The sequence below is a fragment of the Anastrepha ludens genome, chromosome 3, assembly GCF_028408465.1.
Source record: "Anastrepha ludens isolate Willacy chromosome 3, idAnaLude1.1, whole genome shotgun sequence".
Classification (NCBI taxonomy): Eukaryota; Metazoa; Arthropoda; class Insecta; order Diptera; family Tephritidae; genus Anastrepha; species Anastrepha ludens.
In genome coordinates, this window is record NC_071499.1 from 132,698,870 (window position 1) to 132,955,399 (window position 256,530).

A 256,530-nucleotide genomic window follows, 5' to 3' on the forward strand; every position below is an offset into this window, starting at 1 on the left:
ATTGAAACACGAAATTAAACAAGTTCCCACAAACCAAGAACCAATCACACTCCAGATAATGCGAAATGCATTTTTTATCTCCTTTTATTTTGACGAATTTTAGTATTTTTGATGTAAATGTGCTTAAGTTGTCAGTTGTGTGACATACAACAGGGTACGTACATATATTTAGCTATCGTTTGTGATGGATGCCAAATAATTCCTTGTCAGAGGAAATGCCTGCATCAACGGCGGTACAATACAAGGCGGCAACGACATAATATATGCAGTTAATTTCAATATACAGTAGGTTCTGTTTTTATGCGGCTTTTTTTTATGCGGTTTTGAAATAGTGCGGTTTTTTTTTAAATTACAAAATGCATGTCGACCTATCGGGAATTGTACATATAAACAAGATTCTAAACCAGCTAAGCAAAAACTCATCACAGATTACATCAGAAATGCTAACCCTACAAGTATGGAACCGCCTGCAAAACTATCTAGATCAGACGTGTACATTTCCTAAAGTGACGAAAGTGATTTTACGCCAAATCCTAAACGAACGCGCAACATGTGGGTATTGTCTGATTCTATTTCTGACTTAAATTTATTTTTCGATTCTGACGTTTCTTAAATAAAGATATAATTTTCAAAAATACAATATTTTGTTTATGCGACTTTATTTAATTATTTCAGATTCATGCGGTCTATGGAACGTATCTATAGTTATAATATGGGACTAGTGCCCTTTTTTATGCGATTTTATTACATTATTTCAGATTTATGCGGTTTTAGCATTTGAAACGTATCTATAGTGTTACTATAGAACTAGTAGCTTTTTTTATGCTGTTTTTTTTTATGCTGTTTCTTGCGGAACGTATCTACCGCATAAAAACAGAACCTACTGTACTCTATTTTTTATAATAATGCGCAAGCTATAATTACGTGCACATAATAGGGTACAATTACAATGTTGATTGCGTGTGCTTGCATTTAGACTTATGTGATGTATCTACTTATATTCGTATGCTTGTTGGTCCTGCCAGCAATAAAGCGTATTGGGCTGACATTGATGTGCATATCTTTTACACAAACAAATAAACAAAATAGTAAAAACACAAAACAAAAAAAGTGGTCACCTCGCACGGTGCGCTGTCATTTGCCTGTCACCCTAGTATGTCGGACACACATGCCATCTGATCCATCTGATACTCGCTGAGCACGCGTGCGTGGGTAGCGCAACGCTTTGACATCATGTCATAGATGCGCCGGTGCCTTACCGTTGTGCATCCTAGTTGCAGTTGCATCGTTTTTTCCGATTTTTTTATTTAATTTACTTGCAGTTGCTCAACTAGTAATTTGCTGCTCAACTAGTAATTTGCTGCTCGCATTCCAACAACTAATTGCATGAAATTGTTGCCTCTCATTCAATTGGCCGACCGACCATATGGCACTCGTCTTGATATAACCTGTATCTCTTGGCGTTTAATTTTGTTGTAGTTCTACTTTATCTAAAACGTTTCACTGCCCTTTTAATAACAATGTACTAACTTTTTTCAGGTTTTTGAGGTGTTCCATTGAGAATGCATTAAATTGCTTTTGATTACTTGATTAGTTTTGAAATATACAACATGTTTTCTAATGACATAATTTTTATGAACTGCGAGTCAAGTACAAGGAATTAGGCTTGTGGTACATTTTTACACACAAATTAGATATTTATAGGGCTTCCCATTAAGAGCGCTGGAACTTTGTTGGTATATAGCGGCCATCTTGGTAAAGCTATAACTGTTAAATATTCGTATGTAGATGACTGGAGAAAATTACTATATGACTTGGTTTTAGGAAGCAAACTTATTTTGTCAAAGGTGAAAAATAAGAACATGCATTTAAAATACGTTTAGAAAATAGTCTAAATAGTTATTGGAAATGTAAATTTTTTGCTTACGATACTTTATTCACGGTAAGCTGTTTCAACGGTACAAAGTATTTATTTTGCATCGTATTGTTATTGGGGAGAACAGATGGAATTACCTTCTGCTCAAATATGAACGAGACGTTATCAATAAAACGGTCCGCGGATGACATATGGCAAAAATAAATTTTTTGTTTTTTGGTAGGACTGTTATAAGCTTACATGGCAAATTTCAGCGTGATATGTCACATAGTTTGTTTTCTGTGCTACTGTAAACAAGTCAAGCTCAAGTGTTCTTCGAATTCTCTTTTATGACTTCAATTGTCTCAAAATGTTTTCCACGGAGCGGCAACTTGAGCTTGGGAAACAGGAAAAAGTCACATGGAGCCATATCAGGCGAATACGGTGCTTGCGGAACGATATTAACATTATTTTTGTTCAAATAATCGCGAACAAGACGTGATGTGTGAGCTGGTGCATTATCGTGATGCAAGAACCATGACTTGTTGTCCCACAATTCCTTCCTTTTAAGACGAATGTTCTCGCGCAAACGTTTTAAAACGTCTAAATAATATTCAGCGTTAACCGATTTTGCGATTTGTGCGATTTTCAAGCACAATTTCCTTTACTTTTCCGATGTTTTCGTCGTTTACTGATGTTGCTGGGCGACGTTCATGAGGCAAGTTTTCAACCGATGTACGGCCCTCTTTGAACGATTTGTACCACTGGAAAACACGTGCACGCGATAGAGCAGGGTCCCCATAGGTTGTCTCCAACATTTTTAAGGCGTCTGAAGCCGAAATTTTGTTGGAATAACAAAATTTCAAACAAATTCTTTATTCAACTTGAATTTCCATCGTTAAATTCGAAGAACACACTCGAGCTTGACTTGTTTACAGTAGCACAGAAAACAAACTATGTGACATATCACGCTGTAATTTGCCATGTAAGCTTATAACAGTCCTACCAAAAAACAAAAAATTTATTTTTGCCATATGTCATCCGCGGACCGTTTTATTGATAACGTCTCGTTCATATTTGAGCAGAAGGTATTATGACAACGCCAAGCTCAGGTAATTATGTATATGTGAAAGGCGGTCAACCCGTCACATTGACTCCAAATCCGAATATGCATGGCTTATGATTTTGCTGCGTATTCGGTGAGAACAGAAGTATGAGCTGCTAAAACCGAGTGAAATCATTCCAAACCGGTGAGCACTGCCGACCACAACTCATCAAATTGAAGAGAGGATTCAATCAAATACGGCGGGGACGAACAACACATCATTGTTTCTCCATCACAACAATTCTCGGCCAAAGCAGAACCATAAAAGTCAACAACTTATTCTGATTTTATATTTGCACATTTTCTCCTATGTGTAAGAACCAAGGAGGTTTCGATCTATGCCCATCCTTCTTTCATAACTTCTTTATTTATCGCACTTTTAATTTGGACCCGCCCGCCCTTTCATTTTATATTTTACATTTTCTTAAAGGATCCTCTCTATCGCTAATTCTTATACTCGTGCACTTGTGTGCAAGGGTATGACTTTTTATCAAATTAAAATGATTAAAATTTATTTCCCATAATTAATTTTTGACCCTGACCAACATTATAACACCCTCACAATTGTCCACTCGGTGACACTGCTGCAAGAAAACAAATTGATTAAAACAAAAAAGGAAGATCGGTAAATGCATATATGTATGTATGTGTGCACATATGTGTATGTAACTCGTGCACGGTGGTTCGCACAATTGTCAAATAATTTATATAATGATTGGCCATTGCATCGCCCCGACGCAGTCCGCTTACTCAACATATCCTTGCGCAGAGGTACCACCGAACGGCAAGCGAAGCATGACAAAAAGACAACACGGAATCTTTATTATCAGTTCCAGAACAACGCTTCTAAGCCACTGAATTACCTCTTTGCGTAGGCTAATGATTTTTGTACTTCCTTTAAGGAAATTATTGCTTGGCGTAATTTCTATCGCTTGACTGTCGCAGGAAGTTGTGGGTGCGATTAATGGCAGTTCCTGCTGGAAATTTTGTACGGTTGGTTTTGTGGTCGCTGCGCTGATGTTAGTTGTATGGGAAACATAATACGAGTATAATGTTCGCCTAAGAAGTGGGAAGAAGGATATTTTTGTCTAAAAGAAAAGAGGGTTTGCTTGTCTATAGGCACCGCTGATTACAAGTTTTGTACACAATTCTCACTACAAGAAAATGGTTATGCTAATTTGGCTTGAAAATTGGTAGAACAAATCCACGTAGTATTCTTCGAATAAAAAATATTAGTAGACTCCTAACATTCATTTTTTTTTAAACACACTGAGTTAAAAGAAATATGTTAATTTGGTGAATTGTGAGGATCGCACAAACTGCATGTTGCAGTTCCATTTTTTACGTTGCTTGTATCGATTTTCAAGAGCATTGTTTTTATTACGGCGCATATGCAATATTTTATACAAAAATATATAAGCTATGTGGCTGATTATGCGTGTCTGCTGTCAAAATATATTAGTCTCACTGAGAAAATACACGTATACATATTCATTAGAGTACGAGTATGTGTGAGAACCAGTGCTGGGATCGGAAGAAAAAAATATGCCAAATTGACTATTTATGCAACATTTAAAGGGAAGAACATTAAATCCCATTGTGTGAGTGACGGAATGTCAATCAGAAAAACTACTGCAACATCGGTGCACGCGGAGCGCAGCCGTTCGTTAAGAGTGAAAGTGAGGCCGAAGTAAAAAAAAAAACGAAGATGATACGCAAAGTAATTAAATTCTTGTTAGCTATGGTAAACCCAATGGTGGCGCGATAGGGTTAAACATGTCTGGGACTCGTTTTTTATGACTTGTGAAGATTTTATTTTAATGGCCATGAAAATTATTTGACACAGGAAAATATCAAATAATTTTGTTGTGAACAATTTTTATAAAGCAATCAAACATTGTTGTTGTACCAGCTGAGGCGTAGACTAATAAAATCGCAAGTCAACGAGAAATAATTTCTTAATATTGTAATAGTTCTTAAGGGTATGGAAAGACTTTAGAAGAGAAAGAGTCTACAAAATTTACTTATATGAATATTATATCGCAGGTCAGTGAGAAATAATTGTTTAATAATTTTTAAGGGAAAAATGTTTCTAGATTAATATTATATTTCTCAAAATATGAAAGCAAAAACAATATCTACTTCTGATTGATTTGCTATCATGCCATTCATTTGATACCATGTTTTGTTGTATTAGTTAAACCTTTAAAAACAATATTCTGAGTAAAAGTTGATGTAGTGCTTCAGAAAAAGAAACAATTTATGTTTTACTAGTAGTAGTAAAAATACATATAGTTATATTATAATGTTACATACTACTATACTTAGTTACATGATCACCCTATTCCTATATTATACCTACTCTTAATTCTAACTTAATCTTACTCTTATATTTAATTACTTATGCTAACTGTTATTTAAACCAACAACTGTTTTACATACTTTCTCACACTCTACACCCACACGCTTACTCACGCACTCAACATACTTTCTCCCATTCTCATAAATGTTAAATATTAGTTAAGCTTTAGGTTAAGAAGAGTTTTTGTTAAACGGGGAGTTGAAATAAAGTTCTTGGAAGAAGAAGACGTGTTTCACTTCGTTATTATATATTTCATTAAACTCGGCAAGTTTACAGCGAACTTCGCCTCCAATATGTATTGTGCAGCTTGGCGATTACCCATAACCGAAGGGGCATTGGCTGTCGGGCGGTGATTGCTGCTGCGAAAACCTTGTGAACTTCGGTCTACTTCGGAAAAATAATACTTTCAAAGTGGAAGGCCGAAATCTAAATAGCGAGTGAGAGCGTCAGCAGTTAATGTAAGTGTTCTTGAGAATTTCGCTTTGATATATTTATTTATCAAAAATAGAATTAGAATACTGTAATATTAGTTGCATTTTAAGGAATGCAGGAAACTTTGATAATAAAATAAACAATATTCCGAAAAAGTCTAACAAAGAATTTTGTATATTTTAATAAAAAAAAAGAATTCCAGAATGCTATAGTACATATTCAAGAAATTTGTTTACTACTAATTTAATATTTGTATCAAAAATATAATCGGAATACTCTGTTCCTGAATTTGAATTTGAATTTGAAAAGGTCGAGCCAAGGAGCAACAGGGGATTTGGTGGCTCCTAAAACACTCAGGCTAAAGAGTCCATTGTATTTAAAGCTCTGGAAAGGGGGTAGATAGTCGAGGAGGGAAGGAGAAAAGTATCAGAGAAAGAGATAGGAAAGAATAGAGACAGAGATAGAGATAGTTAGTCCTGTGAGAATTTTCCAGATTCTTTGGCAAATCTGTAAATATCCTCCAGTTTTAGAGAACGAATATTACTCATTCTCATGACATCGGAACCCAATACTCGTAGCCTTGCTCTAGCAAAGGCAGGACACTCACAGAGGAAGTGCTCAGTGCTATCCGCCTCCTCCAAGCATGACAGGCATACCGGGTTCTCGATGATTCCAATGGTGGTCATATGCTGACCCCATTGGTTGTGTCCTGTAATGATGCCGACCATCAACTGAATATCTTTCCTTCTAAGTTTTAGTAGAAAGTTTGACAGTTTTCTGTTCGGACTTGTCACAAAACACATTGCAGTTCTCCAGCGTTCCAGACCGGACCATCGCTCTTTATGTAGATTGCCTACATAATCGCTGATCCAATTCTTGATTCCTGCGGAACTGATTCCGATTATTGGCTCTGGCCCCTATGGGGGCACCGCTGATCCACGGTTGGCCAATTCGTCGGCAATTTCGTTTCCTTGAACACCGGAGTGTCCCGGAACCCATATATGTAAGTACAAGAATGTTTTGTCTTGCGACAGAATTAAGCTTCTTCTTACATTCTTGAACAATCTTTGAGGTGTGCTTCGCGTTCTCCAGGGCCTTCAATGCAGCCTGACAGTCACTGAAGACTCCAATCTGTTTCCCGCTCCATCTCCTCTCGATTATCCATTCGGCTACTTTTAGGATGGCAAAAACTTCTGTTTGGAAAACAGTTGCCATTCCCCCCATAGCATAGTGATACTTATTACTATCGTTTAAGTACCATCCGGCTCCAGACCCTATTTCATTCTTGGACCCATCGGTAAAGAAAATATCCGTCAAACCTCCCTGAATGCATTCTGGATTGCTCCATTGCTCACGCAATGGAAATCTGCCATAAAATTTCCTTCCAAATGAAACTGTGGGTATCAGGACATCTTTAGGTGCCAAAAACAGTGGATACTGCTCCGACAGCAGCTTAAAGATTTATTTGTGTCCCGAAGTTCCATCTTCGCGCCAGAAATCATATTTATAGAGTCTACACATTGCTTTTATTGCTTCCTGTTGTATCTTAAGATCCAGGGGGAGCAAATCAAGCATAGCATTTAGGGCATCACCAGAGGTTGTACTCATGGCACCCGTGATTCATAAACATACACTTCTTTGCAGCCTGTATAGTTCCCGGATTGTGGACTTAACCATGCTCCGTCGCCACCAGACCACAGAAGCGTAAGTGATGATTGGTCTGATAAGTGCTGTGTATATCCATAGGACCACAGCAGGTTTCAGACCCCAGGTTTTACCAAAGGCTCCACGGTATTGCTGAAAAATCTTCAATGCACGATTCACCTTCAGTGAAACGTGTGTCTCCCAAGTCAGCTTCTTATCCAAGATTACTCCTAGATATTTAACTTCGTTGGAAAGACCAAGTGTCACACCTTTCAGTGTTGGAAGACTGAGTCCATCCAATTTCCGTTTTCTCGTAAACAAGACTATGGTTGATTTGTTCGGATTAACGGAAAGACCTTGTGCAAAGCCTCTTTAAGGATTTATCCGATGTTAGCGCACATGCATCGTCCGCATATGCTTGGACATGAAAACCGAGTTCCTGCATCTCCACTTATAGAGAGTCTACGACGAAGCACCACAGCAGCGGAGAAAGAACACCCCCTTGGGGACATCCTTGCTTGGCCCTGACTGTGATTAGTTCGTCACTGCTCCCACCAGCGGTTAACAGCCTCTCAGAGAGCATGGAATATATCCATTTTAATTATGGCTTGATTAACTCCGTGTCGTTCGGCAGAAGAACATATTGAGCCGAAAGTGGCATTATCAAAAGCCCCCTCAATGTCTACGAACACGCCCATTGTGTATTCGTCAGCTTCCAGCCCGGCTTCAATCTTGCTAACAAGATCGTGTAAGGCTGATTCACATGATTTTCCACTCTGGTAAGCGTGTTGATTTCTACTAAATGGACTTCTCGGCAATACCCCCACTCGAATATGTTTCTCCACCACTCCAAACTGATTAGTCTTAAACTTTTTGCTAGTAAATAGTCATCTTTTCCTGGTTTCGGAATAAATACTACTCTTACGCGTCGCCATTGGGATGGTATATAACCAAATGCAAGACGGGCTGTGAAGATCCTTTTCAGGGCCTCAATCAGCCTGTCTTCTCCTTTTTTAAGCATTGCTGGATATATTCCGTCAGGTCCAGGGGACTTAAAGTTCTCAAAGGAAGACAAGGAAAATCTTATCGATTCCCTTGCCACTATCCGACTAGTAATATACCAGCTGTACCTAGAGGTTCCACCGTTGCTACCGTTATTGTTCATGCCACTCTCTACTTCAGAGAGAGTTCTACTACCCGGAAAATGAGTTTCGAGTAGAGCATTAAACGTTTCCGATTTGGAAATGGTGTATGAACCATCAGGTTTTCGAATGGAATCCATCCTTACTGAGAGGTCTAAATGAAGGACCTTACAAAGTCTCGCTGTTTCCCTCATTTCTTCGACGTTACTGCAGAAATTTCTATAGGATTCAAGTTTGGCTTTCCGTACTTTTTTCTTATATTCTCTCTGTGTAAGTCGATGATTAGCCCAGTCCTCTTCTGTTTTGGTCTTCAATGCCTTATTAAGAAGTTTCCTGGACCGTACTCGAAGCTTCCACAGTTCAGGGTTCCACCAAGGAACCGCTTTCCCCTGTCTGCTTTGCCTGAGTGGGCACAGTTCCTCAAAGCAATTGATTAAAGTACCATCTAATTTCTTAGTAGCATCTTCAATCATTTCTGCTGATTTGAGTTTTTTCAGGTTTGGTAATCGCTCTGTTACAAGCTCACCATACTTGTCCCAGTCCACATTTCGAGGATTCCTACCGGAAGGTATTGATATTGTATCAATTCCTAGTCGGAATTCGATAAGATGATGATCAGAAAGAGAGTCCTCTTCCAAAACTCGCCATCAGTTGTTTTGATTTCCAACTGACCTATTGGTAAGTGTTAAATCAATCACCTCTTGTCTCCTTCTGGTCACAAAAGTTGGTTTGTTACCAGTGTTTTGAATGACCAAATCGGATGACAGGATAAAATCCAGTAACTTGAGACCTCTGGGGTTGCATTTGCTGCTTACCCACACAATGTTCTGTGAACTTGCATCACAGCGCACTATTAGCCCCATATTAGTAGATTCTGCATACTTGACCACTTCTCTTAGCTCCCTCGAAGGAGGTGGCTGTAAAGAGTCGTAGGGTAGGTAGGCCGAAACTATGATAGCTTCGACATTGTTCCCACTTTTCAAGTGCTTTATTTTTGAAGCAACGATATCTCCGGAGCATAGCTCTTTTAACATCGTGTGTTCGATCAACCTCGGTCAACTAAGAACCTTGAGGGACCCAAGATCGATATCCAGTACCAGGTGGGAACCCGCCTCCGAAGTGGTAGCGGATTTCTGCCTTGTGCACGAGTATACTCTCCAGAGAGTCGTGTCAAGATCCTTGTTCTGAACACAAAAGCATTGGAACAGTGCACCTTTACGATGCCGTCCACCACGCTTTTCCCCTTTAAAGTCGGCGCGTCTTTCGACTCACCGATAGCTTTCCAAAGATAGCGGTCAAGATAGTCTTGTTGCCCTTTGGATAGTAGACCATCTTGTTTGTCGGTATGTATCTCCACCGTCATTGCCCTTGCCGCCATTCTCGCGAATGATTCGCTAGACGTTGACGGAAGAGTGTCATTCGACCTTTGAGGTCCCTTAGCCTCTGCCTTGTCAGGCAATTGCCTTGGATTGGATCGAGGATGCAGGCATTTCCGAATTCCGTCTCTCGACTTTCCTCTTCTTTGCCTTTCTCCTCTTCCCGGTCGTTGGCACAGACCCAGTTTCGTTTCCGGAAGAGCGCAGCGCTACAGAGGAATCCTCTGTTCTGCCACGCTTACCCGTTTCCGTTACAGGTGTCGAAGTTGACGGAGCTTGAGTCCTTGCCTTAGCTAGTACTTCGGCTTGCCTCGCCTTCTGTCTTCTTCGTTTGATCTGCCTTGCGGTTAGACCAACACCTGCGTTCGACTCTCCAATAACTTCAGTCTTTTTGCCGGAACTTACCTGATTCACACCAGGTTTAACCGGTGTCAAAGACTTACTCGGTACCAGAGATCCGTCTGAGTCTACTGAGAGATTGTCCGCCATCTCCATATCCTCCACAACTAGTTCAGTTGCTTCAGATCGTTTCGACGACGGTATATCGCTCACACTCACTCGGTTCTCCATTGGCATAGCCAATGTGCCATGTTTCACCACTAGTAGTGCACTTCCTCCGGAACCCTGGGTGTCAGTTCCGGTCATAGGGGAGTGTGGGGGATATGGAGCTGCCCTCTTAGTTCGTGGTAACTTAATCTCCATAGCATGGGGTTAACTCACCACTTAAGCCTCATCCCCGCGGCAAGGAGACCGACATGACAAGGTACTCTGTTCCTAGTTTTAACTTTTATTTTACCAAATTCCAGAATCTCTGAACAAAATACCAGCAATATTTAAGGCGTTTCTTTTAACTAATAATTTATTATTTTATTTTGGTTTTTATATTGCTTTATTTCTTGGGACTGTAACAAACCGTAACCTGTGATTCTTTTTTCCAACAACACTCGTTATTGAGATTTCAATTTGCTTACTACCCAATTAGCAGGAAAACTTGTATGAAACTCTGAGCAAAGCAAAGGCCACTAGACCTGATCACTTTCATACGCCTTAGCTCTTCAACCTCAAGCTTGACAAGATCAACTATCTTGCGCAGAAACTTTGTCCCATGACCGCCTTATTTACATTTCAATAAACATGTTGACACTTACAACTGTCCGATGTGGCGGAACATTATCGCAGGACCAATGCAAGCGTTTGTCTAAAGCAATCAAAGGAGGCTAAAGAAAACCGTTTCAGGACAATAGAAAAAACTTCGCAAATAACCCTTTCAACTAGCTGATATTTACAACGTAACGTCAAGCGCGCGGAATGCAGTGTACAATTGTTGTAATCCTTCGCAGGACATGCAACGTCTTGTAAGAAACCGGACTAAATATTTTGACATTTCGTAACACGCCATTGACATTTTACGCACAATGTTTCGAAACAGGACAATTATCAATGTAGTTGTCAACGCTTGGAGCGTCATGCGGATAGGCAAATCGCAATCAAAGGGTTCATAAAATTTTTTTACTTCCTATTTTTATTGGCTAGTGGCCACATTTCCACACTGCTTTAGGTGTAAATGTAAACACATACATATGATGAGAGAACATACGAATGCACATAATTATTGATATGGGAATGTGTGTGTGTTTGCGAGCGACAAGCGGCAAGAAACTTGGTGTGTCTCACCGCCAGGCCGTACGGTAATCCTTTTGCTAAGTCTACATGTTCTTTGAGGTTTTTCGACTAAATGTCCGCCTTTATTGGAAAAAAATTATGAATTGTTTGAAAAGCCAGATTTTCGGGATTATAACAAATATGTGTGGGTATCGATTGTTGTGTTCTGTTTATATGTCTGCGACAGCTGTCATAATTGCGATGATAATTCACATACGTACGTATGTAAAAATATACAAATGGAAATAAGTAGTTGAAGAAGAGTGAGAAGCGAGGAAAGGTGCTACAAGCGCCTTTGGTGGCACACCGCTCCTTTTTATGTTTTTCTTGTTTCTTTGTTGGTTTTATTATTCGTTCTCTCATTAAAAGGAAAAGAAAGTCGAAATCTAAAGTGCTAAATGGGAAACAATCGAATAATCATTCTCTACTGCAGCATAGTAGAGGGTTTACAAAGAGAGATTTTCAAAAAATATGTAACAAAAGTTAGCGAAAGGCTTAAATGGTTGCATGCCAGCGCAATTTCAGTTGAGCTATAATAGATTGTGTAATTAGGTTATATTTGTACTGGCGGCTGCTGTTGCTGTTTCTCAGGCATGTAGGCTGAACCTACGGGAACTACACTAAGCACGCCAATAAGTTACACACTCGTAAGCGCCTATCTTGGCTTGTAGGAAATAAATCAGTTGGACAGATGTGCGGGGCGAGGGTCCTCTTAACTGGCCCAACGTGCGAGCATTCACAGGCTGCGCACTGTTGCTGTTACTGAGGCGCCTAAGCTCCTCGCTCGGTTGCTACGGTCAACCCCTATTGCACCACAAGCGGTTTCTAATCCAGATTTCCGCCTGTTTCATTTCTAATTTTTCGCTACAGTTTCATTCCTTCCGAAAGACAACAGCTGTCCTTTGTCCACTGCTATGATCGTCAAGTAAGCCACCCTTCCTTCTTGGCTGAACACTGCTCTAGTTGCATAATTTCAAGGGCGACGTTGAAAGGCACTTCATTGCCGTTTCTTGCTGCTGTTTTGCTTGATTGCATTTCTTTGACGAAAATCAAATAAATTATATTGGCAATTTGTATGCGTCTAGTCGGCTTTTCCGTACAAATCCATGGTGCATAAAGGAAATGAAAGGAAAGTGTGCAGAATGCAATGGAATGTGTGGAAAAGTTTGCAATGATTGAAATGCGCGAAATTGTTAAATGAATCTTACTTTTCGCTATGTTGCACGCTTGTGCGGATAGAAGTGATCGCAGAAAGCAAGAATTCTACACTTGGAGGAGAAAAATTATTTTAGGTAAATTCTGAGTTTGAATTGAAGAAAATCTCAAGAACAAGTTAAGCACCCGTTAGGCGCAAATAGATCAATTCATACTCAACCGATCTCTTCCTGCCTTTTTCGCTCTTCCCTTCCACTTAAGTTAACCGACAATCGAATACGCACACCCATTCTGCCAGCAATTACCTATGTACTTTCAATTATTTGCAATTTCTCCTTTTTACGGCTTCGCAAAGATTTGTGCAAGAATGCTGAAAATCAGCCGGCACTCGCTCGTTGGGCGGAGGCATCTCGTGCAAACTGTCACCCATAAATTTTAATTTGCTTTGTGCCAAATTACGTTCAATTTACGACGAGGCTGCAACAGCAACATGAAATTATCCTTTCGTTTGCTGCTCGTCAACTTCATTAACGATGCCCTTTGTTTGGCCAAACATCGACCAGCGGCTTGTAAGGATGGGAAGTTGTCTAACGAAGCTAAAAGTGGAACACTCTTCAAAGGAAGATGCTCTAAATTATTTCCAATAATTGCATTGCGGCATTTTTAGTGTATCCTCTGTGTATTTGTGTATGTGAATTGATTGCAATTGCATTCCGCTGTCTTGCAATCACCAGAAAATGTTCCTCTATTCCAGTACAACTCGTCTGTGGAGGGTCCTTGAATGTATTCGATATTTCATTACGTTCACATTGTTTTCTTTTTAAGTATTTGTCTTACTACTTGTCTCAGTACAGCCTCTGCTGTGATTTACGCTTGGCAGACACTCAACCTCTGCTAGACTGGCACAGCCTGGTAGTTGCATGACTCTTTAGTGCGAAAAGTTACGAGCACAAACATGACATTCAGATGCACAATAGGATATTATCTGCACTGTGAGCTGTTAGAAGTGGAGCGGTGAAAATATGCTGCTCGTTGGCGAAAACACTGGTAGGCCACCGAAGGAAACAGGAAACAAATCGAATTCTTATTCTCAAAATACTGGTTTTCCCTTTTGAAAAGCAACAATAACAGAAATACCTATAAACTAAATAAATGTTTTTAATTGATGGAAGTTAGTGAGAAATCTGGCCAAAATTGCTGGACAAAGTGGTAGTTATTTCCTTACTTCCGCCAAGGGCAATGGGATAAATTATGAAAGCATCTGCTGCAGACTTGACTGCTGTTACGCCGGATTGCTATTAGTCTCGGACACATGCGCATATAAATACAAGGTGGCGCAAAATTAATCACGCTATCGGAAGATTTATAATTTTAGCAAATTTTGGCGTACGTCAATCAGTACACAAACAGACCAGCAGCGGAACGCGCAAAGGTCAAAATAAAGATTTCCAACACTCAAAGTCGTTTTTTTATTTGTTGTTATGAGTGATAACAGCATTTCGGCGCCCATATTAATATTTTAACTTCGCTCGATATGTGGCAACCAACAGTATTTCTAAGTTATTTTAAGTACTTTTTTCCGTAAAATATTCACGCAAAATAGCTCGGTACGTTCTTCTAAGTACGAATACATATAAAAGCAACTGAGTTGTCAACGATAACGAAAACGTATGACGCAAATACATGTTCTTCATACAGGATAAATAAGGATTTCGCCGCAATAGAAAGGATACGCCACAATTTCATTAATTGGCATTGCAGTTAGGACGAAATAGAGCTGCTTTACCAAATCGTTTAAAAGAAAACTTTAAGCAGTTTAAACGCAACAAATTTAAATCTATAAAAATAATAATTGCTGTTGCAGTAATACAGTAGTAACGGGTGATTTTTTAGCTATTCTCTTCTTAAACAGTTGGTTTAAACAGCTGACGCACGTTTCGTGTTTTTTTTACTGTCAAACATCTTCAGTTGGGTCTATAATTTAACCATGAATCGTCTTACAAACGAACAACGCTTGCAAATCATTGAATTTCGCGCGCTTCTTCCATTTTATGGTCAGTTTAATCGCCTCACTGAAGCGGCTATTCGAGCTATTGTGACTAAATTTAGAACCAAATTTACATTATTGGACATCAAAGCACCAACACGCTTACGTAGAGTGCGAACTGAAGAAAATATTGCAGCTGTATCGGCCAGTGTTAATGTTGACCATCAAATTCGTCGCCGTTCGCAGCAATTGGGCCTCTGTTACCCAACAACGTGGAAAATTTTGCGAAAGGATTTAGGTGTGAAGCTTTTCAAAGTACAGCTGGTGCAAGAATTGAAGCCGAACGACCTACCCCAATGCAGAATTTTGGGTGAGTGGACTCTTGGAAAGTTGGCCGAAGATCCACTTTCTTATCGAAAAATTGTGTTCAGCGACGAAGCTCATTTTTGGATCAATGGGTACGTAAATAAGCAGAATTGTCGATTTTGGAGTGAAGATCAGCCAGAAGAATTGCAAGACCTACTAATGTATCCAGAAAAGGTCACAGTTTGTTGCGGTTTATGGGCTGGAGGTATCATTGGACCGTACTTCTTCAATGATGCTGCGAATCGCAACGTAACTGTGAATGGTGAGCGCTACCGTCAAATGATATCCAACTTTTTTTTGCCCAAAATGCAAAATCTTGACTTGCATGACATGTGGTTTCAGCAAGACGGTGCCACATGCCACACAGCACGCGTAACAATGGACTTATTGAGAAGGGAGTTCGGTGAACATTTTTTTTCCCGTTCGGGACCTGTCAATTGATCACCCAGATCGTGCGATATAACGCTCTTAGATTATTTTTTGTGGGGCTATGTTAAAGCTCATGTCTATTCAGACAAGCTTGCTGCAATTAACGCATTAGAAGACAACATTAAAGCATTTGTATGTGAGATACCGGCCAAAACATTGGAAAGAGTATGCTAAAATTGGACTAAGCGGATGGACCATTTGAAGCGCAGTCGCGGTCAACATTTGCATGAAATAATCTTCAAACATTAAATTATATGGACTGTACTATCGATTTAAATAAAAATTTCATGAATTTTTCTGAATTTTACGTGTGGGTTTGTGAAAAACTTTTCTATAGCTCTTAAAAAATCACCCTTTACTTAAAAGTAGGAAAATGGCAGAAAATTAATATAAAATTACGAGACTCGTTTGTAAATATTTGAACCTAAAAAATAGTTGGTCATAGTCATAGTTAGAATTAAAAAATATTATTAACTATTTTAAATGGTATATCCTCTACGCCTCGCTTCCACTGAGCCAAAATACAAAAAAAAATGGGGAAGGTCTAATACGAAATAGGTATTTCCGCGTCAATTGGGCCAAAGTTAAATAAGGTAGGTTACAAAATAAATACAAAAAATCGGGCTATTACGCTTGAAACTCATTACTCAAGGTTTCTCAGCGTCATTGGATATGAATTTGAAGTAAATTTTTCAAAATTCATTATGGCGGAGGTATTTTTTTAAATTCACTTGAAACTCGTTGCTTTGAGGTTTTTGTAGAAATGAGAATACGAAAATACGAAATAGACAAAAATATTTCTGTGTTAGTTAGTTATAACTAATTTTGTAAAATTTTAATTTCTAGCGATTTTTGATAAAAACTAATAATTTTTTCTCTCATCTCATTTTTCGGGCACACGGCATTCAAGAGGTTTTTTTTTTTAAACCCAAATTTTCCACCCATAGAAACATTTTTTTTCGTAACCAATTTCGCCCCTGTATGCAAAATCAACGCACTTTTTGTTGTCCATAAATCAGTTATTTGCAAAAGTAAATAAAATATTAAAATGATAACTTACAAAACCTAAATACAACTAAAACAGCAGCGAACAACGAGCACGCACGCACCATTTCCCATTCAATTCGCTTGCTAATTAATCATTTCCGCACTCAAATTTTCATTGCGCATTGAAATCGCTCTGCATCGGCACATTTTCAAAGGATATTCAAACACAAAACACGCAAAATACACGAAAAATAAACTCTCCGTTAGTTTTATATTTGTAGTCGAAACTATTGTAATGGCTTGCTGCGACAAAAACAAAAAATAAATATGTAGATAAAAAAATACTCTACTGATACTGCGCAAAGCCGAAAGGATAACTAATCAAAATCACATTACTCATTGTTCGACATTTCTGCCGCACTACTTTTGGCAAAAGCTAATCCTTTTTAGCGCTCTAATGCGTAGCTGTGGTGGCGAGAAAAAAGGGTGAAAGTGAATGGTTCACCACTATTCGCAACACCGTTTAATAGTTTACACAGAAATGAAATGCATTTTGGGCATCGTGTGAATTTGGTGAGATTTTTCAACGCTGAAAACGTCATTAAGAACTATAAATATGCGATAAATCAAAAGAAATATTTAGAAAAGGAAAACAAAAGAAGAGTTTATGGGATATTTTATATAAAATAGACTGTTTGTTAGATGAATCCGGAATAAGCTTAAGGTTCTTTTTTTTTTTTTGAACACAAGGTTTACCAATTCCGAGAATAATTTTGTTGTATTTTCCATTAATTTTATTAGTTATTTATATATACAGTCAGCGTCAAAATAAAATGTACACCCATACTGATAAGTTTTGAAATATCAGCAAGTTGCAGATATCAAGCGAAATGAACTGCTTGCTTACATTCCCTCAAGGGCTTCAACAATTTTAGCACATAATTTTAAGAAAAAACACGACGACGACGACGTCAAATGAAGTTCTCGCCCAATAATTTCATTTTCTTCAACTCAACACCTAATTTGCTCCTCGCTCACACTGTCACTTTTTCCTCTAGAAAATTATACTCACTTTATTATGTAGGAAAAATACTACCTACAAATTATGCAAGGATTATTGAATTGCCGTTAAACGACTGCAAACGCTGCTAATTGACTATCTTCGAACAGCAAAGTACCAAGTGCAAACCATCGGCAATATGGTTGGCGAAGAAGAATATTTCTCGGCTTATGATGCACAAAGAGTCTTTACGTGTGTTTAAAGGATTCGTATGTAAATTTTGTCATTTGCTGTTTTAAAACAAATCGAGGTACTTGACTTGTTGCGCTGCAGTAAAAAGGAAAAACAATAGCGGGAAAGGATACTACATAAGTGGCAGGCAAACTGTCAGCACATTTCTCTGGATAATGGAGTGGAAGAAAAGGTTTTTACGTGCCTCTTAAAATGTTGCACGAAAGTAAGGGCTTAGGTACCTGAATGAATACTTATGAGGCTACTTAACTACAGGAGAAAATCATTTATGGTAAATTATGAGGGTAAACCGCGAACTAATTAGCAAAATCCGAAGACGCTTATGCTCACATATTAGACCACAATTCTGAAATTGGCCTTCAATCGCGTCAAAAGGTTTGTCGGAATTTTATTGACAAAATTGTGTTCTTATAGTATTTGTTCTTATAGTATTCTTAATACAATTTTGGCTGACTTCATTACAATCACGAAAATTTGTTTGATCTTTTACTTAGAGCTAAAAAAATAGTTTAACTCTATACTTTTGCTAGAGAATGACAAAAGCTGTATGTTTAAATTTCCTTTTGATCACTTAGTACTGTTATAATACGTTCACATTTGCATTAATCACCTATAAATCCACCAAATTAATCTACCCGTTCACATTTGGCAGATTACCTGCAAAATTGACAATCTGCTCTCAATACTGCATTGAGAGATTTTTCTTCATAGAAATTATTTTGGTGGAATATTTCGGTGTTTTTGGTTTCTTTAATTATTATTAACGATATGAGGAAAATACAAGGTGAAGGAATAGCTAATTGGCTGCTAATAATAAACAGTTGGAGGGAATCCATATGCGACGTTTACTGAGGTTGCAAAAAATTATGGCAGCAATACGCATGGGATATTCTATATTACATTTTATAATAAGTAATCAGAGGACAAAACGTTTATGAAAACACGCTTTTTTCTATAAAATAAATCCCTAATTAAAATAATTAACACAAATTTTATTAGAATTATGTTTATAGACCTGTTTTCTTTGCCGGCATCCATTTCATTTAGTTTTTATTTTGATGTTTCTCCTTACATTCGTAATAATAATTATCGATAACACAGAAAACACAGGGTTGTATAATATATATGTAAAAAAGTATAGTTATTATCTAGGATTGTTTCATATTCTCAGATTTTGGGAGAGCAATTTTGTATGGGAAATCGCGCTTTTTAATTACGGTTTTGAGTTAAGCGCGAAAATAAAGATCATCTATTTATATGTGAACGTATTATTAGGTAGCATTTATCATAAAGTTTGTATTGAAATTGACAAGGTTTTGAAAATTTTCAAGTCCATTCTCAACCTCGCAGCTATTTTACATTACAATATTACGTAGTGGAACATAGATACAAGAAATTATAATATATTTGTTGCATGTCATTGCAAAAGCCGAATTTCCTACTTGAGTTATGGCTTTATGTCATTAGATAGCGGCTTATTGTTCGAATCCTACTCTACCAACGCTCGTTTGTCTCCTAGACACACGAAACCGTTAAAATTTCATTTGCTGCTCTCTAAATTGTGCTTTCTTGTTCTAACAAAATGCCCCTTGTCCTGCTCCTTGCAACCTGTCGCTTTAAGTAACAGTTTTGATCGAAATCATTGCAGGAAGCAAGTGTCAGAGTCGATTGCAATTAGTACAAGAAAACCGCCATTACAAATGAGCAAAAAGTTTATAAGATTATTAACTACCTTTCAACACGCAAAACTCCGTTTGGTTACTTCCTAGACCCTCCAACTATGTTACAGAAAAGCAGTGGCTCGCCTTAAAATCTTAACACCCTAGTAGAAATTATAGCCTAACTAAATTAGGGAAAACCACTTCCTCTGCCATCCTAATTTTTTACATTTACTACCCACGATATGATCTCGTTCTCATTCGCAGGACTTTTAATGCACCGCTGCCACTGTTGGAATGTGTGAGAGTCTAAACGCGCAATCACAAAGATTTTATCGCGTCCACTGGCAGGAAGAATGAAAAAAACTGTCACACAAAAGCACCCTAAAGGAGCTAATGACAGCAAGTAATGCAACATCCTTCGCCGCTTACTTAATAGAGAGCAGCCCTCTAAAATTCCGTTGCCCGATTGATCGGTTCGTTGCTCACTACTGGAAGGGAGAAAACTCTTCGCCGAATAGCACTCTTGCAAGGCAAAGAGCGCAAACTCGATGCAACAAGAGCGCGAGTTTTGTTGTCACAAGCAACCCCGCTAATGCTAACAGTTCTCAAAAATTGCGGCACCACCAGGCCGAGTATAAAAGCAGTTTTAGGCGCGGTAAGTAGTCAGTTTGTCAGCAAATGTGTATGAAACTAAACGTTTTTCATTAGTAGATTCGAAAGCACTACAATGTTAAAGTGGACGTCATCAGCGCAAAAGCTGAATCGGCTAACACCGAACATCAAAGCGGCCACCACAGAGTTGCACCACAATGGCATACCACATCCACTAACTGAGGCAAAGCGGCGCCATCGTCGTGCCACCATGACTAACAAGGAGAATGTACTCGTACCATACACCTCAACTCCGATGCGCATGCGAGAGCGCAACAGCCCACTGGTGCTTTCGCCATTAACGGATATTTTGAATGTTACACCGAAAACTTCGTCACCGCTACGGACCACGAGTACAAGCACAATCAGTCGACCACTGCCCACTCGCCGCCATTCAACAGTTGGACTTTTTCTGCATACGGCGCCTAATTACGCCACCACGTTGCCACGCTTCGAGGAGGAATACTCGCCCAGTACAGCACTGCCTACTGGACATCAAGTAGCGTTGAGAGGATTGCTGCCCGACCCCTTTCTGAGCAATCTCCGCTACTTTAGCACGCCTGAGTTGGCCAAGCGGAAACAACAGGAGGAGCAAGAAAATCTGAAGGCCGCCAGAAAATCATTGCCACGTAAGCTGGAAGAAGATTTTGCTGAAATTGCGCGGGAATGTGGCGGCGACAAGCAAAAGAAGCTCATCAACGATGAGTCACACTCGGCCGGTATGAGCGATCACACTTTGGATAAGCTCATTGATGCTATTTTAGACTCGGCATGCAAAGACGAAAAGAAGAAGGTTAGACCACGCAAGTCCTTTAACCTACGTCGTCGCACACTGCTCAAGAATCAAGCCGAGCAAAAAGTCAGTGAACTAGTATTGTCACCATCCTATGCCGCTGGCGATGATCCAGCGAGTGATCTTAGCTTTCTTTTGGGCGAACCAATGTCGAATAGTAAGCTAACGGCACAGAGGAGTGCCAAAACATTACCACCAACTCCTGCACCAGCTACACCGTTTCCCGGCACTCCCATGTCTGCTGAAATGCTGCGCAACATGCCCACACCTGACATCTCCACCAGCAACTACAAGTGTGCAACACAACTGCATATTCTGCGTTCAACAGCCAGTGAGGAACCATTAGATACCACCTTCCAGCTGGAAACACCAGTGCGACTGCCCATGCAGAGGAAGCGACAACGCCGAAAAACTATGACAGTATCGATTGGCGGCAGCACAAAGCGTTTTAAAACCGATGGTAAAAACTACTGCGAAGTCGGACTGGCTTTGCCGTCGATCTATGTCTAAGGATATAAATAAGGATAGAATGAAATTTATCGTTGATCTTACAGTTGCCGTTATATGAAGTTATTACTGTTTAAGTTCTGGTTAAAAAGCTATTTTTGTTGATTTGTTGACAAGCTGGGGGGAAATGCTCGCTTATTACGCTTTTAGTTTTTAAGTCTATTATTTGTTTTTACTTTAAGAGTACTTATTTATTTATTTATGTAAGAATTTGTATATGCAATTTTTAGATTTAAGTTTTAATATTAAGAAAATTATGATTTGATTTTATCAAACAACAAACTGCTTCGTCATTGGTCAATATTGTCATCACAGTGGCTGAAACATCCATTGATTTTCAAGTGAAATAAACAAGGTCACTCATTGCTTCTTTGAAAAAAATATTCAGTTTTTTAATTCTCAATGGCTTAGTTTCGTTTTCTCCCCTTGGAGCCAATTTTCAAATTTTATCAGCATCTATCAAATGCCTCTTAACTTTCATGTTTCACCAACTAATGAATAACTTCAGCGTAATGCAACAGCTGCAAAAGCGATAAATTTGTTTCAACGCATTATACAAATTAAATTTATGGCTTTCCGGTGGTAAGCCCTTCTGCTCTGGCCTGCGACCGAAGCGCAAATTGATTATTTGAAATTTGGTAAAATTAATGAGGAGGAAAATTGAAATTTAAGAGGCACTTTTTATTATTAAAACAGGTTGCCTAATACGGCTTCAGAGCAAAGGGTTGCCCTCGTCTTTAGTGAGAGCGTTAGAATATTGAAGGCGTGCAGCCATTGCAATCACAAAGTGTGGAGGATAGTCTGAACGAGAATGGGCAGAAATATGTAGCGTCGTCGTAGCTACAACTTCTAGTAGGAACTTAATCAAAATTAATCTAATTCTTAACTTGCTAATAATAAATGCGAGCAACCTGAGCAGTTGCACCCACATAATTCCATTTCTTTTTAACACGCTTTTTTATACTTCAAATATTTCGCCGGCAATTGACCCATCTGATCTCATTGCTGCAACTGATGCAGGTAGCAGTCAGCAATGTCTTTTGGCGCATGCCACGCCTATCAATTAGCTAAGTCATTTCTTTTCTTAGGTTTGATAGTCCAAACAAGCATTCACTGCTTACGCTCAGGTGCTCTTCCTTACCACAGGTACACCACACACACATACATATGGACCTATATGTCTATACGAGTATGACTAGCAAGGCTGCCACGTTAGCTCATGTTCTGCATTCCACGATTATCGGTTCACGCCTTTTATTTCGGCACATCTCTCCGTTGCCTAAACAGCTGTCACCTAACTCTAACTCTACCCATCGATTAGCGCGACACTTGTTAGCACTTCAACGCCTCTAACCGCTGCCTCAGCTATGCACGTTCTGTCACCACCACCATGCCACAAACCATTGCGATGATACACCAGCATGTGTGTTGGTTACTCACAAATTACTGCTACGTAATTCTGTTTTTCGAACGACAGGTTTTTCTATCTAATTCGATTTCGCATTTTCTGTGGGTTTTTCCTTCATACCGAGGGTTTTTTTTTTAAATGCTTACGGATTTGGATTAGAACTCAGTTTGTCAGTAGCGTCTGGTGTCAGTGTCATTGATTGTTGTTTGTTGTATATTACGATGTTAGAGTAGGAGTTGTTGTTACCATCGATCGTGCACGTGTTTGCTGTCTGAGGTGAATGACAAATTGAAATTTCGTCCTACGAATTGCAGACTCTTACCACCGGCTCCCCGTCGGTGCCTCATGCATTGGAACCTGCTGGTTGAGTTTAATTGGAATTGTGGTTCCGAATGTGTTGCCCTTCTAATTGAGTGATGACTTGTGGTAAAGTCAATTGCAATTGTAAAATTTAACAATTTAAAATTTGTGTCCTAAACGGAGCGACTTAAAAACATTTGGCTGTTTGCCATGTGTACCGACAAATACTGTGCAGCATAACAAATGAGAATTCCATATAATTTTAGTAGAAAAATACTTTTTGGTATACCGCAAAATGTCCCTGAAGTGGTCGGTGATTGGACAGTCATTTCTACGTTATCGCAACGACCCAGTTTTATATCCGGCCAAGGACCGTCAACTTAGCAGCATTCCTCAAGCGGCTCATTCACTGGCTATTCCACCCATTCCAGTAGATCATTTTCATTTAGGTTCAGAGATCATTTAAATGTAAATGAGTTTCCCAAGGCTCGAAAGCAGTAAATTAGGAAGCTATTGTCGAAACCCGGGCTCATCATTCTAAACCCTTTCTGGTCTGTAATTGTCATTGCGATTTTTTGCGAAAAATAAAGCGGGAACCGCAAATAGCTGACCATTAATGCCTTAGAGAATGTCACTCAACTTCCCATTACGAAATATTTTTATATCTGCCATAAGGCATGCCATACTTTGCGTGTCAATCAGTTCATCACAATGTACCCTGCCTGGCCTCATCTCAGCTGCATCGACCGCGTATCTTTCAAGGAATGTTGCACGAGCAGCGTCGCCAAAAGAAAAACTTCGGCAAAAAAAAAACGGCAGTCTGCCACTTTGTGTGCTTCGTGGGCTAAAGTAAATCCTTTCGTGCCCTTGAGCGACGCGCATCTATAAGTATTTTACTTTACTTAATTCTGTGGCTGCGTGCGCGTTTTGTTGTTTTTGTTGATCTTATTTGCAGGGCGTGATTTTTAATTTTCGATTTCAATTCATGCAATTCTGGTACATAACTGCTGCCTTCGAAGCTGTTGGCTTCCGCCGTTTCGGCTGCTGCACCTTTGTGCGCTTTCCTGCTGCAAGCAACGACGGCTGACTCTTGTTTGCCTCTGCGCCTTTGCGGTTATTATTGCCGTAGGCAATTTTGCGAGTTCCTTCGGCTGACGGCTGCACTAGTTGCTGAGCGAAGAAGGAAGAACGAAAGGAGTGCAATTTGCGAAATCGCGGAAACATCTGGGTAGCGATTTACCTTCATACAACTTTTTTAATTTATCCTTTTTGGCAGTCACAGCAATGACTTGCAATGGCGGTGCGTGTGAATATGTGCGTGTTTGTCCTAAGTATTTATTTAAGCACAAAAGCATTTCCTTGCGGTGCATATTTACTTAGGCAGGCACAAAGGTTTTTTTGGGCAATTGTTTCCTCACTTTCGAAGTTTCTGCACAATGCCGTAAGACATTATCCTTTTGGCCGCTATTTTAAGTGAGAATTTATCGAAAATGTTAAAACTCGTTTTTAAGGCAAAAACGAGTATTTTTGAAATGGAAATGATTTTCCATGTTCGATGATTTGCTTTTCGTCAACAAAACCTCTCTTAAACGCTATCCCACGCTGCCACAGACGGCCCTAATTATCTTCACCAGACACAGCAGTGCAGAATCCTTACAAAGGCTGCGCCTCTAAAGCCACAGCAATGCACAAACCCTAACACATACACAAATCCACTTGCGCTCACTCCTCACAGGCAAAAGTGTACATAAAGAGAATATGGGGTTGAGGAGATTTGTTCTATAACCTGCTATCGGAGCGCTGCTGCTAAGTAAAATCAACCAAAATGTAATTACGTACTAGGCAAATATTATGCAAACATCCTGCGCACCCTGCAGTGAGCGGCGTGAAAAGTGTACAGCCGTGCTTTGCCTAAATATTCGATATTCCGTTTTTGTGTGTTGTGTTGTTGCTGTTTAGGCTTTACAAAACTAAACAAGATGCAAATCCCCTTTTTATTACCAGCACAGTTAAGCTCAGCGGACTCGGCGATTAGGCCGGTAAAAAGGTAAACGCCAGTCAAAACGAATAATTATAGTTCATTTTGTATGCCTGTGTGTGCAAGTAGTTTGTTTATGTGCAGATTTAAGGATGTGTGGCCGCACACGCCCATTCGGCAGGGTAGAAGTCCTGCCGTGCTGGAACGCACACCCCACCAAGTGAAAGTTGACTCAAACTAAGCTGTGGAAAAAACATTTACATTTGCTTTTGCATAGGCTTAGAGCGTCGACCGTTTTTTGGGTGCAAATAAACTGCATAAAAGGCGATTTTGTTTGAGACATTTGCAAGAAGGTTACATTTGATATTTATGGCAAAGGCAATGCGGTCTGTTTTACTTACGTTTAATGATTCAGGTATTCTGTTTTGGCCTGATCTGAATTGTTTAATAAACACTTGTGATGCCAAATAAATTGACAATAAATTCAAGCCATGAATTAAATTTTAATCACATAGTTTTTTGCTTACAAGCGTAGAAAAGAAAAATAAGCTGACATCGTCCTCGAGTTGCTGGGACTTGCAGCTTAAACCTCAAATAGCTACCTCACGATCTGTTTTTATACTTAAAGTTTAAGGGCAGCTTCACACCATAATGCAGATAACGACTCCTTTTCGGTTCATTTTCGGTCACAAATGCACGCAGTCAATACTATACGAAACAGCCAAGTTTCGGACCAATTCCGTTTCAGTTACGATCAGTCTCAAAGAAGCTTTTGAATAGGTTAGATCGAACTTGGAATCGTGAGCTGATTAAGACTGTAAAATGTGAATATATTAACATTTTACAAGACCGAGAACGAACTATGATTGACTTATGGTGTGGGGTGGACGCAACTGTGTTTCCGTACGTAATAATAGCCCCAAGTCCTCAGGTCAACCGTTAGACATTTGTATAAACACTAATTCCTATCTTCATTCCGGTGAAACGGCATTGGAACAGTAGCTTACAAAATTTTCAATATTTTACGGTTTAAAGTTACAATGCCTGATATGAGCGAGCACTAAAACTGGCATCGAAGTGCTGTTCGCTGTCTAAATCGTGTTTGCTATTATCTTTAAGTATGCTGATGGCAGATAAGGAAGAAACACAGTGTCCGTGGCCTTTTGCAGACTCTGGTGTTTTGTTTTTACAAATAATTTGGTTCGTTTTAATTTAGTTCCCTGAAAGATATACATTTTTTACATACAGATCTACGTTCTTGCTGTATGAATTTTTTAATATTTTTTTCACATACATAAAAATGTTCATATATGTAGTGACTTCCATCGGCATTTCCATTATGTACGTCGACTCCCACTTGACTTGCGCGCTTTGTTGCTTTAACAATCCCGCGCTTGCATTCAAATTTAATCTCATCTGCCACGTAATGAAAGCCACTCAAAACGATTCGCACATAAATCCGCGCTGAGTGCGCCGAGACAGGATATTTATATGAATGCTCGTGTATGTTCTGGCCGGTAAGCGCATTGTTTTGCACCCTCAATGCGTCCTCGGGTCCTGGGAGGTGTTGAGTGATGAATGATTCCCGTTGATGCGGAGGGAAGGCGATTGTCAAACAGGGGTGGTTGCGCAAAGGATGTATTTGTTTGCAATTACGATGACTTACGATTTCATTTTTTTATATTTCTCTGGCTGTTTATATATTTTTTTCTTTATTTACAAGCATTGTGCAGTTTTGGGAAATTTGATGAAGTGACAAAGCCAAGGAAGAAGTACGCGCGACTTTATTATTTTTGACTGAATAGCTTCTTGCTGACACCGATTCTCCAATATTATGTATGAAAAATGATATGCGATTTTTTTGTGTTTGAGTTCGAAAACTGCGCATTCACTGTTGCTAAAAGGACATGAAAAATTCCTCCAGTATCCACATGGGAGTCTTTAAATTCTACTGCTGTCAATGGCACTGGCATGAAGACATCTGTCTGATGGCTATAAGTGAAGAAAAGAAAAATAAGTGTACAGAAAAAAGCCACAATATGACAAAAGTACTTGAGAATAAACGAATCGGGCAGAGAAAGCAGTCAAGTACCCTAGGAGACCGCCAGAGCGGTTATGCTGAGACTGAGTCATTGCAACCGTTTCGAGGCGTTTTTTTTGTTTTGAAAATAAAAACAGCAGCATACTTGAAGCAATTCAAAAGTCATCATCCATTAATTCAATGTTATTGATAGCTGAATAGTTTGTGGATGAATTGTTGCAACATGTACCACTTCATTATGCAAAAAATGGCGCCGCATTAAATGAGAACTACAGAATGCAGCATGAATGCAAGGAAAGTCAAAAAGTTAATGTAGTGCATTCGGCACTTTGCGGCGCTTAATAGAGGAATATTCAAATTGAGGGTACGTACTGCAGTATACTGCAAGTTCTGCCGCGGCAGGTTAACTAAACGGCTGTGCCACATGCGCCTTTGGCTGCATCTCCTTGTTATTTCTATACCATCAACCCACTGCCTCCGCTAAATGCCACCGGCGAGTTTGTTAAGCTATCAACCCACTGAGAGGCTGACGGTCATTTCAGCGCGTGCGCGTAAGCTGGACATTAGAAAACCAAAAAAGGGCGATTTTCCTAAATACATTAGAAACTTCGCGCAGTTACAATAGTTTGCTGCTGGTACGAATCTAACCCTCCTGACGCAGCGCCGCATAATTTACACATAAAATGCACTGTAATGGTGAATGAAAAGATATTAAATATTTATAAAGCATTAGGAAGCTCGAGTTTCCACTTGTGAGGGGAAGGAAACGTTTATTTCCAAGCGGTTGCGCACGTCAGCACGCGCTCTCAGCTGCCCAAAAAAAATATATCTACATGAAATTCCAAAAAGGTGAGGCCCAGCGCAACTGCATCAGCTACAAGCTGGAAACTTTTTCCGAAAAACAGCATTTCAATGGAAAACTTATTGGCGGTTGTGGCAAGCTGGCCCAGTATATACCACTGACGACGATAACTGCGAGCAGCATAAAAGCTGAATAAGTTTAGTGTAGTGAAAGTAAGTGAGGTCGGCAGTGACGGCTTTTGCGCTGGAAACTGGCCGTTCAGTCGTGTGCTCACAACTTTACAATGGTGGAAAGTGACATTTAGCTGTCATTGTTGACAGATCAAATGCTGCGTTAAGAGTTCGAAAAGTAACAGGAATGGAAACAATGCGAACTATGTAAATACAAAAGGCAGCATGTGGAAGTCGAATAAATAGAAACTTTGACATCAGTGAAATGTATATAAAGTCACAAAAAAAAACTAGGGGGGTTGAACTACATGTCGGATGGACCACATGAAATGCCAAACCTGATTTAGTGAACCGACAAGAAAGGAATGTAAACAGATTTTCCAATAAAAAAACAATGCGGGAGTACAGAGGAGAAAAGTTAAATATTATAAGAAGATGCATTTAAGCGGAACATAACCGAAATTTTTTTGGAAGTAATACCGTTATCCCAAGTGGAAATTTATTAAAAAATTTGTAGTTTGGCACCGTTTTTCTGTATTTCGCCACTAAAGTTTTGGCAGCCATAACTTTATTGTATTCTCACGTTTTTAATGTTTTTGCAGGGAATAATGAATCCGACTTGGATACGCCTTCAAGAAACAGTTGAAATTGAATGCAATTTGCCAACATTTTCTGGATATTGTGGATTTAGTGGACATAATACACACACATAATACCATTCCACTATTAAACTAAAATTGTTCATTAGTCCACTGTGGATAACGCGCAAAATTTTTAGAAACGCCCAACGATTGCGAGATAAAATTAGTAAACCAAATATTATATATGTAAGTAAACGAAATAGGGCTCAAAAATCCTAAACATTTTCTATACTTTTGTTATCTATAAATCATAAGCAAATTTGATACAGGAAACTTTTTTATCACTTTTTAAGTTTTTTTATATCGATTTTTTAAAAGTACCTTGAGACCTGCGTATATATAAGAAAAAATTAAAACAAATTCTTTCTGTACAAAGTGTTTTGAACTAGTCTGTATAGCGCTTGGAAATTCAAATCAAAAAATGTTGATATTTTTAATTCGTTAAATTTCGAAATTACTTTAACCGGCAGTTTTAAGTTTCAGATAAAGTTTATTAATTTTTCTTTATAAATTTATTCAAGTTAACTCCGCGCTGGTACACTAAAAGCAGAAAAGGCTTCAAGGCTGGTATTACACAAAATCTTATGTGAAAGTTTTTGAGCCATTAAAAGCCCATATTAAGTAAGGCCAATTGCCTGCTCTTATCTATTCCACATAATCCTGATGGGTCACAGAATTACCAAGTAAAGTATGCGGTGTTCGTTACATAAGCACGCGCCGATTGACTTAGTATTGACGTCAAATCATGGATGCAGGTTTGCGGTCACGTGCGCATGCGCAAGCGCGGCTCACCAACCCACTTATTGCGGCAATTTAACGTTGCTCTAGCCACAGCAACACTTCATTTGCATAATCAAAATTTCTAATATTTGCTGAAAATTCGTATGAAAAGCAAATAAAAAGAGCAAATAACCGCTGGCGTAAAGGGGTGGCAAAATGGTAGAATTATGAGTGTCCTTTAGAAGGGCATGACAATATGAAAGCATTTTCGAAAGTATTTGTTTTGCATGGCTGCGAGCTATTTGTGGAAGAAGAGCTGCAAAGCACAATAAAATTGATTCATGTTGGCAAGCATTTAAGTTGATTTAATGCGCTATGTCGTGATCGTCATTGTGCGCGTAATGAGATCACGCGGAGAAATTTGTTTGCGGCAGCGAGCTGCAGCCCAGTAACAGCGGATGTGAAAAAGTGAAAGATGGACTGAGTGGCGGTGGAGTGCGATGTGCACACGCAAATGATAAAATACTATGCGCGACATACAAACACAGCACAAATACAAAAATATGAAGTACAAGTAGAACTAATTAAAAATTTATTTGAAACAAAACTCAACTTAAAAATCACAATTTAACAGAAAGTACGAAAATGAGAGTTAATGGCATTGACTGGTTGCGTTGTTGAAAATTGTACTCAAAAGGATGCCAAAGAATCTATCATTGTCAATCTTAGAACCGCAGCAAATGCTTATATCCACAATGAATTAAGAAAAGTACACACCGAAATAACCGCGTTGGAAAATCCCATAAAAAATGCCACGAAAGTAAAGAAAAATTGCATTGAAAATTGCAAACAAAAGGCAGCAAACAAAAAAAAACGGCAACTCCAAGACCCAGGAGACAACTTGCAGAGGCTTTGCACAGTTGGGAATCGCATTGATGGTAATGGCTTAATGACGTACCGAGCTCTACACTGAATTCATAAAAAAGTGCGTTAAAAATTGAATTAAAAAACACTAGCGTCCTGACAATGAGGTTGATGAAAAATGGTGAAAGCAGGCAGAGGCTGACAGAATAAACATTTGGATAATTAGAAAGTAATGAGGCTCAAAATCACGTGGGATTTAAAAATAGCAGAAACCAATGCTTTAAAAGGGGGAAAATCACAATAAAATCAAAAAGCAGATTAAAAAAGTGAGCAAAAGATGCCGAAGTAATGGAAATAGTTGTTTGCCAATATTGAAGAGAGAATAATGTGTGCACATAGCACCGCATATGCATGGGATGTAAGAAAGGGGAAATTTAAGATGGTAACAATTTCATAGAGGGAAAAACTCGAGAGAAGTATTAGCAAAATGGAAATTCCACGGGTGGAGACTAATGGTATGAAACAAGTAGGAATATAATATCCAATATAAAGCAGAAAAAATGGTATTATAATTTTGTTATTCATTTTTAGCAATTTATATTATAATAATATATAATTTTTTTTAATATTTAAAGCTAAAACAAAAAACAATGTTAGCCACAGAGAGCTTTGTCTGTATATTCATCCATGGCGCCCCTTTCAAAAACATACACATATATACGCATGATGGTAACCATGCGCTTAAGTAAACATTTTAAATTCTTTTCACTATGTATGCCAATGTAAGCTTATTGATCATCGTCCATTCCTTTCACACCTCTAAAACCCCAGAAATGCTTTCCTATTCAAAATATAATTTTTTTCGCATTGGACACAACTGAGTTGATTAAAAGGTAAGCCCTCTAAGACATTAGGACATAAGCCCGATAGCAAGAGGTCATTTGTTTGTGCCCATTAGCAATAACGAAATTGATGTGATTTATGTATGCGAATGTATTACAGTTGGAAGTGAAAAGGCATATTTAACCCAAACGAATTTCACCTCAAAATTTCTCAAAAAAATTCATTGCAACCAATACAAGTTTTTCTTTCATTTTCGCACGGCGATCTGTAGATGATTGCGCGTAAATAAAAACGTAAAGAATTTTCTTTCTTCTTTGTACTACGCCGTAATTGCGTATGTCTAATCGCATTTTGAATATTCTAAGCTTAAGGATAGCTAAGAATTTGGCTATGCAAAAATTTATTAGTGCGACGTCAAATAAAGCATTGCAGTTATTGGCATGTTTCACAGCGCTCATTCCCCGACTGAAGCGACGCGCCCGCTGAAGGTATACAAGGACGTGGGGGAATGTGAATAGGAATGCACCTAAGGGATGCTGCGTCCAGGGAACGTCACAATGGGATTATTCTAAGCACAAAGTTTATGACTGTGGTGCAGGCCTACGTTGTTGCCAAAACAATTTTCTTTATTTTTTTTTACGTTTTTCTTGCAATTTAGAAGAATTTATTTTTATGTATTTTAGTGTATTTTATGACGTTGTATTGGGACCGTCAATAGAGGTGGTGAGGAGGGTAAGTATAAACCGAGATTTGATTGCACGTCTTTGTACCTTTGGTGTGTTACTTTGGCATCAACTATCAATTTTCGTGGATGTTTATGTGTCCGGTTTTGTTTTCACTTTTGATGTTTTTTTCTTCGCCTTACAACAAACGTGGAAACTTAATAGAGATATGGAATAGGCTCGTAAAATTTAATTAGCAATTTGATTTGATTTCGTACGTATGTATTTAAGTATCAACACCGAAAGTAATTGCGAAAACGTCATAAAATGTGACTGCTGACAAGCTAGAGTACCTTTTGAGGGAACTTCTCTTTGTTCTTTTTGGGAATATCTTAAGCAAAACAAAGCAATTATAATGTCTACCGACAAGAAGCATAGGAATAATTAAGTTTGAGTTAATGACAAAATTGTAAGTGGTAAAGGAAACTATGTGGAAATATCGAAATGTGTCAAAATTATGAGATTATTGGGAAAAAATATTAATTATGAAACTACCACAAATATATCTACAAGGAAAGGATAACAAATCCACAAATACTATTGATTCGAAAACAACTAAAAGTCGCCTGGTCTAATGTTTGATATTGTATGAAGAAGGAGCTCCTTGAGCTGTATCCTAACCCAGGCTGAGTTTTTTTTAAATTAAATTACCTGTGTAAATTATGTTTGATGACAAAAACTGAATAAATACGAAATTAAAAAAAAATATTATTATTTTAAGAAAACACTTGCAATAAAATAGTTTTTAATGCGAAGAAATTTAATTTACACGTGCAAATTACTTTTTAAATAGTAATAAAAAACAAAGAATGGATTACTGTATATTCGCCATTTGACGTACATTAATTAAACTGGAGAAAACTCAAACTGGAGGAAACTCAACGTATGAGATTAATAGATAGTTTTCAATTAAAAGGAGGCTGTTAGACAAAGGAATATAGGAGGAGTTAGAGAAAGGAATAACCCATATCGATGACACCCTAGACTCGCCTTGGAAAATAATTGTTTAATATGGTTTGTTCGCAATCTTCTTTTAAAGGGCTTCATTGGAATATATTTGGAAACATGCCCCAGAGGAAAATCATATAAATTAGGAGATTATCAGTTTTAACACCATCGTAGTAATAGAGCTGTAGGCCTTGAGATATTATACCCATTAATATCAATTCGTATAAGTAACTCAAAAAGAAAGATGAAATTCTTATCCATATTGCACTTTTTGGCTTGAAAGCCAACTGGTCACAAAAGTTGTGAACAATCAGAAAATTGTCAGTTCTTTTCAAAATGTAACTTCTTATTAAATTTCACCAGTTAGAAAGAGAATTATGATGTTTTGAAAAGGGTTACGTCAGAGACCCGTTACTGTGTGGAAGCTCCACATTTTTATGGTTCCATTGAATTGCGACGCATTGTGGCCATATGGCTGCACCGTTTCCAGCTGCGGGATTAACTCATAAATTATACAAAACGCCTGGTTACGCTTCCTGAAAACTGTATTTTTTATTTATTAAATTTACATAAATTTAACTCCTGTTTGCAACAAAATAAAATTTTCATTGTCTTCACGTTGAAGAAACATTTGGTTGCCCTTTGTTCGATTGTTTAGAGTTTTAGATAAGCATCGACAAGTAGACTACAGCTCTGAAGTGGTTGCTATTTGAACGGCAGTATTAGTGCTGGTGGGTGCATGCGGTGAGGGTTACAATGTAAGTGACAAGCGTTTTGGTTGCACGCTGGTTGCGCACGCGTGTCAAGTAAGTCACCTTGGCAGCACTTATGAGTAGACCGCGCAAGCACACCATCATCTTCGCTTACAACAAGAAGCAATGAATAAATTAACTCTACAACGGCCATAGCTTTAAAATTCGATTGCGATCCATCGCGAATGTGAGTGCACCAACAAAAGCCACATAATTTCATTTGTTTTATTGTAGCGCTTTCTACTTGACTGGCAGTTGAAGTGCACTTGAGCGTTGGCTGGCAACCCTTGTGGCGGAGCGCGTGCCACGTGCCGCGTGCCATATGCCTATACGCCTGTGCTGGCTTCGTACAATCTGCAAATTAACACCCTCACGATTAGCAATGCCGTACACAGCCAAAAGCAGTACTGCGAGCGAGTTACATACTCTCTCACTTCTAAGAGTAAGATCATTAGAGAGATCAGAGAACTTCCGTTATTAAGTTTAAATATTACTCTAGCTGTAAGTAAGTTTGTAAGTTTGTAACATAAAAATTGTAATATTAGCTCTTAAGTTTTAGTTTTAGTAGACACTTCTGTTTAAGCAGTTGATTTTAGTGACTAATAAAAAGTATTAATAAAAACAGGAATATTTAAAACATATTCCGTTTGTTGGTTTTAGTGACTAATAGAGACTATTAAAACTTAAAAAGGAATATTTAAAACATATTCCGTTAGTAGCGCTGTGTACTCGTAATTCTGCTTGACCGCATTGGTTTGTGATTGTTGCGCCCACCACTTCACGTTTTTGTTGCTGTTGTTAATTTTGCAGTCATTGTAGTATTTTTGTTGCTTTCTCTGTGGCAGCGCTGCTGGCCTAATTTAAATTACTGTAATTAATACAATGACATTGTGCGGTTGACCAATGTGTCCTTATTGTCCTGACACAATGAAGATGGTTTTGAGTATGGCGAGCGTGGCCGCAGCTATTTAAGGGTATTGTATATACTTTACGCTTTTTCTTTTATTTGTTAGATAATTATTAATTTCGTACATATTATTATTAATGGATGCAGAAATACGCGAGTGGGCGCTAATTTCGTTGCTTTGTTTATGCGTATTAATATTTTTTGTTTCACTATGTATAAAGCGAGTCGCCGTAAAAAAAATTTTACGGAAATTTCCAAAAAAAGAAAATAAATAAAAACTAGGGTCTGTCAGACTCACGCACGGTAGAAGCGAAACTTCTAAGTTGGTTGTTCCATGCATGGGAGCCCCGGTTTAGATCTCTCCCCCCTCTCTCGTGTTAAATTCAGGTTTTCATATTTTTGAAGTGAAACTTCTTTAGGCGCGTCGGGGGCCCCAAGGCAGATTGAAAATAGGCGAGTGAAACGGTAAGTTCGGAGCGTTACCGAAATCCGTCAAATGGGCGGGGCCAAGGAGCAGCTGCTCCTTCCCACTCTCGCCTATTCGCTCTCTCTGTCGCTCTCTCGCATCGCAAGCGCTGAACGAAATGTATATAGTACACAAGTAAGCATTGAAGTAGACTGACGACACTTCCAATGGTATTTTTTGCCTACTTTTGGTGCGTTAATCAATTTGCTTTGATCACCGAAACGGTTGAAATGTCATTTTACAACCTTCTACTTCAACTATCGTCACTCGTTTGGCAAACGCACTCATTGTATCGCTTCGTCTCCTCCATACCTACCATCTATTTACTTCACAGCAGTTTCTTATTGCTTTCCCGCTTACACACATTCAATCGGCGCTTTATCTGATACTCACACACAGCATTCATTTGCACGGGCTATGGCTATCTATAATACCCGATGTCGGTTGTCGATTGTCGGTTGCCTGCATGTCGCCAGTCTACTTCAATGCTTACTTGTGTGCTATATACATTTCAGTTCATTTCAGGCGTGTCTCGGTGGCTCCCTCACATCGTTCAGCGCTTGCGATGCGAGAGAGCGACAGAGAGAGCGAATAGGCGAGAGTGGGAAGGAGCAGCTGCTCCTTGGCCCCGCCCATTTGACGGATTTCGGTAACGCTCCGAACTTACCGTTTCACTCGCCTATTTTCAATCTGCCTTGGGGCCCCCGACGCGCCTAAAGAAGTTTCACTTCAATAACATGCCACTTATTGCATAACATAATTCTAAAATCATGAACAAACTAAAGTTGTCTTATAAAAATATTAATGAATATGTAAACCTTTTAAACTACAATATTATTACGACACTCACAACTCTCTAAATGAAAACAATTTCCAATGGCGTGGTTAATGCTTTGCGTTTGCAGATTACCCGATTATTTGGTTGCGCTACTGACCGATTCATTAACAGATTCACACAGCGCAGAATACTGTCCATTTTCCGAACTGAATTGCACGTGTGATGAATCATTAATCAATTTGTTGAATGGAATGGATCACATAGAACTCTGCTCATTGGTTGGTGATGACAATTTTAGCACTCAACATCTAATATGTTTGGAATGAAGAAAAGTCCTGACATGAACCCGTATATCATTAGCAGAGTTAAATTTTGACCAACATGTGATCTATTGAACATTGAACAGTAGCCGTACAGACATTTGAATGTTGTTGACCAGAGACAATTTATATGATCCTAGAAGTCCACGGTGCTTGCCTGTCGATGTGCGCATGCAGGTGCGGTTTTTTTAATAAATCAAGCATCTTAAATCCTTGAAAAGAACAGGAACCGCCGTTTTTCATGCCAATTCCCATAGACTCTTCGCTTTTATTACCTTTTAGTATATTACAATAATTGAGTTCTGAGTGAATGTCGGGGATTCCATTTTCTACACTCTACACTTAGTTTCAAGTCCCTAATTATGGGTTTAGGTATTATTTTCAGCTTAGGAAAGTTTGAAATTATGTGAAAATATTATTGTTTATTCTAGATTTAGCATCCGTATCGGCTGGCACGAAATTCTTTATAATTGCTTGACAGCCATAATAGTTGGAACGTTACCCCTTTATTGTTCGGCTTTTCTATAATAAATGTATATAGTAAGTAGGCAACACAAACACTGTCCAGTTTATCCAGGCCAATGCTTCGATTTCCCAGTTTACTTAAATATGTTCATTATGCTGTAGTTAACATAACATTACTGAGTCTTAAGCACAGTGTTAGTATAATACCTACAATGTAACCTTCACTTGGGGCTGAACTTACATAATTGAGCAGTGCCGAAGGTGAAAATTGTCAATCAATTGCTATGTTGTGTAGTCGCTAACTTTCCTATACCCGAAATGGGACTATTCCTGTGCACAAGGAATGAACTAACCCTCCTTTACTTGTTCTGATACTCTTATTTATATATCTCTTATTAGGGACAAGACGTCGGTAATTTTTGTTACTTAGTACTTAATTTTGTTATATTTCGCTGAGGCTTCCGATATTCTGTGATATTCGCCCCTGTTTGTTTTGAGATTTGTGCTTAAATACTTACCTCAGTAACTTTGTAATGAAGTTTGAACGGCATTATTATTCGAATAGTACGTATCTGCTGAGTCCTGCTACGTACTTGGGTACTAACACATGTAGATAAGTACATGAGGTATTGTTAATATTTTTACTAGATATCCATATTTTTTCAGCCAAATCATTGCGTAAACCTAGTTTTCGAAGATAATAGCGTCAGAGCTATTCATTACTAATGACAAAATGTCGCAAGGTATGGTTAATCTGGCTTTCAAAGCATGCTCAGCCATAGCTACTGATAGTCAGTAGAATACAAAAAATACGCAAAAGTAAAGTTAATTATGCAATTTGGCAAAGAAAATTCGTTCCAGTTCATTACTTATTATTCAAAATGTGTTTGGTTGGTCCAAAATTCTAATTTATTAATAGATCTCATTGAAAATAGATTTTTTATGCTGTTGTGAACGTTTATTTACTCGAACGCCGTTACTCTGGTTTTTCAGTTCACGCATTTTCAGTATCATTTGCCAACCTTTAATCATTGTATTTATTTAATTTCGTTGTCACTGAAACGCCATTAGAATAGCGTGCGGCCGATAAATAGAGTAATTAAATATTTATGTCCAACACAAACAATTCACCACTCGCCAAAATCCCTTCAAATAATTCACCTGAGTCAGCTACTTGTTTTTCCCTGCCTGCTGGGTGTGAATATGAAAAGAAAAAGGCGGCTCTATAAAATTCTCATTACCAATTGATAAGATCAAACGTCCGGTTAGAATTTCACACAAAGTTGGCGTACCGGGCGGAGAAAGTAGTTTGCGTTGAATATTGTTTTCTCACGACTCGGCAGCTCGTACCGGCGCGCACTATAACTTTTTAATGTGTTTCTATTGGAGTGGAGAGGCATCCCTCGTCCCTGACCATCATGCTGAGGTCACGTAAAATTTCAATATTAAATATTACTTGAGCATACATACATACCTACTTATATGGAAAGTTGGGTGAAATCAGCCATGCATAGAGTGCCGTTTTCCTTTTTAAACCACTGACCACATTCAAAAATGCCGGGTCACTCATATCATATTTGCTAACTGTCATATAGTCGATTAAGAAAGGTTTCATCTCAGGTATGACTGCTGACGTGCTACACAGAGCACACATACATTCACATAGGCTCTTACCCAAAACAGGGCAAGCAGTTAAGCCTGTGTAAATGTTATGAAATCATAGGTGATGATATCCGCACATTAAATACATCTACTTTCATAAGTCATCTCACTTTTCAATTCGGTACTGATTCAAATGCTTCCAAAATCAACAGCTGTCCACCACACCCGCATCTACTTTTGTCCCGCAAAACACATAAAATGTAGATAAATTTGCCAAACATTTCATTTTATTAGCATGCGATATGGGTTTTATTCTTGAATGACTTTTGAAAGCGCTCGCCGGTGCAGCTGCACTCAGTCACTATGACTTGTACAACATCTATAGAAATTGTTACAAAGTAATTTTGCATGCTTCATGTCTCGTGTTGTTTTTTTATTATAATTTTATATTATTTTATGCTGTTTTTCTAGCAGCTATTGCATATTCATCAGCGAACAGTTGAGCAACAAAAGTACGCAAGGATGTTTACCGACACTACAAATAATGCGCAGCGGCTTAACTTGTTTTACTCGAAATATTTTCTTAAATCTATTCATTCATACTTATTTCTATCTGGCGTAAATGATCTCCAATATCCATCCATATGATATATGGACGTTTAATTCACATTAAAGTTTTTTTGCCGCTCCTAAAACGTCCAAAATGTCTGCGATGATGAATGCGCGCTGTGTGAACTGCCAAAAATCCACATAAATATAGGCATGCACGTAAAAATCTTTCATTTACCATATTCCGAAAGCGCTGCGCAACTGCATACAAAACTGCATTTTTTTTGCCACAAGAACCAGAAAAAAGCCGAAAAATTCCCACTAAATGCCGCGCTTTTCGTCGAAGGGCTGCAAGAGTCTACATAGCAACCGAAACAGCCGCATTGCAGAAGGAAGATGCGCCTCGAAAAATGTAAATTCACTGCTAAATTTTAATTAAAATAGGCAGCTAAAATCAAAATGTCTAAAAAATGGAAAAACTTGTTGTGGAAGCGCTTCGCGTAACCCTAATTTGTTGCATTTGGCGCGCAACCGTCAGATCGAACGGCAGATCTGCAAGAAGATACGCGCGTTGCAAGATGCTGCTTGGGTGCGTGTATTAGTAAGACACAATTATGCATATGAAGTATAAAATACACGTCGAAGGGTGCATGGACAGACGATCGCCGGTCTAAAGGATACATGTGAGGTGAAAGGATATCTGGGGTGAGGCGCGTTACTGACAAGACGCTGTTCATTTTTTGTGCTTACTACTCACTTTGTTGCATGCGGCATTTGCCTACAATGGCTTTGTGAGTTGATGGATTTTTTCTTACTAATTTTTTGTTTAGGTAAATAAATCCAAATATGTTTTACACATGCGCTCAATGCCAAAGCAACAACGCAGCAAGAGAGGTGGCAGCGGGCAGCGCAAAAGGCGCATCCTTCAACTGAATGTAAGCGCTTGCTCCATATGTAAGTTTGTTTCTGGGTGGTATGCGCATCTTTTCAGTGTAATTGACTCATTTGAATGGGTTCACAAACACAAAAACACTGGCATCGAATGAAAATCTGGTAGCTTACATTCAGATTCGGTGGAAAATTGCGAAATCTGAGATTTCGTTTCGGCGATAAGCTTCCCTCATTTAATCAATATTACCTCATTTGGTTTAATAATATCGTTAAGAGGTTATTATTGTAACTGACAGTCAATAAAAGTTTCAAAAAGTGGAGTGGTTTGGCACTTCGTCATGTAAAGGGAACAGACACTATAAATGGAGTTAAAGATATGAATCTTTCATACTTATTAATGACTAACATTGAAATATCTGGCGGCATTTCTTTGTTTATTTAAACACCGGCAGCACTGCCAAAGAAGTCGAGTACTAGTTTCTTTTCACAGTAACGAAAAGAAACCGCAAAATAGATAAAGAGATTTCCCATAAGAAACGCGAAAAACCAAAATTTTACATTTAAAGGTCGCGATCATGCTCTAATCCATAAATGCACAGTAAATGAATGACTATCAACATATCAAAGACAAAAATCATTGATGCGTAATATTTTTAAATTAATCTGAGCCGAATTCAGTTCTATTTCCCTTGTTTTTAACGCACAACGCAGACATCTGCAATTTTTACACTCGCTCACTTTTCCACACAGTACATTTTTGACGTTTGCAAAATTTAATAGAATGATATTTGTAACTTTTTTCGTAAGTAGCTTTGACTGTCATCAACGCGGTGCGAGTATGTCAAAAATGACACTCATTTGACAGCGGAGCATGTGATAAAAAATGAGTACCGAAAGCACCGAAACACCGCAGCACAGCCTTTTGAATATAAAAAGAGGCGGACAGTTGCTTTCATTTGCGATTTTTAGATTAATGGAAAAGTGAAATTAGGTTGGCACAGACCTATGAAATGCATGTAATTATTTAGGCGCATAGATGTAGGAAAGCCATTGTCGTTGGTTTTTTACTACACTCCGCAAAATGACTGGCAAATTTTCCAGCATTTTGAAAACCGAAACCGCAGTACTGGGCATATTAATATTTTAGAGATTTTTCAGAACATAAGAGCGGATCGCATGCTAGAAATAATTTTGGAGTTAAATGTTAATTTTGCGTTGAATAGACATTGAAATACTCAGGCTAAAAAGCCCATTGTATTTAAAGCTCTGGAAAGGGGGTAGATAGTCAAGGAGGGAAGGAGAAAAGTATCAGAGAAAGAGATAGGAAAGAATAGTGACAGAGATAGAGATAGTTAGTCCTGTGAGAATTTTCCGGATTCTTTGGCAAATCTGTAAATATCCTCCAGTTTTAGAGAACGAATATTACTCATTCTCATGACATCGGAGCCCAATACTCGTAGCCTTGCTCTAGCAAAGGCAGGACACTCACAGAGGAAGTGCTCAGTGCTATCCGCCTCCTCCAAGCATGACAGGCATACCGGGTTCTCGATGATTCCAATGGTGGTCATATGCTGACCCCATTGGTTGTGTCCTGTAATGATGCCGACCATCAACTGAATATCTTTCCTTCTAAGTTTTAGTAGAAAGTTTGACAGTTTTCTGTTCGGACTTGTCACAAAACATATTGCAGTTCTCCAGCGTTCCAGACCGGACCATCGCTCTTTATGTAGATTGCATACATAATCGCTGATCCAATTCTTGATTCCTGCGGAACTGATTCCGATTATTGGCTCTGGCCCCTGTGGGGGCACCGCTGATCCACGGTTGGCCAACTCGTCGGCAATTTCGTTTCCTTGAACACCGGAGTGTCCCGGAACCCATATATGTAAGTACAAGAATGTTTTGTCTTGCGACAGAATTAAGCTTCTTCTTACATTCTTGAACAATCTTTGAGGTGTGCTTCACGTTCTCCAGGGCCTTCAATGCAGCCTGACTGTCACTGAAGACTCCAATCTGTTTCCCGCTCCATCTCCTCTCGATTATCCATTCGGCTACTTTTAGGATGGCAAAAACATCTGTTTGGAAAACAGTTGCCATTCCCCCCATAGCATAGTGATACTTATTACTATCGTTTAAGTACCATCCGGCTCCAGACCCTATTTCATTCTTGGACCCTTCGGTAAAGAAAATATCCGTCAAACCTCCCTGAATGCATTCTGGATTGCTCCATTGCTCACGCAATGGAAATCTGACATCAAACTTCCTTCCAAATGAAACTGTGGGTATCAGGTCGTCTTTAGGTGCCAAAAGCAGTTGATACTGCTCACATAGCAACTTAAAGATTTTTCTGTGTCCCGAAGTTCCGTCTTCGTGCCAGAAACCATATTTATAGAGTATACACATTACTTTTATTGCTTCCTGTTGCATCTTAAGATCCAGGGGGAGCTAATCAAGCATATCATTTAGGGCATCACCAGAGGTTGTACTCATGGCACCCGTGATGCATAAACATACACTTCTTTGTAGCCTGTATAGTTCCCGGATTGTCGACTTAACTATGCTCCGTCGCCACCAGACCACAGAAGCGTGAGTGATGATTGGTCTGATAAGTGCTGTGTATATCCATAGGACCACAGCAGGTTTCAGACCCCAGGTTTTACCAAAGGCTTTAGGGCATTGCTGAAAAATCCTCAATGCGCGATTCACCTTCAGTGAAACGTGTGTCTCCCAAGTCAGCTTCTAATCCAAGATTACTCCTAGATATTTAACTTCGTTGGAAAGACCAAGTGTCACACCTTTCAGTGTTGGAAGACTGAGTCCATCCAATTTCCGTTTTCTCGTAAACAAGACTATGGTTGATTTGTTCGGATTAACGGAAAGACCTTGTGCAAAGCCTCTTTAAGGATTTATCCGATGTTAGCGCACATGCATCGTCCGCATATGCTTGGACATGAAAACCGAGTTCCTGCATCTCCGCTAGTAGAGAGCCTACGACGAAGCACCACAGCAGCGGAGAAAGAACACCCCCTTGGGGACATCCTTGCTTGGCCCTGACTGTGATTAGTTCGTCACTGCTCCCACCAGCGGTTAACAGCCTCTCAGAGCATGGAATATATCCATTTTAATTATGGTTTGATTAACTCCGTGTCGTTCGGCAGAAGAACATATTGAGCCGAAAGTGGCATTATCAAAAGCCCCCTCAATGTCTACGAACACGCCCATTGTATACTCGTCAGCTTCCAGCCCGGCTTTAATCTTGCTAACAAGATCGTGCGATCGTGTGATCACATGATTTTCCACTCTGGTAAGCGTGTTGATTTCTACTAAATGGACTTCTCGGCAATACCCCCACTCAAATATGTTTCTCCTCCACTCGTTCTAGACTTTTCAACACGAACGATGTCAAATCAGCCTGTCTTCTCCTTTTTTAAGTACCGGGTCATGATTTGTGTACGGTTACTTACATTATGTAACCAGCGCTGATGCTGGATATATTCCGTCAGATCCAGGGGACTTAAAGTTCTCAAAGGAAAACCTTATCGATTCTTTTGCCACTATCCAACTAGCAATATACCAGCTGTAGCTAGAGGTTCCACCGTTGTTACAATTATTGTTCATGCCACTCTCTACTTCAAAGAGAGTTCTACTACCCGGAAAATGAGTTTCGAGTAGAGAATTAAACGTTTCCGATTTGGAATTGGTGTATGAACCATCAGGTTTTGAATGGAATCCAGCCAAAGTCTCGCTGCTTCCCTCATTTCCTCGACGTTTCTGCAGACATTTCTATAGGATTCAAGTTTGGCTTTCCGTACCTTTTTCTTATATTCTCTCTGTGTAAGTCGATTATTAGCCCAGACCTCTTCTGTTTGGGTCTTTAAGGCCTTATTAAGAAGTTTTATGGACCGTACACGAAGCCTTGACAGTTCAGGGTTCCACCAAGGAACAGCTTTCCCCTGTCTACTTTGCCTGAGTGGGCACAGTTCCTCAAAGCAATTGATTAAGGTACCTTCTAATTTTTGGTAGCATCTTCAATCCTTTCTACTGATTTGAGTTTTTTCAGGTTTGGTAATCGCTCTGTTACAAGCTCACCATACCTGTCACAGTCCACATTTCGAGGTTTCCTACCGGAAATTCGATAAGACGATGATCAGAAAGAGAGTCCTCTTCCAAAACTCGCCATCGGTTGATTTGATTTCCAACTGACCTATTGGTAAGTGTTAAATCAATCACCTCTTGTCTCCTCTTGGTCACAAAAGTTGGTTTGTTACCAGTGTTTTGAATGACCAAATCGAATGACAAGATAACCTCCAGTAACTTGCGACCTCTGGGGTTGAATTTGCTGCTTCCCCATATAATGTTCTGTGAATTTGCATCACAGCCCACTATTAGCCCCAGATTATTAGATTCTGCATACTTGACCACTTCTCTTAGACACTACTAAAGGTCCTTCCACATAGAGCCTTCCCATCACGTTGGTACTTTGATGAAAAAAATGTAAAACTGCGTATGTAGAATTACTTTATATAATCAATAGTTTCACGTACATATGCAATTTTTCCTGGATAAAAAAAATGTTAGTTTTTCTCGCGCGTGTAACCAATTCTTTTAAGTTGATAAAGGAAATATCTTTCATGAGTTAAATTATTCTTCTTACCGTTTCATGGCTTGGAGAGAGGTCTCTCCTTACGAATTTGTATCAGTTATTCGTAAGAAGTATGCGAGTTATACACTTTTTTAAGTTTCGTGTCAAAATGGGAGTTACATGATATGACCTCAGCGTTTTAAGTCTCGCGCTTCAGCTATTTTTTTAAATTAGGAGCCAAAGCTAATTGCATAATAAAATGCAAGGTCGATCGCAAAAGTTTTCGGACTAGTGCTAAATTAAGAAGATGAAAAAAAAATTTGGCAAATCAGACAATATGAACTGATTGCCTAACATTTTTTGAGTAAAGAAACATATAATTACGTCATAATTTTTACCTGATTTTACCTGCGCTATGTTGAATAACTTTAACTAACCAAAGATCATCGACATCGAAGAACGGACAATCATTCCAACCTGCATAAATTATTTTACACTGGGAAGTTAAAATCTTCGATATCTTCTGTAGCATTTATTCTAAGTTTACAGCCGGAAAATGATCACCTTAAACAGGCGTGTTGAAAACCAACAACAATGTTTTTGATGAACCGTTAAATACCTTTCAAGTGCTTCACACATTTGTTTAGAGCACGCAAATCCTGAAAAACGATACTTTGAATCAGCTATACATAAAAAAAGTAAATAATAAAAAACAGAATTTACTATTTGCTCTCAGGCACATCAAAATATTTTCCCAACAAATCATTGCAATTTACATAGGAAACCCATAAATCTCCAATTGCACCAATAATGACAAACGAACGAGCATTAGTGAGTAAATGAGAACTTCTACAGCAAATCTTTAACATTGTGTGTGGAAGGGGTTCGATGACTACATAACTACATATGTATGTATGTATGTAGATGTATCTGTCATAGTGCAATCATAAATTTAAAAAAGCAGCGGAGAATTTGCCAAAAATTAGCCGCTATCGTGGCGTGACGAGCGCGCTTAATCTTTGCCAATAAATAGGTCACAAAATCGTTGACAGGAACAAAACTAATTCGCTATCGATTTAGGAGTGAAAGACAAATTACATGAATATTAATTAAAGGATCGAAAGGATGAGCGGATTTCACACGGTTGTGAGTATTAGCACCCTTGCACGCCCGATCAAAATTTCACATATGTATTTTTGCATATTTAATGAGCTGCCTATTTTTACAAATCGGCGGAAGAGCACTTGCCAGTAGCTTTGGACACTTCGCAACCTCGGTAGCCTCGGCATGAGCCCTTCGTAGCTACCTTTACTTTATGGTATTGCTATGTAATGCAATTTATTTGCAATTTCTGAATTTGATGCGCATTTGAAATTAAAAATGTTTCAGACGATGCGAAACCTATCGATTACAGTGCGTCTGCAAAAGGGTTCTCTGCTGATAATTTTTTTTTTTGAACTAAGACGTTGATTCGAGTGTGCCGCATTGAAATTGCATTCTAATGCACGGCGAATGTTGGTTGCATTTTAGTTTTCCAGAGCAGAGGGAAATATTGTACTCACATAAGAGCAATAATAATGCATAATGCATATTTTGATTGACAGTTGTTTTTGCGGCAGTGTAAAGGTAGGCAGTAGAAGTTATGTCGTACAAAGGAATAATTATACTATACACATTTGTGTGCCTGTAAATAACATATAGTGCATTTATGTAAGAAAATTTTACGGTAACTACTTTCCATAATCCGTATTTGTGGTTTGCGCTTTGTGAAGTTCAAGAAGAAGAAAATCTAACTTCTTTGTATTTAATATAACGATTCCCGAATTTTCCCCAACTTGCCTTCAGCTCAGGAAAACGTTGCTCATCTGACATTTACAGTAGCATTTCTGTTTTCATGCACTTTAAATGCCAACATAATATCGCATTTATAGCACTCCAGTTACCCAAAGGCATTCAAACGGTTATGAAATATTTGACACATATCGCATAAAACTCGCATAAATTGCTGCACAATGGACTTAGTAGCTGCTGATGCGCTTGAGCAACGTAACAGAAGTCAGATTTAGAGCAGCGCAGCTGAGGACGAAAGCCAAAGGTGTAGTAATATCAATAATAAACAAAAGAAAGTGAGAAGAAAATTGAGCGCTCAATAGCGGCACACACCCACACATTAGATGCTACTTTTTTTTTTTTTTTTTTAGAGGAGGAAGCATCGAAAGCCTAACCCCGCCAGTGTGGGACTTTAACCCGAACTAAACCTCCTGTCGTCAAAGTACCGATCCCCCCGGTACAACCGTTAAGTATTCGTCGGGAGGCGGTTTGAGCCCTAAGCTCAATGTCCGTTATTGTCCTGATGCAATACGTCGAAAGTAGCATCTGCTTGTTACCAACCCACTGTTTAGGTCATCTGATGAGAGAGCCACCCCTGTCATAACAGTACTCCCCCACCCACCATGTCTCTGTCCATCCCACAGAAACGTAAGTTTCTATGTCTGGTATCGTCAGTTTACCTGCATCCAAATAAATTTATCTAGCAAGTGGGCCTACAGCACCACCATACGTTACTAAATCTACTACTACAGGAAGAGTTACTACATCTACTACTACAGGAAAAGTTACTACATCTACTACTACAGGAAAAGGTACTACATCTACTACTATGGAATTTCAGCTATTGCTATGCTTTCGCTTTTTCGCCTTCTCTCCATTTGTCTCAGATCATTGAGTACGAACGCTGACAAATTTTTGATACCATCCCATACTTCTTTTGATTGTAGCATATGTGGAACAACATTGTCCGGTGTTATTCTTTCTGCTACTTGGTTCTCCAACAACTCTCGTTCTTTATTATATCTTTGGCAGTGAAAGAAAATATGATCCGCATTTTCATTAGCCTCGGCACAAAATGAGCATATAACTCCATCATCATGGCCATATTTATGGAGGCACTCTCTAAAACAACCATGTCCTGTCAGGAATTGCGTCATATAAAAGTCGACACTACCGTGCTTTCTATCAACCCATGCCTGCACATCATTAATGAGTCGGTGTGTCCATCTCCCTTTGGTTGTTATATCCCAGCGTCTTTGCCATTTAGATAGACTCTCGTATCTGATTTCTTTGCGCTCCTCAGCTATTAACGACCTGTCAAGGCTTCGGCTTTTTTCATATATTTTCTTACTTTCCAGAGCCATTATATCTGGGGGCATTATGCCCGAGATTACCCCAATAGCTTCATGGGATACAGTGCGAAAAGCGCTTGCGACTCTAATAGCGCTCAGTCGAAAAAGAGATTTCGTACTCTTGCCGTATGTTTCGTATTTTAGCGCTTGTCCCCATACCGGTGCAGCATACATTACAATGGATTGGGTAACTTTTGCCAGTAGTAGCCTTCTGTTTTGGCTTGGCCCGCCTATGTTAGCCATTATTCGAGATAGCGCCGTGTTTACCCGTGCTGCTTTCTCACAAGCTTTTTCAATGTGCACTTTAAAGTTTAAGCGTGCATCAATCATGACTCCCAAGTATTTCAGGTACGGTTGGGTGTTGATGTTATGCCCGTCTATGCTTAGTGTAATGTTCTCAATTTTTTTCCTGCTTGTAATCAAAACTGCTTCAGTTTTTTGTCCCGCAAGCTGTAGGTTTGTCGATGTGAGCCAGTTTTTTAGTTTGAGAACAGTCGCACTACATATAGTCTTTATTTGTTGAAGCTCTTTTGCAACTATTGCCATGCAATGTCGTCCGCGTATCCGATTAATTGGGCTGCTTTTGGTATGTATGTATGCGAGCTTCATTGACATACACCAATAAAAGAACATGGAAAAAGTTCATAAAGGCAATGATACTGCATCTGGTCAAATATTTATTCGGCGCATGCAAAATGTTCAAAGTGAAAGCCAGTTGGTTGTCAGTGACCAGCAGGACAGTAGCGGCAGCGTCATTATTTAAGGAAATACATATATACATATGTATGTGTATTGACACATGACAAATAGATATACAAGTTTACAGTGAAAACTAACAACAACCATATTATATCCTCTACACCACGTGTACATAATTTTCGCAAATATGTATCTTCACAAATATTGAAGAATTTTTACAGAACGAAAGCAGCTGTCGCATTTTTCACTTTCAAAGAAGTGCAGAAAGGAAAGGCTCAGTTTAAGTGAAAGAAAGTAAAGTAGCAGCAGAGTAGGCAACGAAATGGAGAGAAAACACGGAAAAGTAGTTCGTTCTCTGTAATGCGTGTGTGTGTGAGCTCGTGATCGCTCATTCACGTGGTTGCGCCGATGTGCGTTGGTTGGCAGGCTTGCTGTATTTACTGCCATTTCTCATGTGAGTATATCAATGAGTCAACAAAACAAGCGGCCAAGAAAAATAAACTGTCACAAATCGTAACAAGCGCAACGGATCGACGCAGCTTCTATCAAATCACCGAACAGTGGCGGTCCGATATAATCAGATTAATTGTATATTTCATGGTAGCAGTGGCGAATTCGATGTTTTCTAGTTGGTGTATTTCTCGATGATATGCAGAGGACTTTGCAAAAGCTGTAAAGATGTATGTACATACAATTTAGTTCGCAGAAACTGAGGGTTTGCCGGAAGTGCGATTATTTTTCACAAAAGCGCATTCTGGTAATATCTGCTATGGTTATATAAACTTTACATCTATCTTGGCGGAAAGAGAAAGTGCCTTTTTCTGAGGTGGCTTAAGCTGCAACTCGGTGAAAATTAATATTTTAATTTTTTTTTTTTTGAAATTACAGATATGTGCACATACAGGGTGGGCCATATAGCGTTTGCTTTTTGAACCACCCATTTTTTTGAGAATGGTAACACAAATGACATGTCAATGTCTTCATAATTTACTTAAAGGTTTGACATTTACAAAATGGGACGCTATACGCTTGAACAAAATTGGGAAATATTGAAAACCTTTTTCCAAAGTGGTGAGTCTTCTACTCAAACTGTGAGAAATTTGAAAAAAAAATTCCAAAAAAGGATTTGCCAACAAGACAGTTTGTGGATCAATTTATTAATCGTGTTCGTGAAAGTGGATCGTTAATGGATAAAACAACACGTGAACGTGCTCCTACAGTGTGGACACCCGAAAACATTGCTGCTGTAGCCGAAAATGTGCGTGAACATCCAACAACCTCAACTCGTCATAGTTTTTAAGAATTGAACATTTCACGCACTTCTTTGAGGAGAATTTTGCATTAAGACCATGGTATGAAGGCTTACAAAGTTCAATTGGTGCAAGAACTGAAGCCTAATGACCATCTAATGCGTTTTCGATTCGCTCAATGGGCAGAAAATCGTTTGACCGAAGATGAGCATATTTACCGAAAAATCATCTTTTCTGATGATGCTCATTTTCACATCGGTGGCTACGTCAATAAGCAAAATTGTCGGATTTGGGACTCAAAAAATCCACACGTTACTGTAAAGAATCAAATGCATTCACAACGAGGCACTGTTTGGTGCGGTTTTTGGTCTGGTGGCATCATTGGGCAATTTTTTTTTCGAAAATGAACGAGGAGCCGCGGTTACAGTAAATGGCGAGCGTTGCCGTGACATGCTCAACGAGTTGTTTCCAAAAATTGAAGAGGATGACATGGACGACATTAGGTTTCAACAGGACGGTGCAACTTGTCACACTGCCAAAGGTACACTCGAACTTTTGGCTATTGTTTTTGAATTCCGATATCAATTGGCCGCCTCGGAGCTGTGATTTAAGCCCGTTGGACTATTTTAAGGACAAATGCTATGCGAACCATCCAGAGACGATTGATGCTTTAATACACGAAATCGAAGTTGCCATTCATGAAATTGGAGTCCAAACAATCGAAAATGTGCTTAAAAATTGGGTTGATCGAATGGCCTACTGTAAAGCCAGTCGTGGCAGTCATTTGAACGATATTATTTTTCATTCATAAATGACAATGTTCAATCTTCAAAATAAAAAAAAGTTTGAAAAAATATTGATTAGTTTTTTTTATAGCCGATTCAAAAAGCAAATTTTACATGGCCCACCCTTATATTTGGACAATATTTTCTTACATTTTCATTGCAAAATATATCTCCGAAGATAACTCAAAAAAAAAAAAACCTGGTTTACGGTGCACATAATAAATTTCAACAGAATCATTTGGATTTTTTTTCGATTACTACGCTCTCTAATTGTATTTTACAATGGATTGAATTCTCAATCAACTCACAAAATTGATGTAGTATTTAATCAGGCTACTTGATATGTATTTGGGCTAACGAAATATGGGTACTGTTCGCGAATTTTAGGAGTCGTTCAAGCTGCAGTTCAGATACATTCTAGTCTTTCAAAACTGAGAGCACCCAGCTAGAAGTCTAGTTTTCGAGATACATCTTGGTTACAAAGGTGTGAAATGTCTCATTATCTACCTTTTTTCTTCAATACTACCCGTTCCAGCTTCAGTTCGTAGCAACGTAAGTAAGAGCAGCTTCAAGAACGACTTGAATTCATATGTACTTTCGTTAACTCACATAGAATATTGCACTATGAGTATTGCTCATCCTAGTCATTCAATCATATTGCCTTGTTATTATTTTTATTTGTTTCATGGCTGTTGATGTACCATATTATAAATCTTACTATTTTTATTCTATTTATTATCTTTATATATGTATATATATAATTGCCGCTTACACTTGAGGTTGTTTCACAAATGGAGGGACCTACAGTTTCAAGCCGACTCCGAACGGCAGATATTTCTATGGGAGCTTTTTCATGGCAGAAATACACTCGGAGGTATGCCATTGCCTGTCAAGGAGCGACCGCTATTAGAAAAATGTTTTTCTAAATTTTAGTGTTTCACCGAGATTCGAAGCCACATTCTCTCTGTGAGTTCCGAATGGTAGTCACGCACCAACCTATTCGGCTACGGCGGCCGCATGTTCTTATAGTATTAATAAATTGTTAAATAAATAAATGAAAAATGAAGGAATTAACGGTCCAAACTGAGCAGGAGTCGAAGATCTCACCTCCTATACGATATACTACTACTACTTATATTACATTAAGATTACCCTGACTTCGTTAAGTGTGAATAGAACTTTATGCACCAGCAAAAAGCTCTACATCACTAAAGCCTCTTAAAGAAATTTGAACCAAAAACAAAAAACAAAAAATCAGTTTTATTTTGGTCTTTTGCTAATTTATACACAAAAATTAATCTCATTTTCCGGACTCTATCCAAAAATAATGCCTAGTGCATGTATTATCTACATATATACACAAACAAAGCTCTGCCACATACTCCCAATCGCTCGAGTATTCGCAACAACATATCGCATGCAACACTAAATCAAAATAATAATAATAATATAACACTCATAACGTTTCTATTGGCTGTTTATCCAGGTGTAGTATCTCAAAGCAACTCTTAGTTCCAATGGAGAGCATTTGATGCACTTACCCACTCTTTATTACCACAATAGCCCAGTAGGAGACACGAGAGCCAACAGCTACCATCAATTGTAGCCTCGTGTCAATGGTTTACTCACTGGATCCTTATTTGCTCTCCCAAGACGGCGCTCAGAGCAACCACGCAACTACCCAACCACCAACTGCGCCGAGAGCTGCCGGATCATTCGAGTTTACCTACTCAGAGGCGACAGACGTGTATAAGCAATTTCGGCTGTGCAAACATAATTTTTGCAATTTTTTTTGTCAAATATCTTGGATTTTACGGAAATATTTACACAAATTTTTAAACACGTAAATGAACAAATTGTGAGTGCAAAATAAAAATAGACGATGTTGTGAAATTTTTATTTATGTTTTGAAGATTTATTTTAACCAAATTTAAATGTAGTGAAATATAGTATAACAAGAGTTTTGAAAAAAATTTATGTAAAAATTATTTTGTGTTGCGATGGATTTGAGAAGCACATGACGTCTAGCAGTAGCTGCAGGTGAGTGTGAAGCAGTTCTAGCTCAAAAAGTAGACTTCATTATTCTATTTTGTAATTTTTTGATTGATTTGTGTCAGTCGTTAATCCTCCCATTTCATCCCATTCTTGCAACCTTTGCATAACTGGTGACACGCCTTAAAATATTTTACATCTTACGCGGCACGTAAATTGAAAAAAGTACACTAACACACAGTTACATATTTGTGCCTAACAAAATTGTTCCATATGTGCTTGAAAAAAAGGAATGCAGAAAAAAAACGATCCTAAGGATATAATTCGTCTTAATCGATTTTGTCGCTCGTTTATTCATTCGCCCATTTCGTCTGCTTCCACCAATCCGCCAGTTGCCAAGTCCCTCTTCGTTTTTTACGCCTTACATCTTAACGGCTTTTGTTCTTCCCATATCGCCCGAGGCGACCTTCAAATTCCTTGTTCCCTGTATTCCTCATACCGCTTCTTGTCTCATCATTTGTCCCGGTAACTGCACTAGTTCTAATTTTAATTTATCTAATTTCCAACCCCTCTTCAGTGGTACTTTGCCAGTGGCAATTTTTCTATACTGAGAAGCAAACACCTTTGGCGTAAGCCAACAATCTAAACGACGTTGATTACCTTCAGCCATCCCTCTCGCCACAGCACTCCGTTCGCTGACGTCTTTAAGTCTGCTGGGTAGAGGAATTGTTAGTGCTGATCAGCTGTAGGGCTGAGCCGGTAACGGTATGCGTTGCTGCTTCGTTATTTTTTCTCCTCTTCTGGGGGTGACGTGTATGGATTACACCAGAGATGCCACTTTTACTACACGAATACACACGTACACGTACACACACATACTTTACTGCAAGCAATCCACTTTTGCCGTATCGTATGTATGCACATATGTTGTTGTTTATTCGTAGGTAATCTTTTTCATTTTTTGCTATCGGTTTGTTGCTTACAATGGGCTGCAAATAGTTTCACCCAGAGAACAATCGCTCTACATTGCTAACCGCATCCTCATTCTGAATCTTGCCTCATCAGCATCTTGTTCGACCTCGTTCGCCGGGCCAGCTAATCTTCTGCTCTTGTCTTCTGCATGCACACCTTTTCTTTTTGTCTGCATGCGTACTTTCTTTTTAGTCGATTTTTGAGCGATCGACGACAGTAAGCCAATTTGCCTAGCGTTACGTATCCCGGTGGGTTGTTTGGCCTAGGTACACTCATACACGCAGCCTTCACCCAAGGTGAGAGTAATCTGTAAATGTTGTTTTTGTTACGCCACAGATTTTCCAATTTGTTGTTTTTATTCACTAAGTCTTAACATAATTTTTTTTTGTTTGGCAAGAGAGTTTTCTGCTTAGACAGGATGCCTTGCACCTTTCACTGGTATGGCAAGCTGCTGGTTGCTGGCAAGGGAGTTAATTAAGGTTGTGAGTAAGAGTTGTTAAATAGTATTTTTTTAAATTTGCTGTATAGCCCGGCATATAGGAGAGGAAACAGTGACGGCAATAGTAAACCTCAGGCATATACATAGACAATTTTTTGGACGGAATTATTAAAAGGGTCAAAATTAATGGAAGTTTCTGGAAAAATAATTGTAATTCTCAATGCAATTGAAGATGAAGTGCCAAGAGAAATAAAGTTCATTCACTACGCATTTAGGAACAATGATATCTGCCGGTGTTCCACGAAGGAAGGAATGAGTTCGCTGGAATAAGGAAGCAAGAATGTGTTAAGTACTTAGTGCTTAGTTCTGTTTTGGGTCTCATAAATAAAAATTCTCTCTTATATTCCAGCAAAGTGCAGGCTGATCAAATGGCTTTCTGCTTAACCTCAAAGTCGGCTTTAAAAATACTAGTCGGTTATTTATTTGCTATATCGTACCGATAACGATTGGATATAGCTTAAGACCTTAGAAGGCATAGTTCTACAGTTAGCTTTAAGCTTAGTAAACTTTGTGCTATAAATAAATAAAAATACCGATTGGATATTACTACCGAAGTCATTTTTTGCAAATCGTTACTTTCTAATTCAGAAAAGGAGATATTTGTGATCAATTTGCTATAAATAAATAAAAATACCATTGGATATATTTGGGATGATGTTGTGAATGTGTAAATTTATCGGAGTGATAAAATATCGTCTCTATGTGTAACACTATGTGACGTCACACATGTCTTTCATGTAAGGCTGAAAGATATTTTGGCTCTATGCTATAATTGATATTTAGGTGTTTTACTCTTTTTATCTTATTTCATATCTGAGTAGTTTTTCTTTAGCCTCGTTTTGAAACAAGTTCTTTTCCTATATGATCTCTCAATCGTACGGCACCAGTTATCCGTATGATCATATCTAATCCCCTGCGCGAATTCTCCCTTCTACGTTTATGTTGCCATTCAACCCATTCTCCGCTTTCTTCTTTTTATTGTAAAGCATTTACATGAAATAGCAGTAAATCAATCATACTTTAGCAAAATACTTCCCTAAACAAACTCGCTCACTACGCAGCAGGAGTGCGCAAAACCAATTCCTTGCAAACTTCCTGTTGAACATATTTCGCAAAAGCGCTTGTCCGTCTGTCTTGCTTTGTGTGGCCATTCATTTGCATGCGCTTGCGCTGTCCCATACGAAGGCAGCCAGTCAGTTGGCCCGTCTTATGGCAGGCTGTATTGGTCTGCGCGAAGCTGAACAATGTCAAGAACCCACTTAATAAACACCAAGAATCGCCTTCCCGTTTCATTCGCCAGACACTGTTCGCTTTGCCACACAACAAAGGAGCATTATTGGAGAGCAATTTAGAATTTCCGGAAGGGAATTACAATAATAATAATAAAATAATAATTTATAGCAACAAAAAGCATGAAGAACAAAACGGTAAACGGCTAAGTAAAGCAAGCAACGTTGCATGCAAAAATGTGTGAAAGTCCTGCGGAAGGATTTGCGCTTACGCAGATTTTCATGTTTAGGTAATTCGTACAAAACAGGACTCTTGTCTCTTTAAAGGGTTTGAAGGCTTTTTATGTGCTTTTCATTGCATTAACATGCGATCGTGTAAGTCTTCATACCATCAGTTAAGCAAAATAATAAGAAATATGAACTAAAAGAACAAGATAAACACAAAGATCATTAGTAGAAAAATGCTATAAAAGTTAAAAATTAGAAAGTCGAAAAATGCTTAAATTTAATTAAAAAATTGTGAAAGTGAAATTATTTAAAAAACAGTTCCGAAAACCATTTTAAAACAGCGTCGCAGCGTCATTTTATTTGCGAGCAATTGCCTCCAGAGCCTACACGAGTATATTTTGAAATACTTCTACGTAATGTATGCAATAAATCCCTTTAAAACTAATTAGATGCCAACTTATTCAGACAAAGCGCGCACCCATTGAGGCAGCTAAAAACCAGAAATGCGAAAAAGGACTTGCATGCGAAATTCCAGAAAAAGTAGAAAAGCACCAACGGCGACTCCGGCAAATTGAAACTGATTGAATTGAATGGCAATGAATGCATTAAATAGCCGCGAATGAGGCGCGCATACAAGCCAGAAATAACAGAAATAATGTCAGAAAGTGAATGTACAAATGAGCAGATCGGCTGTCTTTGCGGGATGCGCGGAATGAGGTTGATCGCGTACGCAAACCTGAAAGCTTCTGTAGCGGTTGTCCCCAAGGCACACACACAAACACACACACGTCCACAAAGATTGACAACAAAAGATACAACAGAAAAATTGAATAAGAATTAAAAAAAATATTAAAATCAATCGCAACATTTCGCAAAGGGCGAAAACGGGTTTCCAACGCAACCGCCAATAAAAAAGCTCGGCTGGTGAAGCGCGGTGGGTCTTTAAGAAGCGCCTGTGCAGCGAACACGTCGCAGGCAATAAATGCCACCACCAGTCGCCAGGCAAGACTTGTAGCAAAAGCAACATTAAGACAACGTAACTTGCGCAAAGTTCTATTATTTAATTTTTGCGATTTGCTTCTTTTTCGGTTTTTTAAGTAGCACTTTTTTTCGTTTTGCAATTTGCTGTCTGTGCGCAGTTGAATCCGTCCTTTTATAGACAGTAAGTAAATCACAAAAATTACCAGTTTTAAGTAACAAACTGGAATTTTATTAGTAGTAAACAAAGCATTTTAGATTTGCAAATGATGGCGGTGGTCAAAGCATCTCTCTACTTAATTCTGTACAATTGAAATTTGTACTTGCCCTGGTCAGAGCGATGCGCGCAATAAAGGACATGTAAGGCTATGCATTTAATACACTTGAGGGAGAAAAAAGCAAGAAAGATGGCTGCAAGGTATGCCATGCTTCAGCATGAGACGCTTGGAAAGCAGTGGTTTAGAGATTTGATAAAAATAGGATTTTTGGTTGACGGTTTGGTGCAATTTATGACGTGGCGGTATCAACGGACCTTATTTCTTTCGAAATGAAGAAGGAGACACACCATACCGTCAATGGCCCTCTGCATAGGTCGATGTTAACGGCCTTTTTGAGATGAGAGCTTGAACAAATCGATATAGCCGAGTAATGATTTCATCAAGAAGTCCGTACATGCAATACAAGCGACGCAGCGCTCGAGGTTGTGAGGGAGAGATTTGACAGCTGAGTCTTTTCACGGCGAACTTCATCAACTGTCGCCTTGAATATTTCTTTGGGGCTAAGATAAGCTCTTAGTCTGCGCTAACAACTACAACAAGACTATAATTTATCAAAAATAGAACCAACCTCTTGAAACACTTGAGCGTAGCCTGGAAGCCTGGTATTATGTAGTTTCAAAACAAAGCCAGCATCAATTTAATATCTTACACCGTTGTTGTTTTATTTAAATTGTTTTTCCTATCATTGATCTGGTCACCCTATGCCATATGTAGTGTGCTGATAATAGAAATGATTGCCGTTCATATAACGAATTGAGGGGATCCAATTTAAATTTGCAAGTGCGCATAGGCAGTAAATATTTCGATAGTAGTCAAGGCCTAGACAGCGCAAAGTAAGGCATCTAAGGTCTTATTCATGGCACAGCCAAGGTGTGCGCAGCATAAAAGCTACACAGTGTGACAGCTGTCAGTCAATAGAAACCACTTTTGTGCATGCCTTCGCATGCCAACAAAAACACCGGGTACCCATATATAAACATACATACGTACCTATATACATGTGCACTTGGAAATGAAAAACAAGAGCCATCAAAATGTTACTTGCAACGCGTATCCTTGACAAAGAGGAAAAAGGTCACATTCAGTCATGTGACAATCAAAGTTGACTGAAAGTGAGCACGAAATTTTTCCACAACAACAATTTGAAGAAAACTAAAAACAAGGCATTTTCTCAGCGTGAGCAAATTCGAGCAATCAAAAAATCATTTCGATTGCTTTTACGGTACTCAAAGGACGATGCTGCGCATAGTCGGAGGATCACAGCGAAGCAGCCAACAAATGTCACAATTTTACACCGCTGATCAGCGAAGCAAAGAAAAAAAAACGGAAAGAACAGAAGCAGGAATGCTGTTTTACTTTCTCTGCATTCATGTTGAATTCAACAATAGCGACAATAATAGGGCACGGGGCTCGATTGGTCGGCCCAGAAAGTGGCAGCGTTCAACTGGTGAAAGTCCATTGCATGGCACTAGAATAGGAAATCAGGCAAAAGAGATGATAAGAAGCTAGGCTGCACACATTCAATACACATTTGCTTGCCCAGCTGTATGCGAAGGTATGCGTTTGTATGTATATATTCCCTGCGCCATGTAGGTGTAAGGACGCTTATGCATTGGCATGCAGTGTAGGCGCCTTCCTTCTATTCACCTTTATTTTGTGATTCAATGACGTATTTCAGTTACGCTCAAATGATTATCTCGACCAGCGCTTGCCTCCATGCGCCGCTATATTTTGCTTTAGAGAAATTTACTTTTTTTTTTGGTAGCTGATCCATTCCTTTGTTTGTCATCGATTGTGCGTTAAAAATTGCTGGAGCAGCTGCCAAGCGAATTCTCGAGATTACATTTTATGAAAATCAATTCCAAACAAAATAATTAACTGTATTCTAATAAAAGTAAATTTTGCAAGTATAGAATTGTGCAATGCAAGGAACTCTTAAAGGCATCTATCTACCTGATTTTCCATAGGTGGTATACGACATAATCAAAATTTCATGAGATTTTAAAACTAGCGCGAGAAAGTTTGCCAGTTATATTAAATGAAAACTTTAATAAAGAAATTATTTCTTGTGCAAAATTGAAACACAGCAATATTAAAGTTATTTTCATCATTATTTTAAGCTCCTGAACTTGAGTTAGTATCGCAAATTCGTTAATTTTGTATACAAATAAAATTATGTCATCCGTTATTAAACTAAAAATTCTAAAATATTTTGTCAACCTCTAATATGCATTTCATTCGAGTCACCCTGCCCTTTTACATAGATTGCACTCTTTTGAGGCATCCTGTTTTCTCGTCTAGCAAATACAACAACCTCTCCGTGTTGTTCAGATAAACAGACAGTCGCGGACACCGAAAATTACTATACACAGTTGTTCACATAGCGTAAGTAGCACTCATAACCCTCTGAAGCCAAATTGTTTACTCTCGCTTAACTTTTCGTTCTGTGAACTCACCACTGTTTTATATATTTTCTGCAGAGTTCTCGTAAACATGGTTTATGAAAAATCTAAATTTTTAGGCGAGCATATTATCTACTTTTTATTAGGAATTTCGGAACTAGAATTTATGCTAATGCCGATTTTTTGTTTTAGTGGTAGAGTTGTTGAATATTTTTGTTAAACAAAAAACTAAAAATTAAATGTAAGGTCTCTTAGTGTGTTTTGTAAAGTATTTATTTTATTCTATTCAGTAAATCTCACTGTTCCAGTATTTTAATGCCGCTACAGCAATGCTTAAATGGACAAAACAACAAACATTTTCGTTTCCTCTAGACGTCTCTCAACTACACACAGAACAGCCTTTCAAAAACAACAACCCCACCTCCAACACTCATTCGAACCTAAACTTTAATTTCGTTTCCAACATTCGATCATCGCACCCTATTAAACGACACTGCAGTGGAAATTGTCTAAAAGCCCATCCGCAATTTATCGTAGCCAACAATCAAGCCCCCAAGAAAATGCCCACTATGACGCACGTCCTCGAACGCCGCCGCATTCAACGCTACTCGCTTGACAATCAACTGGATACACATTCCCCGCGTCGCGTCCGCCATTCACTCAGCACCGCAGCCAATAAGGAGAATTTCGGTGTCCATTTTACGCGCAGCTCCTTCGGCAACACGAGCCTCACCGCCTTTCAGGATCTCAGCAATGGCAAGAGTCCGCTACGTCAAACACAAACCAATGTGACTTTAAATGTGAAGCGCCAAAATGCAAACAATAGCGGTACGCCGACAACGCGAAACCGTTTCTCTGATGACTTTGCCTCCGGGGAGCCGGAAGATACGCCTTTGACCCACCTTCGCTTCCGAAACGTATCGCGCGACGATTCACTCTCCTCTTCGCGAATGGGCGATGTGACACTGGATCGCATGTTGGATGCGATTATCGAGAGCGCTCGCAAGGATGTACAGCGTGTGCAGGCAATGCGTCCAACAGAAAGTGATCAGCAGCAGCAGCCAGTGGCACTCACGCCCGGCAGCGACTCGCCGGCCATTGTCAGCGATAACGAATTGAGCATTCACGAAATGGAGGTACGTACGCCAACGCATCTGAAGCGGCAACGCGTGGTGCGACGTAAGAACACCAGAACAACAGATACACGTCGCAAAATAGATGCGCACGTAGCAACGGCGACAGCATCGCGGATAATTTCGCCGCAGCCATTGATCGGACTAACTCTGCCCGAAGGCATACCGAGCCCAGACACGCCGCTCTTCAAGAATGTCGACACGCATAAAGCACAACTTTCAGCATTTATGATCGAAAATAATTATGCGGCTGCAGTAGCAACAACGATGACAGAGACCGAACTGCAGCTGCAGCAACGTTGCTCAACGCCGACTCTGGAAGAGACGCACTCGATCAAGCGGTGCCTCAGCTTTTCATCTGCTAGTGATGACGAAGACGACGTGGACTTCAGCAATGCCGCAAAACGCAGTTCGATGGCATCCTCCAACACGAGCTCCACAATGGGCGATCACTGCTGTTCGGGGCGTGCCTCCCGTAACTCGCAGGGCTCGTGGAAAGGTGCAGGTGGCCCCGCAGTGCGTGGCAATGTCGAGTTGTCCATACAAGTGGAGCGGCAGCAATTAAATGTACATGGTGAGTTCCAATTTATTGGGCGGTGGAGAGAATGTGAATATCGTAGCATAAAACACTGTTACTTTCAATTACTCCTTCTTCTTTTTTACAGTTATACGCTGTCGTGATTTGCAGCGTCCGAATGGCTCTGCTGCGCTGAATGCGTACGTGAAGGTGGCGCTCATAAATAACAATCCAGCTACCAAGGCAGCGGAGAGTTGCTTTCAACGCACTGCTGTGCATCGACATTCGAGTCGGCCGTACTTCGATCATAGGTTCAGATTTAATTTGGGTGCTCAGGCGGAAACTGACGCTACAAGTGCAGGCGGACGTCTACAATTGGCAGTGTGGCACCGAGACCGCCAACTAAAGTGAGTACGATCGCAAAGAGCTCACTGGTATAAAAATGCATACTTCTTAGAATTAGATGGTTTTCGGTTAATCGCTGGTTAAATGCACGCAGAAGCCGTGATAGATGCGCTTGAGCTCCAAATTTCTAAATGGCATTGGAGTTGTACAAATTTCAGATTATTACTCATACAAAATTAGTTTCTAACAACGCTGTTAAATATTTGGAGCTCTGTCAACGCATTTAATAGCGTTTCGATATATGTATTGAGTCAAATTTAACCAACGATTAAAAAACCAGCCCATAATCGCCTTTTAAACATTCCTATTAAGCAGGTTTCGAGCTCTAAATCAAGTAAAATTTTCCCTTAAGCAGGCGTAAATCCTTTAACTTTTGCCAATACGCTACCACAGTCCTAATTGTTGCGCCTGAATATTTTATGAGCCACTTACATATTAATAATTGAAAAAGCAAGCGCTCACTTACTAAGCCTCCAATGCCACCTCAGTGCTCTGTCTTGGCGCTGGTGTGCCTGTCGTCTTTAGGCTCTTAGGTTTGTACTTAAAAGAGTGACAGCTAGCGTTCATTGTCCTCGCCAAATATAGGCGGTGAGAGTAAAGTGGAAAGGACGAACGTATCTCATAGGTCTTACAGGAAGAACGATTATGCGTTAACCCACTCACACATACCCATCCACGTGCTTGTGAAAAGACGGATTGTACAAAAATGGCAACAGTGCCGCTCATAAAATGTCATTTATTTTTAATTAGGATGCACCAATTTGTTGCCTTTGAACAGGTGGATAGAGGTCTCACACTTTTGGTAGTAAATTTAAATAGAATCTATTAAAAAGTGCAACATTTGATGGAGTAAAAATTGTCGCGGCCCATTAGAGATTTGCCTCAATCTATCGACATGCCTTTACATTCTTCAAAGCTTGACATACTTAGAGGCGCGTCGGCAATTAAAAGTTTTATTCACTTTTTATTAGTTCTTAAATTGTATTGTTTGCTTAACTGCTAATGAAATTTTTCTAATTGCAAGCCCCGCTGCAGACGGCTTTTTTCCTTTCTCTTCTTATTCAATCTTCACACACACAAAGCACACTTTTCCTTTCATTTGCTTTGTTCGCTTTCACCATTTCATTTCTTTTCAATAGTGCAGCTAAATGTGTTCTTGGCGCTTTTTGGCTTCCACTCCCGCTATTTCGCTTGTGCTTCTACCCCTCACTTATGCGTTTTTGCAACACAGGCTTGTGTAGTCTCACACAAAATTGTCTCTCGCCCCTCACATTCTAAAAATATGCTACACGCAATGCAGCTATAGCGCAAACATTGTAGATTGAGCGCTCCAGGCGATGCCGGAATAAAGTGGTGGTAAACAGATAGCCCAGCGCAGGGCGGAATGTGGCAGTCTGTGCAATACTGCACGCACTTTCGTGCATTTCCACCAAATTTTTTATATAAACAAAGTCACACGGCCTAGTTGAGCGTCTCTACTTCGTTGCTGGTGTGTCTACATGTCAGTTCATCTGTTGGTGTATACGTTAAATAGTAGAGGAATTTTTGCGCATGCGAATTAGATTATTAGCGATTGAAAGCGAGCGAGCAACAGAGCAAGCGGAAGTGGGAAAAAGTGGAGAGAAATCGGATGAACTGTCGGAAAATGGTTCAACTTGTGGCATTAAGATGCGGACAGCTGTTTGAATTGGGATACACAGCACATGGCTAGCCATTTAAAAATATATGCAATTACAAAAACTTAAAAATATTTTACACTTTTTTATTGTTTCCAATTTTTTTTTGTTTTTGTCCACTTTCTAAATTCAAAACTCCTCACGACTGAAACTATTTTTCTCTACTTCTTATCTACTTCTCAATTTTCTCCCACAACCCCAACATCATTCTAACCTCAAAATTCAACCCCGCTTTAAGCATTCAGGCATGTAAACAAATTGTCGGCTGCCGGCACAATTAAATGACTTCACGTGCACCCACCACTTGTCAGCTGAGAGTACATCGGCACGCAAGCTAAATTCCACAAATCAACCGATTTCGTAAGCTTTTCATGCGCGCTCTCGCAAAATTTCGTACGCTCTGGCCATGTGCTCAGCTGCGCCTAGTTTCATGCCCTCAAAAAATTTCTGGGCGAAATTTTCCATACTCAAGCTCGACTGAGCTCAGTTTGTCCTTTCTGCTGATGGTGTCAAAACGACTTCGCGGAAACCGAAACGCTATCAGGACGGTCCAAACAGTGCTTTCCATAGCCTAGACTGAAGTCAGTGGGGCACCTTGTGCAAACAGCACCAAAAAAGGCATACATATGGAAAAATAAAAAGCAAAATTACTGAGCACCAGCGAATTATGTGCTTGCTGTATTCTTTCTGGAATACTGACGAAGAAAATCAATTTTCAATCAAATGTGGCGTTCGCTGTGAAAAGTAGAGTAGAGAAAAAGCAACTGGAACATGTTTCAAGTGAAAGTATGTTGCTAAATTATATAATTCACTAATGCGCAACGATCGAACGAAGACGAGTCGAGCAGTATGGAACTCTAAAGTGGATAAGTGAATGTGGCAGTGCTGGCTAGCGCGAGTTGGTGTGCTTGTGTGAATGAGTTGAAGCAAATTGGAGCAAAAGTATTATTACCAAAGAAATATTTTCCGTCGAAATGCATGCACATACACATAAGTGATACCAAACTCGAAGGAAAGGATATTGAAATGAAAAAATCAATAAACTCTCAAATAACGTGGTTGAAAAAATATTTAAATATCGCATTTCATATCCTAGTTTTCGATACTTCATGTCTGGATGTGTGTGATTTTGGTTGTGTGCGTGCGCCTGTGCTTATGGCGTGATTCCCGTTAACTTTCTTAGATATTGGGATAACAGGAAGCGAAAGAGCAACTGCAAAGTGGAGTTGCCGACCGAGTGAGCCATCGAACTATGAGTGCATAGTAAAAAAAGAGAAGTACATCAACGAGCCAGCTGACCAAGCGACCGAAAGGCGCACGAGGCAAGACGCTCATGAAATGCCTGCCTCTGCAGTAAGTTCGCGAAACAGGAATTTCATGTGTTGGCATTTCGATTGAGACGCTTATGTCAGCAGCTAAAGCAAGCAGTTAACATTCGCCCGGTACGCAGCGGTCTTTTCGTAATCCCCTCAACCGCCTGCTGCTTGCACTGGACTGTCTATATCCATTTATATATTACCTATATACATATACATATAATTCGCATACACATATGTATATGCATGTATATGTCTACAACACGTAGAAAATCAGTACAAGCAAGTATACACAGTCGGGCTTACATCCGTATCCGGTTCCCTATACAATTAGATTTGTGTTTTTTGAATTTGCTCCGTCTGTTTGCCTGTTTGCAGTTGTGTGGCTGAGTACGTGCGAGCAATGGCAAAGTGTGTTGTGCCACAGCAGTGAAACAACGCACCTCTGAGAAGACAAAGGACAGCACAAAAGGTTAATCGAATATTCTACAATGTAGAGACGCACGTAAAATCACGGTGAGATAATCGAGTTCTTTTTGTACGGCGACGTTTAAATGTAGAGCGCGTGAATGCACGCTAAGCATGAAGTAAAATATGTAAAATAAAAACACGTTTCGTGATTTTTAAACGCGAAGAAATTTAAAAACAAGAAGGAGAGTGATTGCGGTTGAGCGACCAGAGTCAAGGATAGATGTGCAACTACCAAGCAACGAACGGTAGAGAATGTAAGTGAATAAGGAATTTGAAAATTTTATGCACGCGCAACATTTCGATACAATAACTCATCAGCGTTTAATGATGACTAAAAAAGTCACTACACATTTGAATCATTTCAAGTCAAAAGTATATCGGCAATGGAAACACTTTTTCCATTTGATTTGCTCAGTTGCACTTTACTGACTAAAATTTTATTGATATTCGTTTGCATATAAAATCAATGTAAGTATTAAAAAAACTTAATATAAAAAATGATAAAATAATAGAAAAAAGTTGCAGGGGAAAAATAGAAAATATATAATTTTTACGTTAGATGAAGAGTTTTGACTCGCTAAGAAAATTATACAAAAATAAAATGGAATGACACAATGCGATACAAAGCACGAAATGCACAAACAACAAAACGAAATATTTTAAAGTAAAACGAAGCTAACAAAAATTAATCAAAATAAAATAATGCAAAAATTTTTCTAAATAAATTTTTAGTATTTTTACCTAGACTAGACAAAAATCTTGAAAATTACCACACTGCGCTGCCAAAAACCTAACCTAGATTTTCAAATTTCATAAACTGGATTCAAAGTTTGGCAGAAACCTGCGCTATACTGTAATAAAAACAAAACAAAAAATAAATGAAATGAAAAAACATTAAATTAATCAGAACAAAGTTAAATAAAAAACTATGCCAACTTAATTTTTAGAATTTTAAAATGACCAGACTGTGCCTTGAAAACCTAGCATTTTAAATTTCACTACGATTTTCCATCAAAAAATCACATTTATTTAGTCGCCAAAAGCTCGGTATTTATTGTTTGTTATCATTCAATTTGTTTTCGGAGCATAAAATGAATTTTAATGCTCATTCGCCACAAAGCTGCCATCATCAGCATCAACACATAGCAGTCGCACACATACAGCAACAAATACAGCAATGGCACGTGCCACACCTGGCACTCAGTTAGCAACAACTCATTACCCCAACTCGCAGATACGAAGGAGCCTGCCCCAAAATTTCCACCGCGTTAATACCAATAAAATCAAGCATCCACCTTCCACGCTGCCTCTGAACTCGTAATTTGTTAATGGTTTTTTTTTTTGTAGCAAAAGCAAAAGGTGAGAACAGACAGACATTGGCGTGGTGTTGCACAGTTGTGGATACGAGCTGCTGGAAGGACGTGTTGGCATGCTGCCGACTTTCGCGCCATCACTTCCCATGCTTGCAGCATGGTACACGCCACTTGCTGCTGCACGATCCATTCGCAAATTCTCACTTTTTACAGGCGCACATTTCCCACATCCTCACACATGCTCATACATGTACGTGTATAGCACAGCAGGAGCGGGGCACAAGGGAATAATATTCGTAATTTAGTGCTAAGTCAAGCGAACGCCAAATGAAATGGAATGAAGGTGATGGAGCAAATAAAAAATAAGAAGCAAGTAGAGATAGCATTTCGCGTAGATGAAATTCGGAATAAGCGGGGTCCGTGTCACGCTCTTTTGAGCCAAAATAAATATTGCTTCAAAGCTACGTTAACATGCATACATGCACACGTGCACTGCCTGCTCGTCTCGACAAATCTTTTTCTGTACTTTGTTTCGTATTTTATTGCTCCACTTTCTTTGAGTTTCGGTTATTGATGAGTAGCTGCCGCAGCGTTGAAAGCGTTGCAGTGGTAGTGTTGGCATCCACGGGGCTGCTGGCGTTTGGTGTTTGTGTAAATCGTGGCAAGGCATGCGGCCACATAGCTAGTATTGGGAGACCTATTCTCCAACTCACTCTGCTACCAGGCTACCCTCTCTGGTGCCGTCCTTGTGGCCGTTGTGACCGCTGTGGCTGCTGCTGTCGCTACTGGCATCTGTTGTTATTTATAAATGAGTTTGCGAACATTTAGTTATCCTTTGACAATTTATATTTGCTTATTCGGTGGAGACTTTTGTATTGGTGGAATTGGTGAAACTTCAAATTATAAAACTTCTAAATTATAATTAAAATAAACACCGAATAGTGAATTTATTGAGCCATTGCGGTTACGAGCATAAAAAAGTTTCCAAATTAATTTTAATTGCGAAACTTTGTCTGAAATGTCCTTTCACAGAAGAAAAAAAAATATAGTGACCGCGGGCATTTATCATAAAAGTTACTTTATAAGTGCTTAACTTTTCTCATCTGCAAGCGAAATGCTTAGTCAGCAACCACAAAACAAATGAAGTCAATTCATTGTTGGTATGAAAAAATATCAACTGGAAATTGAAGAAAAATTTAGGCCAACGCATTTGTAGCTGTATAGAGTTTTAAGCAGTAAGCTCTTAAAAATCAGCCTAACGATTTTTGCAATAAAAACTTGATAGAACTTAATAGAAAATTTGATTGCCACTTAAGTCATGCACCATTTTTTTGAAATTTTAGATTCTTGCCCTTTGACCGCAAATTACATTTCGATATACTTGAATTTATACTTCCCTTTTCTTTGGTGTAGTTGCAACCGCCCACATGTGCAGTCATTTTGCTTGTAAGGCAATAAATAATGACGCTCACACGCACAACCAACTCACTCACTTGTCCTGGCCATTATTTCGCTCTTTGCACTACTAAGTAGCAAGAAGAAACTAGCTTGTGTAGATTTTCTATGAAGTTGTGGCTATGCCACGAGATAAGCATATCTTGCTCGCCAGCTCGAACCAGCAACGACAGCCGTGAGGCTAGTCATTTTGTTCAGTTGTTTTTGTTGTGATATTGTAAATTTGATATTGTCTTTGTTGTTGGGTGAGCCATTTGTTGTTTTTATTGTTATTTTGCGTATTTGTTCTAAGAACGGCGTCTCTGCTGCTTTTTGTTTCTGCTTCTGCCTACTTTGCTCACCAATATTGCCATAATCAATGGCCATACATATTTTTTTGCACAACTGAAGGCGCATGCATTGGCTCACTTATATGCAAGTGTGGGTATGATGGCTGTTTGAAAAGACCTTTGCCTTGTGCCATTTTAAATTTTCTAAAATGTAATTAGATGTGAATTTTGCTTGAAAGTACTGCTGTGGAGGACGCTGTGGGTGCACTCCACTTACCAACGAGTAAATCCACACACAAGTCCGTTGTCGCATTAATCAAATTTTTATTAACAAACATCCACACCACAGACAAGCATAAATACAACATACACAGATATGTAACCATTATGTAACATTTGTTGTAATTATGCCTGCAAATAACGTGGATGTTATGCGAGGTTACTTACATGGAAATAATTTGCAAACAAATGCGCACTCATACTCATACATGTGCATTGTTACAGTATGTGTATGCTGCTTGCGGCTATGCTTTTTAGTCATTATAAATAGGCAATAATTCCGTTACGGTTATTGAAAACCACTAAGCTACGCCAGCAATGCACATTAACGTCACTCAAACGCACACCATTGCATAAAACAGTAGTGATGGGGAATATCAAGTATTTTTGGGTGCCAATTGTTTTGGTTCTACAAAAATATTGACGATATTTTGCACGGAGCTGATTTTGATGCCTCCAATTTGGACATTTTTCATAAAAGCCTATGACATAGCGACCTGGTTCATACAAGTATATAAAAAAATTCTAATATAACTATAACAATTCCAAAAAATCAACTCAGAATGTCAAAAAAATTGGCATTAATGACTCTGAAAGAGTTTTTTTTTTGTTTTCAAAAAAGCAATGGCTTCCTTTTACGGACAGATTAATTATCAGAAAAGAAAAGGAAAAATGTGAGCATTTTATTATTCATTTTTTGTTTTTTTTGTGAATTTTTTTTATGTATGAGTATTTATATCAAAAATATTAAACTAAACCATTTTTTTGCTTTTTTTCCTACTAAGATTTGTCTTTGAGTATCAATCATCCCATAAGTTTGAGTATCAAAGAGTTTGGAAAACACAGCCGACACAGTTTGCCTTAGAAATATATTTATTCACAAATACTTTTATAAAGCCTTACAATTTTTTGTTCGATTTTTACTGGACACACTTTCTGGTTTGAATATTAATTTTTGCAGTTCAAGCAAAAGTAATTTTTAAATGCACTTTAATACCAAAAGTATTTAATATCTTTGCAATATTTTTGGAGGCTTATTTTTAGCAATTCAGCTAGCGATTTTGATACACATCCAAATTCACATGTTTGATTATTTCTGCAAGTATTGAACAAAAAAAAATATTTCTAGCGCTATTCCGACAGAGTAAGGCTACTGCGTTTAGAAAGTATAGTGACCCACTTAGACTTATTTACTATGTTGAAATATGCATTGCCACACAAGTGCATAGGTTGGCTGAAAAGTATCGAAAGTGACCCCTTCCAGCCAACAGAGCAAATAACATTTCTGTGCTTTCATTTGAACACAAATAAAATTATTTCGAGCTGTCATTTCATTCCTTGCCTACAAGCCATTTGAATTGTGATGCAAGTGTATTTTTTTAGAATGGAAAGAACTGAATACCGGACTGAATACCGAATTCTTTGTTTTTGTAAGTTCCTTATCAACAGAAATTCATTGAAAGTGGAATCGAATGTCAATAAACAGCTGAATGCAACAACAGCAGAAATCATTCAGCTAGTATTTAGCACTGTTTGTGGACGTCTAAGTTCGACTAAAGATTAAATTACTGATACTATGGGCATCTCTGATGAACGAAGACAATTTGTATGATGAACGTATTGACAATTTGTTCGGAAAGTTAGTGGCGAGTTCGTTAAGAATTCAACAAAAAACTGTGGAACAGTACCCTTCAGAGGTCTCAGAAAATCGTCACAGAGATAGCATAGAAATATTGGAATTGCAATAAGGATATTGAAATTTAGGGAGTTTATGTGGAATATAAATTAAAACATTCACTTTGTTTTATTTTTGCCTTCTCACTTTTCGACCAACCTGTGGCAAAGTGTACGAATACAAACTATAAAAATATTTTTCAATTGCTTTCGTTCAAGTGTTTATAATAGCCGTGCAGGTTGGCTATTTTCGCCATTGATTGCATTAAAAATACAACAGAGTTTACTTCCAACTTTCTATTTACTGCCTTCCCTACTTTCTGCAGTTTGTTGGTTTAGGCAGCTACTAATTTGCCACTTGCCTCGCTTCCTCGGTTGGATACCTGTAATGTTTAAGTTGAAAATGTCATTCAAATTTTTAATAAGGCACTCAAATTTGATAGACACATACATATGTTGACTATTTCTTTTCCTTAAAATGCAATGGCAAGCCAATTTGCAAACGCTTTGAATAAATCAGTGACGAATTAGAAACCACGTCAGACTAATGCAAATAAAACGGCTTGTTGAGCGAAAGCAGGCACGCGTAAAAGAAAAAAAAACTAATTTTGACTTGCCACTCAATAATACATTATGCTCAAATTGAAGTTTCAGTTTAAAATTGAATGCACTCACGCCGCCACAGCGTTTTCAACACAATTTAGCCCACGTTACTTATACGCCTCGTCCTAAATCGGATTTCAATTTGCTGATCGCAGTGTCGCATTAAAAAATTGTGATAGAGAAAGAACAGGAAAATAAAGAAAGGAAGAAATTAAATGTAAAAACTACTGCTTTGGTTTAAATAGGAAAAATCTCTCCCGTGTGCTACGTGCTTTACTGGGAAAGGGTTTTTTAGCGGGCGTGGTTTGGATGTCAAGCGAGGAATGTGTCTTCGATGGTGTATATTACTTTATGTGCTTGTACGAGCGCATTATATGCTTAACCTTTCGCTTATACTCAACTTCTTTTAATACTAAATCCTTTTGCTTCACTCAACTTTCAAATTCAAATTCAAATAACAATGCTGCACGTCATAGCGCCATGTGACAAAAGATTTCTTCATCTCTGGGCTTGGCGGTTGCTGGGAGTGGATGACATATAAAAAGCAATTTTCTGTTATTACATCTCGATGTGTTTAAAATAAATCTCTTGTAGAAATGTGCTAGCGAGTAGAAGGAAGTATACGAGTATATTGAATGCATGTAAAATATGAATAATATGCTGAATGGGAAATGGAAAATGGAAAATGCATTGTGAAGTCAAAGCTGTCGGCAAATAGATGAACGTTAATTTGGGCAGAGTGCCGAACTCCATTCCATGCCATAACTGAACAAAATTTATGTATAATTCAATCACATTCGACACATCGTGCCACAAATTAGCGCATAACTGAGATTTAGGATTTGTTTTTAGGACCGATGAAGTCGCCAGGGCTCTATGAACTTTACGAATAGATTTATTTATTATTGATTTTAGATCAACCTCCACAAGTCTTTTTATTGCCAAGTTCAGCTTAGCAATGTTACAAATAAAGCTTTCTATTATTATTTCAGGATTTTTTTTTATTTTCTGCACTTCATTCGTTTACTTCAAGCACTTTATTTTCGCACACCCATTGTTAAGTACTATTTTGAGGTACATACAGGGTGAACAATATGAAGTGTTACCAACTTCACACTGCTTGTATCTGTAAAACAGCTCATGACATCAACGTCAAAATTGTTCTAATTGCAGTTCAATATATTGTTTATAAGCCATCAAAGGCATTTGCGTCTCAGTTTTGTTCAATTTTTTTTCTGTGATGGAGTTCAAACGTAATAGTATGATTGCGTTATATTTGGCTGGAAAATCACAACCTGTCATTGTTCGTGAGCTCAGTCACCTCAAAGTGAATAAAATGTTTGTGTATCGCACTCTAAAACGTTACAATGATACTGATATTGCAAAACGCTATGGAGGTGGACCAAAAAATACCGCAACAACGCCAGAAATGGTTGGGAAAGGGAAGGCTCGACTTGAACGAAATCCACGTCGAAGTAGAAGAAAAATGGTCAAAAAACTGAAAATATCGCAAGCAGCATTCGACGCATATTGAAAAATGAGTTCAAGGTCAAGGCTTACAAGTTCCAAAAAGCACACGATCTTTCACCCCACAAAAAAAGGTCGGTGCGAAAGAGCAAAGGAGCTGTTGCGCTTGCACGAACGTAGCGAATTTCCTAACATTATATTTTCTGATGAAAAAAATTTCCCAATTGAGCAGTTCATAAACACTCAATACGATCGTGTTTACTTGACCGAACGCTCATACGAGAATTTGAGCCTACGTATGACCACTCGAAGTAATTTCCCATCGCAAGTAATGGTTTGGACCGCAGTGACCGCTGATGGACGCTCTCCAATCGTTTTTATCGAGCCTGGTGTCAAAGTGAATGCGACTTATTATCGGGAAAATGTTTTAGAAGCCACTTTAGAGCCGTGGACACGCAAACATTTCGGTCGTAGACCATGGACGTTCCAACAGGACTCGGCACCGTCTCATCAAGCTCGTGTAAACCTAGAATGGTTAAAAAATCATGTTCCACACTTCATTTCGTCCACAGAATGGCCTAAACAAGGTGAGGACTAAAAAATATGCTAGTATGGATGCGCTGAAAAAAGCGATTATACGAGAATGGTCCAAAATACCTCAAGATCACATTCGTACAGCATGCAGATTATTTTTTGACCGTTTGAAGGGTGTAGTCAAGGCAAGAGGTGGTCATATCGAGCTAAAGTGAATATATGTTTAAATTGTAATCATTTTTGAACAATTGTGAATTAAAATTGTAATCATCTTTGAAATCAATAAAAACTAATTTCACACAAAAAAGTTATGGTGTTTTGAATGGGTAACACTTCATATCGTATCACTCTGTATATAAGTATGTAAGTGCATACGCACATGGAAATGTACAAATATATGTACGGAAATATAATCGAAGGTGCTTAGTTCTGCCGACATCATGCAGCGTGCTTATGGGAAGGTTTTCTTTGTGCTGCCGGCAACAAAATCCCATTAAAAAGGCATATTGCGCGAAGTGGAAATTCTGATAATTGCATACTAAGAACCGTATATGTATACAAAAGTACTTATATATAGTACTGTGCAAACAGATAATAATACAAATATAAATATATATAAATAATAATATATAAATATACAAATATGAACAAATATATAAAATTATGTAGACATGTGGAAAACCACAAACGCAGCTACAAAGCATGAGAAAATTGCAAACTTTTAAAGACGTGTCTATTCGTTGCTATAACAAAAACTGCGACTGCGTTAGTGCCTTGAAACATGCATTGATTTTTTTTAAATAAGAAATCCAGTCAAAGTGATTGGCAGAAGAAACGCTTAAAACCTTGGCAGTTGCTGTTTCTTTACAAGTATATTCTTTATTTTGTGTTTCTTTTTTTTGTACTTTTCCCTAACTCTTTTGCCTCATGCAAGAAACTAAAGTACATTGTTCGTAAGTCAGTTTTGTTTGCAACAGAAAATTGTGTATAACATTTCCATTAAAATATTTACCTGCGCCATTTTTAAATGCCCATATGAAATTGTTCTGCGCTTGGGCCATTTGATTTTCATTTTTTGTAACATCTGGAAAAAGAGAGTATTGTTGAGGATAGCTGTTGAAAATTTCAAAAGTAGTAACAAGAAATTTTCAAGTTTCTTTTCGACTTTAAAAAACTTCGTTATAAAAGGTGGTTTAAAAAAAAACGTATTAAAGTAACTGAGAGCTGGTAGGTAAATAGTTGAAGCATTAGTTCGGCACTTGCCAAGTAGCACTAAAGCGCCGTTTTGATACCATTATGAGACCTCCAACAAGCAGATATCTACAGCCAGCCAGAGCTGTTGGTGCAATGGAGAAGATTGATGGAATTCAAGTTGGCACTCTGTCCCAGGCTGACGAAGAAGGGAGCGCCAAGTGACCTTAATCGTCTGGCTGCCAAAACCAGACATTTACCGAGAAAATGCTCAACAGTCTCCTTCTCTGAAAGGCCCCGCAGTTTCTACAATAGGTTTGAATGGTAAACCTAGTTGTTCCGCGTGTGTTCCGATCATCCAATGACCGGTAAACACAGCTACGAGTTTGGAAATTGAATGGTGAGGAATCGCCAGAACTTTTAGAGTCCTCCGTCTATTGTACTGGTGGCAAACTCCATCTGTCCTGCGCTATTCTGAGAAATAAGTTGTGCGATTCCCCTTTAACAACAGTCAAGAGGATGCCGATGTCGGGTAGGAGACATCTGAGGTCAATTCGGTCGATCTCTACCTGGCAAGTTCATCAGCAATTTCATTTCCCCTGTACGTTTCTATGTCCTTGAACTCAGGTCAGAGAAATGTTACTTGCACAACCAAGAGATTTGGTCTCCTCCTTACAGGAGTGAACTAGTTTGGCTCTGCACTATGGCGCCGTCAGATCCTTGATTGTTGCTTGACTATCGGAAAACAATTAATATCTCCCTCGCTCCCGCATTTCCTAAGCATTTTGCATGCCGGCAGGATCACAAAGACTTCTGCTTGAAAAACACTAGGCTGTTATTTAAAGGAAATAGATAAATTGGCTGATTAGGAGAAAATCTCTGATCTGACTCTCGATTTCAGCTTGGAATTGTCAGTGAAGACAGAGGTATCAGTATCGGTACTGATTTTTCTTTAGTTTCAATCCTGCCTACTTGGAAACATTGCCCTGGCACGACCATATCCCTTGGGAGATTACCTCCAGAAAGCAACTTCCTTTAAACTGATTGTACTTTAGGCAGAGATGGAAATAACGTAAAACGAAACGATATTCAGAGCAGCACTGGTGATGCCAATGCAAACAATCCTTTACAGCCTCCCCAGTTTAGTGATATTATAGCCCTTCCGAAGGGCTTCCCACAAAACCAGGCATTTATCAGTTAAAATTGGCAGAACCACTACGTTGTTCATCCAACGAACATCTTGGCTTGAGCACCCAAAATGTGCTCTGAAAGGTTTATTTTAAGCGCTTCAATTATACCATTAAATTCTTAATATAATATAAAATCTTACAAGCCTAGAGATATACTTTTAAAATTTACATAAACAGTTTTAAAAGCACAGAGACATACCTATTGACAATTTATTCGTTTCTTAATTAATTTTGATAATTTGTTTATGAAAATATATTTCATGCTCCTACAAAAAAACACATAAATCCAAGTTTAAAACTTTATGCAAATTAAAAAAAAGAAATGTATCAAAATTTCAAACTACACAAGTTTATTACCCATTGCGTTGTGGCAATGTAAGGTGCAAGTGTGAAGTAGCTCAATAATCGTTTTGATTTATCACAGTTTTTTCTAGCGGTCGAATTACGTATTTCCTTCTTCGCACAATATCCAGCCTTTCGGAGGCGGCACAAAACTGTAGGTCCCTCCATTTGTGAGAAAACACCATAAAGCACAACACCCCCAACAAAGGGTGTAAGCGCCAATAAAAACTTTTATTCGTGCGGAAATTGGTGTGTATTGCCAGCTGGAAACACCTTTACATACGCCAAACAACCAGTAGTGAGTGTGCAGCCTGCGTGAAGGACATGATTGCCTGAAGAGCCGCCACTCGTGCTCGTCCATATGTATGCGAGAATAAATGTTTTCATTTGACTTCCGTGCCCATTTAATGAAAAATAAATGAAATCAAAAGTTAAACAAAAACAAAAAAAGGGGGAAATGCTGGTAAAAGAGAAATAAACAGCGCTGAAAAGGCGGAGAACACATCAATATGAACGAAAAAATTTGCTTACACGCCATGCATTTGGGTTACGTTTGCACTTTCAATAACTAACTTTAATTGCTGCTGCCATAAATGTTTAGTTCGGCAAATGGGCCAGCGAATGGCGCATCGCTTTGGCGTTAAGAACCCTAAGAGTGTTTAAACTGGATAAGAATACACTCAAACGAGCTAGAAAAGCTTATGCTACCTACACTTTTCCTGGTTAATGATTCAGTCAGACCGACAACTCACCCAGCCGAAAGCCATTTCACTTTCCTCAAGTACATTGAGAGGCAAAAGAATTTAAGTAAAAAAAATCCTGCATGCCCCCACACGTTCAAGGACTGAGGAATTGTTACCGGTGTATGGCAGAAAATGCACAGCCATTTATGGCACTTGTGACGCACTGCCGCTGAATTATGATTCTTCATTCCCGTATGACATGCCACACTGATGGCGATATGTGCCACGCAAGAGTCGCAAATATGCAAAACTGAAATAGAAAACAAGGTTTAAAATGTGTCATGTTGCAGGTGGCAAATACGCTGTACGTTGAGTGTCAACCACACAGCCGCTTGAGTGAGGTCACTGGCTTTCGCTTATGCTGTGGCATTTACTTGTGTATGTGTGGCTAGCCATTGTTTTTGATGCTAGCTCTGCTGCAGTTTGTGATCAAACAGTTCTGATTCGTTCTGGTAACATGCATAATGTGCCTTTGCCCAACTGCAACGTGCACCTGCGTGTACGCGGGAAAACATACACGTATATTTTTAAATGTGTCACACATCTATGCTGGCAGCGATCTTTCTTCTTATTCCTCCTGCGTAAACACCGAGTCGTTTATGCTTAATGCAGCGCACTGTTGCACTGTTACATTGTGCAGGGTGCAACAACACCATACTGCAGATGTTATGCACTTGTATAGCTGGTCTTCAGCGCAAAATGTCTGGCACACTAGAGACCGAGAGCCGAAAGGCAGATTTATGGTTATTTTTGTCTTGCAGTTGCAACGAGTCGATGGCATTTTCTCAAAGCCTTTAAATCAGTTAAGTCTTTGGTTACTGTGTGCTTTGATAATAATCGTGCCGCATATACGCCAAGGGGCCGGATGCCTCTGCGATTCTGCATTGTTTTATGAGTACAGCAAAGCTTTACGTGCATGTATGTGTGAGTGGGGTATGTTTTGCCAAAATAAACTAAAAAGCAGTTCCGCAAATGGAAAGCGAAATCTGTGAGGGAATTTAAGAAAATCAACTTAAATTTTGGTTCATATGGAGAATAAAGCTGATAAGTGTATTTTTGTTTTTTAGGATCAGCATTTATTTTATTTCGAAACATAGAGTTAAAGGATCTCGCATGTTCTTAGCTGGTTTTCTCTTTAATTACATATAAATAAATATATATATAAAATTATTAAATTTTTCTAAACAAAAAAAAAGAGGTTGTCTGTAAAGTCGGTTTACTGACGATAGTTTAACGTGACCACGTCATAAGAAAATATTGATGGAATGGTTGCAATTTTCAAAACAAAATTTTAATTTTATTTGTTTGATAGATATTTTGTATGGATATAGAGGAGGAGGAGGTAAATGGAATTGCAATGGAATAGGTCAAGTTACATTTACACAAACGTGAAAAATGACGAGACATTTATCAAATTGATGAAAGATATCTTCAATTTCGATTGTGCATCAGACGTTAATAAGTAAACAACACTAAGAGGCATCATCATCGATTTGACTTTCTCAAGACACATTACACTTGAAACACTCCCTTTCATTTCCTATTTTTCCTATCATCGTCCTATTCTCAACATTTATCAAATTCATGAAAGATATCTTCAATTTCGTTTGTGCATCAGACGTTAATAAGTCAACAACACTAAGAGGCACCATCATCGATTTGCCTTTTTCAAGACACTTTACACTCGAAACACTCCCTTTCATTTCCTACTTTGTCTATCATCGTCTTATTCTCAACAGAGAAATGGTTCATTACCATGCACACAGGAAGAAGGCATATGCAAATACAAGTATGTGAATTTATATACCTACATATGCGCATATCTCTTCTTCTTCTTAATTGGCGCTATAACCGCTTACGCGATTTTGGCCGAGTTTAACAAAGCGCGCCAGTCGTTTCTTTCTCGTGCTAACCGGCGCCAGTTGGACACACCAAGTGAAGCCAAGTCCTTCTCCACCTGATCTTTCCAACGCAGAGGAGGCCGCCCTCTTCCTCTGCTACCACCAGCTGGTACCGCATCGAATACTTTCAAAGCCGGAGCGTTTGTATCCATTCGGACGACATGACCCAGCCAACGTAGCCGCTGGATCTTTATTCGCTGCGCTATGTCTATGTCGTCGTAAAGCTCATACAGCTCATCGTTCCATCGTCTGCGATATTCGCTGTTGCCAACGTGCAAAGGTCCAAAAATCTTACGCAGAATCTTTCTCTCGAACACTCCAAGCGTCGCTTCATCGGATGTTGTCATCGTCCAAGCTTCTGCGCCATACGTTAGGACGGGCATGATGAGAGTCTTGTAGAGCGTTAGTTTTGTTCATCGAGAGAGGACTTTACTACTCAATTGCCTACTTAGTCCAAAGTAGCACTTGTTGGCAAGAGAGATTCTACGTTGGATTTCAAGGCTGACATTGTTATCGGTGTTAATGCTGGTTCCTAAATAGACGAAGTCTTTTACAACCTCAAAATTATAACTGTCAACAGTGACGTGGGTGCCGATACGCGAGTGCGCCGACTGTTTGTTTGAAGACAGGAGGTACTTCGTTTTGTCCTCGTTCACCACCAGACCCATTCGCTTTGCCTCTTTATCCAGTTTGGAGAAGGCAGAACTAACAGCGCGGTTGTTAAGGCCGATGATGTCAATATCATCGGCATACGCCAGCAATTGTACGCTCTTATAAAAAATTGTGCCTGAGCGATTAAGTTCTGCGGCTCGCACGATGCTCTCCAACATCAGGTTAAAGAAGTCACACGACAGGGAGTCACCCTGTCTGAAACCTCGTTTGGTATCAAACGGCTCGGAGAGGTCCTTTCCAATTCTGACGGCCTTTCCAATACATACGTATATATGCTCACTCAAGTAGGACAGAGCCAGATGTCGAACGTTGCCGAACGCGGGGACCGATTGTGCTCTTTGTCGTTCGTTCCGCGCTCTCGCTTGCAGTTCAAGCACATTAGCTTACATTTGCTTGCGTACAGAATATACTCGTATATTTGATATGTCCATATGACTTGTATGCATCTTTACATATAGATTTGTTCTTTTTGAAAATTGCGCGAAATTGTATATGTATATGCATGTTTATATACATATATTAGTATACAACATATCCTATAAGGTATATGGTAAATATTACCATACATTTTTTCCTTCATATATAATAAAAAAATTAATAATAATAACATTAAAACAACAGGTATTATTAACAAACTTGGTTTTATTTTAAATTCTTCAAGTAAATCAAATTAATAATAATGAATAAGAAGGCATATGCAAATACAAATACGTGAATTTATATATGTACATATGCGCATATACATACATATATACACTCACTTAAGTAAGAGAGAGCAAGATGTCGAACGTTGCCGTTCGTTTGCTTTGTCGTTCGTTCCGCGCTTTCGCTTGCAGTTCATTGAAGGTAACGGCAATGAGCAAGGTAACGACAAATGAGCAAGGTAACGACAAATTAGCAAGATAACACTAATGAGCAAGGTAACACTAATGAGCAAGGTAACGACAAATGAGCAAGGTAGCGACACATTTTTTCGTGCGTGCAGCCCGCTAAATCGAATTATAAGACGTTATCACGTCAAAATAAAAAAATAATAAGCAGCTTGATCAGAGAGAAATTCGTTTTTTTTATGTTTTTCTTGAAAAATAATATTAGCCGGGTACAAGTGAGCAAATATATTACTTAAAAATTAATTTAAACTTTTTTTTGGCGTTTCTTTGCGTACCTGTCTCCGCTTTGCGACTTTTTGCCAAGTGAAATTACATAGAAAAAATTGGGCACTGAAATATGCATTTCACAAAGTAGGTATATGAAATACACGCCAAGTAAATACTCCAACAGTTCTCTGGGTAAATAGTTCAACGAAAGCATGTATTATGTAAATATTATGTAACACATGCAAGAGAAAAATATACAATGAACGCGACATAATAACTCAATATTGAATTCTTTAAAGTTTAAGGTTTCCAAGTTTCTTTTTATTGAAGAATATAAAAATACTGCTCATGGCGAACAAGTTTGCTTAAAATCATACAAATAAATATGTACTCACACACACACAACCTATAGCCTGGCTGTGGCTGAAGAGACAGGTGTGTCACTGTAGTTCTTCCGCCACAATTTGTCTTTAGCTTCCAGTCAGTTGATAAAAGTCATTTGGCAAATTTTCCAACTACTCTGCACAATGCTAGTATTCTAAGTTTAAGTGGCACACATATGCACACAATTTTCCATAGTCACTCTCATGGTAAGACAAAGCAACGGAAGTGAACTGAAGTGCAGAGAAAATAAATGGAATGAAAAACTTTTCCTCACGCGGTTGGACATTTGTTTTAGCAATTGTGTCACTGACTTTTTTATACATACATACATGTGTTGTATATATGGATGTGTTTTGGTTATGCTTTTCATAAAGTTTTGTGCGTCCTCACTAAGCCAGAGGAGAAAAGGAGAGAAGAGAAGCAAACAAAGCGCGTCTAGTTTCAACAAATTCTTTTACCATTTCGTTCTGACATTCATTTAACGCAAATCGTAACAGCGCTCCCCAAAAAGCTCTATTTAGCCACCACAAATAGTAAAAACGCGAATATATAATAAGTTTTTTTTTGGTTCAAGGCAACTCTGAACCACTACATTGAACCAGCTACCGACCGCCAACCACGAAACCACGAAGAAAAGTTAGTCATGAGCCACCAACTATCGACGGCAGAGCGTACAGCGCAACTCAACGTCACTTTCTTCATTTCGTTTATTGCTTACGACTTACTTTGTGTATTACTTAACTTTTTTGTGTATAGGAGTACTTAGTTATTTATCCTTTCGTCATTTACAAGGTCTTTTCTTCACCACTACTGCACTCTGAGTCACTTACAGATTTGATTAGCACAATGAAAAGCCAAACAAAAATGCAATAACTATGAGGTAGCATGAAAAGACGTCAGTTGTGCACCCGTCAGAGCAACCAACGCCTGCGTCACCAAGTCCTAATTATTGCATCAGCATTTAGAAATTTCATTTCGGTCAAAACGGAAACGCCCACGACTCGCTGCCTCCGCTATTTAGCATTTAGACTCACACCCTCGACCTCGATGCTAGCTATTTTTAAAGTTCATGCAAACACGCAAACTTTAACGGCACATTCTCTTACATTTTGAAGATTGCACAGCTGAAGAATGAAAGTACAACGTAACTTCCACAATTCATCCAAGCCAAACCGATGTATTACAAACTTCCATAATAAATGCAGTAGCATAAAAGTGTGAGCAGGATGTGGCGGGAAACGACGGCCATTATTTAACAGTTAAAAGTTGGAAAATGCCCTGAATGCGGAAGATTGATCGTTAGCAAATGCAAATTTTAGCATAGCTACGGGGCGTATGCGCAACATTTACCACGTACAGGTCATCATCGGAAGCGGTCACCGTGAATTTTGCTAGCATTGTGATATAACGCGAAACAACAAAGTGCGAGAAAATGCAAGCAATAACAAGGTATTTCAATTTAGCGTTACTCGCCATTCGTCGCCTTCTGGTGCCCCCGGGCGTGTACGAAATCGTTTGTGTTAGTGTGCATATTTACAGCTTACGTTGTTGTAAACGTTTAAGTAAAGAGGCGATGTTAGAGACTTTTGATTAGGCCCGACGAGAGAGGGGGGGATCGGGGACTTTTTATCCCGGGCCCGGAGTTCTCAGAGGGGCCCGGACTCGAGATTATACGTATTTATATGAATTACACGCAATTGGAAAGGGCCCGCATTTGCAATTTTCCCCCGGGGCCCGGATATGCTCTCTACGACCCTGCTTTTGATGATTTGTTTGCATTGCGCGCAAAAATTATTTCACTTTTGAGTGACGGAAGTCTTGGTGTAGTGAAATTGCTGCTAACTGAAAACAATCTTTTTAGAGTTTATTTATATTTGTTTATAAATTACAAGACAATAAAAATATTTTGCTTTCTTCGATTTCCTAGTTTCCCTATATGCGAATTCTACTATTTTGTTTAGTATTTCTTCATTAAAAATTGTACGGTTTAACTTTTTCTCTTCAAAATTGCATCATTAACATTGCCATACCCACACCCTAAGCCCGAAAGTATCCCCTACTCTCTGCTCTCTAGCTATTTCCTCTTTTCCTTTCTGCTCTCCTCTCTCGTTGACTCATCAATATTTCATTTGGCTCATACACATCCAGTTCAACTGCTGCCCTCAGGTGTTTTAATAATGAAAAAGCCATTTGGTCGAGCTATTTGTTATTTTGATTACACATGAACTAAGGCAGTATCCTTTAACCCAGACTGCCTCTACGGACTAGCCTGTATGCCATTGCACTCACATAAAAACAGTTTCGGTCATAAACTGTTGGTAGTTTGTTGCGAAGGCGCTGAATTTAACAGCAATTTTACTACGCTCAGTATTTGTGGTTGTTGCTGTGCACTACATTGCCGTGAAAGTACATTTTGTGTACTCCATTTCTGTTTTATGTAATGATAGTGGCAGCCAGGTACGCCCCACATTCCTCGGACATGGGCATGCACATACAGCCGAGCAAACTCACCCACTTTTTCTATAAATTACCAACCATTAACTTTTTGTTTTATGAAATGTTTTATATTTTCATTTTGCTCTACTCACTTATTACTTTTTTCTTGAAATGCCATCTGGCGTTAAAATAAATTCAAGTGACCGCATTTTGATGCGCACTTGTCGAGCCAGCTCTCGTACCCGCGAATTATGAACGCATTGGCGTGTTAAGCTGACGGAAATTGCTATTTGAGTTGAGTTACCACCGCAGCACAAGCATGGTTGATTAGCGGCAGTGACAGTGTACTGGTATGCCTTCTGAAAAATATGAGAAAGGAAGCAATCACCGAGAAAGCAAATTGTGAACAAAATAATTTCATTTGAAGTCATAAAGCTTGTTTTGGTAAAAGGTATAAAAATACTGATGCTGAAAACATATTCATTAAATTTGACAACTCACAACATCAGTACGAAAACTGTGCTTATTATAAATATATTTATAAATGATGCTTGTACCTTTTATGTGGTATTTGGCCGACCTCCTCCTCTTATTAGTGGTGTGTGTCTTGATGTTGTTGCATAAATAGAGGAGTCTGCTGTTCTAAGTCGACTCCTTTTTAAGCCGTGAAATTAGTTCTTTCCTTCAAATTTGTTTAGCCTCAATCTTAATAGCATAGTTTATTGAATATAATATTGACTCATTTCGGAAAATATACATTTAAGATTTTTTAATTAGTCTTCCTTCTAGTATAATACAGCACTGAATATCACAGCTGGTCGGTTTGTATTTGTTAATGGAAGGGGGCCAATGACGTGACGATGGCTATGTGTGAACACGCAGCTTTACAACATTCTGAGCCCAATTTCACTCAACTCTCCAATAGTCTGGCTTGACTCAAACAAAATTTTTTTTTTAGTTTTGAGCTAATTTTCTTGTATATGTACATGCACATGGTGGCAGAAATTAGATAAATAAAAAATTAAAATAAAAAAAACAAGTGTTTTTTTAAAAAATTTTGTTATCAAATACAATTAATCAAGTAAAAAATTTGTTTGCACTTATATAATAATCCGTAAATAGTTAAAAAACCAACAATTTAATACGTACTCGCACTATCAATAATTACATGGAAAATTCTTTTTGAATGAAACTTATGCACCACTCTTTTGATTGAGGTTTAACAGGTAACATTATTCGATACTTTCTGTCAAAAAAAGATGTTAGACAAAGGAACATAGAACGTAACGTAACCAACATCTTTGTTGCTCTATAATCTCTTTGGATTAAAATTTATTTCAACTCTCGTCACTTCAGTGTACGCTGGGAACTGAAGAGTTTAAAAAGTGTTCCCGCAACTAGGAAAATAATATATGTCCAACTAAAAGCCTACAGAGTTGAACAGCGACAAAGTTAAGTCCAAGTCAAAATTCTAGCGTGTGCCACAGTAAGCACAAATACTTGACGCCTTCTCAGCCTAAGTCTTATTTTTTCACCCCACTTTCGCTTCTTCTGATCTCAACTTTTTAATGAAATTTAGCTGTAATTAGTATGACAGAAATACGGCACTTTTTTCTCAACAAATTTTCCTAATAGTTTCTACCACACCTCTGGCCACACACAATTAAATATTCCCACGCTATGCCTCCTGTGGAACATTATGTACGACGGCATTTTGCGACTAAAGGTACACAAGAGAGCAACATTCGTTGGCTTCGCGGACGATATATCAATCGTTGTAACCGCGAAAACGCTCGCGGAAATTGTAAATATCGCGCAACAAGCTATAGGCGCGGCTCAAAGATGGCTAGGCGCGAATGGTTTAAAGCTAGCTACGCATAAAACAGAAGCCGTACTCATCAGCAGCCGAAAGAGAGTTGAAAAGGTCAAGATTAGAGTTGGGGACAGCATTATCGAGTCAAAGCCATACATAAAATACTTAGGCGTCTTGGTAGACCACCGAATTAGCTTCCGATACCACTTGGAATACGCTAGCAACAAAGCTGCGACTGCGACAGCAGCCCTGGCTAGAATAATGGCGAACATTGGAGGACCAAGGCAGCAGGCAAGACAGGTCCTGGCTGGAGTAGTGAGGTCTATCCTTTTATATGGCGCGACAGTTTGGCGCGATGCATTCCAACACGCTTCATACGTACGAAGTAGTAACTCCACGTACCGCTTGTGTGCTCTTAGAGTCTGCTCTGCCTTCAGGACAGTCTCAGAGGATGCGGCGCTCATCATAGCCGGTCTATGCCCACTCGACTTGATAGCGCAGGAGATGTGTGAAATGAGACGTATGAGGAACAACCAAGCCCAATGCGATCAGCTGGCACTGAGAAAATCCATAAACCACCGCTGCGTGGACCAATGGCAGACGCGATGGGACAGTGCAAATAAAGGCAGGTGGACCCACCGTCTCATCCCCAACGTTGAAGCTTGGCTCCAGAGAAAGCACGGAGAAGTAGACTTCTATGTCTGCCAAATCCTAAGTGGCCATGGTTGCTTTAAAGCGTACCTTCACCGCTTTGGACACGAAGAAAGTCCATACTGCGAGCAGTGCACACCAGCAGTTGAGGAGGACGCAGAACATGTGCTTCTCACGTGTCCCCGCTTCAGAAGAGTAAGGGCTAAACTAGAAGGCAACCTTGGCAGCAGCATCACGCCCGAGAATTTAGTGCCACTGATGTTGATGAGCCAGGACAATTGGAGCAAAGTCCAAAACATGGCTGCTGAAATAATGCAGCAACTTCGAAATAGCGAGCAGGCAAGGAGGATGCGCGAACGTCAAATAAGAACGTGAAGCAGCACACCTATCCAGAGATGAAAACACAGGTAAACTGACGATACCACTATTAGAAACTAGCTTTTCTATGGTAACGAACAGGGACATGGGGGGAGGGGGCGTATAGATCCGACAGGGGTGGTTGTCTTCTGATATGACCTAACAGTGGTGGTAATAGGCAGATGCAGCTTGTGACATATTGCATCAGAACAGTAACTGACGTTGAGTGCAACGCTCAAACCGCCTCCCGACGAAATACTTGACGGTAGTACCGGGGGGATCGGTACTTTGACGGTAGGAGGTTTAGTTCGGGTTAAAGTCCCACACTGACGGGGTAAGGCTTTCGATGCTTCCTCCTCATAAAAAAAAAAAAAAAAAAAAAAAAAAAAAAAAAAAAAAAAAAAAAAAAAACGCTATGCCCTGTTCCACTCACATCCTGATTACTCGACACCTTAACAGGCTCTTTTCACAAGATATACTTATTAATTTGTAGTTCTCTCTTGCCAAGCACTTCAGTTGTTGGCGCTATATTGGCAGCCCAAAAAAAACTTTGGGTAAACTAGCAAAATACCCAAAAAAGAAAAATAAATGATGCGGCCATGTGCGCTGACTTTGTTAGCCGGGCTATTAATTGACCATATTGCGGCTTTTACTCTGCATTAGTGTCACATAGCAGCACTTCTAACTCCCTAACAAGTTGAGCTTCATAGCTTACTGCTATACGGAAGATGCTACTTGTTGTATGCCACACTTATTTGTCGCTACTTGCCCCTGACACTTTACGACAACACGCTTGTTAGTTGTTGCTACAAGCACAACTTTTTCATCTACATTTGCATATACAGCACATTAATTCTCACCTTCTGCTCGCACGTTTCCACATATTGCTTAGCTGCTTACTTCAGTGACTAGTCAAATATGTCTGATTGGCTGCTTGGTCGATTGGTCATCTCATCTCGTCCGTTTCTTTGTTTGATTTTATACTAACATTTGTACTTTTGGTTTGTTACATTTTTTGTAAGTTTATTTACTTCTTGGTTACTGTCAACGTAGTCGGTGATTGTCCGATGATTTTCACAATAACCGCAAGGGGAATTGAATGTAAGCGCTTGTTTACACACCACAGTAGGGCAAATGTTACAGGAAATCCAATTGCTATTGTACCAGAGGGAAAAGCAAACAAGCAAGCATACTTTCTGGGGCGCTCCCTTTACATCACGTAAACGCCCGGAATGACCTCGTTATATACACGGAAATTTTGTAAATTGTGTGCAGATTGCAATTTATTTTCCATTAAAGGGTGTTGAATCAAATAAAAGCCGTTACTCGGTCACATGCAAAATATGAATTTGGTGGTACTTGTTTTACTAGCGGTAGCAACGTAGGAGGAAGTACGACGCGTAATCAGCTGGACAAGCTATTACTTTATGAGTAGCCAGATGTATAACGGCTTTTTGGTTAAACGCATTCGGGTGATTAACAAAAAATGGTATAAAATTAAGACTTCCGAAAAATATACTTGGAAAACAATAATTGTAAAAAGAAAAATAATAAAAATATGAAGGAATGGTTTTCAAATTGAGAGGAGTATAGTTAAAGAAATAATTATGGAAAGCAACTAAACTAAATTACACCTCTTCACATTTCTCACACTTTCGAACTGCCTAGGGCCATTGCAAATAATTTGTCTTGTCGCATGTCCCAATGGCACTGTAAAAACGGCTCATTGCCATGCAATTGATTAAATGATTTCTTCCGTTGGATTGCTTCATCCAATTGGCATGCACTAAAGAACGTTTGATATTTATTTTATTGGATACATTCCTGCCTTCATCCATTCTTTTTCACATTTTTAATGACATAATAAAGACATGCACAAATACAGCTTAAAAAGAGGAATGTGGGCGAAGGGAATAAAGAAATAAGGAATAATAATAAAACAGACAATACAAAATCAAGAAAAAGTGAATAAAAGGAAGCGAAATTGAAATATAAAAGTTGCTAGAATTCAGAATAGGCGTTAAATTGCTACGCAGAACGACAATCAATCATTAAGGATATGAACTCAGCGCATGAATAACCAAGCAAATCGAAGCCAAGAGAAGTTAGTGAGTGGAGAAAGTGGGAAGGATCAGTACAAATTGCGAGTAAGTGGTGGAAAGTTGAACCGACAAAGCGGTGGAATTAACTTGTTGCCAAATAAATATCGATGACCGGCGTGCGTGACCAATCGCCAGCGCACAAGCGCACAAACACACACACAACAAAGAAGACCTGACCGGACGTTGCTTTGGTGTTGGAAAATTTGATATTTTTCACTCTTATTTTGATGTATGATTGTGGTGCTATCATAAACCGTTACCTTCAAAAGGAAATTGCTGCAGTTTTTGTTTTTAGCTTAACCATAAACACGTACTGCACTTGATTGGCCATTGGGCAAGCTGAGTACACACACAAACACACATGAGTAGAGAGATGCACACACATTTCTTTTTTTGTTTTATGGTCTTAAGGTTTTATAAGCTCGCGAGTATTTGAAGGCGTATTGCTGTTGTGCTTTTAGCTGAGTTTGCATGGGTGCTTGGCCAATGGCCATGAACAAAATTAAGCAAAATTAAAAAAAAATTACTCTTTGTAGGATTGCCAAAAATTTCATAATATTCAGAATGTCACAAATTCCAATTAAAAAACATTGAAGGCGCATTCAGAAATTTAAATTGTTTGACTAAAATCATTAAATGAAATTTCAAAATCCTCTAATAATCTATTGTAATAGCTGTTTTTAGAAATATGCTCGCTTGCATTATTTTCTCTAAAAACGTCTAAAACTGCTTTAATTGACTTAACCAAAAAAAAATTTTTAATTAAAAATTAAACAAAATTGAGTAAATGATTTAAAGATAATGCAAAAAAAGAGGTTGTCTGTAAAGTCGGTTTACTGCCGATAGTTTAACGTGACAACGTCATAAGAAAATATAGATGGAATGGTTGCAATTTTCAAAAGAAAATTTTAATTGTATTTGTTTGATAGATATTTTGTATGGATATAGAGGAGGAGGAGGTAAATGGAATTGCAATGGAATAGGTCAAGTTACATTTACACAAACGTGAAAAATGATGAAACATTTATCAAATTCATGAAAGATATCTTCAATTTCGATTGTGCACCAGACGTTAATAAGTCAACAACACTAAGAGGCACCATCATCGATTTGCCTTTTTCAAGACACTTTACACTGGAAAGACCCCCTTTCATTTCCTTCTTTTCCTATCATCGTCCTATTCTCAACAGAGAAATGGTTCATTACCATGCACACAGGAAGAAGGCATATGCAAATACAAGTATGTGAATTTATATACAAATGCGCATATACATACATATATATGCTCACTCAAGTAGGATAGAGCCAGATGTCGAATGTTGCCGAACGCGGGGGCCGATTGTGCTCTTTGTCGTTCGTTCCGCGCTCTCGCTTGCAGTTCAAGCACATTAGCTTACATTTGCTTGCGTACGGAATAGATTCGTATATTTGATATGTCCATATGACTTGTATGCATCTTTACATATAGATTTGTTCTTTTTGAAAATTGCGCGAAATTGTATATGTATATGCATGTTTATATACATATATTAGTATACAACATATCTTATAAGGTATATGGTAAATATTACCATACATTTTTTCCTTCATATATAATAAAAAAATTAATAATAATAACATTAAAACAACAGGTATTATTAACAAACTTGGTTTTATTTTAAATTCTTCAAGTAAATCAAATTAATAATAATGAATAAGAAGGCATATGCAAATACAAATACGTGAATTTATATATGTACATATGCGCATATACATACATATATACACTCACTTAAGTAGGAGAGAGCAAGATGTCGAACGTTGCCGTTCGTTTGCTTTATTGGTTCCGCGCTTTCGCTTGCAGTTCATTGAAGGTAACGGCAATGAGCAAGGTAACGACAAATGAGCAAGGTAACGACAAATGGGCAAGGTAACACTAATGAGCAAGGTAACGACACATTTTTTCGTGCGTGCAGCCGGTTAAATCGAACTATAAGACGTTATCACGTCAAAAAAACTAGAAATTGGGAATAAGCCACACTTACAACAATGCAATGAAAAGGCAACTGATTAAGGAAGAGAAACGAATAAAAGAACTAACTTATCGAATGTAATGCACTCGCGCTCTGGTGTCGTTAAAACTGAATTATGACAGCTGAGTACTATTTTTTAAACGGCTGCATAAGTCTTTAAATCCAAAAGTACACAAATTTGGCGGCGCCTGATAAATCTGTGGTTCTTTATTCAGTTACTGATGTCAAACAACCATGGCAAGCAGACGATTGAGCAGCAAATGCAAATGATAAACCTTTTTCTGAAGTCGCTGGTCCATGAGTGGCAGAGCTACTGAAAATCGGGACTCCCGGATAAGTGACAATATGCGAAGCCGGACATCTGCACAGTCCTTTTCAGATAATAAAATGATTTCTTTAATATTCCAATTTCTAGTACACCACACAAAGCTGCTGGTTACTAAATTTATAGAGCTATTGAAATTTCGACTGACAATTTCTTAACAAATTGTAATGGTTCTTAAACTACTTTCGGAATTCCATTTCTAGGAAATACCGTTTTAATTTAATGCACATTTCAAATTGTTTAATGCATGAGCCAAAGCAACAAAGCCAGAAAGCTTTGCTGAAATTCACCGCAATGTCGCGTGATTTTATCGCATTAAAAATTTCTCTTCGCCCTGTGCTTTAGACTGAATTTTATGTGGCAAAGCCATCGCAAATGCATGCAACTTGCGTGAATTTAAAAATATTGCGGGTAGCATGGGAATGGCGGATTGAAAAAAATGGCGCAAAACGTCGTAATTAAATGACAACAACAGTGATGCTGTTTTCACACGTATTGTATAAGCTTTAATCTGCATAAGTTTTAATGAGGACATTAAAGCTCCTTGAGGGGCTTGCAAAGCCTAAAATAGTTGGTTGGAAAAAATAAAATTTGTTTTAATTGTATCACAAAATTCACTTTAACAAGGAAATAAGTATAAAAAAGAAGCTACTTAAACGTAATGAAATGTTTCAGCAAGTGAAGTTGAATTAAATAAAATAAAATACATAATAAAATGTAAACTATCGTAATGCCAAAAAGGAAAACAAGTCAATCAAATCAAATACAAATAGAAAAGAATTAAAAGTTTCACTATTCACTTGCGCTGCAACTTCGCCGGTGCTATAAATTCGATGGTCGTTTTTTTTTCTTTTCTTTTAGCCACGCACTTCCCCGCACGACAGCTTCAGTAATTTCTCAGCTTTTTCACAATTCACTTAAACATTCTTCGCATGTTTTTTGTTGCCATCGTAGCCGGCGGCATCGATGCTGATGGGCGTTATGCTGTCAGCCGCTCTTAAACTCAGTTAACAGCCAATTTTGTCGACTTGAGATGTTGCTACATAACATCCTTACTGCCTGCCACTTTTAAAAGTTGCATTTTTTCTCGTTTCACACGATTTAGTTTCTCTTTTAGTGTAATGTGAGAAGTTGCATCGTCATCGTTGACGTCGATGATGGGTCTGTTGGCAGCAATTTTCGTCTACTCTTACTGGCACTCAACAATTTTCTTCTTCGCTGTCGTTGGACAGTATAAGCCTTTTGTTTGTTTTGTTTTCTTTGCGCTTTTGTTGCTCATAAACTGTGGGTGCTGCGAAGGTTATCGCATGAAGGGACTGACTTGAATTTATAGCCTCCCCAATTGGCAGGGATTAGGTGTCTAGATAAAGTCTCGCATTATAAATTCAAGCGTATAAAGCGAAGGAATTCAGTTGCAATTTTGGTTTGTTCGCCTGCAAGCCACTGGGCGGATAAGTCATATTGAACTGCAATAAAAAAAAAATATTTTAATAAAATACAAAATGTTGAACAAAATAATTAATTTGGATTTGATTTTATTAGCTTGTTGCTACACTTCTCTTTTATTTTTCAAATTACAATGAATTTTTATGCTAATGTTTGCTTTCATCCTTTTCTTTGTAGACGTAGTGAGTTTCTAGGATGCATGTCCTTTCCTCTCCAGACGTTGCTGCAACAACCTGTTAATGGCTTCTACAAACTACAATCGCACGCATGTCTGAATAATCCACAGCCGCCAGTATTGTTACAGCATCCGGCCAGTGCTACACACGCCCAGCACCCACAAAGCCAAACACACCAGACTTCGTGCCCAACGCCTCACAATCCCAACCACATTCCCGTTCACGTTCAACCACAACTGCAACTGCAGCCACAGTCGCAGCCACCACAACGCCAACCATTTGTGCCACAGGCGCGTGTTGTCACCGCCACATCTATAATGACCTCAACACTGATGCGCCAGAAAAGCGAGGAGGATGTTGTGAGTATTGACAGTATGGCTCAGGCGACTGCTGGCAGCAACATTGAGCATCCGATGACACTGAGCCGGAAGGCTTTGCATCAGCGCGACGCCGACGAAAATCTGTTTTTGCGTTTTCTCGAATTGGATCCGCCCACGGAGACGCCGGCTCCCACAAATGCTTCTAGTGCCCCACCAGCCGCCTCAAGCGGACGTCGTCTATCAGCCGCAAGCAAACCCGTTGGTCGTACACCCTTCACCATGACCAAGAAATTAACGCGTACCGCCGAACGCGGCTTCGGTTTCTCCATTGTGTGGACGCATCCACCACGCGTCGAAAAAATTGAGCCTAGTCTTTCGGCCGATCGGGCCGGCATACAACCTGGCGACTATGTGATTTTCGTGGATAAACAGAATGTGGTGACGATGCCGGAAGCAGATGTGCTAAACCTAATACGCTCACAGGGCTCCACACTGACGCTGGAGGTATTCAGAAGATCGGGGCCTGCCGGTGGTATTGGACTAGGTTCTATGCCACCGGCGCTCAGTGTCAGCAGTAGAGGTCATCCAACGGCGACGGTAATGAATGGCAAAGCTACATCAAGCACGCGTTTAGTAAGTGGTATGAGTGATGAGCAGCAGTCGATTGCAGGAGGCACTGCGCAGTTATTGCGACGCGTGGGCGCGGCAAGCGCAATGCCGATAGTATCAACAGGGCCGACAGCAACGGTTGCCGCAACGAATGTGCGTCCGTCCACAGCCTGCTCAGGTGGCACCACCTCGTCAATTGAGGCGGCAAAGCGTCGTCTGCATCTGCCGCAGGTCACCTTCAGTAAGGAGGTAGGCAAAGGCGTTATTGTCTAAAAGATCTGGAGACAGTATGAGTTTGGGGGGTTGAGAAAAATGGCATTTACCAGCGCCGAATGAACGAATTTATTTGCATAATTTTAGAAGCGAGATAAGTTTTTGTTTACTTTAATATGTCTAATTTAGATACTTTATTTTCTCCCTTAATTTCTAATTCTAATTTTCTAACACATTTCCCCATTTTATGCTAAACACAAAGTTGCCTCGACTGACGCTCGAAACAGAGTGAAAAAGTTAGATATTTTTGGGGAGCCAAGCTATATAAATTTAAGATTTAGGGCCGATTCCTCAATGTCCCATCATCATCTGTTATATTTATCGAAGCTGTTGTTGTTGGATTGAGTAGCAGATAGCGAATGCAACTCATTGTGAATGCGAGTTTTTGTTATTTTTGAGATAGTAGGACGCATTTTACTTATCTGGACATTGAGAAATCTACGACTTGTAAGCCATAAGTTAAGCCTCACTGTTTATCAAAGCAAGGCAAACAAGTAAAATTTGATTATAAAGACAGTGATTCAGCATCGTTAAACAAATATTAAGAATCTTCATAACATTTAATATGGACAATAATTTTTCCAGCTGATGCTTGAGAAATTTAATTTTCTTTTGCTTATTTTAAAACTAATATTGAGAAAATTATTATTGGCTACGTGTAACTATTCATAATATTCCAATAAAAAAAAACAAATATGAAGGAATGTTGAGACTTACTACAACTAAATTTTTTAAAGACATCCGTAGAAACAATCGCATTTCTTTTTTTTATGTACTGGAAATTATTGTGAATCCAATTTAGCTATATAATTTATGCATTATTCTTTCATTCCGCTGATCTTTACATTTTTGTTTAAGTTTATGTGTTTCAGTAATTTTGTTCAAATTATTATTTTAGGTTGTATTTAATTCGTTGTATATTTGGAAAATGCTGCTATGTTGACAATAAACGCTTCCTTGAATTTAATATTATAAAAGAATCGATTTTTTATTTGAATGTGTTTAGTTCCCTTACGTCCAGCCCATCGATCGCTTTGTAAATTCTTGTACAATGTCCACAGCCTTTTACACAATTCTCCTATCTTCCTTCAGTCCATTGGCCCCATCACCGACAATCGTCGTCGCTTACTTCTGCAGCTGATCAGTCGTGAACAGAACTTCATTTCGGCCCTAAACTTTGGCTTGCAACGTTTCGTGCAGCCGTTGCAGGATCGCAAAGATCTCATTTCGCCAAACGATCATCGAACACTCTTTCAGAATATCGATGAGCTGTTGCGCATCTCCGAGGATATACTAGAGCAACTGTGCAACGATGATCAAGAGCCACAAATGAATTTTGCGTCGCGCGTCTATCTCTCGAAAACCACAGCCATTTGCGCAGCCTACAAAAAGTACTGTAATGGTATCAAGCGAGCCGATTGTGTACTGGTAAGCACTGCCGCCACACAAGGCAATTTATGGCAAGCATTTTGCCCTATTAACGCTCTATTTTCTATCTTCTTTGTAGGTAAATAAATCTCGGCAGATGGGCTCAGAGTTTGTTGCCTTCATAACCGAACCGCAAGTGCCACGCAAGCGTCCCGATCTCACAATGTTCATCCACAGACCTTTACAGCATTTCCGCGAGATATTGAAATTAATGCAGCTACTCGCTTCTAACTGTCACGTCGATACAGAGGAGCACAAGAATTTTACAACTGTAATTGCCGAGCTCCAGGCCGCCTATCGCGAGATTACTGTTAGCAGTGGCTTAATGGAGCCACTAGGCGAAGGCCGACCTTTGCTCACGTTGCAAGATCTCGAGTCCCGCATGGTATTCACGAAGTGCAAACCATTCACGCTGGCTGTACAGGGCCGCCAGTGGATTTTTGGTGGTGATCTGTCACGCGTGGAAGGCCGCTCCGTGAAACCTTACTGGACCTTGCTCTTTAGTGACATCATAGTGTTTGCAAAGGTCAGCCGAGACCGTGTTTTATTTATAACCGAGGAGCCTATCCCAATCGCGAATATTGTAGATTCATGCTTTCACATGCGCAAGAAAAGTAAGTAAAGGCGTACTCCCTTCAATAGAGTTTGATGATAACTACATTTCTATATTTTGTTACAGCCACGGAGTTTCGACTTACAGTTGATCCAAACGGACGTTTGGCTGAGAGCCCAACGGGCTATTGTGCACCGGATTTGACTCGGACACCGAAGAAGAGTGCACGCCGTAAGAGTCTGTTGCTGCGCGCGCCATCTTTGGAGCTAAAGGCTGTCTGGCAAAACCTTTTACAGCGTCAAATGTATATTTGTGTTTCGAATTTCTGAAAATTTCCTATTTAGTGATAATGATTTTTTCGTAGTTTCCTGGTGAATGCTGCGCTTGGCTCGACCCCGCTTTCCAGTCCACTGGATTCTCCCGATGTGCTCAACACCTTGGTGCCACTTAGTGATATTGGCATCGCATCCGCATCCATAGGCTCGGTAAAGCACTCATCCATGGACAGCATCAACGCAAAGAACAGCCAGCAACAGGTGCGTTTATTACGTCATAGTAGTCAATTGGCTACCGGCGATTCTTATGAGAACCTACAACGTCTCGCAAGTACACTAGTCTCTTCGCGCTGCAGCACACGCATGACCCAAACCACGCACACCGCTTCCTGTTCCTCTCAAACCGCATCGCCGGCCCGCCATACGCTCACTGGCTGTCTTGGGGGTGTCGGCGGTGGTGGCATAGCTGGTATTGGCGGCTTTACGGACAGCGCGCCCTCATTGCGTTCACTCACACTCACACGTCGGCACTTGATCGCTCAGCAACTAGACGCACGCCCACTGGCCGCTGCGCGCGCCTATAACTCGAGTGCAAACAACTCCAGCAATTGGCTCAGTCTCAGCGGCAGCAGCCTTAACACGCAAACGCTCTGCTCGGGCGAACATTTGCCATCCTGCAAGTGCCTCACCGCTATTCCGGAAGCGGCATGTGAGGCTAGCACTGTCGATGCCAAACATGACATCGATACATTTTTCCTGCAACAACGTTGCGCCGATGGCGGTGAGCGGCTGCTCTTGATCGACGGCCAAGGGCGCTATTGTGTAACTACCACAGCGAAAACTAGTGCACGATCGACTCGCCGAAGTGATAGTGCATTGCAAATGACGCCAGCGCCAACGTCCACTCCAGCGCGTAGTGTACGTAGCGCCGTCACAGCTTCCACAGCCAACCGAACACCCAAGTTACTTGAGTTCTCGCTTAGTTCTGTGGGTCGTTCCTTTATCGACGAGACCGATGTGGCACGGCCAAATGACTCCCAAAACGCTTCACTGACGACACCTGACACGCCTACACCGAACATTTCACCCTCCTCGCAGCCATGTAACTCTGATGCATTCTCCAATGATTTTGTCCCAACGCAGAACATAAAAACACAAGCATTTGAAAACCCCAACAAAGCGGATTCAAACTTCAACTCAGACCTGAAGACTAATAACTCCATTATCGCAAATATGAACGGGAAAGCAGGAAAGAAGAAAGAGCGTACAAACTCATTATCCGCAAAGGGCATACCACTAGCTGAATTCGGGGGATCTTGGGACCTACTAGAGTTAGATATGAACCTGCAGGACGTGAATATAGACCCTTCCTATGACACGGATGTGGAGGAATGCATCTTTATGGGTGACGAGCACGAGGTGGACGAAGATGACGAAATCGATGTGAGTGTCGTTGTAGACGATCCCTTTGGCGTACTGCCGACAAAGCCAACCCCACCGGACTCCCTGGATCTGTGATTTGACTTCTGGCTGGAAGATGCAGGTGTGTGTGGTGAGGACGACGAAGATGATGAAGACTTTGTGTGCCAAATCGAGTACCAAGTGTTGAGCAACTAAATTATAGACTTGAGTGAAAACCAAACAAACGTATTGACAAATCGAACAGCGTAACTGAATGTATTTATGCACATATATACATACTGGTTTTACATGCATTAGGCCACTCCGTTTGTATGTGTGCCAAAATGCGTCCAAGACTTTTATGAATTACGAGCTTATTCTGTGGTTGTTTTTATTTATTTCTTTTCTAATTTTCACCTGAACTACTAAAAAAAATTTGTAAAAATTAAAATCAAAACTCTTTAGTATATAGTACTGAAATCTCCCCACCGCTACAGTCGACGAATTTTACGCACACCGTGACACGCTCATCTGCAGAACCACCGATTACTCGCGATCACAGATCCAGCGTTTGCTTACGCTCACCTGCACGCTTCACATGCCATACCCGCAATGCTGCATTGAAACAACACCAGCAAGTGTATTTCTTGTCCTTGGTGCTGTTTTCGTTGTCGCTGTTGTTGTTGTTGTTTTCGTTCCCTTAACTCAGCCCATTTTAACTTTGACAGGTACTTCAATGCGGTCAGCGCTTGTGTGCAGCGTTGTGCTGTGCGCGGCATACACCCTCGTCCACCCCAAATGCGGGTGTCTAGCAGGTTTTCGTCCAAACACAGCCGTAGCGGTAGAAATATATTACAATTCTCATGTAATTTTGGTTGCTAAGTCACATACGTCTGAAGCGCTTAGAGTAGTGGAGTTTAACTCAAGAAAGGAAAAACCCAAAGAAATTTGATTGCTCAACCTTTAATTTGTTTTTCGAGTACTTGTAAGCAAACCTGTATTAAGACACAAGAAGCTACACAGTAGTTAGTCGTGCCGCATAGGGAGCACATAGAAGTAGGCTCAAATTGCAACTAAATATGGTTTCGGCTTGATTCCTTATTCGTCCCACTGTGCATTTGCTACATCAGTAAGTGTTTTTCGTTTAAAAAATGGAAAATTGGTAATGATGGCACAAAATGCGAACGCGCAAAAAAAAAACCAAAAACAAATTTTTTCGAAACAATTTGTGAAGTAGAAATAAATATAAGTCAGTCATTTTTATTTGTTGTTGTGTTAACAAGTAAGTAGTTATTCAAAAACGGTTGTTACTCGTTAAGAGCTTTTGTAATTAACAAAGTTGTAGAAAGTCTTTAGTTTTAATTAGAAAGTACATTAGCGAGTAAGTGGTTGAAATTGGAAATTTTATTAATTCTAATTGGCGAAGGAGGCCATAGTCATACCAATGCGTACGTTTGTATATCTTCCAAGTATTGCAAAAGTTACTAGTAGTTATAAAATTATTTTATTTAGCTAAAATAGTTAATTGTAGAGATTTATTAGCTTTGAGCATTTATATAAAAAATAATACATTTAGAACTTCTCCTTCTAGCGTCCGGTTTCTGGTTTACAAATTAGTTTGCAAGAAATTTAAAACGAAGCCCTTCATCGTATGTACAATTTGAATTCATATATCAATTATTTTTATTATATTTATTATATTTTCTTATTATATTATTTATTATATTATTTATTTTTATTATATTTTCTTTTTATGTGGTTTTATATTTAGCAGTAGCCTATAAATAGTAGTTTGAACGACATCACATGACACCTGAGAAGAAATTATTATAGTGAACGGCCAGACCTGGCTTACCAAGAGCTTTCCTGCTGTGTACTGGCCGTGCATGCCTCACAAGTTCTCGCAGCCCAAAACGTAGAACAAGACATTATTAATTTTTCTGTAGAAGTTTTATAATCAAAAGTTAAACTGTTCAAACTTTGAGAAAGGGCAATCAAAACTTAGCGCACTTGTCTATTTGACACAAACTTGAGAAAATTTTTAGTAATAAAAAGGGCGAAATAGTATAAACAGAAGATTTTAATTAAGAAAAAACATGAATTTGGCTGAATCTAAAGGTATCCGCTTTAACTTGCAAACATAATTATGTGATCAGTGTTCAATTCGCATACCGCAACAGCTTACGGAGATTTATATAAAATGCGTACCTAGTCGAAAAATCGGTTTTTGTTAAATACTATTTTTTCTTTTGTGTTTCAACATATTATTAGTTAAAAGTAGAAATTCACTTTCCTGCTCCTAAAGCTTAAAGTTTAACGTCAGTGAACTGCCGTTCCGCTACGCCTAACAACGCTTCGAAACTTTTCCCTTTGCAAATGGCAACATTTCTTTTGATGGCGAAGCTCAAATTTGTTTATAGTTAGTACAAATTTACACAAAAATAGTAAAAAGAATAGTAATTAAATTTGTGTACGAGTGCAAAATGAAAACAAAAACAAAAACAGAATAAGAAACAGTCAACAAAAAACTACGCCAAAAAGCGACAATTTGACAAATTAGCTAAAAATCAGTTATAAGGCGAAAGATAAGAAAAAATATGGCCACAGTTCCATAACACACAATTGCATATGTATAAGTGTAAGATAGTAAATACAAGCAATTTACAATCAATTCTTATCGAATCGAAATTCTGCTAAGTTCTTCAAATAATTATAATTATATACATATGTAACTACATCGATTTTTGAATTACAAAGAAACCAAACTAGCTCTAGTCTAGTCGCTCTGCAAGGTTCAATAATAAACTAAATATCGCTGCAAGTTTCACTAGTAAGCAATACATAGTATACTATACATTCCAAGGTACGTAGTACATAGGCACACAATTACGAATACGTAGAAATACATGTACTACCTACTCCTTAGATAAACTCACAAATGTATTTATATTATATATACCTATATATATTGTAGCATAATTACTTATAACTTTGCAGTTACATAAATGCATTCAGACTAAATTATTGATAATTAAAAAGAGATTTTCATTCATCGCAATTCATTTTATTGTAGCTTATAGCCTAAAGGTCGAAGAAGAAGTCAAGTAATGGCAATTAAAATTGAAATAATAAAAATATATGAATTAAAATAAAATAAAAATATGGTTCTTTGAATAAAAACGCTTGTGAATTTATTTCGTCGTTTTGAGTGATAATTTTCAGTTTCCGCTGCTGTTCACTTTTCGTGCCTCCCCTTCATTTCGAATTTATGATTTTCTTTACCAAATAAACCTCTTGATTGGTATTTTCCAAAAAGCACTTAATTATTTGATTATTTCTGATCTGCCAATTTTGCAGTCGTTGCTTTTTAGTTATTTATTCCAAGCAAAATACATAAACTCTTAATTCTTACTTTACTTTAAAACAGAAAAATTAAATCAGGCATTAAAATAACTGAAAAAAAAGAAAAAAATCACCTAACTAAAATCGAAAGTTGTGATGGACTCTGTTTCTAATTTGAGTTACCAAAACTATATATTGAGCACTTACGCAGAAATACCTTTCTTACTCCTTTTTTAATTTCGCGCGCAATTCTTCCGTCAACCGTCATTGCCAAATTCGTATTCAAACATATAGCTTTGCTATCTTCTAAATATTATTTGTTACAAGCGTTTTTAATCAAAGACTAATATGTCATATCAATTCTATATTCGTAGCCATTTGTATTAGACCTTTGAATTATGGTTTTTGTTTTTTTTTTCAAGTGCAATATTTTGACCGTAAAGGGTTATGCAAAGTAACATTTTTGATTTTTTTCTTGAAAACAAAAATGGCTGACTTGCACCAAAAAATGAGACCATCACAATTTTCCATTTTAGAACAAAAATCAGCGATTTAGCGAAAACAAGTTCGTTTCTTAAGTCTTTTGTTTTTTAGAAACCATATTTTTTTGTTTGGATTTAATGTTGGCGGCGTCTCAATGTTGTGATAGTAAAACAATACAATTTATAGCTTTTTTTACGATCGTTTTGAAACACAAAGTGATCGTGAAAATATTTTTTTGTATTTCCTTTCCCTTTTGTTGTAACTTTCACTCCCACATCTCCAAATGACTATGAATGTGTGCATTTGTATTGTTTATGCAGCAGAAACGTCTCTCGAATGCATCGGATCAAATTGAAATGCTCATCGATGAGAAGTGTCGTATCCTGAACAAGACTGGAACCTCCAAGTCTAATGCACTTCACCTGGCCAACTGGATGAAAGGTCAACTGGACAAGCAGCAGGAGCAGGCGCGTTTGGCTGCGCAGCGTTCGCGCGAAAACATCAGTCATGAGGATGAGCACCTATTATACCCGGAGAGCGATCAAGATGAGCGTATCACGTTTTGGACTCGCCAACAACTGGAGAAGCGCACCAAAGAATTAAATTTAACCAAGGAAAACGGAAATATGAAAGCCCGTCCGAATTTCGGTGGCAAGCGTCTCAGCGGCGTCGAGGAGCTTAGTATGAGTGATGTCTACTCGGAGAACGTAAGCCAGCTAAGTCAATCTCATAGTACCACTTCGGATAGTCAGGTAAATTTCGGTTTAGTTTTGCACGCTCACATAATATAGAATACTAGGTGAAGCACTTCACTGAAGCTTTTGTCTTTCGCTCATGCTTCTCTACTCATTGCCAGATCACGGTACGCTCTAGTCCCATTGTGCTTGATAAGCTAGCCGTCTGCCGCCATTGCCATAAGAACTGTCAGCAAGCGGCTATGTCGCACCTCGCGGCCATTTCCACCTCACAAACGCTCCCACCCGCTATAGGCTCGGTAGCCAATGAAAATACTACTGGTGTTGGTGGAAGTGGCAGTGCCCTGGTGTGCACCTCACTTAAGGTGCAGCATAGCCAATCGTCGCCCAATCGTTGCTGCAGGCTCAATGGCAACGTCAGTCAGGCGGGCAGCACCACCAGTATATCATCGAGTACCATTACGGGCGACCAACCCAGCGAACACTCATCCAAGGTAGTGGCTAGTAGTAGCAAACGTGAGACTGGAGACACGGAGAGTGATGTGGCTCAACTAATCACTGACGATCTTTCGCAATCAGAGGCCACGGACGACAGCATTGGTGGGATTCCAAGCAGCAGCAGTGGCGTCGCCGGAGCCGACGAAGCACGACGACTACTCACCAACAGCTTCAGTAATCTACGAGTTTTAGATGAGAAGCATGAGGCACGGAAGTTGGATGGACAGCATAGGCCACAGGCTGGAACGCGAAGTCAGGATTCTAGACAGAATCATCAAACAGCATTAGTGAATGGATATTGCTCGTCGAATTTATCTGGTGGTGATGAGAGCATTAGTGTCAAGGTGAGTAGCGATAAAAAGCCGCAACCACAACCAAGAACATACCGACTAACGCTACAAACGGCTACCGAGGAAACCACAAAGGATACTGCTGATAAAAAGGTGAAAACTACTGTCACGATTACTGAAACAGCACAAATTATACGTACACAGGATCAAAATTCCGAACACGAACATGGGCATGAACGATCTAGGACGACCGGTACACCAACAAAAAGTTCCAGGTCGCCGCATACGCCACTCACACCAAAGTCGCCAAAATCGCCAAAGTCACCTGGCACCCCGTCATCATTTTCGCGGTTTACTCCTTGCAACTGTCAATGCAGACCCGCTGATTTTGAGAATACGACGCTCAGCCCAGATGAAGTGGAGCAGCAGACATGCAAACTAATTGAATCTCCGAAGCAGTCACCACAAATGCCACGGCAACTGCAGCTGCAGAAAGCAATGGAGAGTTTAAGTAATAACCAAAAGAAGCGTTGCAAGTGCATTTGTGGTGCACAATCCGCAGTCGGAGTAGAGGACGAGCTCTCATCATTTCTGTTTGGGGGTTTGTCGGCGAGACAGCTGGGAACAAAGCCAACACCTACGGCTCCTTTGCCAACACCGACATCAGTTGGTGCGCCAATTTCTATTTGCGATGCCAACTTCTTGCCGACTATCGCCGTAGTTCCGCCCACACCTGAAGCGACTCTCACAATGACTTCCACGAATGTGTGGGATAACAGTGGAACGAATTTAGCAACTAGCACAGCCACACAGAAACAATTAAGTAACATGCCGCGACAGGCTGTCATTGAACATATACCCGAGGATTCTTGTGATGAGTCACCCCTAGACGAGGAGCCGCCATATCGACCGATGAGCAATGCCTTACGACGGTACGGCACAATGTCCAGCCTTGAGAAATTGCCCTCTGACGACCGGATGGACGGAGATCTGGACGAGTTAGATAATGACGACGACAATGGAAATGACAAAAACGAAGTGGCCGACGATGAAGAAGATTATGATGATGATATAGACGACAAGGCACGCGCGGACGCGGTGGATCACGCGAAAGAAGCAACACAGTCCACTGCGTGCACATTCGAAGATATGGCTAGCGGGTCATGTGTACTGGTTGGTGGTGTCTGGACAAGCCGAACAAGTGGGCTGGCTGGTGGCAACAAAATGTCTTTTTTCGAAGAGTCACGCGCATTCATCGACAAATACTTAGGCAGATGGAATCAAGACCAGACAACGTCCTCGCCCGCGGTCACTACTTCCGAAACCGATGAACAAGCTGACGAATGCACATCGGGTGCAACCTCCGGCGAGGAGGTGTGGGGTACCCCAACCAGTGGCGGAGACAACGACGACATGCACCTAGTCAACTCGGAAAATACGTACTCGGTAAGGGACTTGGGAAAATCTTTATGAGACTTTGAAAAACACGTCTGAATACAATTATGATCACTTTTTAGTCGCCAACGAAATCGAGCAACTCGCTAAATGATGATGACGACACGGAGTTGATGATGGACGAGTTACTTATGGCCCCGCCGATGACGGCCAGCACAATACGAGGACTGTTGCCACGGTAAGCCGTATTGAGTTTCAAGTAATTTCGATTATTCGCAGATATCACAAAGATTAACTTAATTAGATATGAAGTACTTTAACTGAAATGGTGTAGTCCCATTAGTGCTACTTTTAGACAAATATCAGATTAGAAAGTAAACAAGAGTAATTTTTAATGTTCTCGCTTTCTTCAAAAAATATTCCAGTTGCATCCAGGTTTACACATTTCAACACATATCTAAATTTTAATGCGCCCAAAATATAGGTATTAGATAAGAAAATGTACTTGTTGAGTTGCATAATTTTGATTGTTAAAACTCGAATAGAAATCGTATATATTTGTGTAAAGTATGCCATATTGAATTCAACCACAACATATTAGGTGTAGAGAAATTATGTACAATTATATAAGAAGGCTTCCAGGTACTCCCTCAAAGCCTTCTCAAGCCATCGTAGGCGTAATTTCCAGAACTCTCGTTTAATGTAGACTTTTATTAAATATTAATTTAGATTTAATTTCTAGAGTTTTGTTTATTGGGTATCGGAACAATCACTAGCTTTTAATTCTCATTGTTTTTTCAACTATAATTTACATCATTCACACCATTTTTAAATCATCAATTTAAATATGAAACAAAAAATCAATTCATCAACGCTGTAGACGTCGCTTAGAGCCACTTTTCGAGGAGGAAACAGAAAGCGACGAAGAGAAAACCCAGCAGGAAAGTGAAGATGTTAAAAAGGTGGGTCGGCTTTTCAAGTTTGCATGCCTAGAAACGACTTTTGAGGTTTCGTTGGTCTTGTTAAAAATATGTATATCTAAATGTTCACTTAGTCAATTCACATTTTACTGCTTTCGATTTTCTTGCAATCGTTTGTTAAATAGTTGGCCAATATACGCTATTACACGTTGCAAATATCTATCGTATCAAACACTTTGATTTTGAATACAAAATATTAGCCTTATTATTATGTACATTCATCACGGTTATTGTTCGCTTTCATTCAATTTCTTTCTTCTTTTCTCCATTACTTTTATTTCTTTTCATATTTCGTGTTCTTCATGCTTTCTGTTGCCCATTGATGTATGCACTCACGTTGCCATTTTGCCATATTGACAATGCGCCACGTTATCAATATGTTTTGTGTATGTATGTACGTATGTGTATGTGTTTTGGTATTCTAGAAAGTCGTAGTGCGGCTGGTGAAGCTCTAGCACAGCTTGCAACAGTGCCAATTTATACAAATCAAGAAATGACATTTGTGACATTCCCTCTTCGCCAAATGCGACAAATCAAACAGCAAAATACGTTGCCCTGACAACAATATGAAAATATCTGAACAAGCAAAACAAAAAAAATTAAAACAAAACGATTACTGGAATTGGCTTCCGCAAACTCTCAAAAAGTTTAACCGAACTCCCAACTCACCGAAAGTATTTAGAACTGAACCGTTACAAATGTGTAGCACGCACCAGTACGTGCACCATACCAATACAATCAAACCAAACACAATAACAATACTAACTCTTGCTTGCAACATTAACAACCAATATATACCATTCACTTAAGCCACATCTAAACGAATCACTAATTCCAACCACGCCCACAAACTATTCACGACTCTCCAGAACCAACTACACGCCAACCACAACAAAATTATAATTTGCTTTAAACCAGAATTGATTAGTTGAATTCTATTTCCAACAATTGGTAGGGGGAAACAACGACAAATGGCCACTATTTAAAGGATTCAGCTGGAAGCTCAAGCGACGAGGATCTATCGAACGAGGCGAGCTACGAGCTGAAGATGGAGGAGGAGGTCGGGAAGCCCACACTAATCGAACCGAAGGCACCACGTACACCTGGTCATATTCCACCGCCGATGCCGATGGTGGCGACGAGTTGGGAACGGGCATTCAATCAGTCCCAGTCGCCACATCTAGTGGATACCGCACCTCTTCCAGTGGCTGTTCTGAAGGCATCATCTTGCGAGTACCTACTCGAACAGCGTACAATGGTACCTTTGCGTACTACCAGCATTACCAGCAGCAGCCCGCCCGCAGCGAGAGCCGCATCAGCAACGGCGGAATTGGCATCACCATCGACGAAGATGGAAGTGGCCGTAGAGACGTCATCACAGCAGACACTCACAATGCAAGTGGAGATGAAAGCGACGATGAGGAGTACTACTACTATGATGATGACGACGACGCGGAAGATCAAGACACCACCAACGCCACGGAATCAACCTCCTTCATCGACTTTTACAACAATCAGCAGCGCGAACGCCAATATCGCGAACAGCAGCTGCAGCAACGTCAGTGGGCCCACCCCAACTACTACCAACGCATTCACAACGACTGTGCGTCCGGCGAAGTTCGTACCACCTCCACCACCCCCGCGCCGATTATTGCTAACACAAACAAATTTACAGACAAGTGGCGTGAGTCCACCGAATGCGGTAAGCGTTTACCCGCACAACTTGTCACATGTTCACTAGGAACATCAAATTTATTTTTCAGTCAACACCAACTCAACAAAATTCTGGCGCTTCTGCTGACGCTGGCTGCTTAGCGGTTGTCACCACCGCCATCGCAACAAGCAGCGCAAGTGCCCCGCGCGCAGCCGCTACGCCTACCACAAAAGCAGCACCGTCGGCAGCGATGAAGAAGAAAACGGAGACAGAGACGGCGACGGCGAGAGTGAAACCGGCAGCAGCCAATGGAAATCAACGTTCTGTTGCAGCCGGTACCGTGGCTCAAATGGTCGGAAAGCGTGCATCCTCAACGATAATAGAGACGTCGCTGCTGGGGTCGGGCGACAGCAAGGCAGCCTCCACATTATCAACAATAGCTTCGAAGACGACGAAGGTACTGCAGCAGGAGCCGGGAACACAGGCGTCCCAGAAAATCTCAGGCGCGACAGTGTCGAAAACATCGGCAGCTACACGCGACGACGGCGTTTCAAAATCGGACGGTGTCCCAGCACCCATTGGTTCCGGTTTAAGTCCACGGCTCGAGATGCGATTGGCACTCAACCACGACATTCTCGGCGACGAAGACTTGATTTGCTACGAGCCTGGTCCAGATCTAACAACAATACTGGGGTAATTAGCACTCCCTTCGCTATTTAATCTTCAACCTTAGTATAATAATTTTTACAGGCACGACCTCTCCACATTTCAACGACTGACGGGTCGCGATTTATTGAATCGTTCAGCAACGAATCGCGTTCAACCAAAAGAGGCTGTCATATCATTCTCTCAACAGCGAAACTCGAAAATGGACACACCGACGGTCAATCGGCGTCCACGTCCGGGTTACGCCAACACCAGCAGTTCCCTACCAATCGGCTTAGGTGGTGGCGCACGTGTCGGCGGCGCTCCACAACCCCTGCAACCAAATCGAAATACATGGAGCAATTCTGTATCTGCGGTTCCGAGCAACGACGTCTACGCAAGAGGCGACGGAAACAGCAAAAGTTACAATTACAACAGCGACGAGAGCAAATTAAGCGATCTCGAAATTTTAGCGAGACGCGAGAAGACATCCTGCATGTCTCAATTGAGGAGTGGCTCACGAGCCAAGACGAAGACGATGGCGACACCAACCACAACCACAATGACAATGGAAGCAATGGCTGCAACGATGAGCAGGGATTCATCGACCAGTCCTCAAGCGACGAGGGCGAAGAGTACTACTTCGATGGCCGTGGAGACTGAGAGCGGTATCAAGCGAGTACGAAAGATCGGACGTGATGAGACTGCGCTAATTGAGACGGGCAAAGGATCCCGACTGTGAGTGGAAAATCAAGAAATAATACAAAGAATCCTATTCATATAGTGACTTATGTAAGACTTATGTACCTGTATTTTATTATAGAATTAACTTCATCAAGCGGCGCAACTCTGAAAGTCCAATCTCTCCGAACTGTTCTCAGAGCTCACTTAGTGAATCCAACGCTAGTGGAACACCAGTCCACCGGCTAGCGGCACAGATGTCACCGCGAAAAGATAATGTGAGCAAAGTCAAATGTAGGCTCCGACTTCTTCTACAACTTTACTGCATTTGCTTTTCTTTGCAGGATAAACCCTCGCTTAATCGTCGACTGTGGAAACACATCACCAAACGACGGCGCGCCAACTCAGTCTCAGAGGTAACCGCCAGCTAATTTTGCACACGCATGCGGCCAGCGACACCCATACGCATGTCCACGAACTGTTCCCCGAACCTTCTTATCTGTCTGACTCCAATAAAGTTCGTGCAAATCTCGCAAGGGTTAGTTAGAATTCTCCAAATCGACGGCAAATGAATGTAACGAAAAAATGGAGCAGTAAACTATGGGCATATTTTTTTAGAATATAAGCGTAATTATTGTTGTAATTATGTAGGAAATGCTGCAGTTCCGGTAGAACTGGTATAAGACTATCAAAGCGGCGGATTAGTGGTCAGGGCTAAACGGCTTTTAGTAGAACAAAAAATTGTTCGTAAAATATGTAGTGGAATTTGTAGAGTTAACGAATTTTGGTAGTAGTGAAAAAATGAAAGTGAAACCGGCGGAAAGCCAACAGGACACTTGCTAGCGGTCTTTGTTAAATCGTATGGTGTTATAGTAGATGTGTTGAGAGATCAGCTCCGCTTGTTGGCAAATTTTGGTTGGTTTTTGATAGTGTAAAATAAAAACTCGACTAACCCGAAGATGTTATGCATTAAAGCTTTACGTGCAATATGTAGATAAGTGAGCGATGAGAAAATTTAAAAATCGAAATATTATAATAAAAAATAACGGCACGGTATGTTTTTTCGGCGCTCGCAACAAAAAACTTTAAAGGTATGAGTGCGTAATTGTAGTTGTTGTGAATGTGGTTTTTACTTGATTTTAAATGAAGTAATCGATTCGTCTAAATAATTATTAAAAATATGCGAAATGTTAGTGCAACTTTGTCCAATTAACTGCAAATCGGTCCATTTATTTGCGCAGCTAGTGCAGTGATAACACGCTTGTCCATAATTTACTTATATCGCATTATTTACTTCACAAAAAGACTCAGCAACTTCCTGCCACTGACGAATGTAATGATGAACAAAGTGAAAAAAAAAGAAAAACAAATATTTTTATTACTAAGCAGCATTTAATTTTAACTCACGGAACATTTTATATAGTTTATGCGGCTTATTTACTTATTTCTAGACTAAGAAATCATAGAAAAAATCTCATTGGAAAATTATTAAGCTTCACAGTTGTGAAGGCTGAAAAATTAAACAACCTCACGTAAATTGTTTCAAATTTCCAAATCTTTAAATATTAAAAACCAAATATCGCAAAAATTAGTTGAAGGTTCCATTAGCAAAGGGTATAATAAGTTAGAAAAACGTTTTTGTTCGTTATTGCATACCACTTCTGGTGACCCAGGCGACCTAAGAGAACCGTTGCACAATAACTTGCTACCCTAACGAGGTCAAGAGGCACAGTCTCTATGTAGCATACTATTACTCATGTCCACTGCTATAGACGTATGTATATGGCCATACATTTTTTATAACATCAATTCACGTGTAATATGCGATATTTGATCCCAATTACGAGTAAAACTTATAACTTCATTATAAATTAAGAAAATAAAACTACATTCTTATGCGAATATATTAAATGAAGAAATAATAATTTAAATCAAATTTAAGCTTTAATGAAAAAATCAATAAAATATTGTATTTAAACATTTAAAATTCACTAGGTATTTTAATACATAACTGCATTACTATTGATTTTATTCAAATTTTATTGTATTTGAAAAAAATAATTAAACAGTTATATCGAAAAGGTCCATGAATAAAAAATTAAATACTTAGATTTAGTGGCAGTGCAACTGTCGATTATTGAAAAACGTCTATAGACTCTTAAGAGTACTAACATAAATATAATATTTAAAAAGAAAATCACATTGCTACAATCACAAATAAGCAATTTTGTTTTCATTAAGCACTTCACGAAATATTTCAAGGCAATTTCGCAGCGTCGAAACAGGTGCGTAAAATTCAAAATTGGTGAAATATTAAATTTCTTTAGATATTCCAAGTTAACTCAAGAGTGTGGGCTAGAAAGATTCAAACATTTTTACTAATAAAAATTATACTTTATTATGTATTAATCTTTATTTCATATATATACTTATATATTTAATAACGGTATAAACAAAAACAAACAAAATAAAATGAAGAAAAGTTTAATAATATTCAAATGCCATGAGCGGAAAACGAAGTTTTTATTTACATTAATAAAAGTATTTTTCATTTAACCCCTTTTCTCTCTCTCTCTCTCTCTCTATAACAACTCTCGCTCAGCCAGCTTTAAACGAGCGCGCGAATAACTCTCAAATGAAGCAATAAACAAGTTCTTCGGCTAAGTTGTGAACCAGGCTACGAAAATGGAAACGCCAAATAAAAACAGCATTCGGAATCGTGCAACAGAAAACAGCATTGGAATAAAATATTTCTGTGTGCAACACATACACGCTCACACACGATTATGCAAGTGAGAGATTTCGACACCGTGGAGATATCAATGAATTTAACGGCAAGGTCGCGTTTGCGAAAAAATTCTTGTAGGGCCAGTTTTACCGCATCAGAAATGAAAACAAACAAAATAAGTGAAGAGTATAAAATGAAAAACAAAACAACTGCGAAAAAATATAACTGAGATCAACAATGGCGTATCGTGGAAGTGTAATATAAAATGGATTTATCATATCTAAGAGGCAATTTTAATCTGCGTAAGATGTCGGTGGGCGTACCTAAGTGCGTTTTAACATAAATATCATTCTGTTGGCTCGGGCTTAACCTCAGACTAAATGTTAGAAAATTTGTGTCTCATGGCGGTCGCTCTTGAGAGATAGGCCAAAGAAAACCGCCGAGCGCATTTATGCGTTTTCATAATAACCGTCTGCCATACATACTTAGCATAAAAGTAAGCCAAATGATATACAAACATTTCTATGCCGCAATATATAGGGCATAGATGTACACAATCACATATTGTATTGGAGAAACCATCTCATATCATTCATTAATTGTGGTAGTTGAGCGCATAAATTAAATTGAGATACAAGTAAAAGTTAAACTTACCGGATGGTGCGCCTGCGTCGTACTTGCACAACGTCGTGGTCGGCACAAGAGGACGCAGGTAAGGAGAAGTGTGTAATCAATGTATATGCAGGCAGTAAAAAATTATATCTAAATACGCTTCACAAAATTCTGCTGGTTGCGTAAGGTAATGTGCAAAGGTTTACTAGGTATGCGCTCCTGAACTGATTCATCATGAATCCGAATCTCATGTTTTAGGCTTCAAACGTTAGATGACCCACCCTGTGCATAATGCATGTAGATATATTATAATGTAAAAAGAAATATATGTGCGTATATATATAAATACACTCAAACAAAAATTCCATCTACAAATAGGAGATGAAAAGGCACTTACATCACGAAATGCAATTTTATTTCACTTCCGCATGTTAAAGCTTCGTCAACGTGCATCCTTTGGTAGGGCGCCCATAGCATGTGTTAATATTTTCACCTCTTAACACTTCCGTCTGTCAACAACCGTAACCCCAATAAGCCGCTTATCATGATGCAAAGAATAATGAGATGGCGCCTATCGTGGTCCCGTTACTTTGCGCTCCGCGAATTTGACAACTAGTTGCGTGATTTTAGCTCCAGTATGGCCAGATTACCATTTTCGTAACTTAATTTAGCATTTTTTTTTGTTATTTTATTATTTTTGGTCTCGGAGTTTTAGTTCTTTCTTCATGACATTTTTCTAGCTGTTCTAATGAAAATGTCGTGTTTATAATTTTGTAAAATATACATTTTTTAATAATTATTTAAATAATTCACTCAGTTTTATTTAGATTTACTTTTTTTAACATCTGGTGGCATTGCCCGAGATTGCCGGTGTTGTTGGTGTTCTTCTGCTTTCGGCAGTCAAATCTCTCTCTCGCTACTGCAGAGTTGCCTAGCTTTGGATATAAAAACGCACTAAATGCCCATATAAAGAAAATAAAACACGAAATTTTTATTGAATTACTTAAAGAACTTTGTATGCGTGACAAATTGTCTGTAGAATGTGCGTTTTTTTCAAATAAATGTGTTATGCTTATGTACAATTTAATTAATGAGTTTTTTTGTTAAGCGAGACTCTTTTGTTAAGGGAACGACTTTTTTGCTATATTTGAAGTTATGTAACTAGATAAGGTTCTCTTTTAGTAAAAATGTCAGTATGGTTTCTTTAGTATTTTCTGCTATTTTGTTGTTTATTTTTACAATGAATATAACTCTTAATGTCCTATGTCTCACTAAGGATTGATGACCGGAAGAAACGATTACACCTCTATGGTTTTAATTCGCATTCAATAAATTCAAAGGCTTTTTAAAATGTGTAAAAAGGTTTTCAATCTTAAGAAGAGTTGAGAGAGGGGCATTTAATATTTTTGCATAGCCTTAAATAGAGCCAAAAATTAAATTTGCACTTTTAAATTATCAAATTTTATAAGAGTAAAAAAATTTTCATTAGCACTAAAATCTTCTCAGGCCTTTTTCAAACTTCTTTTGTATAATAATATAGTTTTTTTTAACCTAAAGTTTCGGTAGCTTTAAATTAAAAACAAAAAGAAACAAACACCAAACTTAAAAATTGTCGCAATTTCGGTATAAAAAAGTACTAAATTTATTGCGAAGAGCAAATAGTTGGCAATACTACACAACTCATCAAACGTGACGTCACGTACGCTCTGATGGGCGCAATCTTCTTTCTATCATTCTTGGCCGCTTATCATTCCAGTCATAAGAAAGATAAAGAGAGAGTCAAAAGAGTGTGGAAAAGGGTGGAGAAAGAGATTGGCAATCATTTTCAATCTCCGAGCGCAGTTGAGCGTGATCAGTGAACAGCTGTTTACCAAAGGAACACAAACAACGGCGCATTCGCGTAATAAACACAACTCACTCGCTACTTCCAGCCAAAAGCTCGCCAACTACTAAAAACTCCCAAAAGCACCGCTCATGTCATATGATCAACACGGCATTCGCTGCACCAAGTCGTAGTTGAATTTTCAAAGCGGCTTTCAGTTTTGAAACTAGTGTCACGTTGTGTGGTTGGGGAGATTTGTGTTGTTGTGCATTGACGGCTTTTTTTCTCACGGTGTTTATTTTTCGTTAAACGACAGCAGTGATGGTAATCCGAACTAATAAAATTTACGCTATTGCAACGCGTTCGATTGTGTGTGGCAAATGGGGTGGTTTTATTGAATTAAATTTGTATTTCAAAATGTGGCCCAATAAAAAGTTGTAAAAACCATTAAAATTTGTGCAACTGTCGTTGGCAGTGAAGTAATAAGCTGCTAGATTTTTAATTTTTTATAACTTTTCTAATTACGAAATGAACAGCAAAAAAGATTTTTCAATAAACAACAAAATAGTCAAAAATATCACTTTTGGTTTAAACCTTGAAGTTACAGTCGAAATTAAAAAACTAAAAAATAATAAAAAATAAATGGCTTTTCACGTTAAATGTGCGACGAAATGCAAACTTATAGTGAAACAGTTATAAACGAAATGGAATTTGGACAAAAGAATCGCAAATATTACTGAATGCAAGCGACACAACTGCAACAAAATACTTTGATGCTGTAGTATGTGAAAGAGTGTCACGGGCGTTGCTGATGGTCTTGTACACGTAATTTGTGCGATTATGCGTTACCTTTTGGCCTATTTATTTGTATTGTAACAACAGGGAAAGGTGACAGTAATAAATCCAAGTAAATAAGAAAAATACTGCAAAAGTGCAAGTAGGTAGCAGTGTGTAGGTTTGCTTTGTTGTTGTTTTGTGTTGTTAAAAGCAAAAAGTTTGTAATAGCATATATTCCAGCAATACGGACAAAAAAATATAAAAAATAAAAGTAAAAACTAACAGCAGGAATATTTATAACTCGGCTACTTTATTTCATAATTTAGTGTCTAACGCGAACACCCGCTAAACGTTAAACCAGTTTACTTATAAACAACAACTCATTTAATTATTTTTTCAGTTTTAGCTTTTTGTTTTGGTTATTAAAAATTAAAAAACGTTTACTGAAAATGCAATTATTTTTAACGCAGACATTGTGCATTCATAATCGTAATAAAAAAATGTATTTTAATTCACAGATTATCTTTGAAGTTGCGACCACTTAAATTCACACAATAGCGACAGTGCATATGAAAAGCGTATTTTACAAATTTTCGAAAACAAAAAATTAATATATCAGAAATAATCGAAAAAAGTCGGCACGCAGTGCGAATAAAATCAAAAAACACAAAAATCCAAAAACGAGGAAATCACTTTGTAGTGTCTCCAACCACAAAGTTATTTAATCATTTACAGAATCGAACAAACCAGCAACAGACTGTCGTCGTTCTGTCACTCAGCGAATCGTTCAGTTTTGTGCGTAAAATTGCAATTGGATACTATTCGTTTTGTCATGTGATCTTTTTGCTTATTTTCTTTGCATCATATTATTATAAATCAGTACGAGTACAGGCTTACATACATAAGTGCATTTATATGTATGCATACGTAAATGACGACGACAGCCACAGCGACATTCGCATCATATTACCAGCTGAGTAGATCTACAGTCAGCCGCATGCCAATGCAATTAAACACATCTGATTGTGGCTAAGGCAGCAAGAGACAAATTTTAGAAGAGGCAGCAACTAACAAAGAGTTATGTCACCAATATATAAATTTTGACCTGTTGTCTTACAGCCATCATTTAGCGTCAGACTTGGGAGCTGTTTTTAATATGGTGAGTATTTTTGATCAGTTCGGTAGTTGCTCCTGCACGGCGCACCAAAGTCTATAACATAACAACGTGTCTTTCTTGTTATTTAGTGCCCCCAAAAAAACCGTTTGTTGTTGTTGTCTACAGTTGGCACACATAGGATTTTCATAGGATTTACATAGGATTGTTTAATAAAAAGAGGTTGTCTGTAAAGTCGGTTTACTGACGATAGTTTAACGTGACAACGTCATAAGAAAATACTGATGTAATGGTTGCAATTTTCAAAACAAAATTTTAATTTTATTTGTTTGATAGATATTTCGTATGGATATAGAGAAGGAGGTAAATGGAATCGGAATGGAATTGATCAAGTTACATTTACACAAACGTGAAAAATGACGAAACATTTATCAAATTCGTGAAAGATATGCTCAATTTCGATTGTGCATCAGACGTTAATAAGTCAACAACACTAAGAGGCAACAAAATCGATTTGCCTTTTTCAAGACACATTACACTGGAAATACCCCCTTTCATTTCCTTCTTTTCCTATCATCGTCCTATTCTCAACAGAGAAATTGTTCATTACCATGCACACAGGAAGAAGGCATATGCAAATACAAATATGTAAATTTGAATTCATATGCACATATACATACATATATATGCTCACTCAAGTAGGAGAGAGTCAGATGTCGAACGTTGCCGAACGCGGAGGCCGATTGTGCGTCTTTGTCGTACGCTCCGAGCTCTCGCTTGCAGTTCAAGCATTAGCTTACATTTGCTTCCGTACAGAATAGATTCGTACATTTGATATGTCCATATGATTTGTATGCATCTTTACATATAGATTTGTTCTTTTTGTTTGCAAATTGCGCGAAATTGTATATATGCATGTTTATATGTATTGGCATAGGACACATATATATTAGACTATGAAAATTGCACCAAAGTGTATGTATGTATGCATGTTTCTATACATATATTAGTATACAATATAATTTATAAGGTATGTGGTAAATATTACCATACATTTTTTCCTTCATATATAATAATAAATTAATAATAAAGACATTAAAACAACAGGCATTATTAACAACTAGTCGTCACTAATTATAAATTCGGTAAGGATGATGATAATACACTAGGTTTTATTTTAAATTCTTCAAGTAAATCAAATTAATAACAATCAATAAGAAGGCATATGCAAATACAAATATGTAAATGTATATATATTACATATGCGCATATATATGCATATATATGCTTATTCAAGTAGGAGAAAGCCAGATGTCGAACGTTGCCGAATGCGGGGGCCGATTGTGCTCTTTGTCGTTCGTTTCGCTTGCAGTTCAAGCAAGGTAACGACCAATGAGCAAGTTAACGACGATTGAGCAAGATAACGACACATTTTTTCGTGCGTGCAGCCGGCTAAATCGAATTATAAGACGTTATCACGTCAAAAGGATTTATTTGTTTTATTCCATTCCAGTATCCTCTTGCTCTTGTAGGAAAGCCCTATGTAAATTTTCACATACATTTACGTTACGCCGTAGCCGAATGATGCGTGACTACCATTCGGTAGTACGTAGGTTCGATTCTCCGTGCATGAACATCAAATAATAGAAGAAGTTTTTGCTATAAGCAGTCGCCCCACGGCAGGCAATGGCAAGCCTCCGAGTGTATGTATTTCTGTCATGAAAATGCTCCTCATAAAAAACCATTTGCCGTTCGGAGTCGGCTTAAAACTGTAGGTCCCTCCATTTGTGGAACAACATTAAGACGCACACCACAAATTGGAGGAGGAGCTCAGCCAAACACCTAACAGAAATGTTCGCGCCAATTATTTATTTTTAGAAGAAAATTACATATTTGTTTTTGTAAAAAGTGTCTCGTTTTCGTACACTATTGGAATTTGGCAGTCCTTTGCGCAATTCCCTATCGCATAACACAACTTTTCAGCACAACAGCAGCAATGCAAACGACAGCTTAATGTCAGTGTTGCTAAAATGCAGAACTATCCAACAAGACACTGAACCAACCGTTGTGTACTTATTTCCACAATTTAAATTAAGCATTACTAATTTTGCACTAAATCAAAGCAGCAGCGTAAGCAAAAGCAGTCTCGCCCAGTAGAAAAGACTATACAAATAACAAATGTGGCTATTCTGTAGCAGCGACAGCAGCAAATCACACGGAACTCAGACAGCAATCCATAATTACAAGCCAGCTGGGGACTGAGAGGAGGTGTAACTATTGGATCGTTGGTAGTTGGGTAGCGTGCCAGTAGCAAATTTTCCAAATTGCAGATGCATTTAAACGCCCCAAACCCCCACTTATGCCCACAAATAGCAGCTCCCGCTTGTTGTAGGATTTCGCGCAGCTGCCATTTGCTTTTCCACATGCGCTATTTGCTATTTTTCGTCTGACAACTGACAACTGGTAACTCTAATTCGCATTATTATGTGAATTTTATGTCACACGTGACAATCAGTCACTCAGCCCGACAGCCAGAGGCAGTCAACACAAAGGCACACATGCCTGTGCATATATACATAAGTGTTGTACAAATACATATAAACGTGCATTGTGCGCGATTGTGATACTTGCAAAGACGCTCAGCTCGTTTGATTCTCATTTGATTTGCTGGTGACCTGATACTGTCGACGAGCACTACCTAGGCCTTAGCAGCTACGACAACTGCGCAATTTCCCTTTGTTGTTTGCAGGCATAAGTTGCCCCATTTTGTATATTCCACTGTCGCATGAACGTAAATGGTTGTATTTGTTTCGCAAGCGATCAACCGCCATTTGTGTCGCAATATACACTTCTATTCGCACGATATGCTCAGAATAGTTTTCGAAGCTGCATGTTGTGTATGAAGAATAGCAAAGGCGCAACAGCTGCGCGCAGTGGTTTCACAAGCTAAGCAGGATGTTTCTGGGGATTCTTTCGCTTTTGTAATTTGAATTATGCTTTTTTATATCGTTTTTCTCTCGACTGGTTTTTAAGGCCGTGCGTAAAGCACAAAATCGTATAACTGCGCATGCCCGCATAGTTTTTTCTCAGTTTCCAAACACGCAGCACAAGAAACGTAGGAGAAGAAACATTCAAGAAAAACATACATTTTTTTTATCCCCTTGTCATAGGGCCTGGGTTTGGGTACACTGTGGAATTTTTCATACATTTGTCACTTTAAGCCGCGAACAATGAATTTAAGCTCCATACACCCCACACCCTTTGGCCTCAAGAGAGCACTTTATTCTGACTGGAATCGCTAAACATTTTTGTCTGTCACATAAACTGGAAAAGCACTCCAAATATGCACAGTTTTGTATTTATCACCGATAAATAACGTGAAAAGGCAGCAGCAGCAGCAACGAACTTGCAGTGGTGTTGGGGGCGCGGTTGCCATTGTTGCAGCGCGCCTATCGAATACAATGTTTATTTGTATGTGGGTCGCCACTTGAACCTGCTAGCCGCTCTCGTTCAGCGCACTGACCACGGCCCCGGCCTCAGCGGTGGCTTCGTTCACCGGACCTGATACCGCGGTTACTGCACGTTGCAGAGACATACGATACGACCAACTGCTGCAGTTTAAAGGCTAAATAACAATAAAGCAAGCAGAAAATGCAAAAAAATACTACCAAATAAAATAGAAATAAGTTAGTTGCGCATTTGCAAGTGAAACGCGGCGACCAAGCGAAGTAATGCATTTTTTGATTGCTTTTAGGTTTTCTTTTTTAGTAGCCTAGCAAATGGCTGCTGTAAATTTAAATTGGTACCTCTGTTTTGTTGTTGGGTCAGTTGCCTTGAAAAATGCTGGTTGCGCCGTGTTTTTATTATTATTACTATGGTTGCCGTTATAACGCTATAAATATATGTAGATGTGTGCAGGTTTGCAATTTCAATGTGGAATTTCTGCTTTTTTGCATTTTCAATTCATCCAATTCTGCAAATTTTTCCAACACAGCAGCCACCTCTATAAACACAATCGCAACATATTTACCGCTTCATTCTGAAATCAATGAGCCAGCAACTTTAGAGACTTAATAAACACACAACCACACACACACATGGGTAGGTATGTAAATTTATATATTCAAAAGAACGTTTGACCAAATGAACAAATAAACGAATGGCTGCCAGAGCAAACCAAATGAAAAAGTCTGCAGCCAGTCGCCACACTGCCAAGTTGTTATGTCGTCGGCATAACATTGTTTTTCTACAGTTCATACTTTTTAGCCCAGCGTTTAGGATTCAGCGTCCAGCTGGCTGGTTAGTTAACTGGCCGTTCGAGTGTTCCTGTCGCCACGACCGCCGCTGTTGGCACTGGAGCAGCGGTATTTTGCTTAAGCGTAACCATTAAGCGTTAATTGATTTGAAGTGCCTTAGCGCGAATTTCTTATTCTTTTTTGCTATATAAAACAAATGCAAAAACTAGATACAGCTGCACAAACGCTGCGACAGCTTTAATGTGATTTCTGCAGTTTCTTAAGCGGCTGCTTGGCGACGGCGTCTCTCTGCTTGCCCACTTCGGCGCGCGCATTCCCCAGCATCAACACAATAGCGAAATCGGCGAATAGGTAATTGCCAATTGGCGGTTAAAAGCATTTTCGATGATGTTTTCAGCACCTAAGGCAAATACGCGAAAAGATTATAGTAATTGAAGTAGCTAAAGAACTCGATAACTGTGGCAAATAATTTATGATGAAAATCAGTTCCCATGATTAAAATTGTTTGTAATAAAAACCAAATAGCAAAATTATATAAAGACTTAAAAGAAATAAAAAACAAACAAAATTGTTTTGTAAAGTCTCAATAAATTTATAATATAATATAATATAATTTATAATAATAGCAGTCGTCCCTTGGCAGGCAATCGCTAATCTATGGCTATATTTTTTGCGGAAAAGCTCCTTCTAAAACCATCTGCAACTCGGAGGCGGCATAAAATTGTAAGATTCTCCATTTGTGGAAAATCTCAAGACGCACATCCCAAATCGGAGGGGAAGATCGGCCAAATATCCAAGCAAAGGGTATACGATTAGCTACAGACTTACAGACACATTTTGTGAAATAAATGGCAAAATTGGTAAAAGAACAGCTGTTTGTCGCTTGAAGTAGGAGATAGCGAATTCTACGCATCTAATTCATTATTTTGCAATTTATATTTATTATACATAGTATTTATTAAGACATTGAGAAATTGACCCCAAGATTTAAAAACTTTCTGTTAGGTCTAAGTTTACCGCTCATAAATCAGTTATTTCCGAATAGTGTTTCTCTCTCTTCGGATATTCATTTCAAGTCAGTTGGTTTAATTGGCTACACTAGCACTTGCTACCAATTTTTGAAAGTAATGGCATATAATCGAGGTACTTAATCTACCACCTACCCATGTTCAGCAGTAAAACTCACCCACCAGGTTTTGTAAAAATGACTTTGGACTATCAACGCCTTGGAACTTTTAACATTTTACAGTATTCTAGAAAAAGTAGGACTTTGAAGTGAATTCCACTACAGAAGGACTGGCCTAGCAATAATAATGAAAATGTTGGTTTTTAATTTTTACCTTGATGTCGCTTTTTTGGACACAAATTTCCCCTTGTAGCCCCCAATGTAGTGGTGCCACTTCGTTTCTCTAATAAAGCATGAAATATTGTAAATGTCTGCCAGACATCAAATGAAGTAAGAGTTTAGACAGCAATATCGTATTTTGACAAAAGCGTGACAGTGGCGGAAAAAGTGTTCAGCACTCTCAATTCACCCTCGTTTCTACAGGTGCGCACGAAGTCCTTACAGGGAGTCCATATTCACTTCGCATGTGCGCCCAATGTCGCTGTCTAACGGAAATTCGGTTAAGTGGATCCTAGATCTCTTTCCATCTTCCCTAGGCAAGATCTATCCGGTTACCTCCCAAGTGGGTTCCGTGATCCATCTATTTTAGATTTCCTATGGATAAATTAATTTTGTAAGAATTAAATTCATTTATTTTCGTGTACAGTTTCATTCAAAAATTTTAAGCAAAATGCTATTAAATACGAAATTTTAGAAGACCACGGCTTGGTACACTGGTCGTCATCTCACAACAGTCTATAGTGTATAAAAATTTTCATTTATTAAAAAATAGCCACCTGGGTGCGACTAAAATTACCAAAACATGTTGGTTATGTGAACCCGCTTTAGTTTCAGAGCTTACACATTTCAAAGGCGCATTCCTCAAATATTTCTCAACACTTGCATCAACTAAGAAAGAAAATATTTAGCACGCGCCGGAAATTACCCGAAAAAATTTGATCGAAGAAAAAATTTTAAAAGTAAAATAAAATCGTTAATTATTTTAAAGCAAAATTTCATTATTTAAGCACTAATTCGCGCAACGCTCTAGTCAGTCAATTTGCGCTTAAGCGCGGCAACAACGTGTTTTTGTAATTTTGTTGTTGCTTGGCTGGATGGATACTAATGCTAGCAGCAGGTCAACAGCAAGCTTTTATTATTTTATTGTGTACGTATTGTTGCCTTGTGGCATGCAGGTGTGTCCAGCAAGTGAGCGACCATAGCAACAATTGAAATAACAACAAATCAAACTGTCACATAACAAAATACTTGGCACCCAAATATTGGCAAAATGCAAGTGAAATTTTTACAAAATTACAATAATATATAAATGAAAAAAAAAAAGTTAAATAGCAAATTGAAATACCTCAGGCACTAGAAAATTTAATTACAATAAAACAAAAGTAACGGCAGCCGCCGTAGCCGAATGGGTTGGTGCGTGATTACCATTCGGAATTCACAGAGAGGTCGTTGGTTCGAATCTCGGTGAAAGCAAAATTAATAAAAACATTTTTCTAATAGCGGTCGCCCCTCGGCAGGCAATGGCAAACCTCCGAGTGTATTTCTGCCATGAAAAAGCTCCTCATAAAAATATCTGCCGTTCGGAGTCGGCTTGAAACTGTAGGTCCCTCCATTTGTGGAACAACATCAAGACGCACACCACAAATAGGAGGAGGAGCTCTCGGCCAAACACCCAAAAAGGGTGTACGCGCCAATTATTTATTTTTATTTTTTTTAACAGAAATTTCATGCTGAGCTATGCAAGCCAAAAATATGTTCAATTATTTACGCCTCGAAGCGATAAATTATTTTAAGTTCGACAGTAGCAAAACATTTTATTTCTATATCAAGTATGCGTTAATAAAAAATTCCGAGGCCCTTACAAAACTTTAAATGTTTGGATGGTTAAAAAAAAAAACATGGCAAAAGCCATAATTCATCATTTACTTTGTGTTGTTTTCTTGTGCAAAGCTTCTGATTTACTTTTTTATCATTGAATCGCTACTAATCCTCTCATTCAATCATTCACACACTCAGTCTGTGAACCACTCATCCGGTCAATTCATCATTACAGCAAGCCTTCATGCAGTCATTCCCAGTTTATGACTAAAATCAAACACTTTACGGATGCTCTGAGGCCACAGCTGAGACGCTCGAGAGCCTCTTAACCCAAATAGCAAAAAAACAAAAAAAAAACCTCTAATTGACGTGATTCAATACAATCGCAAAAAAGTGTACCTTTATACTCACCATACTCGAACTCTTGCACTCATATTGATGTTGGTGTACTTGCTTATACATACACGAGCAAAGTTAAACCAGAGTACAATAATACTTAAGCTACTTCGGGCGCCCAAAAGGTCGTGCACAAAAATAACAATAATAACCGCATTAACAAATCTAGTATTGTTTCTGTTACAGCAACAAATACTATTACAACAACAGCTAAGCATGTGGCACTCAATCGCTCTTTTATTGCTACTTTTTATGTTCGATTAAATTATACTTGGCTGAAGATTCTTGATCGCCACAAATTTGACACATTTTCGCGAGTAGTAGATTGCTGTCTGACAGCTCTGCGCTATGTTGTTGCAGCTTTTTGATTTGCTCTTAGTGCGATATTCCGAAAAAATTTAACTTTGAATTTTTGTACTGGACGAGCTGCGGCTCCGCCTCGGCCAAGTGGCTCTACCTGTCAGGGCCTCGTCGGGTGTTGAAAGCTTTTTTATTGTTATTTATTTATTTATATAATAACATACTTCTTTTTTGCTTATTTATGCTTGCTGCGTTGCAACGAGGTGTGGTGAACGTTGTGAAATCCGCTGATAGAAGCACAAAATTAATTAAGCAAATGAAAAATTAAAAAAGCTCGATTTTTATGCGCTCGCTGACCTACTGATTTCTCGGTTCAGTGCGGACAGTGTGCTGTTGTCGTTGTTGTTGTGGTAGCTAGCTAAGTGTTTATTGCCACTGTACGGAAACAGGCATTCATTGTAAATTGTGTTTGCATTCTTGGCCTTTTCCACACGGCCCCTTTCCGCCACTACAACTCCTACCGTCGCAAGCGTAATTTTTCGGTAAGTACCTCAATACCTGTTTTTTCACCTCGAAGCATTACTGTTTTTGTTATTAATACATATTTTGGATTTTGAGCAACCGGTTATTTTTTGTTTTTGTTATGTGATTACTAATTCTTCCTCGAATGTAATGGCTGCAATTAGTTTCAGTAAAAGTGGATCATAGCTGGCGCAGCCAGTCGAACCACGCCAATCGACTCAACGTTCGAAGTGCGAATGGATACAAGGGCGAGACAGAGCGGGGGATAATCGACTACGGTGGCTGAGCTCAAGGTATCGGAAAGTGCATGAAACTTAGCACTCGAGTTGATAATGAAGCACTTGACTTGATTGAGCCCCAAGCGATGAAGACCAATAGAAATTGCACAGCTGGCAGCCAGCGGAGTGCATTAGTGACTTGCATTAAGGTACGCAGCAGTGTGTGGTGCAAGAAGCACCTCCATACCTATAACCGCAACGGGTTTATAAAGCACCAGTTCCATCAGGGAGCTTGCAATCACATGTTGTGTAGGCAGTATAGTACGGCGCCCCTAGTAATTTCAAGGATACGAAATCTATTGAACTCCCACTCGCTAGAAGCGAACCCAGTGCACTCGGAACATTAAAAATGAATGAACTCGCTTGGAGAACAACACGTTTCTTCAAAATAAATACGAAACACAAAAACAATGGCAATCATTACAACAACTACAACAACCACTATGTCTTCGCACATTTAATAAGCTTCGCGGTGTTAGTATTAAGTGGAAGAAATGCAAGAATGGCAGAAGGAAGTAACAAAAGCAACAGTAATAAAGAAAGCAAACGAAAAAAAGAATAATAAAAGAACTACTGTATTTAATTACAGTATTAACAAGCAAGCATATCAACAAAAATAGCAATTACACAAATAAAGCCAAAGGAAGCACAGCAAACGGTAATACAAACAACTACACGGAAAGCAAATGGCACAAGTCCAACTCCAATGGGTTCCACTAACATCACCACCGCAGCAGCACAGCAGCAAAAACAACAAAGTTGGTCTGAACTTTGACGGCCTCAGGTGTAATTTTGGTATCTGCAATCTACTCTCAACCAACAATGTATCGCCGAGATGCAGCTTGCGAACATTCACTACGCGTGCTTAAGTATGCCTATGTGCAATGGTATGTGCAATCGTAAAACAACAGTTTCAGTTTCATGCGCGCGCATCCAAACAATTGGTATCCAAATGAAGCATTGGCACTGCATACCCACCAGTCCATACTTGGCAGACTGCGAATGCACGTGCACGCAGGCAAAGATGTTCTAACAACATTTGGTAGATCGCCTGCCACCTCCATGCACTTGTACGCCGAGTGGAAATTAGCCAGCTGCTGACATACGAGCGCACATCAACTGCCCAACTACGACAGACTCGCCACAAAGTCGCTGCTCCACTCTACCGTTACTTATCAAAAATTTTCTATGATTCCCTCTCTCAACCTTCCGACCCAACAGCATGTGAAGAAATTTCCGGCAGTAATTTATGGACTATGACACAAGTTTTAGTTTTAAATTCTGAGCTGTTGACTGCCTCTGAGGTTTCTCGGTTTTAGTGGATTATTTATTTGTTTTTTTTTTTTTGTTGCAAAGTGTTGCTCTTGTTGTTGTAACAATACTAACGGAAATCTGAGGTAATTTTTATAGCTCACGTTGCGCAAGCTTCTGAGGCAGTTAGTCAAGTAGTTAACGACAGGTGAGACAGTGTAGTAGTGAGCAACAACAGTTAATAATACCAAAAACATTTTTTAAATCTTAAATAGATGCATATGTACGCATGCGCTTGTATGTGCACATATATTCACACGAAAAATAAAATATTTTACAAAACTAAAGTACAAGCAAATGCAACGACAAAATCTCCACCAGCAAATTTCCTAAATTTGGCTAATAACGAAGATTCTTTATAATAATAATAATAATAATAGAAGGTTTGTTTTTCGAAAGTTTTGCAATGACGATGCAACTCACTATAGTTCCTGACCTTTAAGGTGCACAAACTCACTTCATATATGGATTTAGGCATATGTAAATTTACATCCGGGCCAACAGAATATATATTAGTTTAAGCCAGTTTTGAACGCAATGACTTACATGTAAATATAAGGACTAGGATATAAGGAGGAAAATTGTCTAAGGTAATATGCCACTCCTATAGTTAGCCTAACTAATTAAACCTAACTTTGCATTGACAATAAATTCCACGCCCATACTTTCATTAACCGATCTCTGACAACCATTAGAGATAGAATAAGACGCCTGCAAAGGGGAAAAACTCTTGGCGAAAGTAATATGAAAGCATTTCGTTATGTTTAAAAACAAGCTGCCATTTCTACACCAGGAGCGAACTTTAAATTAAAAAAAATAGCGCATGAAATACAACTTTTCAGTTATTAACTCCAAGATAAAGGACGATGGGCCCAAAACACTACTTTTAGAGGCGACACGACAAAATAATGAGCCTAATAATTATTAACGAATGCCCAGGCAAGTTTGTTAACTAGGATTGCATGCGAAACTCCAGCAAAGAGCTTAGGGAGATCTGTATATTGCACATACTGTATTTTTAAAACTGATACGCGATTTTAATTAATTATGAGAAGATAAAAATATTGTTAATTTTGCTAGCCGCTCTGAGTTTCAAAACTAATTATTTATACTAGACTTACATAATAAAATTGATAACTAGTCTTTGAGGTATAGCATAAAAATTATGAAATCGTAGATCTACCACTTTAATCCACAAAAAGGTCTTATCTGTAATACACATTCAATCAGTCAAGGTAGTCGAAAGCTCGGAGATAGATGATCATTTACTTGGATAGCCGAATATTTAACAAAAATATAAGTTCATTAGCTTTTAGCTTAAGAACAGTAAATTAAAATGAAATGCCATTAGCGTCCAAGTTATCACTTCCACATATTCGCAAATTTCTAGACAAAGCAAATTCAAGAAAGAAAAATGTAACCAAAATCAAATATGCAAAAAATTCAAATTAACTTACATTAATTACAATATAAAATTATATTTTTTACGTAATAAAAGCATATAAATTATTACCCCAAAAGTAGTTTTACATCTGTCGAGCCAAAAACTCGCTTGAAGCACAAAATCAACCTGAAATTTTTAACAATCGACGACAGGTTATTATAATTTGGATAATTTTATTTTTTTTATGCGCGTACTGAATCAACGAAATATATATTTCGTTGTGTCAGCCATTGCTTGTGCCTGGTAGACAGTTCGAAAGTGATGAGTTCGAAATATACAGAATGTCAGCCAAACACCTGAAGTTTAAAAATATGCTGGGCCTAAAGCTTTGAAATTGAATGCGTCACACTATTGAATATTAAGTATTCAATAAGAGAAAAGAGAATAACAAATAAGGACGATTTCAGTTCATATCAAACGACTCAAATACTAGAATGGGCCAAAATTTGTCCAGAAATTTGCGGAAAGCAAATAGACTTGAAACCTTATTTGCATATTGATTAGCACCAAATTACTTCAGAAGCATACAACTTTGAAACTGAGATGAATATATTGAAATTAATGACAGATCGGCGAATTGCTGCTGCTGGTGGAACAAAATGCGTGTGCCGTGAAGAAATCCGTTTCCATTAATATCATTTTGCAAAAACAATTTCCGAATTGAAAGAATTTTTTTATAAACAATTCCATCTCAGCAGAGCAAGAATTTAGAATTTTCGAGCATTTTTTTCTTATTTTTAGTAGTTTTGGTGTCGTATTATTAAACCAATTATTTTTAGATTAATCCAAATGCATGCACCATATACATACCTTCCCACCCCTCTAACCGCCTGTTTGCCCAGCAAACACGTAAACGCGGAAACCTTTTATCTCTATTTAAAATACAATTAAAAATATTTTTTTTCTGTTGCTGCTGAAAATGAATTGCGATACGTCAAATTATGTTTTGTATGCTGCTACTTAGGACTTTGCATTATTTGATTGGCGCATTGAGGGCATTCGGTGAATGCCGGAATGTGAGCGCATGCGCCATTCAAAACTCACAAGCACGTGTAAGTGGTACAGTGCGCGTACCTATCTGTGCATGCGTGTGAACGAGGGCAATATGCAGCACTGAACTGCAAACGAACTAATGCCTTCTTGATGGGTTTTCTAAGTATCTTTGCAGTTGGGTGAGAAGTAAAGGCGGCACAGTGCACCAGCAGAAAGAGAAAGGTTTAACATAATATCGAAAAAAATACAACTTCAACAAGCATACCTACATGCACACATCCATACACACACGTTGTATTTATTAGCAGTTTTATAGAGCTACTTTCATGGATTTGGTTCACAATTGGTGCTAATCACTTTTCGGCCGCCTCACTAAAAAGTTATGAGCAATATTAATGGCAAAAATAAATTTTCTATTGTAATACAATCACACATCAGCAAGCGCATGTAACAGTGCATAAAAGAACATAAAATGAAGTGAATACCTTGGGTGAAAGAACGGCTGAAACCATTAAATCCAGCAACCAAACCGGAAAATTACATTAGAAAGCCGATACAAAAATATGCCCACATACATGCACATGTATACATACATACGCGTACATATTTACGTACATTTGTGCTTTTGTATATGCATGCCAACCTGCGATTCTCGGTGATTTTATCGCCAAATTACAAAACTGCGGAATTTATTTATAAGTCATTTCTCAAATTAGTTTCCTTTGAATTATGGTAATGCGGCTTTTAATTTTTGTTATTGTAAATTTCAATTAAATTCAACATAAAGCGACTTCTCTTCTCAAGCGTCGGATGGTTGGCTCATCGTTTCTCTGCCCCTAGCATGAAACTCGACGCTTACAACCACAATGGCAATATTAAAAATACATGGAGCAACAAGAACAATAACCGCAAAAGCAATTGCAGTTAGATTCCGCCTAAGGCCGCCTCGCGTTTGGCTTATCTTAACAACATCAAATTAAGACCTCTGGTCACAATTACTGATTGCAGCAGCCAACACTGTTGATCATCAGCAACAAGAACAACAACGGCAGTGAACAGCAGTAGTTGCTGCAAAAAATTGGCAAGCAACATAGAAACAATCACACACTTATCTATACACATACATACATATCTATATAGACACAAACACACAGTTGGCAAAGCAATGGTACAGCAGAAGAAATAAAGGCTACAATGAAGCTGGTTCTTAAATTGCTGGAGGAATATAGAAGTAGAAGTATGTACATATGCACGTTGGTAATGGAAACAATAGAGAAAAGAGGCGTCTAGGCAGCACGGAATAGTTGTCGTTCCAGTCGACACGGCTGGCGAACGTTGACTACCATCATTTGCAATTACTAAGCGTCATTAATCAGGGCCAAAAGACTTTTAGCTCGAAGTAGAACCAGCGGTGTTAGCAATAGCAAAAACAACTATGGTGAAAGATTGATAAAGAAGTCGACAATGCAAAAGAATTCTACATAAATAATTGCGGCAAGATTGTTGCATAACCACCATCTGCTGCTTTTGCTACTTTGGCACTCAGTGGCGCGCCACAGCAACAAAAGAAGTGCGCTTCCCAACAACCCTCTTACACACTGAGCCAAGCGTCACCGTACATTGCCGTGATGGAATGGCCAGTGGCCAATGGAAGTGGTCTCTTGGCTTGGAGAAGCTCCCCGGTGGACCGACGGACAACCAACAACGGATTCAGCGAATCGGCGAAACAGCAAACTGATTGTTTTCCTATGAGGCACGGTAGCCGAATTTGTGTAATCCAGCAGAAACAAATTTGCAAAGAGTTTGCTTAAGAGCTTAACAATATTGTAAGTTGGAATGATCCCGGGGTGAGAGTTTCAGGGACTACTAAAATTGCAAAAGACGCAGTCTTATTACAAGATGCCTACTATAGAGAAAGGTAAAGGTCTAGCTCGATCTGGTACCACTAAGGACCAATATGTCTATGTGATTGGTGTTAGATCTATGCGAGGGGCTGTTCCAAACTAAAGTGTAGTGATTGCATATCATAAATTTTACACCAATTATCGTAAATTTAACGCAGTTTATTGAAGAGTAAAAATTGAAACGGAATCTCTTACGAAGGAAAGAAGTATTAATCATAAAATAGGTAAATCCACAATTAAAAAAGAGCTCCGCGTTTTGTTCAACATTAACCCACGATAACTCCAACTTTCATCGGCAATCTAAGCCAAATCATCATAAACAACAACACAGATAGCAGCGAAACAAACAACCAAAGAGGCTCGAGGGTGCGGCGTCATCATAGTGGGAGCACACAGTACTTGTGAACAAATCGCACCAAGGCGCCCGAGTTCAACGAACTCAAAACCAAAACAACAATAATAATTGTGGTGACGTTTGAAACACAACAATGAAATGGCAAAGTCTGCGCCTTTGTTGAAAACATCGCTTCAACTTTTGCTACGACCCGTTCGCAATACGTACATTCACGTGTAATAGTATGCGTGAGTGTATAGCGTGCGTCCTTCAGTAGCGCCAAACCACTTTGACAGGTTCGCTTACAATTTATGGCACTCTTAGCTTGTGTTGCAAGTATTGTAATAGCTACTACACACCACTACGTTTCCTGCATGCGTTCCAATTATCTACCTTTAAGTGACCTTGACAAGGGCAGCTATCTTTAACTTGTTGCTTTGCTAGCGCCAGCTTGGCGTAGAATTTATCAGATATTTACTTCTGTGCGAGAAATATTTTTACAACTTTATGGGAAATGCGGGCGCAACAAAAGCAATAAACTACTTATATATGCAGCACAGCGGGAAAAAAGTAAAAAAACAACTATTAAATGTGAATTAAAACACCTCGAATGTTGGCGGCTGATCACCGGCGACTTGCTCGGCTGCGTGCAACTGTTGAGCAAAATGCACAAAATGAGTCGAAGCGACTGTGTGCTAGCTGTTTAATCAAATGTGTGTGTACGGAGGTACGTGTGTGAGTGGGCCTCTAAGCGCGTGTACAGTTTTGCCACGGGGATTGTTGGGGTCGGCGGCAGGCATTGCGCAGTAGTGGCTCATTAGGCGGGCATTTATTGTAATTTTTTGTTGCTAAGACTGCATATCTTTATTTTTGATTTTAGAAACCCTTTGTTGAGGGCCATAGCTAGATGATGATGAACGCAATATCTTACCATTTACAGCAGCAATAAACTTAAGTCCGTGGAGTATGCCGCAGCGCAATTTAACCATTCAGCGGGCAGAGCGCATTCGCGCGTTGTATGCTTTTTCCCTTTGCCCACTTTTCGCATGTTGTTTATTCTATGTACATCAATAGGCGCACCTGCATTTGCAATGCTACTGTGAAATGTTGTATGTTGCAACACTTTGTATTGGAAGTAAAGCAACAGACAGCCCTGGGCAAATCACGTTAATTATGCAGCGTGTCGCTCATGCTATTGTATAGCAGAAGTAGCGCCGTTTCCAATGCAACTTGCTACTCGAATTTTATTGAAGTGTGATTTATTAAGTGCCACAAACGCAGTTTTACCATTTGCTTTAAAGTTGAGAGTTGTTCAAAGTCTATAAAATTATGTTGTTTTAACATATTTTTATAGGGAATCTATTAAATGTAACTAATGTAAACAAATTTTACATTTGTACATACCACATTTTGGAATATTCGAATGCAAAGTCGAACCAGTGCAAAAGTTCCGTTTTAAACATTTCTGTTGCATGTTTTGTTTTGATTAATGATCTTGATGAGATATATTATGCCGTGACATTTGCTTTTTTAAATCTCGGTTTATATGTAAAGAATGTAAGAAAAATGTAAAAGGAACGATGCGATTGCCAATTACGGTAAATTTTTTCTTTGATTTACCGTATAACTCGATGTCGCGTGAATTTTATATTTTACTCAAGCAGGGGAATTTTTAAAAAAGAAAGAACAGAGATTACTTTTGCCTTGAAGGGCTTCTCAACAACTAATTTATTATTTGTTCAATTATTACATTCAGACTTAAGCTAATGTACATATGTATTTGCTTATTTAGCTTATTTAGCATTTAATTTTACAAAATTATTGTCAATATCTTATTCAGCATTTCCTTTCCCACACTTTTTCAAGTAAGTCAGACTGTTGCAAAACAGGAAATGCGTTTCCAATTACTTTTACTTATTGTTTATTATTTTAGTTACAAATTCGTCAATTTCGTCTGTTTTAAAATGTGAATTTGTCTTTGGAATTGAATATGTAACTTCTCCCCCCTTTAGATTAGAATTCTCCTGAATTCTTTTATTTAGATTTATTTTAATGTATTTTAGTTTTGTTCTCCAAATGACAATTATCAATATTATTGTTAAAATTAGAAAGAAATTACACCCGTGTATGATTTTGTTATGAATTTTCAAATTAGATATATTTTTGAAATTTATTTTATTCTCTTCATCTATTTGTTCGAATGTAAGTTTTTCTGTAAAATTCTTTATATTGTCATATTGCAATCTCATAATATTTCCTTCGAATCTTTCAATCCAATTAGAGTAATAATAATCATTAATTTTTATTGAACAATTGTTAAATTGGATTGCGTAATTTCCGTTCAAAACAGTGTCATTTATGTCACATGTGTTATTTACAAATAAATTGAATGCATTTTTAACTAGGACTGTTTTTTCGCCTAGTGCTATAATTTCTAATTCTTTACTTGATATTAATTTACAATTTTTTGTTATTATACAATGAGTGCTGGGTTTTAGTTGTCTGAAATGTTTATTTTCTTCAAAATTCATAATTTTATCTTTATAAGTAAAAACTTCCTCTATTTCTGCTTCTATTTCTTTTTTATTCTTATTTGGTAGTGGTACAATTTTTCTTATTTTTATTTGTATGAATGATTTTGGAATTTTAATGCTTAATATTAAATAGGCATTATTAAAAGTTGCTATTCCTAGTTTTAAATATTTTAATTTATTGAAATCAATGTTATAATTGGTAATTTCCTGATTTGTTAGAATATTTGGGTGAACTAGACCATATTTGGTTGCGACTACATTGTCTTGGATTTGTTCTATTTTACTTTTTATTAACTGAATTTTTGTCATCTGTTGTAAGTACATATCGTCCCCTTAGTATTAAAATAGCCTATAAATTTTTTGATGTTTTGAGAAAATGAATTTCAAACTTTTTGTCGAAAGTAGCTCTCACTCAAATCTCGTTATGTCTGTAAATATTTATTATTTTTTGACTGACGTTTTGATCCACTTTGTGGAACTAGAATTTGACAAAATTTTGACCACATATAAAATCGACGATGGAGAATCCAAAAATTCAAAAAAAAAATAATAGCCTATGAGCACATAGGCTATTGTTATACTAAGAGGACGATATGTTGTTGATTTTCTTCGTCTATGAATTTATTTATACTGTTAAGCCCTTTTTCAATTTCTTTCCTATCATCTTGTACAATATTTCTTATTTGTTTCATGGCCAAATTAAAATGTTCATTTATGTGTATTTGTTGATTCAACATTTCGCCCGTTTGTGTTAAATGTTTTTGAATTGTCTGTCTGTCGTCATCGTCCATTGTGCCAAATGTCCATTTTGCTACAGTACCTATTGCGTTTACAAGTCCTCTCTTATGTCTTTTTTCTATTGGTATTAATGTCATTAACTTATTTCTCGCTACTAATAATTCTGTTTGTAATACATTTTTGTTAATTGTCTTTACTTGTATAATATTTTCTGTCATTTCATTAATAATATCTTCTATTTGTTTAACGTCAATTATATGGAGTACTATATCTGTATCCTTAACTATTTCCTGAAGTCCTAACTGAATGTCCGTGAATCCTGTTTGGTCTTTTAACTCAATTGTGGTCAGTTCTCCTTTAATTATCTGTGTCGAGGTCATTATTAGTATGAGTATGGTCATTATCTGTAAATTTATATTGTCTTTTAATGTTGCATGGATGAATATTTTTTAACAGTCCTTTTTTATATTTAGGTTGTTCTTTGTGCCTAACTGCTTTGTAGTTCTTTATGAATCCCTCACGTCTTTTTTCTTTATAGTCCTCTCTTTTTAAATTAAGTTTATCAATTTTCTTTCTTTTGCATTCTTCTAAGTTTTGTTTAATTTTTCCTAGATCTAAACGTCCTTCCTGAACGTCTTTTGGTGCACATTTAATACTTGAATGATACCTTTCGTTATAATTTCTGATTGTTCGTTGAATTAATTGTTGGATAGGTAAACTTTTATTAGTTTGGTACAAAATCCAAAACTTTTCTGCCATCGTATTATGAAATTTTTCTATATCGGCATTTCCTGTATGGTTGTTGGGCTTAGATAAATGTAACTCGATTCCTTGTTCTGTTAGAAATTCCCTTATCCTTATTGTCTTAAATTCATTGTCTGCTATTATTTTATCTGGTTTTCCTATTTTAGTGATATGTTCTTCTAGTTTTTGTATTATAGTCATATGATTTCTGTCATTCAATGGATACGCTGCGCCAAATTTTGAAAATTTATCTATAGTCGTCAAAAAGGTAAATCCTTTGATTACGTATGTATCCATATGTATGATTTGGTTTTTATCTGAAGGAGTTTCTGTGTAATGAAATTTATTTTTAATCGGATGTCGTTCATACTTTACTTGTTGGCAAATGTCACATTGATTAATTACCACTTGGATGAGTTCCATGAGTTTTGGAAAATATATTATATTTTTGATTTTATTATAAGTTTCTTGTATGCCAGAGTGCATACTCTCTCTTACATGATACAGTGATATTTGTTTTACTGCTTCCACTTCAGTTTCAATGTCCTGTGCTCTCATGGTGCACTTAGTAAAATTAATCTGGCTATCGTTTGAATACATATCTATACGCTTCTCTTGTACTATATTATAGTTGTGTTCGGATAGTTCCGAAAATATCCCTATTTTCCCTTTTGAAATGTATCTTCTAAAAATGTCTCCCATTAGGTTAAAGTCACTTTCTGCAATAAAAATAATTCTTTCCCATGTACTTCCTTAAATTCTTCCGTTTTATTATTTGTTAATATTATTTGGGTTTAGTACTTATTCACAATTTCTTCTTTTATAAAAAAATGATCACCCAATTCTTCCTCGGCTGAATGCACTGTTGCCATTGTAACATCATCTTCTCTATTATTATTATTATTATTATTTATTTTTATTATTATTATTTATTGTTCGACTTTTACATTTCATTACATTTCATTTTTAATCATTAACATTAGAACGTACGACAGTGACACTAGGTCGTTTGTCGGAAGAAAAAAGAAAAAAACAAAATCTTACATTTTACATATGTTACTATGGTACTATGTATTGAATTCGCTTAAAATTAATTTTCTATATTCTATAGCACCAGTGATGAACTTAAATAAGTTATTATATCCAGAAGGGCCAACACCATTTAAAATGTCTATGATTTCATCTCGGTTTAAACTAAATTTTCCAAAAAATCTTTGACGAATTCTTTTAAGTATCGCGCATTTTCCTAAAAAATGTGTGATGTCTTCTAATTCATTTAAGTTACATAAAGTGCAGTTTAAATCCCTTTGGCTTCCCAAGTATATTAAATCACATCTGGCTTTCATAATCCACATAATTTTATAGATTCCAGTATTATCGTTTAAATAGCTTCTGGCGTTGTTATGGTCTAATTCCTTATATAATCGGGTGCTTTGGTGTGCCCTTTCCCATAAATTTCGAATATTCGAATCATGAAGAGTTTCTATTATTGAAATTATATTTCTATTCCACTCTCTTTTATTTGAAGTGCCCCAGTTACATGTTATATTTAACTTTTGTGCTAGATTACTAATTTCTTCAACCCAAAATATCTGTTTTTCTAAAATCTTTTTTGATAGTATATGAGGCAATCTATTATCATCATCTTCTATATTGTTAACTGAAAAAAAATTTAAAATATTGGTATTTTCTACCATGGTATTTTCACTCCCCGCTTTTTCTGAAATAGTGTCCTCACTATTTTCTAGTCTACTTAAAAAATCTGCCACTTTATTTTCTTTTCCTTTTAGGTATTCTATCTCAAATTGGTATTCACCTAATTTTAATAGCCATCGCTGGTGCCTGGGTGACATGTCTTTTCCTTTGTATTTGGAATGGAGATATTTAATTGGCTGGTGATCAGTAAGGATTTTAAATTTTTTACCATATATGTAAGGCCTAAAATAATTTACACTCCACATTATTGCTAGGAATTCTTTATCCGTTGCAGAATAGTTTTTCTCATGGTTATTTAATGTTCTTGAAGCGTAGCACACTGGGTGACCTTCTTGCGATAGTACTGCACCAATCGCATAGTTAGATGCATCCGTTGTCAATGTGAATTGTTTATTGAAATCGGGATAACGTAAAATAGGATGTGTACTTATTAATGTTTTTAACTTTTCGAAAGCTTCAATGTATGTTGGGTCTTTTACATTAATTTTTGCGCCTTTCTTTAGGTATTTTGTTATCGGTTGGGCTACTTTCGCATAATCTTTTATGAATTTGCGATAATAACCTGTTATTCCCAAAAAACTTTTTATCTGCTTTTCGGTTTTGGGTAATTCTAAATTTTGGATAATTGTAATTTTATTTGGGTTTGGTTTCATGCCATCCTTTGTTAAAATGTGCCCTAAAAATTCTGTTTCTTTTTTAAGAAAATTGCATTTGTCAACTTGTATCTTCAAATTTTTACTTTCGAGAATTTCGAAAATGTCTCTTATTGCTTTAATATGCTCAGTTAAAGAAGTACTAAAGATTAGTATATCATCTAAGTATACTACACAGGTTTTGTTAATATGATCTCTCAAGATTTCATTCATCAGCCGTTGGAATGTGGCTGGCGCATTTTTAAGACCAAATGGCATTCTCATAAATTCATATAGACCATGAGGAGTTACGAAGGCAGTTTTTTCTCTGTCTTCCTCCTTTACTAAAATCTGATGATAGCCTTTCGCTAAGTCTAATGTCGTAAAATATTGCGCTCTACCTAATTTGTCTAGAATTGAGTCTATATTGGGTAAAGAATATTTGTCGTCTAAGGTTATTTCATTAAGTTTTCTATAGTCGACAACTATTCTATATTTTTTTTCGCCTGAATTATCCGTTTTTTTGGGTACGACTATAAGTGGGCTTGCATATCTTGAATGGCTTTTTCTAATTATACCTTGTTCCTCCACTTCTCTGATCTGTTTCCGTACTTCTGCTTCGTGTTGAGGTGGGTATCTATATAGCTTTGAATAGATTTGCTGTTGGGTAATGGTTTTTATCTCATGCTGAACTTCTGTTGTATTAGTTAATAAATCGCCTTCTCTAAACAATAATTTGTTATATCGGTTTAGTAATTTTATAATTTCACTACGTTCTTAATTATTTAAATGATTTAATTGAAGCCTTTCGATTTTAGGATCACCGGTTTCAAGCATGTAAATTTGATTAAATTTATATGGGTTATTAATAAAATAAGATATTTTTCCATTTAGTGTTATTTGTCCTTTTTCTAAATTTATTTGGGCATTTAAAAAGTTTAATATATCGATACCTATAATGAAATCATAAGTTCTCCCTTTTAATGGGGTGATCTTGAAACGAATCCTGGCATTGTTAGGTAAATTAAATTGCTCCGGGCTTTTTGTGTGTACTTCATAATTTATTGTATCCTTATTTGTTAATGTACTAAATGTTATGGGATATTTTAATTTATATATATCAAAATCATTTATTTCCTTATTAATTAAACTAAAACTGGCACCTGTATCTATTAGTGCTACGTATTCTTTATTTACGATCTTTAATGTTATCTTTGGCAAGCATTCAGTGGCTGCCTCGTGAAAAAAATGGTATTATTAATTTCAGGTCCTTCTGGGCTTTGCCTACCTAAGTTTAAGCGATCTTGGCCAAACTTATGATTAGGGTGTCCTGCCACTCGAGGATTGTTATAACACCTTTCAATATTGTCCACTTCCATGGGTTCCGTGCGGTTTTGTCTAGGCGGTTGCCAGCGAACTTGGTTGGAATACGGCCTAGCGTGTCCCATTTGTGGCACACGTTGGAACTGTCTTGGGGTGTTATTATTTCTTGCGTCATTTTGGAATCTGTATCTTCCCGAATTATTTAAAGGATTATTAAAAGCGTTTTGCTCTTCGCGCCTATAAAAATCATTAGTCCACTTATTTCTTTCTTGAAATTGTCGGTTATTTCTTTCATCCCTATTTTGATTACTATATATCCTATTCTGATTATTATACGATGTTTTATTATGAAATTGTCCTTTATGTTTTTCTTCTTTTCCGAATCTCTTGTATTCGGGTCTTATGCACGTGTCTTCAAACCTTCTTTGATTCATTATAAACAAAATATCTTTTAATTGTCTTTATTCGTAAATTTTGTCGAGTAATGTCCCTTGGGTCATCTCTTTTATAGTATTCACTAACAAGCTGTCTATGTTTGTCAAGTCTATGCCAAGTTCACCATTATAATATACTATTAACTCGTCAGTTTTATACTCAATATTCTGAATTACAGTAATTAACTCACTTACCGTATTGACTCGTAAATTGGCAACTTGCTTGTAGATTTCATGAGGCTCTGTGTCTGGTTTATACCTCAATTTCAGTGTGTCTTTAATTAGTTTCCAATTGTCCGGTTCCGGGATGTTGATGATTGCGTTTTTAGCTTCTCCTTGGATTGTTTTGTAGTATATGGTTCTTACTGCTTCTTTTTTCTGTCCTTCATCTTCGAGCGTTGATATTAAATATTCTACGCTACTGAAGAATGAGTTTATTGTTATGTCTCCGTGTCCTGTGAATGCTGGAAGGTGGTTGATGTTCTTCAATATTCTGTTCAGTCTGTGTTGATCTTGTTGCTGTCTTTGTTGTAGATCTAGGTAGGCCAATCTTAGTTGCTCGAGTTGCTGCTCCCTTCGTGCGAGCTGCTCTACTAGATCTACCGGGGCCATTTCTTGCTGGGCCTGCTCCATCCTTCTCTTATCAAATTCCTTCTGCCTGGCTTGCCGAATTTTAGTACTTTTCTTGTGGCTTTTCACTTGATTATCGTTTAGTGGTTAGTACACGGATTTTCCTTTCCTGTGTATTCACGCACTATTGAATAACCCTATATTTTGTGGTGTCCACTGTTCTTTGTAATGAAGAATTGTTCACTGCACTTTATCTTTAGTGGTGTTCAATTTTCTTTTTATTGAATCAATGTTCACTGCACTTTATCTTTAGTGGTGTTCACTTTTTTTTTGTATTAAATAAATGTTCACTGCACTTTATCTTTTAAGTTATACGTATGTTAAGTTATACCCTGGAGGGTCCGGTCAACTCCTGAGTTGACTACGGATTCGCAGGATTAGATTTGGGTGTTATAAAAAATTTTTAGTTTATTCATTGCCCGAATTTCGTTTCACTGGATCCTTTTACTTCTTAAAGGATCCTACCGACTGCGCCAATTTTATATTTTACTCAAGCAGGGGAATTTTTAAAAAAGAAAGAACAGAGATTACTTTTGCCTTGAAGGGCTTCTCAACAACTAATTTATTATTTGTTCAATTATTACATTCAGACTTAAGCTAATGTACATATGTATTTGCTTATTTAGCTTATTTAGCATTTAATTTTACAAAATTATTGTCAATATCTTATTCAGCATTTCCTTTCCCACACTTTTTCAAGTAAGTCAGACTGTTGCAAAACAGGAAATGCGTTTCCAATTACTTTTACTTATTGTTTATTATTTTAGTTACAAATTCGTCAATTTCGTCTGTTTTAAAATGTGAATTTGTCTTTGGAATTGAATATGTAACTCGTGCGACATTGAAAAAGAACATTTGTTATCAGTGAGTCGAAGGTATTTGTACAATTTGCATCAAATATTTATTTGTAACAAATAGATATTTTTATTGCTAATTAAGGCCGGCGGGCCAATTAAAAGGTCAAAAAAATCGATTTTTTTTCCTGAAATCAATAGCTTAGATATTCAAGAACATGAGACAGAAATTTTCAGAGTTAAATTCCAAGTATTTGCAGAGCTACAGAGCCGAGCGTAGTGCGGCGTCGAGCAACCGTGCGCTTATTGTTGTAGTTTGAAGCGCGTTTTCTCGGCTTTTCATTTTCACGATTTTACCTAATTTATGTACACGATTGCAAAAAAACTAAACGAGCTATCCATTTCATTCAAAATGCGTTATCTTCAGTATTGTTTTCTCTTCTATGTGAACTAAAAAAAACATCCAAAAACTTTTTTTAAGCGACTTTTTTACCCAGTTGAAGAGTTTTTTTTTCCTTGAAAAACCACTTTTTTTTCTACCTTCCCCAAAAATTCGAATTTTACGTGTTTCTCCCAATTTTCTTAGTTCACATCGAAGATAATTACATCAAAATTAATAATCTTTTTTTTTTTTGTTTTCAGATGAAAATTGCAAGTTGTATCTTGTACAGAAGTTGGATACTTCAGTGGCAAGGCGCTCTGGGAATCTATTGATAACTCGGCTTACAATATATTGTTGGAGATTGTACAAATTTTTTTTTTTAGTTCAAATATGTATATATTAAACTATCCCCAAAACTTCATTTGGCTAATTGTTTTTTTTCTCATCCTACAACGCTTCGCGAAAACTACTGAATTTAGGACATCTAATTGGCCCGCCGGCCTTAAATAAACAAAACTTTGCTGGAAAATAATCAGCGCTTTGCTCCTTTTACTTATTTAAAGCTTGTAGCGTGCGACATCGTAAGTGTAAAATGTAAAGATTCAAAATAAATTTTCGTTCGAAAATATCTTTATTAGTATATGTAAATACAAAATATAAAATGTTTGAATGTAGATGAGTAAAAACGGCGGCGAGAAAAATAAGGCGAACTGTAAAAGGTGGAGAGAAAGGTTAAAGGATGATGAAACAAAATTACAAAACTATAAATTAAGAAACAAGGAAAGAATGCGGAAAGCTAGACAGACGTGGAGGCAAAGAAGATATAATTCAAGAAAAACGGAAATATAATCGCTTACGACATCGAGAGAGGCGCCAAAAACTCTTAGAAAATGGAATGTCATATGCACGTCAAAGCCAAAACGCATCTTATGAATGTAGACAAACCTTGGCGAAAGCTGTTAAAAAAGTGGAGAAAGCGATGCCAAAAGACATGCACAGAAGGCTAAAAGTTCTTGAAGTCCTGGTAAAAAAATATAAGCAGTTTGAAGAAAAGAAAAACGTTAACCAATCCAGCAGAACCGTGCCAGAAAGCCTATTAATGCCATCAATGCTTTTTATCAGAATGATAATATTAGTGTGCAAGCTTCGGGAAAGAAAGACACCATTATAATTGAAGGAATGGAATTTTTTTGCTAGTTCTCACGGAAAGGGAGCCGTTGATGGAGTTGGAACCGTCATTAAAAGAAAAGTGTGGCAAATAACAAAATCTAAAAACGTTGTTTTACCAGATGCACTATCGTTTTATCAATGTGCACAAAACAACACAAATGGAATTAAAATGTATTTTATGCCATCTGCTCAAATTTAAAATTTGTCTCTTCATTATAAGTTGGCCGAAAAAAGGAAGGAAGTGAAAAATATTCCAGGTATATCCCAGTTGCATTCGTTTTGTTGCGATGGCCAACAGTTAGAAGCAGCTAGGACTGCATATTCCATTAAAAGAACTTTATTTGACATTAGTAATACTATTCTCAGTTAAGTTAGTTTCCGTTCTTTGTTTTTACATAGTATATAAGATTAGTATACTTATTTTTGTTTTTCTTTATTGAAGATATTTTGTTAAGTTCATAATTTTGGTTGTGAAAATAAATATATTGAATATATTAAAAATCATTTATAATCATCTTTTGCATGCCTAATTACATAAAAAGTAAAAAAATAAACATAAAAAGTATGATGGAACAAAATGTCGCATGCGACATGTCGCGTGCGACAGTGATTAAAATTAAATAAAATATAAACTACTTAATATTTTTGCATAAAATAAAAAGCATTATTAAGATACATCAATGCATAACATTTAAAAATTAGTCGCATTAATATATTTCTTCAGGTTTCGCTGAAAAAAGTGTTTGATTTTTTTGCTTTGAAAGCGACTTCTGCTTTCGCCTTTTGTCAAAATAAAATAATGTTTTGGTAAATGTTTTTTTCACTTTGAATGCTTACGAATGTCGCATTCGACATTGGAGAAATGCCCATATCTTTTCCGCTCTACCTCCAACCACTCTAAAAATCCTTGTTACCAGACAATCGGGACACACCCTATTCCGTGCAACAAAATACTTAGCTAATTTGCCCAAACATTGGCAGCACTAAAAGTGAAATTTGATTGAGTTTTCATTTATATAAATTCATTCAGCCTCAACGAGCGACAGCTCACGAGCTGCTGAACCAAGCAGAAATCAATGAGCAATTAAAGCGTCGGCAGCGCATGGAAAGCTGCAGACGTGAGACACAAATGGTTTTTAGGTCAATTTTGCAGTGGAATAGCAGAAGAGAATTTAACAAAAGTTGTGGCAAATAAAAATATAAATAGAAACTGCAAATTACAAAAAAAAAAATAACTACAACACCTAAAGTATTAAATAGGAGGTCGCTTTCACATCAAAAAATGCACCCGATTTTATTACTTGTATTTGCATTAGACTTATTACTGATTAGCCGTTTGTGTGAGTGTATAACTATCTATACAGTGCCTCAACATGAAAGTGAAAATTATAAGCAATTTTCGCAAACGAATTGGAGATTTAACGTAATTCCAATACTTAACGATATCTTTGGCCGTAAAACTTTTACTTTCTTTACAGAAAAAATTAAAGAAAGAGCAGTTTTTTGTTTACTGCATACATAAAAATATAATATATGAATATAAGTAAAAGTATTGTGCCGTAATTCCTCTAAACTTATAGCAAATGAAACAGTAGACCTCGTACCGCGCTGGGATTCGCCACATTTATGTTTCATTAGCGCTTTTGCAGCCACATAAAGCGACTCATTATAAGCAAAGAGCAGCTTAGGAAATGTTCAAACAATCATATTACACATACACACGCATATACCTAGATTTATTTCTTTTTTTGTATGAATAGGAACCATTTCGCTCAGTTTCAAAGCATTTGTGTTGACATTTGGTGTGAAATTTGCAGTTTCTCGTGAAAGTGTAGGAAAACAAAAGTAAAAATGCCGCTTTGTCATTCAATTTTGGGTAATTTGTTGTGAGAACATACAAACAAAGATGTATGTACATATGTGTTTACATATTTACAGCCCAATAAAATTGTTTAAGACGTTTACGTTTATGAAGTGCAAAAAAGCTAGTTCGGGGCTCCGAGCAAGCATACAGTGGGCCTGACCTTTTTACGTTATCATGATTCACATGTTTACAGCTACAAAAGGAGTATTTTTGCTAAGCACTGCAATAACAGTTTGCACAATATAATGAGAAATGGAGAAATGCCATACTGACCCCAAAAATGGAGATGGGGGCCAACGAAACTGCTTCAACACAAGCCAAAGAACCAGAAATGTGTCACTGTTCCAAAATACATCTTAATTTATTTTTATTTTTACAATATCTTAATTTAGCTATTTTTATTTATTTGCTGTAATATTTTGAAAAATATGCCCTAAAATATAGAAATGCTCGAAGTGCCAGCTGCTAAGGCTGTCGAACTCTAAAAGCGTTAAAAGTAACACTTTACAAAATGTGGTGGAAAAGTTTATGCTGTTGTGTATTTTGAGGATGTCGTTGGTGCATCAAACCAAAGCTTTGCTAGGGGATGTGCATTCGAGGCTTTTTTAACAACTTTATTTATTAAAATTAGTAACTCTAAAACTAAAGTAAACTTAGTGAGTTAGGAGAGAAAACTCGAATGATACGTACAAAGTCTCTAAACTAGCTCTCAGCCATAAAATTTCAGTAGTATAATATTTATGGAATAACATTTTCGTAGCTACTGAAATAATATTTTTTTTTTTTTTTGATGCAGGGAAAAAGGGAACAAATGCGATGCATATTTGATTGATAAAAGCGTGGTTAAAAAATACAATAAAAAAGAAAATGATATAAATTATACGTTTTCGTGATTGTTTTTCAGCCAATAGTAACTTTTTTGGAGACGGTTTTCGCCACTGATTATCGATCACGAATAACGTAGACCTAAGTAGTATATATATAGTTCGAATAGTGCATATTGAAAGCTATGTTTGCCTAAACATAATTTCGGTAGCTTTACTTAAATTATTATTCTTCCCAACTTCTTATATGAAAGCTAACGGTTAGTTAAAATTTGATCTAACTTAAAAAACTCAAGAAACTACAAGTATTTGCAATTGGCGTGTACATCATTTGTTGGGTGTTTCGCCGAGCTCCTCTTCGAATTTGTGGTATGCGTCGTGAAGAGTCTTTCACAACACACAAATGGAGGGTCCTAAAATTTGATGCCTGCCTCCAAATGGCAGATGTTTTGTATGAGGAGCTTTTTAAGTAACTTATTTATAGATATTTATTAGGATTGAAATTTCTCTATTAGGTTTGCATTTGCTTTAAATCCTCTGGTAAATTTGTTGGATAAACTATAGCTCAAAAATGGAAAACATTTTATTTTATGCACACTTTTATGCCTCACTGAATTTCCATATATATTAGCAATATTCAATAGCCCGCCATTTATGGCATTCATAAGTACAATTTTTGCATAATAAAGCAATTTGTTTATGATTGTTGTGTTTTTTGCATATTTTACAATCTGCTTTTAATTATTTGCTCAAAATAATCGTGAATTGTGACAAATATTACTATATAAAAATTTTTGCATAAAACTAACGATGAAATCACTCGAACCTTTAACAACAAAAAAACTGTATAAAAATAATAAATAAAAAAATAATGTTTCGTATTTCGAAAAAATAAGCGAAGTTATTTTCCGGGTTGGGTTAACTGCAAAAGGTTGAATGGTTGGTTGGTTGGTTAGAGTGGTAATTCATCCAGAATCCAACTAGCGATTCCGCACCATTTTGTTGCCACATCCTCGTTACCAAATTGTTTACCAGTTATTTGCAGCAGGACTATATCCAGTCTGTGCAGTTTAGGAACCTTATTAGGTTGTTGACGTCTACGCCAGACAGTTGCTCGAGACCCTCGAACAGCGGTTTGCCCAGGGTTAACATTCTGTCCTTCCATAGGGCAGGGCATTCACAGAGGAAATGGAAGATTGTTTCTTTTTGTCCGGTTGAATAGTTGCGCGAAAAAATATATAAATGCAAATGAAAATACAATAAAATATTACGACTTTGACATAAAATGTAAAATAAATAAAAAAAATTATATTAGCAAAACTAATTTTAAGCGCTTGTTATAAAAGTTAGTTCAATCAAAATTTAACAACACCTTTGGCGAACAAACCACTTTTTCCCCCTACTGGTAGTTTTGTAAATATTCAAATATTTACGCAAAACTGTCGCTTTTGCTAACAAATTTGACTGCTAATTAAAAGCGCATGCCCGAAAATTTCACTTGCAAGTTAAACTTTATTTACTTCTCAACATTCCGCTGTTCATAACTTAGCAAGTTCAAAGAGTTACAGCTGGCCGCTTTTACAATCAAATTAAATTGCATATTTCGTCGAATTGAAATATTTTCCATAAAATTCATCAGCAGTTAAATACAAATGTTGTAGCAAAAACTTCAAAATAGTTAACAAATATGTATCTATGTCTTACATTCACAACCACAAAGGCGGAAGTATCCAGGTCCCCGAGATTCATGAAAAATTCAATTACATTCACTGCGGCTACGAATAATTTTCACAATTTTCTTGTGACACCGCACAACAGTCGAAATACTAATTAAATACAAATCATAACAGATTACCCAATATTTGACGCAGGCTGCGCTGGGTTGAGCGAGCATTGCAGCTGCTACTGTCACCACAAGACACGACCAGTTCGTGAAGACTTAACAAAATTAGGGCAAAATGCAAATACGAATATGCACCGCCGAACAGAGTGGAATGTATTGTGAAGCTCGGCCTCGTGGATGCGCGCGTTTTCAATTCGGGTGCATTGTAGGACCGCGCAATGAAATCGAATTAACGCTCAACCAGCTGAGACAGCAGCGAGCTCGCTGGACGTCACAGGTAAGTAAGCAGCTGAACGGGCGGCGTATACCACGAAATCAGCTACGCCATGACAAGTGTCTTACAATTCATTTTAATTTCATTGCGCTTTGCTTATTCGCTTCAAATTTTGATTCATATTCATGTTTTAACGCGGCCAAACTAGCAAAAGGAGGCGTGCGTTTTCATGTGTGCATACAAAGGTTTTAAGACATTTGCTTTGACTGTATGGTGTGTGTGCACATTTCACAAATGCGGTTAAGGAGTGAATCTCGTTATGCGGCCGTTGTCGATTTCGTCACACGGTAAAATATGACGGTTAGGTGAAATATTTCGCACGCATTGCAATTTACGAAACATCTGCAAGCGCAGTAGATTATAGAGCTGCTCTATCTAAATCTAAATCCAATTCGTGTGCTCCAATTCCGAGGAACTGGTGGCGTAAATATGTATATTTTTGCGCGCGTTACTAATTTATTTTTTTTTTGTTTTGATTGGACTTCAGACTAACCCCATTCATTCACTTTAAATAAATGTTTGGTTCCTTCTTACCTTTGTATAGCTTACATAATCACCGAAAAACATAACAAACAAAAATATTCAGGTTACTGTTAAATAAAATTCCATCAATAAACTTACTTGACGATGCTAATATTCTTCCCTTCTCTTCTTTTTTATAGATTTTTAAATTCTTGTTGTGTAAAAGGTAAGTTCAACAACAACATCGCTGCTCGCATAACTGCTAATTAGATACAACTACAAAAACACTTAAAGATGCCATAAAACACGTTATTACTCGTAAACCAGTTGCGATAAACGTCCAATCGGGCGATCGGCCAATCGACCATTCGTCCAATGTCCGCGTTGTGACAGTCCCGCTCATACAACGTACCGCCGCCTACCCGTCGCCGCTTCGAATTGGCTGGCTGTTTGATATTCGAGATTGGTGATTTAGATATGTGATCGCTCCTTTCTTGTTGCTTGCTTTGTTGTTGCCTCTCAACTATTTGTAATACACAATTCAATACATTCCCAACAACAAAAGCAACAGCCATAAGTATGCAGATAATATTGAAAAAGTGGGAGACCTAAAGGTATGCACATAGTAAACGTTCATATAATTCAAGATCGCTATTTCACGGGTCGGTAAAAAATTGCGTTGTAAGGCAAAAATTAAAATGGAGGAGTATCATGAAAAATAGCCAATTCTGGCGTTGAATTTTAAGTGTATTTTCGATTATACAACCAAATGGGAAACAGTTGTAAAATACTAATGTACTGATCCCGAGCGAGTAGAATATTTAATATTGACATAGCAGACAGAAGGAGTGTTAGCAGAAAGATCCGCCTTCAGTTGTTTGTTTTTAAAATGCAAACGTTCTTCTCAAATTTGGTTTACCCGCATTAAGTGTTGTTTGATGGATAGCTAATTTAGTAAGATTAATAATGAAATTTGAAAAATTGTCTAGAAAGCGCAAAACGCTTCTAATTAATTCAACGATGAAATGTGCGATATTTAAGTGTTTAAGAGCTCATTGTGTGGTGGAAATGTGGGCAAGGCTATGTTGGAGTTTTGGTCATACTAGCCAGCATTAAGGAAGTATTTATTATGCCTCAAAAAAATTTAAAAAACTCAAAATCGACTTTCTCTCTCTTTGTTTTGTTCTTATTTGGGGTCAGCCCACCTTGTCCTCTTGCGCCAGGTTCCTTGTCCTACGTCATCACATCATTAAGAGTTGCCCTTTGTGCTCCTTTGTATCGTATTTAGCCTCTAGGTATTGTTGGCTCAGTTATGTCCATGACGATGTGGTCTTTGTCACTTCGCCTTACGTGCCCGTACCATCTTAGCCTGCTTTCTGTAATTTTCTACAAGATTGGTTCAATTTTAATATCTTCTTGTACCTTGATGTTTTTCACTTTGTTCATGCGCGTTATTCTTGTTGTCCAGCGAAGCATTTTCACAACCTATTCTTCTGGTTGTGTTTAGTTTATGTCCGACCCAACATTCCGACCTGTACAGCACTACTGGCCTCACGCAGGTTTCGTACACATTTTCCTTATTTGTTAATGGCATTCTCCTGTCACTTTGACCACGCCGTAATAACTCTGTATGTGGCATCTTCATCTATGTTTCCATTTTCGTTCACGATTCGTCCTAGGTACTTGAAAGTTGTTGTTACTGTTATTGACTGCCCATTAATAAAGGGTTTTTCAATAAGGGCGGGTAGATGTTGAAATGGAATAAAATGGTGTTTGCTGTGTGGCACGTAGCGCCGTCCTGCCGGAACCACATGTCGTCTAGGTCCATATGGTTCAATATGGGTCATAAGAAATTGGAAGGACAACTACGTCTACCGAAAAATGGGCGCAATGCGCGCAACGTTTGCGTTAATGAACACTCATTTTGATATAAAGTTTTATCATTTGAACGTGCTGTTCAATCGTGTAACTTGCCATGATGATTTGGCATAAACAACTGAATAATAAACAAAAGATTTCACAGATGTCACCAAAACAAAATGGCTGCCACAGGGCGCCAAAATCGACCCGCGCCAATTGAAAAACCCTATATAAGGCGCCTCTCGATAGTCCATTTCCTCTTCATCCCATGTGCAAACATTAAAGAAGTATTATGCCTTAGAAAAATATAAAAAAACTAAAAATCAACTTTAAGAAATTAAATCGGTCACGCGTGTTTAAGATTTCGCCAGTTTCAAGTCTCCCTTGCCAGACTCCTCGGTCACAGTCCCAAATCCCGGTTATGAATTTCGGTTAGATGTGGCTCTTGCAACGTTACGCGAGCGCAAAATTTGTTGCCGGTTTTTTCGTTGCCACTGTTATCGCTGTTGTACTTTCTATCAGCGAACTTTTACAAGCGGTAACCTAAACAATTTCCAATAATAATAATAATAAATGAGTAAAAAACTTATAAGATTCGTTTGCTTCTACCTGCCGTTGTTGCATGCTGCATGCAACGTGCCAAACGTAACAACGGCTTAATGGCGGCTCTGGGTCAGACTGTGCGGAAAATACGCCGTTATAGCACAGCGAGCATTTACATTGTTTTTGTATGCGTACTTTTATTTACATTTCGCGCCTATCTGCTTGTATCTGTTTGAAACAGGTTGCAGCGGAACGGTACAGCGCGGAGCGGTGCTTAGGTGTACGTGTTGCATGCGATTTGCCGCCATGGCCCGCAGAACCGCACACGTAACCAAGCGGAAGCGCAGCAGTGCACAAAAATGAAATAACGCGGTGTAGAAAATTCCAGCGCAAACCGATTTGGCCAAGCATTAAAAAACTAAAGATTCGCGCGGCACCATCAAATGTCGGTTAGTGGACAAGGAAGTCGAAATACTGAAAGTGTCGGCAATATTTTTGCTGAAATTTTAGTGCTTAATCTTTTTGGAACTCGACCGCTGCACCGGGAAGTGGTCAGAAGTTAAGCTGTCACTGCCACTTTCGTTCACTTTCTCAAATGCGCAACTACACGATGTGCAACTCTCCAACCAGGCGCTGGCTGCGATGGAAATATTTGTGGAAAACCAACAAATGAAGAATGGAAAGTTAGCAAAGTCAAAAGTGTGTCACTAATTACCAAAATTCCATTTTCAAAACTGGATTTGTCCAATTTTAAAATAAAAAATGCTAAACAACACACTTCATAGCTATGCGGCACAAGTTTTCGTAACCCAGCAATTGCAATGCTATTTCGTGCGCGATACGTGCCACCGTAACTGGTAGGCCAGCTTTTCCAGGCAAGCAGCCGAACAAGCCAAACTAGCAACATGCCAACCACTCCGCCACCTATCCACTTTACCATTCAGCCAACCAAGTGTCCGTCAATCCAACCAGCCAAGCGTCCGTCCGTTCATCCATCCATCCATCCATCTGTGTGTCCATCCATCCAATCTACCAACAAACACCCAATAGGGGCCACACGTACATGCAACGTAAATAAATTCAACAGTTGTTCAAACGAGGGGAATCGTGGGGGATGGATAGCAGCGATGACAACAAAGTGACGGCGAATCGGTTAGTTTTCGATTTTCCTTTCTGCTAGAAATTTACCGCGGCGCGTGTGTTGCACCAATCGAGTGCACAGGTGGTCGCAGCTGCTGCTGCTGTTGGCCAAAACAGGTTCTGGGCCATAAACATAGAAAGGGGCCAGCGACCAGGAAGCGGCGTAAGACAGCGCACTCAAAAAGGCAATGAGGCAGAAGAAGAAAAACAAAACAGATACTACCAGTGAATTTTCAGCCAACACGGTGTAGCGTTCCTCAGCCTCAGGTGCACATACGCAGTGTAGGCGCAATGAAGTAAAACTGCTGAAAATACGAGTTGCTATTTTGTTTTAAAAATTTGGCTGATTAAAATATACGTAAAGCCATTGAAAGACGCACTGCCATACAAAATTTAGTCGCATGAACTTAATCTGCTTATCGTGTGATATGTACCTACGTATATACACAATAAGTTGTTTTTTTCTTTCTTGAATTCTTTCCATTTCATGTGAGCTAGTATAAATAAGAAAACATGTTTTCTTGCTGCTGTGATTCTACTTTACGCTTCATTGTATTTTGCTGACTGCCGCAGTAAGTTTGTTTATTTTAATAATACCTTTGCTGTTGCCTTTCATATAATTCTATCTACATACATATATACGTGCTATGTAAATACAAGCCTACAAACGCCATTAAGTATGCCCATTAATATATGCGTATGTAAGTACTCACTTAAGTCGATCGTAAGACGACCTCATTTCAAGGTCGAAATTTCACACATTTTATTGTCATCATTTGATTGTCGTTGCCGTTGCTGTTGTTGCTGATATGGTTTTAGCACCTTCTATGCTTAATAAGTGATTTTTATTTATTTCAAGTACATTAATATTGTGGCTATTGCCGCTTGGTATTTGCTACTGGTTTCAGGTACGCAATGTGATATTGTTTTATTTCACGTACATACATGCATACTTAATATTTCCCTTGCATTGTGTTGAGAGTATGAAATTCCAAAGCAGTAAATAGCAAATCGCTTGTTGACTTTCGCTTAACTGAGTTACCTTCAAAGCAGCCGACAAATACTCAACAAACAAACTAAGTAGCAAGCGAGTGAAGAGTTAAAATTAATAGTAAAAAAAAAGAATAATGAGAATTAATTAATCAAAAGTAGTTTTGTTTTCTCAATTGAGCATAAGTTTTCTTGTACTGATTTCAAGAAGTCTGTTTGCGGCGAAGTGATTGTGAGAATTCGATTAATTAAATTATTCCATTGATGGCAGTGATGGTAGAATAGCAGTTATTTTTGCAAAAAGTTACTTGAAAGACAAGAAGAGGCACCAAGGGGCACACTTAAGCTAAAAAGTAGGCGTACTGCGCTCTTGAAATATTACTTTTAAAGCTTTAGCTCTACGCCTCTCCTCTGATGTAGTTTCTTTGAGACCTATGTAGGTCCATGTGCGCAATTGTTGCGCCTCTACTAGATGGGGCCAAAAGCCGAAAGAAGTACTTTCTCATCTTCACCGCAGTACCGATTCTTTCACCAAGGCATTGAGCGTCTTTTGGCTGCGCTACTAATTTTGATTGCTTCGTCTAATCACCCTAGTATCCATTTTCTGTTAGAAAACTTATAATGAAGGAAAGGTGTTCCGTAAGCACTAACCCGCAATCCTGGCAACATTAAAAAAAAGTAAGCATGAAAACCAAAATGTGTATTCAGATATTTTAATATGGATAAATAACTATTTATGCTTATCCAAGTATGAGCACTTCTCCTCCTACAAAGAGAACGAATTTAGCAAAAAGTTTAATAAGTAACAAAAAATCTCGGTTTTATGTAGACTAATCCTCAGTGTAACATGGGAAACCATCAATATCTTCTGACTTGAACTAGAAGGCAAAAAGTTAAGTAGCATAGATTACAAAACTCAAAAATATTACAAAAAACTAAAGTATTCCCATAACCACCTCAAGGCAAGTGAGAAGGCGGATTGGCAATCGAGTATTCGTAATGTAATGGAATGGAACACGTTAGTTGATTACCACGGTTGCTGTCCAATTCGACTCATTTTTTTATAGAAACTCGACAAGTGAGAGTGACGTCATTGCGTGTCAAATCGAATATTTCAATCCAGAACTTGGTCGATAATAGTTACAGAAACGGGCTACAGATAAGAGAGCATTCCCACATATCCCTCGTTTGCTCAAAGAACGTCATAGCTCAAAAAATCAAAATTGCAAAGCCGCTTCAAAATTTCAAAATTTACCACGGCTTCCTAAGTGAAATTAAAGCAATATTCTGCTCAGAAAATTCTTCTTCTATTAATAGATATCGCTATAATTTTTTTATTCAGTGTAACAGAAGAACTTCTGATAATTTCATATTAATCTAAAATATTTAGTTTTTCGATTATGGCACTCTTGCAGCAATTCAGCTAAATTTACTTGTAAATGTTTTTGCATTTGTATATGTAAACGCAAAGAAGTCTCGCTACGTAGCTATAAATTTGAAAAGTCAAACAAGAAATTACATTACGCCCCCATATAGTTGCATGCAGGTCCACGCCACACACATTGCTGGCCCTGCAACTAAATCATGTTGGAATTCCACACATGCAGCTGTCGCTTGTCACTTTTGGAATGTTTTAACAGTAAATGCTGCAGACACACTCACATACGGTACTTGCCGTTCACTGAATTTGTTAAAAAAATATTTCGAATTGCTTTGTTGTTGCGTTACATTAAATCAACTTTATCAGCACTTTTATTGTGGCAGTTGTTTTTTTCTTTTTTATTGCCAGATTGTAGTTGACAAGTTTATCACTTTGGCACAATCAATGCTAGTCGCTTCCTTTTCAATCTGTGCTTGCAATTCTGACAACGGCAACAACAGCAAAACCCAAAGTGAAAAAACTCAAAGCGGCGTCACAGTGTGAGACGGCGATACGCGCATTTTGCAGCCTGGTGTACCCTCTTAAAAATTTGCTACAGTAAAATAAAGTAGTTTGTTTTGCTCAGTTTGAGCAAAAAACAGACCACAATTTACAGTCACCGAACAACTTTGCTAAAAACAAAAAATTGTTTGTGAAAGTTTTCATTTTTTCACTTGCGAAATTTCTAATCATCGAATAACAACTGGCAGTCTGTTGAATGCCACATCCAAAACTTAACATGTGTATGTGTGAGCACTCCATAAAAGCGCACAAAAGACACCAAGCCCTGCCGAGGAACGCCACTAGAGGAGCGCACACTTGAGACGCGATTGACTGGTCGGTCGCCTATCGGCGTGTTGCATCATTCAGTTTGCAACAACTTTCGCACGTTCGAAGCGATAGAAAACAAGCCACAAATAGGCACCTGTTTGCAGGGGTGTGTGTGGTGGCAGCATCAGTAACAAGCAGACAAGTGGCATACGGCAAGTGGAATGTGGCAAGTGGCAAACGCAGTATACAACTTTCAGTCGTTGCAATTTTAACGCGCACCACAGCAAATATAAATCTAAAAAAGTCCTCTAGCCAAACCATGTCCATGCTCAGCTACGCACGTACAGACAAAGATACAAATGTACGTACGTACATTTATGAACAGGTCGTTGAATGATTGCAATTTAAACGTTGTGTTGCAACCCATGCAATTCCAACAATTTATAGACAATCAGCGCCCGACTCCTCACCCAAGACTACAAAAACACGAAATGACAACTTGGCATTTCCAACACTTGCAGCTTCCAAAATAATGGCAATTTATTGGAGGTAAAATAAAAGACAACAACCGCGCGTCCATGAACGGCACTCTTACATATGCAATGTACGCGCAAAATGTGCGTATATGTGTGTGTATAAAAACGAAAAGTGAAATTTGTTTTGCTTACTGCAGCGTTTGTCAATTTTTTGCAAGACAATTATTTGTTACGCGTCACGCTAAGGATGTAACAAATTAGTGGAAATATTATAAAAATATGACTTCTTAAATGGCCATAGAAAAATATATAATTTTAGCGAAGACAACAGCGAAGACAAATACGCCTATTCCTTTTTTCGACAAAATTGAAAAGTTTACCGTTCGTCTTGCTAGGAAACATTTTTCTATGAGAAAGATGTTAAGAAGAAGTGTCTAAAGAGAATCGCATGAAATTAACCACTGAATGTAGCCTTAAAGTATTTGTGGTCGGTAACAAAACACCCGGTATATCAGGATTAAAATTTTGGCGTTCTCTTTGAATACAGCTCAAAAAATATCTATATAAATCCAATACATAATTATAATAATCGTTACAAACCCAAAGATTTTCACAGTAGTCCAAAATTGAACACTTCGAAATCTTATTTCTAGAACAAACAAAATATTTAAAGTTTTTACAATCTTTCTAAAAATAAAAAAAATGTACCTTTTCCAAACTTGGGTATGCATCCTTCCTTTGGTCTCCGTATTATGCGTGCCTTGCTGCTAGAATTGAACGAATCCCAAAAGTAGTCTTACATTTTGCGTTGCATAATTTATGCTTCTCGGATCCTATCCCTACCTATGAAGTGCGATGCTTATTGCTTGTTCTAAAATCATTACATATCAGGAGAATAAACTTATCTTTGTCTCTCATTTTCGATTTAATCCGTAGTGCTGCTGAATGTCTCGTGCTTCTTGATATTCCGGCCAGAGCTCATCGTAGTTCTGAGTTTTTCTGTGTTGGTCTCTCAAAATCTTTTTAGACAGTCCAGTTCAAAGATAGGTATGGATATACATGGAGTTTTGTATCGAATGAAGTTTTGGCTTAAAAATAACCTAAGCGAAGCGTAAAAATTAAAAACAAATAAAAATTCACGTGGAATTTCTTCAGCGTTAGTAATAATAATAATAAACTGGCGCGTACATCCCTAAAGTCTCCTTGGGTCAAGCTTCTTCCATGATTTATAGTGTGCTTCTTGATATTTTGCTACAAATCAAGGTGAAAGCTTTCTCCGAACGCAAGATAGATTGTTATGACAGCATTTTTTAAGGAATCTTACTATTACTTGCCCCGAGATTTTAGTCGTGGCACAAATCTTTTTTTCATTTCATGTCAATTACATGTGAAAACTATCAAGAAACTATTTAATTTATATTTAAAGTGCATCGAATTTAATTATATCCATTCACCACCACGATGGCATTGGCGGGATGGCATACTCGTAGTATAGCGTTGTAGTTGCAATTTTGTGTTCATCGCATAAAACTCTTTGATTAAATTCATCGTGGGCGCAATTCAGGCACCCGTATAAAGCTTTTAACCCAGAGTGTGAAAAATCAATATATGCATCCACATTATCAAGGAATCAAATTTCTGTATTCGTGCGTTTAAGGATCGGTCACTCCAGGCTAACCCATGAACACCTTCTTCTATCCACGTCTCCTCCCACATGTCCTTTCTGTAACGATCAACTTAACCTTATACACATAATAGACATCTGTGCAAATTTAAATACTAAACATGTACCTATCTTTGGTTCCAAAAACCCCTCCGAACTTTTGAAAAATACCACAACAGAGAAGTCATTAAAGTATATAACTTTATTAAGGTAATCGGCCTAATTGAAAGCTTGTAAAATTGTTATTTTATACCTTAAAACTTAAACATAACCTTATAATTACCAAGCACCAAAGGCCCAAGCAGCTAGTGTGCTCTTTTTTTTTTGTTTTTAAGTTAGTGTAATATTTTATATTATTCTAATAAATAAAAATAATTAAATTGCATTTAACAATCAACATGAAAAGACAACGAAATTTAAATAACCAAACATCACTCGCAAAAAACTGAAAAAAGTGAAAATAAACTGCCGAAGACATGTGAAGTAAATTGAAGAAAATTGAAAATTCAAAGCCGTGCTTTACAACTTTTACTTTTTCAGCTGATTCAACTGCTTTTAATATCGATGTGGCATCAATATTGTCGCCATCAACCAGTTGGCTGAAGTGGTATGCTGCATGTGGCAGGTGTCATTGACGCTGTCGTGCGTCACCTTCAACTGCTGAATGTGCTGCGAACTGAGGCGTTTTTGCAGCAACTGCACCAAACGCGCGGCAGCGATGCGCCGTAAAATCGCAATAAAGCATCAAGTGAAGAAGACTCTGGTAAAAATGCTTCGAAAATCTCGTTTGTCACCGCTTACTGCGCGGGTCAGCAAGGGTCATTGATCGCAGCCTACCAGCCAGCGGGGGCCAACAGCCGTCAACTGGCAGCGGTAACGGCCGCACGCGTTGAAAAATGAATTCTATTCAAACACGTTGCCTGCCGGTAGTGCTGTTACTTTTCTACGGTGCAACTACGAGTTAAAATTTGCACTTCTTCTTCTTAATTGGCGCGATAACCGCTTACGCGATTTTGGCCGAGATTAACAAAGCGCGCCAGTCGTTTCTTTCTCGTGCTAACCGGCGCCAATTGGACACACCAAGTGAAACCAAGTCCTTCTCTACCTGATCTTTCCAACGCAGAGGAGGCCTTCCTCTTCCTCTGCTACCACCAGCTGGTACCGCATTGAATACTTTCAAAGCCGGAGCGTTTGTATCCATTCGGACGACATGACCCAGCCAACGAAGCCACTGGATCTTTATTCGCTGCGCTATGTCTATGTCGTCGTAAAGCTCATACAGCTCATCGTTCCATCGTCTACGATATTCGCTGTTGCCAACGTGCAAAGGTCCAAAAATCTTACGCAGAATCTTTCTCTCGAACACTCCAAGCGTCGCTTCATCGGATGTTTCATCGTCCACGCTTCTGCGCCATACGTTAGGACGGGCATGATGAGAGTCTTGTAGAGTGTTAGTTTTGTTCGTCGAGAGAGGACTTTACTGCTCAATTGTCTACTTAGTCCAAAGTAGCACTTGTTGGCAAGAGAGATTCTACGTTGGATTTCAAGGCTGACATTGTTATCAGTGTTAATGCTGGTTCCTAAATACACGAAGTCTTTTACAACCTCAAAATTATAACTGTCAACAGTGACGTGGGTGCCGATACGCGAGTGCGCCGACTGTTTGTTTGAAGACAGGAGGTACTTCGTTTTGTCCTCGTTCACCACCAAACCCATTCGCTTTGTCTCTTTATCCAGTTTGGAGAAGGCAGAACTAACAGCGCGGTTGTTAAGGCCGATGATGTCAATATCATCGGCATACGCCAGCAATTGTACGCTCTTATAAAAAATTGTGCCTGAGCGATTAAGTTTTGCGGCTCGTACGATGCTCTCCAACATCAGGTTAAAGAAGTCACACGACAGCGAGTCACCCTGTCTGAAACCTCGTTTGGTATCAAACGGCTCGGAGAGGTCCTTCCCAATTCTGACGGCGCTGCTGGTGAGCAACGTCATCTTACATAGCCGTATTAGTTTTGCGGGGATACCAAATTCAGACATAGCAGCATACAGGTAACTTCTTTCCGTACTGTCGAATACAGCTTTGAAGTCGACGAAAAGATGGTGTGTGTCGATTCTCCTTTCATGGGTCTTTTCCAAGATTTGGCGTATTGTGAATATTTGGTCGATGGTAGACTTTCCAGGTCTGAAGCCACACTGATAAGGTCCAATCAGTTGGTTGACGGTGGGCTTCAGCCTTTCACACAATACGCTCGCTAGAACCTTATGGGCGATATTTAGAAGACTAATCCCGCGGTAATTGGCACAAATTGCAGGATTGCCCTTCTTATGGATTGGGCAGAACACACTTAAATTCCAATCGGCAGGCATGCTTTCATCCGACCATATTCTGCATAGGAGCTGATGCATGCACCTTACCAGCTCCTCGCCGCCATGTTTGAATAGCTCAGACGGCAGTCCGTCGGCGCCCGCGGCTTTGTTGTTCTTTAGCCGTGATATTGCTATTCTCACCTCGTCATGGTCGGGTAACGGAACGACAATTCCGTTGTCAACGATTGGGGTATCGGGATCTTCACATTCTCTATGACATGCGCAGCTGTCACCGTTTAACAGGTTCGAGAAGTGTTCCCTCCATAATTTAAGATTGCTCTGTACGTCAGTCACCAGATCGCCGTCTTTGTTCTTACAGGACAACGCCCCGGTCTTAAAACCTTCTGTAAGCCGCCGAACTTTCTGGTAAAATTTTCGGGCGTTGTTCCTATTGGCCAGCATCTCAAGCTCCTCGCTTTGCACAGTCCACCGCAATTTTGCTGTCGTTTGCTGAAACTGATTGCTTGCGTATTTGGCTACAACGGATTTTGAGCTGCGTCACTGGAACTCTGTTTGGTGCATGCACGACCTTTGCTGGCGTTAATCAATTTTTTAATAATTACTTTCATCCATTTGACGCAAGTAGCTCTCAGTATTTGTGTAAGTCAATTACACATTCCCTCGAAAGACGGCATAAATTACAAGTAAAGCCAAAGTCGTTAAGAAATACTCTTAGGAGAATATCCATGTGAACAAAAATTAAATATCTATGACCATCTAGAAGAGACTTAGTAGAGAGGGCATTGTTGACAGACGTATTTGGTTAAAAGCTGGTTCGCTGGAAGCTACTATAAAGCATTTTTTACAATGTTCTAAACGACCTCATATAAAAAACTTATTTCTGCATTCCGCCTTAGAAAATTCTCAACAGCATCGAAACTAGCATTAGCAATGGCAACAACAATATACAGCCCGGATTTTGTAGCGGTGCAGTAGTGGTTCTTCCCAGCTTTTCTGGAGGTTGACGATTTTTGCGCCCAGTTGTACCACCGGTGTCTTGCAAGTAGGTGCTGGAGCTCACATTGCAGTTGGGTGCAATTGAAGCGGCAACGAACGTGCTGCCTCTGCAAATGATAATAGCAAACGGCAACTACCGCTATTGAAAGATTACTTAATGCCAAAACAAACATAAGAGCCTCTGCGGCAATAAGGAATGGAAAGCATCTAATAGCGCGGAGGCATGCAAACAGCACAGTTGCAAGCGGTGCTCCGGTTGTGATGCATTGTTGTGCCGCAATGCATTATCGCTGTTGCATGTTGCAAGTTCAAACCTCAGGCGAAATTCTTCCAAAGAAGTAAATGTACAGCCGTGACTTTTGCAACATATAATTATAACATTTCCGGCTATTGTTATTACTGGGCTTCATATCTGCCACAGGGTAGTTTTTTTTCTCACTCTTGTGACTTCTTATTTGTTGTTCACATTTCGAGTCAGTGTTGCACGTGATTAGTGGAAAATTTCGTACTGTCGTTAGAGGGCAAGGTGCACCAACAGTGGAATGTAGCACGTCGTTTGCAACAACTCGTTGTAGAAGGTACACAGATAATGTGGCAAGAGGTATTAGTTCTAAATTTTACCAGCAAAAATGTTTGTTGTTTGAGAAATGTGTGTTGAAAATCCAACAATCCAAGTTTAAACAAAATTGCCAAAGGCAAAATACACAAAATAGCGTAGCAAATGCGTGACAACTGTGCCAATGTGTCAAGCAAGCATACCGCGAAAACACTAAAATTCCCAAATGTGTAGCCAACGGCAATAGCAGCAGACCGAGTCTCAGCAACGGCCACCTTCAGACTCGCTGCCGGTTTCAACGCCAACGCGAAAACTAATATTGCCAACATTGCCGCCGGCGGAACAATTAATAAAAATAGACACACACAGACGTTTGCATTTGGAATGCGGCTATTTTTTATAGGTGGACGCAGCTCAATTACCATAGCAAAAACAACAATAAACAATAATAAGCAAATAACAACACAAAATTTAAATAAAACAAATTCGCAAAATGAAATTAATTTGTACAACAAGTGGCAATCAATTTTCATAACCGACAATATCAATGGCAACAACAGTTGTGTCAGGCAGGCCGCATTGATAGTTAGAGCAACAGCACCAACCACATCCGCAGTATTACAATAATTGAGTTGAGCCATTGCCTCGCGCTTGTCAAGCTTAACATGAAGTATCAAAGAATTAAGCTTTGAGGTGAATCAATAAATCTGCAAGCCTAGCTTCCAAATAAAATATAAAACCTTTCGCTTTTGAATATTTTGAGCCATTTAATTGATTTAATGAATACGCCATAGACTTGAGTTTAATTATAGAGAAGAAATTTAATTTCCTAAAAGCGAGCAGATGAGATTTTCAGGAGTTGCTGCTTTGCGATAAACACCGAAATGGCTTTGTTGATTGCTGGCCTAGTTTCTGTTAACAATACACACTCGCACTTATATATTCCATTGCAGAACTGGCGAGATGATTAATAAACTTGGAAGGCACACTTAAGTCAAGCTCCAGATTTTTCGGCGTAATATAACAGCTCGAAAATAACCCCAATAATCCCCAGGATCGGCTATTCCACTGCAGCAAATGTAGCCAAAGGGAATTGAAAAAAACAACATGGGAAAACAGTATAGAATTGAAGGTTCTCAAGGAATAAGGGCTGCATGCAATTCAACTCGCATTTAACATTTTCAATGCTCAAACGTTTCCTGCTAGAAAGTTAAGAAGGGTAAAGCAAAGTGACGAAAGTTCGAATAGCTAAAGTAAAACCTCATTATTTACCCAAAGGATGTGACGTGCTTAATAAGCGGCACTCTTTCTCTATTTGCTTTCAAAAACTATTAGAAAATATTAATGTTTCAAAAAGGAGATTTGAGTGAAAAGTCATTCACACAACCCGTTTGAATAATATTCGTTCGCGCCACAAAACAGTTTAACCCAGCGTTGATGCATTGTGCAACATTGCCTGGAAAATTTATATCAATAATGAAATGGCTCGTTTTAAAGAAGTCAAATGTTATATAGAAAGGCACCTCTTAATGCTGCATACCACACCCCAATATACTTTTTCCGAATTGGACAAGGAACCAGAGTTCCAGAGCTCAAAAAGGAGATTTGAGTGAAAAGTCATTCACACAACCCGTTTGAATAATATTCGTTCGCGCCACAAAACAATTTAACCCAGCGTTGATGCATTGTGCAACATTGCCTGGAAAATTTATATCAATAATGAAATGGCTCGTTTTAAAGAAGTCAAATGTTATATAGAAAGGCACCTCTTAATGCTGCATACCACACCCCAATATACTTTTTCCGAATTGGACAAGGAACCAGAGTTCCAGAGCTCACTTGGAGTATCGGTAAAATCGAAATATAAACTGATTTTCTGGAAAACTGGTGAAAGTTTTACTTCATTTAGTAGTACCATTTGTCCCAACTCGTCAATAAAAAGTAAATTACCTAATAAGCTAACTCTTATTTGTTGGAACACTGCCCAGTGAACTCGAACGATTAAGATCGCGTTAAATTCATTGAGCCCACTGCGATCACCAAATTATTAGAGTAATTTAACTATTTTCTAATTTCCTCATGCGGCATCGGTGCACTTCAGCGCGGCGCAGATAGTAAATCAAGCACCATTATTACCAGCAGCAAGCAAATTTATAATACCTGCTGAAAATATACGCCTATCTCTGGCACCGCTCAGCTGAATCTCACATCTTAATGACTTTGGATTTGTTGCCACTGTGGCCTTTTTTCACCCTTTAATTCCTACGAATATTTTTTATTGCAGTTGCTATTTTTATTTTTAACATTTTTTTTTTGACCGCTACTTTCGGTCGGGCGTTTTAAAACGATTTTGTTTCATTTCACGCTGTTTTAAGCTGGTTTTTAGCAGCTCCAGCAGTTAATCTGAAAGCACCAAAGTGTTGTCAGTTGTTGACTACGCTGCAGTTCAGCGGCGAACTGAAGCATAACAATGCAGAGAGTTTAGGTAAACCACCCAAGTAATGTATGAACAATCATAAGACTGTTTAAAGGCTGGCGGAGCAACGTCGAACGGCGGGCGTACAAACGGGCGGATTTCCGCGCTACACGCGAGCAAGTCGAGCACCCCTTGTACTCGTAAGCCGTGCTACCCAATAAAATGGGATGTAGCGATTGTTTTATGGCCCACTACTTGCACGGTGACCCTGTGCTAAGCAAAACGGATATGTAAATGGGTGTACATATGAAATAAACCAATTCATATTCAAGAATGTGCATGCTACATCTCATAGAAGGCAAATAAAATATTTGAAGTAGAGTGTCGTGATGTGTAAGTAGCCCGTTTTCTAAGTTTTATTTCAATGTGAATAATTTCAAGTTTTTGGGTCTGCCCTACTAGTATGACCAACATTTTGTTGTTGGTGTTGTAATGAGCTCTAAACAAAATGACTGACAGTCTTTGAAACGCAGTTCAATTTAATGAAATAATTTACGGCTTTTAACTAAGTATTTAGCTTTGAGATTTTTCAGCATTTGCAAGTCCAAAAATCTTGAAAATGCTCTTGGCTGCACACTTTTTCATAAGATATGCATATTATACATTTATGTATATTATTATACTTATATATATGTATTTAAGTGTGGCATGTATGTAAGTATATAGAAGAATGTATGTTATTAAAAATCAATTAGTTCCAAATTGCCAATGTTCACGTTTTCCAGGATATTTGGCCTTACTTCGTGCATACATGCATTTGCATGTGCAAGGTCTGTCGCAAAAGTTCCCAGTCTGCCTTCAGATCTCAGTAACCAGTGGTACCATCTGGAATATTGTGTCAAAATTTCATCACATTTACTTTAATATAAACTGATTTTTCGCATCTAATGCAACAGTACTTTTGAACATTCGGTTGAAAAATAAATGATTTTAAACTCCGAGATCGATTCGAGAAGTACAAAATGGTGCAAAAAACGTACACCTCTACTTCTGAGTGGGTTAAAGAAGATATAGAGAAGGTCAGGGAGTTTTGGAAGACGACAAGTGTACCGGCTGTCTAAGATCTATTGTGATCGCAAAAACCTTGAAGTTGTGCGGAATACCTAAAAAACGGAGACGAATTCTTCATTTCATTACATTGAAATTGAACTAAATATATTCCGTGATTCGTTTCATCGTTTGGTGTCACGAACTCGTCGTGTTTCACCAGATTACTGTGCTGGAGCTGGCGATTTTGATATAATGCGCCTGCTCATCCCCCAAAAATGGCATTCTATGTATCAAGAGCTATCCGTATTCACCTGACTTAGTTCCATGTGGCATTTTTCTGTTTGGAAAATTACATTTGACTGTCGAAGGCAAGCGTTATGCAAACATTGAAGACATTCAAACGTCGACGACCACCATCATGAACAAGATTTCCAAAAGCAAGTTAAATAACCCGTTTGATAGGCTTCCATGCATAGAGTCCGAAGGATACTTACCATTTGAATAAAATAAATAAACTTTTATTTTTTTTCCACGCAATTCTACGCTAGTTCGGCAACTTTTGCGATAGACCTTGTAGGTATGAGAAAAATATAGGCTGGCGCATACCTTGAATTTTTTGCATTAATACATTTTTAATTCATAATATATTGTAGTTTTCTCTACAGTCTTTTTCTGCATTTTTCACAACAACACTTGGCAGCCCCATCGGTATGTATAACAAAGTATAAATGTTTTATGCTCGTTTTATTTCTATTTTTCTTTTGCAATGAGCTCATTTTCAACAAGTGAGAGTTTATTTTGGCTCTTTGGCGTAAGGTGAACCGCAAGTTGCGGTGGCCGCGCACAGCCAAGTCGAACGTTGCCACTTAACGATTGCAAATAGCAATATTCTAGAGTTCAATGCTCCACGCCGCTTATATCCTATTTATGCGCCTGCGTGCTATTGTGTGTGCCTCAGTTTGACACGCCTGTGGTTGCTATCCCAAGCTTTCAATGCATGCTCCAATTGCAGTTGCATTTACTGCTGCGGCGGCGCACGCGCATTGTTTGCCACAACGTGCCTAAGTGGCAGACAGCCTGCCTGCCAGACGCATTGTGCTGACTGTCTTTGAACAAAAAAAAAAGAAAATGCTGGAAAATCTTAACTGGGATGTCTTCAACAAATCTTAATACTGCAGAGAATTTGTAAAGCAGCTAGTGATAATCAAATACAAAAATTATACTTATATACATATATACCAAATGATGATACACAGTATTCGATCTTTCAAATCTTTTTGCACACCACTATTCATTTTACAAAACCCCTCATAAAAAATATCTGCCATTCGGGGTCGGCTTAAAACTGTAGAGGACGCACGCCACAAATAAAAGGAGGAGCTCGGCCAAACACCCAAAAAGGGTGTAAACGCCAATTATTTATTTTATTTTTTTTAATTTTTTTCACGTAGGTATTGTATACTTGTATTGCCACGTAATGCAGATTAGCGCCAGTTTACACTAGATATACAGATATACCTATGTACGCTATGACGAAAGAAATATTATATTACACAAAAATGTGAACAAATTACAAAAAAGATATAATAATTAATTGTTTCTTATTACAAGTGGCGGACAACGAGTAAAAACAAACATATTTACACATCTATCTATGTGAGTCTGGTGGGCCATAGCTGCTGGCAACTGAGCGCATTGCATATGCATTTGCATCATGTGGGCCACAAGTGGCGCTAAATGCCACACAACACAAATCAAACAACAATCAAAATTTACGTGTAAGTAATATCTGCTGACCGCCTGCCTGTTGGTCTCTTGGTCCGTCTTTGTGCTTGTTCGACTGTAAATCTCGCTTGCTCCCCACTTAACTGATTATGAACTCGTCGTAACGGTTTGTTCATGTGTCCAAGCATACATATGTAAGTATCCATCATCGCAGCCGACCACCAGCCGGTCGTTTGGTTTGACTCCGCGACCATTGGCGAGTGCAAATACGCACACAAAGTAAACGAAATGCACGCACATACATATGCATTTGTGTACACTACGCCATCGATACGTACTTATGTAGATAGCTAAGTAATCTGGAATGCGGCTATCATCGAATGCGCGCGGATAGTATCTCCAGTAGTACACTTTGTCCGTCCGGCAAAAAGCTCGCAATTTTTATTTATTTGCTGCACAGTTGTCTCGCTGGCTTGTTTCGCTTTCAGTTTTCTTCGTTACGTCTACTTTTTTATTATTGCCATTATGAAGGTATGTATGTATGTGCGAGCTCTGTGTTGTTTTCATTATTATTATTGTATTATTTGTTAGCTTGATGAACATTTTTATAGCCATGCCTCAGACGATTTGTTTGCTCATGGAATGCTTGTATGTGAATGCATCTGCAATACGTACATTAAGGTGTCTTACCCTCCTTAAAAAAACGACACTGTTTTCACAAGTGAATTATAAAATTTGGTATATTTTATGATTTCGACCGAAATACTTAAGCTCAAACAGGGTTATCTCCGAGCTACACTGTGCTTAAGAGACCCCTAAAAACATTGATAATTCATCAAAAAAGTTTATTTACATCGAAAATATCAAAGTATTAACATTTTATAAACATTTATTTAAATCATTGGCATTTTTAGAAGTAATGTATTTTCAGCACGGCCCAGCTCACTAATAACCCTGTGTTTAGTTAATATATTTTGGTAAAAGTCAAAGCACATTGAACAGGTGGTAGCGGTAAAGCAGCTGATTTGACTTTTTTCTATTTATTCTGTCTCTAAGATGTAAACTTTTCTTTAAATTACTCCAAACTCTCAATATTTGTTTATAGATTTTGACATTGGAGGGACCAAAAGCAAAACAAAAAAATACATATTCTTGTTGGTTTTGATTTACTTCAATAAGCCTTGGTAGAAGTAATAAAATGTAAAAAAAAATATAATTCGGTTGAGGCAACTTTGTTTTTGGCGGAGCACCTTAATCTGCATACATGTATGTATGTGTATATGTGTGAGACTGAATGTGAGTTGGTGATCATGTTTACAAAACAAACGTGTTTCTTGTGCCTTTTAAGTGTTGCATGTGGCACGTACCGCGCTAGCAAACATGATAAATACTGAGAGCGAAATTTAAGCAATTATGTAAATATATATAAATATACAATTCATATTGAGCAGGTATACAAGTTTTTATGTATTTATATGAATGTATGTTCATGCAACACCATGCCTTAATTGCAAGGTATTTAGCGAAGAGTTGGCAATGGTTCCATAAAGGAAAGTCAGGAAGTTGCAAAATTTAGTAGCTGCGAGTAGGCGAATGGCGGAAATACATACATATGTATGTGCATGCGTATATGTGTGCGCTTTATTCAAAATGGTTCCCATCAGGAGCCGAATAAGCGCAAACTAGTCTTTGCGAAATTTCACAATGCCGCGTTGCTGAAGTAAAGGTAAAGTAAGAATCCAGCCAAATATATATATAATCCAGCCAAATATATATATATATATATATGTATATATGTATATAATTGACGCGTACACCCTTTTTGGGTGTTTGGCCGAGCTCCTCCTCCTATTTGTGGCGTGCGCCTTGATGTTGTTCCACAAATGCAGGGACCTACAATTTCAAACCCACTCAGAGCGGATATTTTTATGAGGAGCTTTTTCATGGCAGAAATACACTCGGAGGTTTGCTATCGCCTGCCGAGGGCGATCGCTATTAGGAAAATCTTTTTCTTAATTTTGGTGTTTCACCGATATACGAACCTACGTTCTCTGTGAATTCCCAATGGTAGTCACACACCAACCCATTCGGCTACGGTGGCCGCCATAACCACGAAAAAAAGAAGCATTCAATTGTGTATATAAAGAGCAAAGGTGTTCGACTTTCGGTCATTAAAAATCAATATTGCAAGATTAATTTCATAGTGGCGGGCAACCTTAGATATGCAATAAGAAGTTTTTCAGCCAATTTCTGCCATACAAATTTGTCATAAAAAATGTCATATAAGGCAATGTCGAAATGATTTGTTTCATATTTTTACGATGGGCATAATTCCGATCGCTTCTGATCACTCAACTAAATTGTGCTAATAGTAATGAAAATTTAAAAAAATATCCAAGGATTCTCTAAACCCCTTTTATATTATATTAAAAGCAAAAACTTTTTGAGGACACTTTTGTCCCATCAAGAATTTTTTCCAAGTATTCGAAAAATATTGGCTTGGTGCCACATCTAGAATATGATATACAGCGTATGATAGAATTTCGCATTCAAACTTTCAGAGCTTCTAGCTTGTCTTTAAAGATATGTTCGGCCTGTTGGTGACTAGATTGTACACAACACCTTTCCTATTCGCATGCCTCATCTTCGACGACCATATTACCAGAACAAAACAAATGAAGCCACCGCTTTGCTATTGCAATCATACCTGTATTGACCTCGTAAAGCATATGCTTTTGGCCACCTTGGTCGTCATGGTGCAAAATAATATATCGAATTTTCTAATTTTTGTTATCTACATAATGGATCGACATACGACATAAATCGCTTCACCAAACACAAAACTGTCAAAGAGCTTTTTTTTAATCGTATTACCAACTTTAAGTTGCCATGTAAAATGACCCGAAAAAAATGGGTATAGGTAGGGTAGAAGGGGGCCCATTCACCGCTGGGGTACATTCGCCACCCCCCGTTTTCTCTAAATTTATCAGTGATATCGAACATTCATGGTCGATATATTGTACTTCAGTTGACCACCTCTCGTTTAACGTACCTTGACATTTAAAGTTTACAAGTGATCGTACACAGTCGCGTCTATTCAATTTCTTGCATTGCTGTAGAAACTTTTGGATGTAATATAAGTATATTTTACAATAACTTTGTTAATTTTGATAAATGTCAAAAACTTTTCATAAGTGTGACAACGGCTATATTTCCTTAAATAAAGTTTAAAACTAGTTTTGCAAAAGTGCTGTGGAGTGCAAAAAAAAATAACTTTTGTAAGAGTGGCTGCACCTGGGGCATTCGCCAGGCTACAGGTGGGGCAGTTTCGCCGTCGATTGTGCCCCATGGGGTAAATGCGCCACTGGAAAATGCAACCTACCCATGAGTTAGACTCAGATAAACTTATATAATATTTTACGCTAGGTTGTTGTAGCAACATGGTTCGGAACTATAAGAGAAAAACTAACCGTAGCAATTTGGATGAGGAAAAAATTAAACTTGCTATTAAGGATGTTCTTGCAAAAAAATGTTACGTAAGCGAATCCGCGCGAACATTTGGCTTAAGTCGCACTACATTAAGACACAGAATAGCAAAAATGAACAAAGAAAAAACCCAAGCACTTGATGACTCTGGAAATTCTTCAGACGACGAAACATTTCCATTCTCTTCAAAGTACAGCTCCAACCAAGTATTTACAAAGAAACAGGAAAATGAAATAGCAGAATACCTCAAGGTGTGTTATAACCTTCAACATGGATTTACGTACAGCGCTGCGCGGAAGTTCGTTTTCAACTATGCCGATGTGAACGACATAAAAGTTCCTGTAACTTTGATAAGTACCAAAACAGCAGGAATTGATTGGATGCAAGGCTTCATGAAGCGAAACAAAGATTTAAGTTTGAGAAAAGCTGAAAACACGAGCCTTGCGCGTTTTACGTCATTTACAAAAGCAGCTGTAATGGCATTTTTTGACAATGTACAAATTTTGTATAGTAAATATTCGTTCGATCCTGGTGACATATATAATCTTGATGAAAATGGTATAACCACAGTAGCCATTAGACATATCCGTATTTGGGCCATTTAAAAAATATCTGACCACATCATACAATGATTTTCTTTTATCTAATCCTGGACGAGCTATAACTATATACGATATACCTCACCTTTCTAAAATGCCTTTTCAAAAGGCATTTGTATCTGAGAACATTTGCGAGGGTTTTACAACAGCCGGGATAAACCCATTTAACAGGCAAGTATTTCAAGACACAGACTTTGTAGACATAACTGTAGAACATGCCACTGCTGATGATGTTGAACCGGTCACTCCTTGTGAATGTTCACCCATACCAGCTCCTAAAAAAACTCCAGAACAAGTTCGCCCTCTTCCTAAAATTGGCAAGTCTCGTAATTTTTCAAATCTAAGAAAAGGTTCATCTAAAATTCTTACATCTACGCCGTCCAAGGAAGAAAAAGAAAATACTGAATTGAAAAAAGTACGACCACGCAAAGTAAACAAAAGGAACTTGAATTCAAAAAAACGGATATCATCGGCTGAAACATCAGACGACTCATTACTTATAAGTTTTGCAGATACAGTTAAATCAACTGGATCGTTCGTTGACACCGAGGGCTTGGACTTAAATGATTATGTTCTTGTGCGCTTTCGAGGTCAAATAGATCAATTTTATGTTGGTCAAATAATAGGCGAGTTTGAAGATTCATTCGAAATCGAATTTCTACGAAAAAAGACGCAATCATGGGTATTTTTTGATCCGGCTATTAAAGACATGTCATATGTGCCAAAAACAGATATTGTTTTGAAGCTTCCTGAACCCATTCATCCCCCTGGTACTTCTCGAGCTGCTGCAACATATGTATTTGAATCAGATTTAACACAATTTAATGTGAAGTAAAGTATATACTTTATCCCGGACTTGGAATTTTATAGATTTAACAATTTCTCTTACTTCCCTCTTTCCCTTCTTCTCATTCTCTCTCTATTCTCTGCTCTCCACTCTTATCCTTCTTCCTCTGCCCCTCCCTCCAATCTCTCCCCTCTCCTCATCTTTCTCATTCTTGTTCTCATCCATCATAAAAAAGTTTATTAAAAACTATAAGTAGCTATACTTTTTTAAAAAGCATTTTGTTCATCGTGGCGGTTTTACCCCATCTCCCTGGCGTATGTGCCCCATGGGCGGGGCAGCTTCGCCAATTTGGGTAACTTCAAATAATCTTTAAAAAAATATATAGAAACATTAAAAAATACAAAGGAGAAAAAAACAAAGAAGATAAGAAATAAAGGTTTCCAGGTAAGCAAATATCAAACAAAAAAAAAATATTTTTTAGTTTCCACAGCAGTTAAAAAAAAAGAGGTTGTCTGTAAAGTCGGTTTACTGACGATAGTTTAACGTGACAACGTCATAAGAAAATATTGATGGAATGGTTGCAATTTTCAAAACAAAATTTTAATTTTATTTGTTTGATAGATATTTTGTATGGATATAGAGGAGGAGGTAAATAGAATTGCAATGGAATAGGTCAAGTTACATTTACACAAACGTGAAAAATGACGAAACACTTATCAAATTCATGAAAGATATCTTCAATTTCGATTGTGACGTTAATAAGTCAACAACACTAAGAGGCACCATCATCGATTTGCCTTTTTCAAGACACTTTACACTCGAAACACTCCCTTTCATTTCCTACTTTTTCTATCATCGTCCTATTCTCAACAGAGAAATGGTTCATTACCATGCACACAGGAAGAAGGCATATGCAAATACAAGTATGTGAATTTATATACAAATGCGCATATACATACATATACATACATATATATGCTCACTCAAGTAGGACAGAGCCAGATGTCGAACGTTGCCGAACGCGGGGGCCGATTGTGCTCTTTGTCGTTCGTTCCGCGCTCTCGCTTGCAGTTCAAGCACATTAGCTTACATTTGCTTGCATACGGAATAGATTCGTATATTTGATATGTCCATACGATTTCTATGCATCTTTACATATAGATTTGTTCTTTTTGAAAATTGCGCGAAATTGTATATGTATATGCATGTTTATATACATATATTAGTATACAACATATCTTATAAGGTATATGGTAAATATTACCATACATTTTTTCCTTCATATATAATAAAAAAATTAATAATAATATTGGGAGGTTGAATTAGTTTTAAAGGTTTTTTTCGAAGATTTGGGGCTTTATTGTGAAAAAACGGTACAAAATATTTTATTTGAAGTATTGGCCATCGCTAGCTACAACTTTCGCCCATCTTTCGGGCAATTTCCGGATGCCGTTTCTCCAAAATTCTGGACAACAGGTATTATTAACAAACTTGGTTTTATTTTAAATTCTTCAAGTAAATGAAATTAATAATAATCAATAAGAAGGCATATGCAAGTACAAATACGTGAATTTATATATGTACATATGCGCATATACATACATATATACGCTCACTTAAGTAGGAGAGAGCAAGATGTCGAACGTTGCCGTTCGTTTGCTTTGTTCGTTCCGCGCTTTCGCTTGCAGTTCATTCAAGGTAACGGCAATGAGCAAGGTAACGACAAATAAGCAAGGTAACTACAAATGAGCAAGGTAACACTAATGAGCAAGGTAACGACACATTTTTTCGTGTGTGCAGCCGGCTAAATCGAATTATAAGACGTTATCACGTCAAAAAAATGGCGTATGTGCCCCCTTCTATTCTACATCGTGAAATATGGCTCACTAAATATAGATAGTGATAAATGCTCAGAGCTGTCTACTTCCACCAAACTGCGCTCAATGGCTCAATGCCCCTTACTTTCCCTCAAGCATACATACATACAAATACATTTGTACTCTCTCTATTCCCTCGCAGTTCACTTACTTGCACTTTTGCGTCATCAAATTGTTGTAACGTCTGAATGAAGCGAAAAAGTGATGCCTGCGCGAAATGTCTGTGAAATGATGCTGATTGCCGTAATTGATATGCAAATTCACAACTACAGATTAAAACAATCGCGAAATCTTAAAAAGATGTGCAAAATAAATAAAAAATTAACATTTATTTAAAGGAACATATGCAAAAAAGCGCGAGTAGAAGTTCACTTGTGGAGATGTAGCCAATTAAACAACCACGCACATATACAAGCAACAAGAACATCAACAGAAACAAGAAACAACCAGCCCACATCCAGCAGAAAATCAACAATCAACAGTTTGTACTGTGCATCAGTAGCAGCGCATGTGAATAATAGTGGGGTGTGAAAAGAGTCAGACGCATGTTCAGCGCGCCACCAACAAGGCACCTACTTAAACTAATACTGAGACACAAATGCCTGCATTGGTCGTTTAAAAAGCGTTTAAAAACAGTTATATTCAAATACTTGTGCAGGTCAAGGATTCCACCCCATAAACATTTTCGATTTGCCACACTGCCACTTCTATGTGGAAAAGGAAATGAAGCAAAACAGAGTTGAAAATTCGCGCCAACGATTTGTACCACATTCCCAGCATTAAAGCAGGCCACCAAAGTGCACGGATCACTAAGCGAAGTTGGGAAATACTTGCGTGTGTGTGTGAATCTAGGTATGTTTGCCTGCTTGAGTCATCATTGGTATACAGATAGCATAAAAAGTATTTGTAATAAAGCGCTAAAGGTACCTACTGTATTACTTAATGAGAAAAATTATTAGCACAAGTTTCAGCTTGCAAATCACTTACCTAACCAGATTTCGTTTTAGTTATGTTTTGTTACAAACAAAGCAGATGGCACAATTTGAAAGCTGCTGTTTTCAAAAAGGCAATTATTATGACAACATTTTGTGCCATATTTACTGCTTTTCATTTTTTTCCATTTAGTATTGAAATTATGGCGACCGCCGTAGCCGAATGGGTTGGTGCGCGACTACCATTCGGAATTCACAGAGAGAACGTCGGTTCGAATCTCGGTGAAAACACCAAAATTAAGAAAAAGATTTTTCTAATAGCGGTCGCCCCTCGGCAGGCGATAGCAAACCTCCGAGTGTATTTCTGCCATGAAAAAGCTCCTCATAAAAATATACGCTCTGAGTCGGTTTGAAACTGTAGGTCCCTGCATTTGTGGAACAACATCAAGGCGCACGCCACAAATAGGAGGAGGAGCTCGGCCAAACACCCAAAAAGGGTGTACGCGCCAATCATATATATATATATATTGAAATTAAACAAGTTTAGACATTTTTTTTTTTTTTTTTGTTTTGTCGGGACAACTAGCAAGTGCAGCACTCAGACATTAATTGAATCCATTGTACTACACTTGGATTCCCTTTTAATTTTCTTTAAATCTACCCGATCTCCGAAGAAATCTGAGTAGATCTTGTGATGCCAAGGGGCCAAGATGGTCGCTTCTTAACACATCAGTGCCAAAGACCTCAAACCTGATTCGGGCGAAGGCGGGGCAGACACACAGGAAGTGGTCCGCCGTCTCATCCTCCTCTTCACAAGCTGGGCAGAGTACACTGTCTGAGATGCCCAACCTTTCCATGTGCTTTGCCCACAGAAAGTGGCCCGTCATCAGTCCAACCAGCCGTCTGCACTCTCCTCTGCTTAATGACAGAAGGGTTTGCGACAGTCGATCGGACATGACAGGTAACATCAGTTTTGTCCATCTGCAGCCTCTCTCAGCCTGCCAAGCTCGCTTGTGGGTAGTAGTTACCCATTTGCTGACGTGGCCGTGATGGCCGCAGAGGGGAGTGGCAAAGCGGGCTCTGGGCCAAAGAAGTTGGCTTCAGAGCCCATCTTAACTAAGGACTCAGAGGTCTCGTTACCCGCGATACCCACGTGTCCCGGGACCCATGTTAGCATCAGGCTATTATGTCTGCCGACATAGTTCAGCCTGGATTTACAGGACTTCACTATCCCTGATGTGGTTTGAGGGCTGTCTAAGGCCATAAGCGCTGCTTGGCTGTCGCTGCAGACACATATAGATCTGCCTCTCCATCGTTTTTCCACAACAAAGTTCATCGCTTCTTGAACTGCATACACCTCCGCTTGAAACACAGATGCATGCATTCCAAGAGCAAAGTGCAGTTTTGTCCCGCTGTATTCCACGTAGACCCCAGAGCCGGAGCCATGCTCGGTCCTGGAGCCATCCGTAAAAATGCGAAAACAGTGTTTGCCGGGCTCATTTTCTGAGTCTCCCCACAACTGAGCCTCTGGTAGCACTACAATGCATCTCTTTTCAAGTACGACTCTTGATGGCATTGAGTCAAGGGGCATGGAGAGAATCGTTGGATCGATGTCCATGCCTTCTCTGTGTTCCAATGCCGGACAAGGGCCGTACCAGTTCCCACTGTGTTTCAGTCTGCAGATGGCCTTCAGGGCCTCTCCTCGGATGAAAGCATCAAGTGGTGGTAAACCAATCAGAGCATCTAGTGCCGGGCCTGAAGTAGTCGGAAAAGCTCCGGTGCAACAGATGGCCACAGTGCGTTGTAGTCTCGATAAGGTCCTCCTGACTCCCACTAGGGATAGTCTACTCATCCAGACCACTGATGCATAGGTGATAATGGGTCTTATCATAGCCGTGTAGATCCATAGGACCTTGCTAGGAGAGAGACCCCACGTTTTCCCAAAGACACCTTTGCACTGCCAGAAAGCTGTCAGCGCTTTGGATGCCTTTGTCTCAACGTGTGATTTCCATAGGAGCTTACTATCGAGGATTACTCCTAGATATTTAATTTAGACATTACACAGCAAAAATAATGAAACTAAATATGGCATGAAAATAAATTGAAATTACTTAGCCGCACAGAGTACATCAGATAAGTACATAAAATGCGCAGTAAAAGTAAAAGAAAATTGAAAGTGAAAAAAACTGGAAATAATGGCAACCTGTAACACCTATTCTCACTTACAATACTTCAGTGCTAAAGTACTTTCCAAGTTTTTATGTATTACAAAAACAAAAACAAAACTTGTAAAATACATGTTTGCCCATTTAATGGGCATATACGCACGCGTGTTATAATTAAAAAATCCTGCTTTGTACCACAGAACCCCAGCAGATTTTTTTGTTTAATTAGCGTCTAGCTCCCAAATCAAGTAGAAAATGTTCCAGTATTGCTTGGGCTTTCAAATTTTTCTACCTTTGCATATTTTCGACTTCAGCTTACAGCAACAAAAGGAAAGGGTCATAGACCCTTCTCCAATAGTTATTCGATTCATTAAACTAAATACTTTTGTGAACTTCTTCTGGAAGCTCACACACAGAGAGCTTATGAGTATATATATGCCTACATACATATATACAATACATTAAGCTACCACTAAACCACAATAAGAAATTTACAGAACGAACTATTCAACGCGCACGCAATTAACGAACTCCATATACATACATACGCAGATATTTACTCAGAAGAATAACATTCGCTTAATGTTTAAATAAAAAGTTAAAGAATTCGATACTGGGATGATTAATTTTTAAAGATATGCACGCGCGGTTACACCAAAAAAAATATTTTGGAAGGTAAATATACAAATTTATACAAATTGTGAAACCATCAAAGGTGCACTTTCATCAACATGTATGTATATAAAATATATAATAAATGATAAGTTAAATAACACTTAGTACAAAATAAATTTACTCGCGATCAAGTTTTTCTGTTCTTAGTCACTCACGCTGATGTCAATTGAAGCCCAGAAGCGTTTGTCGAGCTGGACCAATAGGTCAATCGACAGAGAAACTTTCAACAGCTGAATCCCAAGTTTAAATTTGTTATCAAACTGGAGCGATGTTTCACTCTGATGTTGAAATCTTCTTTTCTCTACATGAATCAAGCAGCCAGGCGAGAAAGTAATATATTTACTTTTATAAATTTGATAATACTTTCATTGATACACCAATAACACTGAACATCAGCGATTATGTATCTGGTACACTTGACTTAATTTTCTTTTTAGTCCCCTCATTCATACTCAATCAATGGGGCCACAATATCGTCTTAAGTCCCTATTCTTTCAGGGCTACTATCTAACCTGAAGAAAAACACTTTACTTGATTATTATTGAATATTACGGAATATGCGGCCGCCATAGCCGAATGCGTGACTACCATTCGGGAGTGCGTAGGTTCGAATCTCCGTGCATGAACATCAAATAATAGAATTAGTTGTTTCTATATTGGTCGCCCCTCGGCAGGCAATAGCAATCTCCGTGCATGAACATCAAATAATAGAATTAGTTGTTTCTATATTGGTCGCCCTCGACAGGCAATAGCAAGCCTCCGAGTGTATTTCTGCCTCTTCATAAAAAATCATTTCCCGTTCGGAGTTGGCTAAAAACTGTAGATCCTTCCAATTGTGGAGTAACATCAAGATGCACACCACAAATTGGAGGAGGGGCTCGACCAAACTCCTAACGGAAATGGTAGAATAGCTCTCCAGTAAAATGGCTATTTTGGCTTTGCAGGCAGTGTTTCAAACGGTCGGGGCAATTTTTGTTGACTTCGTTCAAAATGTGCGGCGTTACTCCAGCAATAGTGTCTTGAATATTTTCCTCATATCCTCTTCCTCATTTCGAAAGAGGTAAGGTCTGATGATGCCGCCTTGCAATAAATCGCACAAAAAAAAACCTCGCCCGCAAAGATGATTGTTTGGCCGAAATCAGAATCTCCGATTTACAACTGAGTCAATAATATTTTTGAAAAATTTCACCACTTTCAGCAAGCATGCAACCATGCTTGATGATATCCTACGAAACCTTTACTGCATATTTTTACAATTGAATGTAATTGATAACTTTGACAGCTGCTGAAATGTAAGAACTGTCATTGCTATCCGGTCACCCTTTAGTAAGTTTCATGTAAGTATTGCAATCTTTTTAGGCAGGTTTAAGTATGCCCTTATATACAAATATATTATATGTATATAAGCGTATATCTGTTTGAACAGTGACTACAACTCCTTGCAGCTATAAGTAGTAACAATTGTAAGTAATTGATTATTCGCGCACTCAATGAGTTCAAGTAGTTGTTAGACTTATTACGGTCACACATCCGTATGCGTGTGCGCATAGTGCAAGTGAAAAATGGACAAGCAGCAGATGACAGACAAAGGCCAAACGAAAGCTGACAACTCCTGCCTATTATACAAATGACTGTCAATTTAGTGGGTTGTCCGTCTGCCAACCTACTACTTGTCTTTTTATTTTAAATCGAGTATAAATTTTTCTGGCTCGTTGTGGGAGTGAGTTGTTTTTTTGTTTATTTTGTTTTATTTGCGCAACTGCCCCACTTTATGCGATTTTGCACATACTGCTGTACGTCTTACTAAATTTATATTTATTTATACATTAAGCGGCTGCAAAAATATGTTATTTACTGCGCTGCCTGCATGAGATTTTTTATTACTTCGCTTAAACTTTTTTTTATTTTGATGAAATTTTCGTTGTATTTTGGCATTCCATTAACACTTGAAAGTGTGTCGAAGCGATGCATACACACATACATACATATGTTTATGAATTTACTCATACGCAAGCGCATATTTATTGTACTTACACATTTGTGAGGCGCCGAGGTCGCTATCAGTCGTGAATCATCGCCTTATTTAATGAGATGCTTAATGTGCCACAACAACAATCACAATGGCTACATTGGCAAGTGTTGGAAAGTTGACAATTCTTCGCAATTACTTTTTACTGTCTCAGCCCAACTGTTGCTGCGGCAAAATTACGATTCCTGCATTTTTTGTTGGAATCCCTTTCTTTGCTGCATTGTGTCTTTGCTTGCCCTTAATCACCGGCCTGATTGGTTGATAATGTAAAGTGGAAAGGAAAGTGGAACTAATGAACACTCCAGCAGCTATCAGCGTGTGCAACAGAAAGCAACATCACCTGAATGCAACATATTAAAATTGGGGCAAATAGTTTATATTTGTAGAGACAAGAAGTCAGTGGCGGCGCTAGACCAAATGTGTACGTCGGCGACATCAACTTCGCGAGGCCTCTTTACTTCGCAATGAAAAAAACCGTTAAATTAAGTGAGCCAAATTATAAAATAATTTATGAGTTTAACGAGTTTTATTGTTAATAAAATGATGACAAAAAATAATTACACACAAAAATTAAAATAGTCGAACTTTTCGGCTTTTAGCCGCTATTTCAGCTGCGATTGACAGAACTGATAACGCGGATAGTCTGTCTTGGCTCATTGTGCTTCTCAAATAGGTTTTTATCAATTTCAACTTTGAGAAACTTCTCTCAGCGGAAGCTGTGCTGACCGGAACTGTGAGCAAGATTCTAATTGTAATATAAGCATTTGGATATATTTCTTCTAAATTATTTTCTAAAATGTATTGGATGAGTTGTTTCGCGTCGTTGATAGAGTCTAGTGAATTAGTTTTTAAAAGCTGAAGCTCTTCATATAGTTCAAAAGGCTGTATATCACTGTTTTCGTCTTCCCGAAGTGTTGCACCTAAATCAGTCAAATGTTTGAGAAGATCCTCTTTTGGCATAGATTTCAAATAATTGATATCATAAATAAAACCAAATTGTTCAAAATATTCATTGAGCGCTGTAAATCGACATTCGGTATAGACTATTATAGCATATTATACCATTGTGTTAAAATAAATAACTCTGAACTGTATTTCAGGAGATTCAACTGGTTCATCAGTATGTTCGTAACTAAGCATTCGTTTTTTCCTGGCTATTCTTTTTTCCTTAAATTGAGACTGAATTTCATAAGTACTTTTCTCCACAAATAATCTAGCTTCTGTTACGCTTTTTTCAAATCCTGATTCAAATTCTTGAATCTAGCTACAAAATGAACGTAAAGTATCAATAGCGACTTGCAAGTTGACTTGAACCGATTGCCATAGTTTACTTATATTATTTACACGTAGCAAAACCTCATACCACACGTGTAATGCAACAATAAAATCAAAAGTTAACATTTCCTTTAGGACTGCTTCACAGTCGCTTAGAGTTTCGGAATCATCAGTTTTATTTTTCAGTTCATTCACAAATTCGATGACATCATTAAATTGAAAAAATATTGCTTTTACTGCTCCGATTCTACTCTCCCACCTCGTTTCAGACAGAGTTTGTAAAGTCAATTTTAATTTACTTTTTACTATCGCCCAACGCTTCCTTGACTTTGAAAACAGCACATAGATTTTATTGATAAAGCCGAAAAATGTTTTGGCTGTCGTTGAAGAGTTAACTGCATCTATCAAAAGTAAATTCCAATTGTGGCATCCGCATGGTGTGAAGAATGCTCTTGGATTTATATTGAGTATTCTTGTTCTGATACCTTTTCTAATTCCGACCATATTGGCGCCATTATCATATCACTGTTCTCGACAGTTTTGGAGATCTAGATTATTTCTTTCCAGTTCTTGCAATATTGATTTTGTTAAATACTCTCCTGTTGTTTCTGCGACGTCAATAAACCCAATGAAATGTTCTTCTACAGCGCCAGTTGACAAATTGCAAAATCTTAATATTATTGACATTTGTTCAACACGCCTTACGTCCATGGTACAATCGAGCAAGATGGCATAGTATTTTGCTTGTTTAACCCTGTGTATATATTTTCGTTAATAACTTATTTAGACATTAAAGTAGGTAATTAACTCGTTTTGGATATCGTGGCTCAGATAATGTTGATTAAGTTGTTTTTTATTAATACGTTGCATATGCTCCCGTAATGTCGGATCATATTTAGATAACAACTTAACTAAGTCTAGAAAATTGCCACAAATTTTACTATTGTTCAATTTCAAGGATTCTCGATGAACTCTAAATGCCAAATTGTGTTAGGCCAAGTAGTTTATTATATCTATCAATCTTTCAAACAAATTATACCAATGCTTTTGGGATTCCCTAATCAATCTCTCGTCATCCTTATCTATTGTTTTACCGTGTTTGATTCTTCACTCCATGTGTCCTTGACTTTGTTCATGTCTTTGCAGTATCCGACTCAGATCCTTCCAATCACAACACCTTCTTTTACTATCTGTGTCTGCAAATGTGAAAAAAGTCTACATGGTAAGCAATAAACTTTATCTTGAGACATGGAGTAAGTTAACCATCTGCGATGTTGCGTTTCGCCGTTACTCAATTTTCTAGTATAATGAAATTTAGAAAAATGTCTTTTACTTTGGCCTTTTGGGTAATTTTCATCAGATTTCTCTAGGTCTTGATCGGGACCCTTTTAAATTAAGAGATGGCGCTGCGCATCATTTAGTGGCAATACCCACTTCCCCGGATCTAGGTCTATTAATGGTTCGCTTAAATGAACTTCTTGCTCTTGATTTTCTGACTCACACAGAAATTTGGGTCACAGCAGATTCACTCGATGTTGAAGGTAAAGTTGTATCAGAAATTTGACTAAAGGTTTCATTGAACTATGTAGCTGATTCTGGTTCAGAAAATAAAGATTCATCACGTGACTCTGAAGCAGTGGCACCTGAAGAGGGCTTTTTAAGAAATATCATACTGGAACTCAGAGCTTGGTTGGATATAACCGTTTGAGCCTTTCTTTTTCTTTTTGACGCACCGGATTTCATCAGATTTCTCTAGGTCTTGATCGGGACCCTTTTAAATTAAGAGATGGCGCTGCGCATCATTTAGTGGCAATACCCACTTCCCCGGATCTAGGTCTATTAATGGTTCGCTTAAATGAACTTCTTGCTCTTGATTTTCTGACTCACACAGAAATTTGGGTCACAGCAGATTCACTCGATGTTGAAGGTAAAGTTGTATCAGAAATTTGACTAAAGGTTTCATTGAACTATGTAGCTGATTCTGGTTCAGAAAATAAAGATTCATCACGTGACTCTGAAGCAGTGGCACCTGAAGAGGGCTTTTTAAGAAATATCATACTGGAACTCAGAGCTTGGTTGGATATAACCGTTTGAGCCTTTCTTTTTCTTTTTGACGCACCGGATTTCCATTTTCTCCCTACATCTCTGTCTCTAGAGGGTCCTCCAGACATGATAACCTTAAATATTTTTTAGTTCAGTTTGGTCAGAACGCAATGTTACAGGATACAGATTATAAGAGTTGGTTGATGATTATTACACAGGGAGGTCCTGGATAAAGTGAAAATTCGAAAACCATGGATTACGATACATACCCGGAACATTTTTTGTCAAACTTTTTGTCGGAAATGAAAAGAAAACGACTATACAAAATTTACGAGTCAGCTGCCAATTTGTATCATCATCATCTCAACCGGTAGGCATCTACTGCTGGATATTGGCCTCCCCTAAGAGCGCCACCTTGATCAGTCGCGGGCCTATGGTCTCAATGGTATTTGCACTTTATCCGAATATTTTTATTTTATAGTCACTATTAAGAAGGCAAAGGTAAGTAGCACCAACCTACTTATTTTTTTGAATACGTAATGCAGAAGAAACTTATTATAAGCAAGGTCTTTCTATGGAGAAGTGAAATAATTCGTTGTAGGTACCTATTCATTCATATGATTTTGTACTTATTGTAGGAACACCGCAAGAGATGTAGGTATGTATGAAAAAAGAACTCTGTGAAAATAATTGTTACGAATTTTGACGCATACAAAATATACTTGAAGGCATTGGTCGGGAGGCGAAATATTTCTATTATTTCGAGAAAAAACACTAGCGCAAGTTTAAAAATAAGGAGGTAGGTACTTTACTTATCTAGGTAAATATAAATATGAATCTATTTCTTTACTAATATTACGAGAATTTACGACTTATAAAAGGTATAGGTAACTATTGATTTTGACGAAATAATTTTTCTTGATCACTCTGCCGAAAGTACGGTGTGTCTGGCCGCATTTGACTCCAGGAAGAGCGACTTTTGAGGCCTGCTCGAGCTGCAGCGCGCTCTAGCGGATTACAAGACTTTCGTGGCCGGCTCGGCTTCTTCTCGGCCACCATCTCACACCCGCCAGGAAATCCAACTTTCTGGCCTTGGGTTGTAAGATACTATCGTTAAAGTCGTTAAAAAGTTGATGTTGACTTACCTTAACATAAGGTATGAAATTAATAACAAATAACGTAAAACTTTTATCCACTAGAACGTCGGGGTGATGACTTTACAATACAATAAAAAGAAACTTTGCGCTTGCGAGTCTGCCAGTTGCCGTATGAAGAAAACTACTCTCACAGACAAATGAAATATAGATAAATAAACTAAACAACACGGGGACTCCCCGTCCAGAGTCTCGTGCGGCGTGCGCGAAATCGAGCGCTCGATATTGGCATTGGACGCTCATAATGAAGAGGACACACACACATTATGTTTGTATATATGCTAAACTAAGATCTTTTGCACGTATAACTGATTTATTTATTGCATTCATAGGTTTAGCTGCACCCATGAATTCAATCAATAAATAAATGATAAATGCCATACTCATTACTTACAAATATTTTCACCCAATAAAGATATCGTGTCGGGCAGTGTGTGTGAAAACGCTCATAAAGGCAAAGCCAGGATGATTGGCGAAACGAAAATAAATAGGTAACTCTTATCTGCGAGGCCCCCTCAGACGCGAGGTCGTCGGCGGTGGCCGACGTCGCCGACGCCTAGTGCCGCCACTGACAAGAAGGCTGCAATTCTCAAGTAACGGAAATGCATACAAAAAATTCACCGCTTCTAGTAATCGGCCCTTAGCTATAAATAGTTTCAGTTTTACTTCTTGTCAATATATTTTGTTTTATGCTTTCTTGAAACGTTGAAAGTTGTTTTCTTTTTATCTTTGAAAGAAAAACTGCTTTGTATATGAACATACATATTTCGAAAACTTCATCCGCGGCGTCTGCATAGTTCAGTTTGCCATTATTCCAAATTTGCAATCTGTTTGTATGTGGTTTGCAAAGTTTACTTTTTATTGAATTTTGTACTTATACATTCCCCTGCTTATTTTTAGTAAGCATTCCACATTTCTTTTGAATGCATTTCACAAGATCGCCAATCTGTGAGAGTTCGGCACGATTTCGCGCTACTTTTCCTCAATATTCTCATTTTTCTTTATGTAGTCGTTTATCAGTTTCTGTATATGTATGTTCGTCATTCGAACAATATTTGCTGCAGCAAATCGAGGCCATCGAATGCCAGAGCGCCAAAGCGTGGAAAGCATTATCACTGCAAAACACAGCTTAGCATCTGAGTGATGGCATACACTGATGGCATTAGCGTATCTCGGGGGCAGTAGAGTATGATTTTTTGCCACTGACTGGTCCCGCTTTAATTTCGCTGCTGATTCAACTTGTAGGTATACTGTCTACTTTTCAGTCTCACTGCATTGAATTTCTTTGCGGTTTTATACTTCATCGCTTCTTTGTTACGCATTTCACTTTTCTTTAAATTTCTTAGCGCGGTTTTCAGATTTTCACATTTTACGCCTCTATGTGGTGTGAGAATCAGTGCATCATAGCAAAGACAAAGCAAAGTCAATTTCTAATTCTGCAAACAAACAAACGCTGCACGACGCTACATGCCGTACTTGGCTATTGGCCCACAAAAGAATCTCAGGCGCATTGCCAAAGTTAAGGTTGCGGCTGCCGTTACTGGGACGCACCCAAAAAACGGAGCTAGACAGTCAATACGCGACTCAGGCACGAACTCGAAAAGCGGCCAAAAACCACAAAAAAGACTTAAAACAACAAAAGTTGTTTACATTCAGGAAACTCAAGCAACAAACCAAACGATTGCGGCAATAACAACAAAAAAGAAAACCATACAAGAACTGCAGTGTAGAAACAAAGCGCAGAAAATGAAAATAAAAAAACGGAAAATTGTTTCGATTGCTTTGACGTGATAAGAAAATATAGTGGCAACTATCTTACTAGCATCACAAAACCAACAACAGCTAAACAACCACTTCACTATACGTGCGGCGATAAAAAGCCACAAATATTAATTGATTAGCCAACACTAAATTTGGCCATAGGTACCAGCGCCCTTCAGCCCTCTAGTCCACCAATGCAAAAGCGATTTAGTCAACTTTTGAGTGATAAACTGAATTGCCCAGGAATGGATGATGGGGGTGTGCCCCGTTCGTCAATGTCACCTTAGAAAGGCAATGAATCACTGTTGTGGTATTCAACGAAGAAATTTTTGAATGAATGAATAAATAAAGTTTGCGTGCGGGAATAATGAAATCACACAAATAAAATTTACGTTCAATACGCGCGTGTGTGAGTTGATATAAAAATAGCAAATTAGTCAAAATCTCTTGGAAATGATGAGTAATGAAGATCTACCATCTTCCAGGACTTACCCAAACCCATACAGCAAAACCCTGAGTTGCCTTCAGTAGTGCGCGAACGCAAGCAGTGGAAGCCCCAATGCAGACAAAGGTCTCACATTTCAGCAGTAAACCCTTCCACACGCTCTTTCCTTGTGTGTCCTTCCCCTCAACAATTGATTTCCTTAGTATTCAAGTCGTTTAGGTCTTCCGAACGGCAAATGGTTTTGGGGGTTGGGTTTTCACGGCGAGAAGGCTGGAGGCTCATGAGAATAAACCTTTACAGGGATACTAAAGATTTTGTTTCATTTGATGTTGTGTATTCACTGTGCGCATCGAGCTCAGACCAACTGATTGGTATTCTCACACAAATCCACTTTACAACATCACCCTCGGGTGATTTCATCTGCGGGTTGTGTACGATTGCTTAACGGCAATAACTGTTAATTACCCAATTGTCACTTTAGGCCGCAGTTGCAATTGCGTAACCGTGTAAAATGGCTAACAAACAAACAAAGCGTAAAAGCACGCGTCAAGCGCAATCGCTCAGCACAGCAGCTTGCGAGCTGCCCCCCAGTTTCTGAACAAAGACAAGCGTTTTGACATACTTTGTATGCGCATTAAATTGTCAATAATAAAACGCGAAACCGCCATACCAACGACCAGCAGAAACAGAAGGCCGCACTTAAGCGAAATTTTCACGCTGTGTGTTGCGTACGTGCAACAGAAGCTTAATCGCTTGCTGCCATTAACTGCTGTTATTGGTAATAAATAAACACGCATGAGCACAACAAAAGTGCAGTGAGTAACAAATGTCTAGCTGAAGTAAGACACCCAAACAAAGCAACCACGCGATAAGCTAGGCGTGGCGTGGCATCATTGTGTCAAAAGCCAGTACATTGCCTCGTTGATGAGCTCATCAGCGCCCCCATCCTCTGATTGATGGCTGACAGGTGCGCGACCGCTTCTTCTGATTGCCAAGCAAAGCAACCTACAAACAAGGGTGGAGCTTCCTTAGATAAAAGCTTCTAGTATTTATTTACACGTGTATGTGCAATAAAAGCACCATTGCCTAACCAGTAAAGAATTTCTTAAACCACGGCGCGTAATACTTGCCAAAAATGGTAGCACACCGCTCCTTTTCCGTCTGCGGTAATGAATTAAGTGAGCATTACAACCTACTTTAAGATATTTGTTCGTCAATTTTCAAATCACTCACACACACGCAATGCTTGCATATTTTGGTTAAGTAAATATGTCATTAGGAATGGCTGCGCCGATATTTCTAGGCGAGCGCCACCCAAACGCATTTCAGTTTAGTTCTGTTAAAGTTTTTCTCAAACAGCAAAAAGAATGCAGTTTTATTTTAGACCTCGTTTGGATCGGTTGTGAAATTCTATTCGGTTTACATACTGCATACATATACAAGTATTTACATATAAACTGCTCACGAAGTGGTAGATTTTGTAAATCAGCAGACAAAACACGAGTGAGTATTTTTTTATTTGCATAATAAAACATTTTGCCAACCTAGTAAAACTATATTTTCCAACAACATTTTATCCTCCTAGCTCTCTGTTCACATTTCTATGTTGAGCAGGTTAGGGCGGTCTGAAGGCCGTTTACAGTGCACCCTTACTGTACCGAGCACATCCTCTAGTTCCCCTCTCCGATAAAATGATTCGCAAAGCTCTACAGATGCCAACAGCATTAACAAAATGATTACCATATAAACACGCGCGGTCTGCTGTAATTTTTGCTTGCAATGAAAATCGAAAAAAGAGTACTGAGTACTGAGGGGTAAAGCGATCTTGCTCGCATATCGCTGTTGTGTCATTTGATAAGATAAGTTTGGCGCGTATCGAAGCACAAAAACAGCTTCGCTGATAAACCAGTTAGGCATCAACAAGCATACAAAAACAAATACACGGCATACGTGAACATACGTGAGCAGCGATAAAAACAAGTAACTTGCAGAGGAGGAAGAGGAATAGAATACCTAGATTTCTTAAAAAATAGAGTTTGTATGCAGAACTCAGATCATATCAGACAAATGGAAAGCACACTTTTGAGCACCCGAAAATGAAAGTAGTGGAGTAGTTCGCGACTGTCGCGGCCGCGGTGGAGCGCTAGCGTATGCACGAGAACGGTACTATATTGTGAGGTTCTGTGACGCTTACGCCGCAGTCGAGTAAGAATATTATGTTATCAGGCATTGCTACGCCTTCGCTGCTCCCACGCACCAACCGCCTTTCCTGCACGTTGGTACATTCAAGTGTTGGTAAGCAGGTGCTTTTGTACACCTGTGCTCAAATTAGAGAGCGACTGTTATCGTACAACAGACGGTGGCGTTAAAGTCGGCGCTATACCTTGAGGCTGAAGTCAGCGGCAAATGTTAGTCAGGGTATTATCGCTTAGTCAGTCGTTTACGGAATTTTCAACCGAACTCAACGACGTTTTTCGTCGCTGCTTTTAAAGCTACTCACTTTAAGAAAACCATCGCACAGAGACTTCCAATATAAACAAGCAGGAAATAGTGGATGTCAGTGCAAAACGCGGAAATTAAGCTGCCATTGTTAGTACAATAAATTGCAATTCTTATGGGAGAATAAAAAATATAAAAAAACAGAAAAATTGGTGAATATTTGTCACATAAAGAATTAGTGGAGACATAAGTCACCGAGGAAAGCAAAAATAAAAATACAGTTAGTGGAAGAGGCCAATAAAGTCAGGAAAAAAGGCAAGCAGAGTTGTTTGAATTTAACACATTGGCTGAGTGTGGGAAAACTACGCATTTGCAAATGAGACTAAAATTATTGCACTAAACTACTTAACTAAACTTCTATGAATGCCGTAATATGAAAGACCAATAACAACGCAAGCTTTTGAATGCGTTTCATTAAAAATATTATATTTGTAACTTTGGTTTTTCTGCATAACTCCCTGCAAGTATTCTAAATAAAAATAATAATATTTATATGTGTATGTGTGCTTGTATGTAAGTACATATGCGCGTGAAACGTAGATTTTATTTTATATGTAAACATCTGAAAATAAAATTCTGATTGAAATACCAACACTTACAGTCTTGAGTCAACGTAATTTGGCTATGCGGTGATATATAATATGTATGTATACGCGAAGTGTGAATAATAGTGTTTTTCTTTTTGGTTGCCTTTCGCAATTAAAGTCCAATTATGGGCGTCCGTCTGATAAAATTTGCCATTAATTGCTACAACAAAGGACGGAAGATAACGGTAGATTTCCGCTAATTTTTGGCACAGTCTTTTGGAAAATACAACTCTGCAACCGTTGTGCACTTCTACGTGATTCCATACCCATCCCATACGCCTAACAAAGATAATAGCCGGGCGCTTATGGTCTTGATAGATTTAAATTCTGCTTCTTACTCCAAAAAAATGGAAAAACAAATATGTATCGACTTTATTTTTTAACAGCCGCTGAGTATCAGCCGCTTCTTGAAAAAAATTAGAAGTACTTCTCCTTCGTCGACTATTGTGGGCGGTTGTGAACCTGACCATATTCTCAAATATTTGCTTTAAACTTCTATCAACGCCCTGGTAGATAATAGTTAACCTCGTTCATAGCATTCAGGCGTTTTTTATTATATTTATTTATTTATTTCCAGAAGTCGAGAATAGTTATAAATAGAGCGACAACCATATTAGCTTCCACGGGTGTATTTAATCGCTGGCAACGTCTCTCTTCCCCACCTCCATCTATTGTTATTTGTATCTATTTAGCGTGCGCTTCGTCTTCTCAAGTGCTTGTCGATTTTAGCAATGTACGCAATCGCTTTGCAAATAAATGCCTAACTTTCCACGCTCGAATATCACTTCAAAAACGTGTTAATTTATTTTTATTGGATCGAATACTTACTTGCTCTGTCGCGTTTTTATCACGAACTCGTCTTTAACTTTCTGTTGTCTTCTCTAGTAATGTGTTTTCTGCGTGTTTTTCGTTATCGTCGCGCCAGCGGACTGCTTGGCATTTCAATTGAAGGTCCGCTTTTTACAATGTAGATTCTGAGCTTACAAATATTTATTCTTTTCAACTCTTATTTTTCATACAATGCCCCATATCTAGAAGTCATTTAACTGTGACTATTGTAAAACAAGTATCAATTGCGCTTGATTAGATTTTGAGCGAACTTTAGAGATATCGAGGGGTACCATAACGGCACATATAATAAATACCCACACATACAAAAAGGTAAAAACTGGCACATGACTGAAACACTCAGGAATTTTATATAATCAAAACTATACAATATGGAAAACGTACGTTTTACGAGTATTTTCCTTCCAGAGAACAGAATAAAAACATATCATAATTACTCGAGTAATTATTTTATTGCAATTTCTTTTACTTGCAGGCAATTCACTGAATGAAGAAATAAGAAGAAATTGTCGGGAAACCACGAAATAAGGCGCCATAAATTCCAACTGAACAGAAAAAGCACTTAAAGGTATGCTAGGAAATTGAATATTTAATTTAAATACTAAAAATTATATAGCAGCAATTTCGAAGAAATAGAAATTGGTGCTTAAGCTCGCGCGAGTGTGTGTGATAAAAATAGTGTGTACCATAATTATAATGATTAACACAAATATTCGCTGCCTTCGATGGCACAAAAAAGTAACGCAACCAAAGGTGGTCAGAGTTGAACGACTTGCCGGCGTGCATATCATTCCGCAAGCACTCAACCGACTGCTATCATCAACATGATCCGCCAGCTTATCTCACAGCCATCCAGCAGCAGCAAGTCATTGCCGGCGCAGTGCGGCACGACGAGGCTTCACAAATAAGCCGTGTTCACGTTCGCACATTCATACGAATAATCCACAACAATAAGAACGCACGCAAACAACAATACAAATTATAAATGGAAAGAAGACACATATTTCTGGGTTCAATGCGGCTAAAATCCTCGTATGGGCCACCTTAATTATGCGTGCCACTTTGCCACCATTGTAGTACGAGTTTATAACTTTTATTATTGTGATTGTTATAATAATTTTTGCTGTTGCCCGAGCTGCTGTTTGTATTTGTTTACTATGGCTGACCAAGTACATTGTTATTATTGTGGCATGTCCATAATAATGTAAAAGTTGTTTATGGTTACCAAGTGTCGTTCATTTGTTGAATCTGAAGTTTGGAGTATTTGGCGAAGTACGCTTAACATTTCTTTCGATTAATATGGAGTCTATAGTGAAAGAGCAACAACTCACTGACGGAGACTTATATACAATATATATACAATTTGTTTTGGCTTTTTTATTCAAATAACAGTTTGAGAATTGCATTATAAATATTTAAGGGAACGAACGAGACGTGCCGTTCGTTTTTGCGTTTTATTCGAAGTAAACTTATTTATTCATAAATATAATATAGAAGCCCGCAGTATAGAGTACAAATAAATATTTGTTTGATATTATAGGCATTAAAAAGAAAGTCACATAAAAATTTACTTTACTTTTTCTACTATATTTACCGCGCGCTATTGGAGGATTAATTTGCGTTCTTATGATTTATAGCGTGGCACATTTTCTTGGCCAACAAATTTAGAGTTGTGTCGGCTTATCCAAACGAGATTTTCAATTTATTTTTTACTTTTTTCTAAACAACTGGGGTTGCATTTTCACCAGTTTTGTGAACATTTTTCACATTAACCATTATGGCTTATCATTTCTAATGGACATTACGAGGGATGTTTGAAAGTTTGTGAAATACAGTAATACGAATTTTGAAATTGGAATATTTTTTTCATATTTAAAAATAGCAAAATAAAATTTGATGCATTCATTTAATCGTTTACATAGATATTTCTCTACAAAGTGAACAACTTTGCGTAGGTAGTAGAATGTAAATTCACCGGACCAGTTAGGAGAGAGCGTTTAATACAGCCATCGAAGCATGGAAAGATTTTGTCTCTGAAATACCAACGTTCGGAAAGGTGTGCGCAAGATAAAGAGAAACATCCTGAGAAACCATGTATGTGTATATTTTTGAATATATATTATAAATATAAATTTGTTTTTAAAGTGAAAACTTCGTTAGAATCGTTGGGAGTGATTTGAGACTCGGTGAAACGAAAAATCGACACTAGGAAGCGTTATATGTTGATATACGTATATGTGTGTGGCTGCGTACTGCTGAGCCACGCTAGTATAGTGAGTATTGTAGTATGTATACTACACTGCCTATTACTTGCTTTGGTGTTTAGTTCAAGCGTCATACGTACGTATGTTTGTAAGTATGCTAGTACGTATGTGTGCGCGCCTGCGTATTACGGATCCACGGTTAGCGAGAAGGCATTACGTATACCTATACTAAACTACCTAATACTTGCTTAGGCCAAGCGTCCTACGAATGTTTGTGTGTATGTTAGTACGTCTGTGTAATATACGCGTTACGACGCTCATAATAGCAACCGCGTGTTCTGTATTGCGTCCGTTTTTTTACATTCGTAAATATTTTCATTTTTAAATATTTACCGCAATTGCAGGCGGTGTTGCAATATACCACAATCAAAATGACGGTGTTCGTATTGTAACTCCACAGATAGATGTGAATGCACAGCAACTAGAATCACTGCCTGTTCAGCCCTCTAAAGTGGGAGAAATATGTGCATGCGAAACCAGATTGAGCAATGGAAAAACAGTTTTAATTGTGGAAATTTATATTTCACCGAATCAATCAATAAATAGCATCACGGAATTCATTCACGAAAATTTAATAAAGTATACACCAGAAGTATCGCGGAGAAAGGATTACGATAAAGTTCCAATGATTTTAAGTGGCGATTTTAACTTAAATTTTGCATTGGACACAGCGGTTCCTTAAATTGACTTTCTCAATACAACATTCAATTTAAAAATGTGTAACAATCGCACTGAATCGACAACACGATCAAAAACAACAATTGACGCGGTATTTCAAAGATATGTTGACAACATCGAAACCAAAGCATTTGTATCATATTTTAGCTATCATAAGCCACTCGTATCATTTGTTGAAATTGAAAACATTGAGGATGAATAATAATAAAATGAAGAAAATAAAATATGAACTTTATAGCAATATTATAATGAACCTATAATTATCCCGCTCCTAATGCTGCTTTCGTCTCATTCTCTCTCAGTTTGTTTTACGGAAGGTTTCACTTCTTTCGCGTCTAACCGTTAGACTGGTATTTTTTTTTATATAAATACTACATACATCCTCTGCTAGGTATTTTGTTAAGATTCACTTGCGTAGTTTTCCATTGCCAACCAAAAGGTAATTGCTATTAAAAACGAACTGTGTCTATGACTTACCATACATCGAACTCGGGACTAAGCGAATGGTAATCAATAATGCCCTCACTCAGATAGAGCGGCTGTGAACTATATAAATACTAGCTTTAACTCGCGACCCCGCTCGCTTAGGAGTAGTTTTGAGGGATTTAGAATATGTATATAAAAGAATTACAAACAATAATTTCATAGAAAATAATTTTTTATTAATAACCATAATATCCATTGCTTTGCCTCGTTGAATAAAATCAAAACAACCAATCAGAAAAATATCAAGCAAAATTATTTTTGTTAATTTTCTATCTCAAATCGTTTTTGAACTTTGCATTTGGGTCATAGTTGAACAGCTTTATTTATTATAAGTGTAAACAAGTGTACTTTTTACAAACTAAAATTTGCCAGCTGGAGCATTACTTAGCCACAAACCTGTATTCTATTTAAATACCCAAAATTGAATATGAAAAATATTTGCGAAATTCAGCTGGTTCATGTGACGGCTTAAAGAAAGTAAGCCGCTAATAATAAATCGACAGTGACTTCTAACGAATCGCCAGCCTTGGTTTTATATGCTAGGTTATATTTTATATACCTATATATACATACGTACGTATATAACTCACGAAAGCTTTAAAAGTGCTCGCGTAAAAACAAATCAAAAATATACAAATGAAATTCAAAGTCGAATTTGAAATAACTTTTCTGACTACTTTAAAATTGGCTTTAAATAAGTTTAGTGCTCGCGAATATATGTATATATGTATGTATGTTGTTTACTATTTTTATTCGAAATTGTTCCATTGATAGTGTGTAAAATTGGCAAGAACAAACCCGAAGTAGTATCTACGTTTTCTCATAAAAACAAACGGTTGGCAATACAGCGACTCCTAACCGCGTTTAGTGAGGATGAGGTGTGAGTATGTTTCAAAGACTAATTATAGTGCGGCGCGTGCTATGTGTAATCACTTTTTTATTGCTGTCTGCTGTTATTTTTCATTGTTACTGCCTTATTTCGTATTTTTCGCTTAATTAAGCTTGAAAATAGTATGCAGTAGGCTACACGCCTAGTATTCATATGAGTGCAACTTTGTGTGCATGGTGACTGGTGCCAAACGAAGACAGTTTTCAAGAACGTTTTGTATTTGTATACGAAAATCCAAAGGCATTGGAAACACCGATTTCGTGGTAAAATATTTTGCTATTGTAAGTTTCATTATATATTTAACTAGCAAACCTGGCCCGCTTCGCTGAGCACACTAAAATAGAATAGATATGGTTTAGAACAGAAAAGATATGGTTTTCATATTATTTATTTCTTTATTCTTTATTCAAGCGCTTTGGCATAAACAATATTTTTTGTTTTTCTATTTGTTTTTGAGTAAATATATGTATAATGTTGTTGGCTTCCCAACACGTGAACAGCCAACGTATAGTTGACCATGGGTGAATACTGGTTCTTCTAAATTCATCCCGCATATTTCTAAAGTTTGCCCTTGTGATTTATTGATAGTTATTGCAAATGCTAAACGAATGGGCAGTTGAAAACGCTTGAATTCAAATGGCAATTCAGGTGGAATCATTGGAATTCTTGGTATTAGAACGTCTTCATTCTTGAATTTGCCAATTAAAATAGTTGCTTGGATAACATTATTCATCAATCGTTTGACTACTTCATTTTGTTCTTGACGTTCTTCTGATGTCGCGTTATTCCGGGCATTTCTCATGCGCCTATTATTATTTTTCGAACGACCAATATGATTACGTGATTGTCTTGGCATTTGTAATGTAATAAACATGATTGTAATTATGGTATTCTGAGATTTTAAAACAAGTTTTTTTTCAATTTTGTGGATTATATTTTCGATGCATATGTGTTTAAAAGCCCAAGTCCACATGGTCAGGATTATTTTATTTTGTTGTGATTTTCTTAAATAATCTCTTTTCTTCTGAAAATTGTTGACAAGATAAGACTATTAATTTTTTCATCAAAGTTACGCATTTTTCGTGCTCTTCTTTTGCATCCTTTAACAATTTCTTTTGTTTTTTAATTTTTTTCACTCATGGTGTATCGTAGCTTATCGCATATGAACCGAAAAAATAAATCCACAAAACATAATTTCATTTGAACATTCGGATTTCACATTAAATTCTCAAATTTCGTAAAAAATTATTCACTGTTGCAAAATCCACTCCAAAAAAATTCACAAAAAATGTTTACACTTTGCACTTACGTCTTCTCCTTATGGCGTCCAAATCAGAAAGAAATATTGACACATTGTAACTCACACTGTCAATTTGACAGTTCAGTTCCGCCCCAAGCGTTAAAAAAGTAAACGACATTATGGCTGGTTCAAAAGAACGCTGTGCGCGTTGCCGGTGTTCCGAATTACAACCAAACTTTACGAAACCCATTTTCAATACTTACTTAACAATGTGTGTAAGTTTGGTTTAATTCGGTGCAAAGACACTGCGAGTCCACGTTTTGGCATATATTTCGAGACCCCAGTCATCAATAGGTATGAAAATTACCCCGTGTTAAAGCACTTATCAACAGCTTTCATTTGATGCCCATATTGTACATACACAACCAAAGGTTACCCGGGTCCACCTTTTGACCTATATCTCGAGACCCCAGTCACGGAGCGGCATGAAAAATACTCTGTACTAAAGCATTCACCAACAGCTTCCATTTGCTACCCATATTGTACAAACACTTCCTAGGGTTACCCGGGTCCACTTTTTGGCCTATTTCTCGAGACCCTGGTATCCGATTCTTGAAATTTCAAAACACAAACCTTCTCCACATGTGTCTCTTCAATGTGGCAAAGTTTGGTTAAAATCGGTTCAGCCATTCTCCGTAAAGTTCATCACAACGCGAAAAACGGCTGAATTTTTATATATAATATATAGATTTAAAATCTCCGAGTCATAGCTGCATAGTATTTTTATGATTTGAAATTAATCAGCTAATTATAGCGAATTTCATCCAACCGCGCAACCGCCGAGCAAAATATACTCGCGGTATTCGCTCACTAACAAAATTCCCCATCCGTGCGATCATTCATGACATTCGCACACATACGACTCAAAACTCAGCTCAATCAAATGAATCTACTAATTTCTTCCAAACTCTCTGTAAATATACAATAAGTAGTTGCGAATAATTTACGACGCAAAGGTAAGCAAAATACTGCGACAGAACGAATGAGTAATCATGGTCGAGTTTTGAAGAAGTGTTTTTCGTGTTTATTTTTAAAAATGTGCTTAGCTTTGAGTATAGAACGACGAAAGTTGTTCACATGTTCACATATTTTTAAACGTACAAAAAAAAGCTGTCAAGCGCCCATGAAACTTTAATTATATCGCACCATCACACTTACATACTTACATACACTTAGTGCATGCAAGTAGAATGAAACGAATTTTTTAGAGCTCACTATTTTTGCCTCAAAGGAGTTCATTAAAATTAAAGAAAAAATTATATTTTAAGTTGTATGAATTCCGTTACTACGTGCTAATAGCTGCTGGCGGCGCGTTCATGAACTCTACGTTCGCAATAGGCAGATATGTGTGGAGTTGCACATACACACAAACATGCTCGTCCATTTTTTTACTGTAAGCACATTTTTTGTTTCAACGCAATCACGCACTGAATGTCAATTCTCTTGATTTTGTCGCCCTCCTTCCCCCCCATTTGTAGTATTGCATTTTCACGCAAAAACGCTGGCCAGAGGCAGCAACAATAACAATTGTAAAGCGCCAAGTGCGAAGTGCCAAGTGCCAAAAGCGGCGACTGCAATACATCGTAGTGCATAATAATCCAGTCGTGTCACACTTCAAGCCGGATTGTATCATCTTCTATGTTTAATAGCGAGACGCAAGCATTTTATTCAGCACCCAGTCATTAAGCGCATATCATTTCATGCTTGACGCGCCTAAAGCTTTTGCTACTTGATTGCTTTCGAGCGCTGGTATTTTTGCTTATACTCAAGTGTGTTTCGATTTGTGAGGTTGAGTTAAATGTACTCGTACACAAAAAAAATAATTAGTCGTACTTGAATGTGATTTTCACTGCCAATCCGCTGCATTTTTTGTTTGTTTTGGCTAGCAGCGACTAGCCGACAAGTGTAGGAAATTATTTTACGTTCAGGAGCTTGTTTGTATGTTTGAACGTGGTTTTACTTAATTTATTTCAATGTACTTATATGTACATATGTATTTACGTTTAATATCGATGAAAATAAAATTCAACTCTGTTTACTAGAAATCCACACAAGAGTGACCTAAAATATTGGCAAATTCGCAATTCACAACTAATTCTATAAGCTGCATATTTTCCCAGCTGTGAATTAATCATAAAATATCTTTAAGCGTTTGTACAGGAGCAATTTTTTGTTGCTGTTCGGAGTCGGCTTGAAACTGTAGGTCCCTGCATTTGTGGAACAACATCAAGACGCACGCCACAAATAGGAGGAGGAGCTTGGACACATACCCAAAAACGGTGCACGCGCCAATTAAAAAAATAATTATATTCACTGTGTGGAATAAGGTTTCCTGAAAATAAAATAATGTATCTAACAGCCCTCATCATATGTATATGTGTTAGACGGCCTAGCCATTTCCAGCTAACCGCTTTGGATACCTACTTCGTTAAAATCTAACATTAAATTTTATTTGATGTAAGTTTACCGCCTTCTTCTTACAGTACCTCCTAGAGGCGCCAATCTATCAGCGAGACAACACGTGTCCGATCGCGTCTCCATCAAATAACAATATTTTGAAACCAGAAAACAATTATTCGCGTAAGCAAATTTATATTCGTTGTGATTAATACATTCAAGCACAAATCCATCTGACCGCTCTGCTGTTACTCCCGGCGCATCCCAACCGCTCTATCCTTGGGTGTGGGCAGTCGTGCGCAAATGCCATTCAATACGGCTGGGGCGATCACTTATGTATCTGCGACTCAAGTGTTCATTTGTATGCAAACAATTAATAATACAAGCGCAACAAAACACCGCATACAAAGCAAATAAATAATAAGCAGCAACTTTTCTCAAACCCATCGACATTGCATGCTTATAAAAACAAATCGGACTTCGATCAAGGAATTTACACAACAATGCCATAACAAATACTTTCCGTAGTATTCTAACACAAATACCAATATCCATTAATGCAAATTTGTAAATTGAAATCAATTTTTTTTTTCTTCCATAAAACCGACTAATAGAAATTAAATTACGTCAGCACTCAGTGGAAAACACCTGAGATATTTCTAAACGTTGATAAAATATTGAGCAATGGAGGCTTATCTTATTTACTAAAGCAGATAAGGCGAAGACATTTGACGCAATTCACTTTTGGCCGTGCAAAGTAGCCAAATAATTTAAATATGCTACACAAACTAAACAGCAGCTAAAACGAAAACAATATGATCAACTAAATTAGATATTCAGCCAGTACATATTAAAAAAAATTTTTTAATATGCGAAAACTAAATATTTGGAGACAATTGAAATAAATTAAATCATTTTTCCTTGGCTCGTCAAAGGCGAAATTATCAACAGACCTACCCAGTGTTCGCAATCTCAACTCTCGACTTTTTTTACTTTAACATTTAGCTGTTAATAACAATTTTCTTGCTTAGTTTATGGTTAGAAATTTACAAAATAGTTTCCTTTTGCTGAACAATGTTGAGAAATATTAAAAAGGAATAACTGACATCGAAAATCGACTAATCATCCAATACCACGATGTATGTTGGCCACTTAGCAGTTGCGATTTGACGCGATCAGACTATTTTTTAGTATCTACTAATTGAAAATTGAAATAGAAATTGCGGTTGGGGAGATAAGTGTCGACACTAAAAATTTGAATAATGAAAAGTTGGGACTGTGAAAGTCATTTGAATGCCTTATTTAATGACAAGGTTTAATATTTCCAATAAAAAAGTTTAGAAAAATATTCATGCATCTTTTATTTACAGCCGAATTAAAGTAAATATCAAAAGTTAGATGCACCGCCCTATATTATCGTATAAAAAGAGCACCGTTCAGTTTTATATCGGCTCTCACCAGGGGTTTTTATGAGAGGGTTTTTGCCATTGGCTACCGAGGGTCAAGCGCTATTAGAAATAAACTTGTCCTAGCGCTGTGATGTTTTTGAAAATATAGAGGGTAGAGGAAATCATCAAAAATCAGAATTTCGGACTCAGTCACTGATTTTACATAGGAATTGGATTGTCTGGTTCTTGGGGGTTTTTAGATGTAAACTGAGGTATTCTGTATTTTATTTCCCAGTATCTACTAGATAAGCTTTCATTTTAATGCATACGCTGGAAATACCTATTGGTTGTCGAGTGTAAAGAGTGACTAAGCTCTAAGTTAATTCTGGCAATAAATTGCCGTTTTGTCGCAGTAAATCAGGTATGCTAGCTCTTATATAAAAAACGTTTATTCGGCATATCAAGTTTATGCAAAAAGAAATAAATAAACTACAAAAAGGAATCAATAATTTGCTTGAAATTACTTGAATAATGTATTTCAGTCTCAACAATCCAGTCCATGAAATATCAATAAAAATAGTCAGTTATTTTAACCACAGTGCCCTTGAATTGTTTTCGGCCATTATGACTTTATTGTATAGTATCTTCATTAATTATTCGGGTAGGTATTTTCTTCCATAACAAAGCCTTTGGGCTTTGCAAGCTGCACTGAAACAAAGGCATTACTGATAAGGTTTATAACCGCTCGCTTAGAAATGCTTTTCCACTTGGAGTAAATTTGCATTTTTTCTTTAATTTTAGAATTCAGAACGTATGGTATTATGGCTCAGCGCATAAGTTGAATCACGGAACGGAAACAGAAAAATTCCTCCAGCGTATAGGAGTGCGACGTAAATAATCTTTATTTTTTCTCTGGTCGTAGGTTGTACGCATAAATTATGAGCAGCATGAAAAATGGTTTCTCTACACTCAATCGTTGGTTGGGCAAGAAGAGCAAGAGTGAGTTTTAAAAATCGTGATTTTCTAAGTTTGTATTGTTTTGAATGAATTATTTGTTCACAGCCGATAAAGCTACACCCAATGGCAAGCTATCGAAATCGAGCACAAATCTAAGCAGTCTGTCCGTCTCGTCGACGAACATCAACGAAACTAGTCAGCTGGAATACAACCGCATCACGCCATTGCCGGCAGCCACAAGCAATGCGCCCTTCGAACAGACCTTCCGCATTACCGTGCTTTTGCCAAAGGATCAGCTATATGTCGCTCGCCTGGGCGCAAGAGTACCACTCAGCAAACTGTTAGAATTGGTGTGTGAAAACAAACTTTTGGATGCATCCAAATATGAATTTAGAAATCCAGGTAACACTCTTTTTAAAAATGTAGTCAAACCAATTATATAACGAAGTTGTGCGCTGTCTCTTCTGCATCTTTTTATATTCAGTTGACCCCAGTCAAGTGTATAGCTGCGATTTAACTATTGGCGCTGTGGGCCTATCTGAAATACGTTTGTGTCTCAAGTCCGAATCGTATGACAACTTCAACGCAGACGAAATTATAAAGCTACATCGCACTGCGATCATACGTGACTCCCTGTCCTCGTCCGAGTTCAGCAGTCGGTACTCAAAACATACAACGAAAACCACTAGTCCCTATAGCTCAAGCAATTCACTCAACTCGATGGATTCGACAGGTATGAACTGCGTTCGGACTCCGGTCACTCCGCCTGCGACCCTTTCCGCATCAACGCCTCCAAACAAACTTACTGCTCCTCCACGAAAGAAACGTACGGCGCCACGACCACCGAGCCAGACCGCCATACCAGAGAAGACGGTGCTCGTGACTAATGGCGAAGCACAAACAAAAATGGCGCAATCAAATAACATTGAAAATTTAGAATTCTCAGATGATTCACTGTCACGAAATAATCGCTTCGCCTCAACGCCGAACCTGTCAATGCAAACCAATACTAATGGCATCGATTCCAATGGAAATATTAACAACCACTCCATTGAAAGTGAAGTAGAGTCAAGCCTGAATGGTTACGCGCAATCCGATGTAGAACAGGAGCAATCACAAGTACAACAAAAAAACGCACGTAACAAGTGTAGTAGCAGCGTACAGAATTTGTCTGGCTCAGGAGCCTTGCAACAGTCTATCGATTTCCCTGAGCCATCACCTCGTAAGCGCATGATACAAATAAAGAAAAAAGTAACTGCACCCGCACCACCACCCAGAGTTAGCATATATGCAGATTCAGATACGGTTTCTATAAACTCAATGACTCCCTCTACGCCAGATACGCCAGACATGCCAGTAACTCCATTAACACCGAACTTGGCTGAAACACCGGCAGAAACGGTCCTCGAATCCCAGACGTCACTCAAAACTTCCCCCGACAGCAGTAACGATGAGGAATCACGAACTCCGCAAGCCCGCAATTCGAAACCAATCAGCACGCCAATGGACTCATCCACGCCAGTACTTGAAAATACTTCTTCGCAGTCGGTGCAAACGTCTGTGGAAGCAGTAGCTGTCGTGCCTAAGCCCCTACCAAGGGTAACAACAAATACTTCTGTAAATTGCATCACCACTGTTAGTAAAGACCCTGGATCTCCCCTTACAGCTACGAATACTTCCAAAATCCTGCTAAATCGTACGCCAACCCCTGAGCCACGATCTATTTCTGCTGAATCATCGGACTCTTATAGCTATCTGAGCGCGCAAATCACAGCACCTGACACCAAATTCGTTTTAGAGCAAGACGATGACGAACCACCAAAGCAAGCAGACTGCAGTAGCTATATAGGTACACATATAGCGGCACTGAAAAATGAATCTGCTTTAGAGCACGATGATGAAGTTTTGTCCAAGCAGGCCGATTCAGGTATTGGCGAGCCGGTACCATCTCCGATACCAGACAGCCTGCCGTCAGAGGGCTCGGCCCATGAAGGTAAATCAGTATTTGAGTCGAGCTCAGATGATGACGATATTGTTAAAATATATAATTTTAAACTCGGAAAAACAGTAGTCAAATCGCCACCCGAACCGCGAACTTTGGAAGATTTGGTTGTTTTATCCGCCGAGGCTCAAACCGACAGTGAGGATAATACACCAGCACCAAGAACGCAAGAAGCAACTCCAAATTTTTCTGATAGCGCATCTTGGAACTTTGCAATTCCAATATCCCCTCCTCCCAATTTCGCTGATGGACGGTTTACGAAAGGTTTTGAGAGTGAGAAACCATCAGATATGCCCATCACTCCCAAAATCAAACAACGGCCCGTACTAGACTTTCAATCAATTTCAAACACAGAAAATCACGAGGCCGCAGAATTGAGGGGAAAACAGACCAATATCGAAAAAACAGCAGTTTTACCAAGTCCAACCACACCTTTGAATGAGATTGTAGACGAGCTCTCAGCAATAATTAATGAGAATCGTTTGGATTCGCTGATTAAAAAGACAGAAGATCAACCAAAGATTGAGGCAGCCAAACCAAACACATTATCGAACTTTAGTATAACAACAATCACACAACAGGCTCAAGACAAACAATCAGAGATAGCAAAACCTACTGAAGTTAAAACCGAAGTAGAAACCTGCGATACAGTAACAAAAATTGCAAACGATGAGCAGAGTTCTAACTCAATCGTGCCATTATTGCATCAAACGCATCTGGCCACAGATATTACGAACACGGATAAGTCACCAAACTTAATTAGTTCCGAAAACTCGTTGCCTCAATTGTCAGAGTCAAAAATTGAACAAAATGGCTTCAGTCCCAGCCGGAGACGTTCATCTGGCGAATTAAGCATTGGCGAATCGCCTTCTCTTCAAAGTCCTGAGGTTATCAAAACAATTCTAAACTCCCGCAAAAATAGTTTCACCAGGAATAGTGATGGCGAATCCAAAGCAGCAGCAGGAGAAACTGAAAAATTCGTCGAAAAAAATATGAACGATAGGACTAATATTGCTCCAATAGTGGAGATACCAAAGAACTTTGACGTTAAAGAGAAGACCGAAGAAAAGAAACTCACATCTCCCGAACGTTGTGTCACACACATTTCAGAACGCACAGAACCAAAGGAGTTGCCCAAAATATACCGATACTCTGGACCGCCAAGTATTAATTTCTCTACCTGGAACGAGCGTCCTAAGGTACAAGTGTCCATCAAAAACGAAGGCGACTACATTTTTGGCGGCAAGAATGCGGACTGTCAAAGCGTTGCTGTTACAACGGCTGCCATCGAGATTAACACAAATTCACAGACGCGCAACAGTCGCGTTTCAATGCCAGCGAGTGTCTTCTGGGCCGAACGTGAGAATGCACCGCCGCCCGTATCACCTAAGCCTACAACAATTACGGAACGAATGGGAATACCCGAGAAAGAATATCGCGTGCCAATAACAGTTAAGCCGCTGCGCGATGTAACTGTTGAGAATGTGGATCAACATAGCCAAACAACATTCCGTTCGCCGCAAGAGGTGGCAACAAAAACAGTGCATCGAAAATCGACCAGCATCACAACAGTTTTACTCAACGGAGATTCAGAATCGGAAACAAACAAAAACGAAGCAATTACCCAACGAACCTTCGCTACTACAACGCACACATCGACGTTGCCGCGCAGGAACGCGAACCGGTTCAGCATGCCGGCAGCAAACATAGTGGGTCCAGCGTTGCTTCGATCAACCTCTATTACCCAGTTGGAGGCTAACAAACCGAAACCCAATCAGACCGAAACACCCGCAGCACCTTTTGGCCAAAACACACTGCGCAAGACTGGGTTGAAGGAAATAATACTCGCCAAAGAGGCGGAGGCACACCAGAAGGTAGAGATTGAGACCAGTGCTCCTACACCAATTTCAAAGCACCAACAGTCAAACAATAAATATTCAAATACGATTTCAAACGGTTTCGTAAGCATAACAAAACCAGCACCAACAACAGTAAAAACAAGCGTCAATCAGAAACCGAAACCCATACAAAGTGCCAAATTGGAGCTAAAGCTCCAGAACTCGACTAGCGTCTATTTGAATCAATCGAGCACGAATTCAGCAACGACCATTACAACGACGTCTAATACTAAGTCAGCCGAAGCACTAGCGGCCATCGCACCACCACCACCACCAGCGCCGGCCAAAGATGTGATGATGCGCACACCAAACAACAGCACAACAACAACACCCAGCAGCCCAGATCCAAGGGATCAACTATTTGTAGCGATACGCAACTTCAAACGTGAAGATCTAAATCGTGTCTGAGGGGAAGACGCGATCGCGCGCTGGGGGATGCGAGTAATAGTGAACGAAAGTAACGTAGATTGAGCGGAAATAGTCACAAAAATCTGGACTGAAATGTTGTAAATTATTGTTGTAAATGTCTTTTTATAAATACGTATTTTAAAAAGGATTAGAGAGAAAAGTTTTTAAGCCGAAGTCAACGTAATTTTATTAGTTTAATTTAAATCGTAAGGAACGCGCGAAGTCATCTGCGCAAAAGCATAGCCGCGACTTCAGTAGCGGCTATCGCCCACCCAAAAAATTATGTGGGGTGATAAGTACGATTGTTGTGTGAATGATGAATAAAATTATACAATAACAAATACTTATATAAATAAACACTAAATATTTGAAGGATTAGCATAATCAAGTACTGTATATTCTCAAAGTTATTAGTTTCTAAGCACCTAAAATTAACCAAATTGTTTTTTCGCAACCTGTTAGTCGTTGAATTCCCATTTAGGGGTTCTTGGCTCAACATTCAGGATTAAGGCGTACCCCAATTAAAATACCTAATAAATACTTCCATTTGGACTCAAATGCGGTCCAATATCTGATGTAAATTATATCAATATTCAAATTAATGTATAAAGATGCGCTATATTGTTTATAAAATGTTTTAATGCGTTTTATTTATATCTTTGTATATTTCGTTTTATCCAAATGTATAAAGAAATACTAAAACGATAATAACAAACCCCAATAAATGCTTAAAGTTTGCTTTTATTGTGACTGCTGTGCACCCAGAAGAAAGGTTAGTAGCGCATAAACTGAAATATAACAAAACTTCGTTTTTAAATGTATGATATTAGTGGCGTGGAACTCGCTCCTAGCACCACTTCCACCTACAAATAAGTGGAAAATATCTATAAGTATTATACCTATATAATTGGCGCTTACACCCTTTTTGGGTGTTTGGCCGAGTTCCTCCTCCCATTTGTGGTGTGCGTCTTGATGTTCAGTTGTAAGCTGACTAAAAACGGCAAATGTTTTTTAAAGGAGTTTTTTTACAGCAGAAATACACTCGGAGGCTTACCGTTGCTTACTGAGGGGCGACCGCTATTAGAAAACACTTTTTCTATCATTTGATGTTTCATGAACGGATACTGGAACCTGCGCACTTCCAAATAGTAGTCACGCACCAACTCATTCGACTAGGCGGCTGGAAAAAATATCTACTTTTATATAGAACTTTATTTATACATTGCGAAATTGATCCATAGTAGGTTCGATGGCAATAAGTCTTATTTTTTAGAGGTAATGATTTTCTGTGACCTTTTTTAAAACAATATTTTCGTACTTTTAAATTGAAAATTTTAAAACCGTATTTTTGTACATTTAATTTTATTCCAATTGTTCCCAGTTTATGACCCCTTCTCAAGAAAATATGGACGAGATTGAAAGACCTAAAATAATTCTGTGAGATGGAAATTTCGTTTAAAGTTCATTTATCCTTTTTAAATAATCTTATATTCGATTAATTTTTTGTATGTATAAAGAAATTATGTGCAATAAGAATATCAAGGAAAGGAGTAAAACCGTTTAATCATTGGTATTTAAAAGTAAAATTTAAATGATAAATTTCATTGGTTGAGATACGACTATATACATACGTCAATAAGATTTTACGCTGCGATCGGAGAGGGCCTTGCTACTAGCCAATTTTTTGTTTTTGTTCATATGAACGTATGTGAAGTTTCATTTCAATCTGTCAATGCATTCTTTATTTTCAAGCCATTTAGTATCGACGTGTCACAGTATTTTCTGCAATGGAAAAAATCAGGTGCCGTGCAGTACGAGTAATAGAATTTTTATTTTGGAGGGTTTAAAAGCAAAGGAAATTTATGAACGAGTGTTGAAGTGCATAAGACCTTTTCGCTATCAATAAGTACAGTTGAATGATGGGTTGCTGAGTTTAAACGTCCACATACAAGCCTTGAAAACGATTCATGTCAAGGTCGTCCAAAAACAGTAACAACACCAGAAATCGTGGAAAAACTACAGAATTGCGTATTGGAAAAGCGTCGAGTAACTGAAAGAGATTTAATAAAAGCCCTAGGCGGTTAACAATGGAAGAAAAACATATTCGAATGCGACTTTCTTAGCAATATTTAGAGCGTTTTCGAAAGGATATATTGGAGTTTTTGATTTTCATGATTTTTGAACGTCTGGAAAGCGTAACGCTTTTGCGTGCTATAACCCGCTCAACTTTGCTCTAATTGGCTTGAAATTTCGACACGTAATTCAGAAGCTTCAGCCTTTCTAAATAAGCAAAAATCATGAGAATTGTCAAACACCATAACTGTAAAATCTGCTGAAAAAGTGCTTTGATATATTACCTTCCAGTAAAAGTGCTATAACTCGCTCAGCTTTGCTCTGATTGCCTTGAAATTTCGACACGTAATTCAGAAGCTTCAGCTTTTCTAAAATCAAACCAACGTTGGATTAGGAGTTGTTCCGGCTCTCTCGGCATTTGACAGTTTTGTTGGTTTACAACCGATTTTTATCATTTTTGCGTCCCTAGAAAGCCTGACGCTTTTGCAACGAACTGCCGAAAGCTCAGACTAGTCGGGGCAAAATTCAGCGAGTTATATCAAATTTACGAATAGTTATGGTGAACTCAAAGCTGCATCGAATTAGGAGGTGCTCCGGCTCACTCGGCATTTGACAGTTTTGTGGTTTTAGCGGTGTAAATCTGACTCTTCGGCTCCGAAACGAGTTCTTGTCCAGAAATCGTACAGGAAGATGTTAGCATCAGTTTTTTGGTTTGCGAACGGAATTTTGTTTTAGGATTACCCGCGAACTGGTAAAACAATGCACACCAGCTGAAAAACAAAATTCGTGGAAAAACCTACTTTGCAAAAGAAAAAAATTATTCTTCGTCAGAACAAGACAATGGCCTGACATCCATCGTGGAAAGGGCTTTTCATCAAATGATAAGGTCATAGCAGAAGTGGAGGCGTATTTTGAAACCCTTCTAACTTCAGGGATAGAATTCATAAGTTGGAATCTCGTTGGAACAAGTGGATTAATGTTCAGGGGCGCTATACTGAATAATAAAGTTTTGTTTTAAACCATAAAATTGCATTTGTCTTATCGAACCGCAAAACTTATTGTAACTAGTACCTGGTATGTACAGTAGGATGCGCTATTGTTTTTTCATTGGAATATATATTAAAAATTTCCAAAATATTTCGGAAAATATAAATATTTACTGTTTAACTATATTTATTTCAAGAGAATAGATGAGTTCAAAGTTAAAAGGTCTCTGGGAAAAATATCTAAAAATTTGATCAACAGAATCAGAAATGGTGAAAATTGCTAAGAAAAATCGGTACGTAAAGTGTTAGTTTACAAGAAATGAAAAGGGTTTTTGGCATATTTCCTATGATAGAGGTTTAAATCGGTACATTCCGTTGGTAAAATATTTAGACATTTTTATGCAGACCTTTTAAGCATAACTTCTTCTTGTTGTAGCAGTATACTTAACCCCGTGAGGGCAGTGTAGATTATCGGCCGTCTTCGTCTAAGCATAACTTCTTCATCTGAGGGAATTTTTCGGAAAAAATTTTTAATAACTAGGTTTACTCGCATTTATAAAACAACTCGATATTTGTAACTATTTTTATATCGATCCAGCTTCAGATCTACGGGTATATTTTTGCGAAATATTTTGGCAGAAGTCTAAAAATATATAGGTTTTATAATCCCAGTGCAAACCCCACAATTTAATGTGGTGTCACACCCATATACATCCATACATATATATACGTGCAGTGGGTAATCAGTCAATTAGCACGATGTGAATGATAAGCATTAAGCCATTTTTTTTTTGTGTTGTTTATTTACATACTTTTATTCAATATATTTTTATTTAAAAAACGTTTTAATGCTTAAGATATTATTTCATTTAAGCCATTTCAATATTTTGTATCTACACCTTTCAGCAGTTCTTGATCCGAGTTTCTTTCCTACTGCTCCATATCAACGTTTCCACATATGTTTTTTCTTTTTTTGATAATCTGTCGTTATGTTAATGCGAAACTAAACTAATAATTTACTCTCCATCGTTCTCTACCTTTTCGTTTTCAACGTTGGAAAAAAAACATTGAATATCAGTATTATGATTTTCGATACAAATCGTTCTCAGATACTGGTTTTTATTTAGCTTTTCCATTATCCTCTTCTTTCTATTTTAAACACAGCATTTCATACCGTTATTTTCTTTTATTCAAAATTTACTAACAAATAACTGATGACTCTTTACATTGGCTCATTGATTCCCACTTTTGTTTTAGTGAGCAAACCAGTGTCACCCATGTCTTCATTGTAGCCAGGACGATATTTCATGCCAGGCGCCTGTTAATTAAACCAAAAATTGTCGATGAGTATAACCACAGGGTCTAGTTCTGGAAGACGATACTTACATTATACCATACATCTCGCCAAATCTTACTGCTATCGGCATCGCGCACCAATTCCGGAACGTCATAACGTGGTACGTTGAAATAGTTCATCAAAGTGCTTTTTTCATTGCAATACTTAATGCGGGCCTCGCACCATTCGGATTCGAGTGGAAAACGCCAGTCCTTCATTTTCTTGTTGTGGTGGTCCACTTCGAACTGCCCAAAATCTATGCGTTCGATATCTTCGACCACAACTTCCGTCTCACCGCCAGCAGTCCAATCGTAAACTAAGATTTCAGCATGAGTGCTGATATCCTTAAGGAAGTGCTGTTTGTAGAACGTTTCAATGTCCTTTAAGTAGCTATCAGTGAACACCTTTGAATTTACTTCGTAGTCAATATTGCGGGCCTTGATACGTTGCTATATTTAACGGAATAAAAAAAAATTAGATAATGCTTACAATTCACAGATTGAACTTTACCTTAACGGCATCGACTGGGCAGTCCAAATAGATCACCAAATGCGGCTTAAGCAGTTCACTAATAGTATTTTGACGAATTTCATAATACACTGAATGGGCACCACGGGAGATGTAACCGTTCTTATGCATTGCTTCCAAGAACACGAAGTCCGAATAGCAACTTCGATCCAAAACCACACCCTGACCAGTGGAAAGGACATGTTGCAAGGCATCTATGTACTGTGAATATCTCAGCATGTACATGCGTATCTGGAACTGCGCAGCCAAGGGATGGATGGGCTCACGGCAAAAGTTCGCCACATCATAGGAACGGCAGAGTTCTGGCAGCTGTGGATCTAATTTGCGCATATCATAGCCATAAGAATTGATATAAATCAAATCCAAATTGACTTCGGGAAAGTAGCACATTTCCAATTCATCAGCTAACTCTTTGGCAAACTTGCTTTTGCCCGCACCAATTGGGCCCTCAACGCAGATGACTTTGGAGTTTTCATCCATACGCTTCGATGTTTTATCGAAAAAGGAATTCAACACAGTGTAGTTCTTTTCCTTATATGGATATGGAGCGGCTTTTGGTACTCGTGGGCCACCACGCATAGATTTACCCATGATGGTGCACTTCTGCGTTAGAGCCATTGGAGACGCCGATTGGGGATTCAACAATGCGGGAGCAGCATTACGGCCGCAGAGGCGCACAATGCCCACACGGAAAACGGCAGCCATTCTGAAAATCAAGAATAAAAAAATGTATTATAGCTTAAAACCTTTACGGAACGATGGACGATTTGATGCGAAAGACCATTGCTACCACCCATTACATCACAGTTTCGCCAATGAAAATGTGCCATTTGTAATTTAAGCAAAACACTTATTTTCTAGCGCAAAGTTTTAAACATAAGTTAAATCACTGCAAAGCCGAGTTATAAACTATTTGTTTTATATAGAGTGAGGTGATTGTACAATATTTTTCCCACCTTAGCACAATTTATTCGGAGCTTCCCTTTTATTTTCCACACAAGAAATTAGAAGGCCCATCACCAACAGCTGTCAATTTCGGCAGCAAGCTGTCAGCTGTGACGCTGCTTGGCAGCACTGGATCACTACAGAGTGATGAGGATCAATAAAATACGAATCTAAGCAAGATGAGATTTGTGTAAATAATGGATTTACCTTTTGAGACCGGTTTTTCAGTGAAAACTTCGACTTCAACTCTGCTTTTAACATGCTAAAATAAGTTTTAACAACCACTTTTGCAGCCTTAAACTTGGTTTAAAAACTCACTACAGTTAAATTTGCACTAAAAAACCGACCGAAAGTGTGGACACTTGTATTTATACCAGTGAACAACTATATTAAAATTCGAATGCTTTATCTAATTAGAATGTTTTGCCAGAACTTCAGTTTTGAAAGCACTGCTTAGTTTTGGTGAATTATGTGTTCAAGGCGGGATCGCGAGTACAAACACCGCGCAGCCGCGGAAATGAAATTTCCCAAATCCTGTGCACATTTAGGGCGGAAACTCTTTTATGATATACCAGAAATATTTGGCATTACAACGTATCGAACGGTTTTCAAAAGCGGTCAGAGTCATACGCTTCATCAAAAATAATCATAAATATTTAAATTTTCATTTTAGTTGAGCAGAAAATAATTTAAATGCTCCCAAGATTGCAGCACACCTCGAAGTTTTAATTAGGTGTGTAAATGAAGAACCATTTATTACATATACAATTGGTCAAGTGCGTCATACATTTAGGTGTGCAGCGGAGCGCTCAAGTGCTTAAATTTCATGATGCTGTGGATATACGAGTTTCCTCTGCAAAAATTGATTACGCTAAATGTTTTGTGAAAAAAATAAACAGTGATTTAAATTATTAAATTGTGATAAAATTGAACTCTCCAGATTTAAAGACTAATATTTTTCATTACCTTACAGAAAATAGCAAAACAGAAATGGAAAATTAAATTTTAAACAAAAAATATTAATTTTCTATGTTTCGCATAATTTGCACAGTCACATAAAATATAGAGGAAGTCACGCACTACAAATCGCCAGTTCTTACAGTTCTCTTTGTACACGTCAATTAAAAATTGCCAAAGGAGTACCTTTAAAACCAACAACAGTAGACGAACAAGCAGCCTTTTGCACAGATAGCTCCTTTATTTGCTCGCACTCCGACCCCCACCCTCCAGGGTCAGTGAAATATCAAAACGCTTGTCGTCAGCAAAGAATGCTTTCACCGCACTCCTCCCGCCAACCCAAACGCACTGTGCAATGATATGCACAGCCCGTTGCACAGTTTAAGCGTCACTGTCGGTTGTGCACTTATCGCGAAATTTCAACGCACCACCCCAAATACCAATGCAAGGAAATTAAATAATTTCCCTTTTGGTGAGAAATGCCGTCGTGCATGTGGTCGGAGCATGAGCATTGGTACTGCATGCCGGCTAAATACACAATAGTTGTTGGGTACGCTGTTGGCTTGAGGCGCGGCAAGGGCGAGAACTACGTCGAACCATATTTTGAAACATAAACAAACAGAATATTCGCTGCGAGGATGTGTGGGACATAGGCAGCACCTGCTTCATATTTACTTTTGTTTTTTCTCTTCTCTTTCTCTCTCTCTCTCTCTCTCTCTCTCTCTCTCTCTCTCTCTCTCTCTCTCTCTCTGTGTGTGTTTTACTCGTGCAATGTTTGCATCCGCAGTAGAACGTTTGCACTGCCTTTAGCCACCAACAAAATATTAAAAAAATGGAGCAAAAAATCGGTCATTATAAAATCCAAAGACCTATGTTACGACACTTGTGTAGCGAAAATATTTGCCCAGAATTTCTAATCAAATAAACTGGCCATTTAAGTACTGGAGACACTTACCCAATTGCCCAAGTACACAAGCTCCACACACTTACTTCAATATAAAAACATACAAACATACCATGCATATGTATATGTACATATGTATATGTACATTGATACTTGCCCAATGCTAATGCCAACATTTAATGCTTTCCGGTCGACGCCGCAGTCGTCGCAGTCCAACCAACACATACGAAGTGCCACACGATGATGATACGTTGGAAGAGCAAAGATAAAAGTTCATCGAACCAGAGCAGCAGCAACAGCAGCAGTAGCTCATCAAAGAAAAAACGAAAAGGACGCGAAGGAGGTGGGTATTGGGGTAAATGTGAATATTTAAAAAACTCAGGTTTGGAGTAAGTCCATATTAGAATGCGCTTATACATATGTATGTACATATATGAGCAAACACGGGGGGTCAGTGTGGGTGTAAAATCCACATGTGTGCACTTTGTCTGATTGGGCATTTCGGTGTGCAAAGGTGTCCGTTGAAATCAACACTCATAGCATGAAGGTGTCCGTATTTGTTTGTTCGTTAACTCTATTTTGCCGGTGGCAGTACTCATTGGTCGACTAACATAGGGATCACAAAGATAATCACTTGTCTGTCTATTTGGAATAAGCACACGCACACTCGTGCACCAGACTACAAAGAAAATAGAAAGTCATTTTCAACGTCATGTCAATTTGTCAATTTATCAAACGAGCAGACTGCAGGCACAGTGGGTTGCGTTTTTCTAATTTTCCTGACAAGCCAAATGACCGGCAATTTCTCTTCAAAGCTCGCACAATGTGCAGCTCTGACACCAAGATGGCGAATAAATTCAGATAATTGCTTATCCTTGGGGAATATAACCCAATTGAAGTCAAAATTAATTATGCTGGACTTTAACGGGGGTCTATTATGTTTTCACCCACTGCATTCATGTTTTATACGTTGCTTCCAGAAGAAGACTGGCAAAATGAAGCGAAAACAGGACGTGTGCCGACTAATGAGCAAGGTAGGCCTATATAATATAAATAAACCCATTCACTCTATTTACAAATTTATATTTAGTTGAAATATCAATAAATACACTTTGCTTTGTTTTTACAGTGAGCGATCATCGGCGCGGCCTGCGCCGAGACGATCCGCGTCGACACACACTAGGTGGGGATATGATAATGTATGCTGGTAATCAGGGCCAGCAGCAACAACGCGCCATGGATCTAGAGGTAATTTATACATACAAAATTTGCATAATACATAGTAACATTTTTTTCTCGGAAAATAGATGAGCACGAGGGCACAAAAGAGCAAAAAGGTATTTACAGAAGGCAACTTTAAATCTGTGTTCAAATACATATAAAAATTTGGAAGTCTCCATTACATTATGAGTAAAAGGAAAAATATGCTATCAACTCTCGATGTTTTCCAAAACAGCAGTTCGAAAATTATCCTATTTTAGCTTTTTTGCATTTTCTTCTTCTTCTTAATTGGCGCGATAACCGCTTACGCGATTTTGGCCGAGTTTAACAAAGCGCGCCAGTCGTTTCTTTCTCGTGCTAACCGGCGCCAATTGGACACACCAAGTGAAGCCAAGTCCTTCTCCACCTGATCTTTCCAACGCAGATGAGGCCTTCCTCTTCCTCTATTACCACCAGCTGGTTCGGACGACATGACCCAGCCAACGTAGCCGCTGGATCTTTATTCGCTGCGCTATGTCTATGTCGTCGTAAAGCTCATACAGCTCACCGTTCCATCGTCTGCGATATTCGCCGTTGCCAACGTGCAAAGGTCCAAAAATCTTGCGCAGAATCTTTCTCTCAAACACTCCAAGTGTCGCTTCATCGGATGTTGTCATCGTCCACGCTTCTGCGCCATACGTTAGGACGGACATGATGAGAGTCTTGTAGAGTGTTAGTTTTGTTCGTCGAGAGAGGACTTGACTACTCAATTGCCTACTTAGTCCAAAATAGCACTTGTTGGCAAGAGAGATTCTACGTTGGATTTGAAGGCTGACATTGTTATCGGTGTTCCACCAGAACCATTCGCTTTGCCTCTTTTTCCAGTTTGGAGAAGGCAGAACTAACAGCGCGGTTGTTAAGGCCGATGATGTCAATATCATCGGCATACGCCAACAATTGTACGCTCTTATAAAATATTGTGCCTGAGCGATTGAGTCCTGTGGCTCGTACGAAGCTTTCCGGTTAAAGAAGTCTCACGACAGCGAGTCACCCTGTCTGAAACCTCGTTTGGTATCAAACGGCTCGGAGAGGTCCTTCCCAATTCTGACGGCGCTGCTGGTGTTGAGCAACGTCATCTTGCATAGCCGTATTAGTTTTGCGGGAATACCAAATTCAGACATCGCGGCATACATAACTCCTTTCCGTACTGCCGAATGCGGCTTTGAAGTCGACGAAAAGATGGTGTGTGTCGATTCTCCTTTCATGGGTCTTTTCCAAGATTTCGCGTATTTTTTGCATTTTACATTCTCAAAATATAAATACTTTTGGTAAAAAATGGCGATTTCCAAAATGTTTCAACTTTTTATTTCACATTTTTCTTAATTCAAAGAATTTTTTAATGTTTTTTCCGCATCATTTAATTGCCATTTTTTCTTAATTTGAATAACTTTTTTGGTTTTTTATTGAAGAACAATGTGCCACGTGGCTATACGCCCCTGAATCAAGGACCCTTGTTCGACGATGACCCGGGTATTATGTCCGAGGTGGAAACCGCAAGCACTGGTTTCCGACGTGGTAATAAACAACGCTCGTCGTTACCGGTAGTTCGCACTCCTTCGAAAACGTTGGAGCGACCTTTAGGTGAAATGAAAGCTTCTTACTATCATATTTCTCCGCAATTACTAAAACCACCTTTACCAATTACTAATACGACTTTTCCAGGCTTAGTATTTCTGCAGTACCGCTCGGAAACGAAACGCGCACTATTGCCAAACGAAATCACCTCAATAGACACGGTGCGCGCGCTTTTCGTGCGCTCCTTTCCTCGCCAACTGACCATGGCATACCTGGAAGGGCCGAATGTGAAAATCTACATACATGATGCCAGCAAGGACATGTTCTATGAACTGGAGGATGTTCGTTCACATTTGCGTGAAATTCGTGATCGATCTGTGCTACGGCTATTTGAATCTACAGAAGTAGCTGCTCCGCCACAAATTTTACCTGGTGGCCCTGGAGTACCACAACCGCTCCCTCAAGTCACGCCCAACCATTGGGACCAAGACCAGGTAAGAAACTCCTATATATTGTAGCTTTTTGAAATATTAGTAACCGTAAGAAATTAAAATTTTGCTTCCCAGAGTTACTTCAGTGAGCCAGAATTCGATTCAGATTACAAGCATCAACACATTCACAAATCAAAGGTGAGTTTCTTATTTGTTAAATAATATTATATAAAATAATTTTAAATAGGCATAGGCAAACATACATATATACAAACATAAAGTTCGGTAAAAAAATAATTTCTAAAAATTAAGCTAAGAATGCAAGCATTACCGACAGCATCGGCCGAAGCTCAAAATTAAATGCGTTTTGAAAATGCGAGAAAACATGAAACAGCGACAAATCCCTCTAGCGCTCAAATAACACTCTGCTGACTAGTGCCGTCCCTCTTACACGCCATACTATCTAAAAATTGCCACATCCGCCCACACTTAGTCCTTTGAGTGCATTGTTCATTTGCTCCTTCGCATCCTTCCATGCAAACACGATTGCTCCTTGGAATGGTTCCGAGTCACAAGCACTACACAGCGCTATTACCGCCTTAACTTCCTCCTCGGCCGGCTCGCGATCATGTTCGTGAATCTCCTCTTCGATATTCATTTTCTGAGTCAAATCATGCTTGAACTGTTGCCCCCCAAAATCGGCCAGGCCGTCATACTTGAAATTGTTCCCGACCAACGGGTCGTCCACTACACTTCCGTCCTCAAGCAATACCAGACCACGTTTTTGCAGATTCTTCTCTGCCAGCGCTGTCGGTCGCGTCTGCCCAAAAGCGGCAGCACGCTTTCGCATCACCTTTTGACCAAAGGAAGTTTCCGTATCGTTGGTTTTTGCCTGACGCTTGAAGAAAATGCGTGTCTCCGTTTCGTCAATAAACTGCACGTTGGCCGGGTTGTTGAGCGTACTATATTCGCGCGTCGTTGAACTGGTTTGCACGGTCTTCGGTCGCACTGCCAACGCCGCATTCGGCTGCGCAATATGTCCCAATAGTTGTTGGGATACCAGCCGTGAGCCGGTATTAATTTGACCATTCACGAAATTGGTGTTGATGGTGACGGCTTGTTGTTGGTCGGACATTGGAAAGATCGTGTTATCACTGCCCGCCAACTGCTGCACCGGCTGTGTTGATTGTGACTGCAGCAACAATTGCTGTTGCTGTGGTTGTGCAAGATTTAAACGCACGCGAGTTGGTATCTGTCCGCTAGCCAGTAGGCTATGCATTGGTAGTGGCCGGTTTATCTAATAGTCAGAGAAAAAGAAAATATTATATTCGGTCAATTCAGTGGTCATGCCATATGGTAAACTCACAGCCGGGGGAGCTCTTGTTGTTGTTGATAGCTCCAGTCCCTCGTGATCGAAGTGATGAACATGGTGATGCTTGTGGTCGCGATGAGCCTTACCCGCACTAAGAGCTATATGATAAATCTGGATCAATGTGATTTCGAAGTGCAGGCCCTGAGACAAATCACCCGTCGGCGAAACTCCACCCGAGAACAATTTGCCTTTCGCGGGTATTGTACGACTAACCAACTGCAAGAAAACAAGCAAACTATTATTTTTAGGATAAATTAATTGGTGCTGTGTGCAATGGCCATAGGAGCATTGAGCGGCGGAGTTTAATTCTTTAACTTCATTTCCATCGAGTGTTTACTGTAAACTATCCGATTGCAGCTGGTGACTCGCGGCTATTGGCATTTGGGTTACTTTAAGCAAACTTAAAACCAAAAAACAGACTCCCGCACGCCCAGCAGCTACTCGTACCACTCCACACTGCGAACAAAATAGAGTTGAAAAAAAAAATAAAAAACCATAAATCCCCACCGCATTGTGAAAGCCACGCCCGACGCGCTCTGACTTCACCCAGACCTGCCATTCACCTGTCTTTCCATTCCAAGACGAACACTGATGATGCCACTGGCGCACACGCAATGGATAATTGAGCCTGCAATTAAACGTGGCGCAACCGCAGCCACAAACGAATGGAATCAATCAAATTTCATAACTTTTCTAGTATGACACAAATTTATAATTTCAGCATAAAGATTTTAAATCGTGCTTACCTGTAAACCTGCTGACCTTTTATGGCCATCGAAATAAAACTGGAATTTTGTGAGTTCGAAACCCAAAATTGAAACTCACGCGGTTCATCCTTAACTGGCATTTGTGGAATTTCAATAGTCAGCGGCAATCCGCCATAGCAAAAAGCAAAGAAAACAAAAAATAAAAAAGGAAAATGCGAGCATCAATATATTGGACTTGTTGCATATGAAAATGTGACAACAAAATTGGTTAAAAATCAGTCAAACATGTTCGCCTTATAAGGCTTTTTTCGAGGAATGGGAAAATAGTTAATCGGGCCAATGCAACAATCGATTGGCCTACTCTGCAGTCCACACAAAAGCAAACTCGTTCATTTTGAAGTAAACTTTGTTAAATGAATGGACAAGAAAGGAATCAATGGAATTTCGTGAGGAATGAGATTCAATTAAATTAGCAAATATGCACGTTAGGGATTTAAAGAATTCTAAGACAAGAGTCTATGCATTTTCCACCTCATTCGGTTAACATTTTTTCACAGCAAGGTAATTAATTTGTAACAAAAAATTTAGCCACAATTCTTGGAAGTTCTCAAAAGCTACTAAAGTTTTTATTTATCTATTATTTGAATTAAAGCTATTTTATAATATTTATGCATCCAGCTGCAATTCGTATCACAATAGTTTTAAAATCGCAAAGTGAATACGAATTCCATTCATGTGATTTTTGCTGTGCACATTAAATACGTAACCGCATACGACACTTAAGATGTGTTTACATGAAATCTACACAATTTTAATTGATCTATCAGCTGTAAATATTAATGGAATCTCAAACAAAGGCTGAAACAAGTTTCAGAAATTCCCACCAACCGTGATCAAAATCATTGCCAAGACATGAGAGTTCATCAACTCAGAGAAGCAACTGCAAGCAAACCGGAAAAATTATTGTGAAGCACAATAGCTCAACTACATATACGCATACATATGTATGTACATATGCTTTGCAGCATCTCATTAGTTACCGCGTTGTAGATTTGTGACAGCTTCACACGCACTCACATTAACTGCATCATTCACTTACGCTTTCGCAGCGACAGTCGATTAGCAATTGGGGAAGTCTGGATGATCACGTTGCCTGAGTAGCTGACATTCATCTGCAATTAGCATTTGCATTACACTACCCAATTTGCTATCGCTGCGTGCCTCTCTTAGCCCCTCCACCACTCCTGTAACTTATCCATCATTTCTTGTCATTTTCCGTCGATAATACGCGCACAAAGTGCCAGCCCATTATAGCATAACATTTCGTACCATAGTTTTATGAGATGATGATATTACGACCGTTATTGCGTTTGTTGCTTCGCTTATTACTGGTCACCGTGTGGCGTTAAATTGTGTCAAATGCTGAAACCTGTAACTTCAATTATGCAACTTTGGCACAGACTTGTGATGTGTGTATGTAAACCTAGTTTTGCAGTAGCGAAAGCCAGACGCCAGCGGAGGCTGCATCAATTACGAGCGGTGCACGCTATGTGCTACATTGCGGCATCGTGGCAACTACAAGTGGCAGAGGAGTGGAGCTGAGGTTGGAGTCACTGTAGGCGATATGGCTCGTACGCAGCACTGCGACTTGGGTGCTGTCGTGTGGCCACAAATTATACTCTCTTGTGTGCCGATGAATATTTTCAAACTGAAGACAGCAGGAAGTTTGCTTCCTTTCACTTTTTATGTAGCTCATAATAACAGTGTAGTTGCACAACTTTCTTCTATTAAGCAGAGCCCAGCGTTGACGGTCGCGCTGTGGAATTTCGAATTTAATTGTTTCCCTTGAACAAAAAAACAAACGTTACATGCTAATTTTGTGGCGTGATTGTCTGAGTCGGTATCCAAAACACTTTGTGTGTGAACTGTAGCGGCGCATGAATACACGCACTTAGTCTAAGAGAAGGGAAGCTGAGGGGATTGAGGTCGAGTCGTAAGGGGTCGTCGCTGCAAACAGGTATCCACAGCAAAATGGTGTCACGCCACACCCAACACACGCGCTCCAACCAATCTATTTACAATTGTAACTCCATTAGCATTTGCTTAGAAAGATCCAAATACAAAAATTGAAAAATTAAAATAATTACTACATAAAGTCAAAAACTGCAAATCGCCGCTGCCTAATTAACCCAATTGAAAAAGAGGCCCTAGGCTAGTAATCTTTTACTTACATTTACCACTTACCCGAATAAGTTAACAGCACGTGATCCCCGCTGTGATTTGTGTAGCGCGACCAGAAGCAGATTGTGAATTGATTCAACTCTGGCAGTTCATTCTCGTAAGCAACGGTACCGTCGTGATTGAAGGCATACTTTTTAACCGCACACTGATCCTGAAGAGGTGATTAAAGACAATAGAAAAACACAAGTCACTATAAACCAATTGAGCCATTAAAATTCAAACAACGCATCGTACTTGAGCATTTAAATTACCTGATTGTAGTCGCCACCCCCGAATAAATCGCGTTCATACTCGAATTCGTCGGTATCGAACTTCAGTCCGGAATGTGCGGCTGGCAAAGTCCCTAAAGGCGCCGATATTGCCACGGCATCACTAATACCAGTAATCACCTTGCTCGCGGATTCCTGTGGCAACAATGGCGACGACGAGTATTCCGCACTTTCGGCTGAATTTCCACCAAGGGTTAACGTTTTGGCGCTAGTTGCCGATCCAGGATGTGATTGCTGCAGATTGAAAGAGGTTGTAAACGAACCACCAACTATTGGCTTCCAACCAAAACTTAAAGGCAGCAGCCCTAGAAGTCCTGACACAAGGACATACACACGAAACCAACTCCACTCCATTGCTTGGTCAAATATAAAGTTCTCCAAGTTCTTACAGTTCTCCACATAAAGAAAAACAAACAATATCACTTTTCCACTTTTCCTATTTCACTACTTTCTTTACTGAATACACTTTCGTTTTCTCATTTAAAGTTCGCAACTTATTTATTGCGTTTGCGTTTTCAATTCACTTTTGTTATGTGTCTTCGATTTACGAGTGACTACACGTAGTTGCACGTCTGCACGCGACTATGGCTCAAACTTTATTGGCAGTCAACTGTAGTGGTGGTGCATGTGGAAGCGTCTGTGGCTATGCGACTTGGACTGGGAACGCGCGCGCAGCCAGTAAACAAGTTTGGTAGCACAAGCACGTCCCTACATTACACCCCTGCCGCCTGCCCCTGTCGCAGTGAAACAAACGATTGAATAGCTGCAGAGACGATAGCATAGCGCTAATACGCGCCAGTTCCAATCACTACCAACAAATTTCATTCATTCATTCAGCCGTCAAATGCATTAAAGACGGCAAAGCCGCCGTCCAAGTATCATTTGCAAGCGTCGGCTATGTCTCGAACACTCAAGCTATTGGCAGCCGAACTACGAGATAATTGCCGACGGGCAGCAGCATTGATGCCACAACTCTGCTGACTGATTGTTTACACTTTTTATGCATTTATAAGCAACAAGAGAAAAAACAGCGAATCCATTTGCATTTGATGTTAATTATCGAAGACGCAACACAAGACGGAAATTTGTTTGGAATAGCTTTAAGGAGACAGATCAAGAGAAGATGCGAGAATCGGACAATTTATTGTCTGACAACATTGAAATTGCTCTGACACTATTTCTACAAAATTTTACTACGCCACATAATATATTTACAAATGTATGAACATTTATGGTAGGCCTATACAAGCACTTGACCGATGCAGTATTCGTCTGAAAAAACTATTCAAAAGTGAAATTGCATTGAAAATGCAAAGCGCAATCTATAGCCGACAGCCGCCAATCGATCGTTGATTTGTTCAGTTTGCGCGCCAAATAATTTACGTGATCGATAAGTCCGACAGTACTTTGTAGCTTTTGATAGAAAATAAATCAAACCCACTATTTCAACGATGAAAATTTCTATTTCGGCTGCTACTGCAAATTATTCTCACACCCAATTACAACCGCCCAGTTCCAGCAGCAGCTCCAGCGAATCATAATTACTCTCAGTCAACGAAATTTATTACATTTCCAAAAATTTCACATGCATACATTAGTTATACTGGTAATAGACTTTATGATATCATATTGCTCATCGCTTCGCTTCTGTACTGACGATTAACCATCTCAACGAGACGTAATGATTTATTATTGCAGATTGGCAAGCAAGCCGCACCGTATTATGTGGGCGCCTCACAGACCTTACCGCGCGGCATGTACTCGTCCGAGCGCACCAAAGTTCCGATTGGTAAGTCAGCGCAAAGCTTCGAATTTATTTAAAAAAAAAGTACTCTATTGAGATAAATCCAAAAATGGATGGCATGCAAAATTGAGAAATTAATAGAACATTTTTATTGCTTGCTTAATTTTACTGTACTCATTTATTGCATACCATTCTATCTACTAACATATATTTAAATTTCGTATACAATAATAAAACATACATATTTTATAAATGTTCGGTGTATTTTGTTTTTGTAATTATTCGGTCTACTAATTAGAAACAATTCATCTCACATCCATTAAGTAAACCTCGCCCATTCATTTGTATATATGTATTCGTATGTTGTTCTCTTCATTGTCAACTGTTCACGCCCACTAACGACTACCGGTACCACCAACCACACTCCATAACTGTACTGTGCTCTGAACTTGAATATGTGCGTATTAAGGAGCGCCAGTGAAACCCTTGAGGACGCATAACTCAAGAGGTAGCATGGAGCCCTTATTTCCTTATTCCCCGGATCAGTTATATAGCATCCCAGGTACTTTGAATTCATAGACATTCATTATCTCAATTTTGGTTTGGTTTGAAGATAATCCAGTAAATAAATAGCTAAAAGAAATACAAACTGGGAACAGTCCATTTTTCTTTTTCATATCATAACAATTAGATACTTTGCATCTTTAATGTTTATACATATTTTTTTTTTTGTTTAATGTAACCGTTCTAACAATCTGTAACTAACAAACTTTTTTTACGATTTGAAATATGCTAAATTATGTAAATATTTTCTTCAGCTACTACTATCTTTATGTGCTGTGTGTATTCCAAAACATGCATCCAAAAAATGTGATAGCTGTTATAAACACAAATATCTGATACAATTTTCAGATGGTTACTCCAGTTCGCCGGAACGCAGCACACGTAGTAATTACGAGGAGCCTTACTACAGCCAATACGGTACCCGAGGGTCGGTGGTCGCGCCCATTATTGACGAGGAACAGAGGTTGGCAAATATTAAAACAGGAGGGTTTATTAAATTATTGTTATGATTAACTTTTATTTTTCGCCACCGACAGCGAAGTGGGGCTTGCTGAGGATCAGTATGCCGTATACGGAATGAAGGTGGGACCAGGAAGATTACCAAGATCGAATCAAATGTATGATTCTGCACGGTATGTGTAGAGACAATTTTAAGTGTTACGTTTCGTGTTTCTTTCGCATCAGTTTACAGAGTTTTTGAATTAATATAAAAAAATAAAGCATTAAAGTGTTACAAGAAAGTAAACAATTTCGAAAGCCCAAATTCGATTGACCATTTTTCCAAAAATCTAACTATATTACAGATACATACATATGTTGAATTAAACTTTCAAGAGTGTACACTTTTTTAATTCATGTCAATGTGTGAAGCAGTGCAGTGTTTATGGAGCAGAAGATTTAATATAATTCTCTTTAAATAATTCGAAATTTTTAATGTCACTTTCTTCACATTTTTTATAAAAATAAATCTTAATGTTACCAAAAGTTAGCCGAATAGACATGATTTATTTTCTCATCAGACAGACTCAGTATATTTTCTCGTTTAAATTGCACACTTCTGCGACTGCGTCGATAGACTTTTATTCTTTTAACCCCCCCATTGCCGTTGGTTACCATGGTGGTTGCAACCGGGTGTAAATAGGTGGCACCTGGTGTAATATTTTCAAGTATTTTAGTGACTTAAATTCCTACTAGCAATGTTTTTCTCCTACCTTTACTCTTTATAGCCTGCACAATGAGGCAAAGAAGATATCCGCCGAAAGAAAGAAATGCTAGCGCCGTAATACTAATGTGGAATAAAGTTTGCAATTTAGAAGGTCTTTCCTCCGGTTGCCAAGGATGATAATCGTAGACCCTTCAATTGAAATATTGTTTATATTTTAGGCAATTACTCAGTGAGAACTCCCGAGAGTAGGCTTCGTTAACGTTTTAATGTGTTCTTTTTACTCAAAATCCGAAACGAAATATTTTAACTTTGCTCTCCGAAGACTTTCAGGAGTTTCTACTCATAGAGCTGATAATTATTACCGTCTTTCGGCAGTTAACTGCAATGCTTGTGGGATCACACATGTCCCATTTTTATTTAGCTGAGAAACGTCACAAACTCCCAAAACGCCCAAAGTTCCATTAACTTGCTTTTTATCGTTTCGTCCAATATCTTCTCCTGTCAATCTCTCCAATGAGCGCTGAAGACGTAACAATTCCGACATATCCAGTTCCATAAGGCAATCTGTCAACATTTCCTTTTCCAAAATATCTTGTGATTTTTCCATTGTATTGGACACAACTATTGCCAGTACTTGCAACCAAAATAGGGATAGAAAACCTTGTTCCCGCAATGCCGCCATTTCAATGCACCAACATCCTCAAGAAACACTTCAAAACTGAATATCACCGATTGGCACGATTTAAGTTGCCAAACAGTAGATTTGTTCAACAGTCACGGTCGGAAGGCGACATAATCGGTACCATGAAAATAAGCCAAACATTCACGGAATGTCTGCAACAGAAATGCAAGGAAATGCGTTCGCTGTGAAGTGGTTTGACACCACTAAAAATGAAGTTCAAAACAAACTGCGAAATATTATTTAGCGGCTAAACAGAGTGGAAAACTGCAAGACAATTACGTATAATGAGAATAAAAAGAATTACTAATTGCGCAAAACAAATGTAAACACTCTTGCACACAATCACGTCTAGTTTTATAATAACTCTGCGTAGAAATGAGGAAAGCCCCATAAAACCCATTTCATGACTGCCTTTCAGCCAATGCACAAAGCGAATGTATAGTGGGGAAAGTTGCGATACTACAATACTATTACACCAACAGCGCTGTCGCAGCTTTATTTGCTTTAGATGTTTTAATGTGACCGTGAGTGTCTACTAGATGTACTTCAAACTAGTTCAAAATAGGTACAGAATGTGGCATTTGCCACAACCAATATGCGGGTATTAAACACGTGTACAAAAGCTCAATATACTTGATCTGGCTAGAAGCAGTGAAGCACATGCTGAAGTATGTTTGTATGTATTTATGCTAGTTATATAATTACTAAGTGGTACACTGCTTTTTACAGCATTGCTCAATACCCCAAGTTATCTTAATTTATATCTTATCCAGGCCTGAAGACTTGCATCGAATACGTGTGGAGCACATGGAGCGCCAATTGGCCAATTTAACGGGACTAGTACAGAAAGCGCTCGTAAACCAGCATCCACAAATAGCACCTATCGCTGTGCCGACACTGGATCAAAACTATTTGGTTGTACCTACACAATGCCAAGGTACGTATGAAAGACTTTACCAATCGTGTCATTGTTTGTCTGTCTGCTTTCACAGACGTAATGTCAATGCAAGTCATATTGTACTGCCTTAACCCAATTGCCCAACGTTACCAACGCACGCATTTGCAATTATCAATAATCCATGAACATTAACACCATCACCATCACCATCACGATTACCATAACCCATCACCACCATCAACTTCACTAGATCACATTGTTGTATTTCTTGTAAAAATAAACCATTCGGCGATCACAACAAATTTGTTAGCCACTCGCGCGACCTTTTGTTATGCAAAGCTATTGCTGATTTTAGATGCAACATTGAAAATGGTTTGAATCGAAAGTATTCATTTTTTATGTGGCAAAATGTTTCTTATACAAACGAACATCGGTTGCGCGCATGATGAAAGCTAAACTTTACACGCGTACGTATATGTTTTTGCACACCTAAAAATCGATTTGAAAACATTTATGGACATAATTTTCAAATTAAGCGACATCGTGTGGTTTTGTACAATACAGAGATTTTAGCTACACAATTGATTAGGTATCTAACGGCAAATAAATTATTTTATATGGGCCCGCGGCGATTGGAGCCGAACCGTTTGAATACACTAGGCGTGGGCATCATGGGTGCTAAACTCCATGAGCGCACATAAATATGTATATACATATATGTATGTAGACGAATTAGCGTAGGTTGTATCTTATAGGAGAGAAACGGCCGTTCGTGAGAAAAATAAAACAATATTACCTTTACACATTAAAAATATCATAACAATGAAAAACGTGCATAAGTATACATATGTTTTCATATATCATATTTACTTATAAGTTGCTCACTACCTTTTATAAAAATACACAAAAATCAACATTTACACTGTGCTCGCTGATACTGCGCGCGTACATATTTCTATATCATACATCATTACGTTTAAGCCTCTAACACTTTTTTAATTATATACCATTCAACGGCTTGTATCTTTTATAACCATTTCATGTAGCTAACGGGTCGGGAAATGATTTGTATATAAGAGAAAAAGCACCCAAGTTAGGGAAGAGCTCATGTCGTAAGTTCCACAGCAATAGATACTAACTCAAGAAATAAATTTTTAATGCTCCTGCATGCTAAATCTATACATTAGCTTAATTTACTCATATCAATTTATAAGAGAACATTAGCAATTATGTAAACGGAGTATTTGTACAACGCGACATATAAAGTATGCAGATACATATGTAGATACAAATGCGACTATATCCTCGTGTCTTATAGTGATGGTAATTTCATGAAATTTAACGCTTGATAACTGTTGCTTATTTGTAAATAAAACACGACTCAAGTAGTAGTATTTCCCACATCCAATTAAATTTTTTATTAATAAATTGGAAAAAAAATTTTTAAATATATTCTCTATTGCTGTATATACATATGTACATACATATTTACCAAGAATAATGGAAGCAATAATGCACCTTCCCATTTGGCGTGACGTCAGTAAAGAAACTTTTGAGCACAACAACTCGTACAAATACTGCTGAAATGCAGAAATTGCTATTATTTTAAAAATTGAGTTTTGACAGACATTAAATTTACGTTCGTATGTGCGAAAATCGTCACTATCGGCAATGAGTACGATGACTGCCTTATTGCTCTATTTTGCATCTTTAATACTTGTACCTTCAAGCCCAGACTAATTTTCTAACCGCATGACTTTCCGTTTGATGCCTTAGCTGGTAACCTTTGAACTTTCTGATTGATACTTAGGCTGGTAACTATGGAATCTTAACTAGCAAAATAAAATTCCGAGCAACAGCAAAAATCATGGCACCCTTTCAGGTTTTTACAGTAAAACTTTTCGCCCATACTATTACTTATACACAATTTTAATTGAATTTTAAGTTCACGTTCATGCCCTCAATATGTTGTACAAGTGCTCCTAGTAAGCACTTCGGCCAAAGCCTTTTTAAGTTTTAGTGCATGCTTCAGCTTAAATATTTAAAAATTAAAAAAAAGAAACATTTCTCTTCCTTCTTAGATGCTTTAAGACGTAAACTACTTTAAAATTTAAAACTATTTCCAAATAAATACATGAATAATTGTGCTTTATATGTTTACACGGTTCGGGGTTTCTTTTAATGTCATTCATTTGTTTTTCAGAAAAATCAGTGTCGTTCGAAAAGTCAGTGTCCTTTAGCGACGACATACAAGGAATACCTAAATCTCATAGTCCTCAACACGCTGGTAATTCTCTTCACTGATTTTCTTCTTGCTTGTTGTTGTACATTAAAGTTCATTGTATCCATTTTATAGTTAAGTGCCTGCATGTACAAGTGCATACAAACATACATGAATACCTATGCTTGTTTGTGTAATCAACAACCAACTTTAAGAGCATGCTAAACTGCATAAGTATCTATATATCTAGGACTTTCTCATTGCCAATCACGTATTTGCGAATAGTAGATTTCCCTATGTTGTTCGACGGGCATACATACATATATGCTAACAGCTGATATACATATTAATAAAACGCTCCATGTAATCCTGCATGCATAAAGTTATTCAGCTGCATTACTAGATATCATAATTTTCGTTTGCATGTGATTTTCGAGTGACATATGTATAAGTACATGTGTGTACATATGTATATGTATATTCGTAGCCTTTGCTGCCGTGCATATTTTGTAATAATCTTTCTTATTCCACACAAACAAACGAACTTGTTACCACCACTCTGGTGCCGACGATCGATCATTTTACGACCCAAATAAATTACAAAGCCGATACCAAACCAACTAAACCAGCCATTAAATCATCGACTTTACCTCGAACATCTTCACAGGGTAAGTACAGATGCACATTTTAACGATGCACACTCTCGGATCCACTCACACAAATATACACAAACTTATGTACAATATATGTCTGTATAGGCACCAATAATTGCAAGCCAAGATTTTCTTAAATGACCACACACACACATATAGAAATACCTACATTCATGTAAACGATTCAAGTTTTGAAACTGTGAAACATTGCAGTAGAAGCGCTTAGCATTCACACATATCACGCCTGCCACCGTACTAACCTATATATGCACATACATATGCACAATGTTAATATGCGTTGACCTTTCGTCTGCAAATTTGTCTCGCCTTAGCAGAGAGGGACCGCCTCAAACCGCCACCACCCCCCAAACCTTTGGTGCTAGCCCAGCCGCATCAAACCTATCGCGCCGATATCGCACTCGCTCCCGAAGTCTATAATCATTTGCGTGGCCTACAGAAGAAGGCCAAAGACTTGCGCATGGAGGTGCGTACACTGCGTCGGCTCTCACAAGCGCAGGCGGTTGCAGTGCGCGAGGACATTAAGGGAACTTTCATGCGCATACGAGCCACACTTTTGGCTAGCAGTGGCACCTTCTGGGGCAGTCATCAAGGAGACCAGGATGCAACACGGATTTCACGTGAGGAAGAGCTCTACAAGCAGGAGGTTATAAGACTGGAGAAGGACCTTAGTGACTTAGAGGCATCCGTAGAGACTTTGCGTGGCGAGGTAATCAATCGGCGCACTCGCGTTAATATGACCGCCGTAGAGGATATGGCATTGGTGCTAAGCAGAGCGAGGTATTAAAAACTCGAACAGAAGGAATAAAAGTACCTAATGTGTTTTTGTTTTTAATTAATTGCTTCTCACAGCAAAACAGTTGCGGAGTTAAAAATGAAATTTCCCGGACTATCTAATGGGCTGCGTTGTATGCTTTCGAGCGAGATGGAACGCGTTGTGCGCGAAGAGAAATTTCTCAAGGAAGAACCCGACAGACTTGAGTCGGCACTGAGACGCTGCAAGAAGCTGACTGGCACATTGGTGACACTTAAAAGGTATGTTTAGTTATTTATCTCAAAGGATTATTGCATCTAACTCTGTCCCGCAATAGATTGGCCAGTGTACAAGAGCAACGATTACCCCCTAACGAACCGCAAATCAACGAAGAACCACCACGCTCCGCCGAGATCTCGAATACAGACAAAGTAAGTTCACATCTAGAAGCTTTCACAAACAATTACCAATTGCAATTATCATTACAATTACATATAGAAATTGCATAGGAAGCATTGCCTAACATTTCGCAATAAAAAAGATAATTTTAATTAAATATTCAATTACAATTATATAAATGCCTACTGCCATTTGACTATTGCATTCATTATAACCGACTTCAAATTCGCATTAGAATTTGATTACTTCTACTTTTCGTTTCACCTTCCACCTTATTACGTTTACCGATATTATTTTGCAAATTTTGCAAATGATTTCCTTTTCTTTTGGTATATGAAACCGTTGAGTAAAAAGTAGTTGAAACGTTTCCCAAAATACTACCAAATGCTATATCTAGTTTTGTGTGTAAATAAAGTACATTTAATTACATTTTTAGTTGAAAACAAAAACAATATTACTTATGAATAGCATAAATAAATCGGTTTTTAGTTGATTTGAATTTATTTTGCGATTGGCTGTTTGCTTATACTTAGTTGAAGTCTTTATATTTTGAATTTAGAATAAATTTGAATATTTGGTCATCACAAACGTTGATATGGACGGTCCTCTATCCACATTCTGCTATCCCACTTCATTAGAGAAACATAAACTACAAAACGATGCGAAAATTACTTCAAAATGTTACACAGATTTCACGTGAAGTATAAAGCTGCTCATAAGCACCTCAAACATTGCAAATATTTTCTGCAGTAGGGAGCTATGAGTTCAATAATGCTTTCGTGACAACTCCTGTCAAACGAATTTACCGGCAATTTACAAATAAATTCAAATTATTTTCAAAAAAATATTATATTGCTTTGCACCGAAGTTCTCAATACACCCTTAAATACACGCACTAGTGTACTCGCATATGCGTGATTATGAATCAGGCAAATAGAAAATGCATTTGCTACCTTCAACCTGCGCTAAATCCATTTTACGAATCGTATTGTAATGTTTAATTAAACAAAAGCTTTTGTAGCCTTGCCGGAAAGGTCTTCTCATGCGCTTCTATGTATGAATATAAGCCGAACATTGAATTTCGCATTAAATGCAACTAGAAATTGAAAATCAATTGCTAAGCACCGATTCACCAGTGATGTTTTCTATGCTTACCTAACTCTTTAGTTGTTGTTGTTTCAAGAAACGCTTCACCGATTCACTTCACGCCTAACAAACACTTACATGCAAGCATTGCATTACAAACCATCCTCTTTTTTGGACTTATTATACTCGTACCTTTTTTCTATTATTTTCGCATTAAAAAAATATACATTCAATGAGAATCGCTAATCGAATTCGATGCTACAATAAAATTGCTGCCAGCGTCCCAATCGAATAGTTTCGAATCGGTGCGAAGTGGCTGAATTTTGCGATGAGTGGACGTCGGCTGACTGCAACCGAGAGAAAAAGTAAATTTTAAACACAGAAAAATTAGTTATAGTAAAAAATAAAACATATTAACAATTGGCCAAAATTATCTACAAGTTTTACAAAATAAACAAATTATCTATTGTGCATAACTACTCCAGCAGCAAAGCAACTCAAGCCATTGTAAATACATACATACATATTTACGATTTCCAGTTTGCGCATTTTTCGCATTTCTGTTTAAATATTTGTCATTGTACATACCTGTGTATGTAAGTATGTATATATGTGCTGACCATTCTTCCGTCTTTGCTGCGTCGCGTTGTACAACAATTGGGCTGCATCCATAAAAAAACCAAAAAACAAAAAAAAACATCACGAACAAAACCAAATTAATTGAGAAAATAAAAAACTTCACGTTTTTTATCTTGCATCTGTTAAATATAAAACAAAAACAATTCGTTTATCGTTGTTACATAATTACTTAATTAAAAACAACAATACCAATGTGGTCTCGTTTTCTTCTTGTTCTTCTTTGTATACTACAGTTTAACTGGCGATGGAGTTCTAACTTCAAAGAGGCAATCACTGAGTAATAATCGCATTTTACTATCCATTACAATTACAGTTTTTGTATGACTTTATTTCTATCACTAGTGATCCTTTTAAGCTTACTCAATCCTAATCTATTCAGAGACAAATTTTAAAATAAAAAACTCAATCAAAATCAAAAATTAAAAATCAACAAACAAAATGCAAACAAAATTTAATCAATAATAAACCAAAATGCTTAAAGCATAAAAATTGAAATTAAACAGAAAGTTGATATACTATATTAAATACTAAATACATAATTACATAAATTGGTTGATGTTACAATAATGTAAAATAATGTTTTCTTTAAACGAAAAGCTTGTTAATCATTCATATTTAGTTTCCACTTATACTTTTCAAGTGCCATACTTCTTTCATTACCTTTTCAATTTCACGATTCTGTGCAAAATCTTCAATTATACTTTTAACTGTATGTTTAGCCTCACAATAACTCTTTTAATTACAATTTTGGGTATTTGTTCTATCTACAAACGAGTTTTCATTTCCCTTTTTTCTGGCGCAACAATTCGAACACATTTGTTGCTTCCTTTTCGTATTGATGTCAAAATTGCGTATTATTTATTAAATCTATAACTACTATTGTGTTTTTTTTTTTTCAATTATTATTCTTACGATTACTTTTTTTCTTGTTTTCTTTTTGAATGACACATTAATGGAACATCATCATATGTAATCATCATATACGGTAGTGTAATCTGAATTGAAATTATTCATGATTCGCCATCAAACCTCTGTATCATTGCATCCAACCGCTTCTACTTGAATACATTTGACACACACCTTGTTCTCCCGTACATGCATACAACATATGTGCATATGTATGTACTGGGTACAAAAGGAAAAGTTTGATCATGTCTCTAAAAGTATTTTGACTATTCATTACAAAAAAAAGTGTAAATAATCGTAAACTCAGTCGTCACAAAATTTAGAAAACCAAAAAAATTAAAAACTTCTTGTAGCTGAAACCAATAACAAATCGTAACAATTGGTGGCAGATAAGAAAAAGTTTTACATTCACTTGTTCAATGTCAGTTTATTGTTTTGAAGTGTAAGTTTAATATTATTTATAAAAAACCGTGTGTACGTATGTAAGTGTTTTTTTCGAACTACGCACAACAAGACTGCTTAAGCCACTTTGGCTTTTTCCAAAACGAAATAGTCGGATAGGATGTTATTCGTAAATCGGAATCAGTATTTGAAGCAAAAGAATGATTCACACCTAATGGCCTCACTTCAAAATAAAATTAATTAACATACACAAATTCAAACAAATTTTCAAAAGCTTTTGGGCCTTCAGCATTTTCGAACAAAAAGTAAGATACATTTTCGTCACACGGCAAAGATACTTTTCAGGCTTCTCCGAAATCACCTTATCTTATATGGGCGAATGTCGCTTGTTAAGTTGCTCATATCCCTCACCGGTCAACACTTGCTTCTTAGGAAAAGTAAAAAAAATTAAACACATTGAGCGAAATTCGAGCGATTCATTGTTTCTTAAGAAAAAAATGTAAACACATTGAGCAAAATTCGAGGGATTCATTTGCGTCCATAATCTGTTTATGGTTTTACGTTGTACAAAGCTAGGACATTGAGTTTTGATCCAAGTTTATAAGAGGTAAGATGATATGAAGCATTCTGCGCATGTCAACCGAAAATTTGAAAAATTCTCCACTGCTCGCGGTATCTAATATTTAGGTCACGTGTGCGTATGTCAATACATTCCCGAAATATTGCAATATGTCAAAATTTCGATTTGCATTTAGTATTTCCAATCGGTGAAGTATTCTTAGGACGACGATCTGTGCTTTCGACTCATGTGCACGAATTACAATGGAACCACACTTGACACTCACTTTCACTTGCTGACTATCACTTGAATTGCGATCGTCACCTTTCTAGGGTGTTTATCAATACAACCCGTACTTGAAATCCCTCCCCTACATATATCCTGGTGTTTTGTTTTACAACTGTTCAAACCCCTAACCGTGCAGTCCATTACCGAATTGGTAGTGTGAGGTTTTCTTTTATTTTTTTTTTTTTTTAATTACGTCTTTTTTTTTGAGATTTTTTACATATTAATCGGCTTGCATGTGAAAATTATGCTTTAAATGCTTCTTATTACTTAGTTTATCGTTTGGTTGGTTTTTGAAGTACACTGTGATTGCTTCATATTCAATTTATGTTAGCGTTTATGTGGTTTTAGATAAATAATAGTTCTTTTGCATTCGTGAATACGTTAAGGTAGTTATTTAGTAAATTACAAACAAATGCATCTGTACATAATATTTTATATAAATCACAACTATCGTAAAATGGGCATTGACAGACTAATAACAATTTTGTGTTGGACCCATGGAAATCTTCTCATTCCAAAACGTAATCGATATTTGCGGACACTCTCTCAATGTGATTTACTTTATTTGTATACTAAGACCATATTGAACTATGTACATATACCTTCTAGTCTCAAAATTTAAACTGTGCACACATACATATAGAGCATTCCTCGCACTTTTTATATGTGCAACTGTATATAGAACATTCACATGTGTTTTTCCTTAGTTTACACTGCCTTGTAAGAGCCTACATGTCCAACTCTTCTACCAGCATTTACCTTATCCACTAAATTGTTAATTTCTTCAATATCTCCTCCAACCCGCAATTTTTTATTTCGACAGCTAATTCCGCTTTTTCGTACTTATTTTGAATGTATGTTATCTGTACTTTTTAATATCGTCACGAACGCGAAATGTCCAATAATACATACCTATTGTACAGTTATTGTTACTATTATTATTGGAAATTTAATACTTTAGCCAGTCCCAACACCCAGGATGGGGTCGTTCGCTATCAGCGGGGGACCCGAAAACGCACTCGATGCTCTGCTAGACGAACTGCAGACCTTCTCGAAGCCACTCGCACAGAATAATGAGGTTAGTAAAAAATTCTACTGCTTAAAGAAAAGGACTATTCTATACATATACTCCTACTTTATACAGATACGCCCTGACGAGTCGACATCTGATGACAGCTCACAAGCTGTACAAAGCACAGTTACCACACAAATATCCCAAGCACGCCTGTACATCCAAACTACGGACATAAACACCGTTCCAATACAATCACAACCAATTCCCACCATGGTCACCGGCATTGTGAATACTTTGCCACATAAGCTAAACAATAATGCCGCCAAAGCAGCCACAGTTAACCTGGCCGGTGCTGCCTCCCTAATGGTGCACACGAACGTTGGTAGTCTTCGACGGCTCCATTCATACCCCAGCGGTTCAGACACGGACATATCCCCCCCGCAGAATGTTCGTGCGGTCACCACTAAGCCACCGGTTCCCGAACGCACCGCCGAACTGATAACGAAAGTGAGCAGCAAACGAATACCGCCACCACCACCACCGCGCACTAGCTCGCGCAGCCCATTAGCCAGCCCCACCAACCCGAATGTGCCACAACAGCTACCAACAGTTAATGAAACCGATGTTTTGGGCAACAAATCAGATAGTGGTGGCGGCAGTGGCAATTCGAGTGGCAACGAATCGGCCAACGACCACGTACAACGGCAGGTGGCTTTAGAAATGCGTCACCAAGAGTTGCTCAAAAAACAGAAGCTGTTACAGGAACAATATCAACGCTTGCAACAGATGACCAAGATTTCTGGTGTGGAAATGGCCCACGCCGAAAATAACGTTCAACTACAAAAGATCGGTAGCGAATCAAATTTACTGCAAAAGATCAATTTCAATAACACCAATCCGGAAGATAAATTGGAGTCGCAAGACAATGGCTTGTCAGAGGTTGACAAAACTGATAAAGCAAAACAGGTACACAATAATAGCGTGGTCACTTCGGATGTTAAGGGTAACTCTGGAAGCGGTGGTGGCAGTGGCAGCGAGAAGAGTGTTGGGGGTAACGGAGGCACTACTACCAAGCAACTATACGAGACGGAAATACTATAACATAAGCCACTGATAATGGTGGAATGGCAGGAAACTGAGATCGACATTTGAGTAAAGCATAAGAAGCACAAACAAACACAACGCACTGGAGCACAGGTATTACTTGGAACGCGATTACCACTGGCGACCGGCAACTGGCAAACGCTGTTGTAACAAATTTGCAAGTTACGAGTACATAAAAATATGTAGGTATGAGAACATAGCAAACTGCACAGAAAGCGAATGGAGAAGTGAATATCAATGAAGCAAAGATTCTGACAGTACTTAAGAAAACATGAAGGGAAAAAAATGTTAGGCAGCAATAGGAAATATATGATCTTAGATGTCGCTAGGATTTAATAATTGATATTCATAAGTAGTGATATATATGAATATATGTTTGTATGTATTAGTCGGTAAATACCTTGCAACACGGGGAAGAGAGTATCTTAAATCCAACACATTCCCACACTAACATTGAAATGACCATCAAAGCTGCTTACACACGAGTATGTATGTAGATGCAGGGCTAAAAGCTAACGAGATTAAATCGTGAATTTATGCGTTGCGGTAGAGATAAACAAAGAAAATTACTAACAAATTAATCAACTGAATCTACGGGCCCCACATAAATATTTGTTTTAACCAATTCCACACATATTGGTAATAGATCACTGTAAAATGCAGACTCATTAACAACAAACTGTTACCATGCATTTACATCTTAGTCACTTTACACAACATTCCCTGCTGGAAGGACGACAAGTTCCAAGCCATAACTAATGCACGGTCATCCTCTTTATCACATAAAAAGTGGTATTGTCCTGGGAACTATCAGTTGTCCCTTCGCTGCATGATTATTTCATTGACCACGAAATGGCAAAAACAAACTGAGATCGGATTTTTTTCCCACTCAGTATAGGTTTTTGCTGCGAGCCTAACACTTCGTCGCACTTGCAGCAGACACACACCCCTATGTACTCACATAATTAATCACATCTGTACACAAGTGGGTAATAATGGTATTAAAACACTTGTCTTAACATTAGCGTATATGGTAAGCTATTGTACTCGTAGTATAGGATACAGCCGTAAGGCTTTAGATATAGAACCGTAATAGCTACATACACACACAAATTGATTTTGGTATAATACTTTTGAATATGAAAAGATATACATTAAATACACACATGCATACATATATATGCATGTTTGTGTATTATTGCAATGTACAGTCGGGGGCTAGAGCTCAAACTGAATCGAAATCCAAATCGAAACCGAAATCGGAACGAAAAAGAAATGAAATTTAGAAGGCGTAAGTTTCGCCTAGTTGTTATTTAGTTAATATTTTAAAGTCGCTAGTTATAAATGGTTGAATATTTAAATTAAATTATTTGCACTTACATAGATAAAGAAGAATGGAATGGTCCTACAAGTCCCCGATTACAAAGTGCATATACCACAAATAAGTAAAATGCAATAAAATTGAAATTGAACTCATTCGACCCATAGATGTATGTATGTACGAATATGAAATGTTATTTGTTGTGATGCACTTGAATTTCATCATGATTTTATTATGCAAAAGTTGAGATTTTAAATATGAATACATACCATATATATATACCTAAGTATTTTGTTTTTGTTAAATGTTCGTATATAATAAATGTTTGCGTATATGTTTGTGAGCTTTGGTAAGCCGATAGTCAAGCTACAGACACACGAATCACCTATTCCTATAGAATTGAGAAATATTTATGTAAGTGTACGTATGTATACTAGACAAACAAACGAATTACATCAAATCCGTAATTGTATTGTGAAAGTATTTATGTATTAGCATAGAGAAGGTATACTGAGAAAGAGCTGAAGGGAAGAAAAGGTACAGAAATTAAATAAAGCTGCTTGAACCAATGCTCAAGACACCGGGGCATACACATAGCACTTGACACGCCTGGAAAGTGAAGAAATTCACAAAGCGCTTCAAGTGTACTTATGAGTGTGCAGCTCAAATATGTTCAGACAATGTCCCTATAAGTTAACCAGAAATAATAAACTAAACACTAACGAAAACTTATCACATTAAAGCAAAAGTCACGCCAGTTATAGATGTACTTATGTTACTTGATACATTTTTTGTTCAATTGGCAAGGAAAGTGAGACTGATAGTTTTATGTATATTAAACACTTTCAAATAAACCAATGAAAAAATATTCACATTTTTAGAGTTCTTATGAATGCAGATATAAAATATGATTCAAATTTTGAATTTTAACTAAAACAAATTACATAAAAGAATAAGTGAGGCGGCAATGATCCCATTAAGAACTCAAAGCACAATGTGCTGAAAAGAAAATGGTTGAATGTTGCGCTTAAATCGCGGAAACATCACACTTAAATACTTTTAATCGGATTCAATCGGGTTTCTAGTTTATCCTCCGTCTTTCTCAGCCATTTTAAACAAAGCATTGCCGCCGCTAATCACATAATCGTGGAATCAAGGCATAACTAATATGATTAAATCGATAGCTAATTAAATAAACGATAAATAAGTATTAACCCTACCATATACACACCATTCCATTCAGCAGTCTCTACGTCATTAAATCTCCAGAATTAATTATAAAAAACACACACAAGCAAACGCATACTCACTTATGTATAGATATAATGAAACTTCTTGTTTTTAATCACACCGAATATTCGAGCTACCGCAGTATGTTCGAACGGATGGAGTAATAAACTTATTGTAATTATTTCACCCAATAATTGTGAAGAAGTGGGCTTCAGATTCAGGTGCAAGCAAAACTTGATAAAACATCTTATATATATATGTATATTATGTATAAGTACATATGTATGTAGGGTATAATTTAACGTTGTGTGCCACGAATATTCAGTGTGGTTATTTAGTAAGACTTAAGATATCCCAAAAGTATGTATGTATGTGCCTAATTGACGTACACAAATTTATGTATGTATTTGGCTAAGAGCACTAAACATATGTGAAATTAACTAAATGATGCAAGTACTTAACATTTTTCTTCATAATAAATTAAATGAATGAAATCGTACCCATAGTGAAACATTATTTGGAAAGGTTTAGTGCATTTCGAATCATATTCTCGCGCCGTTGAGAATATATTGGCTGACACGGCTAATTTTTCCACCAACTGCTTCCAGCTAATGCCATGTTTTTGTTTTTGGTTTTGATTTTTTCTTTCCTTGGTGCTTACAGAATCTGACAATTTTCCCGCTTTGATTGTTTGGTCAGTCACCGCAGAAACGGAGATCATTGTTTGTGACAGAATATAAATTAGGCCACCAATTATACTTTGTCTCGTACTGGCGCTGGATCAATCCCCTCGCCAATAAATTTCATAACAATTGCGCAATTTTTCAAAAAAAAAACACCAAACAACATACACAATAACACGATTGGAAAGAAGGAGGGCTGAGAAGAAAAAAAGGTAAGTAATGTGCAAAAGAATTCTGCAATGTTTACACAAAGAAATGCAAGGATTGGTAAGAAAGGAAAGGTGCCAACCATAGGGAAGGGAAAACACATCATATACTAATACAATCACAGGCAAATAGCAATGGTTAGAATGTGAAAGTGAGAAAAGAAAGCCAACGAATACACTGACGAGGAGTCCCATGTCAGTGAAATAGAATGTAATGAATTGTGAGTGTCGATTGAGCAGATGTTTTTGTTAATAGTAGACAACTGTTTCGTTAATTCAAATGCATCCAGTAAATGCGTGTGTAAGTAAGCTCTCTAGCTCAAAATTCTAGCACTGCAACAGATTATTTGCCTTCGAGGTAAATAAAGTAACCGTTGTGCCCGTAGTTGTACTTGTATATGTGTGCCGACTAGATTTGGAAGTTAAGCAATTCGAAAAAAATTTTGTTTGCACATTTGTAAGTAAACTCTTGGGAGATGTTAGAAAGAGAAACATGCGGCACGTGAGGTAATTCTTCCATTCAATTTTGATACCTTCCAGGTGCATACTGTGATTTCCGAAAATGTTTTCAACATAGGAAAATAAGCTTGATTAAAAGTTTAAGAAATATCTTGCTTAAAAAAATGTATTCCGTAAGTGAATACATAATTCAAAGACAATCTTTTACTTTCATATTAAAAGGTTTGTGTCGGCAATAAACTGCTGTTCACGTTACTCTCATAACTGAGCAGCTCAACAATTGCAACTCTCCAACATCCAACCCTTGATGCAACAAACTCGTACAAAGTGTTCTTAAACATATGAACATATGTATAGTTGATTAGCGGAGACTTTTATACTCTCTTCACTTGGCCTTTGTAGAGAAGTTGAGAAGTGTCTAAAAAAGTGGTGGCTTAGTGACTGAAGAGATCAGAATACGAGCTGTGCCGTAATTAGGCAGTCATACCAGCTGGTATTCGAGTTTTGTACACAATGTTGAACGAACGTGTTTTTCCTCAAAATAAAAATGTAAGAATGGTATTTTACGTGATTTTAAATTAAAAAAAAAATATCCGTGCTAAAGCAGAAAGTGGTCAGATCCATTAGAAGTTACTATTTTCATTGAAGTGTCTAATAAAGGTAAACTAACGTAGTGGAAAATGTATTATAAAACAAGTGAGAACTTTAAGCTGCATAATAATTAAATTATTGCCGCAATCAGCAACGATCCTGTGTAGCAAAATCATGCCCAAGCACTTAACATGTTTTAATTACTTACGAATTGTTTAAATACACAAAGTGCTCTTAAAATCTGTGAAATTCGCCAAAAAAGGTTTTTTGTGATCGATCAACGCATAACCAATTCATGCGGCCAAACTGAAAATGCGCATGCGCAACCACTCTTATCGAACAACCACTTGCTAGTGCAATGAAATTCACCCAACTTCTACATCGAGCACCACTTAATACCACTCTAAGCGTAAATGGAACAAAACGACCAAACATTGCCTGTATTTTGAAGGATGAAAGGCCTAGCAGCCTCATTTTTAGCCCCGAAACAAGAGAGTTGAGCACAACAAAATAAAATAAATAAAAGGACAAAAAAATAAATGGGTTGAGGAATTAAATTTGCAAACGCACAGTCCGAATACAGCACGTTTTTTTTTTCTATTAATATTCCTGTTTTTTCGAACATTACCGGTTTCTGGTGCTTGCAAGTTATGCTGTCTTATGGAGCTGAATATAAGCAGGAATCTGCCAACGGCAGCGACACATTCTCAAATTTCGCGAATACCAATGCATGCGCCAGCAGTCAGCTTGCTTGCGAAATGCGCCAAATTCATCCATTCGTGAACATGATATGCATTGCCTTTATTTTAGCACAGCACTTATTCAATTCAGAATTCGTTTTCATTGCGCAGCTGGAATTCCGGCTGGCTGATTTGTCTACTGGCCCTTGATTTGCCATACTGTGAGCGCTTTGAATAGCAGTGAGGTTAGCACAAAAGATTTTCAAATTACCACAGGCATACGGTAAATTAAACCGAAGAAGGCTAATGCGACTGGGGTCATATGGCTCTAGACTCATTCAAAACGAACTGCTGAGTAGAGCAAACAAATGTTATTAGTTTAATACAGAATTAATTTCTTTCTATTATTTAAACAAATTCGTTAAATTCGTTATTTATTATATTTTACATTACTTACAGTTGCCTGCCTTAACCTCATTCCACCATGCTTAAGTGGGCGTTAAATACGCCCCGACTCTCATATGTAACAGAGACTGGCTCTAAAGCGAACTCGATCGAATTTAAGCCCAACACTAAAAATAATGAGCTCAACAAATCGCCTTCCATGCAAACTCGTACACCATCTGCCAGGCGGCAAAGACTCAAGCGAAAATCTTCAGATTTCTGTCTTTCACACCGCTTACAGAATTTGTTGGAAAAGGAAAATCAACTTGAAGAACGAAGTCAAGTAACATCCACGCCACTTCACTCAACCTCAAAGTCACATGGCAGGAGATGTCCAATACGTCGGTTAAATAGCCTAAAAGATTTAAGCAGCATTACTCCATATGAAGGCAACAACCCCAGCATTATACCAAAACCAATTTCCTTAGAGTTCAATACACCGACTTTAAGTCTGACCAGCTGCGGAATAACACGTAAAAATCCCTCGAACTATGCTGCCACACTACCTACCCTCGAAGTAGAATACTCGCCGTGCGGCCTCGTGCCTGGCCCAATACTAGCATTACGTGGCTTAGGAATTGCCGACACATATTTTGACAAGCCACGGTATTTGTCACCCGATGAACAAAACCAAACTCTGATACAACCCCAACCAACTATCAGTACCACAAATTCCACTTTTCAAAGTCAGCGAAATACGTGCGATGATACCGTTTCGTTGAGCTCTTCAAAGATGGGCGATCAGACGCTGGAACGCATGATAGACGCGATTTTGGAAAGCACACGAAAGGAAAATATGTCCATTAAATTCGCAAAACCATCGCATCATCATCAACGCACCGTTATGTCCCCCACATATACACCAGCCGAAGATCCCGCAAATGACTTAAGCGAGTTTTGGAGTGAGAATCAAAATAAAACACCATTGTCACAACCGAGGCGCAAAAGGAGGCGATCGCTGCCTGTTAAAATGGCAACTACCCAGCTATTTAGTGAGCGAGAGGTGCGGTCGCCACTGGGAGCAGGGCATCGCATGCGAAGACTACAAGATAGTAATTTTTTCCCCTTACGACGACAACGTGTAGTGCGTCGGAAAAGAAAAACTTCTAAGTCCAATGGAAAAACTACAAAACTCTTTCCTCATGAAATCGTTGAGGCAACAGAAGCAAAAGTTTCGCCGGAACTCGCAGTGCTTAATTTCAAAACGATAGAAAATTCGAGTCCTGACAGTGGGCACAACTCTTGCAGCGAACTGGATGAGAACACGCTCGAAGATGACTGCTTGACAGTCAGAGGCTCACTAGAAAATACCAACTTCCATGCGCTCGACGCTACTAAACGACGTCTCAGCTTTTCAAGCAAAACAATGTCAGCCAGCCAATAAAGCGCAAAGTTCGATGCACATAAACGCTTACTAAATTGTGTGCATTTATATATGTTAATTACTTATATATCTATTTAACTGTGTTGCCTGTTTTCCTTTAAAATCCAACATCATGTTTTCTCATTATCAAATAAAGTAGTAAAACTTATAACTTTTCCCATAGCAAATGTCGTTTTAATTCACATAACCTAATTTTTGTACTATGCATATACATCGCGAGATGTGGTGCTAACGAAGAAGCAAGTAAGTTTAGAATTCATGCTCTGACTGCATTATACTACTTTTTAAAAATAATTTATTCAAATTCTTCACCAATTTTCATTGCTGCCACTTTAAAACACTTTTTGCGGGGTAGTTCGTACTGCAAACATACGTATTAGTATACTAATAGTAGGTAGTGTACAAGTGGTCACAAACCGTGACTAAGATATGCGTAAAAGCAGCGGAAGGGCCTGTGAAATTGGACCCCGGGTGGTGTCATATGAAAATTACTCGCAACAGCAAGTACTCGTACACCGACTCTGGTGATCAAGTAGAAGTAAGTACAATAACAAAAAACGCAACATGTGAATTTTGCGAGAACAGAATGAGCAACTAACAGCTGCCGTTTGAATAAGAATTGCTGCACTTTACAGGCATATGTATCTGGTTTGAATGGTTATACCGACATACATATATAACAATACATGTTTCATATTATGTATAAGTATAACTACCAAGCATATAATAAAAAAAATCAATTTCAATATTAGTTTAGTATCGGATACTAGTAGTACAATGCGTTGTGTTGTCTGCAATTTGAGGAAATTATTTTATAATATATCTTTGAAAATGCGAGTAAAATTGAATATCTCAAATATGAGTGTTTGACTAAATGCATTTTTTACTTGCCTAACCGTTAACACATACATTTGCACTTCCAATATGAATCGTTTTATTTCCCTTGTTCGGAGTTCCAATTGCCTGTTGCAGCTGCTCTGATTTAACTAAGAAAATGTGACATAATTTCAACGAAGTTAAACAATACGCTTGTAGAACGGAAAAGATCTATTGCATGAGTATGCAGACGTATAAGGATATACCTATACAAACGACACAAATGCTCGCACACGACATCAATGGATGAATAGCAATGCGTCAATCTGAATCACGAAAATACAAATTGACATACCTATGAACGCCGACAACACAAACGAGGAAAAATAGTCCACGTAAATAACACTCGTACTATTCGCAGACACACGGACATGTATGCGTGTGTGCTTGTACATGCAGTTCACTGCTCACGTATTTTTGCGCCAAAATTGCCAAGATGGTAATTTAGCGACATATGCCACATACGGAAACGACAAAGCACATCTGCCGCCAAGAGTAGCACGAGTCAAATACCAGCAGCGCCAGCGGCCGAACAAAGGCAAATAGCTACCGGGCGGGTGGTTTGCGTTAGTACTGGTGGTACAAATTGCATTACGACGAGGACCACTACTTTCTGCGAGAACTTTTATGGTGGGCGAAGTGCTTGAAATGCACTTAGGGTTAACAGTAAAAGCGAGCATTGTCGCCATCAGCACTTAACTATGGGCCTGCATAAATATGTATGTATGTACATTCGTTTCAAGTGTTTCACCTCTGCTCTTTATTAAACTGTTGTTTTCCTGCACTTCAGTTAGCTCTTTGTGTGGAAAATTTCATTTTGTGCTATTAAAAATTTGCAGCGCCCAGAACTATACTCCTATATTAAACAAAGGCGTACACATTTGTATTTAAACCAATGAATGTCGCAAATCCAATTATTCATTTGAAATTTTGCCTGCTTCTGGCGAGTTTTACTTGTTCAGATGCATCCTCTGGTATTAGAAAAAGGATTATCTATACATTTGCTCTCGATCAATCGGTAATCAGAGCACAATTGACATATCCCTATATGCTCTCAAGCGTCTACAGCATCCGTGACGATTTCGTCGCACATTTAATTGATGCCTATAAAAGGTGTGTGTATATATGTTATGTGCTGAGCCGTAAGCCCTGGCAGCTAGTGCTCCTTTTTTATTGTAAAATAATAATTTATTGTTATTTTCCATATATTAAATAAATAAAATAAAAATATGTTAATATAAGGTGTCGCAAAATGAATCACGCTGCCGCAAGATTTATAATTTGTGCGAATGTACGCCGTTCGTCAAGCATATTTGTCACTTGTGACCTGGACAACTGCAGTATACAAAAATACAAGCAATGGAGCTTGTAAAAGTCAAAATAAAGATTTCCAACACTCAAAATATTTTTTTTGTGTTTAGTAAAAGACTTATTAAAAACAAAATTGGATGATTAATTTGTGCCACCTTGTTTGTGTGTAGGTAAGTAAAATGATATGGAAAGCACTTAACGCGAATTAATAGTTCCTTTTCCGCCGTAGTTGTCATTTTTCACAGACACTTTGTGCACACACACATGCACGCGAGTACCTGCGCTAGTAAATATACGACCTCACAGACGTTGATTAATCGCAGTAAAATTGTTACATTCTTCAGCATATCCGGCAGCATCTTCTTTTGACAAGGCATGGCAAAAATAAAAAAAATTTCTAAGCGGCACAGAAAAGTAATGAATTCCTGCAATATCCTAAAACGTTTTGTTCTTGAATTTTTTCTATAATAACATTGTACCTCTTGTGTCCTTGCTTCCGTTTCTGAGTTTCTTCCGTGCCCCTTTGCACTTCTTTGTACTTCTATCTATTCTTACTTCACATTCATTGATGTCGTTTTATCTTTGTTGCCCTTTTGAGCTATTGCTCCATAGTTTCGGCTTATCCTTTCCTTGATATGCTTGCTGTTGTGTAATTTGGTAGCGCTATTCAGAGCGCCTTAATGTGTTTTATAATGAATTATAACGGTTTTTGGAGCAAATGTTGGATAAAATTGAGCATTGTTCCGCATTACCATTGCCATGATAAGTCGTTTTCCGTAAAAATTCATTGCTTGCATGCATTGGCATTGGTGTGTAATCCATGCGCATTAGAGAACCTTAAACAATTTTTACAAAAATCACTTTATATAAATAGTGCAATTTTGTTAATTTAATATGCAAATTATTATATGCCTTCAATCTTGTGTCGCCATGTGGGTCACTGCAAGCATTCATTTCCAGCCCCCGGATTTACATTCGGTAGGTAAAGACTCCTCGCGCTTGCAAGTTGTCTGCCTTTCATTAATTTTCCTCCGCATGTGTTTGCCGTTGTTGAATTACTGTTTTTAATTTAATCAATTTCAGTGTTACGAAAGATGTCAATCTTACTCAGTTTGGCCCAACGAACGGACATGGGACAGACATGTCCGCAGTACTCTTCGTTCATACCGCTTGCGCCACTGCTTGCCTCAAAATGTCCTGAAAAAGGGTTAAATGTAAATTACGCACATAAACATAAAAAAATATGAAAACAACTGCAGATGCTTCGACCCTTCGTCATAGTTTTCTTACCATTAGAAGATTCCCACATGGGACGAATCACGTACTTGCGCCTCGTAATAGCAACAACTCACGTAAAAACTGACAGCAGTAGAAAATATAAGCAATCCTACGTCAGAAATCTTGCCGAATTCGTTGCTTAAGTCGTCCATGCAACGCCTAATGAGTTGGGTAATGTTGTTGCTGCAATTAAATTTAAATAAAAAGGTACAGTTCGTGTAGTTTATGTGAGTAGAAGACACAACAAACTCGTACAGGCGGAATCCTTAAACAGGATCAATCACAAAATGTACACAACAAACAGTTACTTTCGCACATGGTGGAGTTGAACATGTGACAGATTTTCACAAGCATATCTGCTTAATTAGCCAGATAAAAGCCGACTCAACAAACAGCGTCGCTCCGTCCATCGCGTTCCCGCAATCAAGAATGAGGAAGTTAGAAAGTGAGCAGCTGAGTTGAAAGCGTTTGAAGCCAATTTATGTAGTTGAGCTTTCATTCTTGTTCGCGGTGCATTGGTATCATCGACGTGATTTCCTCACAAACGCATTAATCTCCTACTGCAGTTTATTCACTCGTACCCGCGTCGTGAACACTGAATGCGCTTTCCGGACGTTTCTATGTGGCTATTTTAACCAATGCATGGCTTATATGAAGGGACGAACGGGACACCGCACGAAAAGAAATTGTGGCATTTCGAAAAAAAATTAATGGCATTCCGAAGTGACCTCCGCCATACAATGCGCCGATGGCTTGGTTTAACCGCGAGGGGCAATCGGAAGCAAAGACATCAGCGTGCACACATTGTAAAAGGGGCATGATTTACTTCTGATTAGAGGTGTAACAATAGTCCACAGTCCGATCTATACACTTCTAATTGATTTACCCAAAGTTCGGCTGCGCTACTGTTATGTGTGTTATGTTTGGTTAATGGCCAACCGACACGCCATGACAGCACCTCGCGGAACTGTTGGCGCAAATATTTTGATTCGAGCGCGCCTTTTTATTGTTCGTTAGTTTTAAATGACCATTGGTTACAATGCCCGCTTGAAAACAATACCCACGGTTCTCCGCTGGTTATGTCACTTTCTGCATAGCAATTCATCCGTGACAGGCATATATGGACATGTGTATATACATTTATTTTTATGTAGATGACCCTTGTCAAGCATAAACAAAACAGCGTGGACAGGAAACAAGCAAAGCAGTCAGGGCAGTTAATGTAACGTGGGCGCTTTCCCACAATCGGGAAATGAAAACTTGCTTGTGGAAACTCATCCGAGATAGAAGTCATGTTTGTTTACAACTTGAAAATGAAGTCAAATAAACAACAAAAAGTTTATGTCAACTGAGCAAACTAAGACAAATCATTATAACTGGAATCGAATGTAAGCAAAGAGTTATGAAATTAAGGAAGGTAAATTACATACAAATGTATGTGTGGACGTATGATAAAAATAAGAATTACCCCAAAATATAGTTTGTAAACTTTACCAACAATAATTAGCCTATTAATGTTTCAACAAAACATAACGCAAAATAGAAAACTATGGCCCTTATTATGAGCAACATTCGATCTTCGACTGTAGTCGAAAGTGCTGATCGAACGAATTTTCATTTGGTATTATGGTGCTCATTCGTTGAAGAATAGGACTATTGTGAATTTCGATCGTTCGACGCATTTACAATAGATAATTTTTTCTCAGCTGATACTGCAAATTAAAATAAAAGAAAAACCGATTGTGTTGAAATTCTTTGCTAACAACATTTTTAAAAGTAAAAAAAAGTATTTTTTGTGAAAATAAGTACAACGGAGTTGTGTTTCGACGATTCATCGGTCGATGAAAGATTAGTGGAACTAGCTAGAAGTAGAAAACAGCTGAGGGGCGCATACAACCCCCTAGAAATGGCTTCCACTGAGTAAGTTTAGTATTTTCAAAATGTGTTGACGTACTTAATATTACAGAAATTTCCTTACAGTTTTTTTAAGAACTTTAGATTATCTAAAGAGGCGTTTATGAACCTACTGTCCAGTACAGAAAACCAGTTGCAGCAGTGCACCCGAGCCAAGAGCTCTTCACTAATCTCCAAAAAAAGCAACACAAATTATTAATGTGTGTGCAGCTTTGCACAACATTTTCTTGTTTTATAATGTTCAACTTCCGGATGAAGAGTTATCCGATGAGACCCTCAACGATGATGCTGAAGATATTGAAGTGGAGCCAAATAACGGAGAAGCAGAAAACATAAGAAATGAAATTCTTAGAATATTATAGAAAAATCTAAAAAGTATTAAATAAAAACCTTAACGCCACAGTTTCTGTTTTATTTTTGTTATAAATTTTCTTTATTCAATTATTCGTCATTCGAAAAAAATATGTATTTCAGTTCCTCTATGTATTTCAGCCCATACCTGCCAAGGGAAAATAAAAATGTATTTGTATAAACATCACAAAAAAAAAAAACTATTATTAACCTTAATTCATTTTGCTGCCGTTCTAACTGGTGGTCCCAAGCAATTCAGCTCCGTTGTAAATTCCTCCCATTTTTTTGCTGCTTGTACTTTGGTGGAAATCCCTTTTGCGAATTGTGGATTCTCTTCCATTAATGCAACTAGCCTTTCTAATTGCTGTTTGGTACTCACGACTTTCGACCTGCATAATATTAACAGTATATATTTATTATTTAGTTACTATAAAACAATAAATAATCGCAAACAACTTACATTTTAACAAGTTTTCCCACAATACGCTACACAATCGAAAGCAAAATTGCATTCGACTCTAAATTCGGTATGCAACGAAAATTTCGACAGCGTTGCACCGCTCATAATACCAAATTGACATTCGATTTTCGATCTTCGACAACCAACGAATGTCGAAGATCGAATGCAACTCATAATAGGGGCCTATTTCATTGCCATAGTAACTCTGACTTCAACTTTGGGAACAAAAACTTCACAGTTCACATCCTTACTCATTTTCCTAAAGAAGTTTAATATTGATTTCCAAAAGATATGAGATATGCAGGATGCTTCTAGTTGTAATTTCTCATTTGCACACAAGGAGCAACATTTGTTTTTGTAGAACAAACATTTCACTATATTCACTGAGCGGTTTAAATTTTTTTTATTGAATAACCCATTTGCATGCTACGGAAATATATTTAAAATAATTTATGCATTATATACGGCTTCAAGGTACATCTTTGCTTTTTTTCATCTTTTGAAACTACGTAGAACGAATAAAAACAAACCCCATCTCTAAGACGAAATTTTAAGAGCAGCTACCTATGTAAACGTCCCTTTACGAAAATTATTGGAAATTTTCAAATTTAGATTTTAGTTTATCTTTTTTTCGGTTATGAGTTTACTCAATATGTTCAAATACAAGAATAAAAATAAATTGTTGAACTAGAACGCAGTGGACTCATATTGTAAATAGACCCGATTTACACGAGTAGACATCTGAAAAGAGAGATACTGGAAATTCTCTTTTAATGTTTCATTCGCGTACACACGGGCAAAAATGTTTTCGGCAACATTTTGACATTTAATACTTTAGCATCGTCTGGTTCGGATGTATTCTAGCACGCGCTTACATGTAAAGCAGAGAGCGTTCGACAACAGTTTCTTAAATATATGAATGAAAAATGCAAACTGGTTAAATAATAAATAATTTGTTGTTTTTTTATTGAAATATATTTATAAATTCTTGTACTTGAATAAAAAAAATTAAATAAAAAATACTTCATATGTAAATAATTAACTTAAAATTAACTTGAATATCTAGAAATGCAGGGAAAAACTAGAAATCAACATAAACATGTCCCATAACTATTTTAAATTATACCTACTTTACTAGCAAAAATAATCGTGCATTTCCCAAGCAGCGTTCGGATGTTTGTCATCGTTGTTATCTTCCGTTTGATTGAAAACCAACACATAACTTAGAACTTTCTTCCACAAAAGAAGAAAACGAATGAAGCAACTGTCAAAAATTGCTTTAAGGAAAGAAATACGAATAAGAAGAGTAAAGCGTGTCGCCGAGTACGGGAGACAAAATCCCTTCTCTCTTCCCCGACCGTCCTTCGCCCATGAACAAAATGTTTCCCTTCCAGATGTCTCCTCGTGTAAATCGGGACATAGAGAATCTGATAATTTTCATGTTCTGCAAACGGTACGATTTGAATTCAGTGAAGTTTACATACAAAACCTGTTTCGGGGATTTCTTAACAAAAAGGCAAACATTTCGCACTAAACCGTTGGATATGGCGTTGATGATGTATTTCTAGCAGTTTCCACTTGGAATATTTATTCATTTCGGTGCAAACAAATTACTTATAACAACAACAACTACTACATATGTGTAAATGTTATGTAACAAATACATTCGTTAAAAAAGTAGGCACATAATTTCCCTCACTCAGCTTAAAACGCAAGGCAATCAGGTAAGGATATGAAGTTGTTATATCTGTGTACGAGGATCAACTTTAGTCTTAATTCACGTTTTTCCATTACTTGAAAGACTTAACCATTCACCGCGCGGTAAGTTTAATGTTTTTTATTCAACACTCGCGACATTTCTTTTAAATAATTTTTATTTTTAAATTGTCCTTTGATGTCTATTTATTTTATACCTTTTTAATGAAGTCTTTTAAGTAAATTTAACGCCAATTCTACACACTTATGTATGTTTGTATAAGTATATGCATATTTGTATGTACCTCACCACGAGGATGTTCACTCCATAGGGGTTAATCAAATGATAATCGATAATCAATTTGGGACTTTTGTCCAAACAGCGTGGATGCTGTTTCGGTATCTATGCCCGAGTACGAGTGCACACTAATGCAGCTATTGTTTGTCGCCCGCATCAGTTACGGCAGAGCGTGCGTACAAGCTGGGTGCTCGATTCATTATTTGTAGCTATGTTTTAATGATATTGGCACTTAAATCAATTAAGGCACAAAATGAGGAGAGAACACATGCAACATAAATATTATTAGCACACAATCGCCCTGTGGTGGCTGCAATCAAATCAACGCATAGACCAACAGATTAACGAACAAGTTTGCCTAATTTCATGCATTCACTACATGCATTTCCAAAGGTTTGCATACTATTGCATTTGAGTTGGTATACGAACAAAAAGGACATTCTGCAAAGTTACGTTGGCCAATAGCACGCGCTTCCTTACGTGCTGCTCAAAGCAAACAAAAAGGAAACAACTACGAAGATGAGCAAAATGAAGGAAAACATTTCCAGTCTCAGCTTTTTATGGTATTACACTCCCAATCACACACATACACATATATGTTAGGCCGAAAGAGCAGAGTCGAATAATTTAATACATTATTTCATTTCAAATTTTTAGCCATACAAAACATCTGCCCTTTCAGGTTATACTTGCCCATACTGTGATTAGGCGAGTGTGCGCGCCATTTATGTAAATATTCAATACCCCAAATATAATATACTTATATATGTATGTACATATATACTTATATACTTACGCATGCTATTGTGGCATGCGCCAAACAATGAATTTCAAGCAGTTAGAGGTATGTGCCACAAAGATCAGCGTACGCCTGCGCTTAGTACGAGTCGATGTTGATCGGACGAATGTGTTCCTTTGTTAGTGCACCTGTAGTGGCGCAACTCGTGTCTTCAGGTGTTCACACTCACAGTTGATTGTTAGTTCAAAACATTCGTATTTATACGTGCATACGTATGTGTGTAGTTTGGTCATGTGTTTAAGCATGTCTTCCCCTATTGATTTCTTATCAAAGCGCTAACCGGCAATGTCCGGTCGAAGGCAGGATGACGGCACGTCAGGACCTGCCGTTCTATGGTATTTCACTGCAGGCTGACAGTCTCGACCGACGCAATAATAGGCAGCAGGTGATGTGCAAGAAATTCTAGAGTCATTCAACGGAATCTATTAATTGACTGTCAACTTAAGCTGAAGATGTGTGTGTATGCAAGGCTGTGTGACCGTTTTCGGATTATGTTAATGACTTAAGGTAAGGCATTTTTTAGCATCAGAAACTGTCATACTCGCTTGTATGAATGGAAAGTACTGCATTTCGTTATTCTACCTCTACTTCGCAAATACCTCAAAATGCAAAAAAAAATTGCAAATAGCTACTGCAAATAGAGTACACAGTTTTGCTTTGCCGTTATCCATACTTGCATGTGCATCTCCCAAACTGGTTCCCTCATATACATATACACACTCATAAACATATACAAAAAAATATTCCCAAAAATTGACGAAAGTTATTTAGCCGGCTATTTTGTGTTTCCCTCTGCCATATTCTCCATTTTCTACAGCTCGTCACAAAATTGAATGAAAATTGCGTCGGCAGTAGCAACGAAGCATGAAACTTGAATGTTTATAAATTTCACCCAGTTGAACCGTGCAAGGCATATGCATGAACCGAAGCAAAGGATTTGCCGTGGGTACCATATGGCGCAGCCAGTTTGCCCTGAAGAATAGACACTTCAGCATGTGTCGTGTCTGTTTACAGGAATAATTGGAAACGTTTAGTTTGCTATTTGGCCATTTCGATTTGAAACCGGGACAAAACAGCTCTGGACACACTTGAATTGCTAAAGGCTAGGTAGCAGTACTAAGTGGAAAGGTTCATTTTTTGTTCAAGCGATTATGTTAAAGCGATTTAGAGTACGCTTCTGACACTTTCTTATCCATGCACAGTTTTTGGCTATTCTAATTCTTCTACTTATAATATAATATTTCATTGTAGAGCAAATCGTCTTGTGGTATTGAAATGTGTAGTTCAGTTTAATACAAATACATACATATAATGTTATGCATTCACCTACATATACATATTTACCTACGTGCGCATGCGGATATGTACAAAGCAAAGCAAAGCGTCATAATTTTAGCAGTCAGTAGTGAAAGTCGCTTGCGGCCGAGTTGCACAGTCAACAGCTGTGCGATGCTTTATGACTTCTCATGTGACAACAAATTTCATCATTAAACAATCACCAACATCCGGTCAAGCGACTTCAAACCGGCCGCTGAGATCCTATCTGCTGTATGTTAATGTGTCGAACGCGTGCCCAGTGACCACCACCACAGGGCGGCTGTAGGCTGCATCTCTGTCTAATGTTCGATGCCACCAGCTGCGTCGGGTGGTCTCGATCCTTTTGTTTTGGTCATTAACAGCTAAATTGATGTTTTTTAAAACAACTGGTAAAATATTTGTGGTTCTGTGGTCCAACATGTGTTTAAATTTTGTGGTTTACTGTTTGTTCGTGCCCGCACACCGCCCACTGATTGTGGCGACAGATAAGAATGTGTCCGTACAAATTTGGCTTGCCGTAAGCACGAATGCTTATGTGTATGTGTATATGACGCTAAAGTCAACCCGATTGTGTGACAGATTATGTAAGTCGCTTTCAACGGTGATGCCAAGCAACGCATACACAATGGCCACTGATATACATACGCACGCACCAATACACATACAGAGCGTATATATTAAATTTAAAAAAACATCAAAATTATTTGAATTGTCCGAGGTAAAGTAATAAAACCTGCACAGCTCGGAGCTAAATTTTTTTTTTTTTTTTTTGATGAGCAATGAATGTAAAATAAGCATTCTTGTGACCACCATGCCACAGCGAACATTACCAAAATAGGCCGTTGTAATCGCATTAAAGAGATGCGATCTCGCGGTTACACGGACGTACCTATAATTAATGATTTCGATATTTGTGGTTGAGTTGTAGTCCCCTCAAATGTGAACACTGCATAATTGAAATTTTGGAACATAACTGTAAACGCTTAAATGTAAAATTGAAAAAGAGAAAATATCGCTAGTATTACACAAATTTCAAAGATAAATGAAGACACTCACCAACAAACACTCGTCCAATCAAACAAGCGAAAGAAGTAACACAATTTTTTTTAGACTTTAATAGCAAGGTGTTCGCTGCCAGAAAATAAATTGGTCTGAAATCAATGATATAAAAATGATCAATGTCATATAAACTCGCTGCGATTCGATTAACGCGGGGCGATGTGTGAAATACTGCCTTTTCTCTTCCTATTCATAACCTAGAAAAATATTCACATACTCATACAGACGTACAGACATATGCACACTCACAGAAAGGTATATCTATTCTGTGTACTTTGTAATAACAAGCCAAAATATTGGCAAACGGCAATTCCGATAGATTTATGAAATAATAATAAATCAAATCGCTGCGCAATATTAACCACAAACTACTCATATTCCGAACAATAAATAACAATAAATTTATAGAGCTATGTGTGTAGTTTTGAAAAATGTGAACTTTTCAATTTGCAAAAAAAACAAATATAGCTATTACAAATTCTAAATAAGAACAACAATATCTTAGACGACACAAACCTTTTCTTAGACTACTGAAAACAAAAAGTAATGATCATAGATTCTAAAACTGAGAGACAGCCTCGTACATTGTATTTGTTGTAAATCATCCGATCATCATATGCACCATTCAGAAATGTATATCTGTACATATTTGTATTTAAAAGTTAATATATTAGCTCAATGCGCTATCAAAAAAAAAAATCCTTAGAAATTTCGAAAAGAAAATATTTAGTACTTTTGATTCCATACGAGAATAAGTAGAACTCGTATACTCAGATACCTGAACTCTTTAGATTCTTAGGTTAATAATGTTTTAAACGAAAGAGCAATTCTTACGCAACCCAATCAATCCCAGGAAAGATTTGAAATTGATAAAAATAATTTAAGTATTTAAGAAAACCCACTAAAATGTTAACATAACCTCTATATTCTCGGCTTTTGAAAGCTAAAGTTCAAATAAGCGAATGCCGAAATTTTTGAAACTTAAGAAAACAGTTGTTTTGTGGAATTGTCGTATGGCTGCAGCAGGTAATTACGTTCTGTCTACCGCTTCACGCCAACCAACCGAGGAGTTGAAAGTCCATACATACTCATCCGTACAAATAAATGTAATGAGAATCGCCAGAGTTTTTGCTAAAGTGGTTAATCAGCCATAAATAATAATGATGTAACAGTTATTCTAAAAAAATGAATTCATAGGAGGCTGCTTAACCACATATTATGCATGTACATATGTGCATAAACCGCTAACCAAACTAAATGCACGGTGCGCTGGCTGGCAACTGCCGGCATCTTCCAACTTCCAAAGTGACCGCAGTTTAATAATACCTCGCGCATGTGCAACGGCCGTCATTTGCATGCTCTCACTCGGCCGCATGAAATGGGCTGAAATTGCTATTGATGGTTAATGTCCACTCAGGACGTTGAGGACTACTCAGACGGGTGTTTTATTTGTTTAGGGCGATGTGGTGACCTCTAATTGCTGTTGTTGTTTACTTAAGTCCTGAATGATGAGGTTGATGCTGATGTTGATGGCGCTGACAAGGCTGAATGATAATAAAGCGGATAATCACCGATGCTTGCGAATGTTTAGTTTACGAGTGAGAGGCTCTGACAAAACAATTAAAAGCCCCGCTAGTGAGAAGCGTTGAAAATTCAAATGTCACACGAATAATAAAAAATTAATCGAATGCATCAATGGCAAGCCTTGAAGCCGAATATCTTTATACACTCACTCATCCATACTCATGCGGAGTATGCATACTCGTACATATTGATATGTGGGCATACAATTGAGCCACTTGAGTTGATGCCACAAAATATGATGTTGCAATTTTTATTGTTGTAATTTATGTTTATTTGAAAAACTCCAGCATCATGCAAATGTCGGGGCTGGGGTTGAATGTCGCTAAATTATTTCACAAATGATCAGATACAGATACATCATATTTGTATATGCTAATGTAAATATGTACAGAAAAAGGTTGAAGGTAATAGTGAGAAAAGAAATTTAAGTATGCTAGAATAAATTCATTCAAATTTTGATCTTTGCAATCTTAATGATTTCAGTCTTTTAGGCGTCTTACACGTGTACCTACATACAGATGCGCGAGTTTTTTCGTATTCGCTTGATGGCAAAAAGAGCTCAGTATTCGTCAAAATAAAAAATAAGAACCTTGTTACAAAATACAAAGCAGAGGTGTGCCCGGGACACTCACTATTGCTCACTCACATTGAAAAGTGTCATGGACCGACACTTTCCAAACGCTTACGCGCATAGAAGAGGTTACAAGGGAGTCACTAATCTCGTATGCAACAAGGGGCGTATCAAGGTATTGGAAATGTTGCATGTTGCAGCCTGATACTTGAGCGATAATAATAAGCAAAACGATGTCAAGTGTGTATGTATGTACTTGTTTCGTAAGTGAGCATTGATATTTGCGCTGAATATAATTAAGAGTTTTCGCTGAGAAGGAAAATTTAAAATTGAAATGTTAACAAGGGGAAATGATTTTTGCGGCATTGAAACACAGGGGTAACGGCATTGATTCAGTGATGTATTGATCTTTAACTGCTGTTTTTGGCCCACAAGCAAATCTAGTCTAACCAACAGGATTAAATTTACGCTAAAGCAACTTGTTTCTTTAGCAAGTTATTAAATTAATGGCCAAAAATATACTGGAAATAATGCTATCTAGGCGTTTTGGCCTCATCAAATGCCTCATACTGGCAATTCTACTACATAGCCAAAAATCGCGTTTGTTGTGAATGTCGGATCAGCGATCTTCGGAACGCTCGAGAAAAATTTCCTTTAAGAGGATTTGATCATTTGCGCATTAACGACACCGAATGGGGCAGTTGGTGGAATGATAAGCTAGGAGATCAAGCAGATTCGCAAGTTAGTCCAAATCCAAGAATGATGGAATACAATATTGTAAGTTCACTGAGAACGGAATAGCGGAAAGAGGTGGGCGCCACCTTTATATTCTGTACAACTTAAGGGGACAGATACCTGTAAACGGCCATATTTTCCTGATTTTCATTAAAATTATTTAAAATGAAGAAGTCAATATATTTTTTCAAAATCAGCTTACCGTTTTTTTTTTACATTAAAATAACTTCTATATACTTTTAGCAATTTAATTGTTTCTTATGTTGTTAATCTAAGTTTTCTACACTGTTTAATATTAAATATTGTAAATTTGTATTTTAGTTCTGAAATTTATATCTAAAATGTCTGTTCTGAATTTTGCTAGACGTTAAATAAATAAAGAAATAAATAAATATATATATTTTTTTTTTATTTTAAGCATTTAAAATGGCGGATGTACACTCAATTCTTCCAGGAAGGTCGCAGCGGGGTTTCTCAACCGGCGGGCATTGTAGCATCGGCGTCAGTGACCTGAATACAAAAAACCAAAAATTTTTTTGTTTACTAATATCATAATTTCCATACGAATTTAAAAAAAATGAGAAAAAAAATTCGCGAAATAAAATGCTTGAAAGAAAAATGAATTTTGGGGCGAATTTTCCTACTATTTTGTGCTAAAATTTATTTTTTCGAAAACTTGTAAATTCACATAGAAAGCAATATCATAAAAAAGATGTATGCAAAATTTCAGGGAGATCGGTCAATAACTTTTCGAGTTATCGTGTACGCCAATTCGAAAAATATAGTTTTGAGAAAAACGCGTCTAAAGTTTGAACACATAAAAATTCCCCTCCCAGCGCTCAAACGCAAAGAATAGAGTCGTCACGGTTGACGATCTATAATATCTATAAGAAATACTTTAAACGTGAATGCCTGTACGTTGTCCGCGCATCACTACGAAACGACAACACCAAATGACGTAAAAATTTCTATACATTCATATTTTCACCAAATGAAGGTTATAGGCATGTTTTTATGATGGAACTCCCTTCCCACAGCCCACAGGCCGCGCCACCACTCTCATTCGTCACTAATAATCGAATATTTGCTTAAATTTAATCTAAAAAATCTTAGTTTTTCCTATTTCCCACTATTTATAGCACACTCTAGACTTCATAATCCGCATAAGCTGTTCAACTATGACCCAAATGCAAAGTTCAAAAACGGTTTGAGATAGAAAAATAATAAAAATAATTTTGCTTGATATTTTTCTGGCTGGTTGTTTTGATTTTATTCAACGAGGCATAGCAACTGATGCCGGGTATTGCAATATTATGGTTATTAATAAAAAATTATTTTCTATGAAATTATTGTTTGTAAATCTTTTATATACATATCCTAAATCCCTCAAAACTACTCCTATGCGAGCGGGGCCGCGGGTTAAAGCTAGTATCATATAAGATATACTTAAACTTACGTTCTAAAATTTTTTGACATATTCATAAAGCATTATATTAACATTTTATGAAAAAACAAACTTGTTTTTTCGAAATTTTACAGGTATCTGTCCCCTTAACTCAAATTATTTGAATGTATGCAAAGTCTCCAGCTGCGAAGGCGTTTGAAGGATACCCGTTGGAGAAAGCCTTATGTCTCTAATGGAGTTCAGTTCGTCCCGAAAAATCAACCGGTGCGCTTTTTTGAAGTCAGTACCAACCGATTTACCACCTTGATTTAAACCTCGCTGATTTAAAACCCAATTAAGGACATCGCGTAGTATCTGCCCTACCTAGGAAGTGGTTTCCGGTCATGTACAGCATCCCAGTGTTAGGTTCTCAGTCTGATCTTACAAATTTGCTGACGCACGGTTTTAAATCAACATTTAAAGATTTGTGCATATTTCTAAACTGTTCAATTTCTGTTTAAAGTTTGCTTAACTTACACATACAAGCAAGTATATGCCCACATACTCTCAACTCACAATCAAAGAGCACACACATCCACGAACGAATGGTTCCTCGAATTTCAAGGAAATGTACTCCTATATTCACATTACACGGAATCACACCTTTGATGGCAGCTGACTTTATCGCGCGCGAAGAATGGATAAAACAATGCACACAAACATATTCAATACATGTATAAATGTATATGTATGTATATGTGTTCTAGGCGCATGCACATTAAAAAATATTTATGTAAATCTCGAATAGTAAAGATGGATTGGCGGATACTCAAAAGGATATCAAAGGATAGGCGAAGTGTTCGTATGCAAATTGTTGCTTCTTGTCGGCCAGATGACTTGATTTGGAAGGGATTGATTTTATCGACTTTATGGATAAGTCAAAGAAGAGTGGATAGCAAATATATTTGTTACGAGTATATATATTTTTGTATGTACGAACGAATGCAAAGGGGGTGATGTATGTATGTATATGATGAAGCAGTTACTTCCTTTTAACACACACTTATGTAAATACATGCATACATATAAATACTATGCGGACTAGGGACGAAATCCTCAACAGATCAAAAGTAGCCAAATAGCGCAGGACGCTTCATTGTAAAGTACAGCATATTCTGACGGGTGTATAAAAATTTTAAAAATATACATCATTGATAACGATTATATCCAGGGCCGTAGAGAGCATATCCGGGCCCCGGGGGAAAATCCGGGCCCCGGGGGAAATTGCAAATGCGGGCCCTTTCCAATGATGTCTAATTCATATAAATACGTATAATCTCGAGTCCGGGCCCGTCTGAAAACTCCGGGCCCGGGGGAAAAAGTACCCGATCTCCCCCCCCCCCTCTCGTCGGGCCTGATTATATCCATGGACTTTTTTTTACTCCATTTACATACTTCCTATATATGCATACATATATTCATATTCTATAAGTGAAGGTACATATGTATTATATATGAATACTTGGTAGGAAAACAATTAAAGCCACAATATCAACATTCGCATTGGCGATGAAGAAAACTGCTGGTGCTGTTCACATTTTTGAATGCCTCAATTAGCTGTGCCAGTGAAGTATGCCAATGTGTTTACCTGTATACATATCATTTGTGTATATATGTACATATATAAATATATTCCAACATGCTATATATGCACATAATGTAGCGGTGTTTCAGCGGCGAGGCACATCAAGCTATAATAAGACATTGACCTTTAAAAAGCGGCGCGCAAGCGGTGCACGTGCACTGGCTACAGGTAATTAAGGTTGCTGCGCTTTGAAACCATCTCATATGCCGATAGCGTCTAGCTTTTCTTCCAATAATTTTCATTGTATCAGTAAAAGTATTTATACCCGTATTTTTACAGCAGCCTTTTCAAGTTGCGCTATTTCCTCAAAGTTTACTTTTATTATTCATTGTTCATCAACTATAAAACCTCCATTTTTAAAATAGAATTATTGCACTTTGCGAATTAAAATGTATTTTCTGACAGAATTTGGCCAGGTTCCGTGAAAACATTGTTAAGATGTGTGGAGTCATATGTGCTAAGTACCGCATAGGCAACCTCAGTATAAACTGATGCAACTGCGTTGTATGCGCTGAGAAGGAGAGCAAACTATCGAAGGCGACGCTAAAGATTTTTGGGGTGTTAAGGGGGTGAAGAGGTTCGCCGATAGTTTAGTGGGGAAAAGTTAGAGCTTCCTCGCAGTGAAAAAGCGAGAAAGGCTATGTTCAGAAACGCATTATAATGCGCAGTACTTGCAGCGCTGGCTGCACTGTCAATGTGACAATTCATGCAACTGATAGATTTGTTGAAAAATTGCAAATAGATTTGTTGCACTTATGAACGCGCTGTGCAGTAAAATGGAATTGTTACTGAGTTTGGTCATGGACGATGTATGTGAGGAAAAAACCGATAGTCTTTTATTAAATTTAAGAAAAAAAACCGTGTAAAGCTTAAAAGAAGGACATATCTTATCAAAGGTTTAATATCAAAATGGAAAATACCCAAAAATAAGTCTTTTTTTTGAAACAATAAAATCTTTTTTTTATTCGCTTATATGTGATGAGTAAATTAGAAAATTTTCGCTGGGCGATGTTTCTATCTATTTTTAAATCTTTATTAACTTTTTTTACTTCATCTACGACCTTAGCCCAGAGCACGCTCTTTTTCCTCCTTCCCGACGTGAACTCGTTCTCCATGCTCAGTCGGACTCTGAGCAGTAATTTTATCTCCGATGTACTAAAGTAATCACTAAAACCAAGAAAAGTATAATAAAATAAAGTTTAAATATCGTATTTTTCATCAATTTTTGTATTAAAAGCTAAAATAAATAATTATATACCCACTTTTCATCAGACATTGTACTAGCGTATTTATTGGCAGTGTGAAAAATTTTGCTGCAAATAATGCACGACTTTTGATACAAAAATGACGTTTAAGAACGCGTTGCATTTGCAGTACTGCTATATTTGCATTTTTGAACGCACTGCTCACTCTGAAATGGTATGTTACTCATTATAATGCATTGTTGAACATAACCAAAGGCTGCAAGATAAACATTCACTTTGGAGCACAAGTTATCGATGTCATTGCCCTACACCATTATCGAACAATCGCCAGCATATGAATTCATATGAATTTACGTTCTCTGCTACAGGGTGGTGTTTTTTCACCGTTGCTTTTCAACTTGTACATCTCGAAGCTCAACCAACCATAAGAATGAGTCTCACTGGTCTCCTATGCTGGCGATTGTTCGATAATGGTGTAGGGCAAT

General features: G+C 38.1%; 7 protein-coding genes and 1 long non-coding RNA gene across 31 annotated transcripts; 5 read left to right on the top strand and 3 right to left on the bottom strand.

Annotated features, from left to right (window-relative positions):
• Nucleotides 1-4,592: 4,592 nt before the first annotated feature.
• LOC128859350 (uncharacterized) lies at nucleotides 4,593-21,712 on the top strand. Of its 3 annotated transcripts, none has more exons than XM_054096306.1 (3): nucleotides 4,593-4,680; nucleotides 19,680-20,070; nucleotides 20,127-21,712. In XM_054096306.1, exon 3 carries the CDS (start codon nucleotides 20,143-20,145, stop codon nucleotides 21,367-21,369), a length of 1,227 nt encoding a protein of 408 aa, XP_053952281.1. In that variant the 5' UTR covers nucleotides 4,593-4,680; nucleotides 19,680-20,070; nucleotides 20,127-20,142; the 3' UTR covers nucleotides 21,370-21,712. The 3 variants fall into 3 exon arrangements, with proteins under 3 accessions (XP_053952281.1, XP_053952282.1, XP_053952280.1); XM_054096307.1 differs by lacking the exon at nucleotides 4,593-4,680 and adding an exon at nucleotides 4,812-5,006 and having other exon boundaries at nucleotides 20,124-21,712; XM_054096305.1 differs by lacking the exon at nucleotides 4,593-4,680 and adding an exon at nucleotides 4,812-5,006.
• On the top strand, nucleotides 5,265-108,085 carry LOC128859346 (uncharacterized). 3 transcript variants are annotated; one of them, XM_054096300.1, is made up of 17 exons: nucleotides 5,265-5,780; nucleotides 58,982-60,316; nucleotides 60,408-60,666; nucleotides 90,561-91,737; nucleotides 92,854-93,189; nucleotides 93,269-93,803; nucleotides 93,869-94,046; nucleotides 94,107-94,278; nucleotides 99,564-99,995; nucleotides 100,100-102,172; nucleotides 102,244-102,359; nucleotides 103,002-103,083; nucleotides 104,057-104,803; nucleotides 104,865-105,448; nucleotides 105,506-106,138; nucleotides 106,224-106,359; nucleotides 106,426-108,085. In XM_054096300.1, the coding sequence occupies exons 2-17, from the start codon at nucleotides 59,170-59,172 to the stop codon at nucleotides 106,510-106,512; spliced, it is 8,694 nt and encodes a 2,897-aa protein (XP_053952275.1). In that variant the 5' UTR covers nucleotides 5,265-5,780; nucleotides 58,982-59,169; the 3' UTR covers nucleotides 106,513-108,085. The 3 variants fall into 3 exon arrangements, with proteins under 3 accessions (XP_053952275.1, XP_053952273.1, XP_053952274.1); XM_054096298.1 differs by lacking the exon at nucleotides 5,265-5,780 and adding an exon at nucleotides 51,707-52,071 and having other exon boundaries at nucleotides 58,918-60,316; XM_054096299.1 differs by lacking the exon at nucleotides 5,265-5,780 and adding an exon at nucleotides 51,707-52,071.
• LOC128859353 (uncharacterized) lies at nucleotides 89,334-109,962 on the bottom strand. 2 transcript variants are annotated; one of them, XR_008454136.1, is made up of 3 exons: nucleotides 109,819-109,962; nucleotides 109,464-109,703; nucleotides 89,334-90,403 (listed from the first exon to the last, which is right to left on the bottom strand). It is a non-coding gene; the product is annotated as an uncharacterized LOC128859353 (long non-coding RNA). The 2 variants fall into 2 exon arrangements; XR_008454135.1 differs by lacking the exon at nucleotides 89,334-90,403 and adding an exon at nucleotides 108,346-108,436.
• Nucleotides 109,963-111,480: 1,518 nt separating this feature from the next.
• Nucleotides 111,481-200,677, top strand: LOC128859355 (mucin-2). Of its 5 annotated transcripts, XM_054096313.1 has the most exons (7): nucleotides 111,481-111,567; nucleotides 112,539-113,179; nucleotides 144,381-144,406; nucleotides 185,753-185,845; nucleotides 195,481-195,678; nucleotides 195,742-196,038; nucleotides 196,121-200,677. In XM_054096313.1, exons 5-7 carry the CDS (start codon nucleotides 195,618-195,620, stop codon nucleotides 199,942-199,944), a joined length of 4,182 nt encoding a protein of 1,393 aa, XP_053952288.1. In that variant the 5' UTR covers nucleotides 111,481-111,567; nucleotides 112,539-113,179; nucleotides 144,381-144,406; nucleotides 185,753-185,845; nucleotides 195,481-195,617; the 3' UTR covers nucleotides 199,945-200,677. The 5 variants fall into 5 exon arrangements, with proteins under 5 accessions (XP_053952288.1, XP_053952289.1, XP_053952291.1 ...); XM_054096314.1 differs by lacking the exons at nucleotides 111,481-111,567; nucleotides 112,539-113,179; nucleotides 144,381-144,406 and adding an exon at nucleotides 182,731-182,845; XM_054096316.1 differs by lacking the exons at nucleotides 111,481-111,567; nucleotides 112,539-113,179; nucleotides 144,381-144,406 and adding an exon at nucleotides 183,740-183,931 and having other exon boundaries at nucleotides 195,602-195,678.
• Nucleotides 200,678-204,083: 3,406 nt separating this feature from the next.
• Nucleotides 204,084-205,933, bottom strand: LOC128859356 (NADH dehydrogenase [ubiquinone] 1 alpha subcomplex subunit 10, mitochondrial). Its single transcript, XM_054096318.1, has 4 exons — nucleotides 205,824-205,933; nucleotides 204,850-205,573; nucleotides 204,390-204,788; nucleotides 204,084-204,321 (listed from the first exon to the last, which is right to left on the bottom strand). Exons 2-4 carry the CDS (start codon nucleotides 205,570-205,572, stop codon nucleotides 204,226-204,228), a joined length of 1,218 nt encoding a protein of 405 aa, XP_053952293.1. The 5' UTR covers nucleotide 205,573; nucleotides 205,824-205,933; the 3' UTR covers nucleotides 204,084-204,225.
• A 419-nt stretch (nucleotides 205,934-206,352) lies between these two features.
• On the top strand, nucleotides 206,353-234,005 carry LOC128859357 (coiled-coil domain-containing protein CG32809). Of its 14 annotated transcripts, none has more exons than XM_054096329.1 (21): nucleotides 206,353-206,545; nucleotides 207,876-208,016; nucleotides 208,654-208,707; nucleotides 208,803-208,921; nucleotides 208,981-209,010; nucleotides 210,343-210,514; nucleotides 210,596-210,942; nucleotides 211,015-211,077; nucleotides 217,167-217,257; nucleotides 218,125-218,239; nucleotides 218,313-218,408; nucleotides 220,397-220,560; nucleotides 221,568-221,633; nucleotides 222,725-222,808; nucleotides 223,348-223,410; nucleotides 223,731-224,193; nucleotides 224,266-224,448; nucleotides 224,505-224,598; nucleotides 226,525-226,568; nucleotides 229,408-229,524; nucleotides 229,591-229,679. In XM_054096329.1, the coding sequence occupies exons 2-20, from the start codon at nucleotides 207,914-207,916 to the stop codon at nucleotides 229,478-229,480; spliced, it is 2,424 nt and encodes an 807-aa protein (XP_053952304.1). In that variant the 5' UTR covers nucleotides 206,353-206,545; nucleotides 207,876-207,913; the 3' UTR covers nucleotides 229,481-229,524; nucleotides 229,591-229,679. The 14 variants fall into 14 exon arrangements, 13 of the variants coding, with proteins under 13 accessions (XP_053952304.1, XP_053952305.1, XP_053952294.1 ...); XM_054096330.1 differs by having other exon boundaries at nucleotides 208,657-208,707; XR_008454137.1 differs by lacking the exon at nucleotides 226,525-226,568 and adding an exon at nucleotides 233,780-234,005 and having other exon boundaries at nucleotides 206,355-206,545; nucleotides 223,728-224,193; nucleotides 229,591-230,751.
• LOC128859359 (uncharacterized) lies at nucleotides 211,083-216,213 on the bottom strand. Its single transcript, XM_054096333.1, has 6 exons — nucleotides 215,451-216,213; nucleotides 215,203-215,350; nucleotides 212,998-213,091; nucleotides 212,759-212,879; nucleotides 212,246-212,467; nucleotides 211,083-212,176 (listed from the first exon to the last, which is right to left on the bottom strand). The coding sequence occupies exons 1-6, from the start codon at nucleotides 215,820-215,822 to the stop codon at nucleotides 211,343-211,345; spliced, it is 1,791 nt and encodes a 596-aa protein (XP_053952308.1). The 5' UTR covers nucleotides 215,823-216,213; the 3' UTR covers nucleotides 211,083-211,342.
• Nucleotides 234,006-234,923: 918 nt separating the features above from the next.
• Nucleotides 234,924-237,718, top strand: LOC128859360 (uncharacterized). 2 transcript variants are annotated; one of them, XM_054096335.1, is made up of 2 exons: nucleotides 234,924-235,013; nucleotides 236,195-237,718. In XM_054096335.1, exon 2 carries the CDS (start codon nucleotides 236,220-236,222, stop codon nucleotides 237,561-237,563), a length of 1,344 nt encoding a protein of 447 aa, XP_053952310.1. In that variant the 5' UTR covers nucleotides 234,924-235,013; nucleotides 236,195-236,219; the 3' UTR covers nucleotides 237,564-237,718. The 2 variants fall into 2 exon arrangements, with proteins under 2 accessions (XP_053952310.1, XP_053952309.1); XM_054096334.1 differs by having other exon boundaries at nucleotides 234,937-235,124.
• The last annotated feature ends 18,812 nt before the right edge of the window (nucleotides 237,719-256,530 follow it).

What these genes read in the sequence shown, in the direction of transcription:
- LOC128859357 (XM_054096319.1), top strand. Translation starts at nt 207,914, where the DNA reads ATGATGATACGTTGGAAGAGCAAAGATAAAAGTTCATCGAACCAGAGC. An exon ending in TGTACCTACACAATGCCAAG is followed by an intron (nt 220,561 to 221,567) that starts GTACGTATGAAA and finishes CATTTCATGTAG; the next exon opens with CTAACGGGTCGGGAAATGAT. An exon ending in ACATTGGTGACACTTAAAAG is followed by an intron (nt 224,449 to 224,504) that starts GTATGTTTAGTT and finishes GTCCCGCAATAG; the next exon opens with ATTGGCCAGTGTACAAGAGC.
- LOC128859356 (XM_054096318.1), bottom strand. Translation starts at nt 205,572, where the DNA reads ATGGCTGCCGTTTTCCGTGTGGGCATTGTGCGCCTCTGCGGCCGTAAT. An exon ending in GCCCAGTCGATGCCGTTAAG is followed by an intron (nt 204,789 to 204,849) that starts GTAAAGTTCAAT and finishes CGTTAAATATAG; the next exon opens with CAACGTATCAAGGCCCGCAA. An exon ending in GGCGAGATGTATGGTATAAT is followed by an intron (nt 204,322 to 204,389) that starts GTAAGTATCGTC and finishes TTTAATTAACAG; the next exon opens with GCGCCTGGCATGAAATATCG.
- LOC128859346 (XM_054096298.1), top strand. Translation starts at nt 58,939, where the DNA reads ATGCTTAAATGGACAAAACAACAAACATTTTCGTTTCCTCTAGACGTC. An exon ending in CAAAGAACAGCCAGCAACAG is followed by an intron (nt 94,279 to 99,563) that starts GTGCGTTTATTA and finishes TTGTTTATGCAG; the next exon opens with CAGAAACGTCTCTCGAATGC. An exon ending in AAAGTGAAGATGTTAAAAAG is followed by an intron (nt 103,084 to 104,056) that starts GTGGGTCGGCTT and finishes AACAATTGGTAG; the next exon opens with GGGGAAACAACGACAAATGG.
- LOC128859355 (XM_054096313.1), top strand. Translation starts at nt 195,618, where the DNA reads ATGAGCAGCATGAAAAATGGTTTCTCTACACTCAATCGTTGGTTGGGC. An exon ending in GTTGGGCAAGAAGAGCAAGA is followed by an intron (nt 195,679 to 195,741) that starts GTGAGTTTTAAA and finishes ATTTGTTCACAG; the next exon opens with CCGATAAAGCTACACCCAAT. An exon ending in ATATGAATTTAGAAATCCAG is followed by an intron (nt 196,039 to 196,120) that starts GTAACACTCTTT and finishes TTTTATATTCAG; the next exon opens with TTGACCCCAGTCAAGTGTAT.
- LOC128859359 (XM_054096333.1), bottom strand. Translation starts at nt 215,822, where the DNA reads ATGGAGTGGAGTTGGTTTCGTGTGTATGTCCTTGTGTCAGGACTTCTA. An exon ending in CGTGCTGTTAACTTATTCGG is followed by an intron (nt 213,092 to 215,202) that starts GTAAGTGGTAAA and finishes CACAAATGCCAG; the next exon opens with TTAAGGATGAACCGCGTGAG. An exon ending in CAACAAGAGCTCCCCCGGCT is followed by an intron (nt 212,177 to 212,245) that starts GTGAGTTTACCA and finishes TCTGACTATTAG; the next exon opens with ATAAACCGGCCACTACCAAT.
- LOC128859360 (XM_054096335.1), top strand. Translation starts at nt 236,220, where the DNA reads ATGCTTAAGTGGGCGTTAAATACGCCCCGACTCTCATATGTAACAGAG.
- LOC128859350 (XM_054096306.1), top strand. Translation starts at nt 20,143, where the DNA reads ATGTTAAAGTGGACGTCATCAGCGCAAAAGCTGAATCGGCTAACACCG.